Consider the following 262537-nt stretch of genomic DNA (forward strand, 5'->3'; position numbering starts at 1 on the left):
CCTGCCCCGATTTGGGATCCAGGCATCTTTCTTAGGTCCATTTGTATAACCTGCTTTCCTGTGATCCCACACAACACTAGATAGTGCATTGAATTAAGCACCTGTGCTCAATGGCTGGTCATCCTGCTCCAACCATCTCCAAAACAGTACTGTGCTCATTTGTAATTCTATGGCTTAATTATAAATATATTTGTAATAAAAGAACAAGTAGGTTATTCTGCCATATAGTGTATAACACTATAGGATTGATTTAGGAATTTTAAAGAACCTTCAGAGTAGAATTCCTATTATCTCTAGTTGGGTATTTCCCCCCATGAATATTTTCTTCAGACAAAGATTTATCTGAAAGATCAGAAAAACCATGTTTTCTAACCGTAAGAGGACTTGCATAGTTTATGACAAGTGACTTGGTATCTACTTGAGTTTTAATTTGTAAAATGCAGTGCTAATTAATCTACCTCAAAGCTGGCTGAGGGTTTGTGAAAAAAGTGCCCCAAATCAAAGTCTGTAGGTTGTCTCTATTAAAAGTAAATTTCCTCATTAAGCCAACCTGCCTTCTATAAAGTCACAGTGCTTAAAAAAAACTCAGGATTTTCCATTAGGAAAGACCTGTTACAGACTTTAAAGTGTAATTGTTTAGCCTCCCTTATTGGTGCTGGAGATTGGAGTTTTCAGTTTGGTGTATTGTTTGTTGTGCTTCAATGCTGAGTTTATTGACCTTCTTAGGAGCTCTTGGAACATCATTGCGGTGGAGATTTAGATATGATGAGCATCATCCATTTAATTAGTTCTTGAAGAGTTGGAATAGAATCATTTGATGAATTGGAAGGAATGTTTGTAGTCTACAAATTATTCAGTTATTTTGTGCTGCTGACAAATATATGTCTTAGGACTATTCAAGGCATTCCTTGTTAAAGCCTCTGTGTGTTACTTCAACAGGTCCAATCAGTTGTTGTTTTTACTTGCTGTAACACAAATATACCTCTGAATATTTATTGATATTTTTTACTCAATCAGACTTGTATTCTTGGGAATAGTCTTATCAAAACCGAACTGTATTATTTCTTCAAATTGTGCTTTAGAACTGATGTCTGGTGATGGTAGTCTATGGAAAGAACTTCTTCAAGTGGTTACCAAAGCAGCTTCCAACAACATTCACACAGATTTCTTCCCCTCATCATTTTCCTTCTTTTGTTTCATCCTCTCTCACCCAGTTGCTGTGTATTCCTATAGATCACTGTTGGCACTTAGTAAATGATGAAGTTACTGGTCCTTAATATCCTTTTCAATATGCCACAGTTTGGGACGTTGTAAAGTTTCCAAAACATCTTCCTGATGGCACTTAGTAAATGGCTGATGAAGTTACTGGTCCTTAATATCCTTTTCAATATGTCACAGTTTGGGACATTGTAAAATTTCCAAAACATCTTCCTGATCTGGATAAGAAAGATGGGAGCCACTGTCCCAGCTCAAACTCAGCACACACTGCCAGTCCGCCCCACTGTACCTTAGGAAACTAGGATCAGGTCTACAGGTAACACCACCGGGATACTGTCTTACTAGTTTTACAGATTGTAGGAAACCTTGTCGGCCATTAGTTTATGTGCTCTGTTATTGCCAACCAAACAGCAGTTGCAAGAAAACATCTTAATTCCTTTAATATTGCACCCTCAAATCTTCCTGCACTTCGGCCATTTGTTTTGCCACAGGATATTTGGCCTATATTAAAAAGGCCTAGAAGACTTTTTTGGGTTTTTTTGGTTAAACATGTATACACAGTTGGCAATTGATGCTGAAATTTGTGAATAGCCCTTCCACACTTATACATGTGAAATATCAAAAATTAATAAATAAATTGATCTACCTAATTTTTATTGATTCTATCTTGTAGTTTTGTCTTATGTTTGGGGAACATTTTCTAAAATTGATCTGCTACTTATGCAGAAGGGTTTTGACTGTTACAGTCTTAGATTTGGTTTTAATGACATCTCGCAGCCTTTTTGTTTACAAAGGCTTTGTCATTTAGGTTATGTGTCCTCTCTAACAGAAAACACTACTGCAGTTGTATTGAATACAGGTAAGTGGTGAGATAAATTACTAGTTTCTGAGGAATGAAAAATAGATATATAATATTCTTCAAAAAGGTGGGACTAGAGGTGGCTCTGAGATGTGGCTTGCTGTAGGAGAGGGTGAGAGGAAGATTTAAGAGGCATATGAAGAAACTACCCCAAGTGTACTGCTGCAGGCAACTTAGTAAATACTACAACTGCAACTGGTGAAGTGTGCCATTTATAAATACTGAGTCTGAATTTTTTTATTTTATCAGTACTCAGACTTGAACTCAGGGCCTTGTGCTCACTTGGCTTTTTACCTCTTGACTTGTCCTCTACCCCTGGGAGCCAGGCCTCCAGTTCCTAAATTTGATTTTAAGAAATTTTCTGTAGGGCTGGGTATATGGCCTTAGTGGTAAAGTGCTTGCTTCGTATACATGAAGCCTTGGGTTCAATTCCTCAGCACCACACATATAGAAAAAACCGGAAGTGGCACTGTGACTTAAGGGCTAGAGTGCTAGTTTTGAGCAAAAAAGTCAGGGACAGTGCTCAGACCCTGAGTTCAAGCCCCAGGACTAGAAAAAAAAATATATATATATATATCTATCATGGATGAGACTATCCAAAAGGAACAAACTTTTAAAAGGCAAGAAGAATTTTTCTGACAGTGTCAGTGACTCATGCTTCAGAAGGCTGAGATCTGGATAACATGGTTATATGTAGTAATGGTCCTGTCAAGTTTATATTCTAGCATATTTAGACCCTGTCAAGGGCAGGAGACGCAGTTCAGTGTTGGAGTGCTTGTCTGGCATACAGCAGGCCCTGGGTTCAGTCCTCAGCAACATGCTTCACATGTAATTACTCCTGAGTATATTGTTACAACATTGCCAGATGCTGGCAGTATATTCCCATGGGAGATGGGCCTGTACATGTGTCAGAAGCAAAGGGAGGAAAGCATGCCAGCGTGAAGATAGCAGTTTGCAGCATAACTGAGCTGCATGGCTTGTGGAGAAAGCAATAGAGCATAGAGATTTAAGAGAAAGGAGTGACTAGAGTTACATTAGGAAAGGGATCCCACTACTGACTGAGATGGGCACAAGAAAATACTTTGGGGGCTGGGGATATGGCCTAGTGGCAAGAGTGCTTGCCTCGTATACATGAGGCCCTGGGTTCGATTCCCCAGCACCACATATACAGAAAACGGCCAGAAGTGGCGCTGTGGCTCAAGTGGCAGAGTGCTAGCCTTGAGCAAAAGGAAGCCAGGGACAGTGCTCAGGCCCTGAGTCCAAGGCCCAGGACTGGCCAAAAAAAAAAAAAGGGTTGTAAGAAGTTTTGGTTTTTGCTTGAAGTTTTGGTTTTTGCTTTTTGTTTTTAGTTTAGTTTTTGTTGGTTGTGAGGCTTGAACTCGAGGTAGAGGTGGCCATTCCTGAGCGTTGTTTTGCTCAAGGCTGGAGCTCTGCCACCTTGAGCCACAGCTCCACTTCTGTGGTTTTTGTTTTGTTTTGCCAGTCCTAGGGCTTGAACTCGGCCTGAGCACTGTCCCTGGCTTCTTTTTGTTCAATGCTAGCACTCTACCACTTGAGCCACAGCGCCACTTCTGGCTTTTTCTATATATGTGGTGCTGAGGAATCGAACCCAAGGCCTCATGTATATGAGGCAAGCCCTTTACCACTAGGCCATATTCCCAGCCCCCGATTCCGGTTTTTGAGTAGTTAATTGGAGCAAAGTCTCACGGGAACTTTCTGAAGGCTGGCTTCAAATCGCCATCCTCAGATCTCAGCCTCCTGTGTAGCTGGGATTGTAGACGAGCCACCAGTGCCCAGCTGGTTTTGCTTTTTTTTTTTTTTTTTTGCCAGTCCTGGGGCTTGGACTTGGGGCCTGAGCACTGTCCCTGGCTTATTCTTGCTCAAGGCTAGCACTCTGCCCCCTTGAGCCACAGCGCCACTTCTGGCCGTTTTCTGTATATGTGGTGCTGGGGAATCGAACCCAGGGCCTCATGTATACAAGGCAAGCACTCTTGCCACTAGGCCATGGTTTTGCTTTTTAATGCATGAAGAAAGTCTGATATGATCATTGTGAGCATCTATTGATACAATGAGAAACCTGAGATCATCAACTTGAGAAAAGGTTAATGGCTGGAAAAGAACAAGAAGGGGCCCAGAGTCCTATAATCCCTTCCAGTGACCTAAAATTTCCCAATAGGTGTTACCTCGTAGGTCTCCGTTGCCCCCCACTAGCCAAGTTAGGCTGGGGCCTTCAGGGAATACTCCAGTCCAGAAGTATGAAAAAAAAATCTCCAAATGCAGGAGACAGGAGAGAGCAAGGGAGGGAATGAAGAGATCCAAGGAGCAAGGAACATCGTTCAGGCTCCAATATACTTTGTCATGTCATTGGAACCCCACAACGACACACATGAGAGTTGTCCTGGTTTTGATGATTAAAGAAGATAGCTCAAGGGGCTGTGAATATGGCCTAGTGGCAAGAGCACTTGCTTCCTACACATGAAGCTCTCGGTTCGACTCCCCAGCACCACATATACGGAAAATGGCCAGAAGGGGCACTGTGGCTCAGGTGGCAGAGTGCTAGCCTTGAGCGGGAAGAAGCCAGGGACTGCTCATGGCCAAAAAAAAAAAAAAAAAAAGAAGATAGCTCAAGCCAGACATAGTAGCAAATGCCTATGATCTCAGCACTTGGGAGGTAGAGGAGATACTTAGAGAAATGTGTATATTATATGGGTTAGGGTTCCTTGCTTTGTTGCTGTAGGTCTAGACCCTAACAATAAAGCACTTTAAAATTTATTTATTTTTGTCCATCATGGGGCTTGAACTCCAGGCCTTGGTGCTGTCCCTGAGCTCTTCAGCTCAAGGCTAGCGCTCTACCACTTTGAGCCACAGCACCACTTCCGGTTTTCTGGAGGTTAATTGGAGGTAAGAGTCTCCTGGACTTTCCTGCCTGGGCTGGCTTTGAACCTCAGATCCCAGCCTCCTGAGTAGCTAGGATTACAGGTGTGAGCCACCATTCTCCAACGAAAAACGTCCAAGCTCCCTTGAAGAAACAGTTGGTTCTAGAACTTCTGGAGGAAATTAACATGACAGGCCTGGCACATCTCAGTGGTAGGAAAGTAAAGAAGTCCTTGTATAAACAGCAAGGAAAAGGAATGGTGGGGGGTTGTCAAGGACAGGGGAGTTAAGTTAATAGAGCTTGGTGGTGACAAAAGCTTCCCCAATTTGAACGAAGAAAACAGACTAGATTATTGCTCAAAGTAGAAATTAAATATCCATTGAATGTATGGTAGTATGAGACAAGTCTCCTGTGCAGAAGAATTCCAAGTAAGATATGAAGGTGGAGCCTAACTTCCCACATGGTACAAGAAATTAAATTTAGGGCTCAAGCTTGTTTGGTTTTCTGCCATTTGAGCCAGACCTCCGGTTCAGCTTTTTGCCAGTTAATTTGAGGAGTCTCACAAACTTTTCTGCCCGAGTTGGCTTTGACCTGTGATCCTTTGGATCTCAGTTTCCTGAGTAGCTAGGATTGCAGGCATGAGCCACTAGCACCCAATTCCCATACTTCGAAGCATGGGTTTCATAACGCCACCTTTCAAAAGAGTACACTACAGAAATGAGGATATAACATATTAGTTTACTTAGGCTGCCAGAACAAAGTATCACAGAAATTAATTTTCTCACATTTCTTTTTCTTTTAATTATGGTACTAAGGGGGCAGGGGTTGAACTCACGGGCTCATGCTTGTTAGATAGTTGCTCTACCACCAGAGTCCTGGCCCCAACCCAAGTATGATCTCACATTTCAGCTTGAGCAGACCTAGACATTGGTCCTCCTACTTGTTTCCCAAGTAGTTGAGATGACAGTCATGATCCACCAATACCTGCCCTTTTTTGTTTGTTTGTCTTGGCTTTTAACTTAGCACTTTTTCCAAAAGTAAGGTAAGATCCTGGGTAGAGAACACTACTCCTTTTCACCCCCTCACTTTCTTACCATGATTCCAATATTTTGAGTGGCTGACTATATGTTTGGGAACTGGGAGAGAACAATACCAGTTGCATTCTCTTCCTGGCTTTTTAAAAAAGAAGTATGCACACCTAGGATAACTCTCATTTTTGTTGTTGTTTCATTTTGTGCTTATCACAGTAGTTCCGGACAGCTCTGACAGGTAGGTAGGTATAATCTGAAGGGCAAGAAAACAGCACTCTGTTCTGTGTATCATCATCATCATCATCATCATCATCATCATCATCATCAAAGAATACAGTACTCTGTGCAAGGCAAGGTGGCTCCTTTCTGAAAGGGTTGACATCTCAGCGCAGTCTAGCTTTTTATGTTCTGGTCATAACTACATATGTTCTCTCTTTTCATTCCTGGGTAAAGAAAGGGTGGGACCCAGAAACATCAAGAGATTTGGCTTTAGGGGCTGGGGATATAGCCTAGTGGCAAGAGTGCCTGCCTCGGATACACGAGGCCCTAGGTTCGATTCCCCAGCACCACATATACAGAAAACGGCCAGAAGCGGCACTGTGGCTCAAGTGGCAGAGTGCTAGCCTTGAGCGGGAAGAAGCCAGGGACAGTGCTCAGGCCCTGAGTCCAAGGCCCAGGACTGGCCAAAAAAAAGAGATTTGGCTTTAGAACTAGAAGCAGAGAGTTGGCTTTAGAACTGGAAGCAGAGAGAATTCTGTAGGGCTTTGGATCCTTGAGGCCATTATCCTTCTGGCATGTCTGAGCTTATAGGCCAGTGAGCAAGAAAAGAGGGCTGAGTTCAAGAGTAAAGACTAACACAACTCTTCAGAAAACAATCTTCCTTCCAACCCATATTCTCAAACAAGCGTACACCTAAACAAGGCTGCATTCTTGAACTCAGAAACTGTCCCAGAGCTGGGCATGGAGGTACAAGCCTATAATCTCAGCATTCTAGAGGCTGAGGCCGAAGATGACTGAAAGCATGGATGATGATGTGAAAGTGTGGGAGGGGAGGGATGAGAGGATAGCATAGAGTTGGGGATGGAAATGATGAGGAAAAAAAAGAAAGCGAGCAGGTCAGTGAGACAATGAAATGGGGGCAGGGGGCTACAAAGCAAGAAGAAAGAAAGACAAAAGAAATAAGACTGGGGCACTAAATCTTTGACATTGACTTTACAGGAAACAGGAGAACCACCGAACAGAAAGCACCTTCAAGGACCCTAATTCTCCCTATTTAACCCAAGGCCAAAACTGTAATCCCAGACATGGCACGAGATGGCTGAGATTGGCTTGAAGTGCTGTCCTTCCAGAGGCATGTATATGCCACAGGTTCTTGCTCTGCCATATATCTCTTCTAACACACCTTTATTATATTCACGGGCTTGCCTTAATTCTTCTCTTACCTGACACAAGAATGGAGGCCAGTTGAGCTGCCCTAAGTTTCCCATAACACAAAGCCCCCCGCTTTCCTGTGTTTGAAGTACAGAGAGAATTTTAAATCCATGAAGGCTTTGGCTTTCTTTTCACTCTGGGTCAAACTATGTATTTCTACTGAAATCATCTGCTATTTTCAGATGACGGGTCACCAGATGGGAGAGAAAGAGTGCCAAGGAGCTCTGGGGATGAGGGGACAGAAGGGTCCCCTGCCTCTGCAAACACAAAGGCTATTAAAAAAAAAAAAGTCAAGATAGCCAGTGTACATACAGTATGTGAAAACTGAACTGTGTAACTTAAGTGTAAGGACTTGGTGGGGGTGGGATGGGGGAGAACAAAGAAAGGAGGTGACATTGACCAAGGTGCACTGTACTCCTAAGCTGACTTCATGGAATTGTGACCTCTTTGTACAGCTAAATAATAATAATAATAACAACAACAAAAGTGTCCTTAGGGGCATCTCGTTTTATGGTGCAATCAAGTCTGCTCTGGTCCCCAGGAGCTGACCCTCTCCAGATGGTGGGGAGTGAGAGGCTTCGGTGATCACCCCGAATTCCAGGTCTCTCCTGGATTGCACAGGTCACCCGGAGGCCTCTTCCCAGAAAGGCTCCTTGGGATCGCCCCGAGGGTCACCCGGACACGGGGACAGCCGGCGCCACGGCCGCCCCTGTCTTGTGGTGGGTGGGGGGGGGAGGGAAAGGGAGGTGCTGCACTGGGTTTTCATTTTGGGGGTGTCCATACCTCAGGGTAGGAGTGTGTACGGGGAATGGGGATGCTGGACAGCCGACGAAGGCCGCGCTGACCGCGCCGGTGCCCCGGGGCCGGCGGGTGGGAGGCAGGCGGCGCGCGCCCCGCACAGTCCGGAGCGCCGGCCGCAGCGCGCCGAGCGCAGCCTCCTCCCGCTCCCACAATGCACAGGGGCGGCGGCGGCGGCGGCGGCGGCGGCGGCACCGCGGGCGGCAGCGGCGGCTGAGGAGGCGGAGGCGGCCGAGGAGGTGGAGGAGGAGCGGGAGGCGGCGGCGGCGGCGGCGGCTCCGACCCCGAGCGCGGAGCCCCGGCACGCGGGGCGCTCGCTGGGCGGCGCGGACTGACGAGCCCCGGGAGGGATGGCGAGGACCCCGCACGCCGCCCGCGCCTGACGCCCCGCCCGGTCCCGCCCGCCCGCCCGCCGGCCGCGGTCCTCCCCCTCCCTCCCCTCCTTCCCTCCCCTCCCCCGGGGGAGCAGCTTCTGGAGCGGCCCAGAAACGAGGTGCGGCCTCCGCCCAGGCTGGGGGGCGCCCGGGCCCGCGAGGGGGACCCCCCGCCATGGCCGCGTCGGAGCTCTACACAAAGGTCGGTGGGCGTCGGGCCGAGGGATGCGCGCGGAGCCGGCGGAGAGCCGGGGCGTGGGGCGGGGGGTGGGGTGGGGGAGACGGACCCCGGCACCGCCTTCCCCACCCCCACCCCCATGAGGAGAAAGGCCTGGCGTGGGGGCGGTGTAGGGGGTGTGGGCCCCCACTCCCCAAGCCGGGCTCGGGGAGCGGGAAGCGGGGTCCGGGCCTCCCGCGCGGCCCCGGCACCATCCCGGCGGGAGGGAGGAGGCGGGAGCGGGCGCCGTCCCCGTCCCCGGGGGTCCCACGCCCGTCCCTGCCGTTTCCCCCCGGCCCCCCCCCCCCCGAGGATCCCGCGCACGGGGGTGGGAGGACACACGTTCTGCAAATAGCATCTGGGGTTGGCGCGTGGCCGGATTCCCCGGGACTGTCACCTTGAGCCGCGGCGCTCGGTCGGAGGATGCAGCCCCGGGGATGCTCAGGCCGGGTGGGCCGCTCCTCGGGTGTTGCCGCCCGCCGCGTGTGGGGCTCCAGAGCCTCGTTACCCGCTTCACCCCCCTCTCCTGATGGGGGTGGGGGTGGGGTGTAAGGGGGTTGAGGAGAGCTTTTCCTTTGGGCGGGGGTTAGTTTTTAAAGGGAAGTGGTAGCTTTTTCTGACACCCGTGTTGTGTGGATTTGGTAATGGCACAATGGCATCTTTTGGAGAACTGTCCTTCCCGGGCCGCCCCCCCCTCCCCCCTTCAGAGACCTTCCCTCTCTCCCCTTCAGAGAACTCTTGTGGAATTTTGTCTCAGCTGCTTGGGGGAGGGGATGTGATTGTGTACCATCCTGGAGGTGTTGTTGTTGTTGTTGTTTATAGAAATAACATGTATTATAGCGAGACACATGTGTCAGTTATTGATGATTTCCAAATTCCAGAGAAGACAATCGACTTAACTTTTCAAGTTCACCTTTGCAACAGCATCTGCACTTAGCATCCTGGAATTATTACTTCGCTTCTTTATTCATTCATTCATTTATAGATATGCTGGTACTGAGGCTTGAACTCAAGGCCAGGGCAATGTTCCTTAGCTCTTCCACGCCAAGCTAGCTAGCACTCTACCACTTGAGCCTACCACAACAGCTCTCTACTTCCAGCTTTCTTCTTGGCCAGTTAAACTAGAAACGAGTCTCATGGACATTTCTACCTAGGCTGGCTTTGAACCAGGATCTTCAGATCTCAGTTTCCTTAGTAGCTAGGATGACAGACATGAGCCACTGGCACCCAGCTTTGATTGCATTGCTTCTTTTAAATACGGTGAGCCAAGTAAGCCCAAGGACCCAAGTTGCTACATAGAGGAAAGACACCCAGAGTGGGTACCAAGGGATCTGATTCTACCCCAGACCTGGTCCCTTATTGTGTGAACTTGGGCAAGTCACTTAACTCTCCCAGTTCAGTATTCTTACCTGTAAATAAAGTTAATTACACTAGCTGCATCCCTTACAAGCCATCGGGAGGACCAAACTTAATTATAGTTGTGATAGCTTTTTGTGAACTATGAATTTCTGTACATTTGTGAGGTATATCATTAATTTCTTCAACCATGAATTGAATAGCTTGCATGAAACCAGAATTCTGGAGGAGTGCCTTCTGACTCTAGATTTAAGACATGTGCCATTAAAAATTCTCTGTAAAATAAACGGTAATTTCTTCAGGTCTTATAGATCTCATCTCAATGTACTAATGACAGCACCAGGAAACGGGTTGAAAGTTACTTTATTAAGTTAAGGTAGTGCTTACTCTCTAGCAGGTACTATTTATTCTGTTGGTTTACAAATAGTAACCCATGTAATCATGGTGGATGTATGGGGTAGTTACTGATGTACCAGGGTTATCTTCATGTAAAAGTCCCATTGTCCATAAGCATTTGTTTCCTCCTTCCTTTATGGAGTCCTCCCACCAGTGGTGAGCAGTCCAACCTCAGAGCTGCTAATTGTAGGCTTCTCCCATTGACTGGATGTTGGATTTGCCCTTTCATTTTCCCCAAGATACTTTGTGCAAAGAAAATGGAAAAGATGTTGCAATTTTTAATTGTTAAGGGCCTGGGGCTTCTGTTTCGACTTTATCATAGTACAATTCACCTGTTATTCATTGGAAGGACAGACAGGTGTGGTCATCAAGATTGAAGGCGGGGCTTAAGAAGGAGCCTTCCCCTAAAGTACATGTGTACTTGGGAAAAGTCTGGTAATTGGCGGATTCTTTCTGTGAATGGGCTCAGCACAATGACAGGCAGGAATATTTATTGAGCATCCTTGGTGCCAGATACTATGCTTATGTGATTCCCTCTTCCCTCCCTCTTGAGCTTGACAGGCAGCCTCTCCCCCAGCCCTTTTTTCTTAAATCTTTTCTTTCCTCCCCTTCCCTTTCCTCACCCCCCCCCCCCTTTTTTTTTCTTTTGGCTTTTTGTGATTGGGTCTTACTATGTAGCCCAGGCTTGTTTAGAACTTGCAATCCTGCTGCCTCAGGCTCCTAGTTCTGGGATTACTACACCCTGCTGAAAGTTTCTAACAATGGAAAATCCTTTCCCTGAAGGCATTTTACCTTCTGTTTCTTTTCTTTCTTTCTTTCTTTTTTTTTTTTTGCCAGTCCTGGGCCTTGAACTCAGGGCCTGAGCACTGTCCCTGGCTTCTTTTTGCTCAAGGCTAGCACTCTGCCAACTTGAGCCACTTCTGGCCTTTTCTGTATATGTGGTGCTGAAGAATCAAACCTAGGGCTTCATGGATAGGAGGCAAGCACACTTGCCACTAGGCCATATTCCCAGCCCCCCCCCCCTTCTGTTTCTTATACTCTTGCCCCACCGAGACTTCTCCAAGGGCGTACGTAGATAATTTGCTGTTACTGCAACCAATGGACAGCTGGGCTAGGATTTATTAATAGATGTTAGGGAGTGGGTCTAGGTGAAGGCAAGATTGGAACAATTCCAATGGACTGGAATAGTGACTACTAGAAGAACAGGGAAATCATTAGAAGTAGTAAGCAAGCCAATCTTCCCCTTGCAGAGGGCACAGGGGAGGAAGTTCTGGAGGTAGATTACAACAAAGCATGGATTGGTGACACGCCATGACAGTATTCAGCATTATGGGCAAATCTGAAAAGTGCCCTTAAAAAAAAGTGTCTTGGGGCTGGGGATATGGCCTAGTGGCAAGAGAGCTTGCCTCGTATACATGAGGCCCTGGGTTCGATTCCCCAGCACCACATATACAGAAACGGCCAGAAGTGGCGCTGTGGCTCAAGTGGCAGAGTGCTAGCCTTGAGCAAAAAGAAGCCAGGGACAGTGCTCAGGTCCTGAGTCCAAGGCCCAGGATTGGCCAAAAAAAAAAAAAAAAAAAAAAGTGTCTCGAGACCTTAAAGGCAGATTTTGATATGTAATGTCAATTTACTCCTGTTGCAATAAGGGCAGGAAACTGTTCAGTTTCTTTTCTTGAACTCAGGCATTATGCTCTTCCTTTCCTTCTCCACCGACCCCTGCCCAACAAGTCTAGCACTCTACCATTTGAGTTTCCACTTCTAGCTTTTTGGTAGTTAATTGGAGATAAGAGACTCATGGACTTTGCTGCCTGAGCTGGCTTCAAACCTCAATCCTCAAATCTCAGCCTCCTGAGTAGAAAGGATTGCAGATGTGAGCTACCAGCCCCTGGCTTGTTTTTTGCACCCTACTTTTGAAATAGAGTCTCTACTTCTTCAGATGCTCACCTGGACTGCATGTAATCTGTCTACTTAAGCCTCCTAGTGAAGCTAGTGAAGCATCACTGTCCAGCAGTTGTCATAAACTTTTTTTTTTTTTTTTTGGCGGGGAGAGGGCCTGGGCTAGCCTAAACCATGATCTTCCCTATCTCATTCTCCCAAGGAGCCTCAACCACCAACGCTTGGCTGCTTTTGAAATGTGTTACAATCTCTTGAATGGTGAATGATCCCTATGTCATCTAATGGTTACGAGAACGAAGTTCTAGTTCTAAAGGGAGTGCTACTGCTAGACAGACAGTTTCAACCTTCCTGGCACTTTTAGCTTTTTTTTGTTTTTGTCCCATAGCTTTTTTGCTCAAAGCTGGTTCTCTACCATTTGAACCACAGCTCCCCTTTTGACTTTTTGCTGGTTCTTTGGAGATAAACATCTCACAAGCTTTTCTGCCTGAACTGGCTTCAAAATGTGATCTTTAGATCTCAGCCACCTGAACAGTTAGGATTACAGGCATGAAGTAATGGTGCCTGGCTGGATTTTAGGTGATTTATTTCATATTTCCCTGCCACACTTATTGAGTATATAGGATTACAGGCATGATGCATTGGTGCCCAGCTTATGGTTTTTGGGCTTTTTTTTTTTTTTTTTTTTGACACTGGGTTCAAAAACTCAGGACCTCTGCTAGGTGCTCTACTTCTGAACCATACCTCCATCCAAGGACAGCACCCAGGTCCTGAGTTCAAGCTTTAGGACTAGCATAAAAAAAGGAGGGGGGGGGAGGAGGAAATATGAGCATGGGCACACAAAGTAAGGCTTTTGTGTGTCTTTGGTCACTTTACAAAAACAAGCATGGTGGCTAGAAATCCTGGTGTATGGTTATGGTTTCTATTTTTTGATGAACATATTACTGCTAGGGAAATTTCAGCACAGGAGAAACAAAACAATCAGGGCAGGAAAGTGGCAAAAATGTTAAATAAAAAAATAAAGGGTAGAACTGTGTAGTTTAGGAAGATGAAGAAGAAGCAATAGTGGATGTTAGCATGGCACTGGAGCTTAGGCCTGTAATCCTAACTGCTCAGGAGGCTGAGATGTGAGAATTGCAGTTGGTAGCCAGTCTGAGCAGACAAATCTGAGAGGCTCTTATTCAATTAACCAGTCAAAAGTGGGGAAGTGGAGTTGTGTCCAATGATAGAGTACCAGCCTTGAGAGAAAAAGCTAAATGACAGCTTGAGACTTTATACTTCAAGTTCTAGTTCAGGCATAAAAAAGGAATAGTAGATATTTATCTACCTCAGGTTAGCTGAGATAAGATACTTGTCAGATCTTGGAATAAATAAATGCATGCTGCTTTCATTGAATTTCTACTGTACATGTAAAGTTTTATATTTACAAAAATATATCACTTCAGGTTTGCAAGTTATTGTATCTGCCTAGTTGTACTTCGTAAATACTCAAGACCCCAGTGAATCTGAACACCTTTCTTTGATAATATTGAACAGTTTACCAGCTAGAGTTGTTTCAGTTGGAAGTGACTGGAAGCCAGACCTGCATGACCTGCAAGTCTAGGCCTGGTTGGATCCAAAGCTCAGATGTGGTCTTTAGGGGCTGTCTGGCACTGCCTTTCATGTGCTGGCTGGCATTGGTTTTATCCTCAGAACAGCTGTTTTGGGGTGAAGAGGCAGCCAAACATCTGCAGATCACATGATCAGACAGCCCTGGGCTGAAGGAAGAGTTCTTGGAGTCATACACCCTCCCCTTTCACAACCTCTTGTGGGCAGTGGGGGAGGAGTAAGGGAAGTGTCAAGTCAGTGCTTAACCCAGATGCTCCGGAAGACATGGCATAGCTGACAGTCAGTCCCCAATGCCCTCCCTCCAAGACCAACCCCAATCAAATGATGGTGCTGCATTCCGCTCCTCCTTTTCTAATCTATGAGCAGAATGGGGGAGTTTTGCATAACCAGGAAGACCTAAGGTATCTGCCCTCTAGAGAAGTTTTGTTTGTTTGTTGTTGTTGTTTTTTTGTGCCAGGACTGGGGCTTGAACTCAGGACCTCATGCTCTTGCTTGGCTTTTTCCTCTCAAGGGTGGTGCTCTACCACTTAAGCAACAGCTCCACTTCCATCTTTTTGCTGGATAATTGGAGATAGAGTCTCATGAACTTTCCTATCTAGGCTGGCTCTGAATCGCAATCCTCAGATCTCAGCCTCCTGAGTAGCTAGGATTACAGGTGTGAGCCACCAGTGCCTGGAAGTCACATTTCTTATTTATTTGACTGTCCAAGTGACTCCTTCACTCCCGTTCATATTTGCAAGTGGTCTTTCCTCTGTTCTCGCCTCTAGCTAGCTTGGAATGAAATACATTGCTAATAAGTGAATTGCTACTCTATAACTCAAACTTAAAGTGTGTGTGTGTGGGTGTGTGTGTGTGTGTTCTTTTGGCTTGTACTCAGGTGTAGGCATTGTCCCTGAGCATTTGTGCTAAAGATTAGCACCCTATCACTTGAGCAACGGTTTCACTTCCAGCTTAATGGTAGTTAATGGGAGGTAAGAGTTTCAGTCTTTCCTGCCTGGACTGGCTTTGAACCATGATCTTCTCATCTCAGCCTCTTCAGTATTTAGTATTACAGGTGTGATCCACTGGCATTCAGCTAGTAGTATATTTTATTTCCTCAAATCCATGTTCTTCTGCTTCACCACCAGTGGGTTTGATATCTTAAAAGGAAGTACTTTTTTTGACTTGAAGAAGTCATTTTCTGTGCATGTGAGCACATGTATTTCAAACTAATATTTTTATATATGCTACTAGTTTTTAATCTAGTTAGGCTAGACTAGTTAGATCTTCCTTCCATGTAGAATTATATTACTGAGTGACATCACCACCTCTGATTTAGTGTAGGTATTTCATCTATGTAGATGATGGTGATGGGTTTTTAATTATTTATTTTTTGGTGGGTAATAGTGGAGTTTGAATTCAGGGTCTTGTGCCTTATCACTGAGCCATGCATAGAGCCCTTTTTTGCTTTCAGGTATTTTTCAGATCAGATTTTACTTTTGCCTATGATACCTCCATCTCCGCCTCCCATGCCTGGCCAAAAATATAATATTTAATAAGTTATATATTAACAATTTTATAATTAATAATTATATTTAATACAGATGAAATATATTAAAAAGGAAAAGGAAGAAAATGTGACATATTTCCTTATTAAATAATTCTTTAATGATTGAAGACAATATATATTGTGAGATTTCTTCTTTTTTTTTTTTTTTTTTTTTTTTTGCCAGTCCTGGGCCTTGGACTCAGGGCCTGAGCACTGTCCCTGGCTTCTTCCCGCTAAGGCTAGCACTCTGCCACTTGAGCCACAGCGCCGCTTCTGGCCGTTTTCTGTATATGTGGTGCTGGGGAATCGAACCTAGGGCCTCGTGTATCCGAGGCAGGCACTCTTGCCGCTAGGCTATATCCCCAGCCCCGTGAGATTTCTTTTTATGCTTAAATATCCAATGAAATACTTTTTTATTGATGCATAGCATTCCAACATCTTATATTCACTATTATAAGTCATGTGCCATGATGAACATCTTTGTAGATGAATCGTATTCTAATCAGTTTTGGGCATTAGAACCTGAGTCTCCCTGGGATGAATTGGCACTTATTTATTTGTTTGTTTTGTGCTGGTTCTGGCACAGCTCCACTTAAAAAAAATTTTTTTGACAGTTAATTGGAGATAAGATTCTCACAGGCTTTCCTGCCTGGGCTTGCTTCAAACTACGATTCTCAAATCTCAGCCTCCTGAGTAGCTAGGAATGCAGGCATGAACCACTGGTGCCTGGCTTTGACTTCCCATTTATATACTGTGCAGGATGCTCACATTCATTTTATTTTAAAAGTAGCACTTTCTATATGCATTGCTTCAGGGTTAGGGTGACCAGATGTCCCACTTCTGGGAGATATATTCTGCTATTCAATACCTTTACTCTGTTTTGAGAACTGTTTTTGAAGGGGAGATATAAAGATTCATTAAAAAATGTAATCTGGGGCTGGGGATATGGCCTAGTGGCAAGAGTGCTTGCCTTGAATACATGAAGCCCTGGGTTCAATTCCCCAGCACCGCATATACAGAAAATGGCCAGAAGTGGTGCTGTGGCTCAAGTGGCAGAGTGCTGGCCTTGAGCAAAAAGCCAGGTCCTGAGTCCAAGGCCCAGGACTGGCAAAAAAAAAAAAAAAAGTAATCTTCTAGAGACTTAAACTTTTTTTTCTCATCAGTTTTAGCATTGTGCCTCTTACTCATTCTTTTTTTTCCTCCCCTCATTTCTTGGAGTTCATTTCAATAAACATCATTTTATATGATCATATTCACATAGCTATTGAGCCTTTGTGATCCTCTGCTAAGTTCTTTTTTTTTTTTTTTTGGCCAGTCCTGGGTCTTGGACTCAGGGCCTGAGCACCGTCCCTGGCTTCCTTTTGCTCAAGGCTAGCACTCTGACACTTGAGCCACAGTGCCGCTTCTGGCCGTTTTCTGTATATGTGGTGCTGGGGAATCGAACCTAGGGCCTCGGGTATACCGAGGCAGGCACTCTTGCCACTAGGCTATATCCCCAGCCCCTCTGCTAAGTTCTTATTCTTTTTCTCCTTGAAGGATCTGGGCCAGAAGGAATGATTGGGTTACAATTTTATTTATTTGCTTATTTTTGTGTGTGCATGTGCTGGTACTGGGGGTTGAACTCAGGGCCTGGGTGCTGTCCCTTAGCTTTTATACTTCAAATCATGATCCTCAGATCTCAAACCCCTGAGTAGCTGGGATTACAGGCGAGAGCCACCAGTGGCCTGCCTACAGTTTTCCTTAATATTTCACTTTAATAGAATATGTGAGAAGACCTGGTGCATGATACAGGAATTCATTTTGCTATTTTTAAAGGCAACTGGAAAAACTGCCTTCTGTAGACAAAAACGTAACTGAGAGGCTGCTATGGTGGAAGATTTTCCATTGCCTTTACTAATAATAGGTGGAAATGACTTGCAGAATGACTTTGGAAGATATTTCCTTAAAAAAAAAAGAACACATTGCAAAAATAGTGGAAATATGGTAAGTGTCCAATGCAGAAGAGGAAGATTCAGAAATGCAGAAGAAAGAATTGACTGGAAGTTCATTAACATCAGAGAGCCTATGTATCCATCTTCAGGTTTATGTCCATCTAGTCTCTTTTTAAAAAAAATTCTTCGTGGGCTGGGGATATAGCCTAGTGGCAAGAGTGCCTGCCTCGGATACACGAGGCCCTAGGTTCGATTCCCCAGCACCACATATACAGAAAACGGCCAGAAGCGGCGCTGTGGCTCAAGTGGCAGAGTGCTAGCCTTGAGCGGGAAGAAGCCAGGGACCGTGCTCAGGCCCTGAGTCCAAGGCCCAGGACTGGCAAAAAAAAAAAAAAAAAAAAAAAAAAAAAAAAATTCTTCGTTATTATAAAGATGATGTACATAGAGGATCTAGTCTCTTTTTATCTGTGCATATTTGCTTTACCAAAATGGTTTGTTTTATGCATACTATTTTGCAGCCAGACTTTTTTCAAAGTAGACTCTTGTGAAGATTTTCACATGGCCCTGCATATCATTCGACATATTTTTGTTTTGAGATAGTTTGTCACTGTGTAGACTAGGCTGGCCTCAAACTCACAATCCTCCTACCTCAGCCTCCTCAAGTGCTGGGATTGTAGGCATGTGCCATCATGCTTGACTTTTATACTACATTTTAATGGCTTCAGAGTATTATATTGCAGCAATTAGTCATATGCTACTCAACCAGTTCCTTATGATAATTACTTCTGATTTTTTTTTTGAAGTTTGCCTTTAAACTGAAGAGGCCCAACAGCCTTTGTGTGTTCTTTTAGAAAGCCATGTCTTGGTGGCTTGTGCCTGTCATCATAGCTATTTGGAAGTCGGAATTGTTGTTCCAGGCCAGGTGAGAGAAATGTTCAGGAGACTCCCTTCTCAAGGGAGAGCTGGGTATGGTGGTGCTTGCCTGTCATCCTAGCTACCATGGGAATCCTGAAATATACACATTGTGGTCTAGGTGCATCCCTGGACAGGAATGGCGACCATATCTCAAAAGTAACCAGCACAAGCCAGTAGCTGGCGGCTCCTGCCTATAATCCCAGCTACTCAGGAGGCCAAGATCTAAAGATCATGGTTCAAAGCCTGCCCTAGCAGGAGAGCCTGCGAGATTATCTCCAAATAATTATCAAAAAATCTGGAAATGGAGCTGTGGTGCAAAGTGGTAGAACACTGGCTTTAAGCAAAAAGGCTCAGGGACAGTGCCCCAGGTCCTGAATTCAAGCACCAGGTCTGGCACACGCGTGCATGCGCACACGTGTAACACATATACACACACATACACACTCACACACACTAATTAATAATAGCTAACACATGAAAAGGTTGGAGATGTGGCTCAGTGGTAAGAGTGCGCCTGCCTGACAAGGGGAAGTCCTGAGCTCCAGTCTAACCCCACCCCTTCCCCTACAGATTTAAGAGAAGTAATGTGGGAAATGACCTTTGTGCTCTAAGACAGAGATCTTTTAAGCTTGAAAGAGAATGTGCAATGTATTTCAAGTATTCTTTGCCCCATTTGCAAAAAGTATAATTAAATGTTTCTTACAAGTTTATGACTGAAAGAGGTCTAGGAAACGGGGCAGTGGTCTTAAGGGACCAGTTTTTCAGCAGCTGTCCACTCTCCCTGGGGCACAGGTGTGTCTGCTGGTGTTTGTTGGAGTGGTGCCTTGTCTCAGGGAAGGTAGACTCATCTGTGGACCAAGTAGGAGTTGCCTCCTCCGTCACTGCCTGCAGGCCTTATCCAAGTCATCTGTCTTGGAGCTAGCGTTCATGAGGGTGTATTTGAGAAGCATCTGGGACAGGACTGACTCAAGTAGTAAAGTACCAGCCAAGCAAGCACCCAGAACAAGTTTGAGGCTTTTAGTTCAGATCTGAAGGCTGCCCCCTTCCCCAAATTAACAACTTTGTGTGTGTGCATGCGCCTGCATGCTGCTCCTGAAGCTTGTCTGCAGGGCCTGGGTGCTATCCCTTAACTTTTTCCTCTCAAGGCTAGTGCTCTGCCACTTGAGCCACAGCTCCACTTCTGCTTATTTGCTGGTTACTTGGGGATAAGAGTTTTACAGACAGACATTCCTGCCTGTGTTAGCTTTGAACCACAATCCTCACATCTCAGCCTCCTGAGTAGCTATGGTTACAGACATGAGCCATGGACACCTGACTCAAGGCCTTTTAGCTAATCTATAGACTGGGTTGAAGTCTCTACTCTTCTGTACGTTGTACTGAGGTTCATATGATAATTTTGTTCTCAAAGTTAACCATCTCCTGTATTTTAGCCAGGTGTGCACTCAGGATGCTGAGTTTAGAGGATCACTTCAGACCAGAGTGTATGGTCCATCAGTCTAAGAAGCAACACAGTAATATCTGTCTCAAAAGCAAAGCAAAAGCCCTGTCTTCCTCTTCAATTTGGCCTTGCTATTGGTTTTTCAGTTCTTAATTTCCCATAGATTGAATGGATGCAGAAAGTGGTAGCCAGAGGCCTGAAACAGCTTCCAGGAGGGGCCTCACTTTAGCTAGTGACCCCCTTAAGCAGCTAGCTTCCTCTTCCCCCGCCTTCACGCCCACAGCAGTGGTGATGTCACCTGCTGCTAGAGCTTAAAGCAGACAGGTCATGCTAATTAATGCTAGTGAAACAGAAACCATCTCAAATAATTAATGCAATAACAGTCTCATTAAAAAACTTGAGAGCTTTGCTCTACTCCTTTCTATTTATTTTTTTCAAGAGACCAGAGAAAGAAAATGGCACTGAGATTGTTCACATGAGACCATTTTAAGCTATTGATGTTACAGTCCTCATCTGATGCTTCTGATCTCAGCCTGAATCATTCAGACAAGAGAGTGGTATTTGCATTTCCTTCTGAGGCTGCTATTGCTGTTGATTCCTTCCTTCCTTCCTTCCTTCCTTCCTTCCTTCCTTCCTTCCTTCCTTCCTTCCTTCCTCCCTCCCTCCCTCCCTCCCTCCCTCCCTCCCTCCTTCCCTCCCTCCCTTCCTCCCTTCCTCCTTTCCTTCAACTCAGGGCTTTTTTTGCTCAAGACTCAGCTCCACTTCCACCTTTTTGGTTGTCACTTGGAGATAAGAGTTTCACAGACTTTCCTGCCTGGGCTGGAATTCTCAGATCTCAGCCTCCTGACTGAGGATTACAGACAGGAGACATTCGCACCTGGCTGGTGTCAGCTTTCAAGAGAGCAGTGCATGAGCTTTATGAATTCCTGGCTTGTCCAGAATTGTTTTTTGTTTTTAAGAGCTGCCACATTTTTGTTTTAAATGAAGTTTGACCTAGCAGGGCAAAGTTGCCCAATAGGTTATTTAGGAGAAAAAGAAGCCTGGTATTTCCCCTTTATTGTTTTCTCTAGCTAGTCAGGCTGATCTTACTGGCATAGGGTTTGGTTTTTAGTTCCATGTAGAAAATCAAAGTGAGAGACAAGAAAGATCTCTAGGTAGGAGGATAAGGGTGAGAGGAGAGAGAAAAAGAAAGATGGTAGGTGATCATTTTGAAATACAGTGTAGCTAGGTATGATGATAGTTTAAGGAACATCAGTGAGAAGCTGTTTATTAATAGGGAATTTGGGAGAGAGAAAGCATGGCCTCGAAAAGAAGCTTAAACTAACTCTAGAGATCATGCATGCTCCTTACCCACTACCATGTTACTGTTTGTTATTTTATTTGTCTCTCTTGGTATTTCCCATTCATTTTATGTACTTGTTACTTAGTCATTCAGATTCATTGACTTCTTTTTGAAACAGGGTATTGATATGTAGCCCCAGGTTAGCCTTAAACGCTGATCCTCTTGCCTCAGCGTCCCTAGAGCTGTTTATAAGACTGGCCTTTGGCTGGCTTCTGGGAACATGGGATTGGGCAGAGTGCCTAAGCTTTGTGTCCCAGCCATATTGTTTGTGCTGAACACCTGTTTTCCTTCTAGAAGGCTGCAATCTTGGCCTGTGCTGGACAGAATGTGCCTGTGTAACCAGCCTCCAATAAAAACACCAGGGCAGTGAGTCTCTAGGAAGCGTCAGGAAGAAAGCATTGTCTCAACTTGCCCATTCTGCGTGGGTCCAATGAGAGAGGACTCCCGGAGCTGGTGCCTTGTCTCTTCTGGACATATCTCCATGGTGCTTCCCTTTGTTGTGTGGCTGTTTTCTTCTGGCTCCTCTCAGCCATGGGTACTGCTGTGTGTTTGGTCCTATGAGCCCTCATACTCAGTCACTAAACCTGCACAGTCTTAGGGGTCCCCTGTTAGAGTTCTCCAACATTTGCAGTTCAAAAAGTACCACAGCGCCGTTACCATACCTAAAAATATTCATAGTGATTTTCTTAATATCATTAAGTATTAAGTTAGTATTGCCTTTCCAAATACCTCATAAAGGTCGAAAGCATTTTTACTTCATTTGAATCAGCATTTAGATATTGTAACTTTTTTTTAGGTACCCTGTAAATTCACTGGTTTTCTTTTTTTTTTTTTTCCATGAAAGTAATCTTTGCTGAAGAAACTGAATTTTTTCCTGTAGGATTTCGTCTGTTTTTTTTGTTGGATATATTACTACAGGATAGTTTATTGTGTTGCTTTGTAAATTGGAGCTGGATCTAGTGGCTTATTGTGTGTGTGTGTGTGTGTGTGTGTGTGTGTGTGTGTGTGTGTGTGCATGCACACTGCCTACTGAGGTTTGAACTCGTGGGCTTTTGGGCACTGTCCTTAGCTTTTCCCCCTCAAAGCTAGTACTCTACCACTTGAGCCATACCTATACTTTCTGACTTTTTGGTGGTTAACTGGAATAAGAGTCTTATAGGCTTTTCTGCCCAGGTTGGCTTCAAACCTGGATCCTCAAGATCTTAGCCTCCTGAGTAGCTAGGATTACAGGTGTGCACCATCTGTACCCATCTGGTATATGTTTCTGAAAGCCCAGTGCCTCATATATCCTGAGGATGTATAATTGATGTTTGACAGCACATAGCACTATGGGGTAAGAGGAGCTCCATAGAGCTCAACTTTGTGTCAGGAAACACAGGGCCAGATCTTGACACTTGCAGAGTAATGTACCCTGCTTTAGAGATTCCAATCATCAGCACATGGCATAGTGTTCATTCACCTGCCTCTTAGGTAACTATCCTGGCAGAATTCCCTGAGCAAAAGCTGTCTAATTATCTGGTTGGTACAAATCCCATGGTGACATGGTTAGAAATGTAGATGTTTGTTTGTTTTTTTTAAGTCATGCACACACATAGAAATTTATAATGAAAACTATATATGCAAGTCCATGTATGTTTCTGTCTACTATCTACCTCTGGTACTGGGTTTTAAAAAGGGAGCTTGTTATTCTAGAATTCAATATCCCATGATCTAATCAGAGTTCTCGTGGAAATCAACTGACTTCTTTTAAACAGGCGCCTTCACTCATGTGACAGAAAACGTGAATGCTCTAGGAGTCTTAATTGTCTACTTCGTTCCAGTGGTATTTGTGAAAATACTCTGGTGTTCAGATTCAATAAATACCCTTAAAACATTTTGAGACATTAGAAATGATTCATCACCTGACAACCTTTTGCAGAGTGACTCCTAGTTTCCTTTTAAAGATTAGCATTTTTTGTTTTTGTTTTTGTCATTTACAAATCATTAGTTTTAAGACAATTAGGTTTAAACTGTTAGGAAATTTAGTATTTGTTGAAGATTGATTAGAAGTGGAAATCATTTGTAGTGATGTAGATATATCTTCACTATGAAAAGTTCCCTCATTATCTAACTCTGCCTCTCCATGTTTTATGACTCAAAAACACAAATAGCATGTTTAATTTAGAAGAGACTCCTGAAATCAGAAGATACTTAGGTTATGGTGTTGCATGCTTGTAGTCCAAGCTACTTGGGAGGCCAATGTGATATGATTGTTAGAGCCCACAAGTTTGAGACCAGCCATGCAATAGAGTAAAATCCAGTCTCAAAAATAAATAAATAAGTTAAAGTCAAAGGATAACTGTTATGATGATAATAAATGATTAGGTTGTCCTTGAAAACTGTCCTCCTCCTGCTCTCAGCCTCTGGAGTGGCTAGGGTTACAAGCATGAGCCCCTGGCATTCTCAAGGGTTTTTTTTTGGTTGTTTTTTTTTTTTTTTTTTACAGTCCTGGGCCTTGAACTCAGGGCCTGAGCACTGTCCCTGGCTTCCTTTTGCTCAAGGCTAGCACTCTGCCACTTGAGCCACAGTGCCACTTCTGGCTGTTTTCTATATATGTGGTGCTGAGGAATTGAACCTAGGGCTTCATGTATACAAGACAAACACTCTTGCTACTAGGCTATATTCCCAGCCCTCAAGGTTTTTTGTTATTGTTGTTTTTGGTTGGTCATAGGTCTTGAACTCTGGGCTTGGGTGCTGTTCAACTCAGGGCTAGCACTCTTCCACTTGAGCCACAGCACCACTTCCAGTTTTCTGGTGGTTAATTGGAGTCTCATGGGCTTTCCTGCCAGGGCTGGCTTTGAACCAAGATCCTCAGATCTCGGCCTCCTCAGTAGCTACAATTATAGTTGTGAGCCACTGGCGCCCAGCTTTAATCTTTTATAATTATTTTTTAATCATTCTTCAGATTGTTTTGATCTTCTTTGAGGTTTTGATCATTTTTGAAGACTAGACTTTTGAGTTCTTGGTGGTTTCAACCTTTTGGATATCTCTGGATTCAGTTCTTGAAGAGTCAGGAATTTGTGAGGTGTCATACTGCCTTGTTTTTTCAAGTTCATTGTGTTGTTCTGTTGTTCCTTAATTGGAATGCATGGTAGCTTTGACATGGTAACTTTCCTAAGTGAGCAGCCATTTCTTGAGGGTTCAACCCCTGTACTTCTCAGAGACAAGAAAACAAAGTAGAGCAACAGCAACAACATCAAAACAGACCAGATACAGAACTGCAACAACAACAAAGACAACTACTGTACCATCAGCAACCATGGAAAAGAAAATAGTAAAAATAATGTAGACTAACCTAGGAAGTGCACTATTAATAAAGGTAAACATAATAACATAGTGAAATAAAGAAGAGGCATGGAAAGGGCCAAGTACAAGGTTGAATAAAAAAAAAAACAGGAAAGAAATGTGAGGAAGAGGGAATGGATGGGATCAAAAATTGTTTACGAAATCAACAGAAACATGTAAATGAAATTAAAAGCAAGAAGAACAATATAAAACAAAAACTTAAAATATTTCTAATAATAAAATAGAAAGAATACTCTTTGAAAAAGGGAGACAAGACAAGAAATTGGTGACATTTCTTTGCAGGTTCTTTGTTGGAATGGAGGGAGGGCTGGAGTGGATGGAGTCAAATATGGAGTCTATTTTAGACTCTGGCTATTTTCTCTCTTCTTGTCAGCAACAGGAATGGACTTAAGGCCCTCACAAAAAGCCCACAAGACCTCCTCCCTCTCATTTCAGGGTCTCTTGTATGCATTCCTCTGAGTAAAGACAGATAGAGTCAGAATCTTGGTTTTCTTAGGTTATTTATGTCTAGAGCAGAGGGAGAAAATAAAGCGCCAGTTCCTGTGTCCAAGTTCTCAGGCCTGATCGCCTCATTTTTATCTGTCTCCACGTGGTCAGCTTCTGTCTTCTGTCAGATCACCCTGTCTCTTCTTCTCTTTCCCTTATGGTCACAAGCATATGAAAGCTGTCTAGTTACTTCCTCTCCAAGCATCCTGCTGAAGGAGCTGGGTTTTTGCTGAGTGAGTTATGTTCTTATATAATTCTACTGATGAGTTCTGATTATATTCTGTTTCTCCTAAGGAAATGATTGTAGCCAGTGGAAACCTGCATAGCCCCTTACTTAGGCCTTTTTTTTTTTTAATGAGGAAATCTCTAATTGCTTCTCCATTTTTTTTTTTTTGAGGGTACTAGCATTTGAACTTAGGGCTCCACTTCCAGTTTCTGAGTGGTTAGTTGGGGATTTTCCTGTCCAGGCTGGCTTTGAACTGCGATCCTCAGATCTCAGCCTCCTGAGTAGTCAAGGATTATAGCTGTGAGTGAAAAAAAATTCATAAACTCTCAATTAATTTTGAAGTGGGAAGCCACCATAGAGGAGATGAATGGAGCAGTGTCCTTCAGTACTCATTACAGGGGGAATACAGTCCTTACTTCCAGAGAGGTCTGTTTTTGAGCTGGAGGAGTGGTGTGGTGTGATCAAGTCACTACCAGGATTCCCCAGCCATCCCTATAACAGGTAGAGGCACAAATTTCTGCAGAAGCACAGCTTGCTTGTCCTGCATTTCTCTTTCCAAGTAAATGCTGGCATAACTCTTGCTCACAAGCTCACATCCTCACATGGTGAACTCTAAGGCTTATAGGATCTAAAATAGGCTGACAACCCAGTTTTTTTGTTTTTTGTTTTTTGCCAGTCCTGGGCCTTGGACTCAGGGCCTCAGCACTGTCCCTGGCTTCTTTTTGCTCAAGGCTCACACTCTACCCTTGAGTCACAGCGCCACTTCTGCCCTTTTCTATATATGTGGTGCTGAGGAATGGAACCCAGGGCTTCATGTATATGAGGCAAGCACTCTTGCCACTAGGCCATATTCCCAGCCCCTGGCACCCAGTTTTCATCTTTGTTAAGACCCTCATTGTCTTGTCAGGTCCTCAGTCTGCTGAGAGCCCCACCACCACCATTCAACCTTAATCCAGATGCTTTTCTTTACAACTTTAGTCACACCATTGAACCCGTGGGGCTGCCACAGTGGAGGGAAGCAATGCTTAAATTCTGGTCATTTCTCCTCCCATCATCAAGGTGCAGTCATACAGGGAGGTATCTATCATCATTTCCTCTGTCTTCTCTTACTGTAGGGTGGCTGGGGGTACCTGTTCTTTTGGGCAGGTAACATGCATCTGATTTATTATTTATTTCTGGTACTGGGGGCTTGAACTCAGGGCTTCTTACTCTTGCTTAGCTTTTTCTCTTAAGGCTGGTGCTCTACCACTTGAGCTCCAGCTTTGCTTCCTGCTTTTTTTTGTTGCTTAATTGGAGATAAGAGAGAGTCTCATGGTCCCTCCCTCCCCACTTTCTTTCTTTTCTTTTCTTTCCTTCTGGTCCTTGGACTTGAACTCAGGGCTAGGCGCTGTCTCTGAACTCTTCAGTTCAAGGCTAGTGCTCTACCACTTTGAGCCACAGCTTTACTTCCGGTTTTCTGGTAGTTAATTGAAGATAAGAATCTCATAGACTTTCTGCCCCAACTGGTTTTGAACTTCGATCCTCAGATCTCAGCTTTTTGAGTAGCTAGGAATACAGGCATGAGCCATTGGTGCACAGCTTGCTCATAGACTTTTCTACAAAAGTCTTCCAAATGAGATCTCAGTCTCCTGAGTAGCTAGGATTGAAGGCTTGAGCCACCTCTGCCCATCCCTGTTTGTGCTTTTAAATATAACAAACACTGTAGTCTTGTTGCCTAACCTGTAATAAATCATTGAAAATATCGGTGCTGCAAAGCATAATTTGTGAGTTTTGGTAAAATAGTTTTAATGGGGTTGCCTGATCAAAAGTGTAGAGGTCCCCAGAGCTTTGGGGCAGAGGGACAGGTATCCTAGGTGATACAAAAGCATGTCAGTGTTAGTGACCCAGGTTTCTTCAGGTCTATACATGTTCAGCAACCCCCTGTCAGGAAATGCTGTTTCATTTGGGCAAGTCAGCTTTAAATTTTTGACTGACTGAGCTACTGTTTCCACTCAGTCTTAGAGTCAACAGTGAATTAAATTATTTATCATTCTCTTCTATGGCTTCTTTCATGCCCGAACTTCTGTCTTACCATGTTATTCCTTCACATTTAGTTTAAATCTGTAGAAACTCTAGTTCCTATGAGTCACACACATTTTATTTGTGGTTGGCTTGAACAATGGTAGCGTAGTAAATGTCAGAAGATGAGGCCAGATCTCCTGAACACAGGTGCCAAATTCTCCAAGCTCTAAGTCAAGTGAGACATCACCAGACTTTTTTTTTTTTTTTTTTTGCCAGTCCTGGGGCTTGAACTCAGAGCCTGAGCACTGTCCCTGGCTTCTTCTTGCGCAAGGCTAGCACTCTGCCCCTTGAGCCACAGCGCCACTTCTGGCCATTTTCTGTATATGTGGTGCTGGGGAATCGAACCCAGGGGCCTCATGTATACGAGGCAAGCACTCTTGCCACTAGGCCATATCCCCAGCCCCAGACTTCTTCTTTTTTTTTTTTTTTTTTCATTTCAGAAAAGATCACTGAGGCTGCTGAATAGAGACTGGCAAGGGAAAGCTTGACCAAGAGTGTTGCTAGCAGCAGAGCAGGAGCAGTGCCAAGGACTTGGGTGGGGATGGAGGAAGAAGGGGGTGGTGGAGAGGGGAGACTGAATGTAGCTCAGCATTGCTGCTATGGTTTCCTGACACAAGGGAGAGGAGCCTGCTGGAGGTGCTTGTTTTCTTGTTCTTTTTTTTTTTTTTTTTTGGCCAGTCCTGTGGCTTGGACTCAGGGCCTGAGCACTGTCCCTGGCTTCCTTTTGCTCAAGGCTGGCACTCTGCCACTTGAGCCACAGTGCCACTTCTGGCCATTTTCTGTATATGTGGTGCTGGGGAATCGAACCCAGGGCCTCATGTATACGAGGCAAGGTCTCTTGCCACTAGGCCATATCCCCAGCCCGAGGGTGCTTGTTTTTAAAAGGAGGTGCTACTAAAGAGATTCACTCATTGACTCATTCATTCATTCACTCATTTGTTCATGCATTTATTAGCTTAGGTTGATTTTTCATTATGCGTCTACTCACATTTACAATATGTCCCAGCAAGCTCTCTGTTTCAGTCATACTCATTCTCTTCCATCTTCCTTAACCCAACCCCTCCCTCTAGTACCCACCTCCCACAGAGCCTGTTTCTCTTCCCCTGCCCTTCCCCCACCCACTTATTGATTAGCTTTCATTGAGGCTCCTTATGATGTTTACATATACAATTGCCGGTGTGTGTTTCAAAATTATTTCACCCTCTTTTTTTTTTTTCAGAAGAAATGTATTTCAAAGAAGATGGGGTACAAGTTCTGTGTTGGGACTTGTTAAACTTAAGATGCCTACCAGATATATAAAGAGTGTTAGTAAATGGTTATCAGGTCTGGGGCTCTGAAGTTCATTGGAAAGGTCTGGGCTAAAGAGAAATTCTTGCCTCCAACTCTCTATCCTCCTACTCTCAGCCTCATGACTGCTGTAATAACAGGCCGGCACCACCAGACTTGGCCATCCAAGCATTTTGGAGTCAGAAGGTCTTCCTTGATTTGAATCTTGATCCTGTCAGTGATTAGCTGACTGACTTTGGGGCCAGTAATTTAAAAAACATCTCAGACTTTGTGTTAAACAAGATAGATCTGTAGTAACAATTACAAAACAAATTTTAAGAATTAAGTAAAAGCCAGTGGCTCATGCCTGTAATCCTCGCTACTCAGGAGGCTGAGATCTGAGGATCAAGATTCAAAGCCAGCACTGGCAGGAAAGTCCATGAGACTCTTATTTCCAATAAACTACTCAGAAAAACTACTCAGTAGTAGTGCTGTTCCTCAAGTGGGTAGAACATTAGCCTTGAACACAGAGAGGCTCGAGGACAGTGCCCAGGCCCCGAGTTCAAGCCCTGGGACCAGCAAAAATGAAGAATTAAGTAAAAGAAAAAAAAGTAGGAATTTCATAGTAATCCAACAAATTTTTGCAATGATCATAGTCAATGATCCTTTTTTAGGTGGTGATTCTGTTCTACCTTTGATTATTTACTTAATTAAAATTTTGTAATATATCTACAAATATCACTAGCTAACTGTAGGTGGAAATAGTAATTTTACATGGTGTGCACATTAAAGCTGTTCTTATAAAGTGAGACCTAGTTCCAAAAATAATCTTTACAGGAATCTTAAAGAACTTCAGTGCCTAAAAATACTCATTTCAGAACTCTGCCATCTTACATTAAAACTCTAGAGAAATAAAATTATATAAAGTTTTGCAACCTTAATTGATACAACATCCAAGATCATCTTTCTCCCCTCCCCTCCCTCCCTTCCCTCCTTCCTCCCTCCCTCCCTCTTTCTTTCCTTTTCTTTCTCTCTTTCCCTTCCTTCCTTCCTTCCTTCCTTCCTTCCTTCCTTCCTTCCTTCCTTCCTTCCTTCCTTCCTTCCTTCCTTCCTTCCTTCCTTCTTTCTTTCTTTCTTTCTTTTCTTTCTTTCTTTCTTTCTTTCTTTCTTTTCTTTCTTTCTTTCTTTCTTCTTCTTCTCACCTCCCTCCCTCCGTTCCTTCCTTTTGTGTGTGCGCGCACCATGCCAGTACTGGAGCATGAACTCAGAGCCTAGGCATTGTTGCTTACTTTCTTCAATCAAAGCTGGTTCTCTACTACATGAACCACAGCTCCACTTCTACCTTTTTGGTGGTTAATTGAAGTTAAGAATCTCACAAATTTTTCAGCCTAGGCTGGCTTTGAACCTCTATCATCCGATCTCAGCTCCTGACCATTAGGATTACAGATGTGAGCCACTGGCTCCCATCTTGTGCTGCCTGTTTTATTCCCAAGCATCTGACATATCAGGCACAACTGCATGTGGGGCGCGCCTTGGGGTTTCCTGACTGGGGAAATGCAAGTTAGCAGAACTGGTAATGAGTCATCTGCTTTCATCAAGGACCTCTTCAGGGTTGTCCTTGTGGTAGGATGGATACAAAAAGAAAGATGGAGGGTTGTACTCCAACCCACCCGGTGCCAGGATGGTGCTGGGTGAGCCAGCCCACCTTAATACCCTTTCTGGTCCGGAGCAGGATCCCCGACACCTGCCTTTTCCATGCATTTGCATTAGACGTTGCCACAGTGACCTCATCCCAGCCAGCCATGCTCATCAAATTGTATTGTGCAGGTTACAGATGGCTTCTATTTCCCTAGCAAGCTATTATGTAACTCCAATCTGTACAAGTGTTATTTTCTCAGATTTTGACTATTACAGAATTTAGCCTGACTTTGTTTTGCCCTGCCTGTCGTTTCCAATCCAGTAGTTCATTTGAATTCTCACACATCTTTGGGTGTGTGGTTACATCTGAATTTTATCTCTTTCAAGTTGTTTTTTTTTTAACCTCTATTTCTTCTGTAGGTTTTATTTTGTTTGTTTCTTGTTTCTGAGGATTGAACTCAGGGCCCAGATGTTGTCCCTTAGCTTTTTCAGTTAAGATTGGCACTCTACCATTTGACCTACAGCTCCACTAACAGCTTTCTGCTGGTTAATTTGAGATGAGAGTCTCATGGACTTTCCTGCCCAAGCTGGCTTCAAACTGTAAGGCTCAGATCTCACCTTTCTGAGTAGGTAGGATTATAAGCCATTTTTGTGTTTTTTTTTTCCTTATATTTTCTTTAGTCCTACATCTGAAACCCTGTTTATTCCTCTTCTACCAGTTCCTACGTCATCTTTTCCTCAACTCTCTTTTCTAAGTCTCTGACTCATCCCTGACTCAACCACGCTTTTGGCCTTCACTCTGGTATGGCTCTAAGGAAAATCCTGAGTTAAGCTTGTGGGGTTGTCCGTGCTGCCTAATTCCAATTTCCCCATCTCTCCTCCCTTGCCCTCTCCTGATCTTAAATAAAATGAGCATAATATATGCGGTGTGTACAAGGAACCATTACTGGCCTCAGAGTGCATCCAAAGGTAGCTTTAAATATAAGTGTATAGATATATTCTCTATCCCCCCCAGTACAGGAGGTTAACAAATGCATAAATAATTAAAATATGGTTGGCAGATTCACGAGTCACTTTCATAAAATTATGAGAGACAAAGATTAGAGTTGTGTGGATGGAAAGGAAGGAACAGGGAGCATTGTGAGACAGCCTAACCCTTTATAGCTAACCACCGGGCTGACCCATATGACAGCCCTTCGCTTTTTCTTGCTGGAGCTGTGTCTAGTTTAGTTGGCCTTGGACTTCTTTTCCTAACTGCTTCTGTCACCGACAAGTTTAAGACTTACTGGGCACAAGACCCCTCCCTCCCTCCTTCCCTGCCTCCGTTTCCCTCTTCCTTTCTTTTGTCTTTTTTTTTTTTTTTTTTTTTTTTTTTGGTCAGCTGTGGGGCTTGAACTCAGGACCTGGGCATTGTCCCTGAGCCTCTTTGTGTTCAAGGCTAGTGCTCTACCACTTGAACCTTAGCGCCACTTCTGTTTTGTGGGTGGTTAATTAGCAATAAGAGACTTTTTCGCCTTACAGAGACTTTTTCGCCTAGGCTAGCATCAGACTGTGATCTTCAGATTTCAGCCTCTTGAATAGTTAGGATTACAGGTATAAGCCACCAGTGCCTGGCTCTCTTCTTTTTTTTTGGTACCAGGGTCTCAAGCTCCCTTGACTTTCTTGCTCACAGCTGCCATCCTACCACTCGAACCACATCTCCAGTCTTTGCTGGTTATTTTCGGAGATGATGTCTTAATCGCCCCCCCCCCTTTTTTTTTTTTTTTTTGCCCAGGCTGGCTTCACATGGCAGTTCTCCAGGTCTTGGTCTTCTGAGTTGCTAGGATTAAAGGCATGAGCCACCAGTACCCTGTTTATCTTGTTTCTGATTCCTGCCTGAGTCTCACTTCTGTGTCCCCATTTCTAGGATCCATGTGATTCAGCAACCTTGTTCTTACCTTCTTTCCCCAGTTATGACTCTACCCTGTATATCCATTGTCCATGGGCCCAGATCAATTTAGTCCTATCTCTCAGGCTTATTTGCCTTGGGGAGTCATGCCTTGGGGTGGATTAGAGGAGAGTTGGAAGGCAAGGGAAGGAGTTTGTGACTTGGAGATTTCCCTGTGTTTCAGAATCTCAAGTGTAAGACTCAGGGCTGACTCAAATCTGACATAGTTCTGATCTTGTTAAAGAAGCCAGGGAAAGAACACGCTGGTTTCTGCCCTGTTTCTCCTTGGGTACTTTCACAGAAGATACAGATAAAGAGGTAATTGGTTATCAGGGTGTTGTTTAGTGTTTAAGTATCTTGCCTCTGGTGCTTGTAATGCCCTGGCTCTCTTCACTTATCTCTATGGGTTGTTAACAGCTTGCTCTTAGAAATCTAGCCCTTGGCAAAGCACCTACCTACTCATTGCAAAATCCTTGTGGAAATCTGAGCTAGAGCTCTCTGCTCACTAGGAACATAAAGGCATTTCTTTCTAGACTGAATCTCCTCCAGTTTTAGACCAGATCACTTGTTGTCTAAGCTCTCTGGGTTTGTCTATTTTAGGGTTTTATCAATAAAGGTAGTAGGTCATTTTATGATTCTGAATGTCATATATTTATCTCTCCTGGAACTAGTAAATCCTTCTGGAGAAAGTTACAAAAATACTGACTTTGTAAAGTATAATGACAGTGGGCACACAGAAATACTTCTTGCTAGGTGCTGGTGGCTCATACCTGTAAATCCTAGCTACTCAAGAAGCTGAGAGCTGGAGGATTATAGTTCAAAGCCAGCATGGACAGAAAAGTTCACTAAACTGCCTCTCCAAAATGATCAGCAAAAGCTAGGCTGGAGGCATGGCTCAAGTGGTAAATCATCAGCCACAAGCAAGCATGCTGAGTAAGCCCAAGGTCCTAAGTTAAAACCCCAGTACCATGGTGACAAAAACAAAACAGGAATGCTCATTTAATGAGTAGAAATTTAAAAAATATAAAATAATTATATATATAAGATTTCAATAATAGGTATTTTATTCACAGTTTATTGCCTATGGTCCTGGGAGAAAAGCTATTTAAAAAAAAATTAGGCATTGCTTCCTACAGGAAAAAAACCACTTTAATAACCATCCATCCCTGGGCAATATGCTAACTCTTGATTAGAACCTGTAGTGTTGTGCTCACTTTGGTAGCATATATACTAAAATTGGAAGGATACAGAGGTTAGCCTGGCCCTGGTGCAGCGAAGGATGTGCACATTTGTAAGGTTTTTCTCTGTTTTATTCTTTCCCCCATGTTGGGTGTTCATCTCAGTGAATCCAGGGCCTTGGGCAGGCTGGGCAAGCACTCTACCAATTTGCAACATACTCAGTTCTAAACCAGGCCTTTTTAAAATCCCTACTTTCAGATACTTTTAATACTCTATATTCTGTAAATGATTCAGGTTACAAGGGTTTTGTGTGTGTGTGTGTGTGTGTGTGTGTGTGTGTGTGTGTGTTGTTGTTGTTGTTGTTCTTGCTGATCTTGGGCTGCAACTCAGTGCCTGGGCACTGTACTTGAGCTTTTTTGTTCAAGGCTAGCACTCTTCCACTTAAGGCACAGCTCCACTTCTAAAAATTTTTTTTGGTGGTTAATTAGAGGTAAGAGTCTCACAGGCTTTCCTGGCTGGCTTTGAACTGCAATGGTCAGATCTCAGCCTTCTGAGTAGCTAGAATTATAGATGTGTGCCATCAGCACCCAGAGTAAGTTACAAGTTTTTATGATTACATAATAAGAGAAAAAAAAGTGATTGGATGAGTCTTTTCTACCATACTAGTCTAAAATTAGAAGTGCTTTTTTAATTTTGAGACCTCAAAACAAATACTAAGCACCAGCTATGTCAGGTACTGTTCTGAGTACTGGATGTATTATTGAACAGCACACACAGAGCTTATGTTCTAGTAAGGAAAGAAAGAAGAAGTAAACAAACAATAGACAGTAATTGCAGACAGTCTTAACACTCTGGATATCAATGTAATAATACCTAAAATCCTTGCTAGGTGGGAGGTTGAGATCTAGTAGTAGTTTGAAATCAACCTTGACTGGAAAGTCCATTAGACTTTGTCTCCAGCAAAAAGTTGGACTGGAGGTATGATTCAAGTGGTAGACCACTAGTTGTGAACAAGAAAGCTACATGAGAACATATGACCTTGAATTCAAGCCCTGGTACCTGCACAATGGATGGATGGAAAGAAAGAAAGAAAAAGAAAGAAAGAAAGAAAGAAAGAAAGAAAGAAGAAAGAAAGAAAGAAAGAAAGAAAGAAAGAAAGAAAGAAAGAAAGAAAGAAAGAAAGAGAGGGAGGGAGAAAGAGAGGGAGAAAGAGAGGGAGGAAGAGAGGGAGGAAGAGAGGGAGGAAGGGAGGGAGGAAGGGAGGAAGGAAGGAAGGAAGGAAGGAAGGAAGGAAGGAAGGAGTGAATTTATGTGAAACAAGGATACCAATGTAGGCCTCAGACCAGATTTAGTCAGGCCCATGTCAGCCATAATTGTATCATTTTTTTTAATGTTATTAAGGAGTTGTATAAAGGGGCTACAGTCCCCATAAGTCAGGTAACGAGTAAAGTGGCTCTTAGACAGTGTCACCCCCTTTGCTTTCTCCCCTCTCATCCTTGCCCACAAGTTGCATAGTTCATTTTTTTACATAGTGTATATTGAACACAATGACTACATTTGTTCACCCTTCCTGCCTCCATTTCTGTGTCCCCTTTTTGCTCCCCCAAGAGACAAAAACAAAAAACAAATTAACAATACCAAAATAAAGCATGTTTCCATTCCTGGAATTTGTTTTGATAAATAGTACTTTAGATATTCAGAGGAGCATAAGCCTTTAGGTTTCTAAGTGTATCCACCGCTAGTGTGTTTGTGTGTGTGTGTGTGTGTAAATGCATAGAGCCCTGTATAAGTTATTGTGTCCAGTTGTGTTTTAGATCTAGCTTCTACACAGGAAGAAAACATGATCCATTTGTTGCTGTGAGCTTGGCTTACTTACCTCACCATAACATGATTTATTCTAGGTCCATCCATTTCCCTGCAAATGACATAATATTCTTTCTAATAAATAAGTAGAATTCCTTTGTGTACATGTACCACAGTTGTTGGGTTTTTTTTTTTACCACTATTTTTTTAGCCACACATCTGTTGTGAGGCACCTGGGCTGTTTCCATAACTTGGGTTTCATGAGTAGTGCATCAGTGAACATGAATGTGCAAGTGTCCTTATGTATCTTGCCTTGTAATCTTCTGGGTAGATGCCCAAGAGTGGTATGGCTGGATTGTAAGGTAGTTAGTTCTATGTTTGGTTGGTTGTTTTGTTTTTTGAGAAATCTTCAAATGGACATCCAGTGTGGTTGTGCTAGTTTACATACTTTCTCAAAAAACAAAACTACCTTGAGCAAAAAAAACTCAGGGACATACCCAGGCCCTAAGTTCAAAACCCAGTTTTGGCACACACACACACACACGCACGCGCGCGCACACACACACACACACTAAAGAGGGCACAGAATCTAAATAGCAGTGTTGTTTTTTTATTCTCAAGTTTCTCAGTTAGTGTCAGAAGTCTTTTTCAAAGAAAATTGCAGATGTCCAGTGTGTGAAACATCTCTGGCTCTTAGCCACAGTCTCCCTCCTCTCCTCCCCAGCACAGTGAGGCTTTGCAGAGGTGAAACACACAAGAAAAGATTCAGATAGTAATCCTGGGCTATGCTGCCCAAGCCAGCGAACCACTCAAGCTGTAAAAATAGATTTGTATGTAAATTTTTACCTAAAATTACATTTTTAGGTGACATTTACTATATAAAGCAAACTTAAGCTTTAATTCTGGCTCCCCTTCCCCAATAAATTTTTAGATAATTCAAGAATGATTGTGCTGCTGGGGCTAAATACCAGTGCCAGTGCTGGCTAACTTTTTGATCTTTATTAATTTAAAAGGTCAATCTCCCACTAGGCATTTGTGGCATATGTCTGTAAACTCAGCCCTTGAGAGGCAGAGGTAGGAGGATTGAGTTCAATACTAGCCTAGGTTACATAGCAAAATCCTCTCTCAAAATAAATAAATCGAGAGCTGGGCACTGTCGTTCACACTTGTAATCCTAGCTACTCAGGAAGCTGAGATCTGAGAATTGTGGTTCAAAGCCTGTCAAGGCAGGAAAGTCTCCAGTTTACCATCAGAAAACCAGAAGTGGAACTGTGGCTCAAAGTGGTAAAATGTTAGCCTTGAGCGAAAGAGCTCAGGGCAAGCACCCAGGCTCTCAGTTCAAACTTTGTGACTGACAATATATAAATAAACATTACCTATCAGCTAAAGTTTCTTTAAAAAAAATAAATAAATTGCTGGTCTGGGAATATGGCCTAGTGGTAGAGTGCTTGCCTCGTATACATGAAACCCTTGGTTCGACTCTTCAGCACCACATATCTAGAAAAAGCCAGAAGTGGGGCTGTGGCTCAAGTGGTAGAGTGCTAGCCTTGAGCAAAAAGAAGCTAGGGACAGTGCTCAGATCCTGAGTTCAAGTCCCAGGACTGGCAAAAAAATAAAATAAATTTCTTTACTAAAACCAAGTGAAGCTAGGCACTGGTTGCTCATGCCTGTAATTCTACCTACTCAAAAGGCTGAAATTTGAGGATGGAAGTTTGAAGCTAGCCGGGGCAGCAAAGTCTGTGAAATGCCTATCTCCAATTAACCACCAAAAAGCCAGAAATAGTGCCATGCAGCTAAAGTGGTAGAGGAGAAAAGCTAAGTGACAGTACCCAAGCTCTGACTTCAGGCCTTGAGTTCAAGACCTTATACTAGTGCATGCAGGGGCGCGCGCACACACACACACACACACACACACACACACACGTGAAATCAAGTGAAGTCATAATTGTTATATATTATGGTAAAGCAGTTTGCTCATTTAAAAATGTTCTCTTTTTTTCTCCTCTAGTTTGCCAGGGTTTGGATACCTGATCCTGAGGAAGTTTGGAAGTCAGCAGAGTTGCTCAAAGATTATAAGCCTGGAGATAAAATTCTCCTGCTTCACTTGGAGGAAGGAAAGGTAAGCTATATATTTATTCATTTTAAACAAGGCCTAGAGTGGCCTTGAACTTACTGTCCTCTTGCCTCTGCTCCATGATGTCACAAACATGATGAATATACATTAAGATATCCCTTGTCTCTCATTTCATTTCCACCACCATTTGTGACATGAGAAAAGGCAGGAAATCAGAATATTTAAGAGCTCAGAAGCAAATCACAAGTAGGAAATAAGCGCAGTGCCGGGCCCATTCAACGTTCATTGCCATGACTGATCGAGACATTTGTATCTTGTGTTTCCAGGATTTGGAGTACCGTCTAGATCCCAAAACCAAGGAGCTGCCTCACTTACGAAACCCAGACATCCTTGTTGGTGAAAATGACCTCACAGCCCTCAGCTACCTTCATGAGCCTGCTGTGCTCCATAATCTCAGAGTCCGTTTTATTGACTCCAAACTTATTTATACATACTGTGGTAAGTAGGCCCCAGTGTCTGAGGGCATTGTGCACTTGTTCTGCTAATGGCCAAAGCATTGCACATATCTAGTGCCTGGGGAAAACAGGCTGTGATCAGACTTCCTCTGATGGACAAAAATTACTCCAGAGTTATCAGAAATATTTTCCAGTATTCATTTAGCGCAGTTGCATTTTGTGCAGCATTAAGTCATTTGTGAATATGTGTAATTTCATTTAACATAAAAAGCACTAGGCCCATCTTTTGGATTTTGCCTCCACGGAAATCATATGTCACACCTAATGTCAAATTTACCAGTTATTTTCATCTCTTACATAAAAAAAAAACCAAAACTACTTGAACAGTAGATGTTCAGGGGCTTACTTTGGGAGCAGGTTCAAGTTTAGTGAAATTGTTTTGTTTCTCAGTTAAAAGTATAGGGCAGACTTCTCTTGGGATAAACCTTTTTGCTCCTGCTGGCTGGGCCCAGCTTTTTGTTGGTTAGTTGGAGACTGACTCTTGTAGACTTTTCCTGGCTGGCTTTGGACCATGATCCTCTGGATCTCAGCCTCCTGAGTAGCTGGGATTACAGGCGTGCTCGACAGATATATTTTGACCCTTGAAAGTTTACCAGTTAAGTACGAACTCAATTGAAATGACGTTTTGCCTTGACTGTCTTGCTGTACCAAGTTCAAAGTATCTTCTAGAACGTTATTGACGTTTTTCTTTGTGCTCTCCCCCTCTTAGGAATCGTCCTAGTAGCTATAAATCCCTATGAACAGCTGCCCATCTATGGAGAAGACATCATCAATGCATACAGTGGTCAGAACATGGGGGACATGGATCCCCACATCTTTGCAGTGGCTGAAGAAGCTTATAAGCAAATGGCTAGGTTGGTGGGAGCTTTCATTGTCTTTTTTTCTTTTTTCCCTCTGGTCCTGTGCTTGAACTCAGGGCCTAGGCTCTGTCCCTGAGCCTCTCTATACTTAACGCTAGCACTACGACTTGAACCACAGCACCACTTCCAGCTTTTTTTCTTTATGTGGTACTGAGGAGTCAAACCCAGAGCTTCATGCATGCTAGGCAAGCACTCTACCACTAAGCCATATTCCCAGCCCTTTCATTGTATTTTTTTGGTTTCCATTGTGGTTCATGAATTCTTCTCTGCCAACCCATAGGTATTTTAAGGTGACTAGCCATGTGTAAATCTCAAGTAGCCTGGATTATTATTAAATATTAAAGGAACATAGAGGGTTTTTTTTGTTTGGTTTTGTTTTTATGGAGAGCTTGAACTCAGGGTCTCTTGCTCTTTCTACGTCTTTTTTGCTTGAGGCTGATACTCTACCACTTGAGCCACAGCTCTACTTCTTGCTTTTTGCTGGTTAATTGGAGACAACGTCCTCTTGGACTTTTTTGCCCAGGACTGGCTTTGAACTGGGATCCTCAGGTCTCAGTCTCCTGAGTAGCTAGGATTACAGGCGTGAGCCGCCAGTGATGCTTGGCTCTCCTTTGTTCATATTTTAGTTTATAAGTAGTAGCTTGCAATCGTTTCTTTCCACCCTGTTATGGGGGGACCATGAGAGACTTTGGTCCCTTGAGGTGAGTCACAGTAAGAAGCGGGTAGCACCAGAGGGGTTACTTTTCTTTGTGTTGCAGAGATGAACGAAATCAGTCCATCATTGTAAGTGGAGAATCTGGAGCAGGAAAAACTGTCTCGGCTAAGTATGCCATGAGATACTTTGCCACCGTGAGTGGCTCTGCCAGTGAGGCCAATGTGGAGGAGAAGGTCCTGGCCTCCAACCCCATCATGGAGGTAAGAAAGCCATGTTCTCTAGTCTCATATGAAGAAACATGCTGAAAAAATAAAATCAAATAAGAATTGTTGAGTATAGCTAAGTTAGTGAGATAGGGTCTTACTAACAAAATACAAACAAAAGAACCAGGGGGATGGCTCATGTTGTGGAGTGCTTACTGGGGCCTTAGGTTCCATCCCAGGGCTACCAGAGAGAGAAGGAGAAGGGAGGAAGGGAGGGAGGGAGGGAGGAAGGGAGAGAAGGAGAGAGAAGCAGATTGAGGAAGGAAGAGAGAGAGGAAAAGAAAAAAGAAAATGAAAAAGAATTTTATTAAGTGGAAAGAACTTAGCTTGGACATGCAGAAACAAACCTCCTGTTTAAAATTCCAATGGACCTGTTTTTCTTCCTGTCTTTTTCCTTTGTCAAGTGTTATTTATCAGCTAATCACAGACGGAGTTAGCACTGGCCTGGTACACCCGTGGCACACATGGTGTTTGCAATTATCTATGAAGAGGTAATCGTGCCTGGTTTGCAGTGCTGTGTGTGACAGCTCAAGTCACAAAGCTGTGACCTCTCCTCTCCAGGGCTCCCCTCTAGACCCACAGGGGTGGGGAACATCTGGCCTGTGGGCCACACAAGGCCTGAGAAATCTGGTGCCTAGCAGGACAGACACCTGTGTTCTCCCTCAGCTTCCCAGGACCACTCACTTGCATTGATAATTTTTATGGCCCTGAGTGACATTATAAATGTCACAGAAAAGTGGTTCCCCACCCCTGAGAGAAGTAGGATTTCTATTCTTGGCAAATTGAGAGGCCTGCAGGGCTAGATGTGCTACAGAAAGAAGCTAGAGAAAACTGGAAAGTTCTATGAAGTAGCATGGCAGGAGGAAATAAGATATTTGTGTCAAAAGAGACTAGTAAGTATTTTAAGCAAATCTTAAGATTTTGAGAGACTTGCTGAGCACCAGTGGCTCATGCCTGTAATCCTAGCTCCTTAAGGAAGCTGAGATCTAAGGATTGAAGTTCAAAACCAGCCCAGGCAGGAAAGTCTAAGAGATTCTTATCTCCAGTAAACCAACAAAAAGCCACAAGTGAAGCTGTGGCTCAAGAGTCTTAAGGACTTAAGCCTGGGTTAGCTTCAAGCTGGGATCCTTAGCTCTCAGTCTCCTGGGCAGTTTAGGATTACAGGCATGAGCCACTAGTGCCTGGCTTCACATCTGGTTTGTATGTACTAATCCTAAAACAGACTTTGTCCAAGTGAAAGGTGATAAGCTTATAAAATGAAATAAGCTTATTAACATTCAATGTATGCATTATGTGAATACTTGCTTTTCTAACTCCACTATGGTTTTTATTTTTTGCTTTGCCTTGAGAGAGAAATTTTTAAAAGCATGTCACCTAAGTAAAAAAGCAGATGTATGCCATTTTAATTTAGCAGACTTTTACAGTCTCTGCATTCTGTAGCAGATGTTTTTCAAGTTAGATAACCATCAAAAACCAGAACCGAGTTTTACTTCCTCTGGTTTCTAAAAATGGCATTTAAATTAGATTTTACTTTGTTATAAGCAATTGGACTTGAGATTTGTAGCTTGAGGATGATAGAAGTTTATAGTTTCTAAAGAGACCCTGAACACCAAAGCAACATTTCCAGGAGAATAATGATTTGTCTTAACTCTGTCATTTATTGTACCACTTGAGCCATAGCTCCACTTTCAACGTTTTGCTGGTTAATTAGAGGTACAAGTCTCATGGACTTTTCTGCCTGGGCTGACTTTGAACCAAGATCCTCAGATCTCAGCCTTCTGTGTAGCTAGGATTATTGGTCCTTTTCCCCCCCTCGGTCCTGGGGCTTAAACTCTAGGCCTAGGTGCTGTCTCTGAGCTGCTTTTGCTTAAGGCAAGCACTCTTCCACTTGAGCCACAGTGCCACTTCTGACTTTCTTTCTTTCTTTTTCTTTTCTTTTCCTTTCTTTCTTTGAGTAGTTTACTGGAGATAAGAGTCTCTCGGAGGGCTGGGGATATAGCCTAGTGGCAAGAGCGCTTGCCTCGTATACATGAAGCCCTGGGTTCGATTCCCCAGTACCACATATATAGAAAATGGCCAGAAGTGGTGCTGTGACTCAAGTGGCAGAGTGCTAGCCTTGAGCAAAAAGAAGCCAGGAACAGTGCTCAGGCCCTGAGTCCAAGGCCCAGGAATGGCAAAAAAAAAAAAAAAAAGAGTCTCTCGGACTTTCCTGCTCAGGCTGGCTTCACATCATGATCCACAGATCTCGGCCTCCTGAGCAGCTAGGATTACAGGCATGAGCCACCAGCACCCAGCTTGGTTCTTTTCTTAATAGAATCTGTTTTAAAGAATTATGTTCTATTCTGTCCTTTCTCTCTCTGCACAAACTTTGTAAATGCCATGTTATAAATAACACTTCTAAAATCTTATTTTACCTTTGTTTCTTAGTCAATTGGAAATGCTAAAACAACCAGGAATGACAATAGCAGCCGTTTTGGGAAGTATATTGAGATTGGCTTTGATAAACGATATCGAATCATTGGTGCCAATATGAGAACTTACCTTTTAGAGAAATCCAGAGTGGTATTCCAGGTAAGCGGGCATACTCTCACATACATGGATTCATTTATGTTGCTGTGCGATTGCCAAGCGTGGGCTTGGTAGTGTATGATGTGTTTTATTTGTACATGTTACTACAAACCACACTTGGACAGAAGTATGGGAAATGGGGGCCTATCAGAGGAAGGGTAATAATAGTCCTTGGGAATAGGCACCCATTTAGGTTTAATAATCTTGACTTTTTCTTATACATTCTTGTTGGAAAGCTTAATTTATTTTGTTTGTTTGTTTGTTTTTTTGCCAGTCCTGGGCCTTGGACTCAGGGCCTGAGCACTGTCCCTGGCTTCTTTTTGCTCAAGGCTAGCACTCTGCCACTTGAGCCACAGCGCCACTTCTGGCCATTTTCTGTATATGTGGTGCTGAGGAATCGAACCCAGGGCTTCATGCATATGAGGCAAGCACTCTTGCCACTAGGCCATATTCCCAGCCCTGGAAAGCTTAATTTAGAAAAGATGCTATTACTTTACTGTGGTCTCACCTGTTTTCCAACTGATAGGAAAGATGGTGTTGGTCTATTCCTTCACTGAATTACAGTTTGAGCGCAACTCAAGATAAACCAAATTCTTCCTATCTTCTTCCTTCTCTTCCCTAGATTGTGGTATTGTTTAGGTAGAATATTAAGAGTTAAAAAAATCTTCATAAGCCATATGTGAATGTCTATCAGAAGACAATGGTTGATACATCTATGCCCTGTTTGCATTCAGGTGTATGTTATTATTATATTATTCTAAGACAGCAGGGTCTCAATATGTAGTCCAAGCTGGTCTCAGATTCAGTCCTCCTGTCTCGGCCTCTGAAATGCTGGGATTACAGATTATATTTACATTATCATGCCTGGCTTCTTGGTCATTTCTGATCTGCAAGTTTGCAATACCAGGAGGCATACATTCACCTATAGCCTGCTAGTGAGTACGGATTTATCTTGGGGACACTTCTACTATAAGACTCCTCATAACTCAGTATGTACCCCAGGCTATGAGATCTAGAGATTCAGTAGCTCCATAATGGGGCTTCTGTTGTCAGTCTGTGATGCTCTTGAAAGTATTTGGGGCATGTCAAGAGGCACATGTTAGCAGTCTTATATACCCATCCTGGCTTTGACCTTGGGGTTGTGCCTGATTTAAGAGCTCTTAAAATATGACAATTGATTTGAGTAGTGAGGCTGTAGTCATTGTCTTCCAGTGTTCTAATATCCAGCCATACACAGAACAGTGTTATTTCACCCATGCATGCTTCCACAAAACTTTTTTGAACTGTCTAGTAGTCAGAAGAGAGTGAGACATAGGTATATCTACAAAAAGATTGAGTCCAAGATTTGATTGATAAGTAAAGGTGAAGTTGATAGGAAAAACTGTTCCTTGGTCAGTATGTTGCTTAACACCAAATGGTAAGGCCTAATTCTTATTGTCTTATCTAGAAATGTGGCAGTAATTTCCATTGTTCCCCCCACAGTAGAGATTACTGAGAATGCTCGGTATGTCAAAATGAGTCACACAGCCAGTATAAAGCAGACTGGATGTGGTCCTTCCTGTACAAAGGAACAGACCCACCTGCTTTTCTAGTTGGGCATGCTCAGCCACTGGTCTCTTACCTACTCAGGCGTTGATGTTGCTAATTTGATCAGTGTCTTCTCTCTTTGTGACAGGTTTTCTATACCAGACATCGGTCCTCTTTAATCATTTAAAAAAAAAACTCACCTTGACCTTGTTAATACTAATATTCATACATCTGCATACACTGCCAAATCAACAGATGTGATGGTAGAATGTTACAGTTCAATTTTGTATGTGTCCTTATTACTGTAATTGCATTTGTAGGGATGTATGTGGAGCAAAGACTCTCCAGAAACATATTTGAATGTTCTTAGGATTATAAGTGATTTTTTAAATTTGGAAAGTAGTTGATGATTTTTTTTTTTTTTTTTTTTGGCCAGTCCTGGGGCTTGGACTCAGGGCCTGAGCACTGTTCCCGGCTTCTTTTTGCTCAAGGCTAGCGCTCTGCCACTTGAGCCACAGCGCCACTTCTGGCCGTTTTCTGTATATGTGGTGCTGGGGAATTGAACCCAGGGCCTCATGTATACGAGGCAAGCACTCTTGCCACTAGGCCATATCCCCAGCTCCCTAGTTGATGATTTTAAAATACAAAAACTGAAAGTATACAGAAGACAGAGCACATTTGTGGATTTCCTGCAAACAACTACAAAAGAGAATTTACTCTATGGCAAAGATTGAATAATTTTTTTTTCACCAAAGTGTTTGGACCAAACTACAAAATGTCATTAGAAAATAGCATTGAATATTGCCCCCCCCCCCAAATTAGCCTTCTCAATGTACTTATATCTTATGACTGTGGCCATCCATATATCAAACTGTTCACTACTTCAACTAGCAAATGTTTTATATTGAATAGGACTTACACATGTATATGCAGATGTGCATTTAGACTACATATATATATTTATAGATGTCTTATTCATTTATTTGCTCACTTTTGTGCCAGTACTGGGGCCTGAACTCAGAGCTAGGGTGTTCTCCCTTAGCTTTTTAGCTCAAGGCTAGTGCTCTACCACTTGAGCCACAGCCCCATTTCTGGCTTTTTGCTGGTTAATTAGAGATAAGTGTCTCACAGACTTTCCCCCCTGTCTGGGCTGGCTTCAAACCAGGATCCTTGGATCTCAGCCTCCCGAGTAGCCAGGATTATTGGTTCTATTCTCAAAAAAGAATCTGTCTTAATGAATTATATTCTACTCTGTGCTTTCTCTCCTTGTACAATCTTTATAAATGTCTAATTATAAAGTATTTTCTCCCATTTCTTAGTCAATTGAGTTTGATCCCTCAGTGCCTGACTTTTTCCGGAGCCTAAGTCTTACTGTGTTTTCCACATTGGCCTCAAACTCTTGGTCTCAATCCACTTCTGATTAGCTGGGACTTAAGGTCCTTGCCACACACAGTACCTGGCTTGCCTAAATACATTGAATCATAAGGTTTAATACTTGCAACTAGAGACAAGGGAATATTAAATTTGGGGATTTTTACCAATTGAAATAATTAAATATTAAAAATATGTTTTACAATGGAATTTTCTGAGGTTTAGATTAAAATGCTATAATTGAACATTCTTCCTCCTCCAAAGGCAGAAGAAGAGAGAAACTACCATATCTTCTATCAGCTCTGTGCTTCAGCAAAGTTACCTGAATTTAAAATGCTACGATTAGGTATGATGCAACACTAGACTTACGTTGGTATTGCTCTCCATTAATTTCTGAGGATTCTATACTTAATTGTTAAATATACTATTACTTCATACTGAAATATTTATGAGTAAAGTGATTTTTTTAAGGTCTACAATTGGCTTATGAATAACTCATAAGCCTAGGGAAGGAAGGAGGGGCTCTGTGTACATAGAACAAGGCTGGTCGTAAGGTCATGCTTGTTTATGATGAGTGAAGAGTATATAGGGTTCATTATTCTAGTCTGAAAATTTTTTCATACATTTAAAATCTGCCTTGAGCAAAGTATTTGAAGAAATTGTTCTAGCATGTAGTTGGGAATTAAACTTGTAGAACAGTATTGCCCATCTCACCAATTAAGATATTTATAGTTATATTTTATCCCATTACGTAGTTTGGGAGTTTTGTGTTACAGTATAACTGAAAACACAGGAAGTATTTTAGACTGTACAGCCTGCACACTTCCTAATTTCCTACTGTATCTTTCCTCTCTTCTTCATTGCAGGAGATGCAAATAACTTCCATTACACAAAGCAAGGAAGTAGTCCTGTGATTGAAGGAGTGGACGATGCAAAGGAGATGGCCCACACCAGGCAGGCCTGCACTCTGCTGGGTAAGGTCATTTCATTTTTTGGTGGTACTGGGGCTTGACCTCGGGGCTTTGTGATTACTCAGCTTGCATACTTGGCTGGGAGTCCTACCACTTGAGTCAACCTCCACTTCCGTCTTTTTGATGGCTAATTAGAGATAAGAGTCTCATGGATTTGTCTGCTCAAGCTGGCTTCTAACTTCAGTCCTCGGATCACAGCCTCCTGCGTTGCTAGGATTACATGTGTGAGCCACTGGCGCCCCACTATCATTTGATTTTTGAGCTTTTCTGGGCAATAGCTTTTAGAGTGTGGCTTCATTTTAAGCAGTGAACATTGCTCAGAGAGTTAACATACATTATGGAACACATTCAAATAGGCATAGGGTTTCCTTTGGGGTGATGGAACTGTTACAATATTAGATTGTGGTAATGGTTGCATAATTTTTTTTTTATTCTACCAAAGGTCATTGAGCACTTAATTTTGTGCTGTGCAAGTTATAGCTCCGGAAAGTTGTTTAAAAAACATACACACAAATCTAAAGCATCAGACAGAGTTCAATGCATTTTTTGTTTATTTACATTTTTACAAAAAGCTAAATGAAAGGGATTCCTGTACAAGCTCACATTTTAGAGGTGTTTGGTTGGTTTTGGGGGTCTTTTTTAGCTTGGAAATGTGACTGACCTGGTATGGTGACTGAACATTGTATTATATTATTCCAGTGGTTTTGAAATGGCACAATCATTACTTTTTTTTCTGGGATTAAAAAAGGTTTGGTCCATGTATGAATAAATGCATCTTTAGAGCTGTAGTTTTTGTAAATTCCAAAGGTGAATTATTGTTTTTTAAAGAGCTACCTTAAAGGGCTGGGAGTGTGGCCTAGTGGCAAGAGTGCTTGCCTCGTATACATGAAGCCCTAGGTTTGATTCCTCAGCACCTCATATATATAGAAAAAGCCGGAAGTGGCACTGTGGCTCAAGAGGTAGAGTGCTAGCCTTGAGCAAAAACAAGCCAGGGACAGTGCTCAGGCCTGAGTTCAAGCCCCAGGACTGGCAAAAAAAAAAAAAAAAAAAAAGAACTACCTTAAAATACAAAAGCATACAAAAATACAAAAAAAAAAAAAACCCAAAACTTCTGTGTTTCTATTTATATTTGAAGAATCCCTAAATGAGTTAATTTAGTTGAAAAGTATTGCTAATCCAAGGTGGTTCAGAACCACTGTGGAGCTTGCTAAAAGTACAATGTTTTGATCTACCCAGACCCACTGATCCTAAATTTGTCTTTTAACAAAATCTGTTAATGATTTATGTGCATATTAAAGATTTAAAAACTGATGTTTTGCTTCTAGGGCTAAATTATTTATTTATAAAGCCATAACATAAGAGATAGCAAAAAAAACACATTTGGTATGAGGTCAATTCTCAAATTACATATTTGGAAATAAGTGTACTACTTCTCTTTAAGTATTATTAAATTTAATATTCTAGAAATTATTTCCTTTACTGACATATGAAGCAAGACCTAATAATCACCAGATTGCCCAGCTTTCCCATCCTATGTTATTCTTCAGGTCCTCTTCCTCTCATCCACCAGGCCAGGGTATAAAACCAGACTCAACCTTTCAGATTATAGGATCTCATTTATTTATACTTGGAAATAATTAAATAATCTAGCTTAAAACAGCTTTATGGAGCGACAGCTTGCATGTGAAGTATTAATAAATAAAAATGGCAAAAACATTAATGAAATACTTAAATTCAGAGTGTGCCTGTAATGTTTTACTTCCTACTTACCAGGGGTACCATAGTGTATTAGGCACGCTGTTTTCTTATATTCACAAATGTCCTTTGAAGAGCCATTTCTCAGAGGACATGGAAGCAGGGACAGGTGCAGCACGCTGCCCTGTGAATGCTCAGGGACCCATGGTGTTAATTCAGTGAGGGGGAAGTGCTGTTACCTGTGACTCCGTGCCCACAGCACCTGGCAATATTCTAGGATTAAACTCTTCTGCTATAATTGTTGCGTTGCTATCCTGAAATTGATCACTTGCTCGTTTACTCTGTTTCAGGGATTAGTGAATCTTATCAAATGGGAATTTTTCGAATACTCGCCGGCATCCTTCACTTAGGCAATGTTGGATTTACATCTCGAGATTCAGACAGTTGCGCAATCCCTGTAAGTTCTGAACAAGCTGAATGTGATAATTGACGGGTGCTTACTTTTGTTGATTTTCTTCTCTTCATTTACTCATTCATTCATTCAGTATGTGGTGTTGGGAATTGAACCCAGGGCCTTTCCTATGCTAGGCAAGTGCTCTACTACCAAGCTATATCCCCAGCTCCTAGTTTTGTTGGTTCTTTTTTAGAAGCTATGTACTTGAAGTTTTTCTGACATTATCAGAGAGATTGTAACTCCTGGCACATGTCCACATGCATTTGCCTTTTTCATCTGTCCCTCCCCCAAACTGAACCTGTTTGACTTTCCTATTATTCATATATATGTGTGTCTGTGTGTGTGTGTGTTGTTCTTACATAGAAGGCACAGATTCTGGGGCTGTCCTTTACCTTTTTCACTCAAGGCTTGTGATTTTTTTGGGTGATTAGTTAGAGATAAGAGTCTCACAGACCTTTTGGCCTAGGCTGACTTCAAACCATGATCCTCAGATCTCAACCTCCTGAGTAAGATTACAGACATGAGCCACCAACACCCGGCTGTTGATATATTTTTTTTGTGTGTGAGGGTCCTTGGTGTGACATGCATGCATGTGTTATCTTTTTTCAGAACCCTTTCTATCCTCCATCCCTCTGTTGTTCCACAGCTTTCAGTGAGATTCCCTCTGCCATCTTCATACCTGGACTCAAAGTGCTTTGTTATTATTCATCCTCTATCCCCTGTCCTGTAGTTACAATAAATTTGAGGGGCAGGGGCAGGCTTACTCATATAAGGCCCACTTGAGACATTCTAGGGTATCTGGACATGTAAGTTATTTAAACAGTCACTCAAATAGTGTCTCATCATCTGCTTCAAGCTCTTCAGTGCCCTCCATTGCTGTGAAGGTGAGACCAGCCCTGAAGAGCCTCTGCCTGCCTCTCTGGCTCCCTCCTATACATTTTCTCCCTCACTTAGTTTCAGTCCCTCCCATGGATGATCTCCCTCCTACCATACTATCTTTTCCCCAGCCAAATCCAGTTTCATCTTACATTCCTTCAGATCTCAATTCTGCCTCCCTCCTCCCTGGAGAGCACACACTCCACTCAAGCAATTTCCTTTTTTCTTTGTGGCATTTTACATTTTAGGGAGCAATAATTGGATGAATGCCAGTGACCCCTAGCTACAGTAAGCTCTAGTCAGAAGAGGACCCTGACTGTTTTTGTTCACTGGCACCTAATATCAACTAGTCAACCGATTTTCTGATGGACCCACAGAATGTCCTATAGCAGGCATACTAACAAATCTAGGAAGAATCGAGGATGATATGTTACAAAATGAGCCTTAAAAAGAGATTGCAAAATGCTACTTAGATGCTAGCTTATGGATAATTATACTATTATCACTCATCAAGATTGAGTAATCTGAATGTTTTAGCTAAGAAATTGCTGATGGGCTGGGGATATGGCCTAGTGGCAAGAGTGCTTGCCTCGTATACATGAGGCCCTGGGTTCAATTCCCCAGCACCACATATACAGAAAATGGCCAGAAGTGGCGCTGTAGCTCAAGTGGCAGAGTGTTATCCTTGAGCAAAAACAAGCCAGGGACAGTGCTCAGGTCCTGAGTCCAAGCCCCAGGACTGGCCAAAAAAAAAAGAAATTGCTGCGTTGTCTTTTACCCCTCTTTGTTGCATCTTTCAGGAAATTCTTACTTGATTGATCTGGGCATAAGAAATAACCTGTTCTCTTTCGGCAGCCCAAACACGAACCTCTGAGCATCTTCTGTGACCTCATGGGCGTGGATTATGAGGAGATGTCCCACTGGCTCTGCCACCGGAAGCTGGCCACGGCCACCGAGACATACATCAAGCCCATCTCCAAGCTGCAGGCCACAAATGCCCGCGACGCTTTGTCCAAGCACATCTATGCCAAGCTTTTCAGCTGGATTGTAGATCATGTCAATCAGGCGCTCCACTCTGCTGTGAAGCAGCACTCTTTTATTGGGGTACTGGACATTTATGGGTAAGGACATTGGCTACTGGTCTTCCAGAGAACATTGCTTCTTTTTTTCTTTTCTTTTTGACACATTAAAAAAATTGGGGCTGGGGATATAGCCTAGTGGCAAGAGTGCCTGCCTCGGATACACGAGGCCCTAGGTTCGATTCCCCAGCACCACATATACAGAAAACGGCCAGAAGCGGCGCTGTGGCTTAAGTGGCAGAGTGCTAGCCTTGAGCGGGAAGAAGCCAGAGACAGTGCTCAGGCCCTGAGTCCAAGGCCCAGGACTGGCCAAAAAAAAAAAAAAATTATCATCAATTGGTTGTACAAAGGAATTTCATTAAGACATGTCCAAATATGCATACAGTGCATCCAGCCCTCCATCACTTTTCCTTATTCCTCTCTTCCCTGAGAGAATGTCTCTCCAGAGAATATTTGAATATTTAATTTGTCTCCTTTTGGTGGGGAAAGGCTAAAAAAGAAAGGGGTGGGGGGCTGGGAATGTGGCCTAGTGGTAGAGTGTTTGCCTAGCATGCATAAAGCCCTGGGTTTGATTCCTCAGCACCACATATACAGAAAAAGCCAGAAGTGGCACTTTGGCTCAAGTGGTAGAGCGCTAGCCTTTAACAAAAAGAAGCCAAAGACAGTTCTCTGTCTCCGAGTTCAAGCCCCAGGACTAGCAAAAAAAAGAAAGAAAAAAAGAAAAGGGGGGGAAAATTGCTGGGAGCTGGTGGCTCATGCCTAAAATCCTGGCTATATCATAGACTGAGATCTGAGGATCACAGTTCAAAGTCAGACTGGGCAGAAAAGTCTTGTGAGACCCTTATCTCCAATTAACCAGCAAGAAGCTGGAAGTGGAGGTATGGCTCAAGTGGTCAGCTTTGAGTGAAAAAGCCAAATGAGAGCACGAATCCCTGAGTAAAAGCCCCACCACCAGCATGAAAGAAAAGAAGAATAGAGTAACTTCATGGTGCCTAAAAGTTGACTGAAACAAAAAAGTTAGCTCAACTCCTGAGCTATTTAATTAAGCTCATGGGTGGAATTAATTGGCTGTCAGTTCTTAAGTGGTAAATTATCACTGAATTTCTAAAACCCTAACTTCATTTGCGAATTTTCCTTTTCTGAATATCCTTTTCTAACCATTAAAATTCTTTATGTATATTGAGCTTCTTTTTGTTACCTAGTCTTTTATTGTTTGGTTTCGTTTTTCATCAGAACCCACAATATTTCTATCTCTTTCCTTTTTCCATTCAGTGTGTGGTGTGTGTGTTTGTAAAATGCCACGAGTCTATAATTGCCTGAGTGATGGCTTTATTGTAATTCTGTGTTCCCTACTTAGGGATGAATGAGCCTAAAACACTCATGGCAGTGAGCACTTGCAGACTGGGGCCTTTAAAAAACAAAATCTGTCTCTTGACTGGTGTTCACCTATTGAATACCTAGTTGATACTTCTGACTTAATAAAGCTTTATCTTCATAGATATAAAGAGAAAGTTTTTAATGTTTGGGAGCTTTTCATTTTTCTTCTTAATGTGCACATTTTGAATATTTTTTTCAAAAACATTTATTTTGCTGGGTGCTGGTGGCTCACTCCTATAAATCCTAGCCACTCAGGAGGCTGAGATATGAGGATTAAGGTTCAAAGTCAGCCCAGGCAGGAAAGCTCATGAGACTCTTATATCCAATTAACTGCCAAAAAAATCCAAAAGTGGAGCTGTGACTCAAGTACTAGAACACTACTAGCCTTGAGCACAAAAGCACAGGCACAATCCATAGGTCCTGTGTTTTAAAGCCCCAGGACTGGAAAAAGAAAAACTAAGTATTTATTTCTTCTCCTCCCTTTCTGTTTTATTTTTGGTACTACAGGTTTGAAACATTTGAGATAAATAGTTTTGAACAGTTTTGCATAAATTATGCAAATGAGAAACTACAGCAACAATTCAACATGGTAAGTCTTTTCTTTCTTGAATATTATTCTGCTATAAATCATTCTCTCAAATTCTTACTTTGTTGAAAGACTAGTTGCTGAAGCGAACTCCTGAATTAAAATTTTCATCAGAGGTTTAGAAGACAATGCAATTTGCTCAGGCATTAGGGATTAAAAAAAAAAAAGCCCTGTGCAATTTGGGAGCTGTTGACTCATTCCAGACTGAAAGGAAAGAACAGATGATAGACAACCCCAGACATAAACAGGGGGTGACTTGGACAAGCAAAGAGAAGGAATAAGAAACATCGAGACCACCAGGGGCTGGCGGCTCACACCTGTAATCCCAGCTACTCAGGAAGCTGAGATCTAAAGATCGTGGTTCGAAGCCAGCTAGGGCAGACAAATCTGAGAGAGTCTACTCTTCATTTAACTAGCAAGAAGCCAGAAATGAAGGCCTGGTTCAAGTGATAGAGTGATAACCTTGAGCATAAAAAGCTAAGCAACACAGTGAGGTCCTGAGTTCAAGCCCCAGTACTGGCACACATATAAAACAGTCACATTAGAGGAATGAATGATTGGTAGCTACCTAGGAATAATGCAAAGAAGCAGGAAATATATTAGGTCCTAATTCAGGGAACAGGTAGTTGTGAGCCCACAGATCCCCTTCAGGTTGTCACTCAGTAGCTCATTATATGTGGACTTGTGTCCATCTTAATCCTCACTTCCAGTGTTAGCATGATGTCCACCAAGCCTCAGACCTTCACAGGGACATACAAAATGGGGGGTTGGCTACTGGATTTGATGAGCTCAAGACCAGCCTGAACTACTTAGCAAGACTGTCTTCAAAAAATGGAAAAGCAACAACAAAAACCATAAAAGTGAGCTACTCAGAGTATAGCTCAGTGGTAGAATATGTGTTTATTGCCATCTTAGGCACATAGGTAAACAAAATGTAAAACTTCAAAGATTCTAAGTTAACAAAAATAATAAAAAGCAAAAGAGGATATCAAAATAATAATGTCAGGATAGCAAAAGGTTTATAGAAGTGGACTTAACCTATTATTTTCTTTTTCTTCGGACTCCCTCCTTCCTTCCTACTCTCATTCCTGCTACTTACCTGATGACTTCCTTGTTTTCTGATACTGAGCAAGCACCCTGCTCACTTTGTCATCAAGGACTCTGTCAGAGCACACCCTAGTGTGCCCACACACTTGGTTTATCAATTGTAGCCAGGAGTTTGGAGTCTTCAAATAAAGAGCTCAAGAACATAGGTTTGCCCTGTGAGATAGGGCTGTAGATAGGAGAAAATTGGTATAAGATACCATTTAGTTGGTACATTTACTGCTTAGAGCTATTTGACCAAGGACCTCTGTCATATTGAACTCATGCCCATATTTTTTGACAATGGAACCTCCAGAATTTTTGATACACGATGGAGTTTTCCAAACCAGATGAGTGTGTATGAGAAATAAGTTTTATTTAAAGTCTAGACTGGTGCTTCTGTTGTCAATGTAAGACACTGCATATAAATGACTGAAATCTTTAAAAAGATAGAGTTCACTGTTTGGGAAGATATTGGTACTATCCATCAAGGCACCCTGCTGACATGTGACATCCTATTTACCTCATTAATCAAAAGGAACAGAAGTTTGTTAATTAGCATGCTATAAATATTCATATGTTTTTTTTCTTTTAAACTAGGGCTTATTTCTGGTTAGGCTGGGAAATAGCCAAGAGTAAGTGGAAAATAAAGTGAGAATATCCCAGGTACATGAGGATTGTGAGCAACAGAAATCACCTAAGTTGCACAGGGCTTCGAGTCCTAGAAAAGATGTGCTGTCCGATTACAGTCACAAAAGGCTGTCTTCACAGAAACATAACCAGATGTGTGACAGACCCAAAGAAGACAGTGAAAGGACAGCAGAAACTCTGTAAGCGCAAGCAGTGTCTTTAGCAAACTGGGGACTAGAAGTTGAAGTGTTGGCTGCCTGGGCTGAGGCACAGCAGCCTGAGCATGAGCCATGGCTGGATAACTCTTCCCATCTGGACAGCTCAGCTCCTGTTCATCTTCAGAACTCAGACCTCCAGCCTTTCCTTCCCACCCTAACCACCCTGTGTCCAAACTAAGCTTAGGGCTCTTGCTCTCACAGGCTATCATACTTACCTTTATAAGATGATAGCTATTTGTAATCCAGTCCCATTCGTGATTATCTCACTTGTCTTCTTTATCTACGGGTTTCCAAAGGGGGAGTGCTCTCTCTCTCTCTCAATGAGTTAACTGGAGATGAGAAGCGGCGATGTGATTGGTAGTTGATGTCTTTGGCAGAAATAAGCAATGGATTGGTAGTGTGCATGTAGCACCTTGAAGTATGGGATGTAGACTTCAGAAAAATGAGTCTTAGATTCCCTGACTGAGGAGAATAAGAAAAATGGGTGTTATATAATTCAGAGGCACACGGACTTCAGCCCCATAGTCCCTTGGGAGAATTTGTTATTCTGCAAGTTTTACCCAGGCTGTTGAGTAATCTGGAGGGCATCCACTGTGCACAGTTGATCTGTGCAGCCAAAAGCATGCCTGTGTCCTGTGTTGTTAGCAGGCCTGTCTAGTAGCTTAAAAAAGCAGAAGTATGTAGTGCATTTTGGAAATAGGCATAATCAAAACACTAAGATATATATATTGATCAGCTTTTGAAGACATTTTCTGGCCCACTGAAGTGGTACATGCCTGTAATCCCAGAATTTGGGAAGGATTGTGAGTCTAAACTACATAGTGAATTTTGGGCCAGTTTGGGCTACATATTGAGAACCTGTTGATAGGTAGGTAGGGTAGGTAGGTAGGTAGATACACAGATAGATACATACATATATACATATAAAATGTTATTCACCAAAAATTTTATGTAGCTGATGTTTTTCAGTTGGTAGTTTTTATTTATTGTTTCTGTATATCAAACCTACTTTTCCCGCAAGAGGGTGTTACTAGAATCTATAAACCTCTCTTCAATTATATTAGTATCTTCTTAGCATTTTATGAAAACATGTTCCTTGATTCCATTCTTTCTGACCACAAATGATCGATTTGGTCCAATAATATCTACCTTTATTTTCTTCATTATTTTAGCATGTCTTCAAACTGGAACAAGAAGAATATATGAAAGAACAAATCCCGTGGACACTCATAGATTTTTATGATAATCAGCCATGTATTAATCTAATAGAATCAAAGCTGGGTATTCTAGACCTGCTGGATGAGGAATGCAAGGTAAGATGACTCTCTAGAGTACTTGGACTGTCAAGAGTGAGAGCCAAGGTCAGAAGGTAGTGTACCGTAGTGTACCACAGCATGTACAATGACTTGTCACATGACTTGTCATGGTGGCAACATGTGATTGTCACCCTTCATTACGAAAGGATTCTAGTTATAAGCCAAACTGGGACAATTTCCCTTCTGTTTCTGATAATTACAAATTATGTGGTCGTTGATATGAAATACGTTGCTTGCTAACAGTTTTTTTCTGTCATTTTTGTTTTTAGTTTGCTTATATTTGATACATTTTTTAAGGGACAAAATGTAGTGGGCTGGGAATGTGGCATAGTGGTAGATGGTAGAGTACTTGCCTAGCGTGCATGAAGCCCTGAGTTCAATTCCTCAGCACCCATAAACAGAAAAGGTGCTGTGGCTCAAGTGGTAGAGTGCTAGCCTTGAGCAAAAAGAGAAGCCAAGGACAGTGCTCAGGCCCTGAGTTCAAGCACCAGGACTAGCAAAAATAAAAATAAAAAATTGGAGTGAAGAAATGGAAGACACCCAGGCTCTGGTGGCTTATGCCTATAATCTCAGCTACTAAAGAGGTTGAGATCTGAGGATCATGGTTCAATGCCAGCACAGGCAGGAAAGTCTGAGACTCTTTATCTTCAAGTATCAGCAAAAAGCTACAAGTGGAGCTGTACTTCAAGTGATAAGAGCACCATCCTTGAGCAAAAATGCTAAAGAACAGCATCCAAGCCCTGAGTTCAAGCCACAGTACCAGCCAGACAGGCAAACAGACAGACAGAGAAACAGATGGACAGACAGAGAAACAAATGGACAAAGAGATAGAGAAACAGATGGATAGACAGACAGAATTTGGAAGCTATTAGGTATAAGCCAAAAGTATCTCTTTGCAACCAATGTAGCAAAAGGGTCGGAGTATTCAGCTTATTTTCTTTCTATCTTTTTCCTCTCCGTGTAGATGCCCAAAGGTACAGATGACACTTGGGCCCAGAAATTGTACAACACGCACTTGAACAAATGTGCACTCTTTGAAAAGCCCCGTCTGTCAAACAAAGCTTTCATCATCCAACATTTTGCTGACAAAGTAAGGAAGTGGTATCCATTTTCTCTTGTAATTCTTAAGTAGGGGGAAAATTTATTAGTGAATAAATATTATTTTTTCCTTACTTATACTTGATTTCTTTAAAGTCATGTAGAAAAGCAATTGTTTTCTCTTTCTTTAACCTAAGTTGAATTGTATGCATAATAAATGTGAGACTACAATCTTCTGTCTGCAATTTTAAAATCTAGGAAATTCTGAAAGCTAAGTCTTTTCATAGCTTAAGCAACTCAACTAGATCTCTGACCTGAAATGAATGTTTGATTATCTATTGTCTTTATTCCAGTAAAGGTAGATTTTAATATTTACATGTCTCCATGTAGCAATATTAATATGTTACAGATGGCTAGTATGTATATTATAAACTGATACCTTAGACTATTCTGGATGTATTAAAATGATATATGTACTTGCTGCATCTCTAAATGTGTGAAGAATTTGGAATTCTAAAGCAATGGGAGTCTTTGGGGTTTCAGGATAGAGATCATGGGTCTGTTACTTTCTGTGATTGATTCAGAGCATGGTGACATACTGCCTCACAAATTTTATAGTTCACTTAACAAATCAGGAGATAGATAGATATCCACACACAAAATGGAGTCACCTATAGAGTCAACACATTTGTCACCAGGAACTGTACTGGTTTCTTAGGAAAGATGATGTTGATGGTATCAGGCTACTGAGAGCTGGTCATATAGCCTAAGCATTGTTGATGATGAAAATATATATTCAAAACTGTTACTACTTAAAGGTAATTTCCCATGTGTTTTCAGGTTGAATACCAGTGTGAAGGCTTTCTTGAAAAGAACAAAGATACTGTTTTTGAAGAACAAATTAAGGTTCTTAAGTCAAGCAAGGTAATCATGGATAGGCTTACTCTAATCAGGATGTATTCAAGAAAACTCTAGTTACTTCCTTAGGCACTTACTTTGTGTTTGGGGATGGGTACTGGGCTTATATTAAAAATGTAATTTCCTCTTATTGTTGCTGGCTCAGTTTAAGATGCTACCAGAACTTTTTCAAGATGATGAAAAGGCCATCAGCCCAACATCAGCCACCTCTTCGGGACGCACACCCCTCAGCCGCACTCCGGTAAAGCCCACCAAAGGCAGACCAGGCCAGATAGCCAAAGAGCACAAGAAAACAGTGGGGCACCAGGTGAGTTCAGGGTGCTACTGCTACCACGCTCCCTTCCCTCTGCTTGCCTGAAGCCTGAGCTCTTTGTTCATCAGCACAAGGATGAGAGCGCACTTCCACTGCGCATGCCAGTCCTGCCCACTCACTCCTCTTCCCCGTGCTAGACACACAACCATGCCAGCCTTTCCCAGAATAATTTCCTCCATCTCAATATTGTATGTGCAGCATGCGCGCACACACACACACACACACACACACACACACACACACTCTGATATATAGATAAATCTGCCTGCCTGCCTGCCTACCTATTGGTCTATGTATATATCAGAGTTAAATGGTAAAGTTGAGGTAAATTTGAAGTCCAAGTTTAGCATTCTTGTTTAGGAGCAGCTCCCCTTCTGAAGGTGGGTCACGTTCAGAGGTAGGAAGGTTATGTCCACTGATGCCATAGGAAAAGAATTGTAAATTGCTTTGACTTGACAAGACCTTGATGGACCTTATCACCCTTTCTCACACAGTTCCGCAACTCCCTTCACCTGCTGATGGAGACCCTCAATGCCACCACCCCTCATTATGTACGCTGTATCAAGCCCAATGACTTCAAGTTTCCCTTCACGTAAGTATTTCTCAGCCATGGAATAGAAAGTCACCATGTGGTGTAATGTTTCCCAAACCCAAGGAAAGAAATTACTCAAGTAAATCTTTATGTCTTAGAAGGAAACTGGGTATTAATAGAATTGCTGGAGTTTTTCTTCCCTTTGGGGACAAATTAGCATTCTAAGAATTTGAAAATGTGATGCCAGCCAAGCAATTCTGGTTCTCTTCTCTGTTTTCACTTTATCTCAGTTTGCTATCTCTGTTGCTCTGGGCATTGGTGGAAACCACAGCTGGCTAGGAGAAGGTGGCTTTGCAAAGGCTGACCTGCTGCTTTGCTGAAACATCAGTGTCTGCCAGCATCGCTTCCACTCATGGATAAGGGGAGAGTGAATAAAAAATAAATGAAAAAGCATCCGTTATACCCAGAGCTATCATTGGTATTAACTGTTGTAGATACCTGTTGAGTAACCATCATTCTTTCCGCCTTGTGCATGAGAAAGTAAGTCGGGTCTGTGTTGGCATTGCTATTTTATCTCTGCTTTTATTTTTTTATTTTTTTGTCAGTTATGACGCTTGAACTCTGGACTTGGGCGCTGTTCCTGAGCTCTTTTTGCTCAAGGATAGGACTCTTATGCTTTGAGGCACAGCTCCACTGCTACTTTTTAAGTGGTTAATTGGAGATAAGTGTCTCACCAGGACTTTTCCGTCCAGGCTGGCTTTGCATCACAATCCTCAGATCTCACTCAGCCTCCTAAGTAGCTAGGATTACAGGCGTGAGTCACTGGAACCCACCTTTCTGCTTTTAAATTAATAATTACAGATACTTCCCATATTAGTGAGAAAACAGTCATATCATTGGAATGGAAGTATTTTGTGTATTTTTTTAATTTCCCTTTTCTTTCTTTATTTTATTTTATTTATTTTTTGCCAGTCCTAGGGCTTGTTCTCAGGGCCTGAGCACTGTCCCTGGCTTTTTGCTCAAGGCTAGCACTCTGCCACATGAGCCACAGTGCCACTTCTGGCCATTTTCTATATATGTGGTGGTGCTGGGGAATCGAACCCAGGGCTTCATGTATACAAGGCAAGCACTCTTGCCACTAGGCCATATTCCCAGCCCTATTTTGTGTATTTTTTTTCCAAATGCTTTTGTACATTTCTCTGATTTACTTCCTTAGGGTAATGTATTTCTGAAAGTGAAATTTGAGTCAAATTTCATGTGATTCAATCATTACACAATGCATATTGTACTGAGATATCACATGGTACTCCATAAATAGGACCATAGGAGATGTTTCCAGGTCTTTATTTTCCTGTTAATTATCTCTTCTCCACTGTCTCATGGAGTTTTCCATTTGGATTATTGCTTCAGCTTTTGAATACTTTCTTTCCTAATTTACCTACTTGGTTCTTTGCAAATGCATGAGAGTCGTGCCTCCCCTCCCCCCCCCCCCCCCCCCCCCCCCGTCCCCCAGGAGCATGGCTTCAGCTCAGTTCTTCAGGGACTGATGACTGTCATCTGTACATGTAGGTTTGATGAGAAGAGGGCCGTTCAGCAGCTGAGAGCATGCGGCGTCCTGGAAACCATCCGAATCAGTGCAGCAGGCTTCCCCTCCCGGTGAGGCTGCCAGCTTCCATGTAAGGGGCCTACTGGGACAGGTTCCTAGTGCCTTAAGCTGATGTGATTGTCATTTTATAGGTGGACTTATCAGGAATTTTTCAGCCGTTACCGCGTCCTAATGAAGCAAAAGGATGTACTGGGTGACAGAAAGCAAACCTGCAAGAATGTGTTAGAGAAACTCATACTGGTGAGAGAAACACTTTCATTCTACTTGTCTGGCCTGGCCATTCTGATGTATGAAAGTCCTGTTAAGTATCATGTTAATATCACTAATCCAAATTATTAGTGTGTGTATGAGGAGTGGTTAGGGGCTGTCTCAGCAATTGAGAATCACTGTCTTTGGGATGCTAGCACTGATGATGATGATGCTCCACAATGAAGAAACAGTGTGACAAGGCCTAGACCCAGACTTGAGATACATTCTTTTTAGAGAGTTTGATCATTATGACCTGTTCATATGATCATTACCTGAACTGCTTATAGCAGACACCAGGCAAGGTGCTGCATAATTAAAGGGAAAAAAATGTCTTAATCTCAAGAGGCAAAGTCCATCTTGTTAACAATGCATTTTAAAGGTAAGCAAAATGCCTTAATGATAATAGAAGCTCAATACCAGTAGCTCATGCCTGTAATCCTAGCTACTTGAGACAGATCTGACTATCCTAGTTTGAAGTCAACCCAGAGCAGAAAATTCTACAAGATGCATCTCCATTTAACCAGCAAAAGGCTAGAGCTAGCAGTGTGACTTATATGGCAGAACTCTCTATTTTGGCTTAGAATTTGGATCACATAATGAGCGTTGTATACAAATTCTACTTTTCTTTTGGTAGGAGAGTGGTTCATAATTTGCATGCTTCTAGGTAAGGTGAATCATAGCATGCATGTCGACTGTTCAGCTCTGCTTAGGCGCAAAAGTCAATGAGCATCTAAGTGATTCTATTGTGTGCAGGGAATGTGTTTAAATTTGGATTTTTAAACACATGCGTGAAATTGTTTCTTTATTTTTAGGAACCAATCGAGGCAAGAGATAACTGTTAGGAATGTAATTTGAATAAAAATACCCAATGATTTTTATTGTTTTGCTTTTGAACTTTGATTTCATGTGTGTTTCTTTCCACCTTATTCAAACTGGCATTCTTCCCCTTCAACCCATTTGTAGGATGTTTGTAGGATGCCTGATGTAATGCTTCCAACCAGAGGACATGTCCATATCTCCACTTCCTTGAGATATTTAAAATGCAGATGAGCAAATAATAGCAGCCTGTAACCCACAACAAAGTTTTGGCCCTCAGATAATAATTCCAGGTAGAATAGTTGTGGAAAATAACTCTTAAACTCCAGTTTCTCTAGAATCCTTTCTATTTGCCCCTCTGGCAGGAGGTCACCATTCCGGCTCCCTTAGTTTATTGTGTGTAGCCCAAGTTTTAGCTTAATAGATTCACCCTTTTGCTGATTCTGCTTTTAGATAGACTTCTTTTTCCTCTTCTTTATTTCTTTCATAGAGTATTTATTTCTGAAAATATAATTTTTTTTCTTCCTAATATAGGACAAGGACAAATATCAGTTTGGTAAGACAAAGATCTTTTTCCGGGCTGGTCAAGTGGCCTATCTAGAAAAGCTCAGGGCAGACAAACTGAGGGCTGCCTGCATCCGGATCCAGAAAACCATCCGAGGGTGGCTGCTGAGGAAGAAGTACCTGCGGATGCAGAGGGCCGCCATCACTGTGCAGAGATATGTGCGGGGCTACCAGGCTCGATGGTGGGTATGAGGCCAGCTTGGGCCTTTAGACCATGACGTTTCATACTGCTCTTTGGAGCATGAAGAAGTCCTGTGTCCGCTCATGACTATAATCCTATCTACTCAGGAGCCTAAGATCTGAGGGTCCTGGTTCAAAGCCAGCCTGGGCAGGAAAGTCCATGAGACTCATCAACCAGAAAATTCTGGAAGTAGAACTGTGGCTCAAGTGGCAGAGCACCAGCCTTGAGAAAAAAGCCAAGTGAGAGGATAGGGCACTGAATTCAAACCCCATTAGCAGCATCAAGAAAAAGAAGTCATGTGTTAATTAGAATGGTCATGCCTAGGGACTATTAATAATGACTCCATTTAGGGAGCAATTAACATTTTAAAGTCTGACAAAGAATTAGATACACTTCACTGTGATTGTATAATAAGACAGTATTAATTTAGATGTGCAAATAGACATGAATTAGAGACAAAGACCATTTACTCAAACACTCAGGAAGAAGATGGGACATTAACTGTCGATAGATCTAAGATAGCTCCTGATCTGCACATATGGGATTAATGTGTACATCAGTCTGCTATATGGACAGTAGAATAGCATAGGGCAGAATAAGAAGCTCAGTCCTAGAAAGCATGGTCCCTCCCTCATTAACTTCCCCCTCTCCAGCAATAAGGGACATCCCACTTTTCAGAATCAGCAGAGCCTCAAATGAGATCATGAAAGCAAAAATACATTGGGAAATTACAAATATGAATGTTACTTTATGGTTCACATTGTTAGATTAAGGCAACAGAAGCACTGTTCATTATGCATTAGACATTGACACTGAGTGTTGCTTTTTTTTCTAATTGCTGACTATGTACTGCTCCTTTCTCTGACCAGTTATGCTAAGTTTCTGCGCAGAACCAAGGCAGCCACCATCATTCAGAAGTACTGGCGCATGTATGTGGTCCGCAGGAGGTACAAAATTAGACGAGCTGCCACTATTGTTCTTCAGTCACGTTTGCGAGGCTACTTGGCCAGAAACCACTATCACAGAGTAAGATGTTATTTTCAACCCCATTTCTTCATTCTACTAACAATCAAATTCTACATCTATACACAGGACCAAGGGACCCGCTGTGGACATAGGAACCACAGGGAGACTGCCAACCATTGAAATGTATTTTAGAACATCAAACAATTACACGCATTTACTCATAATATCCAAGGAATATTTATCTCTCCTTTCTCCTCTTGTCTGGATAATTTGAAAAAAAATAAAAATGAATATGTAATAAAACCCTCAAACTTGGTTGCTTTAAGCAACAGGAATTGTTTCTCTCACTTTTCTGGTGGCTACAAGTTCAAATATTCTTATCCCTGAGCCACACTCGAGGTATCAGCAGAGGATGCTGTGCTTTCTGAGGAAGCTGCGATGCAGATCCCAGTCCTTTCCTCTTCCAGCTGAGCTGCCAGGGGCTACCAGCATTCCCTGGGCTGTAGCCACATCACTCCCATCTCTGCTGTGTCTCCACATGCCTCACTTTTAATGCCTGCTTCTTATACAAACAATTCTGCTAATATTTAGGTCCCTCTCTGGATATTCAAAATTAAAATCTCCCCATCTCAAGATTCTTAGCATGGTTACATCTCCAAATACCTTTTTTTTTTCTTCAAATAAATGAACAATTATGGTTTGAGGGACTGACTTGGAACATAGTATGTAGCTCAGGCTAGTCTCAAACTCAATTCTTCTGATCCTCGAGAGTGTTGCAATTATAGATATGAATGACCATGCCCAGCTTTTTTATGTTCTATCTGGCTCCTCGGCTTAACATGGGTTGGTAGTCTGGTCCGGGCTCTCACATTGTTTGCCCTTTCTGCAGATACTCCGTGAGCACAAAGCAGTCATCATTCAGAAGTGGGTCCGGGGCTGGCTGGCTCGCAAACACTACAAGAGGAGCCTGCGAGCCATCATCTACCTTCAGTGCTGCTTTCGGCGGATGATGGCCAAGCGTGAGCTAAAGAAACTCAAAATCGAGGCTCGCTCTGTGGAGCGCTACAAGAAGCTCCACATTGGCATGGAGAACAAGATCATGCAGCTGCAGCGTAAGGTGGATGAGCAGGTAGGTTTACACAGGAACCCCAAGAGTAGATCCCTGTAGAAATCCATCGGGATCATTTTAGTGTGGTTTTGCTTAATCTGACCCTTAGGTCTCAGCACAAAATAAAAGAATGACAGGAGTGAGCATGGAAAGGATAAATTTATTGTCATTTGGGATTATCATCATTTGTAGTCATCCTTCAGATTACAATCCCAAGGAATAAGGCAGGAATTTGTTTTTGAAAACATCTTAATCCTAACACAAATCCAATCTAAGCCTCTGTGTGTGTGAGAGAGTGAGTGTGTGCACGCACGCCTTTGTGCACCAATCCTGGGCTTGAACTCAAGACCTTGCACTCTCAGCTTTTTCATTTGAGGCTGGCACTGAACTGCTTGAGCCACACCTCCACTTCTGGCTTCTTTTTGTTGGTTCTGGGGCTTGAACTTAAGGCCTGGGTGCTGTCCCTGAGCCTCTTGTGTGCTCAAAGTTAGTGCTCTACCACTTGTGCCACAGCACTACTTCTGGCTTTTTCTGAGTAGTTTATTGGAGATAAGAATCTCACAGACTTTTCTGCTCATGCTGTTTTTTTTGTTTTGTTTGGTTTTTGTTTTCTCAAGGCTAGCACTCTGCCACTTGAGTCACAGCGCCACTTCTGGCCATTTTCTGTATATGTGGTGCTGGGGAATCGAACCCAGGGCTTCAAGTATACGAGGCAAGCGCTCTTGCCACTAGGCCATATCCTCAGCCCGCTCATGTTGGTTTTGAACCTCGATCCTCAGATCTCAACCTCCTGAAAAGCTAGGATTACAGGCAAGAGCCACTGGCACCCAACTTCATGTCTGGCCTTTTGCTGGTTAATTAGCCATTAGATACTCATGAGCTTTCTTGCGCAGCTGACTTCAAAGTACAATATGACTCTTGGTGAGAAAGGCCTACTAATATTATTACTTTTGAAATGATGAAAATATTCCAAACATGGATTACATCTCCATAGAGTTGTTTAAAATCCTTTTTAAGGGGCTGGGGATATGGCCTAGTGGCAAGAGTGCTTGCCGTGTATACATGAGGCCCTGGGTTCGATTCCCCAGCACCACATATACAGAAAACGGCCAGAAGTGGCGCTGTGGCTCAAGTGGCAGAGTGCTAGCCTTGAGCAAAAAGAAGCCAGGGACAGTGCTCAGGCCCTGAGTTCAAGGCCCAGGACTGGCCAAAAAAAAAAAATCCTTTTTAAAAGTGGGAATAAGGGGCTGGGAATATGGCCTAGTGTCAAGAGTGCTTGCCTTGTATACATGAAGCCCTAGGTTCGACTCCTCAGCACCACATATATAGAAAAGGCCAGAAGTGGCACTGTGGCTCAAGTTGACAGAGTGCTTGCCTTAAGCATAAGGAAGCTAGGGATAGTGCTCAGGCCCTGAGTTCAAGCCCCAGGACTGGCAAAAAACAAAACAAAACAAAAAAACCTGGGAGTAAAAAAATGGTTTGGAAAGCCAAGTGCCAGTGGCTCACATCTATAATCTCAATTATTCTAGAAGCTGAGATTTGATTGCTTGACAATAGTTTCTGAATAGTATTTTATCACATGCAAATTACATAAAGATAATTAAGAACAGGTGAACAATTGGATAGAAAAAGTAGGTGCCAGAATGAAATGATACTTATCAAGAAGGTTTTCTGAATGAGATGAGAGGAATTTTGAGATACTATACATAGAGATGTATAAGAAACTAATGGTTTTTAAAATTCACTTTATCATTTTTATATCATTAGGCTAGTAGATGGACTTTTGTGATTTTTTTGTTTAGTTTTGTTTTAGAGGTATAGGGGTTTGAATTCAGGGCTTTAGGCTTGCTCACATAACACTCTACCACTTGAGTCATGCCTGCAGCCCTGTTTTTGGCTTTTTTTCGGTCATGGGGATTGAACTCAGGGTCTGGGCACTGACTTTGAGCTTTTGTTTTTGGTGGTGGTGGTCTTGGGGATTGAACTCGGGGCCTGGATGTTGTCCCTGAGCTCTTTTGCGCAAGGCTAGTGCTCTACCACTTTGAGCCACAGTGCCACTTCCATTTTTCTGATGGTTAATTGGAGATAAAAATCTCATGGACTTTCCTGCCCAGGCTGGTTTCTAAAAGCACTCTGATCTATTTTCAAGACCAAGTATACATTCCCCTATTTCTATATTGAATCACAAAATTGGGCTGGGAATGTGGCCTAGTGGTAGAGTGCTTGCCTACCTGGCATGAAGCCCTGGGTTTGATTCCTCAGTACCACATAAACAGAAAAAGCCAGAAGTGGCATTGTGGCTTTAGTGGTAGAGTGCTAGCCTTGAGCAAAAAGAACCTCAGGGACCATGCTCAGGCCCAGAGTTCAAGTCCCAGGACTGGCAAGAAAAAAAAAAAAGTCACGAAATTAAGAATTTACCATTTAATGTGATGTTATGCAAAAGAGGGAGGATGAAAAACAAAATAAATTTGATCAAATCAAAACTTGGAAAAAAAAAGAATTTACCATTTAACTCAATTTGTGATTATGAGAAAGTCACATGTATGTTACATATCATATAAAACAAGTGTGTTGGTTTTCTTCTAGCTATGTCACTAGAAGGCACTGGTTGTGTTATAAATGTTGAGAAGGTGGGAACTGGTGTCTATCTCCATCTACTCCTTATACAAAGGAAATGTTCAATCAAGGAGTATTGTGATTGTTTCACTATAGTAAATTTAGTTAGGTACTATACCAGTGTTTTGATCATATAGTACAGTACAAGACTCTGATTAGTAAGCTGGTTCACTTTTTTCTTTGCTAATGTTCCTTCTGTGTTTGTTTAAAGAATAAAGACTACAAATGCCTCATGGAGAAACTGACCAGTCTGGAAGGAGCATACAGCTCTGAGACTGAGAAATTACGAAATGACTTAGAACGTCTCCAGCTAAGCGAAGAGGAGGCTAAGGTTGCCACTGGACGGGTCCTGAGTCTACAGGAAGAAATTGCCAAACTTCGGAAAGACCTGGAACAAACCCAGTCAGAGAAAAAATCCATTGAGGAACGAGCTGATAAATATAAACAAGAAACCGAGCAGGTAGGAACTGAAGGCCATATTTCCTTCTATTCCTTACACATGTAAATATGCTGTTATTCTTGATGTGCCATATATAGGTCAACATTCATTTTAATCGAAATATAATACAAATATGAGTTGGTTTGGTTTTCATCTCTATGATTCCCAAACATTTCTCCCCCATGAAACAGAATACCTGAGCTGGATAGGAAAAGAGGTTTACTTTACTTAGCCCATGGTTCTGGAGGCCAAGAAGTTCAAGAACATGGTGCTAGCATCAGGTGAGGGCCTAGTTCAGTATCATAACATGGCAGAGGCATCACCTGGCACAACAAAGCCCAGTGTCCCAGAGAAAGATCACTGTTCCTACAAAGCCACTCCCTCAAAAACCCATTCATCCATCAATGGGTTATTCCATTGAAGAGAGTGGAATCCTCATGACCCAGTCACAGATAATAGCCATGGAACTAGGGATTGAGTTTCCAGCACTTGAAATTTAGGGGACAAATTCATTCCATAGTATTTATATACTCTTCTTTAAATGTAGTCTTTTGCTAGCCCTGGCTGGTCTCAAATTCATAGTCCTCCTACTCTAGCCTCCCAAGTGTCCTTTTCTTAAGTAGAAAATCTTCCACAGTTAGGAAGCAAATCAGACAAGCCATCAGTACCTGAGGGCGGGAATCCTTACAAAAACCTGGAGTCACATGTATGAAGTCCAGACACCCACCCAGTGATCACAGCCAGACAGCACTGTGCAGCGCTGTGCATACAGAGCCACCCCCAGACCTCTTCCATTGCTGCTAATTTGTTGTAACTAATTTGTAACTAAGTTGTAACACTATTAAATACTGGGAGCAGTAAGGTCCTCAAGTGGGGAGATAGTTTCTGAAAGAACCTTAGCAGAAGGTTTACTGGAAAATAGTTATCAATTTTGAAATATTTCACTAAGATTACCATCTTTAACAAAGCCAGAGTTGATTGTTGCTGTTTGCCAGGATCCTGGTTGGCTGTGTGTGTGTGTGTGTGTGTGTGTGTGTGTGTGTGTGTGTGTGTGTGTGTGTGTGTGTGTGTATGCGCGCGCACACGCGCGCCAGTCTTGGGGCTTGAATTCAGGGCCTGAGTACTGTCCCTGGCTTCCTTTTGCTCAAGGCTAGCACTCTGCCACTTGAGCCACAGCGCCATTTCTGTCCTTTTCCTATATATGTGGTGCTGAGGAATCAAACCCAGGGTTTTATGTATATGAGGCGAGCACTCTACCACTAGGCCATATTGCCAGCCCCCTGGTTGACTTTTTCTTTACTGATTTATTTTTTTCTTCTTCTGATTCTGGGGCTTGAACTCAGAGCTTCATGCTCCCACTTAGCCTTTTCTGTTCAACTCTGGTGCTCTAGCACTTGAGCCATGCCTCCAGCCCAGCTTTTTACTGGTTACCTAGAGATAGAGTGTCATAGACTTTTCTGCCTGGATTGGCTTCAAATCTGAATCCTCAAGGTTTTAGCTTCCTGAATAAAGAGGATTAGAGCTAGGAATACAGGCATAACACTGGTACCAGGCTTATTTTAACCATTTTTAGTGGGCAGTTCCTGGCAATAAGCACATTGGCATTGTTATAGGGCCAGTGCTTCTATAAAACATGGAATGAAAGGGCTAGTCCTTGCAAAAGTCCTCAAAGGAGATGAAAAAGAAATTCTCCTTTTCAACATAAATTAGAGGGAGCATCAGAAGGACTTCTGTAAACTTCCCAAAGTAACTTCATGCCCTTTTTCACTTCCTTAATCTCCCTACTTGGATTATGGGTGCACATGAGCTTTGTTATGGGGTTGAGGTCGTTTCATGGTATTAAGAACAAATGGTTACTAGGTGCCTGTCGTAGAACCACCACCCTTGTCCTCCAAGGGTTTCTAGTCTGGTGGGGGGGGCAGAAAAGTAAATCATTTATAGGAGCTATAAAGAGGCATCTACAGGGTCTCATGGCCCATAGAAAAGAAGGATGTGACAGGGGTTTCCAGGAAGGGTATGTGGAAAAAGTCATCTTGAGGCAACTCTGTGGGATGGCTAGACTTATCTAGGCATGTCTTAGAAGGCAGAATCGATGGCTGCATGGTCTTTACATCTCAGTTTTGTTTTCTTTTTATAGCTGGTATCAAACCTGAAGGAAGAAAACAGTTTGCTGAAACAGGAGAAAGAAGTCCTCAATCACCGCATTGTGGAGCAGGCGAAGGAGATGACAGGTAAGGTTGGCGGGGCCCACCTACTCCGTGCCAACCACCACCCTCAGCAGCCTATGAACAGTTACAGGGCTCCCTGAGCTTACATAGTTTCAAAAGTTGAGGCTATTATCAATACATTTCCCACACTTAAAAGTAACAAGAACCCAAACATTTTGGTTGCATTAGTTGGTGAACTAATAAAACATGGTCTCTCATGTACTAGTATGTACTCTAAGTTAATGTCATATATAATCTCCTTTTTAAATTTAAATTTTATTGTTAAGGTGATATACAGAGGGGTTACATACGTAATCTTGCTAAAAAATTAATTTGTTCTGCACATATGATTTATATGCTATTACTTACAGTGTTCCTGTTGGTTCAGTAAAAATTCTTGAGCTCTAATCTATTAGAAAAGTGTGTCTGTGTATTTTGTTTTATTTATTTGTGTTTTTTAATTGACAATTATATGTAATTATAGGGAATAGTATAATTTGATACATGTATACTCTGTAATGATCAAGGTAGCTAGCATTTTACTCTCCTCAAAATGTTTTCATTTCCATATGTGGGAAACTCTTAGGCTTGTTTTCTGCTTTTTTTCCCCAGTGCGGATCCTGAGGCATGAACTTAGGGACTCCTGCTTAGCTATTTCTGCTTAACACTGGTGCTTCACCACTTGAGCCATAGGGCAAGTGGTAGAGCTTGTTTGGTGGGACTAATTAGTGATAAGAGTTTCATGGACTTCCCTGCTTCCAACCACAGTTCTCAGATCTCTACCTCCTGAGCGGCTAGGGTTACAGGCCAGAACCACAGTGCCCAGCTCTAGTTATCTTTTTTTTCTCTTTGAAATGATGATTTTATTTGGATATATGCCCAACACTGGGATACATAATAAAGTAGTTCTATTTTAATTTTTTGAAGCACCTCCAACCTTTTCTCAAAAATAGTTATACTAGGGCTGGGGATATAGCCTAGTGGCAAGAGTGCCTGCCACGGATACACGAGGCCCTAGGTTCGATTCCCCAGCACCACATATACAGAAAACGGCCAGAAGCGGCGCTGTGGCTCAGGTGGCAGAGTGCTAGCCTTGAGCGGGAAGAAGCCAGGGACAGTGCTTAGGCCCTGAGTCCAAGGCCCAGGACTGGCCAAAAAAAAAAAAAAATAGTTATACTACTTTATACTCCCATTAGTGGGTTCAGTGAGTGTCCCTTTTTCACCATATCTTATCAATACTTGTTATCTTCTTTTCTAAATTTAGTTTTATTGTCAAGGTGATATACAGAAGGGTTATAGTTAGATATGTAAGGTAGTGAGTGTATTTCTTGTCAAGGTTGTTATCCCCTCTCTCATTTTTCTCCCACCTTCCCTCCCCTCCAGTCTCTCCCATAGTTATTTTTAAACTGTACTTCAGAGCATATTTTAGACTATACTTAAGCTAATATTCTGTAAACACCAGAATGCCTCCTACCTAATCCTATTTTGTTACCCAGATCTAAATTCTCTCCATTCTCTCTCTCTCCCATGACCACTATTTCTCTGTCTTCTTCTATCAGATCAATGTTTTCAGTTTCCACAAATGAGTGACAACATACAGTGTTTGCCTTCCTAGGCCTCTCGTGTGTGTGTGTGTGTGTGTGTGTGTGTGTGTGTGTGTGTGTTGATAGACTTAAAATAAGAGCTTTCTATTCTTGCTTACGTTTTGTAGTCATGACTGCTATTGTGTTACACCTCCAGTACAGCTTTTTTTCAGGCCATTGGAGATGGGGTCTTGCAGAGTTTTCTGTCTGGGATGGCTTCAAACCATCATCCTGAGATCTTACTTAGCCTCTTGAGTGGCGAGGATTACAGGAATTAGCCACCATTGCCTGGCTCACAGAGTCTTCAAAAAAGACCAAAATGTCCTAATATTTTAGGATGAGATATCAAAGCTGTAAGGGTACCTGATTAGTACTGAGGAAGTTGAGGAGAAATGCCTATGGATGGGGAGGGTTAATGAGATCAGTTAGAGTGATCTTACTAGTTTGTGTTTGTCAGTGTTCTGCAGAGAAACTGAACCGCTAAAATATGGAAGATAGATAAGAGTGTAGATATAACTGTGCACCAATGACTCATGCCTATCTATAATCCCAGCTACTCTGGAGGCTAAGGTCTGAGGATCATGGCTTGAAGCCAGCTCAGGCAGGAAAGTCTGTGAGACTTATCTCCAGTTAACTACCAAAATGTGGGAGCAGGGTTGAGGATATGGCCTAGTGGTAAAGTGCTTGCCTCATATACATGAAGCCCTGGGTTCAATTCCTCAGCACCACATATATAGAAAAAAGCCGGAAGTGGCGCTGTGGCTCAAGTGGTAGAGTGCTAGCCTTGAGCAAAAAGAAGCCAGGGACAGTGCTCAGGCCCTGAGTCCATGCCCCAGGACTAGCAACAAAAACAAAACAAACAAAATGTGGGAGTAGAGATGTGGCTGAAGTAGTTAAGTGCCAGCCTTGAGCCATATAGCTCAAGGACAGTGCCCAGGCCCTGCGTTCAAGCCCTAGGACTAACGCACACACAAAAAAACTGTAGATACATATTCACATATAGGTATATAGAAGACCATTTATTTGGGGGATTGGCTCATGCAGTGAAGAACCAAGGAAGCTGGTCACATGGCTCAGGCCAGTGGTGAAGGCCTTAGAACTAGGGAAGAGGATGGTATACCTTTCAGTCAAGCCAAAAGGCCTGAGAGCCATGGTGACTCTATGTTCCCAGAGTCCTGAAGCCTGAGACCCACGGTTCTGCTAGGAGGATACTTGGCTTTGGAAGAAACAGAGGATTTCACCATTTCTCCTCTTTTCCTTGTGCCATCTGGGCTCCCAGCTGGTTGGATGGTGCCTTCCCACATGGAGGGGAGATGTCCCCACTCAATACCGACCCACATGCCAGTCTCCTCTGAAATCACTCTCGCTCATACCACCAGAAGAAATGTTTTGATCAGCTTATCTAGGTGTCCCTAAATCCTGCCAGATTGGTCCTTAAAATTAATCATGATAAGTGATAAGTTTTGAGTGTTTTCTAGGGCCTTAAGATGCAGGTACTCTGGAAGCAAACCCAGATGGAAGATTAGACAAAATAAATAATAAACCTGAAGGTCCTCATGGAATCTAGGTGGTCAAAGCCTCCCTGCTTCTTTCTTTCCCTTCTTTCCCAACTCAAGGAATGACATAGAAGGAAGAAAAAAGCATGGAATTAATGACAATAACTAAGGAGGAAGAGAACACTAAGAGGAAAAAGCAAAGCCAGGCACAGGTGGCTCAGGCCTATAATCCTAGCTAGTCCAGAGGCTGAGATCTGAGGATCAAGGTTCAAAGCCAGCCCAGATGGGAAAGTCCATGAGACCCTTATCCAATCTCCAGTTAACTGCAAAAAGCTACAAGTAGAGCTGTGGCACAAGTGGTAGAGCACTAGCCTTGAGCACAAAAACTCAGGGACAGTGCCTAGGCCCTGAGTTCAAGCCTCAGGACATGGACACACACACACACACACACACACACACACACACACACACGCGCGCGCGCACAGAAGTTACAATGGATTTGTCTGTCTAGGGAGAATTTATTGGTACTGCTGGTGAGAGCAAAAGGCAATTTATATTTTTGAGAGAATAAATTCATTCTTTCACTCATTCATTCATTTATGCTGAATGAAAGCACACTAAGAAATCACTGTGCAGGCTTGGTGGTATCAGAGCACAGGCATGGTTGAAGCAGGCAGGGAAAATAAAGACACATCCACAAAGTGTGAGGGTAAAGAGTGTGGTTGATGGGAAGCGTAATGTTATAAAAGTCACTGGTTGGCTCATGGAATTAAAACATAGAGCCAACAGGAGGCTTTTTAATTTGTACTACCTGCCACTAAAAATGAATCTGTGAGACCACATCCTAGCCCAGAGCAATCCAAGCACTGGAACTGGAGATGGCAGAATGGTTGGGGGTTGGGGGAAGGAGTTTGGATAGAAAAGTTAGGATTCCCCAAGCAGCTCATGGGAGCTGGCCAAGAAATATATAGCAGAGATGACCAAGCATGAGCACTGTATCTGGTTAGCAGAGGAGGAGGAGGCTGGGAGCCCTGTGTACTTCGTACTTAATGATATGATGCAGCCAGGAGACAAAGAAAAACAGACAAGCTCTGTTCGGGTTGGGGAGCTGGGTTTCCTGATAGTTGTCATTCCCCCTTGAGAAATGTCTCTGCCTTCTGTGTGTGTGCTACTGTTGGAGCTTGTGCTCTGGGCTTATTAGCTTTGGTGCTCGAGGCTCCCACTCCACTTGGAGCTCCAGCTTCTGATGGTTAGTTAGAGGTTAAGAGTCTTGTGTGGATTTATCTGCCTCGGCTGGCTTCAAATCGCCATCCTCACATCGCAGACTCAAGTGAGCCACCGCACTCAGGTGTCTTTGCTTTCTCTGCATTCACTGGGTCTTCTACTGATGCTAAAAGTAAACCCCATGTACAGAACCGGAAGTTTCTGGGGAGCATCTTCTGGAAAACCATCTTTGCTCTGCAAATCCCCTCCTTTCTTTATTTCAGAAACGATGGAGAAGAAGTTAGTAGAAGAAACAAAACAACTGGAACTTGATCTAAATGATGAGCGGCTGAGGTATCAAAACCTTCTGAATGAGTTCAGTCGCCTTGAAGAACGATATGATGACCTCAAGGAAGAGATGACCTTGATGGTGGTGAGCCCAGCACTATTTGGGGGAGAGAAGAAAGGGTTAGGGCCTTACTACATAGCCATACTGGATGTGAATTCACCTGCCTCCAGCTTTTTCCTTTTGAGTGGGATTACAGGCGTGTGTCACCACATCCAGCTTCAGCTTTTTTTTTTTCTTTGAGAGGCAAAATTTTAGATATATACAAAAGTGAAGAGAATAATAGCATGAACCTCCATATTCCACATGAATCTACCACCCAGTTCCAAAATGGTCAACACTCTTCTGCTTTATCTTCCACCTCATAACCATCCACTGAATTACATTTTTATATTTGAAGTAGATATGGCTCAAGTGGTAGAATGCCAGACTTGAATGAAGAAGCTAAGCAAGAGTGCAGAGGCCTGAGCTCAAGTCCCAATACCAGCACACAATAATAATGGTAATAATAATAATGATAATAATAAGCAGGCACCACTGGCTCATGCCTATAATCCTAGCTACTCAGGAGGCTGAGGTCTGAGGATCACAGTGTGAAGTCAGCCCAGGCAGGAAACTCTGTGAGACTTACTCTCCAGTTAACAAAAAGCCACAAGTAGAACAGTGGCTCAAATGGTGGAGCACTAGCCTTGAGTACAAAAGCTCAGGGACAATGCCCAGGTCCTGAGTTCGATTCTTGCGACCAGGAAAAAAAATAATAATAGTAACCCCAGAAATACAACTTTATTTCTAAGTAGTTTAGTAAAGTCAAATGCTTTGAAGTTTGGGTCAGATGACAGCATAAAGTCAGTCCAGCAGGACTTTTGCATATAAAGCAAATATTTAATATAAATGATTATTTCTTCCAGTGGATTGTACTATGATTTCCAAGATAAACTCCTATAGGAAGAAATTAAGCCTCTCTGTAATAGATTATCTTATCCCTTTCAAAGACTCCTCTGCACTTCACTCAGGGTAACTCTCGCCTCCCGGGTCGCCCTGTCCTGCTATCAGGAGCTGAGTCCCCAGGCTCTCTTGTCTCCACACATATCGGCTATGAGGGTGACCTAATGGTACAAAGAGCCAGAATGCCCTGAAATCACCTCCTAAAGAAAGAAGATAATTTGGTATCCGTGGAGTAAGAGTTTTGGGGTTTTTTTAATTCATATTTTATTTCTATACAGATCTGCTTGTGAGTGTTCTTTAAAACGTAACACAAAAGGAATTATTCTCCTCCTGCAGATGAGAACAACTAGTCTAAAAGAGGTTACAAAACTAATATAAATGCTGGTTATTGGAGGTTTGTTTCCAACCCCACCAATCTACCTTAATCGATAGATGATCAAAAGAAATGTAATGCTTGGTATAACTCTAACAAGGGATCTGCCTTCCTTGGTCTCTCCATTGAAATCTTTCCTCCTAGCTCAGTGCTGGTGGCTCATGCCTGTAATCCCAGCTGCTCAGGAGGCTGAGATATGAAGATCCTGGTGCAAATCCAGCCTGGGCAGGAAAATCTGTGAGACTTTTATTTCTAATTAGCCAGCAAAAAGCCAGAAGTAGAGTCATGGCTCAAATAGTAGAGCATAATCCTCGAATAAAAAAGCTAAGGGACAGTGCTCAGGCTGAGTTCAAGCCTTAGTACACCCCAATACTCATGGAAAAGAGAGAGCAAGGAGTGGGGAAGAGAAGGGAAGGGTAGGGAAGGAAAGAGAAGGGAAAGGAAGGGAAGGGAAAGGAAAGGAAAGGAAAGGAAATGAAAAGAAACCCTTTTTCCTTTGTCTCTGTCTTTCTTGGCTTTCTCTAGAATCCTTTTTCTCTCCTTCAACATCATGTTCTCCACAGTTCCATTCTTTGTTCTGTTCACTAGATAACCATGCTAACCTTTCTGGTTCATTTGGGTTTCAGTTACAGTTAAAGCTAAACTCTGTATCCCACTGAGTAATTCCAAGGCCACTAGTTACTTGGAATGTTAATAAGTACTTGCATTGGCAAAGAAATGACTCTGAGGTCAGATGACGGTGCTAATCAGTCAACCAAGCTAAACTCATATTTTTTTCCTACAGAATTTCATTGGTTCTGTAATAAATAGTGTGAGACTTGTAAATCACAGAAAATAAAAATGAGAAATGTATGTGTTATGGCTATATCACTCTCTGAGCATATTCCAGTTACCTGGGAGGTTCTAGAGGGATCTGTGGTCTGTTTAATCAACAAGGTAGGCATCTCTAGAAAAAGCCCTTCTGTGGTGACCATCCTCCCACCAGTTAGAACAACTCCCTCTCTGGCTCAGCAAGTCTTGCTTGATGTCTGTTATGTATCTGTCACCTGTGACTTGCTCTGTTACCTATTGGGTCAGAGGATAGCCCACCAGTTCCAGATTTGATTATCGTCTTTGGCTCAGGTGCTGGTAGTTCAACCTTGTAATTTAGATACTCAGGAGGCTGAGATTTGAGGATCGTATTTCAAAGCCAGCCCAAGTAGATAAATCTGAGGCCCTTATCTCCACTTACTCAGCAAAAAGCTTCAGTGGAGGTATGGCTCAAGGAGTAGAGTGCCAGCCTTGAGAGAAGAAGCTAAATAAGAATGAAACAGGTCTTGAGTTCAAGTCACAGAATTGCCCCCCTCCCCCAAAAAATAGAAAGATGAAAACAGATAGTAGTGTTTCTTCCATCCATATCTTAAGGTGTTTATTGTGTAATGATAAACACACATGGGCTAAATAAAGGCTTTTTTTTTTTCAGTGCTGGAGCTTGAACCCAGTACCTCATGCATAGTAGGCAATAAGACAACCACCTTATTAAATTTTAAACACCATCTCATACAACTCTACTTCAGCTGGAAACTATAAAGTAATGAGCACTCTTAGATAGAGTAAATCTGCATCTGAGTTGATGTCTGATAATTGTCTGTATCAGTGTACATCTACTTCTGGATTGTTTTAGAGGGTCTAAAGTTTTATTTGTGTCTTCTTGTACCAGTACTGGGGCTTGAACTTAGGACCTTATGTTCTTGCTTAGCATTTCTTGTTCAGGGATAGTGCTCTACCACTTGAGCCACACCTCTGCTTCCTGCTTTTTGCCCATTAATTGGTTTGTTTGTTTTGTCAGTCCTGGGGCTTGAACTCAGGGCTTGAGCACTGTCCCTGGCTTCTTTTTGCTCAAGGCTAGCACTCTACCACTTGAGCCACAGCACCACTTCTGGCTTTTTCTGTATATGTGGTGCTGAGGAATCGAACCCAGGGCTTCATGTATGCTAGTCAAGCACTCTACCAGTAGGCCACATTCCCAGCCCCTTGCCCGTTAATTGGAGATAGGAGGATCACATGCACTTCTGCCCGGGCTTCAAACCCAATCCTCAGATCTTAGCCTCCTGAGTAGCTAGGATATTAGGTGTGAGCCACCGGCGTGTGGCTCATGGTTGATATTTTTCACTGGGATTGGTTTTGTTCTTGTCATGCTGGCACACTCTTCTCTCTGAGCATCTTAATCCTTGGTAGGAGTTGGGTCATGATAGTGTGGAACCCTAGGCCTCGGGGGTCCATATTAGTGAGTGGGAATGAGACCAAGTCCAGGTGAGTGCTGTCTTAGTTATGCTTCATTTCATTAGGTTGTGTTCATTACACCCACATTATTTGCTTTGCAGAATGTGCCTAAGCCTGGACACAAGAGAACAGATTCTACCCACAGCAGCAATGAGTCTGAATATACCTTTAGCTCTGAAATGGCAGAAACAGAAGACATCCCATCAAGGACAGAGGTACATTTTACACATCTGTCACTCCAGGTAGGATGGTATTATGATGTTGTCCACAGGGAACATTTCCTGTAAGGGACTTACAGGTGCTTAATTAGCCACACATGTGCATATGCGATGTATTGTATGATACACATATTAATTCTTGATTGACTTTGGTGCTGGGCATTGAACCCAGGGCCTCGTGCGTGGTAACCACCTGCTGTACCCTAGTGATGGGTACCCCCCCTACACCCTGACCCACATTTTCATTTCTAATGTTGTTTTCATAGTGATAGTTTCCTTTAAAATTCCATTTTCTACATTCACATATTATTTGTACAAAAATATAATAGGCTATGAGGGATTTATTTTGAGCTGTGATCAACTACTTGAAAAGTAAGACGTTAGCCTGGAACTGGTGGCTCATGCCTGCAATCCTAGCTACTCAGGAGGCTTGAGATCTGAGGATCCTTTGATTTGAAGCCATGAATGATGAGCCATGATGAAAAGTTTGGAAGACTCTTATCCCCAATTAAGCATCAAGATGCCACACTGGAGGTATGGCTCAAGTGGTAGATCATCACCTATAAGCAAGGAAATGGAGCATGCTTGAGGCCCTGAGTTCAAGCCCCAGTACTGGCAAAAATAAATAAATAAAATACATAAGGAAGGGCTGGGAATATGGCCTAGTGGCAAGAGTGCTTGCCTCATGTACATGAAGCCCAGGGTTCGATTCCCCAGCACCACATATATAGAAAATGGCCAGAAGTGGTGCTGTGGCTCAAGTGGCAGAGTGCTAGCCTTGAGCAAAAAGAAGCCAGGGACAGTGTTCAGGCCCTGAGTCCAAGGCCCAGGACTGGCAAAAATAATAATAATAAGGAAAACAGAACAAAATAGAACTAAAACAACACTGAAATTCTACATTTGGTCTATCAAACAAGCTAAAGTTTATTTTAAAGCATAGCAGTCACTGTTTTTCAAGGCAAGGTATTGTATATTGATAAGATATATAAATTTCCCCAATTGAAGAGACTTAGAAATGTTTAGATATTGGACTGGGAATGTGGTTTAGTGGTAGAATACTTGCCTAACATACATGATGCACACGATTCCTCAGACCCACATAAATAAAAGAAATAAAAAAGAAAAATTATTTTAAAAAGAGAAATGTTTAGATATTTATGTATTGGGATGTTTATTTTCAATAACAAAACATTATTTAAATAACAAAAAATTAGGAGCAACCTCAATGCCAGTCAGTAAGGTAATAGCTAAACAATTGATGATAAAGCTATCTATACCATTAAACAGACATTGGAAATACCTAAAGACTCTACTTAAAAGAACATGCTGAGCATGATGGTAACTACCTGTAATCCCAGCTACTTGGGAAACAAGGGCCAAAGGGTAGTCAGGGACGGGCCTTGGCAAAAGCATGAAGCCCTATCGAAAAAACAAGACAGAAAAAAAGAAAAAGAAAAAAAGGGGGATACAGCCCTTGCCTAACAGTTGCAATGTCTTGAATTACAAACACACCAACAAAACCTATTTCTATTTCTCTCAATACCACATGAGACACTGTTGCTAATACTGTACAGAGGCTGTTAATCTTTTCAGTTGTTGCCAATCTGATAAGGAAGAAGTAGTACTTTGTTTAATTTGCATTTCTCCACTTGTTACCTAGCTTGAGCCTGCTTGCTGTGTGTATTGTTTGGATATGTATCTTTCTCCTGTCAGCTGGACTCATTTTCTCTTAAGCCAGTCATTGGCTCTTCTTGACTCTCCTGTGATTTCTGTGGTCCAGGAGCCAAGTGAAAAGAAAGTGCCTCTGGACATGTCCTTGTTCCTCAAGCTACAGAAGCGAGTCACAGAGCTGGAGCAGGAGAAGCAGGTGATGCAGGATGAGCTCGACCGCAGGGAGGAGCAAGTGCTGCGCAGCAAGGCCAAGGTGAGAACACAGGCACCCCCAACCCCAGCCCCGACAGGACCAAAGCTGCTGGGGGTGAGAGCCCCTTCTCAAGCCTTGTCTTCTCTTCTTTTTTGATTTTGTGTGTGTGTGTGTGTGTGTGTGTGTGCGTGTGCGTACGCGCGTACCAGTACTGGGCCTTGAACTCAGGGCCTAGGCACTGTCCCTTTGCCTTTTTCATCAAGGCTGGCTAGCACTCTACTACTTGAGCCATACTTCCAGTCTAGCATTTTGCTGGTTAATTGAAAATGGAATCTTAACAGCTTTTCTGCCTGGGATGGCTTCAAACTTTGATCCTTCAAATCTCAGCCTCCTGAGCTGCTAGGATTACTGGCACCCAGCTTCTTCACTGTTTTCTGAAGAACAAATAAATATTGCAAAAATAAAAGTGTGACAACTTACATGTAAAGTTTCTACTTTATTTTTCCCACAGGAAGAAGAAAGACCACAACTTAGAGGTGCAGAACTGGAATATGAGTCCCTCAAGGTAAAGGGAATTTTCTGTTTGATTTTAAAACCTTGTTTTGGCAAGAGACCTTTCCACAGTCTGGTTTTTGTTTGTTTTTCTCAGAGAACACCCTTAGCTCTAAGCCCCAGCTTATGCCTCATTCATGTGCTACTTCTAGTCAATGTGGCTTCTTTTTATATAACTTCTATTTCTTCTAATTTTATTTTTTAGGCATGCATTAGTTATGTATGGGGTGATTTCACTAGGACCTTCCTACTCATATATACAATGTATGCTAATCAGTCTTACCCCCTCTATCACACACCCTTCTCCCTTCCCCCCTTGAAATGTCAACAAGTTTCCTTGTTTTATATTCATACATGCAGATAATATACTTTGACTGTTACTGTCCTCTTTCACCTTCCTTGTTAGCCCACCCCCTCCTGGACAGGATTGGGAGGGGCCACTGTTGTTTCAATCTATAGTCATAAAGAACATAGACTGTATAGTCCTGGGTTCAAGTGCTCCTTGTGCCACATAAAAATCTGATTGGGGATGATGCTATGCAGATGTGAGACACAGAGGTAACGATCTGCTCTCCAGACTGTCTCCTGCCTCATGTACTCAGGGACAAATAAAGGCCCTGCTGTATGCCATTGCCAGGGCTGGTTCTTAGGGCCTTGTCCACTCGCTTGGCTTTTTCACTCAAGGCTGGTATTTTAATTTATTTATTTTTGTCAGTCTGGGGCTTGAACTCAGGGCCTGGGTGCTATCCCTGAACTCTTTTGCTCAAGGCTAGCTCTCTGCCACTTTGAGCCACATCCTCAGTTCTGGTTTTCTGGTGGTTAATCGGCAATATGAGTCTCATGGAGTTTCCTGCCTGGGTTGGCTTTAAACTGTGATCCTCAGATCTCAGCCTTCTTAGCAGCTAGAACTACAGGCGTTGAGCTACCAGCATCTGACAATCTGTATTTTTGTTTGTTTTTGTTTTTGTTTTTTTTTGGCCAGTCCTGTGCCTTGGACTCAGGGCCTGAGCACTGTCCCTGGCTTCTTCCCGCTCAAGGCTAGCACTCTGCCCCTTGAGCCACAGCGCCACTTCTGGCCATTTTCTGTATATGTGGTGCTGGGGAACCGAACCTAGGGCCTCATGTATCCGAGGCAGGCACTCTTGCCACTAGGCTATATCCCCAGCCCGACAATCTGTATTTTTAAAATTTAATAAGTCAGGTTATGAGTATACTGCTTATTGGGCAAGCAGTATGTATTTTAACAAGAATTCTAAGTGATTCTGATACATATTAAAGTTTGAAAATGCTGATGCTAAGGCATCAAACTAAAGACATTTGTGTTTTCTGTTACATAGATGAGCTATGCAAATCTGATTACAGTTGGCAAAAGCCTGGGAATAGTGGGAGTGTTCATTTTCACAGCAGAGTACAGTAGATTAATTGGCGCTACAAGCCCAGAAGTTTGGGTCTCTGGAAAGAAATGATTAGGTATTTGATCTTTAGACAGTTCCAGTTTGATCTGGTCCTGTGGTATGTGCTAAATATAGCCCCATGAAGCCAGGTACTGATGCCTCATGCCTGTAATCCTAGCTATTAAAGAAGGCTCAGATTTGAGGATCAGGGTTCAAAGCCAACCCAGGCAGAAAAGTCCATGAGATTCTTATCTCCAATGAATCACCAAAAAGTCAGAAATGGAGCTGTGGCTAAAGTGGTAAAATGCTAGCCCAGGGTAGAAAAGCTCAGGGACATTGAGCATTTCCGGAGTTCAAGCCCCAGGACTGCCTGTCCCCCAAAGAAAAAGATTTCAGGGTCCACCCATTTGAACTATTCATTGGAAGTATCTTACTCTGCTTCAGAGTTGGAATTACCTCTTGTTGTCCTGCAAACAAAACCTGGCCCCTTAGACTTGACTGCTTCCACCCTCTTGACACTCAGCAACTTCTCTCAGCCTGGAGACACACCCGGAGCATTCCAGAATACATTTGCCTGTGGAATTTAGGTTGATGATTCAAACTACCATTAGCTTTGCTCATTTCCACTTAATGTCTTGCCTCCTTAACTTAAAGAGCAGTCTTCCCAGAAGGTTCTGGAAACCATTCACAGTGGGGGAGCTCTAATGTCCATTTCAATCAGAATTCTCTACCAGCCTGGGGCAAGTTGAGTTTTCCCCCTGTATTATCTCTGAAAAAGGACAGCAGTAAACTTTGCTTTATCTCCTCATCCAGCGTCAAGAACTAGAGTCAGAAAACAAGAAACTGAAAAATGAGCTCAATGAGTTACGCAAAGCCCTCAGTGAGAAAAGCGCTCCAGAGGTGACGGCTCCCGGTGCGCCTGCCTACCGCGTCCTCATGGAGCAGCTGACCTCGGTGAGTGAGGAGCTGGACGTCCGCAAGGAGGAGGTCCTCATCCTGCGGTCTCAGCTGGTCAGCCAGAAAGAGGCCATCCAGCCCAAGGTAAGCACCAGCACACGACTAGTGGGAAGCCCGCCACTTCTTAAACTTCGCCTGCAATTCAAAATGATGCAGACTTAGGAGCAATCACAAAAACAAATAGAATCCCAAGTGACCCTCAAAGTTTCACCTCTTCCTCACAGACAAAGGGCTTGGGCACTGTCCCTAGCCTCCTTTTGCTTAAGGCCAGCACTCTACCACTTGAGCTGCAGTGCCACTTCCAGCTTTGTCTGTGATTAATTGGAGATAAGAGTCTCACAGACTTTCCTGCAGCAGCTGGCTTCGAATCTTGATCCTCAGATCTTAGCCTCTTGAGTAGCTAGGATTACATGCGTGAGCCACCAGTGCCTGGCTACAAGACTTAAAACTGATCTTTGTTGGCCATAAATACTTCGTGTGTATGTGCCGTTTCTGGGGCTTGAACTCAGGGCCTGGGTGCCATCCTTTAGCTTTTTCTACTCAAGGCTGGCACTCTACCACTTGAGCCACAGCTCTACCTGAAGTTTTTTGGTGATTAATTGGAGATAAGAGTGTTATGGACTTTCCTGTCCAGGCCAACTTTGAACCTTGATCCTCTTATCTCAGCCTTCTGACTAGCTAGGATTACAGATATGAACTACCAGCTTTTTGGTGATAGTGGAGAATGAATTTAGGCCCTTGCATTTGCTAGAACAGATGCTCAACTATTTTCCCTCTCCCACTCCTACCCTCCTAGAGAGCAGCCCCCTTTAATGTTCATGTCTTATGACTGTCATCATTATCATCTTAGTCTACATTCCACAATGAGTGGGAACATGCCACGTTTATTTTTTGGGTTAGGCTTATGTCACTCAACCTGATCTCTGGAGATCGGTCATCCATACATTTTCTTGAAGATGGCATAATTTTATTTTCCTTTATGGCTCATTAATATCCTATGAGGTTTACTTACCTTAAAAATAAATCACATCCTTCTGAAGGCTGAAATGGGGAATGTTCTGGAACAGTCCATTTTGGCTGAGCCATGTAGGTCTCACCTTCCCCGGGGCTGTCCCAGTGTGTTTCCACCAATTACCAGTGTAGCTGGGCCTGGGGAAAGAAGGCTGCATGCTTTCTGGATTTCATTCCAAAATCAAGATTCTATCCTGACAATTCCCATGTGAAAAACTGGTAGTCTTACTTTTTTAAGTTTACAAGTAACAATTGTCTATACTTGCAGAGTACATGGTGCTAGTATCACAAGAACATGTAGTAAAAACTGAAAGGATGAGAAAAATGAAATATGCAACATAAAAACCCTGTAGCTCTCAGAGCTTTCAGCCCTGGTTGGTATCAGATGCACTCATCCAGCCCACACAGCCCATGGGACAGCTGATCTTCCCCTGACGGGCTGGCCCTGTCTGACCCAGGTCCCTGTTCACCCAGCTCCAGCCTACACAGGGCAACTACGTCAGCCTCACCTAGGAAGGATGCCCACAACACTGACGTTCTAACACCCCACAGCTGTTTACTCCGCTCCATTTCTGGTTAGTCCAGCAACACCCCATGAGCCAGGAGCCGACCTTCCCTGCAGCTTGGTCTGCTCCACCTGTAGAGATGCCCCCTAGTGGGCATTACTGCAACTCTCAGGGACCTAGGACAAAGATCTCACCCATGTACATTAATAGCAGGGCTGTTCTCTCCAAAATATTCTGCAGAGCCAGGCGCTGGTGGCTCACCCCTGTAATCCTATCTACTTAGGAGGCCAAGATCTGAGAATCATGGTTCAAAGCCAGCCCAGGCAGGAAAGTCTGTGAGACTCCTATCACCCATTAACCATCAGAAAACTGGAAGTGGTGCTATAGCTCAAGTGGTAAAGCGCTAGCCTTGAGCAAAAGAACTCAGGGACAGTGCCCAGGCCCCGAGTTCAAGCCCCACGACCAGCAACAACAAATAAATATTAGAGAATGAGACAGAAAATACTGTACAAAAGGAAATGTAGTCATTACCCGACTCATGTAATAGTAATCCCTCTGTATATCACCTCTATACTAAGAATAAAATAAATTAATAAAAATTCAAAAAATATTCTGTAATCAGGAAAACCAAAACAATTCGAGAGAGTTTTAAACAGGAGCTACCATCATATAAATATATGTTGACGTTCACCTGCCACTTTCATGAATGTTAATTTATTTGCACAATTTGTTTTAGAATAAGTAGTTCATGATTCTTTTTAAATTAGCTTTTTTTCTAATAGAATGAGGATCCAGTGATGCAATTTAATCACAGAACTAGAGATTTATTTATTTTTCATTTTTTCTTTTGTGCTTGCCAACTTGTGATTTTTCAGGATGACAAGGTAATTATAAGATTTTTTTCCCCCCAATGTTTGGTAAATACTTAGTTAGTCCTAACATTTTACAGGTCTTCACTGCAGGTAATGGATGGTTTATGAATACCAAGGCTATTCTGATATTGGCACATTAATTTCCCATTTGACTCCATTCTGTCTAAAGTCAACAGGGGAAGCAATGCTTGTAGCAGCTTTCAGTCTGGTTTCTAGATTGATCTCCATGAGTTCTAGCCCAGTGGAAGCTCTGTGACTCATGATACAAAGGTGGTGTGGTAGGCCATGCTCAGTCTCAAATGTCCATACTCTTCAAGCTCTTGTTCTTTTATTTTCTTTTTTATGTGCCAATACTGGGAGGTAAACTCTGGGTCTTGCACTCTTACTTGGTTTTGTCACTCAAGGCTGGCTGTTGCTCTAGCACTTGAGCCATGCCTCTTGTTCCAACTTTTTGATGGATAATTGGAGATAAGAATCTTGAGGATTTGTCCACCTGAGCAGGCTTCAAGTAGCAATTCTCAGATCTCAGCCTCTTGAGTAGTTAAGATTACAGGCATGAGCCACTGACGCTCAGTAAAGCTCTTGTGTCTCACAGCTGTGGGTTTGTGGGTACAGCAAGGAAGAGGAGGAGCCTGAGCAGCTGGGAACATAGCAGGAATAAAAGTCACTCCTGGTGGGGCTGCATTGTCCGCTTCCCCTACACCTTATTCTCAGCCACTGAAGAACAGGCACAGCTGGGCTGATCTTGAATTGGTTTCTAAAAGCACGGTATTTGAAGCATAGTGGACTAATAAGTCCATAGAGCAAATGTTGAATAAAGAATCTGACAAATACTATTCAGATAAATTGAATGAACCATTGTGTTCTGAAGTATATTATTATTAAGAGGGTACAGAACAATGCGCCTTGTTTCTTCCTGTCCTGCTTTGGCAAAGTAGAAAGCAACTGAATAGAATGGATATCTTAAACCTATGTTCCTTGCTGGATGCTAGTGGCTTATGTCTGTAATCCTAGCTATTCAGGAGGCTGAGACCTGAGAACAACCCAGGCAAGAAAGTCTGTGAGATTCTTATCCCCAGCTAACCACCAAAAAAGCCAGAAGTGGAGTTGTGGCTCAAGTGGCAGAGTGCCATCCTTAAGCAAAAAAGAAAAGCAAGAGTGTGGTCCAAGTTCAAGTCCTGTTTTTGGCACAAAATATATACAAATGATTGATTGGATGGATAGGTAGATAGATAGATGTGTGTGTATATATATGCATGTGTATATATATATATATATATTTATTTATTTACATACATAACATGCTGTGTTGTGCCAGAGGAGATGAGAATTAAAAGGAACAGATGGTAGATATTTTTTTATAAAGCTCTATCCTTCCCACTTAGATACATCTTGAGATGAGAATTTTAAAAACTTTAATTTTATAAAGCATCACATCTGAACATTACCCACTTTGTACTGAGTTTTTAATGGGGGGAAAACTTGAACCAAGTTTTCAGATACTTTACTTGGTATTTCTTTCCTTTTAACTGATCAGAAAGTGGTCCATTGATTTTGTACATTCCATTAAGTGGTTATCTAGCTTTTTTCTGTTGTTTTATAGACTGTTAAACCATACGTGTGTACATGCACACACATTGTTCTTATATGTCAAATGCACAGAGCTCATCAGTGATTGTATTGGCAGGACAGTGGTACTGCAGATCTGGTCACCTTTAAACTATAGTGTTAGGCATCCCCACCTGTGATTGCGTGGGGCTGAGTTGATGTTGGGTTGTGACATGGGTGGAGTGAAGTATATAAGTACCCCTAACTAAAAGAAAGCAGAATATGTGGGCCACAGCCTTTTCAGTTGAGTCTTAATGTGGGAATATGTCATTTCCCCCTTCAGAATACAATGACAGATGCCACAATACTTTTGGAAGATGTACAAAAAATGAAAGACAAAGGCGAAATAGCACAAGCATACATTGGTTTGAAGGAAACAAACAGGTAAGTTGATTCTTCTTTGCTTCATTTTGGTTTAACTGCAACCAGCCAGCTTCCTTGTGGACAAGACCGACCATTCATTGCTTGATCAGACACCTACTTCAGAGAAAATACAAGATTTCCCATGTAGTCCCTGTTAAAATCCATTATAAACAGGCTGGGGGGGGGGCATGGATTAGTAGGAGCTGGGTGAATGAGGATGAATATGGTTGAAGTTCTTTACATGCATACATTAGAATAGGGCAATGAAACTATTGAAAGTATTCTAAGAAGTTGAGATGCTCAGACACAAGTACCAAATCAAGAGTACTTCATTAATTAAAGCCAAGAAAATCTGGATGCCAGTGGCTCACACCTGTAATCCTAGCTACTCAGGAGGCTGAAATCTGAGGATTGAGGTTCAAAGCCAGCCCCAACAGAGAAATCCAAACCAGCAAAAAAGATGAAAGTGGAGATACTGCTCCAGCGATAGAGCATCAGCCTTGAACAGAAATGCTTAAGAAACAGCAGCACCCAGGCCCTGAGCACAAGCCACAATACTGGCACAAAAAAAGAAAAAAAAAGGAAAAGAAAGGGTAATAGAGCAGGTGAGGCTGGTGGGGTACATTATATAATGTATGGAAATATCACAGTGATAATGTGAGGTAGTGTTATTGATGAGGGGTGCCTGGGAAGCTCATTCGCATGAAGGGAAGATACTTTCATGTATTCAGGGCCTTAGCCTTCAGGTGCTGCCTTAAGAAGGCCCGTGGTGCAGTTTGGACAGTCTCAGGCAGGCCCTTCGTGATCCTGATAACTATTCAGCAAGACTGTTGGAAGGTCTACAGGGAAATGTCAGTTTTCAATAAGGAGAACTTGGTCAAGAAGAGAAATGATGAGGTTTGCAGAATTTCTTCAGTGTTGGCCATGAACTTGAGGGGTCATTTTTCTTTCCGGGACCAGGACTTAAACTTAGGGCCTGGCATGTTGGCTGATAGATTGTTGCTCAACCACATAAGCAAAGCTTTCAGACCCGAAACTATAAAGATTAGCATGACTTTAAGGATGGAAGAATAGGCTTTTATCTGGAATTCAGCTTTCCTATTACCCCACTTCTCAACAGAATCTTAGCACTACTGAGTTCTGAAGACTACTGTTGGTTGGTTGGTTGGGGGATTTGAACTCAGTGTCTGAGCTCTGAGCTGTCTCTGAGCTCAAGGCTAATGCTCTACCACTTTGAGCATAGTGCCCCTCCCAGTTTTCTGGTGGTCAACTGGACCTAAGAGTCTCACGGGCTTTCTTACCTGTGCTGGCTTTGAACCACAATCCTCAGATCTCAGCCTCTTGAGGATTACAGGCATGAGCCACCTGGCTGGTGAGGTGATTTTTGAGTTGATCTAGCCAAGGATGACAGTAGAGAAAGACAGTTCTGGAGATACCTATCATCAGTCTTTGGTCCAGGTTTCTTGATGCATCGTGTCAGGATGAGCACATACAAGTAAGTGCTTACCAACTAAAGATATTTGCCATGTAAACAGTGAAATAAACCTCACCTACTTCTGTAGTCATGGATGGGAAATACTTACACAAGTATTTGGTGAGATAGAGAATTTAACTTAGAAATAATAAATTTAAAACATGGTTATATATAAGAATATATTACCATAGAAAGAGCAATATGTTCTTCATCTAGATGTCCTGCGTGCCTACTGTGTGCCACACCTTGTACCATACACTTCCAATCCAGTAGGAAATGAAAGCAATAGCAGTCTTTCCTCTCATAAGGTCTATAGGATCCTGGACAAATGATTAAAAGGAGTGGTTTGTTTGTTTAATGCTGGTATTGGGGCTTGAGCTCTGGGCTTTTGTTTGGCTTTTTTGCCCCAACTGGCACTCTTCTACTTGAGCCACACCCCTACTTCCAGCTTTTATGGTAGTTAATTGGAGATAAGAATCTACCTATACTGGCTTTGGGGAACCACCACCCCCCAACCTCTGCCCTCAGATCACAGTTTTCTGCATAGCTAGGATTACAGGTGTGAGCCACCAGTGCCAGGTTAAAATCCATTTTTTTAAGTGGGAAATCTGATTTGATTAAGCTCAAGCAAGTTCATATTCAGAAAACCTAAAGCTTGCTTTTGAAATTGATGGTAAAGATTGCCACAAAAAGTGGGAGCTGGAATTTACCTTCACTGTGTGTTATAGCTTCCCATCTAACACTGAGGCTCAACAGCATTCAGCCAGCTGAAGGAAGTCTTGAAAACAGAATCTCTTTCTTATTGTTAACATTGCCTTTTTTTTTTTTTCAGGAAAAGTAGCCCTAGGTTCTTGGTTATTTGGCTCTGATTTCTGCTCATTTACATGTAATGTTACATGTTACCCATTTTTTTTAAATCACCAAAAGTCGGGTTTTTGTGTGATTTTGTCATAAAGTTACTAATGAGAACAAACTTGTCCACTTGGTAAATATTAAAATAGCATGTACACTCTCTGTCACTCCTCACCTCATTTGCATCCTGTGTCCCTTTGTGTTTTGCATTGTGTTCCTTTGCATGGAAGATCATCTGCTATGGATTGCCATGAGTTGAATGAGGATGGAGAGCTGTGGCTGGTTTATGAAGGGTTAAAACAAGCCAACAGGTTATATTTGTCTCCTCAAAATGGACTGTTATTAATTTGTCTCTTTTCTTACTAACAGTGGTCTCTTGACTTTAACTCCCCCGTTTTTTGTGTATTTATTGTTTCCCTGGTAAATTACTTTTCAACACAACAGAGAACATTCAGCCAGACACTCAGTACTGACACACACACACACATACACACACACACACAAACTATAACACAGTTATCTCTCACACACACCACACACAGCATCATACACACATACCATATCACACACACACACACACACACACACCATCACACACCATCACACAGAGTTACTGTTAAAGCTAAACTATATATAGCTGGGTATCAATGGCTTATGCCTGTAATCCTAGCTACTCAGGAAGCTAAGAACTGAAGATTGCAGTTTGAAGGCAGCCTTGACAGGAATGTATGAGACTTGTGTCTCCAATTACCTAGCAAAAAGCTGGAAGTGAAGCTGTGGCTCTAGTGGTGGAGTGCCAGCCTTGATTGAAAGAGGAAAGGAAAACACCCAGGCATTGAGTTCAAGCCCCAGTAGCTACACCAAAAACACACAAAACATCAGGAGGGTTCTATGCCTTGCTTCAGTTCAGAATACCTACCCCAACTCAGCAGCACACTAAATCTGTCCATGGAAAAGGATATAGAAGTTTTTAAAAGCAGCATCTTTCTAACACAGATACTTATCTCCCCTAGTGATATTTGTATCTTAAAAATCTTATAAAAATTCCATTTTAGTGAGTACATTTTAAAAATACTTCTTACATTGTTCAAGGGGCTTCTGCTTATTGTGCTTTGTCTGTTCTAACTATAAATCCATTGTCATTACCTTTGTGGTGTTAATAATTGAAATTCTTTTGAAATATTGCAGTTATTAAAATACTTTTAGTTTGTTATTAATACTTTGTTGGCAGAGTCACCAGTGAGTTTTATCTAGCAGTGGTAATGGAGACAATTAGAATAAACGAATGTCTATTTTTTTTTGGTTGGGTTTTTTTTTTAACTGTATTTTTTTGTGTTTTCTTTTTTGGTACTGGGGATCGAACCCAGGACGTTGCACTTGCTAGGCAAGCACTTTGCCACTGAGCTACATCCCAGCCCGAATGTCTATTTTTTTAATGTTGGTTAATTCCTTTTTTTTTTCTTTTGTTGTGCTGATATTAGGGCTTGAATCCAAGGCTTGAGCACTGTCTCTCAGCTTTTTCACTCTGAGACTCTACCACTTGAGCCACAGCTCCACTTCCAGCTTTTTGCTGGTTAATTGGAGATAAATCTCTTGGATTTATCTGCCTGGGTTGGCTTTGAACTGCAATCCTCAGATCTCAGCCTCCTGAGTAGCTAAGATTCCAGGCCTGAGCCACCAGCAGCCCGGCCATGTTGGTTAATATGTAAGCATGGCTGTTTGGAGTTTGGTAAAGGAGTGGAGAGGCAGGTGTGTGGTGAAGGGGAGACACACTGCCCAGTGTCCTTGTCGCCTGTGCCAGCTCTGCTCCAGCTGGCTGCTGGTTTACTCAGAAACCCACTGAGCAGGAGTGGATCCTCTTAATACTGAAAAGCCCCGTCTTGTTAGGATTCTGTTACTTATCTGTGGATAGACCAGATGACAAATTATACATACATACATATATACATAAATATGTATGTATATATCAACTACCAGTTTGACTTAGGGTATATCTATGTATTTCAGTGCTCTAGCCTTTCTACACTAAAGCAGAGATTAAAAAAAAAAAAAAAAGAATATAAAAGCAAGACTGTGGCTCCACCTGAAATTAGTAGCTGTATCCTTAAAGGCATCTTTAGTTAGATTAACAGTTTGCATTCTTACCCTTTATATTGCCAACCTAACTTGTGGTGATAATTCTGTTGGGTTTGGCCAACTTAAATGCTACTTTATGAATATAGTAAACCACATTACAGCTATGTCTTTCTTTCTTTTTATTTTTGGTGCTGGGGACTAAACCCGAGGCCTTGTGCATGCTAGGCCAGCCCTCTAGAGCTTGAGCCACATCCCCAGCCCTTTTATTTTGTTTCTGCTATAGGGCTCTCAAGCCAAGTTTGCTGGGGCTGGGCTGTCTCCCACTCTGCCTCCTGAGTGTGCCTAGGATTGCGGGAATGTAGCACCGTGTCCTGCTCTAATTGATTTTTTTTTTAGTAGTCATTTCCTCACATTCTTCCAAAAAGCTAAAACTCCTTTGTTTCTGAGCTTTAAACAGTTCAGAAAGACACAGATGTGTGCGTGCATATTGCCCTGGTTTGATTTTTTTGACTTGAATCAAGTCAGATGCTGACATACAGGTGCTGCGAGTCACTTTTCCTCTGGGAAGTGAGTGCAGCCTCAGGCCCCCTAGGCAGGAGCTCTGTGTGTCATCTCCCCCTCTGCTGTGTGGCTTCCACAGGCTCTTGGAATCCCAGCTGCAGTCACAGAAGAGGAGCCATGAGAACGAGGCCGAGGCCCTCCGTGGGGAGATCCAGAGCCTGAAGGAGGAGAACAATCGGCAGCAGCAGCTGCTGGCCCAGAACCTGCAGCTGCCCCCAGAGGCCCGCATCGAGGCCAGCCTGCAGCACGAGATCACTCGGCTGACCAACGAGAACCTGGTAAAGACAGGGGCAGGACTTGCTGTTCATCCAGCGTGCTGGGTGGTCGGCTTTCTTTTTGGTCCAACTGCCTTCCCTGGTTGGGTAAAACACCCTGCCTTACACTTGGTATCCTTTATTTGGTAGCAGTGAGAAGGGCGTGTGCAAAGGTTGTCCCTCATGGAAAGTTCCTGGGAGATCTGATGTTCTGGGTCCTCCTGTGGAAGGTGTGGAGGAAAGTCCCTGAGCCACTAGAGCCACAGCTCTACTTTTGGCTTTTTGGTGGTTAATTGGAGATATGAGCCTCACTGACTTTCCTGCTCAGGCTGGCTTCAAACCACCATCCTCAGATCTCAGCCTCTTGAGTAGCCAGGATGACAGGCATGAGCCTCTGCCACTGTTAAAATTTATAATGACCTATAATACAACTGTTTGCATTTTCTCTAAAGACTTGACAATCTGAATCATCCCTCCATTACATTACTCCATTAGTGATCATTCACATTACAAATAATTTTCTGGTGTCATTTATTCAATCCAAGGTATCCGCCCCCATCCCACTGGCTGTGTATCTTACATGTGAAGCCCCAGGGTAGAAATGGGAGGTGGGAAGGGAGAGGGTGGTATTTGGTCTCTTTTCAAAGTGCCTGAAATCTCTTAATTTGTGGGGGAAAATAGTCTGAATCATAAAATGCTCTAAAATTTCATTTTATTACTCTTGCATTATACCATGGCTTATATTCAACTAACAAGGCTTTTATAACTAAGAATTGATAAATTGACTGAATAACATAATACTGATTGATGAGTGTACAAATTCTGTGTTTTATCCTTGGGTGTGTTAAAATAACTAAGTGAGCCCATGGAGTTCAGATGCCTCTGGGCTCTCAGATTCTTGGGGTTTGTTCATTAAGTTGATCAAGTGTTTTCTTTACACCCTGTCTGTGCTATTCATTTTCTGGCATTTTGTCATAGCTAACATAAAAATAAACTAAGCCCCCATATCCTAAGCTGGGAAAGGTCTGGTTAATGAGTTTGAGTTCAGAAAACCCTCTTTGCAGATCAGCTCTTTTTCTGCCATTATACCAACTACTTATTCCAAAGAATGCTGTCATACTCAAGTTCACACAATGATTTTTCCTTTCAGTTTTTCAAACTCATTATAGTTTCTTGGTTTGAATTGCGCAGTTTCAAGTTATTTGTTTGTTTGTTTATTACTGCTATTGGTTCTTGAACTTAGGGCTAAGGCACCTCTCCTTAGCTTTTTTTGCTTAAGGCTAGCACTCTACCACTTGAGCCCCAGCTCCACTTCTGAGTTTTTGGTGGTTAATTGGAGATAAGAATCTCACGGACTTTCCTGCTTGGGCTGGTCTCAATCCATGATCCTCAGTTCTCAGCCACTGGTACCTGCATGAACCCCCGGCACGTGGCCTGCATCGTGCATTTCTTGAGGAAGTTCTTGAGCAGAATGTGAAAGCAGCAGTTGATTTGGGCTTAGTGTTTTTTGGAAAGTGTGCCTTGCATAACATCCGCCACCCACCTGCCGCCAACACCAATACAAAAATGGTTTTTCCTCCCTCCTGAAGTGAAGAGGATTCACAAGCCTCCTCCACATGGCCTTTGGGGAAGGAAGGAAGGGACAGGGCTTCTCACCACCACCACCCTCCCCAAATCAAATAAGAGCCCCTGGCAGGGCTGTGTTCCTCACTCCCTACCCTTGTGGCTGTGGCTGGCTACAGAGCAGGTACAGCTACTTCTGAGCATCTCTCTAAAAGAGAAGCAAGAAATCTGGGATAGCCCTGCTGGATGACAATGGCCTACTGCCAATGACCTGCTGAGTGGCAGTGTCATTAACAGGCAACCTATCTTTCTTTCTTTCTTTCTTTCTTTTTTTTTTTTGTGCCAGTGCTAGGGCTTGAACTTAGGGCCTGAACACTGTCCTTTAGTTTTTCCACTCAAAGCTGGCACTCTATCACTTGAGCCACAGCTCCACTTTCTGTCTTTTTTGCTGGTTAATTGGGGATAAGAGACTCAGGATTTTTCTGCCTAGGCTGGCTTATCCTCAGATCTCAGCCCCTTGAGTAGCTAGATTATAGGCATAAATCACCAGTGTCCAGCACTTCCTGTCCTTATCATGCAAAAAAAAATCACTAAGTATATAGTTCAGATCAATTTTGTCCTACAGTAATGAGAGTGCTAGTAGATGAAGAATTCAGGTTTATTATTTGTGTTTTCAAATATTTTAAACTGATTCTGCTGGGAGGTAACCTTCCTTCCAAGACCCAAGGAAAAAACCAAATATCCATTGTGCCTGTTTTTTCAGTATTTTGAGGAATTATATGCAGATGACCCTAAGAAGTATCAGTCCTATCGGATTTCACTTTACAAACGGATAATTGTATGTAACAATCACAGTGCTTTCTCCTTGTCTCCCTCGCTCCTTCCAGCCCTCTATAACTGAACAGCCCACTTGCTCTCCGCCCCACCCAGGAAAATCTCCTGAAAACCGTGCACACAGCCTGTTTCTCCCCACAGCTGTTTCTCCGCCAGTGGTGTCACCGCTCTCAGTGTCCTGCGTCCATTGTCATATTCAGTTTGTTTTTAACACCGGGCTTACAGCATGATGGAAGCAAAATGTGTTTGCAAAGATTAAAGTCCAAGAAGCATAACTGAACACTTGGAAATGTTAGCAACTATTTCCTTCAGGGCATGGGTCTGGTATATACACTCTTGTCTAAAGTGGACAGTGAATAAATTTGTATTTCATACGTGTGTGTGTATGTGCACGCATGCGTGCGTGCACTGCTATCACAATTCAGCTTTTTTCTCATGGCTGGTACTCTTGCACTTGAACCTTGCCTTCATCTCTGCTTTTGCTGTTAATTGGAGATACAGTCCTGTAGACTATGCTGATCGGGTTGGCTTCAAACTCGGATCCTTAGATCTTAGCCTCCTGAGTAGCCAGGACTACAGAGGTGAGCCATAGGCTCCTGGCACAAATATGTGTCTGTAAACACTTTACCTCTTTGGATGACAACCATAAACATAACTGGCCCATTTCCTTCCAAAGCTTTTCAAATCTGCTCTTGTCTACTTTACTCTTAATTCTGAGTTTCCAACTGTACCTGTCATTTGAGGAAGTCACTTTTTCAATAGAGAGTAATCATAGAGCTTTTTTTTTACCCTCAAATACTCTGTTGCTTTCTTGCATGAAGTATTCATGGATGCCCACTTACACTACTACCTTCTTCCCACTCTTTTGGTCCTAGGTCAGCTACATTTTTCTTTATATTGCTCTTATTTTTTTTTTTAGATTACATCTTAATTCTCCAAACTTCTTACTTTTCTTAAGTTTCAAGGCTTATTTTAGAACCTGGTAAGGTAAGGTCTCAAAGAGGCCATTGCCTCACACCTATAGGGTATCAGTATATACCTAACTGCAGCCATCCTTAAATCTTCCTCCTTTAAAAAAAAATTTTTTATACCAGTACTAGGGCTGGAACTCAGAGACTGGGTACTGTTGCTTAGGTTTTTCAAAGCTCAAGGCTGGTGCTCTACCACTTGAGCCACAACTGTGCTTCCAAGTTTGGGGTAGTTAATTGTCAATAAGAGCCTCATAGATTTTTCTACCCAGGCTGGCTTCAAACTGCAGTCCCCAGATCTCAGCCTCCTGAGTAGATAGGATGACAGATGTGAGCTACCAGCACCTGTCTAAATCTTCCCACTTTTGTGTGTCTAGTACCTTTTCCACTTCATTGGAATGACAGCGCATTTGTAAACATTCGCTCATTTTTCCCCCATATCAAGTCCAATGGAAAAGACCCACAGCAAGCCTGCTCTCCATCATGCTGTAAAGCATTTTATGGCATTGCCTATTTTAGCATTTGGCTTTTACCACAGCTGTACTTTCCATACTTGCCAGTTTTAACCAGGTGGTAGCTCCACCAATGAACTATTCTGGAGCTTTTCTATAAAACTAACAGTGCTGTTCTGTGGTTTGTGTCTCCTTTCCCTCACTGTGTTTTAGAAGACTTATTTTGACCTTTCTGTTCTATTTTTCTTCTTGATCTTTAGGATCTGATGGAACAGCTTGAAAAACAGGATAAGACTGTCCGGAAACTAAAAAAACAACTGAAACTATTTGCCAAGAAAATTGGTGAACTGGAAGGTATTTAAACATTTATTACAATTGCAAAATCTTGGTTTTATAGCACTTTCCGGTGTCCTATGAGGTTTGCTTGTGGATTTTGGAATAATGACAAAAACAACTGGGGTTTGAACTCAGCACCTTACACTCTAACTTAGGTTTTTCACTTAAGACTGATGTTGACCCACAGTTCTACTTTGACTTTTTGCTCATTAATTGGAGATAAAACTCTCACGGCTTTTCCTGCCCTGGCCAATTTGGAACCACAGTCTTTATTTAGGTCTCAGCCTCCTGAGAAGCTAGAATTACAGGTGTCACCCACTAGAGCTCAGCTAAACCTGTATTTTTAATCAAAGAGTTAGGTTGTAATATGTTCAGGTGTTACTAATTCTAAACCATTCTCATTCAGAAACAAAGCTTATCAGTTCAACTGTCCTAGTAAGCTTTACAGCATAAAAGTAACATTTGACAAATCAACTCATAGATTAAACCAAAGAAAGGGCATAATAATTCTTATGAAATATTATAATGACTTAAGTGATACTTACCTGGAGGAGAACAAGAAATAGATTCTTTCGGCTAGGATGCCTGATGAAGAGCCATGTGTAATGTCCTTGTCCGACACTCAATTTAGAGGGTAAATGTGACAAGCCCTCCTTAGACCTTCCTTCCTTCCCGAGTCCCCACATTGTACAGAAAACAATATGGCAGCTTTGTAGAAGAAAACACACTAAACAATGTATTTATGGTTTTTTTCTAACTATACTGCAACATATTTAAATCTTTGTTTTAAAGTTAGCACGTCTTCTGCTTCCTGCTGTAGGCTGCATTTAAATAAGGAAACTTTTTTTTAAATAGAAAAGACTTTTTTTTTAAATGCCGACACATATATTTTTTATATGTAGCTAAATGGAGACTATTCTAAAATTTTATCTGCTTTGTGTTGTGTCTTATTCTAGGAGTACATTATACCTCAGTTTCATAATCAAGAAATTTAGACTGAGAGTATTCTAGAAATTATTTAATTCTCTTCATAAGAAATTTTTTTTAAAGGCCCCAAAACTATAAGTAACTTCCCCAGGATCTTGCTAGTTACACCTCACTGGCAGAACTAGTATACCAGCTTTTTGGAGCTGATTTCTCTCCTTTGGATTAGAATGTCCACCATATTTTCTCTGCTTGTGGGAATTTATCTCTCTCAATGAAACCTAAGGTCCAGATCTTCCTGGTGGCAAAAGGAAAAAAAAAAAAAAACAACCTTATTAAATTGTAGAACATCTCTTAATTCCCTCTACTTTCCCAGACCCCTCCCCCCAAAAAATGTTTAGAATATTTTCCTTCCAATTTTATGAAGAGTCTAGAAGATAAAAATCAGAATCTGCTTGTGTTGCTCTAATAAAGTGCCTCAGCCTTATTAGAAATAGAAATTCATTTCTCATACTTGAAGAGGATGAAGGTTCAGGTTCAAGGTGCCCTCATGTTCGGGGTCTGGTGAAGGCCTGGCTTCAGCTTCCCAGCTAGTAGTGCCTTGTTTCTGCCCCCTCCAAGGGGCGAAGTCTGTGTGCTCACCTGGCTGTAGGGGGATAAGAAGGGTAAAAAGGCCAAATTAGTCCCCTCATCCTCATTGGAAGGTAGTTTGGAACTCTTATGCCTAGCCCGACTAAGTCTCAACAGACACTCAAACCGTAGCTATGGTGTCTTGGGTGTTAGAAAATTAGGATAGTGTTCTGGCTTGTATCTTTCAGGCTTTTTATTTTCCTGCTGTTACATACAAGTGAACATGTTATTTTAGTCAGTAGATAATTTTGTTAAATAAATCAACATGTTGCGAGGATTTCTTATATCTCTGGGCCTTTATAAAGACCTAAGCCTGCAGGTAGAATCCAGAGGCAAGAAAAAAGGTTTAATGAGAGGCTGGTAAATTCTGACATTTTTCATACAGAACTAAAAATACCTGGTTTGAGATTTTCTACAAGGAAAGTGAAGCTTTCTCTTAAAACATGAGCTTTCAGGCTAAGATGTAGTTCAGAGGCAGATTGCTTACCTAGCAAGTACAGTATTCTAGGTTTGATCCCCAGTAGTAAAAAAAGAAAAGACAACAACAAAAACCAGTTTAAAAAAAAGTCAAGTGCTGGTGGCTCACCCCTGTAATCCTAGCTACTCAGGAGGCTGAGATCTGGGTATCGTGGTTCAAAGCCAGCCCAGGCAGGAAAGTCCATGAGACTCTTTTTTTTTTTTTTTTTTTTTTTGGCCAGTCCTGGGCCTTGGACTCAGGGCCCGAGCACCGTCCCTGGCTTCTTCCCGCTCAAGGCTAGCACTCTGCCACTTGAGCCACAGCGCCGCTTCTGGCCGTTTTCTGTATATGTGGTACTGGGGAATCGAACCTAGGGCCTCGTTTATCTGAGGCAGGCACTCTTGCCACTAGGCTATATCCCCAGCCCCCATGAGACTCTTTATCTCCAATTAAAAACCAAAAACTGAAAGTGGCACTGTATCTTGAAGTGCTAGAGCTCACCTTGAGCAAAGAGAGTTCAGAGATGGCCCAGGCCCCAAGTTCAAGCCCCATGACCAGCCCAAAAACAAAAACAAAACATGCCTTCCTAGTGAAAATGTCCACTATATCTCATAAAATCTGAGTATATGTGAGTATGTATGTTTTACATTTTAACGTCTGTACACTCAAAGTGTGGTTTTATAGTTTGGTTGGCAGTGGTTTTCCTTTTTAAGTGTTAATATTGAATGGTATGTCATAATGAACGGCACCTTTGATTTTTTGAAGTAAGTGATTCAAAACATCTCTCTGGGATACTTACTGATAAATGTAATATGTGGAATTTGTTCCCTCCCAGTTTTCCCTCTTGGAATTGTCTCATGGCTCTGATTGACTTGTGGGCATTGATGTCAGGGATTTCTTTTGTCGTTTGCTTTGAGTTTTTCTGGTAGTGCCATGGTTTGAACTCGGGGCCTTGAGTTCTCAGCTTTCATGCTCTACCACTTGAGTCACACCTATGTTTGGCATTTTGCTTGTTGATTGGCAGTGGAGTCTCTCAGATGTATCTGCCCTGGCTTGCTTCGAATTGCAGTCCTCCAAATCTCAGCCTTCTGAATTGCTAGAATTACAGGAATGAGCCACCAGTGCCTGGCTTACTTTATTTTATTTTTACATGCAGCAACATTCCACCAGCAGCCACAGCTCAGGGGATACTGATTAAACTGCCACCAGAAATACCATGAAACTAAACATTCAGAGAGTCCTCTCTTGTAGAGAGGAGTACATTTCCAGCTCGTCTTCTGCCTCTCAGACCACATCCTGCAGCCATAGCGCTAGATGATGGGAAATGGCCGTAGCTCTCATCCGTCCCTTCCCAGTCTGATGGTCTGATCATCTGATCGCCCTTTAGAAGTCTGATAGCCCCAGTGTGTGACGCTGTCTAAGGAGGTGGATGTGTGTCACTGGGCTCCCTGCCACATAAGCCAAGAGCACTGGCAGTTATTGGTGTTCTCTGTAATAACCTCTTTTCTGGAACTAGCTTTTCAGCACTAACAAAGGAAGTGTCCCTAGTGACAGAAGCAGCAGTAAACATTTCCAGCAGCTGCACATTGTTTGACATCCATCTCAGAACTCAAGTCTGAGCTTGAATGGATTTCCTAATAGTGCCCCCTTCTGGTGGGTGAGAGGTAAAATCCTGCTTACATAGGAGTCTCCAAACCGGATTGATAACTCACTTGGTCCCTTTGCTTTTCTTACTTTTCTCACGCAATTCACAATTCTCGATTCTTAGATGAAATTGCAGGTTGCTTTATATCACTAATATAATTCTTCACCTGCTGCCCTTAACAGTAGTGATCATTTTCTTTTTTTCTTTTTATTTTGTACTCATACTGGGGCTTGAACTCTGGACATAGCCTCTACCTCTTGACTTTAACACCCAAGGCTAGTGCTCTACCACTCAAGCCACAGCTCCACTTCCGGCTTTTTGGTGGTTCATTGGAGTTTAAAGTTTCCTAGACTTTCCTGCCTGAGCTGATTACAAACCATGATAGTCAGATTCCAGCCTCTTGAGTAGATAGAGTTATAGATATGAGCCACCAGTACCTGGCTAACATAGATAATTTTTAATATCCAAAAAGGTTTTTGAACCTAATCATTACAGCTCCCTCATAGTTCCTTTACCATTCTATTAAAAACACCCTTAATATTTTTGAATGCATATTAAATAAAAATAATTTATTTACTCATGATTTCTTTGGAAATTAGAGGTAGTAGAAGAAAGGTAGTAGCCTTGTAGAGAAATGACACATTTTCACATCAGTGATATGAAAAAGCACCATTTGGCCAGCTGTCTTCATGTGGTTGAACTGATTGGAATGCCACATCTGAAGTAAATGCGCTCTTGCTCTTTGGCGAGTTTAAATTTAGGGACTTGCACTTGTGTAGCTGGTGCTCTGCCATCTGAACTATGCCTCCAGCCCTTCTTTTGCTTTTACTAACTGGATTCTTAAAGCTAAAGGTGCTCTTTCTGCCCCTGTACAGAACATTGTTTTTTCCTTCTGGAAGTTAAAATCTGAATATACTTCACCATTTCTGATTGATAACATTTAGTTAACAAATAAGTTAAACCACATAACTTTTAGGACATTTAATCTAAGGAAACTTTATTGGGAAAAAAAACTGTTAAGATTTGGGTAAGGTTGTTTAAAAAGCTAGTGGCTTTCCGAGTACTAGTACAATTTAATTTTGCTATCCATTTACTCCATTTATCAGGGGGAAAAAACAACATTTCAAGAGGAGATAACTCCGTTAAAATATGGCCAGTTTCTGTTGTTGCAGAGTTCCCTTAGAGTGATCAGAACATGGAACCCTGTTGGTCTTTCCTCTCTGGAAAACATCTTCCCCTCCGTTGTTTCTCGTGCAGTGGGCCAGATGGAGAACATATCTCCCGGGCAGATCATCGATGAGCCCATCCGTCCAGTCAACATTCCCAGGAAAGAAAAGGATTTCCAAGGAATGCTGGAATACAAGAAGGAGGATGAGCAGAAGCTGGTCAAGAACCTGATTCTCGGCAAGTATCCTCTACACGGGGTGAAATACCTTTCTGGTGCATGTGTCCATAGCAGCAAAGACTTAGTCACTCGAGTTTCTTTCTCTCCCCTCCCACCCCCACTTTTTAAAAATTGGTTTTCATTTTTGAGATGAGGATCTTACTATATTGACCAGGCTAGTCTCCAACTACTAGGCCCACGTTATCCCACCCTTCCCACTGTGGACTACAGGCCTGTGCTACCACACTCGACTAAGGTTGCTTCAGTCACCACTACATACTGTGCAGTAACATCCTCGAAGGCCAGAGGATGAGGGAAAGTTGGGGGAAGGAATAATGTCTTTTGAAACAGAGTCTTGTTACAGAATCCAAGCTCACCTTGAACTTGCAATCCTCTTGACTCTGCTTCCTGAGTGCTGCTGACTAGACATTTCTTGTTGTGGTGGTGGTTTTTGGGTTGTTTTTTTATTTCTGGGTTGGTTTTTTTGGCCAGTCCTGGGGCTTGAACTAAGGGCCCAGGCACTGTCCCTGAGCTTCTTTTGCTCAAGGCTAGCACTCTACCACTTGGGCCACAGCATCACTTCTGGCTTTTTCTTGTTTATGTGGTGCTCAGGAATCAAACCCAGGGCTTCATGCGTGCTGGGCAAGCACTCTACCACTAAGCCACATTCCCAGCCTATTTCTGGTTTTTGTTTCTATTTTCTAGCAATCACAGTGCCTCTGAGCCATGCCTCTCACCCACTCCAAAAGATTTTGAAAAAGTGTTCATTTTTCAAATTGTTGAAAAAGACCTGTGAAATCAAACTCTAGAGTGAGCAGCCTGGCATGGCCTTGTCAAGGACTTTTCTAGAAACCTTTCAGAGGGTTCTAATGTATAATCACCACTCTAGACCTAGACCATTAGGCTCCTACTTCTTGCTTTTCCTTCTTTCCTTAGAAAGGCTTATGATGAATTTTGTGGAGGGCAATAGCTCGATTGTGGGAAAGAAAAGAATTAAGGGAGAAATTGCAGTGAGTGAAGGGATGGATGAGACGAGTGGGAAGGGAATGAGGAGGATTGTAGAGGGACCTATGGTGGGGGGGGGCGGAGGAGGAGGCTGCTGGCTCCATGAGACTTTTCCTGGGTGGTAAGTGAGGAGAAGGGCAGTAAACACGTGCCAACTGTGAGCCAGAAGCCTCTCCTCAGCCTCTGCGTGGCTTTCCTCCCCCCAGGTGCCAGGTGACAGTATCGTGATGGGCAATTATCCCTAATTTAACATGCCTCGGTTCATGGCATTAAACTTGGTGCTGGGAGCAGACATGCTGTAGGTTCAACGTGATCTTTATTTAGCGAGAACAGGGGGCTGATGGTTAACCGGGGGGCGGGGGGGGAGTGGAAAGGCAGGCATAGAGCTGTCTATCAGTGGTCTCTGGTACGGCGATCTTTGGACGGAGGCCAAAGAAGTAAGGGAACTAGTTGCACTGATAGCTGAGGAAAGAACAGAGAGGCAAAAAAAGTAGTGCATGCAGAGGTCCTGGGGTAGGAGCATGCCAGGAATGTTTAGCCAACTTTTGAAGAGACCCATTAGAGCCAAACAAACTGAGGCTGGCAGCGGGGGGGTGGGGGGGAACCACATAAAACATGGTGAGGATTTCAGAGTCTATAGATGAATGTTATAGATTGGGGAGAGAGGCTACTTGAAGGAATCTCAGGACAAATTCATGCTGTTCGTTTATTTAGTTGAGTGCTTATTTTTGGTGTCAATCCTGGGGCCTACTCAAGGATAATGCTCTACTACTTAAGCCACAGCTCCACTTCTGGTTTTCTGGTGGTTAATTGGAGGTATGCGTCTCACAAACTTTCCTGCCTGGACTAGCTTTGAACCACGATCTTCAGATCTCAGCCTCTTGAGTAGCTAGGGCCACTGGCACATGGCTACAAATTTTACTTTTATATAGACATATCTAGAACCCACACCCTATATCCTCTGCCCGATAAGTTGTTAAAATACCTTTCTTGCATGGTTTACCTTGAATGACTGAATGGCTAGGTGACAGCTGTGCCTTTCTGTCTTAAAAACCCATGCCTCACAAAGCCTTGTCTTTTGCAGAACTGAAGCCACGTGGTGTAGCAGTCAACTTGATCCCAGGGCTACCAGCGTACATCTTGTTCATGTGTGTGAGACATGCTGACTACCTGAACGATGATCAGAAAGTGAGGTCATTGCTCACATCAACAATCAACAGCATCAAAAAAGTGTTGAAGGTCAGTTCACAGTCCGTAGAGAGGGCCTAGTTGTTCCCTAGACTTGAGTGAACTTGCTAGTACTCTGTGTGTGTGTGTGTGTGTGTTTGTGTGTGTGTGTGTGTGAGATATGCTAGTATTTAAAATGGCTGCTAATAATACATGGTTTATTCATATAAAAAAGTGATAAAGCATTGAAAGGGTTTTTTTTTTTCTAGCTGGGTACTGGTAGCTCACACCTGTAATCCTAGCTACTCTCAGGATCATGAGTTTGAAGCCAGCCTAGGCTTATTGTTCATTAAAACCAGCAAAAAGCTGACCTGAAGAAGTAACTCAAGTGGTAGAGTGCCAGCTGTGATGAGTGCAAAGTCCAGTGTTCAAGCCCTGGTTCTGACACGTTTTCTTCAAACTTAAAATACTGACTAGATGACAAGGTCCAGTACTTTGACTCAATTCCAAAATAAAACAATACCCTGAAGATCTTAAAAACAAACACACACGTTTCCAACTTTTCTTCTTGTTATTCTCCAAGTCATCTCATAATTTTTCCTGCTCCTGGAAATGCTATATCCATGTGAGAAGCAACACCCAGATGCTCTTGGGAAAAGAGCACTTGGAAGAGCCAGCAGCATTACATAACTGAGCGGAAAGCTCCACACAGCACAAGAATCACCGAGTCCCCTTATCCTATCCTCCCCTGACTCCAGGAAAAACAACCAACAGCAAACATCGTAGTTAGTTTTAACTCAGTGTCACTGAGAAATTAAGACAATCTGCTCTTGGTAGTTGACCTTCTGATGATCTATTCTGAATGGGAATATTTACAGTGAAGATAAGTGCACAGTTAATGTGCTCAGTGAACTCTCTCAAATCTAAAATGTCTTTTTATGAAGCTGAAAAACTATATAGCTAAATATACATAACATAAACTTCACCATTTAAGCCCCTTTTTTAAAGTGTAGAGTTGTATGCATTAAGTGTATTTGAAGTGTTACAAGCCTCCTCTGCCTACAAAGCTGTCACATCCTCCCTACCTGACACTCTGCACCTCGAAGCCCCCCTCTTCCAGGCCCTCCCAGCCCCTGTAATGAACTTCAGACACATGCCAAGTCCCAGTGTCTACTGGACAATTTCCTATATAGTTACTGTCCGTTGTGATTACTCAAGGATTGGGCTGTTTTTATTGTTGTTGTTTGTTTTGTTTTGTTTTTGAGACAGGGTCCTACTAGACCAGAGTGGGCTAGAACTCATAGTCATCCTGCCTCAGCCTCCCAAGCACTAGCAATGTAGATTTGCATCACCATACCCCCGACATGCGTATCTTTTATTCTGAAGTAACAGAGATTATCTCACTTTAATGGGGACTCCATGTGGAAAGAAAACACATTTGTATCAGCCTTGACACACACTCCCCATGCTTCAGGCACAATTGTCCCTTCCCTCCCACTGTGGCCCACCCTGATAAGGACCCAGGTTCCCCCACGCACCCCCAGTGTTCCCCACCCCCACCCAGCCCACATGCCCATTACAGAAGCTCCACACACACCCATCTCTGGTTCCCAGCTCAGAAATGTTATCTTGCGGACATTTTTAGTCCAAGCTAGGTTTCAGTGCTTAAAATCTTTGTCATATTGTTTATTACAAAATGTTTAATTCTTTTTATGCTTTTAATTTTTTCTGATTCCCTTCCTCAGCCCCAGGGGAAGTGAGTTTGAGTCATCTGTGGATTAAACTTTTCCTACATAAAGGGGCAACTCAGCGTGGGAAAATGGAAACAGTTTAATCTCTGTGTCTCTCTGTGTCTACTTCTCTGTTTCTCTCTCTCTCTCTCTCTCTCTCTCTCTCTCTCTCTCTCTCTCTCTCTCTCTCTCTCTCTCTCTCTCTGTCTGACTTTCTCCTCTCTTCTCCTTTCTCATTTGAATCCAGGACTACCACTTGGGGCCATGAACCCAGACTCTTTTGACCTTCTGATGATCTATTCTGAATGGGAATATTTACAGTGAAGATAAGTGCACAGTTAACGCGCCCGGTGGACTCTCTCAAATCTAAAAATTCTTTTTATGAACCTGCTCTTAGCCTCCTGAGTACCAGCCATTTATTCTTTAGGTTGTTTTTCACACAAGGAACGGGGCCCCAGACCCAGATCCTTGTACCTATGGCCTCCCCACCCACTTAGGACTGCAAATATATACATCCCCCCCCCCCAACACACAGCCTATTGATTGAGAAGGGGGTCTTGCTGACTTTTTACCAAGGCTGGCTTCAAAGTGCATTCCTCCCAATCTCCTCCCGAGTAACTAGAGTGTCAGGTGTGAGCTTCTGTGCATAGCTCATCAGAACACTTTTCTAATGGCAAGGAAAGTAGCTAAGAGCCAACAAAGCTGGGGGTAGAATTCTGCTAAATATGATGTAAGACCACAATGTGATTTATTTTTAAAAATAGCTTACAATGGTAACGGAAAGAAATGAACCTTCTGATGTCTGTTGCATTTTGGGTTTGTTGGGGTTTTTTTCTAGGTTGTTATTTCTCTACGGAAAAGGTAAATTTAGACTTCTTCTCTCTTTCAGAAAAGAGGTGATGATTTTGAAACTGTCTCCTTCTGGCTCTCTAACACATGCCGATTTTTGCACTGTTTGAAGCAGTACAGTGGAGAAGAGGTGAGAAGCCTTGATTATAAAAGCTGCAAGCTGTCCTTTCCCTGGCCTTTATGTGGAAAATAGTAAATCACAAAATGTGTGACCATGTGTTGATTTCACAGCCCAAGGTCAGAGTCAGAGGCAGTCTGGAGAGACAAGTCTTTATTTGGCATCAATTATCTACCAGCATATTAGCAAATAGCTTCTTTCAGAATTTAATTTATTATGAAAAACGAAGCAAAAAATAAAATACACATCAATCAGTGAATACTTACCAGAAATTAAAGTTTGTCTAGAAACTAATATTGGGATATTGAACCATTGCAGAAATTAACCAGTTTTGACTCACCACAGTATATTAAAAACATTTGAACTTAAGATATAATCAAAGATCTTGTGTCTTTTGATGTGTCCAAAAATCTGTATTACTTTTGTCCTGGTGATGTGTTCATTGCTTGTTTGATAGGCTTCAACACTTTAAACCATGTAAACTGTTACTATTAAGTAAGGGCTGCTTAATATGTATCTGACAATACTTACTATATCTTAGGTTATTTAATTTTCATAACATCTTCAGGAAATAACGAATAAATCCCACTTTATAGAAACTGAAGTCCAGTGGGGCTTATGGATTTGTTCAAATCCTCTCAGCCTCTCTTGGTCTACCATCTCAACAAGCCTGGAGCCCTCACCCACAGACCTCCATAACTCCCATCCTCTGCCAAGAGGCTGGCCAGAGAAGCTGCTCAACAGCACTCTGACACAGAGGTAGAGAACCATCCTGACAAAGGTGGAGACAAAGAATGAGCTCCCGCAGCCCCCTGCATTTCAGCCTAGTCCTTAGGTAGGAAGGTGCCCAGCAGAGGGCAGAGTGCACTGAGCAAGCTGTTGTTTATATCCGATGTGTTTCAAAGCAAAATGACCGCAATAAAGTACCTGCCTGTCCGTTAAAATGCCACCAGAAGATCCTGTTCTAAGTTCTGACTGAAAGTCATGCTATGGATCCCATGAAATATTAACAAAGAATTGCTCATTTAGTTACCAGTGTATTCAGCATCATGCCTGCCCCTCTGGCTACAGTGCTTATGAATAGGACTGTGCTGAATGGGCCGACATTAAGAGAGTAGTGTTTGAGATCATTGTGTCGGCAGGACACTCTCTATCATGAATTAAACACTGATTTTCTTATCTTAAAGTCTCCCAGCTAGTTTTATCAACGCTGTGATAGGGAAGGCTTAAATCTAGGTTGCATGTACCTATATATGTATGAAGTGAAAGCTGGTAAGAAGTGCTAACTTGAACTAATTTTTTAAAGTAAGAAAAAAAAAGAAAGTGAGTAACAATAAAATGGGGGGAATAAGTAAAAAGTGCTAATAAAAATGTATTTAAGAATAACAAAAAAGGGCTGGGAATATGGCCTAGTGGCAAGAGTGCTTGCTTTGTATACATAAAGCCCTGGGTTCAATTCCCCAGTACCACATATATAGAAAACGACCACAAGTGGCGCTGTGGCTCAAGTGGCAGAGTGCTAGCCTTGAGTGGGAAGAAGCCAGGGACAGTGCTCAGGCCCTGAGTCCAAGGCCCAGGACTGGCCAAAAAAAAAAGAATAACAAAAAAGTAAATAGAAAATAGATGATAGAAGCAAACACACCAGCACATGGGGATGATTTTTGTGTCACTGGCTTGGTGGGATGGGGTAGGTTGAATACGGAAAAGGAACATAAAGATGCTCAGAAAGCTGGAGTTTGTGAAACTAGATAGAAGTGACTCCTGACTTCATATATCATTATCTTCATTTTATGACTCTAGGGCTTCATGAAGCATAACACATCTCGCCAGAATGAACACTGCCTCACCAATTTTGACCTTGCTGAGTATCGGCAAGTGCTGAGTGACTTGGCCATTCAGATTTACCAACAGCTGGTACGGGTGTTAGAGAACATCCTTCAGCCAATGATCGGTAAGGCGGGAGCGGTGGTGAACTCCATAGCCTGTCTGTCTCATGTACCCATCCATGAACAAGTGGACTGTAGAAATGTCCTGGGGTATACCTTCATAGAATATAAAATAGTAAGATACAGGCTGGAAATCAGCTGAGTAACCCCTGAACCCCAACCATGGCTACCTGAAATGCAACAGAAAATCACTGCTTTCCTACTCCAGAGACAGCAGGATCGGGTTCCCCTCCCCAGTGATTAATGCTTCTCTCTTAAGATCAGATTATGTCTAATACATGGCAGCAGACATTATTCCTGGCCCAGTTTTCAAAAACACATGAAACTTTGAACTAGCGCACTACTCCCCAGGGCTTCCCAGGGGCCCATCTAAGACCCTAGCAGGGAGGGCTTGCATGCTACCTCACAGTCTCTGGTAAGATGGCCAGGAAGCGCCCTGCCAACAAGAACAAGTGTGTCTCAGACACTCTATGCTGAAAATGCTTCACGCCATCTGACTGAAGGTAGTGGCTTCTCATTGGCTGAGTGGCTGGGTATGTGATTGGCTTCGTGGACCTCTCTGTGTGTGCTTACTCAAGTGTTCGTTCATATATTGCACTAGCTCTGTTCCTTTGGAATGTGCAGCTTGAGTGAATAGCAATTAGAGGCCTTGTACGAATTACAAGCTCCAGCTTCCCACACGTTTTCCACGTTCTGCTTCTCCATTTCCTCTAGAAGGGCTCAGAGTGTTCAGTTTTTCATAGGCTCATAGTTGACTAGCTGGAAACATAAAAAGCTAAGAAGCCGGGCTGGGAATATGGCCTAGTGGCAAGAATGCTTGCCTCGTGTACATGAAGCCCTGGGTTCGATTCCCAAGCACCACATATATAGAAAACGGCCAGAAGTGGCGCTGTGGCTCAAGTGGCAGAGTGCTAGCCTTGAGCAAAAAGAAGCCAGGGACAGTGCTCAGGCCCTGAGTCCAAGGCCCAGGACTGGCAAAGAAAAAAGAAAAAAAAAAAGCTAAGAAGCCATCTGAGATGCCGCTCATCTGTCCACTTGTCCCCTAAAAGGCCATGAATTAAAAGCAATCCATCATCCAAAACATAGATGGTAACACAGAAGCAAAGGGCAGCTTCGGCCCATCTTCCTTCTACTTTGGTCTGTTTTTATTAGCTGAGCAAGAAGTTGACCACTAAACTGTTTCCATCTCTCAGTTACTTAAGAGCAACGTTTACCAAAGTTTGGGAGTCAGTATGAGGTCTATAGGAGTTGAGTTTAGCACAAGGGGATATTAAGGTGAGCCAGATTTGTTCCTTGCTTCTAAAGGGCTCTAGACAGGGAGTGGACATCTCAGAAAGTTACTTTACTTTTGTGTGTGTGTGTGTGTGTGTGTGTGTGTACGCGCCTGTGCATACACGCGCTGCTACTAGCACTTGAACTGAGGCCCTGGGGACTTTGCCTTATCTTTTTCACATAGGCTGGCTCTTTAACACTTGAGCCAGTTCTCTACTTTCAAGCACTTCTATGGTTAATTGGAGATGCCAGTTTCATGGACTTTCCTGCCCAGGCTGGTTTCAAACTGTGATCCTCAGATCTCAGCCTCCTCAGTAACTAGGATTGCAGGCATGAGCCACCAACACCCAGCTCAGAAGCTTTCTAAACCAAATAAATACTATGAAAGGGTATCATTGCCACAGATGAGCAAACTCCCCTGGGAAACTCAGGCAAGCCCCAAATCTAACGGCTGTGGGAAGCCTAAAATAATGAAGGGCTCCAATCCCACACCAGTGTGTAACTGGCGGTGGGCGGGGGGGAGGGGGGGGCGGAAACGACGAAATGTATATATGCATATCTATGCACATGAGACATTTCCCTCCAGATCTTTTGTTTCTTTTTCCTTTTTGCCAGTCCTGGGGCTTGAACTCAGGGCCTGAGCACTGTCCCTGGCTTCTTTGTGCTCAAGGCTAGCACTACCCCTTGAGCCACAGCACTACTTCTGGCTTTTTCTATATATGTGGCGCTGAGGAATCAGCAAGCACTTCACCGCTAGGCCATATTCCCGCCCCCTCCAGATCTTTTCTAACACTTGAAATCCTCCCACAGTGTCAGGCATGCTGGAGCACGAGACGATTCAGGGCGTGTCTGGGGTGAAGCCCACGGGCCTCAGGAAGCGCACCTCCAGCATCGCTGATGAAGGCACTTACACATTGGACTCCATACTTCGGCAGCTCAACTCCTTCCACTCAGTCATGTGCCAGCATGGTATGGACCCAGAGCTCATCAAGCAGGTAGCCAAACAGATGTTCTACATCGTGGGGGCCGTCACCCTGAACAACCTCCTCCTGCGCAAGGACATGTGCTCCTGGAGTAAAGGCATGCAGATCAGGTGAGCCGGGGCAGCCTGTGGCCACTGCCCACCTAGCCTGCCAGGGTTCTAGAGTTCTGAGCACACAATGTTGGTGCCAAGAAGCAAAGCAAGAACGGTTGTGGAGCCACTTCCTGGCTGTCACCACTGCTGGTGGGTGGGGCCTTGTCAACAGATTCTTCCCACTGTGCCAGGAAGCAACGCTCCACTGCAAAGCCAACTTGTTCCAGAGGCGTGGAGAGATGGCACAGAAATGTACAGAGCATGGCTACTTTTCCTATCATGTATTTCATCGTGTAATAAGAAAAATTTAAATTATAATGAAGAATTCTGGTGGCTTTTTGCTTTTAGAAATGTACTATGGTGCAGCAAGGTGCTGGCGGCTCATGCCTGTAATCCTAGCTACTCAAAAGACTGAGATATGAGGATCATGATTCAAAACCAACCCAGACAGAAAGGTTCATGAGTCACTTACCTCCAGTAATGACCAAAAAGCCAGAAGTAGAGATGTGGCTCAAATAGTAGAATATCATTCTTGAGTAAACTAGCTAAGGCCCTGAGTTCAAGACTCGGTACTGGGACAAGAAAGAAAAGAAGCTTCAACATGGTTGGGAGTTTGCCTTAAGGAAAAGCGAGTACATAAGAATTACTGACTCTCACCCTGCAAAAGGAAGCTATCTTGTTTTTTTTGTTTTTTTGGCCAGTCCTGGGGCCTGAGCACTGTCCCTGGCTTCTTTTTGCTCAAGGCTAACACTCTGCCATTTGAGCCACAGCGCCACTTCTGGCCATTTTCTGTATATGTGGTGCTGGGGAATCGAACCCAGGGCCTCATGTATATGAGGCAGGCACTCTTGCCACTAGGCCATATCCCCAGCCCAAGGAAGCTATCTTGTAAGAGAGGTGGGAAAGCGATTTTCTGGTCAAACATCCAGCGAGGACAGAACTCCATTATGTATTCTATTCTGTGCATTAGCAAGTTTCATAACTTCTCCTGTGATGACTGTTCCATTTTCTGTTTGAGACAATTATCTTCTCTTGTCATTTCATCTTACATAATAATGATTCTAAACCTCGTGATGATAATGCTAAATGTTAAAGCACAGCTGATTAGATGTAAGAAAATTGAACAAAAATATTGCCTGTCACTTTAATTGACAAGGCCACACACACAAAGTTAAAGACATTTATGACAGCGCTCAGTAAATTTACATTTTTCTCTCTTGTTCTCTCTCCTCGCTCTGCTCTTCCCTCTCGGCGTAGGTACAATGTCAGTCAACTGGAGGAATGGTTACGTGACAAGAATCTGATGAACAGCGGAGCCAAGGAGACCCTAGAGCCGCTCATTCAGGCTGCTCAGCTTCTGCAAGTGAAGAAGAAAACGGATGACGACGCGGAAGCCATCTGCTCCATGTGTAATGCTCTAACCACTGCCCAGGTACAGCAGCTTGGCGAGCAGGGAGGGAGGAATGTGGCAGTTGGGCCTCCCCTAGACGAGTACGTTGCTGCCCTTGCTTCTGTGCTGAAGGCATATATGTCCATACGGATCTGTACAGAAGGAGGCGTCTCTATAGTCACTCCACTCTTCAGCCGATACCAAGAGTCTATACAGAAACTCTTACCCTCATGGAGCTTAGACTCCATAAAATTATCTTCCATATTGTTTGATACGTAAATGATTCTTGAGATCCCTCCCCACACACACTTTTCTGTGCCAATCCTAGGGCTTGAACTCGGGGCCTGGATGTTATCCTTAAGCTTTTTTTTCAAGGCTAATGCTCTATTACTTAAGCCATAGCTGTACTTTTGGCTTTTTGGATGGTGACTAGAGGTAAGAGTCTATAGGCTTGAGCCATCAGCTCAGTGTGTTTTCTAATATGCAAAACAAAACAAAACAAAACAAAAAAAAACAACCTTGAATAATTTCCTGTCTTCCAGATTGTCAAAGTATTGAATTTGTACACTCCAGTTAATGAGTTTGAAGAAAGAGTCTCTGTATCATTCATTCGTACCATACAGGTAAGAATGTTTTCTCCTTTTCATTCATCAACCTTCTAAGTGGACCTTTCACGATGTTATTGAATGATAATATATTTTCTTTCATTATATTGTCTTTTTCCTTCAAGACAGGTGCTCTACCACTCTTGATCATTATTTTAGCTAATTTTTTTAGCTAATTGTTTATTGATCGAATTAATGAGGACATTTTAAAACAGAAAGGAACATGTTTCATGAGAAAAAATGGTAGAAAGGGGGCTGGGAATATGGCTTAGTGGTAGAGTGCTTGCCTCGTATACGTTGTTAAGCCCTGGGCTCGATTCCTCAGCACCACATACATATATAGAAAAAGCCGGAAGTGGCATTGTGACTCAAGCAGTAGAGTGCTAGCCTTGAGCAAAAAGAAGCCAGGGACCGTGCTCAGGCCCTGAGTCCAAGCCCCAGGACTGGCAAAAAACAAAACAAAACAAGAAATGGTAGAAAGAATGGTAGGAACTTGGGCAGCAAAAAAAAAAATCTTCAAAGATTCAACGCACTGATGCTTGTGTATCTTTTTGCTTCCATCTTCTCAGGTGCGTTTACGAGACAGGAAGGACTCTCCTCAACTGCTTATGGATGCCAAGCACATCTTTCCTGTCACCTTCCCTTTTAACCCATCTTCCCTCGCCCTAGAAACCATCCAGATCCCGGCCAGCCTTGGCCTGGGCTTCATCTCGCGGGTCTGAAAACATGTCCAGGCAGACAGTGACAAGACATTTCTTAATGTCTGGACTTGAACCATTTTTTTGTTTCCCCAGTGAGATACTGAAAACAAAATACATTTTTAAAGAGAAGTACTAATTATCTCTCAAACGAAGAGTTATTTAACTGGAAGTCTCCCTAGAATGCTTCTGTCACTTGAAAGAAAAGAGGCTTTTTCTGTGCTGTGTTCTCTTTAAGCATCCCTCATCCTCATTCAGTTGTATCTCCTGAGTTCCTGCATCTGAATGAAGGAAGGAAGACAGGGAGGAAGGAAAGGAGCAAAAGAAATAACATGTCGCCAGTTGCCAGCCTTTATTTTTCCACTGCATTTAAAAGTGGCATGACAAATGTAAATTCCATATATATGAACTATTACTAGGAAGGTACCACTCCCAACCTCCTCTGAGCTGAACAGAACTAAAAGAAAAGTTGCCATTGAGTACATATCATTAGCAGTTTAGGAAGCAATCATGTTTGAGCTGGTCGACTAGATCAAAGAAAGAAACTGGCAATATGTGGACTTGGTCGAGTAACTTCCACTATAACTGACAGATAGTGGAAGTATTGGTTTGCTATAGCATAGATGTCCGTCCACTTGTACTGTAGCTTACAGAGCATCTTAACCAGCTGCTAGTTATTAACATGTAGATGGTCTTTCTATGGAGCACTATAACAATAAGCTTCTTTTAATCGACTCTGTTTACAATTCAGTGGGATCGGTTTTGACTGGATTATATGCAAATATCTATACATTCACCTGCACTAGTAGCCGTCACTGGACATGTGTGACAAAATGCTTGACACTTAGGGGTAGGTTTAGACAAAGTGGCTGTTGTTGACGTCATTATTTATTCAACATGTGTTACATCATTCATTGTCCCTGCGTGGACATGGCATCAGGGTATGGTGTTCTGTAAAGTGACTTATTTTTTTTGTTCCCAGACTTGGATTCCCACAGTGTGTATCTTCAGCCTTGCCAGGTTTTCTTTCTGCTTCTTAATTTATTAAGAAATGAATCTCAGTCACTGTCTACAAAGGATTATCAGATTATTCATGATTCAGGTCTTAAAACTTTGATTATCCTATTAATAATGCAAAAGAAGGTATGTAAGAAATATTTAGTTAAAATTCAGGTTTTTGAGGCTTTACAGTTTCTAGAAATGTTCTCAGATGCCACTAGATACTTTAATTTAAAAAAAGCATCATGTTAGAAATACTTTAGGAAGAGTTATATAAGAAATATAATATTATGGAATTTTACAGAGGATTTGGATCAGTAAGACCCAGATTCTTTAAGTCTTCATTCTGAAATTCTACTTAAACCTATACTTTTTTTTCCTAGAAAACTTATACAAGAAATCTTCCAGGTTGTGCAAAACGTTAGCTTTCAATAGATACTGATTTTAATTGTAATCATAGATTTATATAATTTAACTCATAGATGGTCTACCAAAATGAGATATCTTCTTAAAATATGTGCAATATTATTTATGGAAGTCAAACAGGTTCAAATCAGTGATAAATATTGTTATTAAAAGAGGAATACTGTCTGTTAACTTATTTGAGCCTCACTTTCCTTGTTTACAAAATAAGAGAGTTGAACAACTAATTCTTTTTTTTTTTTCCTTTTTTTTTTAAAAAAAATGCTGGTACTAAGGCTTGAATCCAGGGCCTGAGTGCTGTCCCTTAGTTTTTTGCTCAAGGCTCTACCACTTGAGCCACACCTCTACTTTCAGTGTGTGTGTGTGTGTGTGTGTGTGTGTGTGTGTGTGTTTCAGTGTGTGTGTGTGTGTGTGTGGTTAGAGATTTTCTTGCCCAGGCTGGCTTCAGACTACAATCCTCAGATCTCAGCCTCCCAAGTAGCTAGGAATACAGGCATGAGCAACAAGTGTCCAGCTTGAACCACTTGATTCTTAAGGTCTGTCCTGTGTCTAAAATTTTCTCCTTTCAATTCTTGACTCCTAGAGAAAACAATCTTCTCCATTCTATACTTTGTTGGAAAAACTAGTATGGAAAGCATATCAGTTCATTTTATTACCTAATAGAATATAAAAATCACAAATTTATGTAGATACCACCTTTCATCAATATATGTGATTTATGCACATGCTTACAGAAAGTCTTACTGTACCTGAATTATTTGAAAATGAATTCATTTAAATAATTTCTCTTATATCATGTCCTGAGGTATTGTCTCGGTGGACTCTTTTGTTTTTGTCTTTCTCCAGTGCTGGGGATCAAACCCAGGACCTCATATGTACTAGGCATATGCTCTACCTGCCCTCTATCCCTAGCCATATATTCCGTGTAGTACATTTCATTATTTGCAGGATCAATCCAAAACACTAATGCCATCAGATTCTCTCAGTTTTCCCTGGTGATCAGCGTGGCTTCCAAGAGTAGTTAATGCTTAAAACCATTTTGTTAGTACTGAATATCCCAGAGTCTAACCACATCCACAGGAGGTGAGTTGGGTATTGCTAAGAAAATAAACCCAGGGTGTAGGCTGACCACCACAGGCCTGTGTAGCATGCTCCACCCTGGAAATTGTCCAGCCTTTAGGGTCACACTACAGCATCCACTGTCACCACAGTTCCTGTACTTACTCTGGACACATACATGTCCAAAATTTTCTGTGTTCTGGAACCTTCTCACTTTCCTTCTATCTTTCTGCTCTTTGGTGCTGGAGCCATGTTCAGTACCCCAGCCAGAGCTCCCACCCCCACCCCATACAGTTTCTCCTGTTCCAGTGATGGCGCCCCACAGTTCCTGCTACTCCAGGGTTCCTGCTCTCCAAGGCCTCCCCAGAGCCCTAGAAGGGTTCTGGAGGAACCTGGATGAACATCTCTGGTTTGCCCTTCCAAGAATAATACCTTTCTACCAGGGAGCCTCAGACCTCCTAAGTGAATCTGGGAGCTTTTCTGTTGAAGTTACGCCAGTGTTCGGCCAAGTGGGTATCCTTGGCTAGTTTGAGGACTTGTCTTCTTTCCCTCTCTCTGTTGCCCTTGCTTGCCTTCTCTGTCCCTCAACCTAATCTTGTGCCCATCTCCTGTTGGCTTGCCTGTAGTGTGTGCACTGAAGGTCATGGAGGCTAGATGGCCTCCATTTCCAATTGCCCCATTGGCTACCTAAGGACTTTCCTTCCAGCTAATCTTTGCAAAGTCTCTGCTGCTCTCACTTCTCAGTATATTCATCAACTTTATCACAAATTGGATTTTTCATAATTTCTCTATGACATACACTTGGAATTCAAAAGAAGAGATATTGGAAGCAGTTGTTCTTTCTCTCTCTTCCTCTCTTGTTCCATAGCTTGAACTTGAACTCAGGGCCTCTTGCTCTGACTTGTCTTGCTTGCTCATAGCTGGTGCTCTACCACTTGAGCCACACCTCCAGTCAGGCATTTTTGCTAGTTAATATGAGATAGAATCTCTCAGACTTTTCTGCTTCAGCTGGCTTCAAACCATGATCTTCATATCTCAGCCTCCTGAATAGCTAGGATTATAGGCTTGAGCCACCAGTGCTACCTTCAGCAGTTCTTTCATAGCCCCCTTCCAATAGTCCCCGCTGCTGGCCTTCACCAATGCAAAGGCCAAAGGAATTTTCCTTCCCTCTGTTCTTCGGCCAAGCCTTCAACCTGCCCCAGAGCAGATCTTCCCCTCAGAGGGAATGAAAACTCTGGAATCAAAGCTACAAAATGGCTTGTGGAAGTTTTGAAAATCCCCCGTGTACCTGACCCAACTTTGTGGTACAGAAGTACAGAAATAAATTCCCAAAGCCATCTGTCTGATGGGAGATGGGGGGCTCTCCTTTTGTTTTGATGGTTTTCTTCGCTATTCTGCCATTTCAATGGATAATTGAGATTGGCTTTTTATAGGAGAGTAATTATGTGTAGTGTAGATCAAGTCTTTAGGAACATAATCCTGGAGTCTGTGAAAATACTTTTGAGTTTTAGTGTCATGAGTGGGGTGAGAGAAATTGCTTTCCTGATAATCCTAGGAAAAGGGGACCAGCTGCCATCCTGAGAAGTGGTCTTAGGATGTGCTCTCTTCCTCTCTCTCTCTCTCTCTCTCTCTGTCTCTCTCTCTCTCTCTCTCTCTCTCTCTCTCTCTCTCACACACACACACACACACACATACACACACACACACACATCACCAATTTCACAGTGTCCCTCGGGAGTCATAATCAAGGATCCCCTGGGCAATGCTGTCTACTTGGGATAGATCAGAAAGCCAGATTCAGTTGCCAATGTTACACCGTCCTGTTCTCAGAACCACAGAGCCAGTTCCTGTGCCTGGATGTGCTTCGTGCTGGCGTCCTTCCTGTGTTACCTCATGTCATCCTCACAGCTGCATGGGGACAGTGACAGGGATTTGCCCTCCAGCAGTTCTGTCTAGACTGGAGCAGTAGCAGTAAACGTCAGTAGGGGACTGACTTTTAACAAGTCATGAGGTTCTGTTGTCTCTCTGGTGGCCATGGGTGCCCTGGGCCACTGAGAGTTGGCATATGGCACATAGGACTAAAGCGACTAGTTCCAAGTCGCCCAGTGCCAGGGCGCTTTTCTTTACTGTTTGTTACCTGCTGTAACTAGGTTTGACTTTGATGGTGAATCAGACAGCCTGGGAGGGTCCAGAACTCTGGGTTGAGGCATTGGCTTGTGTGTTTTGTGAACCAAGGACGGGAAGCAGGGACAACCTCTGGGGTGAAGAGGCAGGTTACTCTCCACACACCCTTCAAGGTCCCTGTTAGAGCTGCAAAGCCTGTGGTCACCAGAATCCCCAGTGTGAGTCCTCCACGCCGAGCCCAGGACAGCAGGCTGTCTGAGGGCTGTTCACCAGGCAGGCCATATACAAGACAGCGAATGCCTGGAGCTAGGAGCTGCGGTGTGTGCATGTTCATTAGAGAGGCTCTGGTGTCAGAGTTGCCCATGTTCATGGAAGTGCATTGTTATTGTTCTCAGGCTGTGCTGTGAGGGCCGCCTTAACCCTTTTGCTCCCTTCCCTCCTAGAGCTGCCTTAAGGTCACCAGACTTGTCCTTTCTAAGGGATCTCTTGCCCTGTTTTCTCAAGGTTTTGTGAGGATTTAGATTGGGTGTGGCTTCCAACTACGAATTCCTTTCTCCGTTTCCTACATCACCTTCCTCTCCGCCCCCCTCCCCCCACCACTGTTACTTTCTCCTTCCTTTGCTTTCTGTCATTTCCAGACAGATTTGAATTCTGGACAGCAACAGTCTCTTAGAGGCCACTGGCTCTGTTGGCCTGGAGAAAGTTCTGGGTTAGTATGTCTAGGTCACAAGGACCTGAGTGTCTAGAAGTGTGGAAATGAGTGTTGGTAATTTCTTGAATGTCTTGTTTTTCACTAATCTCTTCTTAATAAAAGTAAAAGGTACAACTCTAAAACTTTCCCTGGACATTCTTTAAAAGCCATTTAAAAATGTGCTCCAATATAAAAGGTTGATAGAAGAAAGTAACTGTCTAAATTCTAACCAATGGAACTACCCTAAATTTAACAAATCAACTTGGAATTACACTAGATTTCTCAATAGGTCATGAACTAAAAAGTACTACTTAAATATTTTCAAAATGCATTTTCTACATTTTCATTTTGTAATTTGACCTAGTTAAACATATTCATTAGTTAACTTCATGGGCATTATTAGACCCAGAAATGCTTGAAAATCACTAACATTTCTTAGTATTATAACATTGTTTGAAATAATGTTTTGTTTTTTAAGTTGAAACATAGAGAAAATGTGTTTTTTTAAGTTGAAAAATGCATATCGTTTTATGCTGGTAGGTCGGTACATTTTCATGCATTTTGTGGGGTCAATGGTTCCAATTATTTTATTTTATTGTTACTATGTGTTATAAAAATTGTAGCCTACATTTTAGCCTCTCTTAAATCACTGGTGTCAGTTTTTTTCCATCAGTTGGTGGCTTCCCCCCCTTTAAATGTAGATATGTGTTGTGATTTGTGATACCTACTTATGTATTTTTGTGGGATTCTGGAATTTGACTTTTTTTGTATCTTTGAGGAAATTGAAATTGTTTTAATGTTATTACACATAAATGAGCTCATGATATTTAACATATTGTATTTTGATTATTAACTATTTATTAACTTGCTATGAAATAGATATCCCTTTTAACTAGATTGAAAGTGGACATTGCAGTTTTTTTTCCCCAAAAATCTTTTTCCTTGTTGGATCTGGAGAAAGAATTCTTTGACCTACCCAGAAAAACATGCTGTATATTTAAATCTCTGAAAAATTCTGAGGTGAAATATTCATCCATTAGAAAGGAAGCAGAAATACCAATATGTGAGAGGCATTACCAACAAACTCTAGTTTTAAACCACCCATTGAAGCATATCTCCTGTGACATTTTTTTAGAATGTAAGTAATTCACCTCATATCAACAAAAGCCTTGAAACATGGGGTTTCCCTAGATATCACTTAATGAAAACCAAAATATCAGAATGACATTTTCTGCGCTAAATTTATAGTTGCCTAATGTTATGCTTAGTATGTCTGTCATTAGTGCTGTATTCTCTTAGCTATTATTGAGCATTGTTCAAATAAAGATATGACTATGAAGGAGTTTGTCAGTGTCTTACAAATAAACCACATTTTAAAACAATTTTTCTGAAGACTGACGAATCAAAATATAACCTTTTCACAACATTATCCTAAAAAGTCTCAGCAATTTAAAAGTCGGCAAGTTCCCCTTCTATATTGGAAAGCACAGTGGGATACATGACTTAGGAAGAGGGTGGGTGGGTGGTAATCAAAGGACCCCTGACTGGCCGGAAGAACCTACGGGTTGATTCAACTTGCAAAAGTTGAATAATCTTGGGTGCCCCAAGATTATGTTTGGCACAGATGAGGCAAACAAGCATTAGGGGGACCCCACCAGTGGCTCACACCTGTAATCCCAGCTACTCGGGGAGGCTGAGATCTGAGGATTGCGGTTTAAAGCCAGCCCCTGGCAGAAAAGCGTGTGAGACCAATCACAAAAGGCTGGAAGTGAAGGTGGAGTTGAAGAAGTAGAGCACCGGCCTTGAGCACAAAAGCTAAAGGGGGCAGCCCCAGGCCTTGAGTTCAAGCCCAAGGACTGACACAGGAAAAATTGAAAATGAATGAATAAAAATGGACAGTGGCTGGACAAAACAGTTGTTTGTCGCGGGTGGGTTTTCAATGTAAATGGTTATAGCAGAGCTCTTTGCCGGGAACCGCGATCTGCCCCCTGTTCCCCCACCCCACCCCCAGGTATACACACATTCCAGAACACCTGTGGCTGGCCTGGGAGCGCCCCGCGCGGGCGGCCGCCCTCCCGCGGCGGGCGTGGCTCCCGCCAGGTGGACCTGCTTTAGCGCGCGGCCTCAGCCAATGGCAGCGCGGCTTGTGGGGCGCCTGAGCCAATCAGGTGTCTCCGCCCCGCCCCTCGCCGCGAGCGCTGGGAAAAGTGCGCGTCCGCTCCACTAAAAGTTCTGGGCTGGGAGCTGAGAGGCGGCGGGGCGGGCGGCGACCCCGCGACGACCGGACCCAGTCTGCGGTCCCCGGGCTGCGGGTCCCTGACCCATGGCGGTGGCCGAGCTGTACACGCAGGTAAGGGGGTCCACCCGGCCTGAGGCGGGCGCGCGGGTGAGGGGACTTGGTCCCGGAGACGCTGACGGGACTGGCGCCCGGGCCGCACCCGGCCACCTGGCGCGGGGACTGGGGACGACGCCGGGTGCGGCGGGCAAGGCACCCAGAGCCCGGTCACCCCGGGCAAGAAGGCCGGGGCGTCGCTGCCTCCTGGGGGCTCCTCCGTGGTGGCGTTCCTGCATGCAAGCATATGGCCCCATCTCCTGGGCCAACACACCTGGGCCTTCCCTTTGCCACCAGACCAGACCCTCCCCGCCCCCCCCCCACCAGACCCACCACACCACAACCAAACCCACCACACCCTCCACCACTACCACACCCACCACACCACACCACACCCACACCCACCACACCCACCACACCACCACCAAACCCACCGCATCCACCACACCATAGGCCACCCACCACCACACCAGACCCACCACACCCTCCACACCAAAGGATACCCACCACCATCAGACCCACCACATACCCCACACCACACCCTCCACCACCACCACACCCACCACATCCACCACACCATCACCAAACCCACTGCATCCACCCACCACCACACCAGACCCACCACACCCTCCACACCAAAGGATACCCACCACCATCAAACCCACCACATACCCCACACCACACCCTCCACCACCACCACACCCACACATCCACCACACCACACCACACCCACCACACCACCACCAAACCCACCACATCCACCCACCACAGGCCACCCACCACCACACCAGACCCACCACACCCTCCACACCAAAGGATACCCACCACCATCAGACCCACCACATACCCCACACCACACAACACCCTCCACCACCACCACACCACACAACACCCTCCACCACCACCACACCCGCCACCACCACCACACCACACAACACCCTCCACCACCACCACACCCACCACCACCACCACACCATACAACACCCTCCACCACCACCACACCCACCACATCCACCACACCACACCACACCCACCACCACACCACACCCACCACACCACCACCAAACCCACCGCATCCACCACACCATAGGCCACCCACCACCACACCAGACCCACCACACCCTCCACACCAAAGGATACCCACCACCATCAGACCCACCACATATACCACATCACAGGCCACCCACCACCACAACCACACCACACAACACCCTCCACCACCACCACACCAGACACAACACACCACACCCACCACCACCACACCACATGACACCCACCACCACACCAGACCCACCACACCAGACCCACCACCACACCACACGCACTGCTACCACAACCAGACCCACCACACCCTCCACACCAAAGGATACCCACCACCATCAAACCCACCACATACCCCACACCACACCCTCCACCACCACCACACCACACGACACCCACCACCACACCACACGACACCCACCACCACACCAGACCCACCACACCACACGCACTGCTACCACAACCAGACCCTCCACACTTGCCACCAAAACATCACACCAGACCTACCACACCCACTGCCACCACAACAGACCACGCCACCTGCCTCCACCACACCCTCTGTCACCACCGCAGATCCTCCACACCTGCTGCAGCTACCACAGCCAGACTCTCCACACCACACCAGCCCAGACCTGCCAACCACTACCACAGTTCTTACCACCTCACCTGCCACAAGACCAGCCATCACAACCAGACTTCCCACACCTGCCACCACCAGACCCGCCATCACCATACCTCCTCCCACCATCAACCTGCCCCACCCCCACCAGACCCCCCACCATCACAACCAGACTTCCCACACCCACCTCCACCACACCTACCATCACCACAGCCAGACCCGCTGCTGACACTACCACCACCACACCCCAACACCCATAGGCTCTATAATCTACCTGAACCTCATGCACCCCTAAAAACTAGGCACAGAGCTTTATGGCCCTGATATTGATCATTGCTTTCTAGAATGTTGGGTCCTAGAGACTGTCTGGCGCAGTTAAGTTCCTGGGGGCAGAGGGAGCTGTTCCAGGGCCTCACAACCCTCCCTGGAGCCTGAGGGCCCCCCCAGGAGCCAAGAGGGGTACTGGCATTGTGTGGTGTCTTTGATGGGAGGGTGGGGGGCACACCTCAGTGTTCCTCTAAAGGCTAGAGTTCCAGCCCTTACCTAGGATGGGGTGCACTCTCCTCCGGGCTCCCTCTAAGATGAGCTTGGAGATTGCTGGGTTAATGTGTGTGCAAGTGTTGGCGCTTTTTTTTTTTTTTTTTTTTTTTTTTGCCAGTCCTGGGCTTTGGACTCAGGGCCTGAGCACTGTCCCTGGCTTGTTTTTGCTCAAGGCTAGCATTCTGCCACTTGAGCCACAGCGCCACTTCTGGCCATTTTCTGTATATGTGGTGCTGGGGAATTGAACCTAGGACCTCCTGTATATGAGGCGAGCACTCTTGCCACTAGGCCATATCCCCAGCCCATGTTGGCGCTTTTGGAAAAATAATTGGAGGGCGATATTCATAAAGCCAAATGTCAAAAACTTGGGGAAGACTAGAATCCATTCATTTTTACCTCACACATACCTTCTCTCTTAATAATAATTATAATGATTAATTATAATGCATATATTATTATTGTACTGGGGTTTAAACTCACTCTTGGTAAGCATATGCTCTATCACTAGCCTCTCCAGCCCAATGTTATAATTTTTCAAAGTCCTTTTGGCTAAAGATCCATAGTAAAAGATCATTGTAAAACTCTTTCCAATGGCTTGAGCAAATTTTTCTTCTACTTTGCTTGACTAATAATATTATAAATGCAATCAAACAGAACAGGAATTTCTCTCTAAAGCACTAAAAAATCTCAACTCGAATCCTAACATTGTCCTGTCGACTGTTTGAATTGTTCTTTGTTTGTTTGTGCCAGTAGTAGGGCATGAACTCAAGGCTCCTACTTTCATTTGGCTTTTTTGCTCAAGGCTTGTGCTTTACCACTTGAGCCACAGGCTCCATTTCTGGCTATTTGGTGGGTAAATGGAGGCAAAAGTTCTCTTTGATTTGTCTGCCTGCGCCGGCTTCAAACCAAGATCCTCAGATCTCAGTCTCCTAAGTACCTAGGATTACAGGTGTGAGACACTAGCATAGCAGATTGCCTTGCTTTTGTTCTAGAATATTTTTTGCGTGAGAATGTGAGCTATCAGATGTTCAACCATGCTTCTCAAATCTTCACATTACTACGGGTAGAAGTAAAGTCTTGAACAAAACTATCCTTAATGCTGGGTATGGTAGCACACACCTTAGTCCCAGCTACTTGGGTGGTGAAGATAAGAGGATCTTAGTCCAAAGCCTGCCTGGGCAAAAGGTAACCAGATTCCATCGGCAGATGGAGGAAGAAAAAGAGAAATGGGGCTGGGCACCAATGGCTCATGCCTGTAATTGTACTCAGGAGGCTGAGATCTGAGGATTGTGGTTCAAAGCCAACCTAGGCAGGAAAGTCAGTGAGACTTATCGTCAATTAAGCACCCAAAAAGTCAAAAGTGGGGCTGTGGCTCAAGTGGTAGAGTACTAGCCTTGAGCAACAGAGCTTAGGGACAGGGCCCAGGCCTTGAGTTTAAGCCCTAAGATCAGCATACTCCCACCCCACCCCCCAAAAAAATTACCAGAGGTGTAGCTCAAGTGGTAGAGCTCTTGTCTGACACAAGGCCCTGAGTTCAATCCCTATTACCATCCAAAATAAAACAAATTATTCCTTGAAGTTACTATTTGTGGACAGATAAAAACATTAATGATTAACCTGTTTTTAAAGAACTTTTTTTCCCCCCTGAAGCAAAATGCACAGGTGTGAGCTCTTCTATCTTCAAGGGCCTCAAACCTCAAATATTTACCAAATACTTACTGGGTCCCTAGCCCAACATAGGAAAGCTGAGGTGGTAGAGTTACATAGAGACACTCTCAGATGGAAGAGAGTGTGAGAACCCCGGAGACTGAAGGCAGCAGGATGGCTGACCTCTCACTATCTAGCTGACTGTCACGGCCTGCCAGCGCATGCGCGCATCCTCAGTCAGTGTATGTGCCTGGCAGGGGTTTTTTGGGGGGAGGGGGAATAAAGGGGGTGTAATGCCGATTTGGGGCTTAAACTCAACACCTGAGCCCTGTCCCTGAGATTGTTGCTCAAGGCTAGTACTCTACCACTTGAGCCACAGCTCTACTTTCAACCTTTTGGGTGCTTAATTGAAGTCTCGGGGATTCAAAAACTCTAGCAGGTCTACCCTGGAGTTCCGTGATCAGCGCGAGGTGAGAAAAATCCCGTGTGGTTAGTGAGAAGCAAGAAAAGCCCCAGGTTGCAATGCTGAGTCTAACAGGCTGGGAAGGGCAGGAGCACAGTGGCCAGAGGTTGGCTCTGGGCTTGCGATTGGGACGTGGAAGGCCTTGAGAGGGAACAGCAGGATGGAGGGAGGTGTTTGAGGAAGTTGGGCATGGCTGCACCCTTGTGACCATGGGAGAGAACAGTCAGGTGACTGGAGAATTGCCAGGCCCTCCCAAAGGCCAGCATATGGAGGGTGGAGGCCGGGTGGGAGGGAGGGATGACATCAGATTCCTGGCAGAAATCTGGGTGTGCCGTGGTCAGCCTCAGGGACCTCAGAAGGAGGAAATTGTCCTGAGGAAAGTCTAGCTGGGGTGTTGACGAGTTGGGGTTCCTCTTGGGACAGGGAGCCCTCAGGGGATGTTGGTAGGAGTTGCTCTTCTCCAGATGACTGGAAGATGATCAGAACCCAGAGGGAAGGACTCTGGGTAGGCTGTGTGTGGCCAGGGTTCAAGAGACACACAGGGGCCCAAGATGAGCCATCTCCTAGGAGACTGGGGTGCTGGTATGGGGAGCCACAGAAGAGAGGCTGGGGGAGGAGGGGCGGGGACTCAGGAGCCATGGCCAGAGCCCCTTGCTGCTGCAGGGGAAGGTATAAAATTACCCAGGTCTTTACAAAAGCCCCTTGGCAGTGTGCCTTGGTGCTCCGAGCAGCCATTGTATGGCTTGAAATCCTGCAGAGAAAAAACAAAAACCGGTGTGGCCGTTGCCTCCTTGGAGCCTCTGGAGGATCTGGTCACCTTCCTGTCACTCTGCCATGCTTCATGTTGTTCCCCAAGTGCTCCCCACCTTTCCCATCCATCCTGAGCAGGGCCTGCGCGTCCATCCTGGCCCCCTGTTAACTCTGCTTGTGGACAGCAGGGAGTGAAGAAGCGCTAGACGTGAGGTGCGCGTGAGTGAACTAGCCTGCCTTTGGAATGAGCTATGGACCCGAAATCAGTGACACTGATGAGTTAGTGTGTGTGCACGCTCATGCACACGCGTGTGCATAAGTGTGTATGCCAGTACTGGAGCTTTGACGTCAGGGCCTGAGTTCTGTCCCTTAGCTTTGCTGTTCAAAGAATGGTGCTCTACCATTTGAGCCACAGCTCCCCTTCCAGACATTTTTTTTCCTTCCCAGGCTGCCTTTGAACTAGTCCTCATCTCTCAGCCTCCTGAGCGGCTAGGATGACAGATACGAACTACTGACACCCTGTGTGGACCCAGGTTTCTGACGTGAGGGCCGAGAACAGGCTTGGGTGACCACCCAAAATGGGAATTGGAACGTGGGAGGCCACCCTGGAGACGTGGCCTAGACTTCCATTATGAGACCTAGGCTCAGGCCTCAGAGTTGCAAATGTATGTGTGGAGAAGGTATGGATGGAACTCTCTAGAAACAGCTTGTCATGAAGGTTCTTAGGAGACATGCCATGGGGCAGTGGAAGAGGACAGGGGCCCCGAAGAAGGAGCCTGGGAGTCAAGTGAAGAAGAGAGGACAATAATGCCCGCCCCCCCCCCCCAATTTGGCCTGGTTGACCCCCAGGTAGACTCCTTTCCTGCCTAGAAAGAGGATTCTGTAAGGAAACGCCCTCCATAGTCATTTTCTGGGCTCATGCCCAAACGCCCCCTGAGATAGCACCTCACCTTTGCTGGGGGCTGGGAGACTCTAGAAAGTTCTAGGCTACAGTGGCCCTGTGCCTTGACCGGATTCCCAGTTGCTCATGGAGGACTGGCCGAGGCTGGGGAGGGGGTGGAGGATGGCGTCTCTTCTTGGTCCCCACCATGGAAGGTTCTGCCTCCCTGGAAGCTTCGGCCCTGAGGCGCCCTGAGAACTGCTCACATTGTTTGTCTAAATGCTGTGGGGTGGGCCCCGCCCGCCCTGTCTGCAGCCTGGGTAGAGGCAGACTCCACCGAAGGACGGAGGAGGCCTGGACGGGTGGGCCGTCCCCGGAGCTGAGTAATCGGGTGGTGTTGACTTACGAGGCTGGGGCCCAGCTGCAGGCCCTAAGTGCCTGGCAGTGTGTGGAGCTCACCATGACCCCAAGGTCCAGCCTCCATGAGCAAGGGCATGCCAGAAGTCACAGGCATGGTGCCAAGTGGTGTGCTGGTTGGTGAGCTCTTGCCCTCTCTGGCCCTGAGACATCAGTGAAACCCAAAGCATCAGTTGGCTCAGTGACTTGACCTGAGCTCTCAGAGCCTCCGGCCCGCACACCTCCGTCACCTAGAGAATGCCACCGTTTCATTTGAAGTGAGCTCTGTGCAGCTTGAAGCCTCACAGACAGCTTGGAGAAGGCATCTCCAAGGAGCTTTTCAGCTCCGAAATTTTATATTGGCTCCTTCTTGATAAATGGCCCCTTCCAGTTTAACAATTTGAGCTTTGTGAGTTTTTTAATAAAATTTGTACTGGTACAGAATTTGAACTCAGGGCCTTGAGCTTGCACTGCCTCTTCCTTTTTTTTTTGGGGGGGGGGGCCAGTCCTGGGCTTTGGACTCAGCCTGATCACTGTCCCTGGCTTCTTTTTGCTCAAGGCTAGCACTCTACCACTTGAGCCACAGCGCCACTTCTGGCCTTTTCTATATATGTGGGGCTGGGGAATCAAACCCAGGGCTTCATGTACACGAGGCAAGCACTCTACCACTAGGCCATATTCCTAGCCCCTTGCGCTGCCACTTCCTTGCTCCATACTTCCAACCTGGCTTTTTCCAAGTTCATCAGTGATGGAGCCTCACAGATTTTTTTCTGCCTGAGATGACTTTGAACCATAGTCCTTTGCTCTCAGCCTCCTGAGTAGCTAGGATTACAGGTGTGAGCTACCAGCACCCAGCCTCAGTAAACTTCTTTTTCCTTTTTGTGCTGGTCCAGGGGCTTGAACTCAGGGCCTAGGCACTCTCCCTGAGCTTTTGTGCTCAAGGCTAGCACTACCACTTGAGCTACATTCAGCCCCACTCTGGTTTTGTTGGTGCTTAATTGGAAAGAAGTCTCTGCCTGGGCTGGCTTTGAAATGCAACCCTCAGATCTCAGCCTCTTGAGTAGCTAGGATTACAGGCGTGAGCCACTGAAACCTGGCTAGTAAACCGTTTTAATGGTAGACATGAGCTAGGGAACATGCAGTCTATGGCAACCAGGATATGTGTGGGAGTGGCAGGTGTGGCTATGTCCCAGGGGTGTGTCTCTGTCTGAGAGGCCCTGTCCACTACGGTATCTGTACCAAGAATGTGTCATTGTAAGTAAGTCATCTCATCATCCTCCCTCTCCCCTTTCTCATCCTTCTCCTTTTCCCTTCCCCTATCCCTCCCCTTCCTCCTCTCCTCCTCCTCACCTTTCTCTCTTCCTCCTCACCTTTCGTTCCTTCTCTTCTTCTTCTCTCTCCCTCTTTCCCCACTTCCCTCCCACCTGCCCCCTCTCTCTGTTTCTGTCTCTCACTCTCTGTCAGAAATTACTGGTCAGGGCTGGGAATATGGCCTAGTGGTAAAGTGCTCACCTCGTACACACGAAGCCCTGGGTTGGATTCCTCAGCACCACATATATAGAAAAAGCCGGAAGTGGCGCTGTGGCTTAAGTGGTAGAGTGCTAGCCTTGAGCAAAAAGAAACCAAGCCCTGAGTTCAAGCGCCAGGACTGGCAAAAAACAAAACAAAACAAAAAAATTACTGGTCAGCCAGGTATAGTTGCTCGTATACCGGTCATCATAAGTACACAGAAGGCTGAGATGGGGAGGATCAAAGTTCTGGGCCAACCCAGGCAAAAAGTTCCTGAGCCACAACCCCTTCCCCCACAATCCCAATAGATAACACTTTCATCCCAGCCACACAAGCATAAATGGAACTGTAGCTCATGCTGACTTGGGTAGTGAGGGGGAACCTTAAATAAAAAATAACCAGAGTGCCAAGTGCCCATGGTTTACACCTGTAACCCTAGCTACTCAGGAGGCTGAGATCTGAGGACCATGGTTCAAAGCCAGCCTAGACAGGAAAAGCTGTGAGACTCTTATCTCCAGTTAACCACCCAAAAACTGGACGTGGAGTGCAGCTCAAGTGGCAGAGCGCTAGTCTAGGGCAAAACCAAAAAACAAACAACAAACAACCCAAGGACAGTGCCCAGGCCCTGAGTTCAAGCTCCAAGACTGGCATAAGAATAACCAGAGCAAAAAAGAACTGGAGGGCTGGGAATATGGCCTCGTGGTAGAGCGCTCGCCTCCTATACATGAAGCCCTGGGTTCAATTCCCCAGCACCACATATATAGAAAAAAGCCAGAAGTGGCGCTGTGGCTCAAGTGGCAGAGTGCTAGCCTTGAGCAAAGAGAAGCCAGGGACAGTGCTCAGGCCCTGAGTCCAAGGCCCAGGACTGGCAAAAAAAAAAAAGAACTGGAGGCATGGTTCAAGAGCCTAACAAACACAAGGTCCTGAGTTGATTCTCCAGTGCCATTAAAAACAACAACTTTGGGCTGGGGATATGGCCTAGTGGCAAGAGTGCTTGCCTCGTATCCATGAGGCCCTGGGTTCAATTCCCCAGCACCACATATACAGAAAATGGCCAGAAGTGGCGCTGTGGCTCAAGTGGTAGAGTGCTAGCCTAGAGCAAAAAGAAGCCAGGGACAGTGTTCAGGCCCTGAGTCCAAGCCCCAGGACTGGCAAAAAAACAAACAAACAAACAAAAACAACAACTTTGTTTAATAAAAAGCTACTTGCCCATGGCACATAGAGACAGTAAAGAATGACCTCGTGGGTGGAAAGCAGGCAGAAGCAGCCCTGATGTGGGAAACCTTCCTGTGTGGGGCCACCTGCCCACCCACGTGCTGCATGTTGAAATGCGGGGACAAAGCCTGTCTCCTCTTGTCAGTACAACAGGGTTTGGATTCCGGATCCTGACGAAGTCTGGAAGTCGGCCGAGCTAGCCAGGGACTACCGAGCTGGTGACAGAGTCCTGCGGCTCCTGCTGGAGGATGGCACGGTGAGGAGCCTGAAAATAAAAAAACTGGGGTGCGGAGTGGACAGGACATGAGGGGTGCCAGCTGGGATCCACCTCTAGCCCAAATGGTGTCGCCTGGCCTCTCCCTGGCTTGTCAGGTCTCCCCGCAGCTTCTACCGGGCTTCCTACAGCTTCTCTCCTCATGGGGGAGGGGGCAGGATCCGGGCTGGCAGCCTGCGGTTCTTTACCTCAACCCTCCCGGGCAGCTCCTCAGAGGACAAAGCCTGCTTTGTGCAGGGAAATGTCCCCTCTGCCTCCACCTCTCCCCAACCCCCCAGCGATGGGGCACCGACTTCCCCTCTCTCTTCCTCTCCTCTGCTTCTCCCCTGCACACACAGCATGGCTGAACTGGAAATGAGGCTCATTGATTAAAGACAAAAAGGGCAAGCCAGATGCCGAAGGCTCACGCCTGTCATCCTACCTCCTCAGGAGGCTGAGATCTGAGGGTCAAGTTCAAAGCCTGCCCAGGCAGGAAAATCCATGAGACTCATCTCCAATTAATCACCAAAAAGTTGGAATGGAGCTGTGGCTCAAGTGGTAGAGTACTAGCCATGAGCACAAAAGCTCAGGGACAGTGCCCAGGCCCTGAGATCAAGTCTCAAAACTGGCGCGCATGTGCACACACACACACACACACAAAGAGTAACAGATTCAGTGGGAGAGCTTCTTTCTGGATTTGATTCTCTAAACACAAGTGGAGTTTTCTGTCAGGGACAGGGCCCACGTGGACTGCCAGGGACCCCGACCTGCAGACCCTCCTTTGAGCTCCTCTTGCTTTGAAGACTGCCCCAAGTTCCTCACCTGCGGTAAATGTGGAGTTCCTCCACCATCCAAGCCCTCAGGACACTGGCCCGGGGCATGGAGCTCAGGAAAGCTCCTGGACATCACAGCCAGGCTGGTATCAGCCCCAGAACTTGGGCAGCAAGCCCCGTCTTTCTGACCCCATCTCATCTCTCCCTAACTGGTCTAGCCAGTACTGAGTACTTGGCATGGGTCTATATGGTGGCATTGCCACTGGGCAGCTGGTTTAGAACCAGGTCACAAAGAAGCCAGCCATATTGGCTAACTAGCAGGAAGTTGAACAGGCTCCTTCAGCTACTTTTTGATACCATGATGTCAGCTGAGCAGAGACTCAGCAGCCTGGGAGCTGCCGGTCCTGTGGCTTGAACTCAGGGCCCAGTCACCGTCCCTGAGCTTCTTTTACTCAAGGCTAGCGCTCTGCCACTTGAGCCACAGCGCCACTTCCAGCTTTTTCTGAGTTATTGGAGATAAGAGTCTCACAAACTTTCCTACCCAGGCTGGCTTCGAACTGTGGTCCTCAGATCTCAGCCTCCTAAATAGGATTACAGGTGTGAGCCACAGGCATCCAGCCCTGTGTGTGTGTGTGTGTGTGTGTGTGTGTGTGTGTGTGTGTGTGTGTGCGCGCGCGCGGGTCATCAGGCCCCCACTTTTCTTTCCTCCAAGAGTGACCTGTGGAGATGGTTTTCTTTGTTTTTGGTTTTGTTTTTGCCGCTCTCTGCCTTTCTGTGTTAGTGCCCGACGGCTCAGTGGGAGGTGAGGCGGAGGAAGGATGGTGGTTTAGTTCAAACCCCCACCCCAAACAAAAAACTTGGTCCACAGGAGCTGGATTACCCCGTGGACCCAGGCTCGCTGCCTCCACTTCGGAACCCGGACATCCTCGTGGGCGAGAACGACCTCACGGCCCTCAGCTACCTCCACGAGCCCGCGGTGCTCCACAACCTTCGCGTCCGCTTTGCAGAGTCCAAGCTCATCTACACCTACAGCGGTAAGGAGCATGCGGGGGGTGGGGGGGGCGTGGGAAGGACGCCCGGGCCTGTACCTGATCGTGCCTTGCCTAGGGGCTATGCCAAGCACGGAGACTTTCTACCAAAACACGTGTCTCTGTGGAAAACTTCCCGTGAGAACCAAGAATGGAGGACCTAGGGAAACAGAGGTGATGAGGGTCCCCCCAGACGCAGTGCGTTTTGTGCTTATTGGGTCATTGATGTGCTGATGGCTCCTATGTGGCAAATTGCAAATCTCATCTGTTACCTGGCCATCAAAGAGTTGTAGGCAGGAAATTGAGATTCAAAAGTTAAGTGACTTGCTGGGCACCAGTGGCTCACACCTGTAATCCTAGCTACTCGGGGATGAGGGGATTGTGGTTCGCAGCCAGCCCTGGCAGGAAAGTTAATGAGACTCTCTTATCAAGATCCAATAAACTACCCCCAAAAAAGCCAGAAGTGGCGCTTTGGCTCAAGTGGTAGAACACTAACCTTGAGCAAAAGAAGCTCAGAGACAGCACCCAGGACCTGAGTTCAAGGCCCAGGACTGGCACGCACACGCACGCACACACACACACACACACACACACACACACACACAGAGAAAGTTAATTAACTAAAGTTGAGCAGAAGATTTAGTAAGTGATAGAGCTAGGAGGATTTTTTTTCTCTAAAGAATCTGGAGAGAGATGAGCATCTTGCTCTGGCTTTTGTTACTGTAACAAAATGCCAGAGGCCAGGTAATTTGCTAAGCACAGGAGTTTATGCCAGAGACCGGGTAGTTTGTTAGGCACAGGAGTTTATTTGGCTGATAGATCCGAAGGCTGGGAAGTCCAAGAGCTTGACGCCGGCTTCTCTCAAGGGCTTCTCGCTACATCAAGTGAGACAGAGCAAGCAGGTAGCCCAGGCCTCTCTTCTTCTGACAAAGCCACTAATGCCTCACGAAGTCCCCACCTCCATGGCCATTAACATATATGATCTTGGGGATTAAATCTGTAATGGGTGAACTTTTGAGGGATACATTCAGGCCGTAGCAATTTATGACTATTAAAAATCTTGTGTCTGCTCTCCCCTCTTTCTTCAGGAATCATTTTGGTGGCCATGAACCCTTACAAACAGCTGCCCATCTATGGAGACGCCATCATCCATGCTTACAGTGGGCAGAACATGGGTGACATGGACCCACACATATTCGCGGTGGCAGAAGAGGCCTACAAGCAGATGGCCAGGTAGCACCCTGCTAGGTGGACTTCCCTCCCAGCTCGCCCAACACCCCTGCAGATGTTTGATGCCCCGCCCCACAAAGGACTATATCTACACTGGACTCATTAAAAGTAACTGCGAAGGACCAGGCACGGTGATTCATGCCTATAATCCCGGCGACTTGTGAGACAAAGAATAGGAGGATACAAGTTGGAGCCTGCCTGGGAAAAAAAATAACATGAGACATTATCTGCAAAGCAAACTAAAGGCAAAAGGACTGGGGACATGGGTGACCGTTTCTCTGAGAAGGGGGAGATTCTAAGTTCAATCCCCAATGTGGCAAACCAACCAACCAAACAAACAAAAATCCACCACCTTAACGCTGTTGATCCCTTTACAGTTTGCAAAAGGCTTTCCCTGGCCGTGGCCTCCTCCAGCCATTGTGCTGCCATCATTGCCTCCATTTCAGCGATGAGAAACTGAGGCACAGGACCTGGGCCGGCTAAGACAGTGTCACCCTGAGCACAGTGTGGTGACGCGACCATAGTGCTTCTTTCTTGCAGGGCTGTGGGATGGGCAACCTGGGTTAGGCTGCACATTGTCCAGATCATCAGAGATCTGGTGCCCAGCTGGGAATGTGGCTTAGCGGTAGAGAGCTTGCCTCGCATGCATGAAGCCCTGGGTTCGATTCCTCAGCACCACATAAACAGAAAAAGCTGGAAGTGACTCTGTGGCTCAAGTGGTAAAGTGCTAGCCTTGAGCAAAAAGAAGCCAGGGACAGTGCTCAGGCCCTGAGTTCAAGCCTGGCAAAAAAGAAAATCCGGTGCCATTAGCACCCCTGTCCCTAGGGTGAGACCCTATTCTTCAGGGCCAAGTGAGTGCCCGCCCATCCCTGCAATTTTGAGACCTTCTAGGGGTCATCAAGCCCGGGATTTGCCTAGGGCACCCTCAACGGAGCAGAAGACAGGAGAGTTCATGTGTAGACTGAACTCTGTAGACCAAAAGAAATCTGGTTTTCTCTTCTATTTTGTGTGCATTTTGAACTCAGGAGCTGGCATTTGCTGGACAGGCACGATGCCATATAAGCCTTTTTTCCATTTAGTTCTTTTTCTGGAGAGAGTCTTGTGCATTTTGCTCCAGGCTAGCCTCAGACCTTGGTCCTTCTACCTCTGTCTACTCATTAGCTGGGAAGACAAGCATGCAACACCACACCGGACTTTATTTTTCAGATGGGGAGGAGGTGTCTCCTTAACGTCTTCTTGCCCAGCCTGACCTGTTTCCTTATCTGTTTGCTTTAGAAACAATCGAAACCAATCCATCATCGTGAGCGGGGAGTCGGGCGCTGGGAAGACGGTGTCGGCCCGCTATGCCATGAGGTACTTCGCCACCGTCAGCAAGTCAAGCAGCAAGGCTCACGTGGAGGACAAGGTCCTGGCGTCCAATCCCATCACAGAGGTGGGCACGGCTGCAGACGGAGTGGGCGGCGGGCTGGAGGTCGTGATGAGCTCTGGATGGAGCGCAGAGCCTCAGACAGGCAAGCTCCCATGCTCTCTGCGCCACGTGATCTGCCACCTGAGCCACAGCTCCACTTCTGGCTTTTTGGTGATTAATCAGAGCTAAGGGTCTCACAGACTTGTCTGCCCAGGCTATCTTTGAATCGCAATCCTCAGAGCTCAGCCTCCTGAGTAGCTAGGAGTACAGCCACTGGCACCGGCCATAAAGATCTTCCAAGCTGGTTATTTCAGGAAAGCCCTGTGTTTCCTAGGCTGTGGGAAATGCCAAGACCACGCGCAATGACAACAGCAGTCGGTTTGGGAAGTATACAGAAGTCAGCTTCGACGAGAGCAATCAGATTATAGGGGCCAACATGAGAACCTACCTGCTGGAGAAATCCAGAGTCGTCTTCCAAGTAAGACCCGAGCGTTAGCCCAAGCCTCCTTCCAGAGTCCCCATTCACACCCAGCTGTGCCTGGGCCACCTCACTGCTCCGGGACCTGAAGAATGGAGTTTCCTGTGTCTCAGTCTGCGGTTTAGACCTATCTTTCCTTCCTTCCTTCCTTCCTTCCTTCCTTCCTTCCTTCCTTCCTTCCTCTCCTCCTTTCCTCCCTTCTTCCTTTCTTCCCTTCCTTCCCCCTCCCTCCTTCCCTTCCTTTTTTCCTCTTTCCTTTCTCTCTCTCTTTCTTCCTTCTTCTCTCTCTTTTTTCTGTTTATTAAGTAGCAAAAACTGAGGGCTGGAAGTGTAGGTCAGGGGCAGAGCACTTGACTGGTGGGTGCAAGATTCAGAGCCAGATATCCCAGCTTGCCACACAAAAAAACAACCCTATGGGCAGTTTCCTTGGAGTTGTAAGACAGGGGGAGAAGGTTTTTTTTTTTTTTTTTTTGGCCAGTCCTGGGCCTTGGACTCAGGGCCTGAGCACTGTCCCTGGCTTCTTCCCGCTCAAGGCTAGCACTCTGCCACTTGAGCCACAGCGCCGCTTCTGGCCGTTTTCTGTATATGTGGTGCTGGGGAATCGAACCTAGGGCCTCGTGTATCCGAGGCAGGCACTCTTGCCACTAGGCTATATCCCCAGCCCCGGGAGAAGGTTTTTGACTTGTCTCCTCTCTTTTTGCAGCACTGGGAATTGAACTCAGGACCTTGACTTTGTTAGGGAAAGCTCTATCACTGGAGCTACATCTTCAGGCCCTCAACTTTTTAAATTTGCTAAAGAAAGAAAAGAAAAGAAAAATCAAGTCCATATTTCTATAACCCAAACACTGAAAAAACTGTCTAGACATAATGAGTACTACTAATATCAATAATACTAATGCATGATTGTAAAAGATGACATTGGGAGGAAACCAATAGTTAGGGATAGAGGGAAAGGACAGGATGACAGGGAAATGAATCGTCTAGACATACAGTATATACATACATGGAAATAGCATAATGAAGCCCACTATAAACTCAAAGGTGGAGGTAGAAGAGAGGCTTGAAAAAAACAGTAGCATAGATGGAGTGAATTTGATCAAAGTAACTCACATGCATGTGTGTACCTATCTTAGTGAAACCCCTCTGTACAATTAATTTTGAAGAGTTAAAGACAATTTATGCTCATAAAAATTTAAGCTGGGAGCCAGTGGCTCACACCTGTAACCCTAGCTACTCAGGAAGCTGAGATCTGAGTATCATGGTTCAAAGCCACCCCAGGGAGGAAAGTCTGTAAGATTCTCTATGTCCAATCAACCACCAAAAAAGCTGGAAATGGAGCTGTGGCTCAAGTGGTAGAGTGCTGCTAGCCTTGAGCAATTCTTAGCTGCTCTAACTTCTCAGCAATCTTTCTTTTTTTTCTCTTTCTGCCTCCCTCCCTCCCCTCTCTCTTTTCTTTTCTTTCCTTTTCTTTGTACTGGTCCTGGGGTTTGAACTCAGTACCCGGGCAATGTCTCTGAGCTCTTTTGCCCAAAGCTAGAGCTCTACCACTTTGAGCCACAGCTCTACTTGTTTTCTGGTGGTTAATTAATAAGAGTCTCACAGGCTTTCCTGCCTGGGCTGGCTTTGAACCTTGATCCTCAGATCTCACCCTCTTGAGTAGCTAGTATTACAGGTGATAGTCATCCAGGTTTGCCACCAAGACCCTGTAGTGGAAACCTGGCCTTTCCACCCATTCAGGGCTGGCAATAACTTGAGGGCCTTTTCTTTATTTTTCAGTCAGAAAACGAGCGGAATTACCACATTTTCTACCAGCTGTGTGCGTCTGCACAGCAGTCGGAGTTTAAACATCTGAAGCTGGGTAGGTGAAAGATGTATGGCAGGTGGCAGAATCTCTTTCCTGGAGAGCTTCAAAATCTTCATGAATTTCTGCTTATGATTATAGCATAACATTTTAATCTATTTTTTTGTCTGTGTGTCATGGGGCTTGAACTCGGGGCCTGGGCACTATTTCTAATCTCTTTTCCTCAAGGCTAGTGTGCTCTGCCACCTTAAGCCACAGCTCCACTTCTGGTTTTCTAGTGGTTAATTGGAAAGAAGAGTCTCCTGGACTTTCCTGCCCAGGCTGGCTTCCAACCATGATCCTTAGATCTCAGCCTCCTGAGTAGCTAGGATTCCAAGGTGTGAGCCACGGGTGCCCAATACAATATGTATATTTTTTTGGTTCTAGGGCTTGAACTCAAGGCCTGTGCACTGTCCCTAAGCTCTTTTTTCTCAAGGCCAGTGCTCTACTTCTGGTTTTCTGGTGGTTAATTGGAGATAAGAGCCTCACAGACTTTCCTACTTGGGCTGCCTTCCAACCAGGATCCTCTGATCTCAGCCTTCTAAGTACCTAGAATTTTGGGCCTGAGTCTCCAGTGCCCAGCTATAACATTTTTTAAAGGTTGTATCTCTACTCAAAGACAGAGAATCCTTTCGTTTCAGGGGTGGAATGGTTACATTACCTAAGAAAATCTGGGATGAGACCATGAATCTGGGCAGGATGTCCTCACAGTCCAGGGCTTCTTTTCTTTCCCCTGGCTCCCATTCCCAGCATTACTGGGGCTTGAACTCAGGGCCTTGCATTTGGTAGGCAAACATTCTACCACTCAAGCCACACCCCCCAGCCCTTTTGCTTCCCCTTCTTTCTAATAGCCATGTATGTCCAAATTTGCGTGCCACAGGCAGGACTAATCGTTTTGTTTCAGGGAGCGCAGAAGAGTTTAACTACACAAGCATGGGAGGCAATACAGTCATCGAGGGTGTGAATGACAGAGCGGACATGGTAGAGACGCAGAAGACGTTCACACTCCTGGGTGAGTAGCAAAATGTCCTAGCTCAAGGCATGACCACTTAGACAGACAGACAGACAGACAGGAAATGAGGAGAAATGGGGGAGGATAATAGGGGAGGGAAGAAGAAGGGAGGAAAGGAAAGGGGTGGTGAGGAGCATGTATATGTCTCAAAGACTCCCAGTAAATTCTAATTTGAGGGTCAGGTGTGGGTGGGGGGAGAGGCAGTCTTGGAGATTGAACTCGGGGCCTTGTGATTGCCAGGTATGGTCTCTGCTACTTGAGCCAAGTTCTCAGTCCTTTTGCTGTATTCCTCACTGCTCAGGAGGTAGAATTAGAGGCCAACCTGAGCACAAGTCATCTAGACCCTATCTCAAAAGAAAACAAGCCAAGGGCCAAGCACATGACTCCCATCCCAGCTACCTGGGAGTCAGAAGTAGGAGGGCCAAGCCCTAAGGCCAGCTTAGACAAAATGAGATCCTCTGTGAAAAACTGACTAAACCAAGAAGGGCCAGGACAAGGCTCAAGTGGTAGAGGGCCTGCCTACTAAAGGAAAGGTCCTGGGTTTAAACTCCAGGACCATCAACAAAGGAGTGGGGGCTGTGGTAGTCCCAGCTACAACACAGGCAGAGGTAGGGGCCCAGCCCGTGCAAAGCACTCGCCTAGCAAAAGTGAAACCCTGGCTTCAAACCTGAGCAGGGCATCAAACAACCCATCACACATTCGTTCAACCACACAGAACAAACAAAAGCTACCACAGGTGGTGAGTGAGTGTGCTGAGCTCCCCATGGTCATGACAAATAGCAGAGTGGTGAGTGAGATTGTCCCCGGCTCCCCTCCATGTCCCCTGTCCCAGCTGTTGGCACTGAGTATCTTGCAGGAGTATCTTGGGAGGAATCCACAGGCTTCTCTTACTGGGACAAGAGGAGACCCAGTGTTCCTGAATTGGGGAAATGTCTGTTTCCAGGCTTCACGGAGGATTTTCAGATGGATGTGTTCACCATCCTAGCCGCCATCTTGCACCTGGGCAACGTGCAGATCGCCGGGGTGGGCAGCGAGCGGTCTTCCATCAGCGTGAGTCCCGCTTGCTCGGCCTTCCCTGGGCTCCGGGCTGCTGGCCGCCTCCGCTGTGGCTGACCCACCTTTGCATTTGAGCACTGGGCACTGGCAGTTGGATCTGCTGGGCAGACTGGTTTAACAGGAACCAGGAAGAAGAAAGGCTCTCCAGGGATTGCTTCCAAGAGTACAGCTTCCTCTGCTTGGAACAGTGGAGGATAGGGGTGACGGTGCATTCTCTATTAAAAGAAAACCCAGGGTGTCCCTACGGGCCATTGTAGGCCTGGGAAAGCAACATGGAGCTGAATTAGGGAGACATTCGCAGCAGGAGGAAGGGGAGACGCAATATACAAATGCAGAGGGGGACACTGGCGAAACAAAGCAGATGTGGGGGTGCAGAGTGTGGTGCCTTTTGCGCAGGGCAGTCTGGGAAAGCGCAGCAGAGGCCCAAAGAAGACAAAACAAGCAACTCCTACCCGTGTCTGCGGGGAGAATATTCAAAGCTGAGAGAAGATTCGAGAAGCTGGAAGCCCCTGGGACAGGAGAGGCAGGACGGGGAAGTCATTGTTTCCCAGAGAGGGAAGAGGCAAGAGGGTGGGACAGGAGGCAGGATGAGTGTGTGAGAGTGGCAGGTGAGTAAGGCTGGACGGTCCCTGGACGGACTGGAGCAAAAGACACCTCCCCTCCAACATCACAGGGCGCTGGCCTCCCCGTGGGGAATATGTGTTCTGAGTTCTAGAATAGACTTCCTTTTCGCTCCGACACAAGGTTCACTGAATACTGAGTGGATGCCGCATGAATACTGAGTAGCCATCTTTTATGAGTGGCCTGAGTTCCCTGAGTGTCGCCAGTGTCCGTGGAAAGAAGAAATGTTTAGCTGAGATCGCTAGCCCAGCAAGTGCAAGATCTTGAGCTGGTCAAATCCCAATACTGACACCCGCCCCCCAACAGTTCTATGAAATAGAGAATTCACCAACACCCCCCACACATGGTGCTGGAGATGGCACTCAGGGGCTCCTGCGTGGGAGGCGAGTGCTCTGCCAGTGAGCCCTACCCCTGCCCTCGCCACATCTCTAAAGCTTTGTATTCACATGGTTCAGGGTTTGGCCTGGACTGGCCTTAAGCCATAATCCTGCTCTCTGCCTCCTGAGTAGCTGGGATTATAGGCATGAGCAACTTCACCTGACTACACCATTTTTTTTTATTTTATTTTATTTTGGTCAATTGTAGGGCTTTGGTCAATTGCTCAAGGCTAGTGCTCTACCACTTTGAGCCACAGTTCTACTTCCAGATTTTAAGTGGTTAATTGGAGATAAGACTCTCCGGGACTTTCCTGCCTGAGAAGTCTTGGCTTTGAACCAAGATCCCTCAGCTCTCAGCCTCCTGAGTAGCTAGGATTCCAGGTGTGAGCCACCAGCACCCAGCCTTCCCTGCTATTCTAGTGAGTTCCAGTCCCATGGGGCCCTGCAGACTGGCCCTAGCATGACAGCTGGAGCAGGCTCAGCTCACCACACAACCCCAGCTCCTCTTCCGGCCGCGGGCCCCTGGACAGCCGGTGGCTCTGATGGGGCCCGTGTTTGTCTCTGCAGGAGGACGACCGTCACTTGACGGTATTCTGCGAGCTGCTGGGCCTGGCACGTGGCAAAGTGTCTCAGTGGCTGTGCAACCGCAAGATTGTCACCAGCTCTGAGACAGTGGTGAAGCCCATGACCAGGGCCCAGGCCATCAATGCCCGGGACGCACTGGCCAAAAAGATCTATGCGCACCTGTTTGACTTCATTGTGGAGAAAATTAACGAAGCCTTGCAGTTTTCAGGCAAGCAGCACACTTTTATTGGTGTTTTGGACATTTATGGGTAAGAGTCTCTTCAGTAAGTCTGTCTTTCCTCATTTTCTGTCAAATGTCTGTGTTGTTATTTTTTAAACCATTGTCCTCTACTTCTTTGGAGTTTTGTATGAGTAGGAAGATGGCCATCTCTGTTTTGTATGGGTGCGGCTTCTCAGTGGGAGGAAGGGAGACTGTCGACTGGGGAGTCCTTCACACTTCGGTGACAGTGCTCACCTGTCCCTTCCCCACAGAAAGCCAGAGCTGAACCCTGGGCCCTTGAGGATTCCCAGAAGTGGTCCAGGAGTGGGGGGTGGTGGTGGAGAGAAAAATTCAAGGGGCCACTCTGAACTTTCACCCAGGCAGTAAGGCCAGCCCTCCCATGTACCTGTGCCAGGTGAGATGATGCTAACAGGGAGTGACTATTTAATTTAGGTCTCATTTAATACCTCCCCATTAATATACATATATATATATATATCTCCCTCCCTGTTAATAAGAGTATGTCAATAGTTATAAAATGCCCAGCTAAGCCAGGAAATTATTCTCCAAAAATAGACTTCAGCATCTGGTTTAAAAAAAAATGTAAGAAAACTTTTAAAACGTGATGTTGGTTCTAAAAACAGTCCATTTCATTGAGGTGGAAATATGTGACTAATTGCTGTTTTCCCATGTTCTTTTCCATCTTACAAATGCCTTTGAAAGTAACAGCTCTTTATGTGAAGAATAGATTAATTCATCTGGGTGCTTGTGGCTCACACCTGTCATTCTAGCTACACAGGAAGCTAAAGTCTTAAGATTACAGTTTGACGCCAGCCCCGGGAGAGAAATCTGAGAGATTCTTATCTCCAGTTAACCCGCAAAAAGCTGGAAAGGGGAGCTGTGGTCCAAGTAATAGTGCCAGTTATGAGTGAGAAAAGCTAAGGGACAGTGCCTAGGCCCTGAGTTCAAGCTCCAGTACTGACACACACACACACACACACACACACACACACTTCTAACCAGCTGTGTGTCCTTCAGCAAGTTTATTAGCCTTTCAGACTCATTTCCTGGTCGGTAAACTGAGATCATCATAAGGCCAATGTTGGAGTTATGTGCATTAAATGGTAGGACATATCGTGGCATGCCTATTTTAATGCCTGGTTTGGGAGAGACACTTGGTACCTACCCAGATGTCTTCCAGGGGAGAAGCAACAGAAGGGTAATTTATGAACCAACTGCCCGGATATTAAAGCTGGCAGCTCTGCGGTATATTTACAACCTGCCGGGAGCAGAGCAAAGGTAAATGCATGCCTGGTGTCCTGCTGCTTGTTTTCATCTTAACCGTCGTGTTTAAACTGTATTTCAGTTTTGAGACCTTTGATGTGAACAGCTTTGAACAGTTCTGCATCAATTACGCTAATGAAAAGCTGCAACAGCAGTTTAACCTGGTAGGTGACTCGTCTGCCATGTTGGAACCGGTCCTCAGGCCCCGCGGTGCCCAGTTACCCCTGGCTTCCCTCCCGCTTCCAATGTCCTGATTGTTAAAGGAACCGCGTTTCGGCTCTCATCAGGTCCCTGCACCCCCTTGTGGTCAGGTCTTGAAATTGCACTTTTCCATCTTTTTTTTTTTTTTTCTTTTCTTTTTTTGCCAGTCCTGGGCTTGGACTCAGGGCCTGAGTACTGTCCCAGGCTTCCTTTTGCTCAAGGCTAACACTCTGCCACTTGACCCACAGCGCCCCTTCTGGCCATTTTCTATCTATGTGGTGCTGAGGAATCGAACCCAGGGCTTTGAGTATACGAGGCAAGCGCTCTTGTCACTAGGCCATATTCCCAGTCCCTCACCTTTCCATCTTGCACACCGGTTTTCCCCCCCACCCCTGCTGTGGAGCTTGAACTTGGAGCCTGAAAGAAAAGATAGAAAAGAAAAGGAAGGAAGGAAAGAAAGAAAAAGAGAGAGAAAGCTCACCCTCTTGCCTTCTTCTCCTCCCTGGGCCTTGTTTGGCCTCTGTCAGCTGAGTCCTGTCTGGTCTCCTCTGCCTCCAGTCTTGCCCTCTTCACGGCCACTCCCAGGCATGGCAGTGACTCTCCCTCCTCCCCCTTCAGGGGAGTCCTCACTAGCCATGAAAAGGCCACAGGACCCGAGTTCTCTAGGGAAGAGTATGAGAGTCCTGAGTGATCTGCCCGCCCTTACCCTCCTCCATGGTGCCCCCCACCCTGCTGTGCATGTGCCTCACATCTTGAACCTTCCAGGCCACTGCATGGGAGGCTGGGGGTGGGGCGGGGGAGCTTTTTCAAGGCCTTTCTTCCTGCTCACCTTCCCCCACCCAAATGCTGCCCATTTTCCCTCATCCTTCTGGGTAAGCCGGAGCCACGTCCTTGGCCTTGGGAAGGCCCTTGTTACTTGAGGATGAGCAAGCGGTAGGCTTCTCACTGGCTGTGTAGCCAGCATCCCTGAACGGTGTCCCTCTAGCCCTGCGGCCGGTCCACACCAGGCCGAGAGAGCCACAGTGGCTGATCACCAAGAGTAGACCAGGCTCTGGCACCAGGCCGAGTACCTGCTCATCCGCTGGCGACATAGACTCCATGGTGGGACCACCGCAGCTAAGTCCCGGGAGGTGTCAGCGGCACTAGACCCGGCCCTTCCCAGCCTCCCCATATAAAGCAGCCCTTCCTCTGCAGCTCTACATGCCCATATCTGCAGCTCCCTCTGGGATCTCATTTTATACCGTTTTATTCCCCATGTCAACTTCTGCACACCCAGCATGTCTTTAAACTTGAACAAGAAGAATACATGAAGGAGGACATCCCTTGGACGCTGATCGATTTTTATGACAATCAGCCGGTTATTGACCTGATCGAAGCAAAAATGGGCATTTTGGAGTTACTGGATGAAGAATGCTTGGTAACGTTTTAAACAATTGCTTTTAATTGCTCTTGTGAGCTTCTAAGTAGTAAAGAGGAGCATACCAAAACAATGCAGGCACTCGTGGTGCACGCCGGTCATCCTTGCTATGGTTTGGATCCAGCTCAAGCAGACAAATCCAAGAGACTCCTATCTCCAGTGAACCACCCAAAAGGCTGGAAGTGGAGCTGTGACTCAAGTGGTAGAGTGCTAGCCTTGATTGAAAAAGCCAAGTGAGAGCACCAGTTCAAGCCCCAGTACCAACATACACACACACAAGAAAAATTCCTAAACAATCTTTTCAGGGAGCCATCTTGTAAAACCCAGAGGCTTTCCCCAACTACATGGACATGAATTGTGAAATAGTAATCTGTACCACAAACCTGGTGGTGGGGGCAATCCAGGGACCCTCCCACCTTCAGTGAATGTGTACAAGCCTTGGTAAGATCTCACAAGGGGCAGGCTGGCCTCTGAGGCTGTGTATAGCCCGAGTGCAACTGTGTATATGTGTGTGCCTGTGCACGTGTGCACAGTTGTATTATGAGTGTGAACTACCAGCACCCAGTACCTAGTAATTATTCATCTGGTTCTCTTCACTTGCTGTTTGGTTTGCTTTTCTCTTCTAGTTACCACATGGGACTGATGAAAATTGGCTTCAAAAGCTGTATAATAATTTTGTCAACAAGAACTCTTTATTTGAGAAACCTAGAATGTCAAACACATCTTTCATCATCCAGCACTTTGCTGATAAGGTATGTGACAGTGCTGACCACTGGGGACAGAGCTGCCCCCAAGAGAGCAGGCCGGACTCTAGACCCCCGGGGCGTGGTAACCCCATGTAGGTGGCCTGTGTGTCTGGGGGTACGTGTGCCTGATGGGTCTCACGTTATCTTCATGACACGGGTTTGAATGGCCTTCATGTGTGTTTAGTGAGTGATTATGATATCATTAACCTCTTTGCTACTTTTCCTATGAAACTGTGGTAATCAAGATAGCATTCTTAGCCGGGGGCTAGTGACTCACGCCTGACATCCTAGCTACTCAAAGAAATGGAGCTCTGAGCGTGGTAGTTTGAAACCAGCCCCAGGCGGACTTGTCTTTGGAGAGACTCTTTATCTCCAGTTAACCAGCAAAAAAGCAGTAGCTCAAATGGTAGAATGCTAGCCTAGATCACAGAAAGCCAAATGAGAATGCGAGGCCTGGAGTTTAAGCCCTTATTGGGGCACTAAATAAATAAATAAATAAAACACTCAGGGATTTACTTCATGCATCTCCCTTTACACTCTACGGTTTCTGTATACTTTATTCCTTTACCAGCTGCTTCTAAGAAGCACATCCTTGAAAGAACCGACAGCATTGCCAGGCAAGCACTCTACCACTAGGCCATATTCCCAGCTCCCGACAGTATTTCGTAGTTGGGAAAGAAACCTGGCTTAGGTCAGGTGTTCGGTTTAGTCAGCTGGAGGGAAAAAGTCCTACCCACTGGGATTCCAGGTCCCCAACCCAGGAAACCAGCACCTCGTGGCCCTGTCCCCACACATGCCCTCCCTTGCCCACCAACGCTGCTCGTGGCCCCCACTCCACACAGGAAGAGTTTATACAACAGTCTGCACAGAAGGAAGAGTTTACAAAGGGACAGGAAGTACTTGCTCAGCCAGAAGGCAAAGCAGCAAACTTTGTATCTCCCGCCAGCCCTATTTCCTCGTAGTGAATTTTATTTTTTAATATAATTCTATAGTTCTTACTGAGGTGTTGTATGGAAGGGTTGCCATGTCATAGGCCGGGTAATGGGTATGTTTCTTTTTTGATAATGTCGCCATTTCCTTCGCTTTCTCACACGAGCTGGGAATATGGCCTAGTGGTAGAGTGCTTGCCTCGTATACATGAAGCCCTGGGTTAGATTCCTTAGCACCACATATACAGAAAACGGACAGACGTGGTGCTGTGGCTCAAGTGGCAGAGTGCTAGCCTTGAACAAAAAGAAGCCAGGGACAGTGCTCAGGCCCTGAGTTCAAGCCCCAGGACTGGCCAAAAACAAAACAAAATTAAGTCATGCAACTCGAGGCGTAAATGAACAGGGCGGGGGAGGAGGAGAGGGGGAGCCACTTGGCAGGCTCACTGCAGAAAGGTCACATGGAATGTTTTCCAAATCACATTTGACATTTACCTGTGCAGACATTTACCCATTTACCATGTGATGCGGACGCTTGGTTCACCCCGGAAAGCATGATGGGTCCCTGAAAGCTTGGTGGATACCCGCCAAGCATGGTGTGTGGCTGGGTGATTTTCCCTTCTTCCCGACATATCAGTACTGATTTGAAGACTATTTCTTCAACCTGAGGGGCATCACTAAGCCCCCTCACACACAGCTAGTGGCTTCAAAAGCAAGTCAGCTTTTGTCACATGACCTGCACTCAGTGAGGCAACAGCTGGTGGGGGGAGGGGAGACAACAGGTGACCACAGCGTGGTCCTTGAGCCTGGTTCTTCCATTAACGGGGCTGGTCCTACCTCACATGCCAAGGGCTTGCTGCCATTGACAGCCATCTCTTTGCAAGGTTGCCTTGGTAACCCTCCTGAGTAACCTTTCTTTAAGAATGGGTAGCTCAGTGGTAGTATGCTACTTAGCATGGATGAAGCCCTGGATGTGATTCCCATGGAAACAAGGAAGGAAGAAGAGAGGGGAGAAATAAGAAGAGGGAGGGAGAGAGTGAAGGAAGGAAAGATGGAAGAGAAGGGGAGGAAAAAAGACAAGAGGGGAGGGATGGAGAGAATGAAATAGAAATGAAACGTGGATACTATCTGCTTTGGAAATAAGTCACCATTTTCTTGAACAGGTGGAGTATAAATGTGAAGGCTTTCTTGAGAAGAACAGGGACACTGTCTATGACATGCTGGTTGAAATCCTGAGAGAAAGCAAGGTTTGTAGAGCAGCAGGGTCACTGTGTCACTCACTGGGATTGCCATGGATCTGCCTTTGTATCGGAGACCCTCCCTCCCTCCCTCCATGAGTTGTAGCTCATAAATACAACAGAAGCAATGCCAAGTGCCGATGGTTCACACCTATAATCCCAGCTACTCAGTAGACTGAGATCTTAGGATCACAGTTCAAAGCCAGCCTAGGCAGAAACGTCCATGAGACTCTTATCTCCCACAAACCACTAAAAAGCTGGAAGTGGAGTTGTGGCTCAAATGATAGAGCATTAGCCTTGAATAGAAAAAGCTAGGCAAGAGCACAAGGCCTCTCTTTGTCCCCAGTCCTGAGAGAGAAGTCTGGGCCATTCCTACGCAGGAGGATCTTCCTGTGTAACTGAGCTCGGGCTACAGATAGAGGCTGAGTAGCTGTGACCATTTATTTGCTTCATACCATTGGGGACTGTGGCTAGACACACGTGTGGACATTTGACGTCCTCTCGCTTCCTTCCAGTTCCATCTGTGCGCCAACTTTTTCCAAGAAAATCCAGTTTCTTCTTCCCCCTTCGGTTCAATGATCACAGTGAGATCCGCAAAGCAAATCATCAAGCCCAACAGCAGGCATTTCCGGACCACGGTTGGGAACAAGGTATGGGAGAGCCCAGGGCCAAGGGCGAGGGCAGATCCAGGCCCCCGGGAACCACATTCCCACCCTTCGGCATCTTCAAGATCCAGCTGACACACACCTGGGCAGCCCTCCACCCCCTTGGCATAGTCACAGGACTTCCTAGTGTTGTTACTGTCTGAGGTGCTAGAGCTGTAGACCTGCTGGCCAGCCACAGTCGTGGGGTGAAACCCGCCATTCTAGCTGGCAATGCGTGAAGTTAACCTTTCTCGCCAAGCAGCTTCCCCCACCAGGCTTGACTTTGCCTTGCTCTTAAGCGTGAAGTGATTTCAGCACACCGTTGCTTTCCCCCCCACTCCACTTCCTAGTTCCGCAGCTCCCTGTCCCTGCTCATGGAGACCCTCAATGCCACCACACCCCACTACGTTCGCTGCATCAAGCCAAATGATGAGAAGCTGCCTTTTGAGTAAGTAGCCCGTGCGCTCCGTGGTCCTGACAGTTGGCCAGTTTGCTAATAACACCTGTGGGTTTTACTCTGCTTCTGGGCTTGAGGGTTTTGGTGTATGGCTTTATTTTGCCTTTCTGGTTCTGGGGCTTGAACTCAGCACCTGGGTGCTGTCTCAGAGCTTCTTTTTGCTTAAGGCTAGCACTCTACCACTTGAGCCACAGCTCTACTTCTGACTTTTTGGAGATAAGAGTCTCATAGACTTTCCTGCCCGGGCTGGCTTTGACCCAGGATCCTCAGATCTCAGCCTCCTGAGTAGCTAGGATGACAGGCGTGAGCCCCCAGTGCCTGGCTGCTTCTGGGTTTTGTAATGAAAATCAGGTCTCCTTTCACATATCTTCCCATGGCCCTGCGGCTCTGTTGCTTCCTCATCAGGGTTCTAAGACAAGGGTGAGACCCAAAATAATGGCCTGCGACAGAGAAGAGCAGCCCCTTTTCTTGCCTGATTAAAGAAAGAACTCACGCATGTGGGTGCCTGCTTAGAGGGTCAGATGTGTTGTCATCTGTGAATGCAAGCTGTAGAGTCCTCTTAGCCCATTGGAGCTATAAGGGGCGCCTGTCACAGACCAGGGAAATAACCTTGAGAGGGGCCTCTCTTGGGAAGAGGGGCCAAACTTTCCAGCTCCAATAGCGTACTAGATATGTGTGTTAAATGGACTAATGACATGAAAAACAAATCGACTCCTTCTAGGTTTGACTCCAAAAGGATTGTCCAGCAGCTACGAGCCTGCGGTGTTTTAGAAACGATTCGCATCAGTGCCCAGAGCTACCCATCCAGGTACCAATTCCAAGAGAGAAGCCACCGGCCAGCCCATCCCTGCTGCTGGCCAGCGACCAGAGGCGAGGGGGAGGAAGAGAACAATTCTTGGGGTCAGGAGGCAGACACACACAATGGGGTGGTCTTAGTGAAGCCTTAAGGTCATCACCGCCATTGCCAGAGCCCCTTCCTCCATCCTCCCCTGGCAGCAGAGGCCCCCTTCTTGGCGCCCGGCTAACGCCCATCTTGAACTCTGCAGGTGGACGTACATTGAGTTCTACAGCCGCTACGGCATCCTCATGACCCAGCCGGAGCTCTCCTTCAGCGACAAAAAGGAAGTGTGCAAGGTGGTCTTGCACAGGCTCATCCAGGTCAGTGGTCCACACCTGGGGTCCTCCCACAAGTGGATCTCCCAGACATATTGTGTGTGTGTGTGTGTGTGTGTGTGTGTGTGTGTGTACGTGTGTACCCACATGTGCTCATGTGCCAGTCCTGGGGCTTGAACTTGGCCTGGGCACTGTCCCTGAACGTCTTTGGCTCAACACTAGTGCTCTACCACTTGAGCCACGGTGCCACTTGGTTTTTCTGTTTGCTTGTTTGTTTTTGGTCAGTCATGGGGCTTGAACTCTGGGCCTGGGCACTGTCCCTGAGCTTTTCAGCTCAAAGCTAGCACTCTACCGCTTGAGCCAGAGCACCACTTCCAGTGTTCTGGTGGTTCACTGGAGATGAGAGTCTCACTGACAGCTTTGAACCATGATCCTCAGATCTCAGCCTCCTGAGTAGCTAGGATTACAAGTGTGAGCCACCACCACCAGCTGCCACTTTGTTTTCTGAGCAGTTTATTGGAATAAGAGTCTCATAGACTTTCCTGCCCCACCTGGCTTTGAACCACCATCCCCAGCTCTCAGCCTCTTGAGTAACTAGGGTTATAGGTATGAACCACCAACGCTTGGCCTCCCAGCTATTTCTTCATCATTGTTCCGAGGCTCAGGGCTCTGCTTGTCATGATGGCCCAAGAGGAGAGTTGTTTCCCACTGAGGAGAACAGAGTATTCATCCTCATTGGGCATGATCTCCTGACACCAGCCATGTCCTTTAGGGCCCCATTTTCAGTGCCAGTCTCCCATAACACTCCCCAGTTCTGCTTCATTCTCCCAGTCTTCTAATACAGTTTTTCATGGATCTGGCTCAGAAGACATAGTCTGCTAAGAGGTTGACCAAGCCAGAGAAGCTTCAGTCATGGTACTCAGTGTGGCTCTATCTGCCTGCCTGCCTGCCTGGGTGCGCCAGGACTGGGTGTGAACCTGGGTGTTATCCCTTAGCTTTTTTGTTCAAGGTTGGCGCTCTACCACTTGAGCCACATTTCCACTTCCAGCTTTTTGGTGGTTCATTGGAGATAAGAGTCTCACAGACTTAAATGCCCATGCTGGTTTTGAACTGTGATCCTCAGATCTTAGCCTCCTGAGTAGCTAGGATTACAGGCGTGAGCCACCGATGCCCGGCTTCAGTGTGGCTTTAGATTATTGTTCATGGTACATTGCAATGGGAAGAGAAAAGGAAGTCATGATGGCCAGGAAGGGGGATAGTGAGAAGAACCCATGCTCAAGACAGAACACCAAACATCTCCAGATCCCTAAATAAAGGAGGCTCATGTTCTTCAGCCTCCCAGCTGAAAAGCGCCCAGAAATTTCCATCCCTGCTACACCGAAGGTGGGCATTCAACCTGAGCTCCATTCTTCCTCCACCACTCTAACCAGTGACTCCAAGTAGAAGTTTCTAGATTACGCTTGCAACTTGTCTACTTTACATTACTGCCTCAAAGATATTCCAATTTAGCAATGGTCTGGGAATCTTTGGCTCTCTAGATATCTTTTCCAAAAGCAAGATGAAGTGTAAAAGGTTTTGTTTCCGATCAATAGTATTTTTTTCTTCCAGGATTCCAATCAGTACCAGTTTGGTAAAAGCAAGATTTTCTTCCGAGCGGGACAGGTGGCTTACCTAGAGAAACTCCGATTGGATAAACTGAGGCAGGGCTGTATCGTGATCCAAAAGCATGTTCGTGGCTGGCTGCAGAGGAAGAAGTTCCTCCGGGAGAGACACGCCGCTGTGATCATCCAGCAGTACTTCCGGGGCCAGCAGACAGTGAGGTGTGGGGTGTCAGCCATCCATCTTGCTTTGCCAGTCATCTCTGGGAAGCTGATGAGCAGGACCCTGAGGGAAGGAAGCCATGAGCAGGGTTCTGCCGAAGGGGGTCAGAAGTCCCATGAGACCACGCAGAGGTGCAGGGTCCCTTCCTCTGGGAATTGAGAATGCCTGAGGCCAGCAGGGTTCCCAGCAAGCCTCTGGGTAATGACCTCAAGGGCAATCCGTGTCACCTGCAACTGTGGGGGGGGGGGGAGTAGACCATCCAGAGGGGACCCCGAGACAGAGGAACCCAAGGCCCATGACATGGACCTCCATGCCAGTGGCAGAGGAGACCCTGGGGACCCTCCTCAGAGAAGGTGCTGCCCACACCTGCATCTGGGTAGGGAAGTTGAGGCATTGTACAGCGCATTCACCCCACCTTGTTACTAACCCAAGGAAAGCCATCACTGCAAGGGCTTTGAAGGAGGCCTGGGCAGCCATTGTCATCCAGAAGCACTGCCGCGGGTACCTGGTCCGCAGCCTGTACCAGCTCATCCGCGTGGCCACCATCACCATCCAGGCATATTCCCGGGGCTTCCTGGCCAGGAGGAGCTACCGGAAGGTATGGTTTGCCTGCCATGCGGCTCTGGGGCCTGGGGACCAGCAACTCACCATGGGGGTTGGGAGGAGTGGGGGTAGAAAGGCGGGAGATCCAGGTTACCAGGTCACAAAATCTTGTCTTAAAGATGCTGGAGGAGCACAAGGCTGTGATCCTTCAGAAACACGCCCGGGCGTGGCTGGCCCGCCGCCGATTCCAGAACATCCGCCGATTCGTGCTCAACATCCAGCTCACTTACAGGGTCCAGCGTTTGCAGAAAAAGCTGGAGGATCAGGTAGGCATTCATCAGGCATCGCTCGTATCCGTGTTTCTCACACATTAGTTCCATTGCGGACCAGATCTTTAGCTCTGCTGTTAAGATTTAGCCTCTGGGGGCTGGGAATACGTCCTAGTGGCAAGAGTGCTGGCCTTGTACACATGAAGCCCTGGGTTCGATTCCTCAGCCCCATATATATAGAAAACGGCCAGAGGTGGCGCTGTGGCTCAAGTGGTAGAGTGCTAGCCTTGAGCAAAAAGAAGCCAGGGACAGTGCTCAGGCCCTGAGTCCAAGCCCAGAACTGGCCAAAAAAAAAAAAAAAAAAAGAGATTTAGCCTCTGCCACAGTGCTCTGTGGCTCGTGTCTGGAGTTCCAGCGTTTGGGAGGCTGGGTCAGGAGTTCCAAATGAGCCTGAGCTACATAAGGAAACCGTGCCTCAAAACAAGCAATCAAAGCTTTATGCCCATATTAGTAGGTGAAAGCAATTCCCACGGGCCACCTGAGCTAGAAAATACAAGGGCTCTCCACATAATGTATGGGTGACCCAGGGCACCCTGCCCAAGAGGGCAAGTAGGATTGACATCCAGCGTGGCTCCCTCAGCAAGATGTGTGTGCAGTGGAAAGCGGTGTTACCTTCGAGCCAGTGTGCCTTCCTGTAACTAGCACAGAATGTGTACTCTGCACACACTCTGCACTGTAGTAGCCCAGAGGATCTACAGTATACTGGCTTGCTCATGGTGCACGGGCTTTGGCTGCAGCCCTGCCTAGATGGCTACGGAATAGCCGGGTGCCAGTCAGGACTCACGCCTGTCATTCTAGCTACTCAAGAGGCTGAGATCATGCTTCTAAACCAGCCCAGGCAGCAAAGTCCATGTGACTCTTACCTCCAACGAACCACCCGAAAGGTGGAAGTGGAGCTGTAGCTCACGTAGTAGCACACTAGCCTTGAGCAAAAAAGCTCAGGGTCAGCGCCTGGGCCCCAAATTCAAGTCTCAATATGAGTGCATGTGCATGCACACGCACGCGCACACACACACACACATACACATATAAAATCAATATGCCCTCAGCTGTGGAAACTTGTGGAATATTCAGTCTCTAGATCTGCCTAACACACTTGTGGGTATGTCCCAGGTTCTCCTAAGAGCAATGGTTATATTATCAGTTTACTCACCTATTGGCTTTGTGTTACCTAAATTACGGGCCCTATCTTCAGATATAGTCCTAGCTGAGGTGCCACGGATTAGGATTTTGTTGTATTTTGTGGGGGTGCGACTAGGGTTTGACCCCAGAGCCTCTGCTAGCTAAGCAGGCACTCTACCATTCAACTCCTGGCCCTGTCTGCTTTTGTTATTTTTTAGATAGGGTCTTATACCTTTGCCCAGGCTGGCCTTGGCCTGTGACCTATTTATACATCCTCTGTTACAAACACATGCCACCATACTGAAGTTGACATGGGGTCTCAAGGCTTGGGCTGGCTTTGAACTGTGACCCTCTCAACCTCCACCTTTTGAGTAGCAAGAATCATAAGCATGAGTCACGACCCCCAGCGTTGGCATCATTTTTGGGAGGACACATGGCATTAGGGTTGTCCAGCAGCCCCAGGATCAGATGGGACCCCCCCCCCCCGCCCCTCATAAGAGCTCAGGATGACATCTGCCTCCCCATCCCCTGCTGAAGACGCCAGGAGCGGCCACTGGGAGTAGGGCGCTCAGGCCTCATGTGCCGGACCGGAAGGAGGAAAGCGGTGGCTCTCAGTCAGCCATACCTCTGACCCTGGGCGGCTTCTTACCAACAGAACAGAGAGAACCACGGGCTGCTGGAGAAGCTGGCCAGCCTGGCCGCGCTTCGGGCCGGAGACGTGGAGAAGGCTCAGAAGCTGGAGGCGGAGCTGGAAAGAGCAGCCACCCACAGACACAGCTGCGAGGAGAAGGACAGGAGATACAGGGAGGCCGTGGAAGAGGTCAGGGCCGGGTGGGGCGTGGGGGTCTGGGCGCCTCGCTCCGAGGTGCATCCGTGCCCGTGCTAAGAGGCGGGGCATCTTCTCGAGAACGGAGGCCAGGGCGCGGGCAGCGAGGGCCAGGGCGCAGCACAGGGGTCTTTACCTGTCCACTCTGGCCACGTGAGAAAAGCCCTGGCTGTCTGCCCCCACCTCTTGCATGACACCCTTGATCTCCTGCCACTCATCCATCACATCCGGGCTCTGGGAGCACCTTCCCTGAGCAGCAGTGCCCAGCTCAAGGGAGGTGTAGTAGAGAGAGAGAGGAGAGAGGGAGCACATGCAATCAACTCCCAAACCCAATGTCTTAGATTCAAATCTCCCCTTTGGGGAGATGGGGTGGCTGGCCAGGCAGCCTTGGCCAAGTCCCTTACCCTCCCTCAACTTTATAGTCCCCTTGTGTATAAAATGGGAGTAACCAAAAGGGGCTGGCAGAATTGTCGCCGTGTCCGACGCTATGGTCTCTGTGGTCACCCACCTTCCTGCCCCTCCCCAAACCCTACAGCACCCACAGCCGGTGGCCGGGCACCCAGGGGGTGGCCGTGTCTCTGCCCTCCCCACAGTCCCGCGTATTGTCACCAAGAGAGGAAGTAGGGACCTCCCTGACGTAAGGTTTTCAGAAAGTGTCTCCCTTGCCTCTGCTAGAAACTGGCCAGGCTTCAGAGGCGGAATTCCGAGCTGGAGGCCGAGCAGGAGCAGACCCAGCTGAAGCTCCGCGAGAAGACAGAAGAGCTCCAAGGTGAAGTTCACGGGGCTGCCCGGCACTCGGTGCCAAGGATGGGGGCCCCCCCGCACTGCTGAGGGGCTCTGCGTGTCTGCTCAGTGAAGGGAGATTTTTTACTTCAAGGGGAGTATGTGTGTATTTGTGAAAAGAAGCTTCAGCCTGTGGCTCTGTGCCATCTTGGGTCTGCCGTCCCTCCCCATACTTCAGAAGCCCCAAGACCCTTTGCAGGGCACAGCTGGTGGGGGTGGGCAGGCTAACCTTGTCTGAATGAAGAGTTAATCTTGGAACCACTGGGTGTTGCTCTCCTCTGGGATACAGCGGCTTCCCTTGACCTAGCTCCACCCCCCTGTCACCTTCCAGCTCAGATTGGATGCCCAAGAAAGGATAACAGGAACACGAGCCTGCCTGCCTCTCTCTGTCTCTTTCTTTGTCTCTCTGTCTCTCTCTCTGTCTCTCCTTCTGTCTCTCTGTCTCTGTCTCTCTCTTTCCCTTCAGTGCCAACATTGGGGCCTGAACTCAGGGCTCAGGCAGAAAAGTCTGCAAGACTCTTATCTCCAATTAACCAGTAAAATAGCCGGAAGTGGAGCTGTGATTCAAGTAGTAGAGTTGTCAGCCTTGAGCAAAAAAGCTAAGGGACAGTGCCTAGGCCCCCAAGTTCGAGTCCCAGTATTGACACATGTGCACACACATACACCAATATCCATTTTCACCCTTTGCCTCAAACATGATACATACTACACTTCGGCTCATCCACACATTCTCGCTGTTTTAAAGCTGGCAGGAAACAACAGGATATTGGTTTTGGCAGATGTGTTTTTCTAAAAGCTTGATTTCTTCACAGAAAAAATGGATGCCCTCACCAAGCAGCTCTTTGATGATGTGCAGAAAGAAGAGCAACGAAGGCTGTACGATCCCCGGCTTGCTCACGGCACCCCTTTCTGCCCTTGCTGCCACTTGCTCTAGTTTTTCAGCTTGCAGACAGCACCCCACAGCCATGGGAGGGGGTGGGGTGAACATCCCGGTGAAATAAGAGGCTTTGGGAGTCAGGACAGCCAAGCCCTTCCGTGTATATATGTGTCCCATTCGTCCCTGTGCAAGCTCTCATGCCCAAGTTGCTCCTCCCAGACCGGCGTAGTGGCCATCATTAATTTCTCGCTTGCCCATCCTGAGGCACTGTCCTTAAGCCTTTTTGCTCAAGGCTGGCACTCTACCGCTTGAGCCATAGCTCCACTTACAGCTTTTTTGGTAATTTATTGGAGATAAAGGTCTCACGGACTTTCCTGCCCAGGTTGGCTTCAAACCCCAATCTTTAGCTCTCAGCCTCCTGAGTACTTAGGATTACAGGCACGAGCCACCAGTGCCCAGCTTCCTTTTTCTTTCCCCCTTGTGTGTGCTGGGACTAGGACTTGAACTCAGAGCTTCAGGCTGTTGCTTGGCTTTTTCACCCAAGGCTAGCACTTTACCGCTTGAGGCACACCTTCACTTCTGGCTTTTTTTTTTTTGCTGGTTAATCAGAAATAAGAGTCTCTCTGATTTATCTGCCCCAGGCTGGCTTCAAACCACAATCCTCACATCTCAGCCTCCTGACTAGCTAGATTTATGGGCATGGGATAGCCAGCTCAAATTGTTTTCTTCTTTGGCTGCCTAGACTGCTGGAGAAAAGTTTTGAGCTGAAGACACAAGACTATGAGAAGCAGGTGCAGTGTCTGAAGGAAGAAATCAAAGCTCTGAAGGAGGAGAAAACAGAGCTCTGTCACCAGCTGGAGGAGGAGCGCGTCACCTCTGAGCACTTGAGGGGGGATGTGGCCCGACTGAGCAAGCAGGCAAAGGTAGGGCACTCTTGTTCTTAGACACCCCTTCACCCCTAGACTAATCCCCTCCATCCAGAGAGAGCGAGCAACCTCCTTTGTCTCCTATTGTAAGTAGGAGACTGTCCCCATGTTCCTGCTCCGTGGCTACCTTGTGCCAAGTCATCCAAACAACTGATGTCAGTCTGTAGGAGTCATGCCATTTGCTGCTGTTAGAGAGGATTGGGGTGCGGTGTGGAAGGAATATGGCCGAAGGGATTCATAGCAAAATGCCATGTGTCGGGGGATGAAGTCGGCTGTAGGAATGGCACTGAAATCTGTTGAACAATGGGTCCAGGGACGGGGAAGTAGAAAGAAAATACAGGGAGTTTAATCTTATTAAAACATAATACAGAGGGCTGGGGATATAGCCTAGCGGCAAGAGTGCCTGCCTCGAATACACGAGGCCCTAGGTTCGATTCCCCAGCACCACATATACAGAAAACGGCCAGAAGCGGCGCTGTGGCTCAAGTGGCAGAGTGCTAGCCTTGAGCGGGAAGAAGCCAGGGACAGTGCTCAGGCCCTGAGTCCAAGGCCCAGGACTGGCAAAAAAAAAAAAAAAAAAAAAACCATAATACAGGGCTGGGGATATGGCCTAGTGGCAAGAGTGCTTGCCTTGTATACATGAGGCCCTGGGTTCGATTCCCCAACACCACATATACAGAAAACGGCCAGAAGTGGTGCTGTGGCTCAAGTGGCAGAGTGCTAGCCTTGAGCAAAAGGAAGCCAGGGACAGTGTTCAGGCCCTGAGTCCAAGGCCCAGGACTGGCCCAAAAAAAACAAAAAACATAATACAGGCTGGGAATATGGCCTAGTGGCAAGAGTGCTTGCCTCATATACATGAAGCCCTGGGTTCGATTCCCCAGCACCACATATACAGAAAATGGCCAGAAGTGGCGCTGTGGCTCAAGTGGCAGAGTGCTAGCTTTGAGCAAAAAGAAGCCAGGACAGTGCTCAGGCCCTAAGTCAGAGGCCCAGGACTGGCAAAAAAAAAAACAACAACAATAAAAAATAAATAAATAAACATGAGGGGCTGGGAATATGGCCTAGTGGTAGAGTGCTCGCCTCGTATACATGAAGCTCTGGGTTCGATTCCTCAGCACCACATATACAGATTAAAAAAAAGCCAGAGGTGGCGCTGTGGCTCAAGTGGTAGAGTGCTAGCCTTGAACAAAAAGAATCCAGGAACAGTGCTCAGTCCCTGAATCTATGCCCTAGGACTGGCAACAAAAACAAAACAAAACAAAAAAACCCATGATACATTGCATGAGTGGGATATCATGGTGAAAATTCTTGGTACAATGAGTAAAAATGCCACCCCCCCCAACATAGAATAACTAAAGAGTAAAACAGGCTTTGTTAGGGTACAGACAGTAGCCATGATAAAACATACTTAAATTGATTTAGAAGGGGATGATTTTGATGAGGGTACATCGTATGTGTATATGGAAATGTCACAATGACTAATGGATGCTATGAAATTTGGGAGATGGTGAGCCTGCACTTGAAGGAGGCGCCAGTAGGGGTCGCTCACTTCCTCTCCGCTGGTTAACTCTGATTCGGGTTTGCAGTGTGACCCATTCAGATGTCTGATTTTGAAGAGACATAGTAGTAGCTCTGCTTTTTAGCTGCTCTCGTGACAGTCCATCTAAAGAGCATCTGTAAACACAAGTCAACTATTTTCTGAACCATGACAAGAAAGAGCAGGGCTTTAGGACGGGATGTCCTGGTCTGCCATGAATTGAGCAAACCTTCTGCCCTTCAGTTCACCTAACCTGTACAGGACCACTCTCCTTCCCTTACATGTCAGTTCGGAGGCTTACGTCCACCAAATCAAGTGCTCTGTAAATGCGGGCTGTGGAGCTGGGAGCAGAGAGCCTTGTATGCTGGGAGTAGCTGAGAAAGTATCGGGGAAAGCTTGTCCTCTCCAAGGTCCCTGAGTCTTTATAGCCCTTTCATTAAAAACTATGATCTTGCCAGGCCTCGGTGGCTCACATCTGTCATCCTAGCTACTCAGGAGGCTGAGAGCTGAGGATCCAGGTTTGAAGCCAGCCAGGGCAGGAAAGTCCATGAGATTCTTATCTCCAATTAACCACCAAAAAGCTTGAAATGAAGCTGTAGCACAAGCGGTAGACTAGCACTAACCTTAAGCAAAAAAACCTCAGAGACAGTGCCCAGGCCCCGAGTTCAAACCCCAGGACCAGCATGCACACACACACACACACACACACACACACACACACACACACACTGTCTTGGTGAGCTGAACTCCTCAAGTGAGATACAGCTTCACACCAGTTCCCAGGGGCCCCAATTCCCCACCCACCCCTCCCCATAATCCCCTCCCTGACCCCTGGACTGGCCTCATTTGTCTTAGCCCAGCTGAGTTCAGATCTCCCAGTAAGGAAAGTGGCAATCTTGCTCCCTTCCCCCAAAGATGTAGTGTGCACTGAAAGACAGTTTTCCTATCTGTGGTTGCACTTTTCTTAGCTGGGCCTCCACCCCATCCCACCACGGGCTTTCTATGCTGTTTATATTTTCCTCATCTAAGGGGGAAGCCTTTTCTATCTCCGGCGGCTGCAACAACTATATCTATGAATTTGCAACAGCATGTGGGGGTAATGGAATTTGAACTCAGGGCCTTACACTTGCTAGGTAGGTGTTTTATCACTTGAACAATGCCCCCAGCCGGCCGCCCTTTTTTTTTTTTTTTTTTTTTTTTTTTGCTTTCTGGTTAATTTTCAGGTAGGGTCTCATGTTTTTGGACAAGGATAGCCTGCACCTTGATCCTCCAATCTACAGCTTCCAGGGTAGCTGGCATCATAGGTATAAGTCTCCATGCCTGCCTTATTCATTGACTCTCTCTCTCTCTCTCGCCCCATCTCAATGAAAAAAGTCTTGCTAACTTTTTGGCCTGAGCTGGTCTTGAACTGTAATTCTCCCAACTCCCACCTATCCCCTCAAACAGCATGGTTTTGAGCAACCAGGCCCAGTTCAAGGCAAGCCGCATGAGCGGTGACAGCTTAACAGGATTTCAACTAAGAAACTCCAGGCAGGGGCGGGGGGCGGGGGAGGCTGCCCTGCTTGGCACTGTCTTCTTGCCTGGTGGCACATATCCTCACTCTCTTCTTCTCCCGGTTTGATCACTGCCTGTCCTTCAGACCGTCTCTGAGTTTGAGAAGGAGATTGAGCTGCTCCAAGCACAGAAGATAGACGTGGAAAAACACGTGCAGTCACAGAAGCGGGAGATGAGAGGTAATGGTGCAAGTCACTTGGTCCATGAGGTGCAGACTGAGTTCATCACCGCAGAGGAGCCAGGTTCTTTCATGGCTGTGAGCTTCCATGCTTCGTGGGATGTTAGGATCATAAGATATTTAACTTCAGGTTCTACAAACATAGACAACTGGCTATCAAGAAGTCCGGGGGGGAGGGAAATGGTGCACAAATGTGATCTGTGCAGCTCTGCCCTACCCTTCCAGAAAAGATGTCGGAGATTACCAGACAGCTTCTCGAGAGCTATGACATTGAGGATGTAAGAAGCAGGTGCGCATTTTCTGTTACATTATCAAACATAGAAGAAGCAAGTGAAACAAGCCCAAGACAACAGGTTTTCTCCCCCTCCTGATTTTCCAGACTCTCTGTGGAAGATCTGGAACATTTAAATGAAGATGGAGAACTCTGGTTTGCATACGAGGGACTAAAGAAGGCCACACGGTGAGAAATTGAATTCCCCTTGGGGCTCCATCTTGTTTTGGGGGACCAGTAGGTGAGAAACCACTGAAAATACTTCAAGAGTAAAGTCATTAGCTTAGGAATAAGGAACATCTTCTGTCTGAGATAAACTGTCTCCCTCTAAAACCTATAACCTGTATGGTAAAAACTGATTATTATCAAATGTTAGTCTCTGGTGCTGTAAATAGATGGAATTACATTTAAGGTGTTTGTTGGATTTCTTTAGCTTTCTTTTACTAGAGTTTGAACCCAGATCCTTGGAATCACTTAGCTTGCTTGCTTGGCTGGTGCTCTACCACTGGAGCCATGCCTCCAGCCTGATTTTTGGGTGGTTAATTGGAAATGGAGTCCCAAAGACTTTTAGGCCCATGGAGACTTCAAACTATGATCCTTTGGCTCTCAGCCCCTTCAGTAACTAGGATTGTAGATGTAAGCCAACAACACCTGACTTAAACTTACTTTTTTGTTGTTGTTTACAACAACAAAACAGAGTAGAAAATGCAGGGTCCCCTGTCTCCTCTGTCACCAGCATCCTGTGCCACAGGGGCCCAATGACATGTCATCGTCACCCAGGGTGACGGTTCACTTTGGTGTTGTACTTCCTATGAACTTTAACAACTCTATAATGATCCTTATCAACAATCGTGTTATCATACAGAGCATCTACTTCAAACCATTAATAGAATAAAAAGGTAGGGTTGGAGGTGTGGTTCAGTGATAACGCACATTACGTCTTGGGTTCAGACTCTAGTACAGCCACCAAAAGAAGCACATCTGAATGAAATGCTCTTTATCATTCACTGCATGTGAATCCCACTATCTAGAAGAATCCACTAATGGCAATCCACTAATGTGTAAGTGAGCTTGATTATGATTCCCTTACACAGAACAAAGCCCGAGTGCCTGGCTTCCCTTCCTTTCCCTTCCCTTGACAGAGTTATGGAGAGCCATTTCCAGTCCCAGAAGGATTGCTACGAAAAAGAGATTGAAGCCCTGAACTTCAAAGTGGTGCATCTAAGTCAAGAAATCAACCATCTGCAGAAGTTATTCAGGGAGGAAAATGACATCAATGAAAGCATACGGCATGAAGTCGCCAGGCTGATGTCAGAAAACGTGGTATGGTCCCTGCCCTGAACCCTGGTTGTGGCCATTGTCTGAAAGAAGTTACTCATGGGTGGAGTTAAAATTCAGTTTTATAGCAGGAGCAGAGTAGATTGAAATTACTTGTTCCAGTAATGGAACAACTGAGTCAGAAGATAAGATTCTAAGCTGGGTGCCAGTGGCTCAGGCCTGTAATCCTAGCTATTCAGGAGGCTGTGATCTGAGGATGGCGTTTCAAAGCCGGCCCAGGCAGGAAAGTCCCTATGCAATTCTTATCTCAATAAACTACTCAGAAAAAGCCAGAAGTGGTGCTGTGGCTGAAGTGATAGAGTGATAGCCTTGAGCACAAAGAGGCTGAGGGAAAACACCTAGCCTTGAGTTCAAGCTCTAAGACTGGGGAAAAAAAAAAGTGAAGAAGAAGAATAGATTCTAAAATGAGACTGGGCTGGGGAGCACTTGCATTTCAGAGTGTGTTTGATCATCATACAACGGGTTCAAATTCTGTTCGTGTGTGTATATGTGCTTAAAGCTGCATATGTAACTCTAGCCCTATCCCCCTGCAATAGCCACAAAATTGAGGCAAAAGCTTGGTGCTTGAAGATGGGAAGTTGTTCAAGCCAGTCACTGTATGCTTCCTCAGAATCAACCCAGGTCAAGAGCTTTCTGTTCTGGGATGTTCCCACAACTTACTCTACTTGTCCCCTCCCCTACCTCACATCTAACTGGCATAGAAAAGTGTTTTTGGAATCTCACTCAGAAAACACTCCCTTGCTAGGCACTGGCAGCTCACACCCGTCATCCTAGCCACTCAGGAGGCTGAGACCTGAGGGTGGTGATTCAAGGTCAGCCCAGGCAGGAAAGTCCTTGAGACTCTTATCTCCAGTTAACCACCAGAAAACTGGAAATGGTGCTGTGGCTCAAAGTGGTAGAGCAAGTGCTCGTCTAAAGCAAAAGGAACTCAGGGATAATGCCCGGGCCCTGAGTCCAAGCCCCACAACCAACCAAGAAAAAGAAAAACCCTCCCTTTCTTACTAACTCCAAGTCTCCAGAAAGCAATGGCAGCGCACCATTTCTTTGGGGAGTGGATGGAACTTGGCTATGGCCATCTAACTGCACTTCCTCCATCTGCCTTCCGGCCTCTTCCTCTGTCATGTGCCACCAGCTGAATCCCTCTGTTCCCCCAGCAGTATCTGGGGACCTTAATGGCTCCCCTCCCTCATCCTTGCTAAGCAGGCCTTCTTCCACTAGGACCACACTGCCAGTCTTTTCTTTCCCTTAGTTACTTTTCAGATAGTGTCTCATCTTTTTCCCAGGACCAGCCAAGACCACAATCCCGCCTCTGCCTCCTAGGTAGCTGCAATTTCAGATGTGAACCACCATGATCAGTTTATAGGTTGAGACAAGGCTAATGGAATTGCTGTCTTTTCATTCTCTGCCTCATGCATAGCTGGGATTACACTGTGAGCCTCCACACCTGGCTCCACAGGAAGCTTCGAGATGACTTCTCTTGTTCCAGATGAGATGAAGAAGTCTCTGGTCCTAGACTAAAGAGGCTGGCTGTGTTTTCCATATGGTCTCTCTCTCAACTCAACCCAGGATACCCACACTCCAATGGTTACACACCTTCCCTCCCAGCGTGGCTGTGTGAGAACCATGTCCTCCAGGGTGCTGGAATTTCTGGAGACTGTTTTTTTTTTGTTGTTGTTGTTTTGGCCAGTCCTGGGCCTTGGACTCAGGGACTCAGTCCCTGGCTTCTTTTTGCTCAAGGCTAGCACTCTACCTCTTGAGCCACAGCGCCCCTCCTGGCCGTTTTTCCTATATGTGGTGCTGGGGAATCGAACCAAGAGCTTCATGTGTAGGAGGCAAGCGCTCTTGCCACTAGGCAATATTCCCAGCCCCTCTGGAGACTGTTATAAAGGTCTTAAGGTTAATAAAAGGAGAGAAAGAAAAAGAAAAGAAAATGACACTCATGAGTCCAGCTGCCTTCACTGGCCCATGTATACAATTATGTTCCATAGGCTGAACATAAAAATGGATTTTTGTCTCTGGGATTATAAAGTTCATAAAGGAAACGATTTGGTATTCTAATTTATCCTAATTCTAATTTATAATTCTCCTTTAAAGATGATCCCAGACTTTAAACAGCAAATTTCAGAGCTAGAGAAGCAGAAGCAAGATCTTGAAGTCCGCCTGAATGAACAATCTGAGAAAATGAAAGGTAACTGAAACCCTCCTATCCTGCTTCCTAAAAGGAAAGCTAAGGAATGATGTGGTAAGATAGGAAGGGATATAGGAGAGCCAGGAAGTGACATAGGACAGGAAGTGATGCAGGAAAGACATCCCATTCAGGCGTTTTAAGCTCTGATTCTCCCGGACCAGACAAGTAGCACCAAGGTGAGCCGTGACCTGCGTGGAGGGCATAGTAAAGGGTGGGGTGGGACGCAGTAAAAGGGAACAGCTTCCTCCAACCTCCATTGACTTTTGCCAAGAGACAATGCTGGGCCCAATACCACTAGATAGTCTCAGTCTTTAAGAGAGACTACAGATTCCCATGTGGTATAATTCTTCAATGCTGATTTTTGAACATTTTAAATCATTCTTAGGGTTTGTTGTTCTAATCAACAATCTTTGGCTAGATATAGCTTAGAACTGCTGGTAACTAAAAATAATGCCAAACCAAACCAGGGAAAAAGTGTTTGGTTTCCTTGTGGTGCTAGAGAATCGAACCCAGGGCCTTGCATATGCCAGGCCAATGCGCTACCACCAAGCTACAATCCCACCTGAGAATGCAGCGATGCCGCCCATCCCGGAACTGACAGCTTTTCTCCCCACAGGAAAACTGGAGGAGCTGTCTGCTCAGCTCCCTCCCGGCCGGGAAGAGGAAGGAACGCAGAGCAAGTAAGTGTGGACATGTGAGTTGCCTGGGCTGGCTTCCATCTTTGGAAACACGGGCACCTGCGCGATGAGCACACTGAGGCCCACCCTGCCTCTGCCCCTTCCTCAGGGCCACAGAAGGCCAGCACGAAGCCCGGGTCAGAGCTACCGAGCAGCTGCTGGGCACCATCTGGGCACTCCAGGAGGCTGGCGAGCACTCGGAGGCGGGGCAATCCCAAGATGAAGGCCAAGTGAGTCGTTTCCAGAAGGTAGCTCACTCTGGAAAACAGGGTGGGAAGTTTCCCGGTGTGTAGGTAAGTGACATTCTGTGTGGAGCTGTTCCTTAAAAAAAAAAAAAGCAGGAGCTGCCACCATTCCATGCCTGTCCACCTAGCTACTCGGGAGGCTGAGATCTGAGGATCACGATACAAAGCCAGCCTAGGCAGGAAAGTCCGTGGACTCTCACCTCCAATGAATCACCAGAAAACCAGCAGCCTCTGCAGGAAGGAAGGGAAAGGAGGGAGGGAAGAAGAGAAGGAAGTCTAGCTAATTCTCAGCCACCTCCCAGCCCATGCTTGTAAATATTCCTGTATGACATGTTCATGAGGGACTGTACATTTTGTGAACTCTCCACGGTAGCTGCTCTTAACACAGCCATTGCATGCCAATCCCTAGCAGTTATTGGGAAATTGAAACCCATAAAACTGAGCAGATGACAGGGAGCTGTCCTGGGGCTCGGGACCCTCTCGGGCCTCTGGGACAGTGACAAGACAGCAGTCGGCCTGTGTGCCTGCCGCCTTCTGCAGGCCCAGGGCCTCCCTCTCCTTGAGCGTCAGCATCGTGACAGAAGAGGACGGCAGGGCTTAGCGGTTAATAGAAGGAACCCCCATCAGCGGCACGTGGGGGGCGGCCGTGTCTGAGATAGGTAGGCCCTGCCCAGGGATTGGGCGCCTGCAGGCACCCTGCGCGGAGCTGCGTGCTGGCTTGGTGAGCGGCGGCCAGCCCTGCCTCTGCCCCTCCACGGGTCCCCATGTGCTGCCATGCAGCCCTGTTGGGCTTCGTTCTCTAGTGATGAGCAGCTGGGAAACTTTATCCGCTGTGTCGGGTGATAGAAATTTCTGGAATTAGATAATGGCGCTCGTAACCTGGTTCTGGCAGTTCTAAAACCCACTAAGTCATACACTGTAAGCAAGCGAATTATGAACATCATAAAGCTTTGCCCAATAACCACGTACAGAGGCTCCTAAGCGAACGCCTTTCCTTGTTCCTTTGGACTTCTGCAGGATCTTGAAGAAGAATTAGACACGAAGGACCGAGTGATTAAGAAGCTACAAGACCAAGTGAAGACTCTGACCAAGACCATGGAGAAAGGTAGGAAGGTGGTGTCCCGTTTCTTCCTCCCCAGCTTGGAGCTAAGGCGAACGTGAGCTGAAATGTGTATCTCCTCACTGATCCAAAGCCTGCGAAACTTGGAGGAAGGATTCCCCACTGGTCCGGTTTGAGGCCTCATGGATGGGCTAAAGAGAAAGATCCTTGCAGGCAGGAAGACGGCTCACTCGGCCTCATAGTGCACATTTTCTCACACGCCCTGGAGAGGAGCCTCCGCCTTTCTTCCCTCCTGCCTCAAAGTGTGCGGGCCTGCCTGTCTTCTGCCTTCCTCTTTCCTTCTTCACTCACTGGCTCTTTTTCCCCTCTCCTTCCCAACCTTCCTTGCTCAGGCTGTGTCTGCACCCTTGTGTTCCTTTTCCTTCATTCATGTGGTTGAAGAACTCCTTTCTTTGCATGTATGCGACTCCTGCCTCAGGTCTGAAGCCTCTGACACCAAAGTGAGGCTCTTTTTCTGTCAGCAGTGAGCTGCATCTGTTGAGCTGCCCTGCAGGCTGCGCCAGGGTCTGCCTTTCCCGCACCTTACTCAGTCTCCACTCCAGGAATAAATGAGTGCCCCCACTGCGCTCTATGTAAGAAATCCTTTGTCTAGCCCTGGCTTCTTTTCCTAAACCTCAGGTCCTCTATCTTCAGACCTCCTTCCTTTGCTTTCCTCTTGTTATTACCTCCATGTCAACATGTCCGTCTTGGTCTGCCTGTGTCAGTTATCAGTTATTGTGTAACAGATCATCCTTATACATAGCTAAATGAAGCAGCAGCATGTACACACACACAACTCTGGGTCAGAAATCTAGGAGCAGCTCAGCTATATGGGTTTGGCTATTTGCAGACTTCTGATCTGTAATTGTACAATTAAAAATTTGTTCAGGCCAGTCACTGGTAGCTCACGCCTGTAATCCTTACTACTCAGGAGGCTGAGATCTTAGGATTGTTGTTTAAAGCCAACCTAGGCAAGAAAAGTCTCTGAGGCTTTTATCTCAAAGTCATCAACAAAAAGCCAGAAGTGAGGCTGTGACTCAAGGGGTATAGCATCAGCCTTGAGCAACAAAGGTAAGGGACAGCACTCAGACCTTGAGCTCTAGCCCTAGTACAACACACACACACACACACACACACACACACATTAGGCTAGGAACGCAGCTCAGCTCAGTGGTCAAGCGCATGTTTAGCATGCATGACACCCTGGGTTCAGTCTTCAGCATGGAAAACAAGTAAATAAATGGATAAATAAATACGTCAGTGTGTTGCCACACATGGCAATGATGGGTAGGAAGTTAACAGGGCCCTCCCTCTCCTTCACCCCCATCCCCACGCCACCCCTCATGGCTAGGACTGAGTGTTTTGGAAGTTCACACTGCAAGCAAAGTACTTTGTTCCTTTTGCACCTGGAACCCAGGCAGCAACCGAGATCTCTCGTCTTCCCCTTGGGCTGGGGATATAGGTGAGGCACCCATAGGTTCCCGCAAGGACACCTCAGTCCTTTCGGGACAGCTGCCTGCCCTGAGGTTCCACAAGCCCGCTGTGGGAAGCAGCTGTGGGTGACTGTTTTCCCGCCCCGGTGCAACCTGAATCTCCATCCGCCACAGCAGCCCATGCACAGTAGGCGATGAGCAGTCTCCACATCCACCCAGGGCGTTGTATTGTGAGTCTGCTGACGGATTGCCTCTGTTTGCAGCCAACGCCAGGCACTTGTCCTCGGGGCCCAAGGAGTTCCTGGGGATGCTGGAGTACAGGAGAGAGGACGAGCCCAAGCTCATTCAGAACCTCATCCTTGGTAGGAAAACCCGGACCTCTGAACTTGGACTTTCTCTCTAAGGACTTGAATCTTGGTCACGTGGCAATGTGCTAGGCAGGGCAGTCCCTTCTCTATCCACCCGCTTCCTTCACACACACAGCTTCCGCCTCTGTCCTGCACTTCCTCAACCTCAGCCCAGTTGGGGGGGGGGGTGTGCACATATGTACGTGTGTGTGTGTGTGTGTGTGCGCGCGCGCATGCGCGCGCGTGTGTTGGGCCTGATGCTTTCCCTTAGCTTTTTCTGCTCACTGTACTACTTGAGCCACAGTTCTACTTCCGGCCCCTTGCAGGTTAATTGGAAGATAAGAGTCTCTGATTTGTCTGCCTGGGCGGGATTTAAACAGCAACCCTGAGATCTCAGCCTCTAGAGCAGCTAAAATTACAAGCGTGAGCCGCCCGCCCCCAGGCTCTTGACCTCTACCACTAGAAAGCAGTAGTAAACCTCCAGTTAGGATGAATTGCAGTTCGAAGGCAATCTCAACAGGAAAGTCCCTGAGACTCTTACCTCCAGTTAACCACAAAACGCTGGAAGTGGAGCTGTGGCTCAAGTGATAGAGCTCTAGGCTTTAGGGAAAACAAAAAACTCAGAGACAGAGTCAATGTCCTGAGCTCAAGCCCCACCACTGACACACAACAAGAAAAATGGCTTTGCAAAAGTGAGCTGCGCGGTGGGGGGTGGCAGGGCAGGTGGCACTGGCACTGGATTGCTTTCCTCTGAGGGCAAAGGGCCCTGAGCCGGGCTAGCAGCTCCCGAGGAGCCGAGCTCAGCGCAGCGGGCATCCTTGCTGTCTTTCTCCGCTCCAGACTTGAAGCCCCGCGGCGTGGTGGTGAACATGATGCCGGGGCTGCCGGCTCACATCCTGTTCATGTGTGTCCGCTACGCGGACGCCCTCAATGACGCCAGCATGCTCAAGTCCCTCATGAACAGCGCCATTAATGGCATCAAGCAGGTGGTGAAGGTAGGGGACGGCCTTCGGACACTGCTCCCTGGCACAGCTGGTTTGGGAATGACCCTGTGCCCACTTTGCCCATTGTGAGCCTTGGTCTTCCCTGAGCTACACAGGGTTCCTCAAACCAGTTTGAGGCCCAGCTAGCAAAAGAAGCCAAGCAGTTAGGGCGAGACAAGAGGGCACGGATCTCTCAGTAGGCCTCAGAGTGGAACAGGTGAGACAGCATCCTGGTAGCCACTACCCACAATGCCCCTGTGCCCTTGGGGCGTGGGAGCTGTAGCTGGGAGACTGTGTGTGTCTGTTTCTATCTGGGGAATTCTTCCTCCTAAAACCACAGTGCACACGGTTATTTCCAGTGTAGACATGGAGAAAAGCTGTGTGTGGGCATGAGGTTAGTAGTAAGGTTAAGGTAGTATAGCCGAGACACCCCCCGCTCCCAAATAGGCAACGCTCCCAGTGTTTCATAATGAGCCATCCACATTGGAAGTGACTACCTGTGCCTGGCTGTTTGTTTGTTTCTGGTCACACTGAAGACTTTGGACTCACTCAGGTTTCCTTGCTTGCAGCTGGTGCTCTGCCACTTGAGCCATGCCTCCAGTGTGGCTTTTAGCTGGTTTATTTTAAAACATTTGTCTGAAGTTTAACAACAAAAAGTTAGGGAAGCTCTCATCTCAACAGATCCACTGGTGGTGGTGTATTCCTGCGATCCCAGCTAGGCAGGATGCTGTAGGCAGGAAGATCATGGTCTGAGGACAATCCTAGGCAAAAAGCTGGAGACCCTATCTCAGAATACAACTAAAGGTCCCTGGTGGCTCGCGCCTATAATCCCAGCTACTTAGGAGGCTGAGATTTGAGGATCACAGTTCAAAGCCAGCCCAGGCAGAAAAGTCCGTGAGACCCTTATCCAATAAACTACTCAGAAAAAGCCAGAAATAATACTATGACTCAATTGGTAGAGAGTTAACCTTGAGCACAAAAAGGCTCAGGGACAGCGCCCAGGCCCAGTGTTCAAGCCCCAGGACTGGCAGAAAAAAATAAAGTAAAAAGCGCTGAAGTCATGGCTCAAGCAGTAGAGCCCCAGTGCACAAAAAAGAAAAGTTAATTTTGGCCCAAAGCCTTCTACTAACCAAACCGGTAAGATGTGTGCAGCTTTGGCTCAGACGTACAATCCAACTGTTTGTTTTTTTCCTTAGGAACATCTAGAAGACTTTGAGATGCTGTCCTTTTGGCTTTCCAATACTTGTCACTTCCTCAACTGCCTCAGGCAATACAGTGGTGAAGAGGTAGGGGCACCGGCCGCTGGTGCCTTGTGACCCATACTCTGAATTCATGTTTCTTAGGGCTTCTTTCTTCCTATTGGTTTATGGTTTGTCTTCTAATTTTTCTTTTTTTGGAGTTTCTTGCCATGTTTTTTAATTTTATTATACTTGGATCTATCCGGTCCTGTTCTTTTATGATTTCTGCCTTCAGACACTAATTGCTACTTGTGATTACGAGTATTTCCCTTTTATAATTTCACGGTTCACATTTAGAGTTCATAATAACACTCTTATCAGCGCCTGGGTACTGTCCCTGAGTCTTGTCACTCAAGGACAGTGCTTTTCCACTTGTGCCACAGCTCCACTTCTGGCATTTTGGGTGGTTAATTGGAGGTAAAGTCTTTCCTAGACTTTCCTGTCCAGCCTGGCTTCCGGTCCTGATCCTCAGATCTCAGCCTCCTGAGTAGCTAGGATTAGAGGTGCCACCAGCACCGAGCTTGCTCCCAATTTTTTAGAACTCCATTTAGCTGCATGCCACTAGCTCATGCCTATGACCATAGATAGATACTCAGGAGGCCGAGTGGCAATCTCTGCTCCAAGCCCACCCAGGCAGAGACCTTTATCTCCAATTAACCAGCAAAAAGTTGGAACTAAAGATGTGGCTCAAGTGGTAGAGGGCCCTTTGTGAGCAATAGACTGCCAATGTTTCATCTCCTATGAATGCTAATATATATGTACTCAAAATTGCTTTCAGGAATTCATGAAACATAACAGTCCCCGTCAGAATAAGAATTGCCTGAACAACTTTGACCTTTCAGAATACAGACAGATTCTTAGTGATGTGGCTATACGGATATACCACCAGTTCATTACCATAATGGAAAAGAACATCCAACCAATAATAGGTAAGAAGTAAATTGACGACCAAAAACAACTTGAATGTAGTTGGGTGCTGGTGGCTCATACTTGTAATCCTAGCTACTGAATAGAATCATAGTTCAAAGCCAGCCTAGGCAGAAAAGTCCTAGAGACTCCATCTCCAGTGAACCAGTAAAAAGCCAAGCTGGAGGTATGGCTCAAGTGGTAAAGCACAGCCATGAGCAAGAAAGTTGAGTAAGAGCTCAAGCTCCTGAGTTCAAGAAAACATACATGCTGGGCACTGGTGGCTCTTACCTATAATCCTAGCAACTCAGGAGGCTGAGATCTAAGGATCATGGTTTAAAGCCAGCCTGGTCAGAAAATTCTGTGAGACTCTTATCTCCAATTAACCACTCTAAAACTGAAAGTAGAGCTATGGCTCAAAATGGTAGAGCATTAGATTTGAGTAAAAAGAGGTCAGGACCTGAGTTCAAGCCCCATGACCAAAGAAAAAAGAAAACATTATCACGTAAATACCCTCCTTTTAAATCTTTGGCTTGCTTAAAATGATTCTATATATAAGTAACAGTACGAAGCAGTTTTCTTTCTTTAAGGATGATTGATCCAGAAGGAGAAAAATTGGAAAAGCATCTCCTGTTTATGAGGATTTTTTTTACTTCTTACCTGGCTTAGCCAACTAGTTCTGAAATCCCCAAATCTCACTAAAATTCTCCATGCCGTCCTCAGCAGCTGCAGAGCTGAGAGCATTCCTGAGTTAGCGCTAAGCAGTTCTCTTTCCTGCCCTGCTGTGAATACAACAGCAGTCCTCACCCTGGACCCCCCCCCCCCACATGCCTGGGCACCCCCCCCCATCCTTACTGCTGGCCTTGTGGGAGATGTCCCTGTCCTGACACAGGCCCCGGAGAGCAGGGGCAACACCTCCTCACCATCTCCCCGCAGTGCCGGGCATGCTGGAGTACGAGAGTCTGCAGGGCATCTCAGGCCTGAAGCCCACGGGCTTCCGGAAGCGCTCGTCCAGCATCGACGACACAGACGCCTACACCATCACGTCCATCCTGCAGCAGCTCAGCTACTTCTACAGCACCATGTGCCAGAACGGGCTGGACCCCGAGCTGCTGCGGCAGGCCATGAAGCAGATGTTCTTCCTGATCGGCGCCGTCACCCTGAACAGCCTCTTCCTGCGCAAGGACATGTGCTCATGCCGGAAGGGGATGCAGATCAGGTAGAACCCCGAAGCCACCGCCAACCTGGGGAGGCTGGCGGGAATGAAGGCTACCTCGCCTCTCCCTGCTGCAGTGCCCGAACCCCAAGTGGGCTGTGCGGTTGGGGTGCCCCTGTCGCCAGGAAGTGGGTGCAGGCCATAGGTTCCTATCTACTCACCCCCCCCACCCTACCACACCCACTTGATCACTGACACTCGCAACTACGGAGAGCTAATAATTGTACATTTATTTATGTTTGTGCCGATAGCGAGGGCTCGAACTCAGCTTCCTAGAGCTCTCACTCTGCCTTTTCACTCAAGGCTGATGCTCTACCACTTGAGCCATGCCTCCCACCTGGTATTTTGCTGATTAATTGGAGATAGAGTCTCAAAGACTTCTCTGCATGGGCTGGCTCCAAACCACAAACCTCAGTCCTCCAGGTCTCAGCCTCCTGGGTACTCAAGGTTATAGGCAGGAGCCACCAGAGCCTGGCTTAAAAGTATATTTTCACCAGGCATTGGTGGTTTATGCCTGTAATCCTATCTACTCAGGAGGCTGAGATCTGAGGATCTCGGTTCAAAGCCAGTCCAGGCAGGAAAGGTCATGAGCCTCTTACCTCTAATTAACCACCAGAAAACCAGAAATGGAGGTCTGGCTCAAAGTGGTAGAGCACTGGCCTTGAGCAAAAGAGCTCAGGGATAGCACTTAAGCCCCGAGTTCAAGCTCTACGACTGACCAAAAAATAAAATATAAAAGTGTATTTTAAACTGTGGCCTTCCAAGGATATCATACACCACCACCTTCTCTGGGAATAGCACTGCCGGGTAGAAAACACAGGGAACTGTGGAGAAAGAGGATGGCCGCCTGCTCTTCAGAGGCACCAGTCAGCTGAGTAACAATGTGGCAAACAGTGGTTGGGGTAGCACTTGGGAGAAGAGAGAAGCCTGGCCAGGGTTGAGGGAGGCAGAGATGTGTACGTGGAGTGATCGAGTACAGGGAGGACTTCCATGGGCCGGGGCAAGGCAGTGGTGGCTCTGACAACACACTGTCTGGATCCACTGTGTGAGGAGCACCAAGATCAAGGGAGACAGGTAGGTTGGGAGGATGGAAGTTCTAGGCCAGCCAGAGCAAAAAGTTCCCCAGACCCCATCTCAACCTGTAAAAAGCTAGGCAAAGCTGGGTGCTGGTAGCTCACACCTGTAATCCTAACTACTCAGAAAACAGAGATCTGAGGATCATGATTTGAAGCTAGCCTTGGTGAGAAAGTCTATAAGACTCTTATCTGCAATGAACTACGGAAAAGCCAGAGGGGAGCTATGGCTCAAGTGGTAGAGTGCTAGCCTTGAACAAAAAGGCTCGGGGGGCTGAGTGCCAGTGGCTCACATCTGTTATCCTAGCTACTCAGGAGGCTGAGATCTGAGGATCACGGTTTGAAGCCAGCCCAGGCAGAAAAGCTTGGATAATAACCATGACTGAAATTCAAGCCCTAGCGCGCACGCGCGCACACACACACACACACACACACACACACACACACACACACACACACACACACACACACACACACACACACACACACACACACACACACACACACACACACACACACACACACACACAGCGCTAGGCATAGTAGAATCTGTCCTTCCAGCTCAATAGGAACTATAAACAGGAAACTCACAGTCCAGGCAGGCCCTGTCAAAAAAGAAAAGAAAAAAAAAAAAAAAAAAGCAAGACCCTATTTGAAAAATAACTAAAGCAAAAAACAAATGGAGGCCTGACCCAAGTGTATATTTTTCACCCTTGACCTACCCCCTTGCTTGACGTTAATGCTCCCCAGTAACGTCCTGTGATCCATCCCTTTGTGTCACCAGCAAGCAACTGCAGGCCCTTGCTTCTAACTCTCAGAAAACGCTGCTCCTGGGCTGGGGATATGGCCCAGTGGCAAGAGAGCTTGTCTCGTATACATGAGGCCCTGGGTTCGATTCCCCAGCACCACATATACAGAAAACGGACAGAAGTGGCGCTGTGGCTCAAGTGGCAGAGTGCTAGCCTTGAGCAAAAGGAAGCCAGGGACAGTGCTCAGGCCCTGAGTCCAAGCCCCAGGACTGGCCAAAAAAAAAAAAAAAAAAAAAAAAAAAGAAAACGCTGCTCCTCTGGGGTGCCCTGCGGGGTTCAGCCTCCTTCCCTGACTCCCTCCCTGCCTCCTTCCCCGACTCCTTCCCCACTCCAGATGCAACATCAGCTACTTGGAAGAATGGCTTAAAGACAAGAACCTGCAGAAGAGCGTGGCCACGGAAACGCTGGAGCCCCTCTCTCAGGCGGCGTGGCTGCTCCAGGTGAAGAAGACAACGGACAGCGATGCCAAGGAGATCTCTGAGTGCTGTACCTCGTTATCGGCCGTGCAGGTGACCCACTAGGTGGAGGCCCGTCCCCCTGGGCGGCCCAGGGCAGAGCCTCACCACTGGTGTGGCCTGATGTGCCGCGGCCCACCCTTTCCCCCTGGTAATATGTTGAAGAGCATCACTGTGGACCTTAAGACCCAACCTGTATGTGATGTCAGCCTGTCCGCGGAGCTCAGCTGTGTATGTGAGGGTGAACAAGAGACCAGGGGAGAGCCAGTTGTCCTTCCTGCCCTCTGTAGACCTCTTTTGTTATTGTTGGTCACAGTGTTTGAACTCAGGCCCTGGGCACTGTCCCAGAGCTCTTTTTGCCCAGAGCTAGCTCCCTGCCACTTTGAGCCACAATGCCACTTCCGGTTTTCTGGTAGTTAATTGGAATCTCATGGACTTCCCTGCCCTGGCTGGCTTTGAGCTGTGGTCCTCAGATCTCAGCCTCCTGAGTAGCTAGGATTACAGGTGTGAGCCACCAGCACCTGGCTTCCCTCCATACCTTGATCCCTTGCTTTCTGAGAGCAAATGATAATATGAAAGTTCCTGAGTCCGATTATAATCTGACTCGGAGGCTGTGTTCTTTTCCGTGGCTAATCCCAGGCTTTGTGGTGTGTGCAGATCATAAAGATCCTGAATTCCTACACGCCCATCGACGACTTCGAGAAGAGAGTCACTCCGTCCTTCGTCCGCAAAGTGCAGGTGTGTTCCCTAAGGATGGTGTCGGATGCCCATTCAAAGTTAATATGGCGATGGGCTGGCACCGGCTGAGCGAGCAAGCAAGCCAAGCATGTGCGAGGACCTGAATTCAAGCCCACTCCCAGCATACGTGCACACAAATTAACACAGTGAAATCTGAGATGCAAGATCTTTAATGCCAGGCACTGGTGGCTCATGCCTATGGTCCTAGCTACTCTGGAGGCTCAGATCTGAGCATCACAGTTCAAAGCCAGCCTGTGCAGGAAAGTCTCTGAGACTCTTATCTCCAATTAACCACCAAAAAACCAGAAGTAGAGCTGTGACTCAAAGTGGTAGAGCAAAAAAGCTCAGGGACAGCGCCCAGACCTGAGCTCCAGCTCCAAGACTAACAACAACAAATCAGGCAGGCTGGGAATGTGGCTTAGCAGTAGGGTGCTTGCCTAGTTATGCACAAAGCCCTGGGTTCGATTCCTTAGTACCACTTATATAGAAAAGGCTGGAAGTGCTGCTGTGGCTCAAGAGGTAGAGTTGAGCAAAAAGAAGCCAGGGACAGTGCTCAGGCCCTGAATTCAAGCCCCAGGACTGGCAAAAAAATAATAATATTCAGGTTACAGTCAGTCCATCCTGTGGGAAATGAGGTTTGGGGGAGCCAGTGAATGTTCGTGAGAGTTGGTCCAGGGGTCCTGGTCACACATTTCCCTTTGTAGCCATGCAGCCCCACAGCCCTGCGTGGCTGGTGCATGATAGTTGCCTTCCTGGCTACTTTTTTAATTAAAAAATGTTTTTAAATTGTTATCATAAAGGTGATGTACAGAGGGGTCACAGTTATGTGAGTGAGGTCATGCATACATTTCTTTCTGGACAACGTCACCCCTTCCCTCGCACTCTCTGTTTTCCCTCCCATCCCCACGCACGAGCTGTAGAGTTCATTGTCCACATAGCGTGCTGTGGGTAGCCCAGCCGCCTCCACTCACCTTTCCTGCTGACTTGCCCTCCCTCTCCCCTGTCCTTACCTGCTCTTCCCTCCTTCTGATTCCAGGCTCTCCTGAATAACCGGGGCGACTCATTGCAGCTCATGCTGGACACCAAGTACCTGTTTCCAGTCACCTTTCCCTTCTCCGCCTCTCCTCACGCGCTCGAGCTGATCCAGATCCCTAGCAGTTTCAAGCTAGGCTTTCTCACTCGATTGTAGCAGGAGGAAAGAGAGGGCCACGCGCCCGGCCACACACGGCAGGGCAAAGGCCAAGTATTCTCTCTTTGGTTCCACTGACTTATGGGGCACCTCCTGGGAGGCTCCTATCTTCCTCTTGGTCTCTTTGGTCCACTCTCACTTGTTTTAGGGCGCCTTCTCTGGGGTGACCGCTGGGAACACAGGGGCTCTTGGTTTCTAAGGTCCCATGGCTGTGCCTTCCAGAAAATGACCCCATTCGGCCACTGAACCTACCCAAAGTCCTCTTGTCTCATGCCTGCTCTGGGGGGAGGGTTCCTTGGCTGTCTTAATTAAAAAAAAAATACCTTGGCATTGAAAGAAATACTTCTTGGGCTGGGGGCTCAGCTCAAATGACAGAGCATAGCAAGCACAAAGATCCTTATTTCAAACCCCAGTACTGTCATATATATATATGTATATATGATATATATGCCATATATATACATACATACATATATAATCTAAAATTAACTATTAGAAGTATTTTGTGTATATATTTGCAATTAATGTACTATCAAACCTGAATCGCCATCCCATTTGTCATCTTCTCTGAAAGAACAGCCAACATATGTGCTATAATTTGGTCCACACTAATTTATGATTCTGCAGACCCTCCCCCTCCCCCTCCCCCTTCCCCTTTCTTTAAGCTGGAAACACAGGGCTGGGAATGAGGCCCAGTGGAGGAACATTTGTTCTATTCCCCAGCTTCGCCAAAAGTAATACTGTTTTTAAAGAACTTTATCAAATAAGCATTCTAACAGATGTTAAAGATTTGTTTTCTCAGAACTAGTAAGTAAAGACTCCTCAGCCCTGAGAAAAATCTGATTTTCCCCAGGTTTTATGGGAGCTGGCTAATTCCTCATCGCCCAAACCCACTCTTCCATTCAGATCACAAAATGTCATTTGTGACAAGTGTTCCTGACTATGGCCTGTGGATCCTTTGTTTTTCTGGGCCACCCCTATGAACACACACACGCACGCACGCACACACACACACACACACACACACACACACACACACGACAGTAGCCCAGCCAGGCTTCCAGCTTGGACATGGGACTGAGCTGTGGGAAGTACACTTGACCTTGAAGCAGCTCCGCCCTGCTGAGATGCACTCAGTCCCACACACTGTATATGAGACCAGCAATCAAATCAGTGGCTGGGGGATTAGGTGGGATTCTCTTCGTTGCTAGCAGATGACATGTCTCCTGGGTACAGGAGTTTCTGTCCCTTAGGGGTCACATTGAAAGATGCTAGACTCTTCTTCTGGAATTCATTTTGGTAAATATTATTTTAGATGATCAGATGCACATGGGCATTGTACCTTTGTGTTCCTCTTTTGGTCTTATGAGTGTTAGAGTCCTGCATAATTTATCATGGCCAGTGTATTTTAGATGTAGCTTCAGCCTATGAGAGAAAACATGTGCCATTTGTCTCTCTGAGCTTGGCTTACCTCACTCAGCCTGACTTGTTCTGGGTCCATCCATTTCCCTACAAATAACAATACTATTCTTTATGAATGGCTGTGTAAAATTCCATTGTGTATAGACAGGTTCCACATTTTGGGGGATCCACTGATCTATGGTAGTGCATCTGGACTGTTTCCACAAGCTGGCTATCGTGGAGCAATGAACATGGATGTGCCGTATCCTGGGATGCTAGACTCTTGATAGCAAGGGAATAAGCAGGTGCTACGTGCTGTCTCTGGAGAGCCACACTGAGTGAGGATGAGGCCCTCCTGGGTCGAGAGCTGGCTGGGTTCTCATCTCATCCTGAGACTTGGCCCTGTGTCCTCTCCACACCGTTCCCACACCATGAAGAGCCACTGCTGTCCGGAACCCTGGGATCTGTGGCTGTTTTGTATCCAGTAACACAGGGGAAGGGGAAGGGGAAGGAAGGCACTGCGCCATGGTCTCGATGACTTCCACAACACCAAAAGTGGGTGGCTAGTGCTGAGAGACCCCAACACCACGCACCCAAGGGCAGATGTGGCAGGGGTCATTCAGCAGAGAGGATATGGACTGAGGAGGTCAAGCAGCAAACTGTCTCTCCTGCAGAGGATGGCGAATTGCACTTTGCGGGGAGGGCTCTGGGGAGGGGGTAAGGGGGCGTCCTGGCCATAGAACCCAGCAGAAGATTGAAGACGTGAGTGTCCCTGTTGTGGGGGGAAGATGGCCCTGAGCTGTAATGCCCAGATAAGAAGATTACACCGGAGCACTGTTCTGGAACCTTCATCCCACAGCTGTGACCTTTCCGCTCATCCCTTGCAAGTGTGGACTCTGCGGAAGGTAGGTGTGTGGCGGGTTCTCTGGAATTCACAGCAAAGTGGCCACAGGGGTACAGAACCGGGGAGCGGAGGGAGGGACTTCCTGTGAGCATGGCGGTTTCTACTCCTCCTGCTCTTCTTCCCTGCACACAGTTGCATGGGTTTCATTTTGAAATAATAAAAAGGTGGTAGGAGATATAGGGGGGGGGGCTGGTGTTTTATGGTATGGATTTTTTTCCCCCTCCACAAGGCAAGATTTTACTTCTGCAGAAAGCCATACTGCACAAGTAAAGCAATGATTTTTTTTTTTTTTAAGACAGGAGCTCAGTAAGTAGCCCAGGCTGGCTTCCAGCTTGCCATCCTCCTCCCTCCGCCTCCCAAGTGCTGGGGCGACAGGCGTGCACCTCAATAGGTGTTTGTAAACTAGATTAGGATGGTGCATTTTTCCAGATCATTTCATCAGCCCACACTTTACGTGCCAAGCAAAGCCAATAGACCAGGGAGAGGTTTGGGGGTGCCCTGAACATGTTCTACTTACAGCCAGCCTCTGGGGACAGTGTCCCCCCCTTCCCCTCTGCCTGGCTTCCAGGAAGGAGCCTACTTCCTGTTTGAGTGGATTGGCCCACGTTGGATACGCCATGGAAATGGAATCAAATGGTGTGGGCTTTGGTCTGACCTCGCTCCTGGAGTATTTCCCAGGTTCATTCCTGACGTAGCCTGGATGCGAAGTTCCCCCTTTTTGTGTTTGTAGGGAACAAGGCTATGGTAAGGATTTACCACAGCTTGCTTCTCCATTCTTCGGTGGACCAATCCATGACGGCTTTCCACTTTGTAGCTAATAATAACGCTGCTTCACACGTTCCTGGTTTAAGTTCTTAAACCTAGACGCAGGCTGCTAGGTCGTGGAATAACAGTTCTCTATTGAACTGGTTTGTTAATGGGTTTCTTTGCAGTGCTGGGAATTGCGTCATGCTTGCTAGGCAGGTGCTCGGCTCTGCCACTTGATCCACACCTCCAGCTGCTTCTTTTTCTTTTGCCTTTGGTTATTTTCAAGATAGTCTTGCTTATGCCCAAATCCACCTGGACTGGGATTCCTCCTAACCTGCGCTTGCCTGTGTCACTGGGGATCACAGACACCAGCCACTGAGTGGAGCCATTGTGCTCCTGTAGCTGAGCTGTGTACACCACCAGGCTCAGCCATTGGCTAAGATGGAGTCTCTTAAACTTTTGAATGCCTGGGCTGGCTTCAGATCTCAGTCCACCAATTTCTGTCTTCTACTTGGGAGGCCTGATTACAGGTTTGAGTCTCTGTGCTGGCTTATACTTAACTCTTTGAATAACTGCCCAGCTTTCTTTTGACAGCTGCATGTGTCATAAAAAGGCAACTTTATGTTGGATTCCTATATTTTTAATGGAGTTAATGATGCATCATTGTGTGTGTGTGCGCGCGCGCATGCGCGCATGTGTGGCAGGGCCTGGGCACTGTCACTGAGCTTCTTTTATAACGGACGTTCTAAGTCCCTCTTAGGATCTGGAATGTGTGAAATCCAGACTGACAAGTAAAATACTGTCTCTACCCAGACTTGGGAGGTTCATGGTTTGTTTGTTTTTTTTCCATTTCTCTTTTTCTTCATTTCCTTTCGTTTCCCTTCCCTTCCAACCTGGTCCCGGGGGTCCCTCACCCCTCCATCCTTGGAGTCAAGAACTGTTCCCTCTTCTCCAGAACCAGCTTCTCACCTGCGCCGTCTCCCTCTCTGTCTGTCCCTCTGTGTATCTTTGTCAGTCTCTTTCTCTCTACCTGTGTCTGTGTCTGTATATCTATCTATCTATCTATCTATCTATCTCTGTGTCTGTCCCTCTCTCTGTCTCTCTATCTCTGTGTGTCCGTCTGTCTGTCTCTCTCTCTCTCTCTCTCTGACCTACTTCTGTGAGCTCAAATGCTGCGCTAATCCCCTTCAGTGCCGTGGATCCCTGGTCTAATGTGCCAGGCCCAGCGGGCTAATGCTTTCTCTGACCGGGCGGCCTCCGCTTGCCCTTCAAGCTGGTCCGCAGCCGGTGCAGGGGTGAGGGGCAGCATCAGCCCAGCCCTGGCACAGCTGGGCACACCCTGGCAGGCGGGCCTTGCTTGAACTCACCTTTCACAGCAAACCTGAGCAGCTCCCTGCTTTAGCCCTGCAGACACCCTACTTCAGGACTCGGGCTCTACTGATCTTGAACCCCTCATCCAATCCCTGCTCCTGCGATGGCGGCACAGACTTCCTGTCTCCTCTCTAGGTCTGCTGTGGCAGTGGCAGTAGCTGGCTCCCTTGTGATCTTTTGTCTATCATTGGCACCTCTTGCTCTTTCCTCGCTGCTGCTGTTGCCACTCACAGGCCTGGTGCCTTGCTGGTTTGCCTCACTAAATGTCTGACCTTGGGCTAAATGCACGTTACATGAGCTTATAATTCCCCCAACAACCTATGAAGGCTAACTTGAAGCTCTCCAGTGCACAGATGACCAAACAAGGCTAGGATCTGCCGGAACCTGTGCTTTTAGCCACTAGGTGGCACTGTCTTCTCAACGCCTTTGGGATGGGGCTTTTACATTTTCTGCCTCCTGCCTTTATTGCACAAGTGCACCCAGAAGGGAAGGCTTGGGAAAGTTTTAAACTATAGTATCCATGACAACAGTGTTGGCCATTGTGAAGGCCCACAGAACCGACCCTGTTCCACAAAGATTGATTATAAATAACGAGGTCGGCCAGCTGCCAATACCCAGTAAACCTATTCCGGTTTCTTGTTGACTAATCTAACCACATAGCAATAAATCAAAGGTCAGAAATTAACCACCTCTGCCTCATCCTATACCACATCAGAAAGAAGGGAAGTACCTGCTTAGCAAGCGAGAGGCCCTGAGTTCAAATAGCAATACAAAATAACCAACAAAAGGGAGGCCCTCGGGGTAAAACCTTAGACCTCCAGAGACTCCATCTCAATGAATAGGTTGAGCTTGGTAGTGTAGGCCTACCATCCCAGCTATATGAAGCATAGGAAGAAGGATCTTGATCCAGGCTGACCTGGACACAAACATGAGACCTTACCTGAAAAATAAGTACAGCAAAAAAAATTTGGAGTGTGACTCAAGTGGAACATGCCTGCCTAGCCAGTGTGAGGCCCTGAGTTCAAAACTCACAATGGAGAAGGAAGAAATACAGGACGGACAGATGGATGGATTGGCTTTTCTCAGCTCTCCTTTCCCTTTCAGCTTCCTCTCAGGTCAAAGATGTGTGATCAGACCTTTCTAGTTAACGTGTTTGGCTCCTGTGACAAATGTTTCAAACAGAGAGCCCTGAGACCAGTTTTCAAGAAATCTCAACAACTCAACTACTGTTCAACATGTGCAGAAATTGTAAGTACCACTTTTAAAAACATTTGAAGTTGCATGTCGTAAACCATTATGTAATGGAAGTCTTACAATGAGAGCTGTTTTGCTCAAGGCTAGTGCGCTACCACTTTGTTTTGGGTTTGGCCAGTCTTGGGGCTTGAACTCAGGGCCTGAGCACTGTCCCTTGCTTCTTTTTTTGCTCAAGGCTAGCACTGTGCCAACTTGAGCCACAGCGCCACTTCTGGCCTTTTCTATATATGTGGTGCTGAGGAATGGAACCCAGGGTTTCATGTATATGAGGCGGGCACTCTACCACTAGGCCATATTCCCAGCCCCTGCGCTAGCACTTTGAACCACACCTCTACTTCCAGGTTTGGGGTAGTTTATTGGGGATGAGAGCCTCACAGGCTTTCCTTCTCAGGCTGGCTTTGAACCATAATCATCAGATCATAACCTCCTGAGTAGCTAGGATGGCAGACATGAGCCACCAGTGCCTGGCTTTTCTTTCCACCAGTCTGCTTAGCAAGCAACCAAAGCTATAAGAGACTTGCAAAGAAGCTGGGGGGGGGGGAGGTGGCCGGGGGGAGGGGGTACCTCCACAAGGCCCTGAGTCAGTCACGGACAGCTCTATTGGTTGATCCTTTCCGGGACCAAGTAATGAGCAAATTAATCTCCCAAAGTTCTCCTTGGGCCTATCCCTTCCGTGAGGGTTAGGAACTAAGATTAAATCCTAGCAGTTTATTTTTCAAAATACTCAGAATGGAAGTCCTCGCCAAAGGTGGCTATGCACCGAAACTGAGGCATTAGTCTGGGCTCAGGGGATTTGCAAAGCTCAGGGGGTGGGGGCTGTGTGACGCCCCTCACCTCGGTGGAAGGTGGTAAAGCAACTTTCCCCAAGAGCCCAGCCCCCGGGGAGGTGCCAGCCCAGCCCAGATCTCCACGACCAGGACAAGCCTGAGCCCCGCCCACCCCACATTGGTCCCCGAGCCACGGGTCCAAGGAGATGTTGGCAGGCTGCTGCCTTGTCCTGGGCCTTCCAAGATGACCTTAGGGAGAGTCTCGTCCATGACCTAATTAATGTCTCATTTAAACGGCCTGGGAACTGCGCGAGTGTATTTCGCGGCCTACATGATGCTAACGTCTGGATTCTGGACTTGTTACATGGGCCTGCCACGTTCCGCCCAGGTGCCAGGGCCCGGGAGACGGGCGGGGCGGGGGCGTGGTCAGTCTCCTAGGCCACGCCCATTCCCCTGCGTCACCGTGGGGGGCGTGGCCGGACTGTCACTCCGGGTCGTCGGCAGCTCTTGCTGCGCCCGCCGGGCTCGGTTCCGCGCCCGCCCGCCCCAGCCGCCCGGTTCCCGGCACCTCCCCCCCACCCTGCATCCCGGTTTCTGCGATCCTCTCCCTGCTGCTCCCTGGAACGTGAAGATGGCCACGGACGGGCTGCACGAGAACGAGACGCTGGCGTCGCTGAAGAGCGAGGCCGAGAGCCTCAAGGGCAAGCTGGAGGAGGAGCGGGCCAAGCTGCACGATGTGGAGCGTGAGTGGCGGGAAGCCGGGTGGGGGGGGGGGTCGGTCTCGGGGTGTGCGGGGCCGCGGAGCATCCCGAAGATGCGGGACCCCCTGCCCCGCGTGGGAGATACCGGGGCGCCGATGGGAGAGCAGCCGGGTCCTTGTGGGCGCGGCCTAGGACGAATGTGTCATCATCCCGGGGCGGTCTGTTCCCCCTCCCTGGGCAGTCTGTCCCCCCCCCTTGGGCGGTCTGTCCCCCCTCCCTGAGCAGTCTGCCCCCCCCCTCCTTGGACGAACTGTTCCCCCCCTCCCTTGGCGGTCTGACCCCCTCCTTGGGCGGTCTGTCCCCCCTCCCTGGATGGTCTGTCCCCCCATCCCTGGGTGATCTGTTCCCCCCTCCCTGGGCGATCTGTCCCCCACCTCCTTGGGCTATCTGTTCCCCCCCTCCTTGGGCAATCTGTTCCCCCTCTCCCTGGGCAGTCTGTCCCCCCCCTCCCTGGGCGGTCTGTCCCCCCTTCCAGGGGCGGCCTGTCCCCCATCCTGGGTGGTCTGTCTGTCTGTCCTGGGTTTTGCGTTTACCAGATGGAGACTGGCTGACCGCTTGCCGGGAGAGCAGCGGGGCCTGGGGGCTGGGGTGGAAAGCCGGGTGCAGGGAGCTGGCTGGGGGAAGGGCAGCCCCGGAGCTCAGCAGATGTGCCCCGTTTGGTGTCTGGGAGGCTGTTTGAGAAGCTTTGGGCCAGATCAGATGTCAGGTCGATTTAGATTATCCGCCAGCTCCATCCTTCCGAGCAGGCTGTGATGTCTGTCCACCCATCAGCTTGACCCTCCTCGCCATGGCTGGGTGGCCGCGGCCCCCCTGTGCCAAGCAAGGCCCCCAGCCCTCTGTACTCCTGAGCTTCTGTGCGAGGCACAATTACGCGTTTCATTTGGAAAAGGAGTAAATAGTGGGAAGGGGCCATTAGCATTTGATTCCTTTGAAAGGGGACCTGAATCCAGCATTCGCCTGTTTGTGTGACTTAAAAATGTATCTAGTTGTAATTAACCATAAACCTCAACCGAGTATTATTAAGCAAACCGGGAGTTGGCTGCCTTACATAACAAGAACAAGGGCAGGTGATTGGCAGCTGTGATATGCTTGCTCCGTGCCCCATCCGGGACCCAGACCCTGTGCTCCTTCCCCCCTCAGAGCCTGGGCATTTGCCCCATGACTACACGTGCTCGCCACAGCTCCTAAGGCAAGAAGAAAGAGCACTGTGGACACTACTAGTCTGTTTGCTTCCTTCTTATCAGGAAAGCAAAGTTTTCCCAGAACTTTCCCACGCCCAAGATTTGTGTTTGCGCTCTGTCAAGGCCAGGACCGCTCTGTCAAGGCCAGGACTGCTCATCGGTGCTGGGACCAGGATTGCCACCAGGCCGCGAGCGTGACCAGCTCTGACTGGGATGGGCCTCACCGGCCGAAGCCCACTGGGCTGTCCCTGGTCGGATCCTGACATTCCCACCCGCATCTTCCTTCTTTTCTGCCCTAAGCCGGAAGTTGCCTCAACCAATCAAAAGCCAGGGGGCAGATTTGTCCCTGCGAGAGAAGTGGATGCCATCTGCCAAGAGCACAGAACCCTCCTCAGCCATCCTCCCTCCCCCAGAGGGAGGGCCTGCCCCACCTGAGGGGTGAGATGCGCACCGTCAGGCGGTGCTGGGCCCTGTGTGCCCTCCAGCTTTCAGACCACATGTCTCCCCACCTTTCAGAACCCTGTTCCTTCAGTCCCTTGTCACCCACTGTCTTCCCACATGCCATTTCCTGACTGCCCAGCCAGACACCCTGCTGCCCCCCGCCTGAGAGAGGCCTGTGTCGTGACCTGTGCCCGGTAGAGGAGCGAATCCACTGGCAGAAATCTCTCCCCCTCCCCTCTTTTTGTGTGTGTGTGTGTGTGTGTGTGTGTGTGTGTGTGTGTCAGTCCTGGGGCTTGAACTCAGACCTTCACTCTCCCCCTTTGCTTTTTCACTTAAGGCTGCCGCTCTACCATGCCTCCACTTCTGGCTTTTTTTTTTTTTTTCTTTCTGGTTAAATGGAAATAAGAGGCTCACAGAGTTTTCTGCCCAGGCTAGTTTTGAGTCGTCATCCTCCTACCTCACCCTCCCGAGTAGCTAGGATTACAGGTGTGAGCCACTGGGATGGCGCTCAGGCCATTTATTCCTATTCAAGTAGCAAGCAAATGTATGAGCGACCTCAGCGGGAGGATTTCAGAGGGCACAGTTCCCAAGTGTTCCTTTGGTGCCTGGCTTGGTCATGGCCGCCTCCCCAGGAGAGGCGAGTGACTGACTTCCCCGACGTACCACAGCTGGTTTGCACCCAAGCTTTGACCTGAGCATCAGAGTCAGGATGCCCAACTCCAGCCCCGATGGTCAAGGAGCTCGAAGAAGGCAGCAGCCCTGACCTCCTGCTGCCTGCCTTGCAGCAGGGTGGCCGGACAGGTTGCTGTTCTGGTGGTAGAAACCGGCTGCTGTGAGCATTTCTTTGTCCTATCCTTGAGGGACGACCTGTGGATCTATCAGGTGAAGGAGACACCCGCATCACTTGAGACCCACACTCCCTCAAAAACAAACACAAAAAGGCATGCGGAGCACAGTGGGCTCTCGCTGAGATTTGCACTCGGGGAATTCTTGGTGCTTGGGGTTTGCAAGGTTTGGCGGATGGAAACAAGATGGAGTGGGCTGGCAGGGGATCCGCCTGTGCATGGCTGAGGCAGCGGCAACGTCAATTCACACAGGGAAGGCTTTGGTTTTAGTTAGGGGACCTTTTTTTTTTTTTTTTTTAAAGAAAAAGCCTGTAATCTGAGCTACTCAGGAGGCTGAGATCTGAGGATCGCGGTTCAAAGCCAGCCCAGACAGAAAAGTCTGTGAGACTCTTATCTCCATTCACCAGCAGAAAGCCAGAAGTGTTGTGGCTGGAGTAGTTGAGCCACCAGCCACCAGGCCTGTGCGGGGCACAGGAGACAGCTGGACCCCCCGCCTGCTGGGGGCGCTGTCAGGACAGTGTTTTTGTGTGCTTGTTTGTCTTTTCGTCTTTTCTTTCTGGTACTGGGGCATCGAACCCAGGACATTGCACTTGCTAGGCAAGTGCTTTGCCACTGGGCTATATCCCAGGCCGGGACAATGTTCTTAAAGTCAGCTTTCCTGGTGAGTAGAAAGTGGTAGAAACAAGGACAGAAGTCCCAGCCTGGCTCTTGGTGAGTTATGAACTTGGAGTCACTAGAGCCTCCGTGAGCCCCAGCCTGTCCCCTGTGGGGTGGAGACAGCGGCTCCCGCCAGCCGCCTGCCCTGTCCACCTCTCAGAGCCACAGGCTGCAAGTGGCAGAATTCCGTACCAGGTGGTCTTGGTAACCCTTTGCTCCGTGCATTAGGAAGTGCCTAAGGTCCTAAACACCGGCAGAGAATGCCTACGGGTCTAAGCGCGCCTAACTGACGCAATTGTCCAGATGCCCCTGGGCGCCTCCTGCTCCTCACTGGGCCTGCGTGGGGCTCACAGCCTAGGCCTGGGTGCAGGAACTGATGCAGCATGGTTCTTCCAGTGCACCAGGTGGCAGAGCGGGTGGAGGCCTTGGGCCAGTTTGTCATGAAGACCAGACGGACCCTCAAAGGCCACGGGAACAAAGTCCTGTGCATGGACTGGTGCAAGGATAAACGGAGGATCGTGAGCTCCTCACAGGTACAACCCACCTGCTCTGTAACCCGGGCACGTTCTGATTGACAGCTTCTTTATTTGGGGGTGGGGAGGTGGTACTGGAATTGGAACTCAAGGCTTCACTGAGCCACGCCCCCTCCTAGTTGAGCCACGCCCCTCCCACTTGAGCCACGCCCATTCACTAGGTCGCCTGTATAAATTGGATGGCAGGTACTCCCACCACGCCCAGATGGGATCTTGCTAACTCTCTTGCTAGGACTAACCTCAAACCACAGTCTTCGTGATCTCCACCTGACTCCTTGAGGTTATAGGCATAAGCCACCGTGCCTGGCTCAAAAATCATTTCTTCCGGAGCACCTTATTTGTGGTGAAACTTTGGAGTTTGTCAAGCGGGGTTAGCATTTGAGCCCAGCGCCTTGCCCGTGCTAGGCACTTGAGGACAAGGCGGTTAAGATCCCACCAACCATTGGGTGCCCGTGGCTCGCACTGGTAATCGCAGCTACTCAGGAGGCTGAGATCTGAGGATCACATTTCCAAGCCAGCCCATCCGAGAAAGTCTCCGTGAGACTCTTATCTCCATGTAACCACTCAAAAAAACTGGAAGTGGCGCTGTGGCTCAAGTGGTAAAGTGCTAACCTTGAGCACAGAGAGGCTCAAGGACAGCGCCCAGGCCCTGAGTTCAAGCCCCACAACCGCAAAAACAATGATTCCACCAACCTCCTTCCCCCAGTTTAAGAGTTTATTCGTTCTTAGCTGGGTACCAACCAGTGCCTCATACCTCTGATCCTAGTTACTCAGGAGGCTGAGATTCAGCGAACTCAGTTCAAATCCAACCCAAGCAGAAAATGCCATGAGATCCTTACATCCAACTAACCACCAAAATCCTGCAAGTGGCGCTGTGACGCAAGAGGCGGAGCACTAAGCTCGAGCAAAATTAAAAATAAAACCTCAGGGACAGCGCCCAGGCTATGAGTTCAATTCCCAGGACCAGCAAAAAAAAGGGGAGGGGGAGGCAAGCGTGTTCCATGCCTCCTCCTGTGCACCCCAGAGAAGTGACTAGAAGACTCTGGAACAGACTTTGACTCATCGCCAGCCTTTTCCCTTCAAAGCCGATGAGTCATCCTCGCAGAGTGGGCTTAGGGCTGTGGGTGGAAGCGCAGTGCCTGCAGGCTCGCCGGTGCGCGGGTGGAGGGCCACGTGTAGTGCCATGAGATGCCGGGGGGGGGGGGGGGGGGCGCGGGCGGGCGCTGAGGCGCAGGAAGCTGCTGCCCCTCCTGGGGCGCCAGGGCCGTTAGGCACACAGGGCCCGGGGTTCCAGGCCCCGAGCTGCTGCTCTGCTTCTCTGCACGACTTGCTTTAGTACCCCACGTGTGTCAAGTCTGGCTATGTAGTCAGAAATTAGCCCAGCCAAGCCCGGTCGTGACTCAGGCCTGTAATCCCAGCTCCTTGAGAGGCAGAGGTCGGGAGGACCGTGGTTCGAGACTAACTTGGGCAATACGATGGACGCAAGCCTGCCATCCCCGCTATGCAGGAGGCCGTAGACAAGAGGACTGTGGCCCAAGCAGGCCTCGGTCCCAAACGTGAGACCCCATCTAAAAAATAGAAGAAATAAAGGTAGAGCACCTGCCTAGCGACTCTGGAGCCCTGAGTTCAAACCCAAGGACCGTCAGGGGGAAAAAAGCAAACTCGGAAAATCTATTTAAAGTCAGCCCAGGCAGACACGCCCGAGAGACTCTCATTTCCAGCTAACCAGCAAAAAGCCGGAAGTGAGGGTGCGGCTCAAGGTGTAGCTCACCATCCTTCAGTAAAAAAAAAAATGCCAAGTGAGAGCACCAGGCTGTGAGTTCAAGCCCCAGTACTGCTCAGTAACGGCCCCTCAGTCTCCTTTCTCCAAGAATAGATGGGAGGGTGTTGCTCACCCAGGAACCCCGCCGCCCCTTCCCTTCCCTTGCCCTGCTGGGCACCGCAGCTCTCAGTGGGCACGGGTTCCAGCCTCTGAGCTGTGCTCTCTTCTCCCTGCAGGATGGGAAGGTGATCGTGTGGGATTCCTTCACCACGAACAAGGTGAGACTCCGCGCCCTCCTGTCCTGGACTCCAGAATCCCAGCCTAGTTTCCAGATGCTCTGCCCCAGCGCCCCTCAGGGCCCCTTGGAATCGGTCACCCAACTGCTAGGATGGGAAACCCCTCTACCCTCCAACCCCCAGGACCATTCATTCCTCCCTGGAGATGAAGTCTCCGCCCTGAGTAGTACCTGGGGCTACCGCAGAGGGCGCTCATTCACCACACTGCTTCTGAGCCATCACCAACAGTACCAGAATCTCCAGTCATCTCCCTTCTGTCTTTGCCAGGTCCCAGACAACTGCTGATATTAGCAAGGAGGGGCGGGTGGATGAGGCCCTGGGTTGAGCTGATCTGGTCTCTCATACTATGGGGTCCAAGCCCCTCCCAAGTCTATTCTGGGCATTCACCCCTGGAATTAGACCTAAGGAGAGACTCTCATGAGAGTCGGGAAGCTAGGTGTAGTGCATTCGCATGCCCGTCTCCCATTGCTTCTGTAATGGCGTATTGTGCAGCTAGGGATGACGGTGTTTATTCAGAAAGAAAGGCTTCTTTCTCTCTTAAAAAGAGACCAAGCCTGGCACGGGTTGGCTGGTACTTGTTGTCCTAACTTTAGCTCCAGTAATAAAGTTGCCGGCTGAGCAAGCAAGCACTAAATGGGAGGCCCCGAGTTCAAACCTCAGTGTTGATTGCAAAAAGAAACTATTAACTCACATTAAGAGAAAAGGAAAAATATATATAATATAATATATTATATATATATATATTTGCTAGTTGAGTGACATAGCGCTAGGTTGATAATGAGGGGCAGAGCCCCCTCTTCGGTCTAAAGCCCACCTTTACCCCCCCGCCCTTCCCTGGGGAGCTCTACCGCGGTGCATGGTTACTTGGGTGCTCTGACTTTGCACAAGTCAAGCGCTGGGACGCGGGTAGCAGTATCTGTGGCTCACGGGGACCGTGCTGTGTTGCAGGAACACGCCGTCACCATGCCCTGCACGTGGGTCATGGCGTGTGCGTACGCCCCGTCGGGATGCGCCATCGCCTGCGGGTAAGCTTCCCAGCCCTCCGCATCGTCGCAGAACCCCGCGAACACAGCTCACCTGCGTGTGGAACGAAGCGTCCGTCCCTTTCCGAGCCTCTTCTGTCATTATCCTCATGACAAACTGACTCTACTGTTCCGTCCCCGGCATTTCTTTTTTTTTTTTTTTTTTGGCCAGTCCTGGGCCTTGGACTCAGGGCCTGAGCACTGTCCCTGGCTTCTTCCCGCTCAAGGCTAGCACTCTGCCACTTGAGCCACAGCGCCGCTTCTGGCCATTTTCTGTATATGTGGTGCTGGGGAATCGAACCTAGGGCCTCGTGTATCCGAGGCAGGCACTGTTGCCACTAGGCTATATCCCCAGCCCCCCGGCATTTCTTATTATGCACATGCAAATAGTCCCAAATCCAGCCATTCTTTTTTTTTAAATTTCTTTATTGTCAAAGTGAAGTACAGAGGCGTTACAGGTTCACACGTAAGACAGTGAGTACATTTCTTATCCAACTTGTTACCTCCTCCCTCATCTCCCCCGTCCCCCATGAATCCAATAATTCTTTTTTTTGCCAGTCCTGGGGCTTGAACTCAGGGCCTGAGCACTGTCCCTGGCTTCTTTTTGCTCAAGGCTAGCACTTTGCCACTTGAGCCACAGCACCACTTCTGGCCATTTTCTATATATGTGGTGTTGGGGAATCGAACCCAGGGCTTCATGTATACGAGGCAAGCACTCTTGCCACTAGGCCATATTCCTAGCCCATGAATCCAACAATTCTTGACACCCAAAACACCTCTGGTCCCAAAGCCCTTCTCATACCAACACTCACCAATACCCACCACAACTTCAGTTCAACACTTAAAAGCAATATAATAGACGCCAAATTCATGATACTCTCCAGAACAGGTGACTGAAGATTCTTGTCCTAAACAACAATAAAAGAATAGGTTGGGCTGGGAATGTGGCCTAGTGGTAGAGTGCTTGCCTAGCATGCATGAAGCCCTGGGTTTGATTCCTCAGCACCACATACACAGAAAAAGCCCGAAGTGGCGCTGTGGCTCAAGAGGTAGAGTGCTAGCCTTGAGCAAAAAGAAGCCAGGGACAGTGCTCAGGCCCTGAGTCCAAGCCCTGGGACTGGCAAAAAAGAAAAGAAAAAAGAATAGGCTGATGTTCACTGCAGCATTGTTTACCATAGCCAAAACATGGAATCAACCCAAATGCCCCTCAGTGGACAAATGGATCAAGAAAATGTAGGATGTATACACAGTAGAATTCTACTTATCCATCAGAAAGAATGATATTGTACCATTCGTAAGGAAATTGAAAGACTTGGAAAAAACTATATTAAGCAAAGTAAGCCAGACCCAGAGAAACAGGTTACATTTGCGGTAACTAGAATGTGCCTACAAATCTTCAAGTAAACACACTGGATGATTAAAAAAAAAAAAAAAGAGGGCTGGGGATATGGCCTAGTGGCAAGAGTGCCTGCCTCATATACATGAGGCCCTGGGTTCAATTCCCCAGCACCACATACACAGAAACTGGCCAGAAGTGGCGCTGTGGCTCAAGTGGCAGAGTGCTAGCCTTGAGCAAAAAGAAGCCAGGGACAGTGCTCAGGCCCTGAGTCCAAGCCCCAGGACTGGCCAAAAAAAAAAAAAAGAAGAATACACTGGGACATAATAAATTATATAGGTCTGTAGACATTCACACAGTGAAACCAAAGGAGAATATATTCATAGGAATGATCACAAAGGCTCAATACCTATGTGCATATAATCACATAAAATAATAGTTTATGAAATGAGCTCCAAGAAATGGAAACAAGAGATTTTTGTTGTTGGTGTTGTTGTGGGGTTTTTTTCAGTCTTTTCCTTTTGTCATGTTTGTTAGTTCATTTGTCTTTTGGGGGGGCAATAGGGGGAACATAGAAATGGAGGGACAAAGGGTGAACAAATACAGCAGTGATACTCACTAGACACTATGTAAAAAATGAACCATACAACTTGTGGGTAAGGATGGAAGGGAAAAACTGGGAGAGAACAAGGGAAGGGGTGACATGGTTCAAAAAGAAATGTACTCTTTGGGGCTGGGGATATGGCCTAGTGGCAAGAGCACTTGCCTCTTATACATGAAGCCCTCGGTTCAATTCCCCAGCACCACATATATAGAAAATGGCCAGAAGTGGCGCTACAGCTCAAGTGGCAGAGTGCTAGCCTTGAGCAAAAAGAAGCCAGGGACAGTGCTCAGGCCCTGAGTCCAAGGCCCAGGACTGGCAAAAAAAAAAAAAAAAAAAAAAAGAAATGTACTCTTTGCCCGATTTATATAACTGTAACCCCCTTGCTTGGTACATTACCTCTACAATAACAATAAAATACTTGTTATATATATTTGAAAGTAAGGGTGGTGGCTCACACCAGTAATCCTAGCAATTCAGGAATCTGAGATTGGAAGGATTCTGGTTTGAAGCCAGCCTAGGCCAAAAATATAATGAAAGTCTACAAGAGACCTTCTCAACCAACAAAAGGCAGGGTGTAGTGGCACCTGCCTGTCATCCCAGTATAAGGAAAGTGTAACTAGAGGATCATAGTCCAGACTGACTCAGGCAAAAAGTAAGACCCTACTTGTTCTAAGAGAACAAAAGCAAAAGGGGATGGGAGGTGTGGCTTGGGTGGTAAAGCACCTGCCAAGCAAGTACAAGGCTCTTGAGTTCAAACTCCAGTACCACTAAAAAAATAATAAAAATAAAAGGATTATGCTTTTAGATTTAAAGAAGGACACAACAACGCAAGGTGTGAGCCTTCATCGGACCCCAGATCCTGAGGACAATTGAAGATTGAATGTGGGTGGGCCTATCACAGGATATGGAAAGTTTGTTCATTTTCTCAGACGTGATAAAATCCAGTAGACAGATAGGAGAATGTTCTTACTTTCGGGAGAGAGAAGTGTGCAGGCCAATGTAGTTCGAAGCTAAGTTCCAGATTTGCTCCCACAGCTGTGACAAAATGGAACTCAGAAGGAATCTGCCAGTCATTTCTGGCGGGGGGTGGGGTGGGGGTTGTTTCCATTTTACTTTGGTGTCGGGAATCTTCCAGGTAAACGCTGACGGGGATGGGGGGTGGATTCCCTGTAGAGGGATGCGAAGCCACCCGGCTGAACCCCACGCTCTCCTTCCCCCGCAGGGGACTAGACAACAAGTGTTCCGTGTACCCGCTGACGTTTGACAAAAACGAGAACATGGCTGCCAAGAAGAAGTCGGTTGCGATGCACACCAACTACCTATCAGCCTGCAGCTTCACCAACTCCGACATGCAGGTACACAAGCCCCCTGAGAGGAGCCGCCCGGGGCTCTTCCACGGAGCTGGGGCGCGCTACCACTTGAGCCATAGCTCCACTTGTGGCTTTTGGGGGTGGCTAATTGGAGATAAGAGGCTCATGGACTTTCCCTTGCCCTGGCTGGCTTCAAACCACGATCCTCAGCTCTCAGCCTCCTGAGTAGCTGGGATGACAGGAGTGAGCCACCAAGCCTTTCATCTCCAAAGGTTTTTGGGGGGGGGGGTCCCCAGGCAGTTCTTGCTGAGATGGCCAGTAGGGTTGTTTTTCTTTGATCTTGGGGCGGTATAACACAGTGACGAGAAGGGGCGCCCGGTCCTAGGATTATTTGTCTCAAGACATAGCGAGTTATGTTCAGCCCTGTTTTTTGGGTGCACATGAATATCTCGTTTTGTTATTTTACTCACTTGTCATTTCGTGATTTTTTTTTTTAATCATTCCTCTCTCTTTGTGTGATTTCGCTTCGTGTGTGAATGTGCACGTGGCTTCCTGAGCTTGGCCTGCGCGGTCGTGTGAGCTGGGGAAAGTTCTATGCAACAGATGTTCACAGAACGCGGCCTGTGAGCCTGCGGTGACCGCCCGCCCGCCCGCCCGCCCCTCTTCCCCGCAGATCCTCACGGCCAGCGGCGATGGGACTTGCGCCCTGTGGGACGTGGAGAGCGGGCAGCTTCTGCAGAGCTTCCACGGGCACGCGGCGGACGTCCTGTGTCTGGATCTCGCCCCCTCCGAAACCGGGAACACCTTCGTGTCCGGGGTAAAGACCCAGGGAAACCCTCGAGGGCCCCTGTGTCCACGGGGAAACCCATGGTTCCTCTGTGGGCCTTAGATGGCCCCCACCCCCAACTCCAGAGGCAGTGGCTCCCGGTCCCCTTCTGTTAAGCCACGGCCTACACAGGGATCTGGAATGTTCTCCGGGGTGAGTGCTCCAACTCAAGGTGCAAACTGCCACATTGTATTTGACATCCATACGTGCCGAGTTCACGCGTGAGAGCTGTAGAAAAGAGCCACGGCCGTGAGTGGCATTGGGGTGAGCCCAGAATGGCCTCTGCCTTCTGCGTGGGCTTCCCCCGTGTCTATCCTGCTTAACTGTGCTGAGGACTTTCCTTTGGGGGGGAGGGTGGGCTGGTGGTTGTGGCAGTACTGGGCCTTGAACTCAAGGCCTCTAGCTCTCACTTGAGGGGTTTTTGTTTGTTTGTTTTGTTTTTGCTTCCACCTCTTGAGCCACACCTCCGTGTTTGACTTTTGGGTTGTTAATTGGAGATCAGCATCTCTCAAATTTGTCTGCCTCAGCCGGCCTTGAAATGTGATCCTCAGACCTCAGCATCCTGAGTAGCCAGGGTTACAGGCGTGAGCCACCAGCGCCAACCTTACACTCTATTTTAAAACCAGTCACTAAGGGTTGGGGATATGGCCTAGTGGCAAGAGTGCTTGACTCATATACATGAAGCCCTGGGTTCGATTCCCCAGCACCACATATATAGAAAATAGAAGTGGCGCCATGGCTCAGGTGGCAGAGTGCTAGCCTTGAGCAAAAAGAAGCCAGGGACAGTGCTCAGGCCCTGAGGCAAGCTCCAGGACTGGCAAAAAAACAAAAACAAAAACTAGTCACTTGTCACTGTTGATTATATTGTTATCTTTTAAGGCACTGAACACCATTCAGTTTAGTGCCCAGGAAAGACTGGGGGGGGCACTCCCAAGTTCCTTGTCCGGGGACATGCTTGGGGTGCCACACCCACAGCAGGCCTTCCTGAGATGCACCCCCTTCATCCCACCCTTTACCCTGCCTTAAAGCCAACCACCTGGACACAGTCTTGATGAGACATTGTGTCTTCCGCTTGACTATTAATACATTTTATCACCCAAAAGGCATGGACAGGCCTAGGAGCAGGTGAAAGCAAAAGTGTGGCCGGGGACTGGTGGTTCACACCTATAATTGCAGCTACTCAGGAGGCTGAGATGTGAGCATCATGGTTTGAAGCCAACCAGGGCAGGAAAGTATGCGAGACTTTTATCTCCAATGAACCACCAGAAAACCAGAAGTGGAATTGGGGCTCAAAAGTGGTAGAGTACTGGGATCCCTGGCAGTAAAGGAAATGCGAATAAAAACAACCCTGAGATACCACCTCACCCCAGTTAGAATGGCCTATACTCTGAACTCAGGCAACAACAAATGCTGGAGGGGACGCGGGGAAAGAGGAACCCTTCTCCACTGTTGGTGGGAGTGCAAATTAGTACAACCACTTTGGAGAACAATATGGAGGTTTCTCAAAAAGTTCAACATAGACCTACCCTATGACCCAGCCATACCACTCCTAGGCATCTATCCTGAACAACAGGTCTCAGGATACCATAAAGACATCTGCACATCCATGTTTATTGCTGCACAATTCACAATAGCCAAAATATGGAAACATGGGCTGGGAATATGGCCTAGTGGCAAGAATGCTTGCCTCGTATACATGAAGCCCTGGGTTCGATTCCCCAGTACCACATATGTAGAAAACGGCCACAAGTGGCACTGTGGCTCAAGTGGCAGAGTGCTAGCCTTGAGCAAAAACAAGCCAGGGACAGTGCTCAGGCCCTGAGTACAAGGCCCAGGACTGGCTAAAAAAAAAAAAAAGCAAAAACCCAAAATATGGAAACAACCCAGATGCCCCACTACAGATGAATGGATTTTTAAAAATGTGGTACCTATACACAATGGAATACTACATAGCGATTAGAAATGATAAAATATTGGTATTTGCAGGGAAATGGTCAGAACTTGAACAAATAATGTTGAGTGAGACAAGCCTAGAACACAGAGAACAAAGGGGCATGGTTAGGGAGGGAGGAGGACAGTAGAGACCAGGTCTGCAAAACAACAAACTTCTTTTTTTTTTTTTTTTTTTTTTTTGGCCAGTCCTGGGGCTTGGACTCAGGGCCTGAGCACTGTCCCTGGCTTCTTCCCGCTCAAGGCTAGCACTCTGCCACTTGAGCCACAGCGCCACTTCTGGCCGTTTTCTGTGTATGTGGTGCTGGGGAATTGAACCCAGGGCCTCATGTATACGAGGCAAGCACTCTTGCCACTAGGCCATATCCCCAGCCCCAACAACAAACTTCTTTTCAAATGGTATTTCCACATGTTTTGGTCAGCGACTTTACATTCTGTATCTAAAACCAAACAACTACTAAACATAAAAAGGTCTAGAATAGACCTATCAGTGGCTCATAGCTCAACAGCTATGTACACATGATCATATAAGATGAGAAGATGCAAAAACAACTCCAAGAGAAGGACACAGGAGGATTCTACTGTTGACGTCTTTAAAGTTCTAGGTGAATTTCCTGTGGCATACCCTACGTGGTTACTGTATATGGTTTTGGTACACTGGGTATTGTATATATGCCTACCTGATCTAGGAAAGGGAAAGAAAAATGAGGGTATAAGATATCACAAGAAATGTATTCACTGCCTTATTATGGAACTGTACTCCCTTTGCACAACACTTTGTCAGTAAAATTTAATTTTAAAAAAAAGTGGTAGAGTGCTGGGCCTGAGCAAAAAAGTTCAGGGACAGTACCCAGGCCATGAGTTCAAGCCCCACAACCAACAAGAAGGAAGGAAGGAAGGGAGGGAGGGAGGGAGGAAGGGAGGAAGGAAGGAAGGAAGGAAGGAAGGAAGGAAGGAAGGAAGGAAGGAAGGAAGGAAGGAAGGAAGGAAGGAAGGAAGGAAGAAAAAAGGAAGGAGGGAAGAGAGAGGGAGGGAGGGAGGGAGGGAGGGAGGGAGGGAGGGAGGGAGGGAGGGAGGGGAAAGTGCTAAAAGGAGAGCTGGCATTTCGGACGCTCCCTCTCAGCCCACGAGTGGGTTCCAGCTTCATGACGGATGGGTGGGGCTGGTCCCCCGGGAGTGTGTGTGGGGACTCAGGCCTCGCCCGTAGCCAGTCCTTGCGGTGACTGTGACACTGGGACCTTCCCTTGCAGGGATGCGACAAGAAAGCCATGGTGTGGGACATGCGCTCGGGCCAGTGCGTGCAGGCCTTCGAGACGCACGAGTCTGACGTCAACAGCGTCCGGTCAGTGAGTAGTTGGTCCGGGCAGCTTCCCCGTCCCGCCAGCTTTCCCCGGGTGGGGGAGGGGAGAGGGGAGGGAGGGCCCTCAGCCCTGGAACCCACGCGGGCCTGCAGGCTCCAGATTCACGCTGAAGAGACAACGGATGCGCTCTCAACGTGTCCCCCGCAGCCAACGAGTCGTTACCGAGCGTGGGTTTGCCTGACGTTGTTCTCAGAACTGAGATGACGCGGGGTGAGCGCGCAGACGCTGCCTCTCGTGGCCCAGAGAAAGCCAGCTAGGTAAAACACAGATAGACAAATGCGCCCATCGTTTGAGCTGCTGCTAAGGGCCACCGATGAAGGGAACGAAGATCAGAGGGGCTGCCTGAGACGGTGGCGTTTACATGGAAGCCAAAGTAATCCTGGCTACTCAGGAGGCTGAGATCTGAGGGTCACAGTTCAAAGCCAGCCCAGGCAGGAAAGTCATCAGACTCTTCTTTCCAATTAGCCAGGAAAAAGCCAGAAATGTGGGTGTGGCTCGGGTGGCCAAGCAAGAGTGCAGGGGAGAGCTGGGTGTTGGTGGCTCACGCCTGTAATCCTAGCCACTCAGGAAGCTGAGATCTGAGGTTCAAAGCCAGCCCAGGCAGGAAAGTCTGCGAGACTCTTGTTTCCAATGAACCACCAGAAAACTGGAAGTGGAGCTGTGGCGCCAAGTGGTAGAGCACTAGCCTTGAGCAAAAAAGCTTGGGGACAGTGTCCAGGCCCTGAGTTCAAGCCCCACAACTGACAAAAGAAAAAATAAATAGAGTGCAGGGGCCCTGAGTTCAAGCCCAAAGACAGACCGGGGGAAAAAGAAAAGTCCCATTTTCTGCTCAGCAACACGACAAGGCTGGAACCAGTGCCCCATCTCCTGGCCCTGCCCTTGGAGCCTCCCCTCCAGCCTCTGCCTGTCCCAGTGTTTCTGGAACTGGGGGTTGTGATGCGAGGGCATAGTGGGGGGCCGGCTTCCCAGGGCTCCGGTGGCACTGAGAAGGGCCACCCCGCCTGACGCGTCTCCCCAACTCTCCAGGTACTACCCCAGCGGAGACGCCTTCGCCTCGGGCTCCGACGACGCCACGGTACGTGTCTAAGTTACGGGAGCTTTAGCTATGCCGGCAAGGCAGGTGCTAACTTCATTTTATTCTTTTCAATTAATTGTTTCCTAGTGGTTACAGGAGTCATAGCTACTAACTGTAGACAATCAGGTTGTCAATTAAATGACTTCTCATTTCCCTGCCCAAGAAAGGTCATGGTTGAACGAAAGCTTGTCTTTTAGCCAAGTGCTGGTGGCTCATGGCTGTCATCCTAGCTACTCAGGAGGCTGAGATGAGGATCACGGGTTCAAAGCCAGCCTGGGCAGAAAAGTCTGTGAGACTCTTATCTCCAGTTAATCAAAAAGCCGGAAGAGTTGCTGTGGCTTAAGTGGTAGAGCACCAACCTTGAGCAGAAAAGTAAGGGACAGCATTTAGGCTCTGAGTTCAAGCCCCACAACTGACAAAAGAAAAAAGAATATGAGCAAATGCTTATAATGTTAATAGAAATAATAATGAAACATATACCCCACTTCCATACACACATCAGACAGACGTTAGACTGAAGGACACAGCCCAAACATTAGGAAACGCCTACGGGACTTGAGGTGACTTTTTTTCCCCTTAAGTTTTTGTTGATTTCAGGGCTTGAACTCGGGGCCTGAACACTGTCCCTGAGCTTTTCAACTCAAGGCTAGCGCTCTACCACTTGAGCCACAGTGCCACTTCCGGTTTTCTGGAGATAAGAGTCTCGCAGAGTTTCCTGCCCAGGCTGGCTTTGAACCTTGAACCTCAGATCTCAGCCTCCTGAGTAGGCAGGGATCCAGGGATGAGCCCCAGCACCTGGCTGGAGAGACTTGCATTTCTGCATTTTCCACAGTGACCATGACCTTCACAGGGGAGGGGAGGGGAGGGGAGGGGAGGGGAGGGGAGGGAGGGCAGTTTACTTTTTCTTTTGTACCTGAAGACTCTTTCAGAGTCTTGGCCTTCCTTCGAGTCCCCACGGATCCACGGAGATGAACGGGAGCAGGGACGGGAGGATGGAGTGACAGGAGAGAAAACCAGCGAGATTTCCTCCAGGTCCCCCCAAAGCACAGGGGCTCGGGGGTAACTGCCCCTCTGTGTGTTTCTTTGCGCCCCAGTGTCGCCTGTACGACCTGCGTGCAGACAGGGAGGTGGCCATCTACTCCAAGGAGAGCATCATATTCGGAGCGTCCAGCGTGGACTTCTCCCTCAGTGGTAAGATTTCTTCCAGAAACTTCCCCAGCACTGTGAGACAGGACCTGAGGGGAATCCGCTGTCTGAACTTCCAGTGGGCAAAACCACGCAGGCCTGGTTTGCCTCCCCGCCCCCACTCCTGGCCCACTCACAGTGGGGAAATGAAGGCCTTGCGCTGTCCTTCAAGGCCAGGCCGGGCCAGGAGGTCATGGCCACCGAGCCTCCCTTCCCCCCATCACCAAAGGGGTGGCCTGGGGCTCCTGCTCCTCTGCCCACGGCTTGGGGGGGCTGCGGTGAACGCCAGGACAGGCCGAGGGGGGCTTGGTCACTGCCCTGAGTCTTTGCCCGGCTGCCTCTCAGCCTGTCTGCGCGGCCGGGCGGCCCGCCATGTCACCTCGGTACAAGGTCGCCACTGAAGGGCTGGCCAATGGCGCAGCTGCTCCCTGAGCACCCCTAGGCCTTTCCATCATGGCTCCCCCTGCCCCTCCCCCCTCTGAATTCCAAGAGGGGCGCCATGCCGGCCACACAGTGGGGCTACTGGCTGTTGATGAGTGGATGAGCTGGTGGGTGAGTCTTGGGGGGGTGGGAAGAAGGAAGGAAGAAGGAAGGGAGGAAGGAAGGAAGGAAGAAGGAAGGGAGGAAGGGAAGGAGGGAGGAAGGGAGGGAGGGAGGGGTGGCGCATTTAGTAACGGCCTGTGGCGGCCGCAGGTCGCCTGCTCTTCGCGGGCTACAACGACTACACCATCAACGTGTGGGACGTGCTCAAGGGCTCGCGCGTCTCCATCCTGTTCGGCCACGAGAACCGAGTGAGCACGCTCCGGGTGTCGCCAGACGGGACCGCTTTCTGCTCGGGATCCTGGGATCATACCCTGAGGGTGAGACAGATGTTTCTAGAGGTTTCTTCTCCCCGGATGCTCTGTGTTGTCCTGAGACCTGGGTGTCTCCGGGAACAGTGGATGCGCGGCTGTTTGCAGAGTTCCCGAGACTGAGGAGAAAGGGCTCTGTGAATGCACGCGGTGGGCCTGGGCGTGCTGCGCGTGTCAGGGAGGGGCCAGGCAAGCAGCGTGCGTGCCTGTGTGCGCGTGTGCACATGCGTGTGTGTGTGTGTGTGTGGATGTGTTGGTTCTCACTGTACACCAGACCCTGCGGAGGCCATCGGCACCTGGGCGGTGATTAGCAAGGGAGGGAGGAGGTGTGTCTGCGCATGCCCCAAACACACATGTGAATAGACACGCGAGTGTGGCCAGGCGTGCGTACCTCACCCCCGTCATCCTAGCTACTCAGGAGGCTGAGGGCTGACGATGGGAATCTGAAGCCAGCCAGGGCAGGAAGGTCCATGACACATTCGTCTCTACTTATCCAGCACAAATCTGGACGCGGTGCCCTGGCTCAAGTGGTAGAGCACCGGCCTTGAGCAAAACAAACAAACCTCAGGGCCAGCGCCCGGGCCCCAGCACCCTCAAAAAAACACTCCAGCCTTCCTGGTTGCTGACTGCTGGGGGACTGCAAAAATGATCTTTGTGTCTTCACAGGTGTGGGCTTAATCACGGCGCACAGACACACGGGCGGACAGACACGCCGACTCGTCACCTGTAAATAGGTCTGGCTTCCGCAGGGATGTACGCTTCCTTGCCATTTTAGGGAGCAGCCCCGTAGCTCAACACCCCAAGTACCCTGAGGACTCTGTGTTAGCCGCCAGCACTACAGGAATGCCTTCCGGGGCAGGAGTTTCACTTGGAATTCTTTGTAAGGTTTGTTTTTAAGGTTATTCTGAAGTATTAGTCTCAACTCATCCTGCTACGGGCCGAACTCGGTATTGAAAATATTCCATCCAGCGGCCGCCACCGGGGCTCACACCTGTAATCCTAGCGACTCAGGAAGCCGAGGTCTAAGGACCACGGTTCAAAGCTAGCTCGGGCAGGAAGGTCCGTGAGACTGTTAACTCTGATTAACCACCCAAACAGACTGAAGCAGAGCTGTGGCTCACAGTAGTCGAGTACTAGGAAAGCTTAGGGACAGCACCCAGGCCCTGAGTTCAAGCCCCAGGACTGGCACCCAAACCAAACATTTGTATTGTAAAGTTTATCTTCTTCAGCCTCCTGCTGAGTTTTTTCTGCGTGTGTGAATTATCCTAGATGAAGCAGAAGGTGAAACGGGCAGGCTGTCTGGTAGCCCCTGGGGCTGAGCAGAGCCCCCTCGTGGGGGGCTGAGTGCTCTTTGGGGCTCGCGTGCTTCTGAGAGCCGCCAGCCGATGGTAACAAACCGAGAGGCGCGGGATTAGAAACACCGGAGCTAGAGCTATGGAAACCCCGCGTGCGCGCTTGGCCCTGCATTTGTACGTTACAGAGAGGAGCTTGATGTGTAGGACTTGAATAGAATGTCTTTGTTATCAAAAGAAAACTTTGTCTTTATTTGAAACTCACCAGTTCCTTCTGGAAAATGCCAGAATGGATTTGTTTTTTTAACAGAGCCCCTCTGTTCCTGGGTCTATTCTTTCTTTCTGTCTCCTTCTTTGTATTTTTTTTTTTTTAGAAGTATAGAGGTAGTGTGTGAGTGTGTGTGTGAGTGTGAATATGTGTGTGCGTGTGCACACCTGCCAAGCAAGCAGGAGGCACTGAGTTCAAACCCCAGTAGTGCCACCAAATAAATAAAATAAATAAATAAATAAAAGGTGTAGGGGGGGGCCAAGCACCCCAAAAGACCCTAACTGCAGGTGAGTGGAGGAAGAAACTCAGCAATCCCGTCCCTGTCAGCGCCCAGCGCCCCGCTTCCCCGCACCCCTGGCCGGTCAGTTCTCTTTTTGCTTCCCCAGTCAATGCATCCCTGCGCGAGGCTCTCCGCGGGGTGGACTCGGGTGGACTCTCGGAGGGACGGGGGCTCCCCTCCCTCGAACCCGTAACAGCATAACCACCACCTTCATCGGATTCCAACACAGCGCCATCACCTAGAAAGAGAGAGCACCCCACTCTGGTCATGACCCCCACGTCCCCCCCCCCCCACAGCCCAGTGCATTGAGGGCATGGCAGGTGCTGGCTGGGAGCGGGGCGGGGCGTGGGGATTGGTGGGCGTGGCCGGTAACGGGGCGGGGCGTGGGGGATTGGTGTGTGGGGATTGGTGGGCATGGCTGGGGGCGGGGCGTGGGGATTGGTGTGTGGGGATTGGTGGGCGTGGCCGGGGGCGGGGCATGGGGATTGGTGTGTGGGGATTGGTGGGCATGGCCGGGGGCGTGGCGCGGGGATTGGTGTGTGGGGATTGGTGGGCGTGGCCGGGGGCGGGGCGTGGGGATTGGTGTGTGGGGATTGGTGGGCGTGGCCGGGAACTGGGTGGGGCGTGGGGATTGGTGCGTGGGGATTGCTGGGCGTGGCGTGGGGATCGGTGCGCGTGGCCCCGGCCTCTGGCGCTGCTCCTCGGCTCCTCGGTGGTCGCCACGTGCGGCTTTGCCCTCGCGTGGAGGGTGAGTCAGCTGCGGGGCGCAGGGCAGCGGGGCGTCTGTCGAGTGTTTTCAGGAACTGCTGAGCGGCTCAGCAAGGTGGAGACAGGACTCAGCTCTCCCCCCCCCTTCAGCGCGGGGGGTGGGGTGGGGGGCTCTCCTTCCGCCACAGACCTCAGGGTCCCACGGGCAAGGGGGAGCCCCCCTCCTCCAGGTCTCCCCCGCCCCCTCTTTCCCTCCTTCGCACCTTGCTCCTCTCCCCCCTCGCCACCTCCTCTTCCTCTTCCCCTTCTCAGCCGCCCTCCTGGCCTCTGTTCTGTGTTCCCATTAGCTCTGAGGATGTGTGTGTGCGTGTGCACATGGACGTATGCACATGTGTGTGCATGTGTGCACATGGACGTATGCACATGTGTGTGCATGTGTGCACATGGATGTATGCACGTGTGTGCATGTGTGCACATGGACGTGTGCGCATGCGTGTGCATGTGTGCACATGGACGTGTGTGCATGTGTGTGCATGTGTGCACATGGACGTATGCGTGTATGTGCGTGTGTGCACATGGACGTGTGCGCATGTGTGTGCACACGGGGGTGTGCTGGACCGCGGGGCCTGGGCGCCGTCCCTGAGCTATGTGCTGGAGCCACGGCTCCACCTCTAACTTCTTGCTTCATTAGGGAGAAGAGTCTCATGGACTTTCCTGGCCGGGTGGCTTTGAACCGAGATCCTCAGATCTCAGCCTCCTGAGGAGCTGGGATGACGGGGCGTCCCCATGCTGCCCGGCTTCCCGCGCTCGGGTCAGGAGGTGCTAGAGGCTCGGTTCTCCCCACACCGCCCGCACACGCAGAGACACTCGTCCTGCAGATGGGACCCCAGCCCTGCCATGCGCGCCCTGGAAGCCCGGGAGAGGGGGATGGAGCAGGAAGTGAAAAACCCTGGGGGGGGGGGAGGAAACCAGCTGAGGGTGGGAAGCTGGAGGCCCCGTCTAGGAAAAGATGGGCAACAGGACAAGAAACCTGGAGCTTGGCGCTGTGTGCCGTGTGTGTGTGCGTGTGTGCGTGTGTGTGTGAGCTGGGGCTTGAACTCTCAGCTGCTCACTCTTTCCTTGGCTTGTTTGCCCTTGAGCCGCAGCTCCACATCCGGCTCTCTGTTGGTCACTTGGAAATGAGTGTCTTAGTTTTATCTCTCCCAGCTGGCTTTGACCTGTGATCCCGAGATGACAGGTGCCAGCCCTGGTGCCTGGTCCCCAGCTTAACTTCAGTCACGTCCAGTTCCCAGAGGGAGTGTGGAGGCCGTAGGCTCACTCGTTACTCGGCAGGACCTCAGCTTTTGCCTGTGCAATGCAGCTTCTAGCCAGGCGCTGGCGGCTCACGCCTGCAATCCCAGCTACGCAGGAGGCTGGGATCTGAGGACTCCAGTTCGAAGCCAGCCCAGGCAGGAAAGTCTGTGAGATTCTTATATCCAGGTAACCACCAAAACACCAGAAGAAGTGCTGTGGCTCAAAGTGGTAGAGCGCTAGCCTGGAGTGAAAAAGGTCAGGGACAGCGCCCAGGCCCTGAGTTACAGCTCCACCACCAACAAATAATAACAATAACAAAGATGATGATGATGTCACTTCTACATTACCTATAGACACTTGGTTATTTACATATATGTGTATTTGTCTTTGTGCTAGTCCTAGGGCTTGAACTCAGGGCCTGGGCACTGGCTCTAAGCTTTTCTGCTGAAGGTTAGTGCTCTACTACTTACACCACAGCTCCACTTCCAGCTTCTTTTGGTGGTTAATTGGCAATAAGAGCCTCATAGACTTTCCTTCTGGTTCTGGCTTTGAACAGTGATCCTCAGGTCTCGGCCTGCTAAGCAGCTAGGATTATAGCCATGAGCCATGGGTGCCCAGTTCCTATGTCCTACAATTTCATAGAAAAAGAACTAGGCAAAAATATGCACCAAAATGTCAGTGGTCCAGTACTGAGTATTTATTGGTGTTGATCCTGAGGCTTGAACTCAGGCCTAGAAACTGTTCCTTAGCTTTTTTTGCTCAAAGCTAGTGCTCTACCCCCTTGAACTCCAGCCTCATTTTTGCTTTCTTTTGGTTAATTGGAGATAAGAGTCTTAGGGACTTTTCTCCCTGGGTTGGCTTTGAACCACGATCTTCAGATCCCAGCTTCTTTAGTAGCTAGGATCCCTGGCGCGAGCCACTGGTACCTGACATGCTGGTGACTTTTTAACTGGATCTTTATTATTTATCACACTTGCTAAATTATATAACGTGCATAGGCACAGTTTTATTCAGGATTAAACAACATACATTATTACACATTTTAAGCAACAGTAATGCTAACCTTCTAATCCCAGGGAGACTTTACTGCAGGGTCAATTGTGTAGCTAATTCTGTGGTCTACAGGCGATTTCTTCCACCAGGGGGCGCCTGGGCCTTTGAACAAGAAGACGGGGGGGGGGGGGGGGCTGGGGATATGGCCTAGTGGCAAGAGCGCTTGCCTCCTATACATGAGGCCCTGGGTTCAATTCCCCAGCACCACATATACAGAAAATGGCCAGAAGTGGCGCTGTGACTCAAGTGGCAGAGTGCTAGCCTTGAGCAAAAAGAAGCCAGGGACAGTGCTCAGGCCCTGAGTCCAAGCCCCAGGACTGGCCGAAAAAAAAGAAGACAGAGGGGCTGGAGAGAGGAGACAGGACTCCGATTTTCGGGGAGCAGTAGATGAAGGGTGAATCTTGCATAGTTCCACCACCACACCTAAGAGCTGTGCTTAAAGTGGAATTCTAATGCTGGCCTCCTTGATTGTTAATAATAGATCATTTGATTGCTCCTAAACCAGTTGTAAGGAAGAGAAAATGCAAACTCTTTTCTTTTTTTCTTTTTATTCACCAGTCCTGGGCCTTGGACTCAGGGCCTGAGCACTGTCCCTGGCTTCTTTTTGCTGAAGGCTAGCACTCTGCCACTTGAGCTACACTTCCGGCTTTTTCTATATATGTGGTGCTGAGGAATCGAACCCAGGGCTCCATGCATGCGAGGCAAGCACTCTACCCCTAAGCCACATCCCAGCCCCTCATTCAGCTTTTTCACTGGAGACTAGTGCTCTACCATGTGAGCCACAGTTCCACTTCCCACTTTTGGTGATTAGTGATGAGTCTCAGGAACTCTGCTGCTTGGGCTGGCTTTGAACCGCCCCCCTCAGCTCTCGGCCTCCTGAGTAGCCAGGCTCACAGGCGAGAGCCACCACGCCAGACACCAGGGCGTGAGCCTTCCGTGAGCCCGAGCTGCACTCCGCACAGGTGTCAGCGGCGCGGGGAGAGCCCGCGGCTCCCAGCCGGTCCCCACCGGGGCAGAGCGAGGCTGGAGACACCACAGGCGCTGTGGGACAGTGATCAGAGGGGGGCACGGAGGGAGACCAGACAGCCCCCCACCCCACGCTCGGCACTGGGAGAAGAGAAGGGGGGAGAGGCAGCGGTGGGCTCAGGAGGAAGGGCAGAGGCAAAGACCAGGAGAGGCAGTGCCCGGGCTGCCCACGAGGCCCTGCGTGGCGAGCCAACCCCGCCGCGGGGCGCAGGGCCGAGCGTGGGGTCACCGCGCCTGGGTGCCGTGGCCCACAGAGGCAAGCTGGGGCTGGGGGCACGCAGAGGCAGCTGCTGATGGCATCGTGAGGTCCCTGGGTCTGGAGTCCAAGGCTCAGCGTTCCCAGGGTGGGGCACGGCCAGGTCCAAGGTCAAGGCCAGGAGGGAGAGGCTGCGGGGGGTGGGGGGGTAGGGGGAGGCCCCAGGGCAGCCCCAGGTCTTCAGCAGGGCGGGCGGGCATGTGGGGTACCTGCGGATCCCAGGCATGGCGGCAAGGGGAGGGGGGCCTCGCTGGGCGCTGCCTGCTGTCCACATCGCACCAACACATCAGCCAACGCGAGGGCAGAGCCATGGCCACCCAGGGCCCCGTCCCGTTCATTTTCCTGTCCCACGACACGGGACAAAGGGCCTCTCAGGACGCCCGGAAGCCGCCGGGCCTGGCTGACACCTCTAGTTTGGAATGGGGATTGTTGGGATCTGGACGATCCCTTTCTCCCCCCACGGGGAGAATGGTAACCACAAACTCTATGAAAGAGCACTCAGCCTGGCCCCCCGCCAGCGGAAGGCCAGAGGCGTGCTCACATGGGCAAGCGCTAAGTTGAGGAAAGGTTGCTGAAGCTTCCCCTCCCCCCAGTCCCCCCATATGTTACCAAGGGCAGAGGCGAAAAGGAAGGCATCAGGGACACGCTGCGGTGGTGGGAAGCGTCTCAAAGACTTTAATATGGAAGGGCACTTATATAGAAGTAATGGCGGGAAAGAAAGGGGGCTGGCCAAAGGGCCAGTCATAGGCTAGGGGTCACGTTCATCAAGTGACATCACGAAACTTCCCTTTGTGGGCGGGACAACCCCATCATGGTGGCACGCACGTGTTCACCTCCCAAGGGGTGGAGGCCAGAAGGTGGGAGGGACTTCTATTGTCCCAAGGCTGGTGGAAGGGCAGCCTTCCCCAGGCCATAATAATCCCCAACAGGGGATAATGTGCACCGCACCCTCCCCAACTTCATATGTGTACTGCATAACTCAACGGGGAAATGCCCTCATCAGAATGACGAAAAGCTCCAGCTCACGCCTGTCATCCTAGCTGCTCAGGAGGCTGAGACCTGTGGACCACGGTTCAAAGCCAGCCCAGGTAGGAAAGTCCATCAACTCTTATAGCCAGTTAACAACCAAAAAGCCAGAAGTGGAGCTGTGGCTCAGAGCGGTAGAGCGCTAGCCTTGAGCACAAAAGCTCAGGGACAGCGCCCAGGCCCTACGTTTAAGCCCCTGGACCAGCATGCGTGCACACACACACACACACACACACACACACACACTAAACATCATAAACAACCAAACATTGTGACCAAAAAAAGCTGTTGATTGTCCTGGTGACCCTGACAGGAGATAAGCTCGCGGCCTGGGGCCTGGGCACCGCAGCGGGCCCCCTTGAGAAATGTCACCCTGGGATGCCACTTGCTAAAAAGTAACAGAAAGAAACCCCGTGTGGGGGCAGAGGCCGGAGGATCCAGAGTTCACCGCTTCTGGGGCCAGGCCCTGTCTCAAGGGGGAGAAGGAGGCAGAGAACTTATTTAACCACATGTCGGAGGTACTGTTAGCAGCCACCTGCCTTCCAGTTCCATCAACAACTGCAAAGCTCGAGTTCCCTACCCCGATCTCGGGGTAGCTAGCTGACCAGATGTAGGCCGGTATGACCTCCTTTCACAGAAACTTGGAATTAGGAGGACAAAATAGGAGGGTACAGAGCAGGATTTCCCGCAGGCCAGGCTCAAGTCTGTAATCCTAGCGACTCAGGAGTCCGAGAGCTGAGGATCATGGTTTGGAACCAGCTCAGGCAGGAAGATTCATGAGACACTTCAAGTCACCACCCCCAAAAGCTACACTAGAGCTGCGGCTCAAGTAGTCCCAGCCTTGCACGAGCAAGCTAAGGGACCTGGGCCCCGAGTTCAAGCCCTGGGACTGGCATAACATATAGAATGGATTCTTCAGGGCTGGAGCTGTGGCCCAGCTGGCTGAGGGAAGACAGTAGCGAGCTTGGGCCCCGGTGCCCATCGCCCCCCTCCCCTCCCTGAGCCCCAGTTCTTGGGTTCCGTGAGTCACTCTTAAATCGAGATCCTTCTTTGGTTTATTTGTTTTGTTGTTGTTGCCAGTCCTGGGGCGTGGACTCAGGGCCTGAGCACTGTCCCTGGCTTCTTTTGCTCAAGGCTAGCACTCTGCCACTTGAGCCACAGCGCCACTTCTGGCTTCTATCTATATATGTGGTGCTGAGGAATCGAACCCAGAGCTTCATGTATATGAGGTGAGCATTTTACCACTAGGCCATCTTCCCAGCCCCAGGAGCTCCTTCTTTGGGAAGCGCTTGGCTGGGTGGTTTCTGTGGCCACGGGTCCTCACTGAGATGTGTCATGCTGGCCTGGCTCATTTGGCAGCGGTAGTGTGGAGACACAAAACCCAACCAGCGCCCGGTCCTAACCGGGCCACGGCCGCATTGTGCAATGCTGCGGGTGTGGGTGTTCCACTAGGGCGGGGCGCTGGGCCTGCTCACCCACGGCCGCCAAGCCACGCCCACTGTTGCCAAAGTCACACCCTCTGAAACCAAGCCACGCCCACTGCAGCCATGCCGTGCCAAGCCACACCCTCTGCACCTAAGCCACGCCCATTATCGCCAAACCAAGCTCACTGCAGCCAAGCCACTCCCACTGCGACCAAGCCACACCCACTGCCATCAAGCCACTTCCACTGTGGCCAAGCCACACCCACTGCCATCAAGCCACTCCCACTGCCACCAAGCCACACCCACACCGCCCAGAGCTCACCTAGCTTTTGGGGCAGGGGGTGCTGGAGCTAGAACTCGTCTGGGAATCTAGGAGCTAACGCTCGACGGTTGTCCTCAAGGCTGGTGCTCTACCGCTTGAGCCACAGCTCCACGTCCATCTTTTTTGGTGGTTAGCTGGAGATAAGAGGCTCACAGACTTTGCTTCCCAGGCTGGCTTTGAACCAAGATCTTCACATCTCAACCTTCTGACTAGGAATACAGGCGTGAGCCACTGCATCCCGCTTTCGCAGAGTTTCTAGCTGCTGGTCCTGGAGAAACATCTAAGGAGCCCTAAATTCCCAGCCCCCCGTCAGGGCGTTTAGAGAACTGAGCACGGTGAATACTGTAGCAACCCCAGCGAGCGGGGCGGGCTGTCAGCGGAGCACCAGCGCTTTCCTGCTTCCCTCAGTAATGAAGGCCAGGGCTGCCACGCGCCGGGCGTTGTGGGCGTGGGTCACGCTCAGGGAGGAAACACGACACGCCCCGGAAGAGGAGCCGCGCCCAGGGTGAGGCCCACGCCTGTCAGCCGAGCTTCTCAGGAGGCTGAGACCCGAGGAGGACGGTTCAAAGCCAGCCAGGACAGGAAAGTCTGTGAGACGCTTATCTCCAATGAGAACTGTGGCTCAAATGGTAGCAGAGATGCTAAGGGACAGTCCCCAGTCCTGAGTTCAAGCCCCAGGATTGGCGCACACACACACACACACAGACACACACACACACCACACACACCACACACAGACACACACACACCACACACACCACACACACCACACACACCACACACATACACACACCACACACACACCACACACACACACACCACACACACACACCACACACACCACACACACCACACACCACACACACACACCACACACACCACACACACCACACACCACACACACCACACACACCACACACACCACACACCACACACCACACCACACACCACACACCACACACACACCACACACACACACCACACACCACACACACCACACACCACACACACCACACACCACACACACCACACACACCACACACCACACACCACACACACCACACACACACCACACACCACACACACCACACACACCACACACACCACACACACACAGAGTTTGGCGTTTCTGTGTAACTGTGGAAATAGGCAATGATTCAAACAGGCCAAGGGCCGCGCACCTGAGCCGCGGGCGCCCCGCCGCGGGCTTGGTCTGCGCCTGCGCCCCGGGCCCCCCTGCACCCCGCGGGGCGTCGGTGCCGCCAGGAGCTGAGCTGGGCTCTGAACCCCAGCATTGTGCCAGCCCCGCCCCGCTCAGCTCGGTGCGGGCCGGCGGGCGCGGGTTCCGCCTGCCTGCGGGCCTCGGCGTGGGGCAGAGCGGAAGCCAGGAGACAGCAGGGCGCCTCGGACTAGAGCTGCGTGTGTGCGCGTGTGCACGCGCGTGCCACGACGAGGTAGGGCTTGAACCCAGGACCCGGGCACGGTTCCTTAGCTGTTGTGCCGTTTGCATGGGTTGGAATCCCGCAACACATCGTCCTGCTCAGAAACCGTTCCCAATTCCCACTGACACCGCCTCAGCTACTTCTTCACTTGGAGCCGGGTGCCGGTGGCTGGCGCCTGTCCTCCTCGCCGCTCCGGAGGCTGAGACGGGAGGACCGGAGTTCAAAGCCAGCCCGGCCAGGAAAGTCCTTGAGACTTTTATCTCCAGTTAACCAGCAAAAAAAGCTGGAAGTAGAGCTGTGGCTCAAGTGGGAGAGCACTAGATAGACCTGAGCAAGGAAGGAAAAACACCTCAGGGACAGTACCCAGGCCCTGAGTTCAAGCCCAGGACCCACACTTTAAAAAACAATTAAAAAAAGGTAACTTGGAGCCAGGTGTTATAGTAGTAGTCCTGTAATCTCAGCACTTGAGAGACGGTGACAAGATGATCACAAGTTCGAGTCTACGCTGGGCTACGTAGTGAATTGCTGTCTCAAAAGCCAAACGAGGCCTGGGCTGCAGCTCGGTGGCGAAGCACTCGCCTAGCAAGCACAAGGCCCTGGCCTCCATCCTAGTACCAAACAGAGGAAAAAAGACAAAAACAAACAAAACCCACGCCAGCCCCGGCGCTCACGCCTGTAATCCTACACACTCAGGAGGCCGAGACCTGAGAATCGCAGTTCAAAGCCAGCCCGGGCATCCACGTCCCCATGAGACTCTCACCTCCAATGAACCAGCAGAAAACCAGAGGTGACTTGTGGCCCGAGGTGCCAGAGCTCCAGCCCCGAGCAACAGAGCCCGTGCCTGGGGCAAATAAGAATAGAAAAAGACCTAAGGACATTTGGGCTCAGTCACCAAGATTGACCACCGAGGAATAGTGACATCAGCGTGTGTGTGTGTGTGTGTGTGTGTAACTCACCGCACAGGGGAGGACACACTAGCTTTGCACGCGCAGGCTGGGCGGAGCCCCGTGTCCCGCGTCCTCTGGGCCTCAGCGCTGATCTAGAGCCACGCGCTCACGCTGGACGGCGCCGCGCCAGGCAGCAGGTTGTTGAACCTGGAGGCCAAAGATCCTTTCTTATTTTGGAAACCTCGTTCGATTCACGGCGTCCGCTTTCATTCCTGAGGCACCAGGTCCCGGCGTAAGTTAATGGCGGGTTAGGCTCCGGAGGCAGCCGCTGGGGGAGAAGAAGATGCCCCCACCCGGCTGGTCACGCGACGACTGACAGTCACTGGGAGGAGGGAGCTGTGCTCCACGCACTGCTAAGCATCTCTGCTATACCCGGCAGCCCTGGGGCTTGAACTCAGGCCCTAGGAGCTGTGCCTGAGTTGTTTTTTGTTGTTGTTGTTCAAGGCTAGCACTCTGCCACTTGAGCCACAGCTCTACTCCTGGCTTTGTGCTGGAGGTGAGAGTCACAGACTTTGCTGCCTGGATTGGTTTTGAACCCCGGTCCCCAGACCTTGGCCTGTTCAGCTAGGATGACAGGTGTGTAACACCGGTGTCACGTCTACACGATCGCCAGCTCCGAGGCCTCTGGGCGACTGGAGCCTCTCAGCTCGGTGATGGGCTTGGGGAGCACCCGTCACAGGTGCACCCCACCAGCAGAAGCCTCCACACAAAAGCAGGGCTGGAACTGGCTTAGCCTTAAAGGTTGAAACCCACCGTTCCCGTGGTGGCGACCCAAGAAACGGGAAATCAGAAAGGGAGCGCCTCAGCACCGCGGTGGGAGCCAGGTGCCCTGGGGTTTAGCTCCGCGTTGCTCTCACCCAGGTAATGGTCACCGTCAGGTGGCTCTACCTCCACGCCCAGCTTTTTGCTAACTGGCAACGAGTCATTGTCTGTCTGTCCAGCCTGGCTTCAAACCTGGATCCTCGGATCTCAGTCTCCTGAGTTAGCTCGCCTGGCACCTTGTTTTCCTCCTGTGCTCAATGCCCTGTTTCTTTTGCGATCTTGTCTGTTCTGCAGGCGCCTCGTCCTGACCGCTCTCTCTAGACCGGGTGATTTTCTGCTGCTCTTTCACTGGCGCTGCACCTTTAGTTTGCCGGTACTCTACTTACTGATTATGATTTGTGGGTGACCTGGGACGTGTACCAGACATCTTACAGCTCCATTCATACTTTCTTAGCCATTTCTTCTTCTTGAGGGTAGTAACATTTCTGCTTTATCCTCAGTCCTTGATATTCTATTTTCAACCGGTTCCATCTGATTAGCAAAGCTTTTAACTGAGTTTTACTTGAGTTTCGGGTTTTCAGTTCTAGAATGTTGATTTTTTTTTCAGGGTTTCTGTACCTTTACTGAATTCCTCCTTTCATAGCTTACTTTTTTTTTTTTTTAACCCTCATTTCATTTAGCTGGTTATTTGAATTGAGTTCATTTGGCTATTTGAATTCTCTTTAAATCCATTCAGGGTGTTTATACATGTCATCTTGGATTTTGTTGATCATTCGTTTGAGTTCACTTTTTCTACTTCACTACTACTCTCTTTATAATAAAATTGTTAACTCTTAGATGCTGGTGTGTCACACTCATTATCCTAGCTACTCAAGAGGCTGAGATAGGAGGATCATGGTTCAAAGCCAGCCCAGGCAGGAAAGTCTGTGAGCCTCTTCTCTCCAGTTAACAATGAGAAAACCAGAGCTGTGTCTCAAGTGGTGGAGTGCCAGCCTCGGGCACAAAAGCTCAAGGACAGTGCCGAGGCCTTGAGCGCACGCCCCAGAGCCAGTACAGAAAGAAAAGGGAAACTGCTGATGTTTGGAGGAGTTGTGCAGTCTTGTTCTTTCCATAGTGTTTCTATACTGAACCCAGTTTCTGGAGGTTAATCTCTTGGGTCCTTTCAGTGTAAGTGTGCACAATGTCTAGGCACGATTGGGTGGGGCCTAGGCTGTGGTGTGAAGTTCTTGACACTGGGCTGAGGGTATGGCATGGTGTAGCTCAGAACCCCCAGTGCTGGAGACGTGGGCCTGGTGCCCCATTTCACTCAGGAAGAGGATTAGCTGCAGACGCAATCACAGCTGATGGACAATCAAAAGACTAAAGTAATCCCGAATTAAGCAATCACTGTCAGCGTTCCAATATCTTCAGATACTGGAATGAAGGAGCCAGCGTAATCGCTGAGCTGGTAATGGAAAGATTTGGACACCACCACTGAATAGAAGCAGATGTGCACTGTGGAAAGGCGGGGGGGGAGGGGGGTGACGTCCCAGCCTGAGAGGGAGAGCGAGGAAAGAGCCAGGCAGAGCAACAGCAAGCCAGGGAAGAGAAATAGAATGCTTTGGCAACCTACTTGCTAAAAATAAAGACAAGGGGCCTAGTGGTAGAGTGCTTGCTTCAAATACACGAAGCCCTGGGTTCGAGTCCTCAGCACCACATAAATAAAAAGCTGGAAGTGGCGCTGTGGCTCAAGTGGTAGAGTGCTAGCCTTGAGCAAAAAGAAGCTCAGGATAGTGCTCAGGCCCTGAGTTCAAGCCCCAGGACTGGGGGGGAAAAAAGACAATGAAGAAAGATTATGGGTGGCAAGAAAATAAAAGTACATAGCTTAGTTTGTGGAGAGAAAGTAGAAACATGTGCAGACAGGAGGGAGGAGACAGGACTGCAAATTGAGCATTACAAGGTGGCTGCTGCAGCTCACATAGAATGACGAGAGAAACCTTGCTAGTCGGGAAGCTGAGATCTGAGAATGGCGGTGTGAAGGCAGCCCAGAAGTAAAGTCTGCAACTCTCATCTCCAATAAGCTACTCAGAAAAAACTGAAGTGGCTCCGCGGCCCTGTATCCAAGCCCTGGGACTGCCAAAAATAGTAAAATTTGCCAAGCACCAGTGGCTCACGCCTGTAATCCCAGCAACTCAGGAGGCTGAGATCTGAGGATCAGGGTTCAAAGCTCAGGGACAGCGCCCAGGCCCACAGTTCAAGCGCAGGACTGGCCATAAAAACAGAACAAGAGAACAAAACTCCCCCCCAAAAAAGGGCCGCATGGAGTATGTTCTTCCTTGCTCTCAGAGCAGCCGGGGGTTGTTTTGTGGGGCCCATGGCCCCTGCAACCCCCATAGGTGTCCACGGCTCCCTGACTCGCCTCCCGACCCGCTGGGTCTGGGTCCCGCGTGGGCTGCAGCTCGTGTTCCGGGCTGGCTGAGGTCACGCTGCCTAGCGGGGCGCTTGTGTTGGGTGTGCCTGTGGGGCTGGTGGCGGGCCACACTGATCCTCAGCTCTGTGGCGTGGGGGTGTTTCGGGGTGTGAGGCCAGCATCTTGCTTCCCCAGCCCCCCATTTGTGGAAATAAAACAGAAAGGTGGCTTCCGGGGCAGAGGTTGCGGGGGAGAGGGACCACGCAGTTTGACTTGCAACACAGTTCTAGAAATCTGCGTTAGTCACTATCTGTTTAAAAATCAGTACCTGGACCATCTTTGTGTTGTTTTTAACCAGTTTTAAAAGTGAAAAAAAGAAACTGTACCTAAAAGAGTTCACTCAGGGCCCTTAAACACAACTGTGGCCTTCATCTCCATTGTCCCGGAATCTCAGATCTTAGAACCTTAAACACGTTTAACATTTCTTTTGAAAAACAGCGTCACTAGCTGTAACACTGAGTTGGAAGAGCTGGGGGAAAAAGAGAGCAAATGAAAAACAGTTTTCCTGAGCTGACTTCGCAAGGCGGCCTCTGGCCGGGCCCCAAAGCAGGCTCTCTGCTTGTAGTCCGAGCAGCTTTCAAGTCAGTAGCACTGACAACAGTGAAACCATCACACAATGGCTTACCACATGAAAATGCCAACAATAAGGAAAATGGATTAAGTCTAGGTGAGAAAGTTCGGGGTTTCCCGAGGGGAGGATGCGGGGCGGGGTGGCAGCCCAGCGGGCCCCCTCTCCACACACCCCCTTTCCCGGCAACCTGACTGCGTCCGCTCTCCACGCACCCTGGTACTCAACGAACCGCTGCCTCTCCTAAAGCCTGTGCACCCGCAGGAAATGAGCCGGAGGCACGGAGAACGCGCGTGTCTGCACACAAGCAGCCAGGGGCAGCGTGCACACACGCGTTCCCACACGGCGGCTCACTGGCAACCTGCAGCCACGATCGAGAGCACAACTGAAAATCCCCCGAGTGGCAGCTTCCCCGCCTGCAGCACCTAGAGAGAAAGACAGGAGCCACGCGTGCTGGCCATGTTTTATTTGTCCTTTTTCTTCAAACAGGATAACCAAAGATACAGACAGTATTCAGCAAAATAAAATCGATGGAACCAACTCTAAGCCTGCGCTGTCCCATGCTACGTTTAACCTAGTTTATCCATGCTTGCCGTGGGGAGGAAGAGCTCATTCAGCGAAAACAACGAATGTCTGCCGTGTACAGCGCGGAACTACGATAATGATGTACCTTAATTACTTCCATGCACAAGTCTAACGTTACAGGCTTCAAAAAATAAACACAAGTAAGACTTCTAGGAGCATTTTATAATAAAGTAATTCCTAAATTTTCTTTGTAGATAGATCAAGCACCTCCAAAATACAAATTCCTATACACAGTGAGTCCTTACTTAAAATGAACACGCTGTAGTGGGTGACGTGCTGACGTCAGCTAGGCAGGCAACAAACCAGAGTGCCGCGCGGACAAAGTGGAGTTGCAAAGAAAGGCTTTTAAACTAGCTAATTTCTATAATTAAATACGGAAAATAGACTGATTTGCTAAAATAAATAAGATGTGATGCACTAGGAACCCCAGAAGACTTGAGACGATGGCGTGGACGCTGCTACGGAGGGCGCCCGCCGGGCGCGGTGGAACTGCTCTGCTCGCTTGTTACCTTGAGGTAGATCGCACATGCGTACCAAACTCCGCACCCCCTCTCGGTGGCTGCTGGTATCATGTGTCTTAAGAAATGTGTACAGTATGAAAAACTGGAAAATACTAATGAATGAAAAAATGTTTTCGGAAAAAAATAGGCATTTTCATGCAAGAATGTACAGTCTCACTGTGTAAATTTCAAGGCAAGGTTTTTGTTTCCTGTAAATCAGCTCCGTGTCGTGGGGGAGAAGGCGAGGGGCAGCACGCGCGTCTCCCCCGCATTGCATTAGCTCGCTCTAGTCTGTGTGTGCAAACGACATGCCAGTTACAATGAAAACTCTCACGGGGAGAGAAAAAAAGGACTGGGTTTTAAAAACCAAGAACAAATTAATTCCTTACTAAATGATATCTTTTGATTCAAGTAAAAAAAATGACTTAAACACTAGTAATAAAAAAGACAAAACACATTTCATGAAAAATACGAAGAGAAATGTCTGCCGAGTGTTCTAGTTCAGGTGTTTCAGAATGCTGCTGTATGTTTTGTGGGGGATCTGAGGGGAGGCCCGCAGGGTGGAGGGTGTTAGGGTGGCCTGCACTGACTTGAGTGGGGACCCCACGGGGCTGGGGAACTGGGGGATGCCCATGGACTCGAGCTGCTTGTTGAAGAGGCGCTCCCCGCCGGGGCCGGGGCCGGGGCCGGGGCGGCCCTCGTCCTCCGGCTCCGCGTCGGGGGCCTCGGCCTCGTCCTTCCTGCTGAAGAACCTGTCCAGGTAGGTGGTGGGCGCGTTCTCCTTCTCCACCTGCTCGTCTTTCCTCACCTCGCAGCAGAACTGGCTGATGAGGAGGCACTCCTCCCCGCCGCCCACAAGCTGCCCGTCCCACGACGCCTGGTACCAGGCCCCGAGCTGCGCCAGGTTCGCCATCCCCTTCTCCTGCTTCTCCTGGCTCACCGACTTGGCGATCAGACTCTTCAACTCCAGCTGGGACACCGAGCTGTTCAGGTCGTTCAGCTTATCGACGACGTGAGCGGGCTCGTGCTGCGAGCTCAGCTGGATGGTGCCCGCGATGAAGGAATCGAAATCGAAGCCCTGCTTCTTCTCCCTCTCCTTCTCAGCCCACTGCTGCGAGGCCTCCTCCAGCGCGATCTGGGCCTTCACCAGGCCGTTCCGCTCGCACTTGGACTTGCCCCGCTTATCCGACTTGTCCTTGCTCTGCTCCTTCCAGTTGGAGAGGTCGATGATGAGCTTGGGCTCGTAGTAATGGTTCACCTCGCTCTCCCTCCACACCAGGCTGTCGAGGTACGATGGCGACCTCGTTTTGTAGTTGCAGGTGTGGCTGCACTCTAGGTCGCAGTACTTGTTCTCATGGTGGTCCGGGTACTGCCAGCAGGGCTCCGCCGAGTAGTTGGTGTCGAAAGCAGGGTCCTCCAGGTACTTCTCTCGGTCTCCATCCAGGTATTTCCGGGGGTCCACCTGCACCTCTTCCTCCTCAGTGACGTCAGACAGGGCTCGGGGGTCCAGCTGAACTTCGTCAATATCAAAATTGTTATGGATAGGCCAGTCATGCTCAGAGAACTGACACTCATGGTACCTGAGGGAAAAGCCGGCAAGTTTACTTGGATTACTTGTATCTGACAGCTGTGTCATCTGCCTTTCACGCGCACAGCTAGGCAGGCTCTTCTGGCTTTCCAGCCCCGTCTCCAGGGTGCTGGGGCTTGGGCCCACTCTGCCTCCACACAACAACCTTGGAGTCTCGCATTCTAGGTGGGACTGGTTATTTCCTCATTTCCACGTCCTCCATACAAACGCAGCTAATGATCTTGCTGACTGCCAGGTCTATTACTCAACTCTACCAGTTTTACTCGTTCTATGGCCACAAGCTCTAGTCTCAAATTTCCTCTCTAATGGAGTAAGGCTCCCCCCTCTTCTTCGCATTCTCCTTCCCCCGCCCCCATCCCTCTCATGTGACCACACCCAAGTGGAGACAGATTTGAGACAAAAATGGTTGGGGAAAAGGGAGGCTGTAACAGGAAAAGCTTAAATATAGAGGCTGGTGCTGGGCACAGTGGTTCCCACCTATAATCTCTGCACTCAGGACTCCCAAGCCAATCTGGGCTGCAAAGTGAGACCTTGTCTTAGAAAAGAAAATGTACAGGCTGGGAGGTATTGGTGAGCACTATCATTCGGAAGTGAAAGATAACACAGAAAGTAACAGGTGCCTGGGAGCTGTTTATAAACAAGCACAAGTACTCAACTCTACCATAACACCTGATGCTGCTCTGCGTCAGGTCACCTGGAGGCTTTATCTCATCACTGAAGCTACTTCAAGTAGCAAGTTTCTCAACTTTCTCAGAAACTCACCAATTCTGAAACTCTCACTTGGATCTGTAAAGTTACCCATTCTGTTTCAAATTGTTTCTACCTCAGGTGCCTCTTACTTAATCTATGCTATGCCCCCAAATTACTTTATGTCACTAGATTTAATCATCACACATTTCAGGAATCAAAATTACCAGAAGAGAAAATAGGGTATTATTTATGGTGGGAGTGTTGCTCAGTAGCTAAATAAGTACATGCGTTAGCATGCCTAAGGCTCTGGGGTTCAATCCCACACACAAACACATGATTAAGGGCTGAGCTTTTGTTTTGTCTTTTGCCAGTCCTGGGGCTTGAACTCAGGGCCTGAGCAGTGACCCTGGCTTCTTTTTGCTCAAGGCTAACACTCTGCCACCTGAGCCACAGCGCCACTTTCGGCTTTTTCTATATATGTGGTGCTGAGGCATCGAACCCAGGGCTTCATGTATATGAGGTGAGCACTTTACCACTAGGCCACATTCCCAGCCCAGGACTGAGCTTTAACATCTGAAATTTGGGTGGCATTCATAAAGGCAATCCTTTAAAATGGCTCAGCCTGTGAACTTAAGTGATCTTTCTTAAAATTTTAATTAACATGCCATACTATTAGTTTTGAAATGGCATTTTTCTCTTTTATGTGTGTGTTGTGGGGCTTGAATTCAGGGCCTAAGCGCCGCCCCTGAGCTTTATCGCTGTGCCGTTCTGAGCCACAGCGCTACTTCTGGTTTTCTGGGGATTAATTGGAGATGAGTCTCATGGATTTTTTCCTGCCCAGGCTGACTTCGAACCATGATCCTCAGACCTCACCCTCCTTAGTAGCTAGGGTTACAGGCGTGAGCCTCAGGCTGCATTTTGCTCTTAAGCTTAGAAGAAACCCTATGTAAACAGTTCATTGCATTAGTTCAGTAAATATTTCTCTAATTTAGGATCAATTTACCTTTCCCAGTTATAAATGTGACTGTGAGTTTCATCCATAAGCAATATATCATCCACTTCGTCTTCGATGTGAAAAGGATGGCTTGAAATGGGCTCATCCGTGGGAAAGGAATAAATACTCATGTAGGGATGAGAGAGCGCTTCCTCCGCCGTCAACCGGTCCATGGGGCTAAAGGTCAGAATCTGCTCCAGGAAACCCAGTGCTGCACAACGGAGAGTGAGGAGACACTGCTGAGGGGGACCCTCCCTCGCCACCTGCGGGGTCACAGCCCCGTCCCCAGGCCCGCCAACCCACCCAACAAGATGATGACAAAGAAGCGATATTGCTTCCAACACAGCAAGAACCTGCACTTCAGTCTCTTGCTAGGCTTAAACTGTATGAAGTGGCCATTTTGGTCAGCCAAAAAATGCTCAAATATTAGCATTTTCATACAGCCCAACCCTAATAACCTAGGTCTTAAGCTACTGACTTAGATCTAGGGTTTAACGGAATTACGAGCTACACAGTCCTAGACGGGCTAGCTGACGTGCTTGCTCCCTCAGGCGGGGTGCATCCCACCATCCACCCCATCCATCCGCACCGGCCACACAAGGAAAACCCGCGCTGGGGGCCCTGGCACCGGAGCCGCTGGCAGCAGGGCAGGCCAGGGAACCAGTGCACTCGCTAGGATGGCGCCCTGGCCCGGGGCAATGGAAGTGCACGTGCTGCGCTCAGTGCTGCGGCGGGGAGAGAACATGGTGACCAAGCTCCCATTACCTTAAAATGTGCTTTCCAAAATTAGAACTTCGGGCTGGGGATATGGCCTAGTGGCAAGAGTGCCTGCCTCGGATACACGAGGCCCTAGGTTCGATTCCCCAGCACCACATATACAGAAAAACGGCCAGAAGCGGCGCTGTGGCTCAAGTGGCAGAGTGCTAGCCTTGAGCGGGAAGAAGCCAGGGACAGTGCTCAGGCCCTGAGTCCAAGGCCCAGGACTGGCCAAAAAAAAAAAAAAAATTAGAACTTCAATTGTAAGAAGCTGGAATCTTTTTAATGTGTAAATCTTTATCCATCCTGTACTGCAATTGAATTAAAATAGTTCTGCCGTATGTGAACTCCATGAACCCATTACCAAATACACCTGACACCTACCAGAAATGCCCGCGGCCGCCACATATATTCCAGCTCACCTCACAGCCGAGGAAGAGACGCTGCAGTCCCCACTGACTGAGCTTGCGCAAACTCACACTATGTTGTTTTTATCACCAGAAACTGGGGGGGGGGGGGGGCCTGCTAGAGTAGGCACTCTACCACTTGATCCACACCTCTAGCTAAACCTACGGGAGCTGAAGCATGTTCTTCTTCATTCCTACAGTACTTGGGGTTGAACTTGAGGACCAGAGCTTGCTAATAAGCAGGCACATAGACCATTTTTGTTCTTTCTTCCATCTCAGCCTTTCCTGACTCTGTTCTTTTGCACGTATAAATCCCATTCCTATGCACACCATACCTACATATTCTACAGTTAGTACAGGGGATTTATTATTGGTACAAGGGGATTTCAAATACCGCCCCTCCATCTCATAGAACTCCACGCCCTCATAGTCAGTGATTTGGTAAGCAAGCCTGCAGCAGGTGGTCAGGCTGAGATGGAAGAGGAAATGAGGTTAGAACCAGGAAAAAAGAATACTAACTTCCTGGACTCTGGAAAACTACTCCAAAGAAAAAAGATCCAGGGCTCTGGTCCATGCCAAAAAGGGGGGTCGGGAGGTGATGAGCTTCCTATAGACGGCCAGTGCCCCTTGCGCACTCGGGGGGGGGGGGGGGGGCCACTCCCATCACTGTACCTTCTCGGCTAATTCCCGGAAGCAGCTGAGTTAAAGGTTTGTGTGGCTCAGTCATGTCGTTTCTAATGTAAACTGGAATTACGCTGAGAAGCTCCTGACGATCCTCCTCGTGGACAACAGGAATAGATTCTAAAATCAGCTGCATCTGTTCAAGTTCATGTGCACCTAAGAGCATAAAACACCAACCACCACATAAATACACTCCTAATCCTATTAAAATCAGGTACAATACTATAATGACGGGGGAATAGCTTTAACCTTAGTCAGCAGGTTCCACCACTGTGAGCAGCACCAGTGCACTTAGAGCAGAGCTGCTCATGTGCGGGGGACAGGCCACGCCCCCTCCCCTGGCAGGGAGGGGGGAGGGGAGGTGGGGGTGGGGCGGGCAGTGGACCAGCATCCTGACCCAGGCTAAGCCACTCCCACACTCCTAACTGAAAGAAATGTGGCAATGAACTTGTTCAAGCCACTAAGTTTTAGGGGCAATCTGACACACAGCAACAAATAATCATTATTTTATATGAGCTGTAAGGTACTTTATTATTAGCATGTAACCTCTAATACTGTATTATCCTAAGAAAAATTAAAATTCTGATCTACGTAACTCTTCTTTGGTTTTCTTACTTTATCTATGTAACTAACCCAGGGTGACTCAGCCTCCTGCATCTGGGGACTATCAGTTTCCTAAAGTGAAAGGTAATCACCACTACAGATCACAGAAGACATTGCAATAAATATCAAGGAGATTATTATAATGAGCTGATGAGTCTTATGGAGGCCAAGAGTGGCAATAGCCCTGGCATTAAAAATCCCATCCTTTCCTCAACAATGCCCCCTACTTCTCTTCTGGGCAGAGAATCTGCCCTTTCTGCACTTAGCGCAATCCTCTGGTGCAGGTAAAGGGCTGCCAAGCTGAAGACACGGCAGCAGTGAAGTCAACAAAGGAAAAGAGCTAAATAACTGGGACATTTTTACCTTCCCATTTCTGTTTTTTTTTTTTTTTTTTTTTTTTTTGCCAGTCCTGGGCCTTGGACTCAGGGCCTGAGCACTGTCCCTGGCTTCTTTTTGCTCAAGGCTGGCACTCTGCCACTTGAGCCACAGCGCCACTTCTGGCCATTTTCTATATATGTGGTGGTAGGGAATTGAACCCCGGGCGTCATGTTTACGAGGCAAGCGCTCTTGCCACTAGGCCATATCCCCAGCCCCACCTTCCCATTTCTGAAAGTCAGTCCTCAGCTTGCTTTCTAAGACACCTTCTAAAGTTCCCTGGCTCCACACCGAATCAATGTTGAGTATCTAGCATTTTTGACACCCTGCACTTCATGAAGCTTTTCGTAACTGATTCCTGAATCTACCAGGCTCAGACCTTTATTTCTATGTATTCTTAAACACTTTTTTCCTCTCTTTTTCACTATGCTTATTAAAATGGCAATTCTTTTGACCCCCTCTGTTTTCTTTCCAGTCATCACTGGCATAGCCTCTACCTTGGTAGCTGTTATGTATTGAAGACCATCATACAAACTCATATTTCGCTTGATGATAAATGACACTTTCATAGATTCTTCACTGCTTTTCTCCTTGACTTTCTTCATTAGACTCGTTGCAGCACCAAGCTTAACAAAAACCCTTGGTTGTTGTGAGTCTCAAAGGTTACAGCCATCAGGCCAAAGGGTTCAAGCAACAATAAATAATTCAGGGACCAAGACAAATTTATTGGACTGGAGATATGGCTCAAGCAGTAGGGTGCTGCCAAGCAAGCAAGCAAGCTAAGTGAAAACTTGCTGGACTTTCAATTTAAAAACCACCAAAAAATGACAGTGACAAGAACTGATGTAACCCAGATAACCCCTGACACAGATTGCAACAAATACAGCTCCACAAAAATAGTAACTTGGCTCTAAGAAATAAGATGCATCCAACTAAACTTATAAACCTTACATAAATCTTCCTTCAGAGTGTGAGTGTGAGTGTGAGTGTGAGTGTGAGTGTGTGTGTGTGTGTGTGTGTGTGTGTGTGTGTTGGTCCTGCAGCTTCAACTCAGGGCCTGGGCACTGTCCCTGAGCTTTTTTGCTCAAGACTAGTGTCCTACTGGATTTTTGCTAGACTTTCCTGTCCAGGCTGGCTTCAGATAGCCATCCTCAGATCTCAGCCTCTGAGTAGCTGGGATGACAGGTGTGAGCCACCGGCACCAGGAGTGGAGCAATTTCTTTGTCTGTCATACCCACCTGCAAAGAGGGTTTTACCAGTCAGCATTTCAGCAAAGATGCAGCCTGCAGCCCACATGTCGATGGCTTTAGTATAATTGTTAGGCGAAAGTAAGAGACGTGGAGATCTGTACCATTTAGTAACCAACCCTTCAGAAAGATGACCCTTAAAAACAAACACAAAACACACTTCAATTTCTATTATTTTAGCTAAAGGACAACCATCCCCCAAAGAGTAATTACTCAATCCTAGGGCAGTACTATTGATTTTGAATCCCATCTTCAAGATTCTCACACTTTTGGGCAAAATACACTGGAAGAACTTGTGCCAAGTCTCAGTTTTCTCAGTAATCAAAGCAGCTCCACTTTTGTATTTTAAGCATCAGGGTCCCACATAAGATTTCGATTTAAAACTCAAGGACTAGGGTCTGCTTGAACAATGCTATTCAATTCTCTCATGGAAGCAGGCACTTGTAATAAGGAAAAGTTGCTATGACTTTTTTGGCTACACTTAACTGCCAGTTGTGTATGCAGGTTTAAAATTTGATTTAATTTTAAACAAGGTGTAACTATATACAGTATACCTATAAGAAGCTCAAATAGCTTCCCTTACCTTTGGCTAGCACCACACTTTTGCCCAAGCACATGAAAACATAGTTATTTGAAAGCACTTTCAAATAACTAACCTCACTTATAATAAGTATGACCATGTATTTCAGAAATTCCTATGAACACGTAGCAGCCTACGATAGGAGTCTACGTTTAGTCAGCATCCCACATCACTTTCATCTCAATCAGAGGGAGTGGGACTGGACACCCACGATGGCATCAGCTTCCAATCCTGACTGGGCTTTCCCTACCTTATGGGAATAATGAGGATCCATGATCCGTGCAAGACCGAAGTCACCTATCTTCAGCACCAAGTCTTCGGTATTGATGAACAGATTCGCTGGCTTGAGATCTCTGTGCAGTACGTTAGCAGAGTGGATGTACTTGAGCCCGCGCAGCAGCTGGTACATGAAGAGCCTGGCGTGCTCCTCCAGGAGGGGGCCCTGCTCCAGCACATGAGCCAAGTCCGTGTCCATGTACTCCTGAACGATGTAGACGCTGTTCAGCTCCGTGAGGGAGCCCACGTCGTCGGCTAAGTGGCTTCCACTGGGACCAAGAATTTCAAACACTTTCACAATGTTGTCATGGTCAAGTCTTCGAATAATTTTGATTTCACGGAGGGCATGCTTGACACTCTGGGGATCAGTAAGAACGATCTTCTTGACGGCTACCCTTTTGTCACAGTCATTGTCTACAGCAGAAAACACCAAGCCATTGCCTCCACAGCCCAATGGTTTTAAGTCCATATACCTAGAGCCCAGATCAAAACCGTGAATGTTCATGAGACTTTCAAATTTCTCGGCCATTTTGAAACCCTTACTATTGCCTTTTCCTTTCCAATTGTTGAACTTGTGTAAACAAGGAAGAAAACTGGCATCAAAAGGAGAGATCTTTCAAAAAGGGAGAAGAAAAATAACTATGCTTCCACAGCGAGATGCTTTCTGGATATTCATTGCATATGCCAACCAGGCCCGTTGAGCTCCCCTTAGATTTAAAGCTCAAAAATCTCTATTCATATTGAGACTTAAAAAGATTGCAGTACTCATAGTTCAAGAAAGGGGCAGCAACTCTGCAGACATTTAAAGAAACACTCAAGAAACTCAAACGGAATGAAATGACATACTATGCACTCAGATTTACTGTGCTAAACAATTTAACATTTAACAAAAATGTGAATAAATATGCACACGCCAGGCTTCTATGAACATTCTCCTCACAGTGCAGATGCATCCAGTGTTGGACTGGTCCTGAGCAGCATCGTTCGAAGGTGCTGGTAAGCACGAGTTCCGTTTGGCTTCTGTTCTTCCTTTGTTGCTGTTTCAACTTCAACACGAAGCCCTGGTGGCTGGTGGCTGACACAAGATGTCTCGTTAGTGATCAGGTGGCTCCAGCTCACCACAATCACAATCAAAGCTACCATCCATCTTACTCTGCTACCACCTGCGGAAATAGAAAGAGGAGAAGAGGGTCACCATGACAGGAAACGTGCACAGTGACACAACCAGGTACTAAGCAAGAAACTATGACTGGTGTATTAATAAGCTTGTTGCAAATGAAGGAATAAATTTACCCCTCTTAATCCCAAAATAGTATAAAAACACTATAAGCGATTCATCCATACGAATCTGGCTGCCCCAGACATCCCTCTACACTGGCCTTTGTGTAGTACTTTGGCTCTCTAGCTTGCACATTTCTCTAATGCCAACAAGTATGGGAAGGCTCTTAATAATTTTTAGACCATCCGTAACAAGTAAAGCTTTTTGGGGGATATTAGCAGTATTCTTCTAAAAGAACACAAGTCTAATATGTTAGTCCATTAAGGAACATGTTTTATTTACTATGTCAGTGTCCAATAAACAAAAATGTAACTGTACAAGTAAGACACGTCTGTGTGCCGTCGGTGTGTAGAACACGTTGTGTGTGCAGAAGAGTAAATTTGAACAACTAAACCTACAGAACGGTATTTGATGCTACTGATTATAAGGAAAGTCGTATCTCCCTTTCAGACTAGGAAAACATTTTCAAGAGTCTGTTAACATCAGCTTGAGAAGGAATGCAGAAAAACAGCTTTCATACAATATGGGTGGGAGCTCACACTCCTAGAAAGATGCATGGAAATCAACATACAAATACTAATATTCAAATTCTCTCTCCCACCTCCAAAAAACTTGAAACAATCTAAATTATAAAACTGAAACAGGTTGGGAATGTAGCTTAGTGGTAGAGTACTTGCCCAGCATGCATGAGGCCCTGGGTTCAATCCCTTGGTACCACATAAAAAATAAAATTTAAAAAATAAAATTAGGAGAACAGATAAAAGGTATGAGTTATACTCACACAGTAGTATATAATAAAGATGAGTAAGTTATTAAAAGTGCCAAAATAATACATTTAATTAAAATGAAACTACAAATGAATGTGTGCTAAAACCAGTTATATCATCAAGTTGAAAACCAGGCAAAATGAAGGTACTTTATGGCTGTACTTGTGGGTAGCAAAAGTACATGAGATTCTCAGGAACCAAATCCATCCTAATGACTACCTTGAGGAATGAGAAAAGTGACTTGGATTAAGGCAGAAGGATGGCATTATCTTTAAAATGTCACTCTTTTTAAAAACAAGTGTGGCAGATTATTAAGATCTATATTTATAGAGCTACGTGGTATGTGTAAGAGGGTTTACTCTGCTGACCTGTATATGTTTTTAAATTTTCATAATTTTAGGGGCTGGGAATATGGCCTAGTGGCAAGAGTGCTTGCATCCGATACATGAAGCCCTAGGTTCGATTCCTCAGCAAGACATATATAGAAACGGCAAGTGGCGCTGTGGCTCAAGTGGCAGAGTGCTAGCCTTGAGCAAAAAGAAGCCAGGGACAGTGCTCAGGCCCTGAGTCCAAGCCCCAGGACTGGCAAAAAAAAAAAAAAAAAAAAAATTTCCATGATTTTAAAATACCCTATACAAAGAGAGGGAGAAAAACTACAGATTTGACTCCAGTAAGTGATTCCTTAGCCAGTCTAGAAAAAAATAAAGGGAACCTGGTTCAGCTTAATGTGAGATGCTTCAGAAGTAAGGTGTCAGGATTCCACATAGATGAAACCAGATAAGATGTCTTTGGCAGAAGAAAAATCTCAAAACCAATCATTCATTCCCTATGTATTTTGGTGGTACAGGGGTTTGAACTCTGGACATCATTCTTACTAAGTAGATACGCTTTACTACTTAAGATGCCCTAGATCTCTTTTGCTTTTTTTTTTTTTTTTGAGAGTTACTCTCATTTTTGCCCAGGGTTGGTCTTGGACCCTGACCCTCCCCATACCTGACCTCCCTAACTTCTTGCCTCTGGATTGTAGGATTCTGGCTGGGAATATAGGCATGAGCCACTGAAGGAAGTCCGTCCGTCCGCCTGTCTGTGGACTTTGCTACCAGGGATAGCTTTGAACCATGACCCTTGGGTCTCAGCCTCCTGAGTAACTAAGATTACAGCTGCAAGCCACTGGCACCCAGCTGAGTTTTTAAATTTTTGATAATTGTACATTTTAAAGTTGATTCTACAGACTTTAAAAACAGCAAAATCTTGTCAGTGATGATTGAGAGCCCAGGCTCGAGCTTGCAATAAAGACTCTTGTGTGATTACATTGGGGGAAACAAAAACAAAAACAGCAAAATCTCCAAGTTCTGTCTTAAACTTCTCACTCAGTAATAGAACAATCTGATGAAGCACAACTACTACTTGGCCCCAAACCATACCATCAATATCTGAAAGAAATGGACTATTTGGGGGAACCCCTGGCGGGTTCCAATAGAAAGTGAGGAAAAGGAGAGCCTTACACAAGTCCTGTCCCATCTACCCCGCCAAGGTTCACTGGGACCCATGCACAGCACACAGAAGCAACTGTACCAAGTGTGTCTTCCGAAGCTGCAGCATGGGGCTGACTGACAGGCACAGGGATAAGTAGGCGCCCGCTGGGGAAGGCAGGAGCTGGCTTCAAGGCTAAGAACTGCAGTTATTAGGAACTCAACGATTAAAGCAAGAAGACAATGTGCATCAACACAACTACTGAGCAAGGCATGTTTGCACATGCATGTAACACCAGCATTCAGGATGCTAAGGTCTTCCCCCAAAGCTATATATATTAACTTTCAACACACACACACACACACACAGAAAACCCACAAAAAAAATAAAACCAACTCCCCCCCCCCAAAACAAAGCACCACAATCTGTAACTACACAGGTCAAAAATCCTGAGTGGGGGGGAGTACCCAATATTCACAGTGGCAGTACTTGCTCAGTGATCCGGCCTCAGGGCTTTGCAGAGTACTCCTGGGGCCTCTGACAGCCACCAGACCAAGCATTGTGGAGGTGGAGTAAGTGGGCTGCACTTGGGCAGCCTCCAGCATGCCCTTCATCCACTCTCCATTTCCTAAGCATTCTGTGAAGTCCACATACTGAGGATAAAAACAGTAAGTAATAATAAAACATACTTAGGGGCTGCCCTCATGGAGCTTCTAATATAAATGAAGGCAAAGGAGAAGAGAGGGAGAGAGGGAGGCAGGGAGGGAGGGAGGGAGGGAGGAAGGGAGGGAGGGAGGGAGGGAGAAGGGGAGGGACCAAGGGAAGGAGGAAGGACAAAAGGGAGGGAGGAAGGACAAAAGGGAGGAAGGAGGGAAGGAGGGAGGAGAAAGGGAGGCGAAAAGCTGTACAGCACTGGTAGCTACTTGGGGACTGAGATCAGGAGAATCACAGTTCAAGGCCAGGCCAAAAAGGAAAGTTTGGGGGTTCCCTTCTCAAGCTATAGCTGGGAGCAGTAGCACATGCCTGACACACCAAGCCCTGTGAGAGGCTGGGCCTGGGAGATCTGTGGTGCCAGGTCAGCCCAGGCAGGAAAGTCCTTGAGATGCCATGGCCACCGCGGGCATCTGACCATGAGGGCAGCAGCTGTGACCTCAGTGAGATCAGGAGTGACATGGCTCAGGTGTGTGCCCGAGTGGGAAGAGAGATCCTGTCCTAAAAACCAGCTAAAAACAGGGCTAGGGCCGGAGGCAGGGCTCAGTGACACTTGCCAGCCTAGCAAGTGAGCACAAACATCAGGAAGGCAAAAGAGAGAAAGCAAAGGGAAGGCCAAGGGAGCACAGAGGAATGGAGTGGTGCAGGAAAGGAGTGAGGGCTGGACGTGATGAGGAGGGTCAGGATGTGCGGCTGACAGCCAGAAGCCTAACAGAGGCCTGCGAGAACACTGTCCCCTTATACACTGGTCACCGCGGCTACACTGCGCATGGCCATCTCAGCAGTGCAGTGTCTTGGAGCACATGGCCTAAGTGAACCATGCAAGTATGAGGGACTGGGGCAGCAGGCTTCCAGCCAGGGCTCCCTCCCCCTGCCCTGCAGAACCACTTTTAAAAAGCAAAACCCCTCATCATCTTTCACTCTTAACTTCGTGACAATAAGTTCAAAGTAGCCAAGTTCAAGGGTTAGACCCAGGGGAGAACGGGGGGGGGGGGGGGGGGCGCCATATTCTCTGTGCATTCCACACGGGGGGGGGGGGGGCGCGGGGGGGAAGTGTAGGAAAATGACTCCAGAACCATTCCTTTTTTTCTGCATCCAAAAAAAACGTTATCCATTCCTAGCAGTGCTGACCACTTTGTTGGAGAGGATCATTAAGCTTGTACCAGCTGGAATAAAGCTGTTTTAACACTGATGCATGAAAGGAAATGCAAAGGATGCCATAAAAATAAAACTGGCTCTCTGTTTTACCTTTGGTCTTTCAGTGCTCTACCTCAGTGAGATGGAAGGTTAATGGGAACCCACACTAGCACTGCTTCCTCACACACCCTTCTCTAAACTGTCTCCTGCTGTCACAGCCTCCCTCCCTCCCAAACACACACACACACACACACACACACACACACACACGAGAAACGGGGTTATGAGCCTTAGTGCATAGTTATGAAGAGTAACTTCACTCTGTCCCATCTCCCAATCCTACAGAAACTGGACTATTTTATTCTAACAGAACCATCTGGCCTGTGTCAAAGCAGCAGCATGGATGTGCAGAGCAGGCCGGGTTCACCTAAGGCCTTGGCGGAGCAGCCCACTGTGTGGTTTGCTCCGCACCTTCACTCTGCCGCTTGGGCTGATGCTCACGTGGGCTATCTTGGCCAACTTCGCTCTTCTCCAGGGTCAAGTGAATAATCTGAGTTAAGTGGAATCCCGCGGCCTTGTCTCCTCCGCCAAGAATGCAGTGTGTTTGGAGCAAGGAAGGAGGAGCTCTGCTTACATTCACTACAGCTGTCTCCTAACCTCAACTTCGCTCTTCCCCAAGCCATGCCCCAAACTTTCAGCAAGCTACTCAGCTCCGGGACACAGAGGGCACAGGGCTATGCCCAGCTGCTGGTTCACAGGGTGCATTGGAGGTGGCCCTCTGTTGAGGATGTGGAGCTCAGGGCGCAGGCAACACGCCAGTCATCAGTGACTAACTTTAGGAACTTGGGAAAAGGAAGATCTCAAAACACCAAAGCCTCACTGGCTTGCTTAGCACAGTTTCAGCAATGGCTCGCTTAGGAGGAAAACCTTCAAACTCTAAGATGTGGACTACAGAGCTTCTAATGAATATAACACGCTAAGAATGGGGATATAGCCCCCACAAACACAGAGCTCAGGGTTCAATGTCCAGCACTACAAAATAAAGAAAAATAAAAACAAAGCATCCCAGCCAGGCACTGGCAGCTCATGTCAGTAATCCTATCTACTTAGGAGAATAAGATCTGAGGATGGAGGTTTGATCCTATGTTCTAGCAGATCCAGCCCAAGAGATTTTTATCTCTAAGTGCTACCAAAAAGCCAGAAGTAGAGCTGTGGCTCAACTGCTAGACTCCTTTGAGCAAAAAAGGCTCAAGGAACAGTACCAGGCCCTGAGTTCAAGCCCCAGGACTGGCATGCGTGTGTGCACGCACACACAACACAAAGCCATCCTACCAGTAACTGTTCTCCAATTGGCTATTTACTAAAAGTGATCTGTATAAAAATATCAAAACTTCATAGACCAGATAACTCCTCAATTTCAAAAGACACTCATAATTCTAAGTCTATGAAGTGTGACAGTGGCGCTTATCTATAATCCTGGCACTTGGGAGGCTGAGGCAGAAGAGCTGGTAGGTGGAGGACACATGGTAGGGTATGCCTGTAATCCCATCCATCTGGGAGGAGAGGCAGGAGGACAGTGGACCCAAGGTCAGCTCTGGATCTGAACAACAAACTAAAAACAGAAAGGCTGGCTGGGGGCAGGACTCAAGTGGCAAGTCTGGGTTCAATCTCCAATATCAACAAAAGGAGACCTGCTGGTTCACACCTGTAATCCTACTCAGAAGGCTAAGATTTGAGCACCACAGTTCAAAGCCAGCCAGGCAGAAGGGCAGAAAAGTTCCTGTGAGACTCATCTCCAATCATTTAACCACTCAAAACTGGAAGCTATGGCTCAAGGTGGTAGAGGGCTAGTCTTGAGCACACAGGGACAGCACCCAGGCGCCTAGTTCAAGCCCCAGGACAGAGAGGGACAGAGAGAGAGAGAGAGAGAGAGAGAGAGAGAGAAAGATACACACACACACGGATAAAAAAATAAGTTGAAGGGTAGTTGGGACCACATAGCAATACCCTATGTCAAAGAAGAAAAGAAAATGTCTTTGACCTACAATGGCACAGAACAAGCTTATTTCACTAGTTTTGTTTCCTGGCACTTAATTAGCAGGACATGAAATGCTGCAATTGTATACAGAACAGCAAACATACAATCCCTTCTACTTATGACTGAAGATTTGAAAATACTAACAACCTTTCATTCCTTCTCCTATCTTCTCCCTGAAGGAACAACTTTTTTTTTTTTTTGGTCAGTCATGGAGCTTGAACTCAGGGCCTAGGCACTGTCCCTATTTTTTTTTTTGCTCCAGACTAGTGTTCTACCATTTTGAGCAACAGTTCAAACTTCTGGTTTTCTGGTGGTTAATTGGAGATACATACCTCACAGACAGCTGGGTGCCAGGGGCTCATACCTATAATCTTAGTTATTCAGGAGGCTGAGATCTGAGGATAGCTGTTTAAAGCCAGTCTGGGCAGGAAAAGTCTGTGAGACTCTCATCTTCAATAAACTACTCAGAAAAAGCTGGAAGTGGGGCTGGGAGTATGGCCTAGTGGCAAGAGTGCTTGCCTCGTATACATGAGGCCCTGGGTTCGATTCCCCAGCACCACATATACAGAAAATGGCCAGAAGTGGCGCTGTGGCTCAAGTGGCAGAGTGCTAGCCTTGAGCAAAAAAGAAGCCAGGGACAGTGCTCAGGCCCTGAGTTCACGGCCTAGGACTGGCCAAAAAAAAAAAAACAAACAAACAGAAAAGCTGGAAGTGGTGTGGCTCAAGTGGTACAGCACTAGCTTTGAGCAAAAGAAGCTCAGGGCCAGAACTCAGGCCCAAGAGTCCAAGACCAGGACCAGCAAAAAAAAAAAAAAAAAAAAAGGCTCATATCATAGACTTTACTGTCCAGGATGGCCTCAAATTGTGATAATCAGATCTCAGGGGAATATGGCCTAGTGGTAAAGTGCTTGCCTCGTATACATGAAGCCCTGGGTTTGATTCCTCAGCACCACATATACAGAAAATGGCCAGAAGTGGCGCTGTGGCTCAAAAGATAAGAGTGCTAGCCTTGAGCAAAAAAGAAGCCAGGGACAGTGCTCAGGCCCTGAGTCCATGCCCCAAGACTGGCAACAAAAACAAAATAAACAGATCTCAGCCTCCTGAGTAGCTAGGATTATAGCCATGAGCCACCAGTGCCGAGAGACTTCATTTTTAAGAGTCCTCACTTAACTAACATCAAGCAAACACTGGGGCAAAGAGCAAGACACATGTGGGCAGTCTCTCTTCAAGTACCTTTGGACATCTGAGGATTCTAACCAGATGAAAACTACTGTAGTTTTGTAGCAGTCAGGATAGGTTATATAATCTCCCCAACAGCCCCAAATCTCAAAAACTTAGAAGTTTAAGTCTTGTTCATGTCTAGTCCAACCCAGTTGTTACCTAGCTGTTGAAGCAGCTGCCATCTCTACCCCTTACCTGGTGTACCAGAGAATGAGGAAGTAGGAATTTTACTAGCATGGAAGCCTCCATCCAAAGTGGTGTATGTGTCACTCACAATCACATTTACCAGTGTGGCCACATTGTCACACCGACACCCAAGGTAGTGAAGAAATGTTCCACCATGGACCCACAGCAGAGAAAAAACATGTTTTTCTTTTTAACATCTCTGACTAAAGTCTATACAATTCTTTCATCCATATTACTATTTGACAAAATTTTATTGAACACGTACCATGCACCTGGTAATAATTTTAGGCATTGGCTAGAACAGAGGTGAAAACTTTTTTTTAGGGGGGGTAAGTTTTGGGGCTTGAACTTGGGGACCTGGGTGCTGTCGCTGAGTTTTTTTTTGCTTAAGGCTAGCACTCTACCATTTTGAGCCACCGTGCTACTTCTGGTTTTCTGGTGGTTAACTAGAAATAAAAGTCTCATAGACTTTCCTGCCTAGGCTGGCTTTGAACCAGAGTAGCCAGGATTACAGGTGTGAGGCACCAGCACCTGGCCAGAGGTGCACTTTTTTTCAATCCTGACCTCCTGGGAACACTGCAGCACAGGAGTGCTTCGCAGATTCTTCTCCCTCACTCACCTCCATTCAACATGCCATGCTCTTCTTTCTCTATTGCAACATCCTCATTCTCCTCTCCGCACCTTTCTCCAAACTCATCAATTTTAATCTAATTCTTAAGTCTTCTCTCAATTCTCCAAAGCACCATTCCTTTTCCTTCTGTCTGGCTGTTTGTTAGAAATTAAAAGGTCTGAGTCTAAGTGGTTTTGGCATTTCCTGAGCAAAATATCTAGCAATTTGTAGCTATCCTAAAAACTGTATTGAATGAAGGAAAACAACATTATTCTACCTGGTGGTAGGCAGCTTGAGATCTACTCTTAAGTTTTTCAGAACATGATCACTGCCTAATCTGCCACTGGGAACACCCAGGAGTTCCTAGAGATGGTATTTTCCTTTCCAGGCATTCCATCAGAAGTCTCTCCCTATGGTGAATATACAAGTCTGCCAACACCACAAAGAAGCAGTTGGTTTCAACCCACTCAGTGGGAGGAAACAAAAACACTTGAGCTTTGTTACAACCCCTCCTTTATTGTGCTGAGGTGGTAGAAAAGGAGAGTTATCACTGAAATACTGTCCTATGGAACCAGACAAGCAGGACTCTAAAGTCCTAACAGACCATAAAGCTGAGGCACTGGTGGCTCACACCTGTAATCCTCCTAGCTACTTGTGAGGATCAAGGTTCTAGGCCACCACAGACAGAAAAGTCTGAGAAGTTGGGTACTGTGGCACATACATGTCATTTAAGCTACAATATGAGGCTTAAAATAGGGAGACTCAACCAGTGGCTCACGCCTGTAATCCTAGCTATTCAGGAGGCTGAGATCTAAGGACCGTGGTTCAAAACCAGTCCAGGCAGGAAAGTCTGTGAGACTCTTATCTCCAATAAATTACTCAAAAGAAGCCAGAAACGGTGCTGTGGCTCAAGTGGTAGAACGCTAGCCTTCAGCAAAAAGAGCTCAAGGACAGTGCCCAGGCCCTTTAACTAAATTCAAGCCCCAGGACCAACAACAACAACAAAAATACCAGACAAAAGGCAAGGCGGGCTGGGGATATAGCCTAGTGGCAAGAGTGCCTGCCTCGGATACACGAGGCCCTAGGTTCGATTCCCCAGCATCACATATACAGAAAACGGCCAGAAGCGGCGCTGTGGCTCAAGTGGCGGAGTGCTAGCCTTGAGCGGGAAGAAGCCAGGGACAATGCTCAGGCCCGGAGTCCAAGGCCCAGGACTGGCCAAAAACAAACAAACAAAAAAAAAAAAAAAAAAAAAAAAAAAGGCAAGGCGGTAGAGAATATCATGAAGCAACGGGCCTTCATTATGTTCAAGGCAGCTGTTCTGGGAAAGTAGGGGCAAGACAGGAAACATGAGATAAAAACACTTCTACATGCTGGGAGCCATTGGCTCAGGCTGTAACCTTAGCTACTCAAGAGGCTGAGACCTGAGGATTGTGGTTCAAAGTTGGCCCAGGCAGCAAAGTCTATGAGACTCTAATCTCCAATTAACACTGGAAGTGGTGCTGTGGTTCAAAGTGGTAGAGCCCTACCTAGCCTTGAGCAAAGAAGTTCAGGGACAGTGCCCAGGTCCTGAATTCAAGCCCCAAGACCAGCATGCGCATGCACACACACACACACACGCAAAATGTGCATGCATACACACAAGTAACACTTCTACAGCATTTGAGATTTTCAGAACAGAAAAAAAAAAGCCAAGTACTGATGGCTCATGCTACTCAGGAGGTTGAGATCTGAGGATCATGGTTCAAAGCCAGGCAGGAAAGTAGGAGACTCTTGTCTCCAATTAACCACCAGGAAACCAGGAGTGGCATTGTGGCTCTAAGTGGTAGAGCCCTAACCTTGAGCCAAAGAAAAAAGCTTAGGGGCACTGCCCTGGCCCTGAGTTCAAGTCCCACAAGAGGAAGGGAAGAAGGGAGGGAAAGGAGGATGGAGGAGGAGGAGGGAGGGGAGGGAGGGGAGGAAGGGAGGAAGGAAGGAAGGGAAGGAAGGAAGGAAGGAAGGAAGGAAGGAAAAATTCCATTTCTGAGGTGCACTATTCACTTATCAAGTACTCAGCAGTCACACACAGCTGGCTGCTACTGCACTGGACAGCACAGAACATTCCATGATCACAGAAAGTTCTATTAGACAGTGATTAGATCCTCATCTTTCAGAAGGGCCAGTAGGAAGAACAAATCACAAGATCTGAGTTTTCCAAATCAGCACTTACCAGCTAAGCAACTAGGTGTTACCACTTAACAGTGCTTCTCAGATTGAAAGTGCAATTAAATCACCTGAGAACCTACTTAAAATGCAGAGTCTACTTCAGTAGGTCTGAGATGAGGATTCTGCACTTCTCACAAAAGCCTGAGTGAAGTTAATACCATTGGTCGGGGAATCACATTTTCAGTATCAATGTCTAGTTGTGACCTCAGTTTCCTTCATTATCAAATGTGAAGCACAGTAACATTCATGACCCCTATCGGTCATGCACACTATTTTACTTTATTAGGTCTCAGAATACTGAGCAATAAAAATCACCCCCACAGTAGGCCAGCTGTGAAGTAGCGCAACAGCCCACAAAGCAGGCTGAAGCTGCTGACAGTACATACAATACGTAAAGGATCACTTTAGCCCTGGATTCAGAGCCAGTCTGAGCAGCACTGGTCATACCCCAGCCTTTAAAAAGCAAGACAGGGAAAACAGCACCACCAGAGGGGCACACTGTATTTTCCAAATCCGCAACTCATAGAGGTAAAAAGAAACTACGCTGGGCTCAGTCCCTACCACAGCTACCCTGAAGACACCAGCTTCCCTGTGAAAGCAGCTGCCTAGAAAAGGCTATTAAGTCCTATTTGTAAAGTCTTGGGGCACTGAGCCATAAAACTGACCAAACCACGATACTACCTGTGGACTCCAGTTGGTGGAACCGCACAGCACAGGCTACAGGAGCTGACGGGCCAGCCAACAATGCCACAGAACAGACTTCAGACTCATCTTCCTTCTATTTTAACAGGGCCTCCTGAGTAACATGAGGTTTAAATGGGCAACACAAACCAGGAACTGGATAGTCAAGGTGATGATGGCTCAGTTTCATAATGCAATACCTTGGAGAAAGGCTGGTTTTTAAATTCTATACTATGCTGAATAGTTAATAACCTATGTTTAAAAATTGTTTCCACTGGAAATGCACATTCAACTTCTAAAACACCCCTGTAAATACCTTCAATATTTTTATAGTTATATTTCCTTTCTAAGGAAATCTCCTTCTAGGAGATAAAGTCTGAATTAAACCTTATTAAAAATCCTCTATACGGAGCATGTAATATAATTTAAAACAAATATATATATATAATTCACATTAACTACCTACAAAGCTTAAATTACTTTCAGAAACTAAACACAAAGAAAAGGTAGGTACAGGGGTAGAGAAGGTTTTCATTCTTAATCTTTTTTAAAAAAATATTTACTTATTGTCAAAGTGATGTACAGAGGGATTACAGCTTCATACATAAGGCAGTGAGTACATTTCTTGTTCAACTTTTTACCTCCTCCCCTTAATCTTCCCCTGAATCTCGTGTTGAGCCAGTTTGTCAAACATCGGTCTTTTGAAAATCACTCAAAATTATCTTACCGAGTTTAATTTAAAACCTTAATTTGGAACTGTATATTCAGGATGCTTCCCCCAAAATAAAAGATTAAAAACTGTGCCCATACCAAGACTCGGCCTGAGCACTGTCCCTGGCTTCTTTTGCTCAAGTCTAGCACTCTACCTCTTGAGCCACAGCGCCACTGACGGCTTTTTCTATATATGTGATGCTGAGGAATGGAACCCAGGGTTTCATGCATGTGGGACAAGCACTCTACCACTAGGCCATATCCCCAACAATCCCTATTTCAACTTGTCTTTATTAAGACAGAAAATTCATTATTTTAAGACAGTACATACACTCATGTTTTAATAATTCCACCAGAGGGGAATGCTTGTTTTACTGGCATATCTGACTACATATTAAACTGGCAGCACTCTGACACACTGGTTTAAATATAAACTAGAAATTTCTAGATATTATAAAGAAAACTTTTACACAATCAATTAAAAAAATGTAAGGTCGGGGCTGGGGATATGGCCTAGTGGCAAGAGAGCTTGCCTCGTATACGTGAGGCCCTGGGTTTGATTCCCCAGCACCACATATACAGAAAATGGCCAGAAGTGGCGCTGTGGCTCAAGTGGCAGAGTGCTAGCCTTGAGCAAAAAGAAGCCAGGGACAGTGCTCAGGCCCTGAGTCCAAGGCCCAGGACTGGCCAAAAAAAAAAAAAAGTAAGGTCAATTTCTACCAACAAGGAGAAAGCTCTACATGTCCCATATAAATAACCTGGAACAAACAAATCTCTTTTAGTAGTGGCCAAAGTACGGCTAGTATCAAACATTTAAATTCAGCAAATGGCCATCAATTTAACTTACCTTTCCGCTCAGTTACACAATCCCACCTGTAGGGCATGCCCCAGACTTTTTTACAAGGCCACTTAAGCTACTATTTAAAAGAGAGAGAGAGAGAACTATTGTTCCTCTTCAGAGTAGAGGAAAATTATAATAAGGACAAAAACATTTTAGCCTATCATTAAAAAAAGAACTTAAAAAAAAAAGAGCCACGTAGCAGTCGTGGGCAGGGTGAGTCACCGCGCAGCTCCACGCGAGCAGCCCCGGGCGCCCCGGCTCCCTCCCACCCGGCCCCAGCCCCTGGGCGCTGACGAGTCAGCCGCCCTCACCATCTCCCCGGGGACGAGTTCTCACGAGGCCTGTGGGAACTTATTGGAAAATGCACCAACACTTCCAGCGCCAACACTTGTCACTGCACTACACAATTATTTTTTTAACCACAGAATTTTCTTCTTTTTTTTTTTAATCACGGGGAAGCAAGGCTGGCTACCTCGCCTCCTCTTCTGCCAAAGGACGCAACTCCAAAATGTCATCAACGTTTGTCTAGAGTTCGTGTTTTAACAATCCCCCACCTGGCAGGGTTTTTTTTTTTCTTTTTCTCACATTCCGGCCCATTTCCTAGATGGCTGCAATAATCGGATCTACCGGAAGAGCAACGAGCAAGTTTGCATTAACTGCTGTTATGAACATGTATGTGAAAGGACTTTGGACGCGGCTGGCACGGAGGAAGTGTGTGTGTCCGAGCTAAAGTGTGACTGCGAGCTAAAGGTACCATTCTTCAAACACGAAGAGCTGACATTTCTACCAAGAAACTAGAGTGGGTGCCTTTCAGTACCAGGTTCTGTTTCCCTGACAGATCATTCTTTCCATCGGTTTTTCCCTCGTTAGACGCAGAACTTAAAAAATTAAAAATAAAAAAAAAAGAAGCTTAAACACTCAATCACCAGAAATTTACTTGGCAGCTTTCTACGTCTGATGACCTGGGTAGGTCTTCCCTCCGACAAGTCATCAGAATCCATTAAAAAAAAAAAAAAGAAAGAAAGAAAGTTTATCCTGAGCCTGACGGGCATTGTTCCCAACGAACACGAGCCGGCGTCTCACTCCACCGTCCGGTTCCCGGCGCTGCGTGTACTTTCCGACGGAGCGAGCCGGAGGGGGGCGGGGGGGAACAGACCGACCAACGCGGCCGGGAAGCGCGGGGCCGGCGCCCGCGGCGTGCACACGGCCCCCCCCCCGCCCCGCCGGGCCGGGAACAAAAGGCGCCCCGCGCACCCTCCACTTGGCAACCCAACTCCACAAGTCGGGCCGGCCGGCGGCGTACCTCGCTCGGGGTGCTCTTCCTCGAGCGCCCCCTCTCCCGGCCCTGCCGCCTCCCAGGACCCCCGTCTCGGCCCGGCGCTCAGTACCTCCTGGGCGGCCTCACTCCCACAAGTCGGGCGGACTTCGGGGCTCGGGGCCGAGCCGGGGCGGCCGCGCGCGCGCGCCCGGGGACTTTGGCCGGCCGGAGTCAGCTGAGGCCGAGTCACCCGGGCGGGAGGGGGAGGAGACCGGCCGGGAAGAGGCGCGAGTTGGGAGGGGTGGGGGGGTGGAAGAAGGGGGAGGAGGGGGGGTGAGAGCCTCGAACCCGCGCAGCGCGCGGCGCCCCCGGGCGGGAGGGGCGTGCCGGGTGGGAGGGGCGCGCCGGCCCCACGCGGGGACCCCGGTTTCCGCCGGCTCCGTCCGGGGCCGCGCCGGCCAGGCCCGAGCCGGGGGGCGAGCGGGCGGGCGGACGGCCCCGCGGACGGGCGGGAGACGGAACAAAAGCGCCTTTGTTGTGCGGAGCGGCCGCCCGAGGGCCCCACGCTGAGCCGGGAGCCGCCGCCGCGGCCCGGCCCTCCCGAGCCGCCCCGCACACGTACACACCCCACACACTCATACACACGACGCCGACACTCACGGGACTCCTCCGGCTCATCGAGGGGCTGCGGGGCCCGCAGACTGACCCCACGGTCGGCTCCGGTCTCCGGCTGTGCTGGCGGCAGCGGCGTCTCCGAGGATCTCGCTTTGCCGCAGTCGCCGCCATGTAACCCCGACCCGCGCGCGCGAGGGAGAGAGGGCGAGGGGGCGGGGCCTGGCGGGGACACGCCCCCGACGCCGCACGTCACAGCCTCACTCCACGGGTTCCCCCCGCCCCCGCCCGGCGCCGCGCGCTCGGACGCGCGGGAATTTCCAACGCCCGTGACCGGGGCCCGGCGCATCCCGGGGGTGGGTGGGGGGCGGCGCGCGGTTCCGGCGGCCGCGCGGGCGGGAGCGGCCGAACCGGCGAGGCGGAGGACGCGCCGGGTCCTCGGTGCTCGGCCGCCGCCCCGCCCCCCTCCCGCAAGCCCGGTACTCCTGAGGAGGTGGAAGAGGTGGAGGTGGAGGAGGAGGATCCGGAGCCCCTCGCCCTCCGGGGCAGAGTCAGGGAGCCGGGATCCTCAGGGGCTGCCCGCGGGGGTGGGGGGTGGGAGGGAAGCCTCGGAACCGGGGGCGGTGGCGGGCCGGGCCGGGCCTGTGCGAGCTTGGGGGGGGGGGTGCGGGGCGGGTGCGTGGGCTCTCGGCTGGCCCCGCTCCCCGGGCCCCGGTGACACGTGGGTGTGGGTGCGGTCGGAGACGCGGGCCGGCGGGTGCTCCGGGGACGGCCCCGCACGCCGTTAGTCTGGGCAACTGCAGGACGAAGCCGAGGTCTGGGGGCGCCGGGAAGCTCAGTGGCCGGGATGGATGACCTTGGGTTATATTTACACGTGCCGTTTCTCTTTTTTTTCCCCTTTTGAAAAACTGTCGAGAGACTCCTGCTTGGCCTCCCGTTGTCTGCCCTCTTTCCTCAGGCTCCCAAGAGGGCTAGGATTACCAGAATGGACCCCCCACATACAACTTATGGGCGGGGATGGGAGGGAAAAACCCCAAGTGAAGGAAGAGGTGACATTGTCCAAAAGGAAATGTACTCATTACCTGATTTATGTAATTGTAACATGGCCTTTATAATAACAATTTTTAAAAGGAAAAAAATACCTATTGGTTACGCAGCAGAGCAAAGCTATTGCTTATGGAACTAAGGGGGACCATGATGCTAGCAGTCATCATAACACTCAAGAGAGAAGGTCAGCCAGGCACCCGTGGCTCACACACACCTCTCAGGAAGCTGAGATCTGAGGATCATGGTTCAAAGCCAGACTGGGCAGAAAAGTCTCCAAGAGACTCTTATCTCCAATTAACCACTCAAAAACCAGAGGTGGTAGAGCGCTAGCCTTGTGCAAAAGAGTTCATGGAGAATGCCCAGGCCCTGAGTTCAAGCCCCACAACCGACAGAAAGGAAAAGAAAAAATAAATAAAAAGGTCAAGGCCAGGATATAATAAGATTTAAGGTATCTGGGCTGGGAATATGGTCTAGTGGCAAGAGAGTTTGCCTCTTATACATGAAGCACTGGGTTCGATTCCCCAGCACCACATATATAGAAAATGGCCACAAGCAAAAGGAAGCCAGGGACATTGCTCACTCCCTGAGTTCAAGGCCCAGGACTGGCAAAAAAAAAAAAAAAAATGATTTAGGGGATCTGGCTTAAGGTGGGCTTTTCAGTTGGAATGGTGGTCCAGGCCTGTAATCCTAGTGTTCAGAAGAAAGAGGAGTGATAGTTCAGGGTCAGCCTGGGCTACATGGCATGAGACCCTGTCCCCAAAGAAACAAGCACAAAGCTTTCAATGAGGGGACCTGACAAAGTGGCCAGACAGGAGAGTTGAAGCAAGCCTAGAAGAGTCCACAGTTGCTTGTTACACCCAGTGATCTTGAGAGGGACTTTTTGCCTGGATGAGTTCAGTAATGTATTCTCTTCCTATAAATGGATTTTGAGGAAGTTCCTGGAACTGCAATGAAGTCTTTGCAACTTCATCCTCTTGGGCAAGAATTTCTTGGCATTAAAGTGATGTTCATGTAGACAGTTGAGTTACAGTCACATTAATGTATGTGGATCTTCATTCCTAATCCTGTGAGTGTAAATAGTCCAATTCTCGATAAGTTTGGGTTTGTTGTGGGCGGGGGAGGTAGTTTTGAAACAGTCTTACTATGGAACATAGGTCAGCTTTGAACTAGAGCTGAGATTACAGGCATGTTAACACCACACTTGGCTGTTTTCAATAGCTTGAGGTGGCAGGAGGTGGGGTGAGGAGTTGTTAGGATTTTTTTTTTTTTTTGGTGCCATAATGGGGCTTAACAGAGCCTGGGCACTGCCCTTTAGCTTTTTCACTCAAGGCTGGCACTCTACCAATTGAGACAGAGCTCCAATTTTGGCTTTGTGGTGGTTCATGGGAGCTAAGAGTCTCACTGACTTTCCTGCAGATTTTGTGTGGTGTGGGGGGCGGGGGATTGCACTGTCATGCACTTTTGTTATCCCATGTTCTTGCGAGGAGGTGCACCATGGCTGTTTGCAAGCAGCTGTTGCAATGGAGACACATAGGAATGGAGTGGCAGGTACCCCAGACAATAGGGTGGTCACTGCTTCCCGAGTAGAGATACAGTCTACCCTTGTTGGGCTAGAATGAAAGGAACAGCTGCTGAGGACCAGAACATCAGGAATGATTCAACTAGAAGACAGAGTATTGGAGCTGTGCTCAATTTCATCAAGTTATAGCAGGAAAATGACATTTCTGAATCAAAGAGCAGAATGTACAAAGGCATGATGGTACAGAACACACTTTGGAAGATGGGAGAAGTCTGGTAAGCCTGGGGGAAGGAAGACAGGTTGGCACCAGAGTAAGAAAGCTGATTGCCACACTAAATCTGTAGGCTTTATGTTAAAGGTGGTAGGAAAGGAATTTAGATGATGACTAATGTGCATGTGTGTGACTAGGAATGAAACTCAGGGCCTCATGCATCGAAGCAAGTGCTCTGCCACTCAACTGCCTCCCAGCCTGCAGCTAGTATTGTAGAGTGGTCCTTCTGACATTAATAGGAATGACAGATTAGATAAAAGAATAGAGACACACCCCCCCCAAGCCAGGCATCAGTGGCTCACACCTGTAATCCTACCAACTCAGGAGGCTGAGATCTAAGGATCATGGTGTGAAGCCAGCCCTAGAAAAAATCTCCGGTTAAGCACCAAAAAAGAAAAAAAAAAAGGCTGAAGTGAAGCTGTGGCTCAAGTGGTAGAAAACTACTTTGAGTGGAGAAGCTCAGAGACGGTACCTAGGCCCTGAGTTCAAGCCCCAAGACACACACACACACAGATACTAAGATTTTTCAAACTGGGAAGAAAATAGACTTTTGCCACATAGACTACTAAACATAATGCCAATCCTTGGAAAATACTGAACCTAAATTATTGACTACAGTATTTCAGGGAAAAACAGGTCATCATAGGTTCTTTTCAAGTAAGACATTACAAAGAAACACCACTTCCTTTCTTGGTAGGATTACTACATTACCAAACCAGGATGTCATTTCAGGAAGGCAAGACATCTTTTGAGGATACAATGGAGAGATGGCGGTTTAGATTATCACAGAGAAAGAAGCCAGTACAAAGAGTGCTGATGAACCGTGGGAGAGTTCTCAAGAAGAGGAATACATATTTGTTTCCTTTTGTCCAGTCTCAACTAGTTTCTTAACAATACGAGATGTTTGATGAATTTGCATGTCTTTGTACAGAGGTCATGCCAATCTCTATCATTCCAGTTTTGGTACAAGTACTGCCAATGCAGTATTATGACTAATATTTTTATTTTATGTTTTAAGATATAAAAACACATCAGAGTATTATAGATACCAAAATAATTACTCAAAGTCATCTCCAGGGATATAAGATACTCTTTTCAAAGATGACTTTTGACAGCAATAAATATAAAGTACAGTATCTTTGTTTAGAAGAGAATCACCTGAGCTGGGTTGCCAGTGGCTCAATCCTGTAATCCTAGCTACTCATGAAACTTGAGATATGAGAATCATGGTTCAAAGCCAGTTCAGGTGGGAAAGTCCATGAAACTCTATCTCCAAGTAACCATCAAAAAAGCCAGAAGCAGGGCTGGGGATATAGCCTAGTGGCAAGAGTGCCTGCCTCAGACACACGAGGCCCTAGGTTCGATTCCCCAGCACCACATATACAGAAAACGGCCAGAAGCGGCGCTGTGGCTCAAGTGGCAGAGTGCTAGCCTTGAGCGGGAAGAAGCCAGGGACAGTGCTCAGGCCCTGAGTCCAAGGCCAAGGACTGGCCAAAAAAAAAAAAAAAAAAAATGGCCAGAAGCAGAGTTGGGGCTCAAGTGGTAAAGCACCAGCCTTGAGCAAAAAAACTCAGAGACACTAGCCAGGCCCTGAGTTCAAGGCTTGGGACTGATACCTCCCTCCCCCACCAAAAAAAAAAAATTCACTTGGAAAGCAGAATTTGAGAGGCTTGACTTGACCTGACTACGTGACAAGAAGTATAGATATTTCTGAATGTGAACAGCCTCCAAGAACACAAACCAAATGGGTACATAAATAACCATCCCTGGTCCAGGGAGTACCAGAGTTGTGCTTTTTGGCTCAGGATTTCTGAACTCACGTCTTCAAATAAAAATAGCTTATAAAAGGAGCTACTGCAATAAGGAAGTAGACTTCACTGGGAGGAGACCTCCCGGAAGAGGGTAGGGACCATCTTTTCTGGAGAAAAGGTGAGAGCTGGGTTTGCTTGGCTTTCAGGGGAGAACCTGCTAAGGGTTCTGCAGACGTGACGTTCCAGCTTATTCCCCATCATTCTAGCAGTCAGATCGAAGACCAAGAAGGCAATTACCACGAGGACAGTTGTGGCTCAGCATGCGAAAAGACCATTTTGGATACTGGACCTGAGCCATCCCGCTTCCCGGTGAAGTGAGCATCACATCACTGGAGGCGTTCAGTCAGAAGACAGTAGCCACCTGTCAGAGATGCTATAAAAGGAATTCGGGAGAGCAGGGGCCAGGAGGGAGAGGATAACTTCCAAGGTCTCCATCTTGAAGCTCCTATATGCCCTTTCTTGAACACAGTCTAATTTGATTTGTGGAAACAAAATGGCTTTCCACTGAAGAAATTCGTTGCCAAGGACAGTTGATTCTCACTCTTCATTGTAATTATGTTCTAGAAAGACTGTGAACATGGAATTAGTGGACATAGAACCACAGCTTCTATGGGAAATTCCAGTTTAAGTTTCTGCCAACCTCTCATGACACAGGGCTTTGTTTTATGAGTATTTCTGCTTAAACACACCTTATTTAATATTTATTGTGGATTCATTGACATGGAACTCATAGCCAACAGCACCACAAATCATGCCCAGAGAAAGCATAGCGTATGTATCTTCTTCACAGGGCAATGTACTGTCTGACAATGTACTGCACTTTGGGTACAATGGATGGCACTATACTTGGTCACTTTTTTTTTTTTTTTTTTTTTTTTGGTCAGTTGTGGAGCTTGAACTCAGGGCCCAGGCACTGTCCCTGAGCTCTTTTTTTTTTTTTTTTTTTTTGCCAGTCCTGGGCCTTGGACTTCTTTTTGCTCAAGGCTAGCACTCTGCCACTTGAGCCACAGCGCCACTTCTGGCCGTTTTCTATATATGTGGTGCTGAGGAATTGAACCCTGGGCTTCATGTATATGAGGCAAGCACTCTTGCCACTAGACCATATTCCCAGCCCCACCCTGAGCTCTTTTGCTCAAGGCTAGCACTACTACTTTGAGCCACAGTTCTACTTCCAGCTTTCTGGTGATTAATTGGAGATAACAGTCTCACAGGGACTTTTCTTTCAGGCCTAGCTTTGAACCCTGATCCTCAGATTTCAGTCTCTTGAGTAGCTAGTATTACTGTTGTGAGCTGCTCATGCCTGGCTTTGAGGCCACTTTAAATAGCAAAAACACTACCAAAAAGCAATATGAGAAAAACACTAAATAGACACATGGAAGTCACTTGTATGTAGTATGAAATGAGACAAGAAGTCAAATTGTCACCTTAGTCAACCTTCAACCTCTGGGGAATTTCCTAGAGGGTACCTCAAATAATTTGTCACTCTGCACATGTCTAGAGATGACTATAAATGTGCTGTAGGAATTCATAATGGGACTAGAAATGTATTTTTTTTTTTAGCAAATTTAAAACATCTGTGAATAATAATGACTAAGTGTGGCTAAAGATTCTGGAGAATAGGGCTGAGGGGTTAACTTAACGGGAGAGCACGTGCTTTGTTGCTCAAAGCGCTGGGTTCAGTCCTCAGCACTGGAGAAAGAAAGATAATCGATTATGAAGAGAAGGTTCACAACAAAAAGCCATCAAGAACTGAATGTGAAGTTTGATGAGAGGTCAATCACTTGACTGCCTGCAAGGGAAAACCATGAGTCGCAACATTTCACTTGCAGGGGCAACAGGATCTTATCCCTATCAAGCGGCCTATTTCAGGAAAACACTTTATAACGTTTTGATTTTCTTAGCCTGTGATAAATGGAATGTCACAGATCATATCCAAAATTAATTAATTTATTTATTTTATTTTTTTTGGCCAGTCCTGGGCCTTGGACTCAGGGCCTAAGCACTGTCCCTGGCTTCTTCCCGCTCAAGGCTAGCACTCTGCCACTTGAGCCACAGCGCCGCTTCTGGCCGTTTTCTGTATATGTGGTGCTGGGGAATCGAACCTAGGGCCTCGGGTATACCGAGGCAGGCACTCTTGCCACTAGGCTATATCCCCAGCCCCCAAAATTAAATTTTGTACACAAAACCTTTGATTGCTGGGCCTTGCGCTCATATTTGGCTTGCTTGCTTAGCTGGCTCTCTACCACTTCAACCAGGCCTCCAGCCCTGCTTTTTACTGGTTACTTTAGAGGTGAAGTCTTGCAGATTTTTCTGCCCAGGCTCTCTTCAAATCAGGAGACCCTCTAGATCTCAGCCCCTTGGGTAGTTAGGATTACAGGTGTGAGTCATAGGTGCCCAACCTACTGAGATCATTTTATAAAGCCAATTATTAAGTAATAAAAACATTTCCTCACAAGATGCTAGTGGCTCACACCTATACGCCTATAATCCTAGCTACTTAGGAGGCTGAGATCCGAGGATCCAAGTTCAAAGCCAGCCCAGGCAGGAAAGTCTGTGAAAGTCTTCAATTAACCACCAGAAAACCAGAAGTGGTGCTGTGGCTTAAGTGGTAGAGTATCACCCACCCGTAAACACACAGGTGACACTCTGGCTTGGGGGAAATTCAGGCTTCTTTGTTTGGATTGTCATTCCTTCTCCTGATTAGAGAGCCCCTAATAGCGTGAGACCACTGGAGCTAGTCACATTAGAAACTGGAATCTTTTGAGACCACAAGATTTCTAGAACTCCCTTCAGATATTTTGTTTTGTTTTGTTTTAGGACAACCAAGCCACTCCCCAGTGACCACTGTGAATAGAAGAAAGAAAAGCCATGAAGTCCTTCAGCCCAGGAACTGGGAGTGATGAACACTCTGAATCGTGCAGAACAAAGCAGACAGGCCCCTCCCCTCTGCACGGAAGTCATCAAACTCTTCTGTCACTGGGGGTGGGGTGGGGAGGGGAAGGCGATCATTATCTGTCCTTGGGAACACCCACGGGAGCCTGGTTGACTTTGGTTTTTCTGAGGGCCCCAGCTACTAGGTGATACAGTATGCCGTAAGTTAGGCTTAGTAGAGCTACCTTCCACAGTCCTGTTTCTTGCCTTCTACTGGACAGACATTTTTGCTACTGGTAGTTACCAGCACTGGCACAACCTTCCCCTGAAGATACCTACCTCTGAAGTCTTGGACTGAAGCCATTACTGTATTTAGAAATCCCCTGGATTTGCAAGGCCCTTAGTTCAAACTCTGGTACAGAAAACAAAATGGAGGGAGGGAGGTTGAAGAGTAGAGTTGAATGAGTTTTGTATAGTTTTTCTGCTACCCTAGTAAGAATAAAATACAGGACGATGGAGAACAAATAATATTGAAATATACTGCATCTACATGTGAAAATAACATGAAGAAACTTCCTGAAGCTGTGGAACAATGGGGGGAGGGGGAACCAGGAGAGAGAGAGCAATAGACAGGTGAGTCTTACTAAATTACGAAGTAGAGTGGGGGTTCGCTACAATGACACGGGGTCCCCCCCAAGGGAGAGGATTCCTGGTTCCCCCAAGAGTCCACCACACAGTCTCCAGCTACAAGATGACCAAAAGACAGATTTATTGGGGAAGTAAAAAGTGAACAAAAAGTGAACCAACCAGCCTTGGTCGCAGCCCAGACTCGGGAGCCGAAACTGCCAACCATGAGTGCAGGATCAGGGCCCAGACTCGGGAGCTGGGACCGCCCGCACGTGTGCAGTCCAGACTCGGGGAGCTGGAACCGCCCGCACGTGTGCAGTCCAGACTCGGGAGCTGGGACCGCCCGCACGTGTGCAGTCCAGACTCGGGAGCTGGGACCGCCCGCACGTGTGCAGTCCAGACTCGGGAGCTGGGACCGCGCCCATGTGTGGCCTTCCAGCCTGGTTATAAGGCAAACATCACAGCCAAACTTGCCACACTCAGGTGGCCAATGAGGATACAACACTTACAGAGCATGCTAGGCCGCACGCAGGTGGCCAATAGAGTTACAGTCTGTCACATAGTATCTATTTGAACCAACCTATCATTCTAGCTAGAATTGACGCATGGATTTGTCAGGGTTCACATGATGCAGGTGGATACGCCTAGCCTACTCATAGGAGGGCACGGGTTTAACCTTGAACTTTCCATGCTTCAGGTGGTCAAGCAGTTTCCCTGGATAGGGTGGGGGAGATCTTAGTGAAGATGGAGTTGGCTTCTGCTCTAATCTGAGCTGGAGTCAACCTGAAGTTCCTCCACAGCTAATGATGGCACTGGCCAGATCTGACCTCCCTATTACAAATTACACTATAACCAAGGTGAAAACCCTTTGTACAATATATACATATACATATATATATATATTTTTTTTTTTTAACCAGTCCTGGGGCTTGAACTCAGGGCCTGAGCACTGTCCCTGGCTTCTTTTTGTTCAAGGCTAGCACTCTGCCACTTGAACCACAGCGCCACTTCTGGCCGTTTTCTGTATATGTGGTGCTGGGGAATTGAACCCTGGGCTTCATGTATAAAAGGCAAGCACTCTTGCCACTAGACCATATCCCCAGCCCTTGTACAATTATTATACAGTGAAAAGGAAATGACTCACAAGTGGAATATGTTCTATTGCGGGGTGGGAGGGTGTGGGGGGGTGAGGGGTGGTTACCAGCAGAAGGGAAGGGCTAACAAGTAGGATGAACAATGCTTATACCCTCCCTCCCTCCCTCCCTCCCTCCCTCCCTCCCTCCCTCCCTCCCTCCCTCTCTCTCTCTCTCTCTCTCTCTCTCTCTCTCTCTCTCTCCCTTTCTTGCCAGTCTTGGTGTTTGAACTCTGGGCCTGGGCACTGTCCCTGAGCTTCTTTTGCTCAAGGCTAGCACTCTACCACTTGAACCACAGCGCCACTTCTGGTTTTTTCTGCTTATGTGGTGCTGAGGAATCAAACCCAAGGCTTCATGCATGCTAGGCAAGCGCTCTACCGCTAAGCCACCTTCTTAGCCCCTTACACTTATTTTTAAGCTATGTGTAGTATGAAAAAAAATTATAAAATTCAGATCACTGATATAAATATAAAATTTTCTTTTCTTAGAATGATGCTAAATAGTCACTTAAAGCACCTGGCCAAGAGGGGACCCACAGAGAAAAGGGGAAAACACTATTTTACTACCTGTAGCAGTATTTCTTCTTTCTGCTTTCTAGACAAGGGGCTGGAGAGATTATGTTGCCAGTTCTTGCTCAGTCTCCCTAGCTTTGAAGAAGGTGGGTTAGGGGAAGACCCCCCCCCCCCCGCCCAATCCCCTCTGCCAGGGCAAAGGCAGAAGGAAGAGGTGAGAGGACAGTTAGTTCAGCTCTATGCACAAGAGTCCAAGGCAGCCTGGAAGCCCAGCCATCCACACAGGATCTGCACTTCCTGTCGCTAGTTTATGGCTTCCTTAATCGGGGAGGTAGGAAGTCCGGAAGGAAGGAAGACTTTGTTTCACTGCAGAGGCATTTTCCCATAGAAATAATGTTGTGGGTCACGGTCATATGGTCTCATAGCCAAGCTATGCATTGGGGCTAAATGAGCTTTGAAGACTTGTTCAGAATAAAGATATAGCTCAGTGGTATAGCCCTCACCTTGCTAGGAAATTGTCCTGAGAATATATATTGTATTATATACATGTATATATAGTGAATGTGTGTGTGTATGTGTGTGTGTGTGTGTGTGTGAATGTATATGTGTGCTAATACTGGGGCTTTGAACTCAGGGCCTGGGTGCTGTCCCTCATCTTTTTTGCTCAAGGCTGGTGCTCTACCACTTAGCTATAGCTCCACCACCTTTTTGGTGGTTAATAACAATCGTAAGGACTTTCTTGCCTGACTGGCTTTGAACTGCAGTCCTCAGATCTCATCCTTCTGAGAAGCTAGATTTACAGGCATGAGCCACCAATGCCCTGCCTAAACAATATATCTTTGCAAATCTCAGCAAAAAATGCATCTTCAGTTTCAAACGACCAAGTTAGATACCAACTTTTGAGAAGAGAACTCAATCATACGCAGAAAATATCTGTATCTTTCTAGGTCAGAAATGCCAACACCAGGCCAGGTGTGGTGGTTCATGCCTGTAATCCTAGTACTTTGAAGCAAGCCTGAGCTACAGAGAGAAATTCCATCTAAAAAAAAAAAACTATAGGGCTGGGGATATGGCCTAGTGGCAAGAGTGCCTGCCTCGGATACACGAGGCCCTAGGTTCGATTCCCAAGCACCACATATATAGAAAACGGCCAGAAGTGGTGCTGTGGCTCAAGCGGCAGAGTGCTAGCCTTGAGCGGGAAGAAGCCAGGGACAGTGCTCAGGCCCTGAGTCCAAGGCCCAGGACTGGCAAAAAAAAAAAAAAAAAAAAAAAAAAAAAAAACTATAAATAAAGTAAGAAAATAAATGCCAATACCAATAGAAAGAGGGTGTCTTTAAGATTCAGGTAAACAGCCAGACACTGGTGGCTCATACCTGTAATCCTATCTACTCAGGAGGCTGCAATCTCAGGATCATGGTTCAAACCCAGCCTGGTCAGGAAAAGTCCATGAGTCTTTTATCTTCAATTAATCACAAAACACTGGAAGTAGAACTGTGGCTCAAATGGTAGAGCACTAGCTTTGAGTAAAAGAGCTCAGGGACAACACCCAGGCCCCAAATTCAAGCCCCAGGATTGTCACAGAAAAAAAAATTCAGGTAAACAAATGTAAATGAAAAGATTATTAATAGTAATAACTCCACAATGCCCTCTGGGGATGGCCCAACCCTTCAGATTTGCAGCTTAAACATTTGATGGCAGTGTCACCACAAGTAATCGGTTTCTGGCAACAACACACACCAGCCACGCCCACAAGGCTGTGCACCATAAGTTAGTTGCTAATCCATTAAGAACACAAGAATAAGCCAGGTGCTGGTGGTTCACATCTGTGATCCTAGCTCTCAGGAGGCTGAGATCTGAGAATCAGGGTTCAAAGCAAGCCCAGGCAGGGAAGTCTGTTAGCCTTGAGCTGAAGAACTCAGGGACAGCATCCAGGCCCAGAGTTCAAGCCCCATGACCAACAATAACAAAAAAATCACAAGAATAGCTGTGCTGAGTTGGACTAATGATTCAGCCAGACTGCTGTTCTCTGATCATGGTTGTGACACTATGTCTTATTTCTTTATTAACTCTGGTGTGGAGCATAGTACCCAAATATGATGGTCTCTCCATAGATGCATGTAGAAAATGAAGTGTTTAAGACTATTATAATTGCCTACTGGGACATAAACTTCAGAGAAGAGGTGAGGTGATTTTCCAGATTGTTCCTTTTAAAAAAATCCGCTTTTAAAGTTGTTTTCTTCTTAGGGCATTCTGTTAGTGAGCGTTCTGTAACTATGACAAGACACCGGATATAAGCCACTGAAAGGGAGGAAAGGTTTATTTTGGCTGATGGCTTCAGAGCTTTTAGTCCATGGTCAGCTTTGAGTTTTTAGAGGCAGAGCATCGTGGTAATGGGAACATGAGGTAGAGGAGCATGCTCACCTCATGGTGTCCAAAAGCAAAATGAAGGGGCCAGGGACAAATCCTCAGTGACATATTCCCCCAACTAGGCCTTATCTCCTCAAGTTTCCAGCACTTTCCAATAATGCGATCAGGATATGAATCAATCCATCAGTGGATGAATCCAGTGATAAAGTCAGAACCAATCTCCCTGCCCTGCTGCTACACTGGAGACCAAGACTTCAATACATGAACCTCCAGTGGGACGTTCCAGATCTGAACTGTAACAACACTCTATTTACGCTATTTATGACCTAACCTACCTGTTAGATCCTCTTTGAGCGGTGTCTGGGAAGATTTAAGTGTATGATTCCAAGTAGTTTCATAGGTACTTTGTTGGATGTAGGACAAAATAATGCTATTGGTTCTGCTTTCCATATTCTTAGGCAAGAGGCCTCACATTTTTATTGTTAATGTGACTTTAAGAAACAGTCAACATAACTCTTCTTTCTTGGAATAAATCATAGCTCCAAGCTCTTCTTCTTTAAGTGTCCTTCACAGAACAATGCTAAATGCATTAGCCGAAATCAGTGCACAAGGAAACCCATTTGCCATACTTCTGTCCACTACAGCTGTGTGCATTTATCCTTTCTTCCATTTAGGCCCATCTGCTTGGTGTTTACTGCACTGAAGAATTTAAGGACATCTTGGCCCAGTGGCTTTTCATATCAGGGTTCCCAGATACGATGCCAAGAGCACAGGAAACCAAAGAAAAACAGAAATTTGGACTTATTCCAAAGAAAACAAAAAGGTGCTTCAGAAGACACCATGCAAAATGAAAAAAGACAAGAGAACACAGAGTTTGAGGACAGCCTGGGCTGTATATGGAGACCCTATCTCTAACAACTGCAACAACAGAATGAAACAGCAACTCACATAATGGCTAGGAATTTGCAAAGTATGTATCTAATAAGAATCTAGACTTGTGGGTGGGGATGGGAGGGAAAAACTGGAAGAGAGCAAGGTGACACTGTCCAAAAAAGGGAATGTACTTTTTACCTGACTTATGTAACTGTAACCCCTCTATACTTCACCTTTATTATTACAATAAAAATTTTTAAGTAAAAAAAGAAAAGAATCTGGGATCCACAATATGAGAACTCTTTGTTCAACATCAGTAACATATAATAACTCAGTAATCCTGAGTTCAAGCCCCAGTACCAGCATTAATAAATAAATGCCCAATCTAAAAACAAGCACAGGGCCCTGGTGGCTATCCAGGCTTGCACCACCAAACACAACCTTGAAAAATACCTTTGTAACACAAAAGAAGACAGTGATGGAGAAATGAAGAAACAAACGAATGACATAGCACACACACTAGAAATGACAAAATGGCAGCTAGAAATCCCCCAGACATGAGATGATTCAGCAGGTTGACTCAACGTATGTCATCGACTACACCTTCGCTGCCACTACAGATGTGAAGTGGATATGGTGGCAGTCTGAGGCTATTCTGAGTCCAAGAGCATGGGTTCTTGCTTACCAGGGCTGAACTAGTCATCGCCACTGCCAACTCCACAAGCTGTCGCAATTGACAAGAGAGACTCGCGCGGACCTCCTGCTATGTCTCCATGCCTCTGGAAAGCAACCCTTTCATTCCAAACCAAAGCTGACTACTTTGGAACTCTCCTAGCTTGAAAGGGTGACTCATTCTGACAGGAATGGACAGGGAGTTTGGGCTTGAGCATCTGTCTAGCCCTCAGGCTTCATCCTGGGCTTATGGAATGCTTCAGCCACCAGCAGAAAAATCACAGCGAATATTGCATCAGACCAGGGAATTGAATTTACAGCAGAGAGATGGTGACAAGGTGCTGGGGGCTATGAGCTGATTGTATCACTTTCTGCTCCCCCGTGGAGTGCATCTGCGGACCTAGGAGAGCAGCAGCTGGCCTTGCTAAAGACCCAGCCCAAGGGCCTGCCATCCATCCTCCAGGCACACTGAGCACCTGGCACTGACAGTTTCTATAGGTGCCGTGTGTCCAGAAGGAAGGATGTATGATGGATCTGCTTGTCATCATCCCCATAACCCCACTGGGAATTCATACTTCCCTTCCTGCCATCCTGACTACAGGGCGAGAAGACCTGGGAAGGTTTCCACTGAATGTGATGGGACAAGTCTCTTAGAATGACCAGGAAAGGCTGCCTTGCAGGCCCTGTGGGCTCCTTGGATCCAGAGATGAGTGGGCTGCAAGGCGAGGAGCAATCTCCCCGGGGCTATTTCTCCTGACTGGCAGGAGTCAGGCCTGTTGTGATGCAAGCGTAGAGAAGAACGAGTTTGGGGCCCAAGTTCTGTATTTGGATGCCTCGTTACTCCTTCTGCCTGGTTGCAAGGGTTTAAGTGGATAATGCGGCGACCCTGCTCTCAGAAGGACACGGTGACCAGTCACTCAGACCTCTCAGAGCAGATAGCCCAGATCCTATCCCCAGGTGAGTCACCAAGGCCGAGAGGTGCAGAGGCAGCTTTTTGTCCTAAAACCTTCTTCCCTTTGTAAGTTTCCAGGGGAGAGAAACTCATCTGAAACCTGAAGAAATTGATCTGTGGGTGCACGTAGTGAAACTGCATGTAGCATAGGGAACCGTGTGGCCATCAAATCAGGTTTCCCTTTCCAAAAAGACTTGTCTCAGCTGTTTGGGCAAGTGTACTGTGAGCACACAGCCTTCAGCCTCTGCTCCTACGGCTGCACCAAAGCCTGCTCATCCAAGTTCCTGCCATCCTGGGAACTGCTCACCTAAATTCTTGCCATCCTGGGAACATGCCTGATCAAATGGCTGATGGAGATGTGGTTCTGAAGACCAGCCTAACCAGCCTGGCTGGGGACAATAACGAATGACCATTGTTGATCTAGAGCTCCTGACCGGGTCAGTTAAGGTTGCTGGCCTATCCTGACAAGCAGCTTGCTTTTTCCTTCTGTCTAAACCTGCTTCCACCTCTTCCCTTCTGAGTGTGTTCATTTCAAAGACACTCCCAGATAAACACCCTGGACACTAAATTCTGACTCAGAGGTTTTTTCCCACAGAGGTCAAAACTGGAAATGGCTGGGTGGGGTGACACAAACCTATAATCCCAACTCTGGGGAGGCGGAGGCATGAGAATCTCAAGTTTAAAACCAGCCTGGGCTACACATTGAAACAGAAAACAAAGAACAATAAAATTCCTAGCAAGTATTTTACTGATTGTTTCTTACTAATAAGAAAATTAATCTAGTACAATTATTAGAAATTTATCAAAACCTCATACAATGTAATACAGTGTTCTTGGTTTGTGGGCCAATCCTGGGCTTGAACTCAGGGCCTAAGCATTGTTTCTGAGCCTCTCTGTGCTCAAGGTTAGCACTCTACCACTCAAGCCACAGTGCCATTTCTGGTTTTTGAGTGGTTAATTGAAGATAAAGCGTCTCATGGGAACTTTCCTACCCCAGCTTGGAACCATGATCAGATCTCAGTTCCTCAAATCAGATCAGATCCTCAGATCTCAGCCTCCTAAGTAGCTAAGATTACAGGCCTGAGCCACCAGCGTCCACACACATCCTTTTGGTTTTTTTAAGGTGTTTAATTGGAGCACCAGACTTTCCTACCTAGGCTGGCTTTGAACCATGATCCTCAGATCTCAGCCTCCTAAGTAGCCCCACTCATAATACAGTTTTTTGGTGTTTTTTTTTTTTTTTGGCCAGTCCTGGGCCTTGGACTCAGGGCCTGAGCACTGTCCCTGGCTTCTTTTTGCTCAAGGCTAGCACTCTGCCACTTGAGCCACAGCACCACTTCTGGCCATTTTCTATATATGTGGTGCAGGGGAATTGAACCCAGGGCTTCATGTATACAAGGCAAGCACTCTTGCCACTAGGCCATATCCCCAGCCCTCATAATACAGTTTTGATAGTGAAAAGATCCTGTCCAGAAGGTAAGCTTGCATTCACTGGTCCTGGCTCTGCAGTCTTTTTCAATCCTGAAAATTGTAAGGATTTTCTTGACTGTTTTCAAGATTATACTCCACTTATTTATTGACTGTTCTTCCACTTAGGTTTGTCTGAAGTTCTATGATGATTTGACTTGGGTCATGCATGGTTGGTAGAACCATCAGGAAGTGACCCTGTGTCTCCAGGTGGCTGGTGACCTCAATGATCCCATCAGTGATGTTGGTAATGCTGATCACTGGAGGATGGCCGCATCTGCCAGCATGTCCACTGTAAAGAACCCGCCTTTCCCTTTGTGCCTAAGCAGTGTGTGGAGGAACCCACAGGCTGTGTAAATAGCCCACTCCTTACCACACTGACAATTCATTTATCTAGTTACCTGTTTATTCCTATCTGAACTGGCTAAGGGATTCCTATTTTATTCAGTGAGTTATAATTCCACTCTTGTCATGGTTTAGATGGGCAAATGGTTCCAGACGTGGCCAGTGGGAGCCCTTTCTGACAGACCTTCACTAGTGCTTTTGTTCTTCACTCATACACAAGATCTTCTAGGTTTATTTAGCACCTTCCATGCTCTGGCTTTGGAATCAACTATTTTCCCAGGAGCTATGGCTGAATAGACTTGGGGAAACAAAGATCTGAGAATTCTGTGTTCTTTGCTATTGGGATGTTACAATTCCTAGAGCCCTTTTGGTGGATAGAACTGGAGGATGCATGAAACAGATATATGAAATATATGTGTGCATGTATATGGATATGCATTGATATATACAAATCCACATATGAGTATTTACACTTAGATTTATATTAATTTCTTTTAGCAATACAGAAATGTCAACTCAGAGCCTCTTGCTTTCTTGGCTAGTGTCCTACTAATTGAGCCACACTGAAAACCCTGTTTTCTGCTGGTTAGCTTGGAGATAAAGTCTAATAAACTTTCCTGCCTGGACTGGCCTCAGACTGCAATGTTCAAGCTCTCTGTCTCCTGAGCTACTCAGCTTCTGAGTAGTTATTTGTATCTACGTGTATATCCATCTATATATATTCAAAATCATGAGTTCACACTGATACCTCCAACTAGTTTTTCTAGTTTTTTTCCTTTTCTATGTTTATAACTACTAAGAAACCCATAACCCACTACCCTTGACTTACTGAGTCAATCATTCTGTTTGTAAACAATCTCCCGTGACTGCCGGTGATGTTGTAAAGTATATATATATATATATATATATATATATATATATATCCTTTGCCCGTGGTTCCTGACATAGAAATCCAGAAACTCTCATGATTTCCTGAGTAACTGGGGTGGTAGGAGGAGCTTTTGTTCTACTATTTGGTCATTGACCCTGGTTCCTCAATCAGAGCTCCTAAGACATTTGTAATTTCCTGAGTTATAGTAGCATCTGACCCAGAGCTGCTAAATCCCTTGGAATTTCCTGTGACAAGAGCATCTTTTGTTCTAAGGGGGGGAACCCTCGATGAGCTCCTGGGCAGCCTCAGGATGGGAGCTGGTTGCCAGGGGAACCAGCTGGACTGGAGGGGCCGGGAGGAGCTGAAGGTTGAATTGAATTGGTCAACACTAGCCAGTGATGCAATCCATCATGTTTGCCTCATGAAGCCTCCATGAACGTCTCAAGGATGAGATCTGCAGAGATTGCAGATGGCTGACCACAGGGGCAGAGGGCACTGAAGCGCCTTCTCCCGGCCCTCCTGTGGCTGTCATCTGTAGCTTTGGTAACAGCCTCCAGAGTCGATGGGAAAAACCTCAGTGCATGGTTTTCCTAAGCAGGTGAGCTGCCCTACCGAACTAATGACACCAACAGGAGCTCATGGGAAGCAGGATTTCTAGCCTGTGAGTCACAAGTACAGTTTTTAACCACCTGGGTCTTGTGACCAGCATGTGAAGTGGGGGGGGGGGGGCGGCGGGGAGGGAAGTCTTGTGAGACTGAGAACCTCAATCCATGGGATTCGTCCCTCTGTTCAGGTGGACAAGGGCCAGATGCATTACAGGACTTCAGGCCACACAATCTGGTGTCCCAGTGTTGAGGGAAGTGACAGAGTAGAGAAAGAAAGACACTGTTTTTTTTTCCTCCTCTGCACTGGGCTTCTGCTTTGCCCTGATGCTACCTTCTTCATCCCGCACGGGCTCTGAAGTGCTGAGCTATAGTCCCTGCACACTTGCTCTCCTCAGCCAGCTTGACCAATGCACCCAGGCCAAGCTCCTCTCGGCCTTCTCCCTACCCTGGGGACACCTATGCTGCTTGCCTTGGGGTCCCTCTCCTGGAACCAGGCTGCCTCAGAATACCCCATCAGTGCCCCTTCTTTTGAGGATCTGTGCTCATTCTAGCCAGGCTGTCCTCCTCGTCCCTCTTGGGGAAAGTAGTCCTTCTTGTCCCTCCTGGGACTCTGCTCCTGTAGCACATTGCTGATCTGCTACCTAGAGCACCATGGCTTCCTGACCTCAACCTGGCTCAGCCCCTACCTACATTGGTCTGTTTTCCATTGATGTGATACAATAGCTGAGGTTGGGTACTTAATAAAGAAAATAGATTTAAATGCTTACCATTTTGGAGGCTCAAAGTCCAGGATCTGATGGCCCTGGTGATTCTGATAAGGACCCTGTTGGCTATGTGGCACAATAGTAGATCCCACGGTGGCCAAGATACAACATGGAAAGACAGGATGCCAGGTAGCAGAGAGGGGCCAGTGTGGCCCTTTTATAACAACTCACTTGGTTGAGAACAATTAACACTAATCCCTTCCCAGGGCAGTACCCAGGATGATTTAATTACCTTGCTGTAAGCCCCACCTCTTAAAGGTTCCCCTACCCTCAACATCACCTCACTGAGAACTTCCAACACACACCAACTATTGGCAGATATACCCAAACCATATCCAAACCATGACAGCCCCACATGATGACTTTCAATGAATCTGTGCAGGGAGGAGAGGGAAAAGAAAGGGAATGTAAAGGAAGAAATGACAATCTACCCTTTAAAAGATGATCTTTTTAAACTGAACTGCTAGTGCAAACATGTAATCCCAGTATTTGGAAGGCTGAGGCAGAAGGGTCTTGAGTTCAAAGCAAGCCTGGTCTACTTAGTAAGACTGTCTTAAAAAAAATCAGTTCTAGTAGGAACATTATTTTGGGATTCACTCCTATTTTGTTTTTCGATTTGACTAATTTTTGTCATCATGTCTGTAAAAGTTCTATTTGCCACAAGATTCAAAGCTGCCTGATGAGTCCATTCTCTTTCTCTTTTTTTGTTGGTTATGGGGCCTGAACTCAGGCTGTCCCTGAGCCTCTTTGTGCTCAAGGCTAGCTCTCTACCGCTCTCTCTTTTCTTTTTTGCTAGTGCCAGGGCTTGAACTCAGGGCCCTGTGGTTGCTCAGCTGGTGCTTTTACCACTTGAGCCATGCCTCCGGCCCAGCTCTTTGCTGTCAGCCCATTCTTTATGCTGGCCACCATCCACTAGAACCTTGCTGGCTCAGACAGCACAGTATCAGATAGGTTGTTAAAGTGAAGGCTCCCCATTTCTACTGTTCCTGTTGGTTGGGTTTTCAGCATGATACAAGCATGCATTCTGGGGAAAAGGCTATTTTACGTATCCATTCCCCACTTCATTTCCCTTTCCTTTTTCCTATCACTTTTTTTTTTGGGGGGGGGATTTAATCTTAGGATCTGTGATTGTTAGGTAAGTGATCTATCACTTGGGCTACATTTGTTATTTTTTGTTTGTTGTTCTTTCAGAGAGATTCTTGATTTTTGCCCAGGGCTGGCCTTAGACCATGATCCTTCTTTCGATGGTTCTTGTGTATCTGGGATTATAGGCCTGAGCTCACATCAGAAATTGTGTTTCAATGAAATCTCAGTTGCCTCTAACTTTCTGGTAGATTTTTTTCCCCCATAGGAAAATACTTACCACAGGTACCTTTACTCACATTTATGCTGATTCTTTTTTTTTTTTTTGCCAGTTCTGGGCCTTGAACTTAGGGCCTGAGCACTGTCCCTGGCTTCCTTTTGCTCAAGGTTAGCACTCTGTCACTTGAGCCACAGCGCCACTTCTGGCCTTTTCTATATATGTGGTGCTGAGGAATCGAACCTAGGGCTTCATGAATATGAGGCAAGCACTCTTGCCACTAGGCCATATTCCCAGCCCCTTATGCTGATTCTTCTACAGGGGCCATCCTCCCACCATGTCTCTGAAGGTCAAAGCCTTACTATCATGCCCCATGCTGCTTCCCCTAAAGCTTTTGCCAATCTCCCTAATGCTCTCTGACTTTGTATGGACCTGTGCCTGTCCCTTTTAAGCTTTAGCTGGCTTCAAACGCTCAACCCTCCTGCCTCAGCTGCCTGAGTGACGAGATGACAAGTATGAACTACCACACTCTGCTTTTTATCTGTTTTCTATTCTAAGAAGCTAGTTCTCTAGTGATGGCAACCATTTCTTTCTTCTCTCTTTACTTCCTGGAGGCCTTGTACATAGCAGAGGTTCTCCATGGGTCTACTGAATTGAAACAGCATCAAGTTTATATACTTCTTACTGATTTTTCTTCATGTGGTACATGCTTCCAAACCAATCATTGAACTTCTAGCAGTCTTTTCTGGATTGAGACCTAAATTCTGTACCTCATAGAAAGAAAGATTTTTTTTTTTCATCTAAAGGACAAGAAAGTCAACGTGTTTATCTGCAGGAAGTTATGTTTATATACCAAGAGATAAACCCTATTCTCAATGCAAATTCCTATTTGCCTGTGGAGCTCCATATTTTTATCTTGTCCAAATGGCACACATGCAAGACTCTGAACTTTTAAAGTTATGGAATATTGACATTTTTCCTTTTTTCCTAGAAGAGATACATTACTTTGCATATTGCATAAAATCATATTTTTCAACCGCAGAGACCTGGCTCCAATAGAAATTACGTAACTCTAGTAGGAGACTGACTTGTTTCTTTTGTGCTGGTCTCAGCCTGGATTCTCATAATCTGTTCCAAAGTAGGGCATTATGGAAAATCTAGGCCGCTTTGTCATGTTTTATCTCTATTTAACTCCTTAGTGCAAGGTTGTAAACTCCCCAAGCCAGAGGTTTCTTCTAACTTTTTGTTTATTTGTTTTGTTTTTGTTGCCAGTCCTGGGGCTTGAGCTCAGGGCCGAGTACTGTCCCTGGCTTCTTTTTGTTCAAGGCTAGCACTCTACCACTTGAGCCACAGCGCCACTTCTGGCTTTTCTATATAAGTGGTGCTAAGGAATCGAACCCAGGGTTTCATGTATACAAGGTGAGCACTTTACCACTAGGCCATATCCCCAGCCCCTCTTCTAACTTTTTTGTACCTTTCTCACCATTCTTGGGTAGTAATGCTGTGTGGAGATACAGTCTCACCAGATAAGCCTTTGAGTGCTTCATTTCTCTAGACTGTCACTACTAACCTTGCTGTATGGAGCATCCAAAAATATGGACATCTTAGTGTTTTCCTCATGCTTGACTGCAGACCTAGGCTTCTATTTGTCCCTAATGGGCTGATAGACATTGGCAATTTAGAGAATTTTAATCTCTTTACATATCATGCCTTGAAAATGGAAGAAGTGATTAGAGAAGGAAGGGAACTATGCAGTGGCTTTCCTGTGTCCTAATAGAAACTTTTCCTGGCAAGTATCTCTGGTAGGCTGAATTACGGCCTCTAAAAGATATCCCTATCCTAACCCTTGCAATCGATATATGTTACCCTATATGGCAAAATCACATATATGCATATGTGGTTAAATCAGGGATTTTGAGATGAGACAATTTTAACTAGATTATTTGATTGGCCACATATGCAGTTGGATTACAGGAAGAAGGCAAAGAGAGATTTGATACACAGTGCTTAGTGCTGGCCTTGGATTTTTATTTTATTTTTTCCAGTCCTGGGGCTAACTCAGGGTCTGGCACTGATCCTGAGCTTCTTTTGCTCAAGGATAGAGCTCTATCATTTGAGCCCCAGCTCTACTTGTGATTTTTTTTGTAATTCATTGGAGATAAGAGTCTCACAGACTTTCTTGCCTGGGCTGGCTTTAAACCACAATTCTCAGATCTCAGTCTCCTAATGGCCCTGGATTTAAAAAAATTCTTCTGCCTGAATAGCTGGGATTTTAGAATTTGGTATATCCTCAAACTCAGCAAGGCTTTAAGAAAATCCAGAAACTCAAAAATTACAAGGTAAAATTCTCTTACAATCCCACTACGCTCAGAGAAAAGCACTGCTAATAATTTAAAATATATTCTTCCAGGGTTTTTTTTTCTGTATATACAGTAATGTTTATATTGTTACAGAAATGAGAGCATGCTGTAAATGCTTTTGCAACCTTTCATTAAATACATTTGAACAAGATGAAAAAGGAAAAGTCACATTTTAAGACTGATTAATCCTTTTGGCAATGTGCACCTAGATCTCCTTAGCCCATTCTAATTACATTACAGACTGAGAAGAAATGACAAACAGGGAAGTAACCTGAGTAAAAATTAGGGTAGGTGTAGCTTGGCAGTAGATGATTTGCCTAGCATGTGTAAGGTCCTGATTTCAATTCCCTAGCATCACACACACAAAAATTACTTCACTAAAGAAAAATAATTAAAAATTAGTATGTTAGAAGAAGGCAAAGAAAGAGGTGACAATGTCCAAAAAGAATTACACACATTACCTGACTTATGAAATGGCAACCCCCTTATACAACAGCTTAATAATAACAACAAAATTATATTTTAAAAAATTAGTATGAACTACAAAAGAAGCAGATAAAGTCAGGAGTTGGCTTAACTTAAATTTTCATACTTACAAAATGGACTGACTAACCCTGCCTGTCATTTCCTTGATGAGTAAGGAAACAAATTGCTGTAAAGGAAATAAAACCATCAGTGGGAAACTTCAGGGGAATTT

General features: G+C 46.7%; 4 protein-coding genes and 1 long non-coding RNA gene across 9 annotated transcripts; 4 read left to right on the forward strand and 1 right to left on the reverse strand.

Annotated features, from left to right (window-relative positions):
- The first annotated feature begins 8577 nt into the window (after positions 1-8577).
- On the forward strand, positions 8578-114303 carry Myo5a (myosin VA). Of its 4 annotated transcripts, XM_048332141.1 has the most exons (41): positions 8578-8788; positions 37150-37260; positions 37542-37713; positions 38440-38584; positions 39349-39505; positions 41936-42079; positions 45239-45320; positions 45841-45948; positions 47991-48097; positions 49826-50091; positions 51934-52015; positions 55116-55256; positions 56224-56349; positions 57138-57221; positions 57361-57522; positions 58023-58120; positions 59630-59716; positions 59798-59906; positions 61266-61477; positions 62346-62502; positions 63332-63571; positions 66378-66626; positions 68743-68836; positions 73379-73527; positions 77122-77235; positions 79019-79162; positions 79614-79667; positions 81862-82089; positions 86286-86386; positions 88922-89002; positions 91408-91606; positions 93909-93983; positions 95660-95753; positions 100649-100795; positions 102865-103019; positions 105567-105656; positions 107445-107595; positions 109673-109955; positions 111195-111369; positions 111870-111950; positions 112502-114303. In XM_048332141.1, the coding sequence occupies exons 1-41, from the start codon at positions 8762-8764 to the stop codon at positions 112652-112654; spliced, it is 5634 nt and encodes a 1877-aa protein (XP_048188098.1). In that variant the 5' UTR covers positions 8578-8761; the 3' UTR covers positions 112655-114303. The 4 variants fall into 4 exon arrangements, with proteins under 4 accessions (XP_048188098.1, XP_048188100.1, XP_048188101.1 ...); XM_048332143.1 differs by lacking the exon at positions 93909-93983 and having other exon boundaries at positions 8579-8788; XM_048332144.1 differs by lacking the exon at positions 88922-89002 and having other exon boundaries at positions 8579-8788.
- Positions 114304-120188: 5885 nt separating this feature from the next.
- On the forward strand, positions 120189-175171 carry Myo5c (myosin VC). Its single transcript, XM_048332146.1, has 41 exons — positions 120189-120276; positions 129464-129574; positions 131213-131378; positions 132461-132605; positions 133878-134034; positions 134345-134488; positions 136265-136346; positions 137233-137340; positions 138284-138390; positions 139962-140227; positions 141545-141626; positions 142940-143080; positions 143707-143832; positions 145916-145999; positions 146506-146640; positions 146985-147082; positions 147813-147899; positions 148138-148249; positions 149813-150024; positions 150458-150623; positions 150748-150894; positions 152675-152839; positions 153521-153614; positions 154441-154504; positions 155248-155428; positions 158608-158701; positions 158926-158989; positions 159080-159160; positions 160114-160294; positions 162404-162497; positions 163114-163177; positions 163284-163404; positions 164437-164524; positions 166215-166313; positions 167139-167293; positions 168478-168567; positions 169298-169448; positions 170362-170644; positions 172858-173032; positions 173636-173716; positions 174753-175171. The coding sequence occupies exons 1-41, from the start codon at positions 120250-120252 to the stop codon at positions 174903-174905; spliced, it is 5181 nt and encodes a 1726-aa protein (XP_048188103.1). The 5' UTR covers positions 120189-120249; the 3' UTR covers positions 174906-175171.
- A 6697-nt stretch (positions 175172-181868) lies between these two features.
- On the forward strand, positions 181869-200319 carry Gnb5 (G protein subunit beta 5). The gene is made up of 11 exons (XM_048332158.1): positions 181869-182092; positions 185631-185767; positions 187766-187807; positions 188774-188850; positions 192010-192142; positions 192771-192914; positions 196124-196215; positions 197261-197309; positions 198404-198500; positions 199188-199354; positions 200012-200319. Exons 1-11 carry the CDS (start codon positions 181981-181983, stop codon positions 200021-200023), a joined length of 1062 nt encoding a protein of 353 aa, XP_048188115.1. The 5' UTR covers positions 181869-181980; the 3' UTR covers positions 200024-200319.
- Positions 200320-214912: 14593 nt separating this feature from the next.
- Mapk6 (mitogen-activated protein kinase 6) lies at positions 214913-239661 on the reverse strand. 2 transcript variants are annotated; one of them, XM_048332151.1, is made up of 6 exons: positions 239522-239661; positions 223718-224906; positions 222879-223023; positions 220654-220818; positions 218828-219029; positions 214913-217126 (listed from the first exon to the last, which is right to left on the reverse strand). In XM_048332151.1, the coding sequence occupies exons 2-6, from the start codon at positions 224270-224272 to the stop codon at positions 216043-216045; spliced, it is 2151 nt and encodes a 716-aa protein (XP_048188108.1). In that variant the 5' UTR covers positions 224273-224906; positions 239522-239661; the 3' UTR covers positions 214913-216042. The 2 variants fall into 2 exon arrangements, with proteins under 2 accessions (XP_048188108.1, XP_048188109.1); XM_048332152.1 differs by lacking the exon at positions 239522-239661 and adding an exon at positions 237610-237691.
- LOC125340516 lies at positions 236920-237691 on the forward strand. The gene is made up of 2 exons (XR_007208770.1): positions 236920-237255; positions 237471-237691. It is a non-coding gene; the product is annotated as an uncharacterized LOC125340516 (long non-coding RNA).
- Positions 239662-262537: the final 22876 nt, after the last annotated feature.

This window comes from Perognathus longimembris, chromosome 23 (genome assembly GCF_023159225.1).
Source record: "Perognathus longimembris pacificus isolate PPM17 chromosome 23, ASM2315922v1, whole genome shotgun sequence".
Taxonomy (NCBI): Eukaryota; Metazoa; Chordata; class Mammalia; order Rodentia; family Heteromyidae; genus Perognathus; species Perognathus longimembris.

Coding starts and splice junctions, on each gene's coding strand:
- Myo5a (XM_048332141.1), top strand. CDS start 8,762: ATGGCCGCGTCGGAGCTCTACACAAAG. Junction 52,016..55,115: donor TACAGCAACAATTCAACATG/GTAAGTCTTTTC, acceptor TCATTATTTTAG/CATGTCTTCAAACTGGAACA. Junction 66,627..68,742: donor ATAAACAAGAAACCGAGCAG/GTAGGAACTGAA, acceptor TTCTTTTTATAG/CTGGTATCAAACCTGAAGGA.
- Myo5c (XM_048332146.1), top strand. CDS start 120,250: ATGGCGGTGGCCGAGCTGTACACGCAG. Junction 134,489..136,264: donor AATCCAGAGTCGTCTTCCAA/GTAAGACCCGAG, acceptor TTTATTTTTCAG/TCAGAAAACGAGCGGAATTA. Junction 153,615..154,440: donor GAAGACAGAAGAGCTCCAAG/GTGAAGTTCACG, acceptor ATTTCTTCACAG/AAAAAATGGATGCCCTCACC.
- Gnb5 (XM_048332158.1), top strand. CDS start 181,981: ATGGCCACGGACGGGCTGCACGAGAACGAGACGCTGGCGTCGCTGAAG. Junction 187,808..188,773: donor ATTCCTTCACCACGAACAAG/GTGAGACTCCGC, acceptor GCTGTGTTGCAG/GAACACGCCGTCACCATGCC. Junction 197,310..198,403: donor CGGGCTCCGACGACGCCACG/GTACGTGTCTAA, acceptor TTTGCGCCCCAG/TGTCGCCTGTACGACCTGCG.
- Mapk6 (XM_048332151.1), bottom strand. CDS start 224,272: ATGGCCGAGAAATTTGAAAGTCTCATGAACATTCACGGTTTTGATCTG. Junction 219,030..220,653: donor TCCGGGAATTAGCCGAGAAG/GTACAGTGATGG, acceptor TCCGTTGTGCAG/CACTGGGTTTCCTGGAGCAG. Junction 217,127..218,827: donor CACATTTATAACTGGGAAAG/GTAAATTGATCC, acceptor CTTTTCCCTCAG/GTACCATGAGTGTCAGTTCT.